Raw genomic sequence first — 243,793 nt, 5'->3', positions numbered from 1 at the left:
GCAACTATAAGTTAACAAAGAAATTATTTGAGGGTTTGTGGTGTTCTTGCCAACTCCTCTGGTGTAAAAGCAGCAAGTTTGCTGGCTTCACCTGTTTGGCAGCTCATCTCACTGGAAGCAAGGAAGGGGGAACATCACCTTTTAGATGAAATACCCCCCTCAGTTTTGGACAGGACAAAAATGAGAAAATTAGTCTTTATCTGTTCATGGTTCTTATACCATATTTCCAAAACACATGCTAGGATGGATTCTGTGATTAGCTGAAAGAGAAGCAGCTTTGGTTTGAGTTGTCTATGTCTATTTCAGATTGCTAAAATTGTGCTGTTCAGAACTTGCTTGAAGTCTATTGGTAGCTTATGCTTATATGCAAATAACCATTTTTTTTTTTTTTAATCTGCCCCAAATTGCTATAATCTGCCCTGAAGAAAAGAATGGGAACAGCATTTTACAGCAGGTAGAAGAAGGTGGCATCACAGGTGATGGCAGTGAGGATGCAAGCAGGAAGCACGCGCCTTCTGAGGGTAACTTCTGTTATTTAGTGATGTCTATGCTTCAGAAGAAAAGCAGTAAAGGAGAGCAAGAACTTGGGGCTAGAGGGGGAAAAAGTAGACTGCCATGTCTTCAGGATGAAGACTTTTGAGCGCACTGCAGGCGTGGCGAAAGTTAATGCTGTCGGGGATGGGGTTTTTTAAACTCGTTTTTCATTAATCCTTGCCTCTGCAAAAGGGAGAATCTTCCTTCAGGACTGGTCCCATGTGTGGAACAAACACACCCAGGAACTGGGGACTGACGCTTGCTGCCTTCTGCCTCAGGTCCCAGGCACTTACCTGACTTGCTGACACAAAGATGTTTCTCTGTGTGTTTAGCTGAAGCATCTAAACTCATGCCCACTGCTGAAATGAAACAAAACAGGATAGGGCTATAGAAACATGAAAATCTAGGCAGGAGAAAAAAAAAAAAAAATATATCTACTGAGTGGTTGGGATGAGGGTCGTGGAGCACAGAAACCCCACAGTAGTCACTGCTTGCACTGCTTAAGGCACTCCCTGTAGCGGCATTTGGATGCTCCAGCACTGAGCACCAGTACGATGATGGGAGAAAGAAGAGGTCCCCACCGGGCCATGAATACGGGCAGGGGGCGAGGGGTGTGTGCTGCCCACGTGTGCCGCCAGGACCTCGCGAGGAATGCCTCCTGTCAAGCAGGAGGATGAGTTCACCCTGGGTTAACGTGATGGTTGTGTTATCATAAACTCAGCTGATAACATGTGTTTGCTCAGGACGACTTCGGGTTTTCATAACCACAAGGGAGAGCCCTGAGAGAAGGTGTTGGGTGTTTGGGCTCAGTCTGTCAGCCACAGTGACTGCGGGTGGTTGGGGTTTGCGATTTCCAGAAGCACTTTACACAAGAAAACAAAGTACTGGCTCAATGAGATGAAGCAAATATATGTTTCAGTACTTATTCAAAAGTTATTTTTCGTCCCTGCACTGTAACTCAGCCCAGGAATTTGCTTTTTCTCCCCATCAGAATTGAATTAAGTCAAGATTTTCATTCCAAGATCGTGCTGCAGAGCACTCTAAAGGAAAATGCTGCGGCGAGCGACTAACAATGTGTTCAGGGTTTAGAAAGCAGCCACTGAAAACTGTTTTCTGTTTGAAGCTTTTTGCTGGCTCCAAGTTTTGGGAAGTTTGGAGTGTGTAGGCCAAGCTGCCGTCCAGCCTGGGCAGTGCCACAGACACACCTTTCCCGTCGTTACTTCATGTTCAGTGAGAGTTTGATTGCAAACAGCTGAAATCAGATACTAATGCCCTGTGTATGCTGGGGACTTGCGTCCCGCTGGTCTTGAAGTAAATTAAATGTTGTAGGCTTGGCAGTAGGTGGACTTAATCCTTCTTATTTTCATAGGAAGTTGACCAAATGATGTTGGTGGAGGATAATTCCTCTTAATTATTGTAAATCATCAAGCAGCTTGTTTAGCAAGTGGGATGACACACGAGCGTGAGGCTGCCGGGGTGGGTCCTGGCAGAATGGGGCTCTGCCGGCGCCTGGCCCCTGAGCATCGCTGGGTTTTCGGCTCTTCGGAGCGGCTGCTGTCTTCTGGTATGCATTTACGTGCTGAAAAGCACAATGGTGCTTGCTTCTGGCTGGGGTCTTCGGAGGCTGCTACAACACCAATAAGTAAAAGTTAATTGCAAATTTATTTCCACGTAGCAATAAGGGAAAAACACTCGGGGCCAGTTTCCTTTAAAGAAAAGAGGGGAAAAGCCTGTTCTACACTCATCTGATTAACCCGTGCTGTTAATCACTGCCAGGTTTATGAACCTCTATTATAAACTTGTTACTCTAAGGGGTTTCAGTTCAGTGATTGAAAAACAGCTTTAGGGCCTGGGAAGGTAAGAGGAGCGAGAAGTACAAGTAGAAGCACTGAGCCTTTGAAGAGGTGTATAAATAATTAGCAACATATTTCACGTGGACTCTTTCGTCAAGATGCACTGTCAGACCTGGGATTTTATCAGAACATGATGAAAATGTAGAAAGAGCTCTATATTTATGTCAGCATAACAATGTCGAAATCTGAAATAATTCAATATATTAGGAGCCGGTTTAGGTTACAGGTAACAGCTCTGCACCGCTGAACTGCTCTTGTATCTGCTCTGGTTTCTTCAGAAAGCAGAAAGTGTCTGAAAGGTTCTTTACACTCTTGTGTCTTTTGAATCTTAGATCCATATTTCATGGTTGCAAAACATGCAACACAGGTGAAAACCTGAACTGCATCTTAATAAGGCAAAGTGATGAATAAATAGTTGCCCGTGCAACTTCAGAAGGTGGAGGCAAATATAGCAGGGAAAATAGAAAACAAAGGTGGAAATGTCTCAAAACACTATATTGGGGGGGGGAACCCCAAATCCTCTGGAACGTACCCATGTGTCTCACTCAAAAGTGATGGAAACTTTGTTCTTACTAATAAACAAGCACAAATCCTCTTAATGAAATGTACCCATCTGGAAGCTAAGGGCGTTGCAAGTGTCTTAGACAACGAGCACAACACTGTTTTAATCATGGTTTGGTTTAGCATCATTCTAGTTGGTTTGGGGTGGTTTTATTCCTGTTTATGTGGTAAAACTGTTTGCTTTTTAGGGCAAGACTTCTGCTCTCTCGTGTTTTCAAGCACTAATCCTGATCTCTGGGGAAAAGCCCCAACTCCACCTGCTGAAGATGGCTTTGCTCATCCTCACCCGGAGGAGGAACTCAGTGAGCATCAGCATGAGTTTTGCCCAACTAAGAATCAATTTCAGATTCAACATAACCCAGTGTTGGCCAGTGGGTGGGGGACCCCTATGAGAAACCCACACGCTCAAATGCAGAGGTTGTTTTAGCACAAATGCAGTGGCCTCTGCTACTTTCAGAAATGCTAATGGGACATCAGCAAGGTCAGGACTTCACGAGGGCTTTCCTCTATTAACCTGAGCGGAACCAACATTTCATTCTTCACCTCTTCCTACCAAGGCTTTCTGCCCAGCTCTGAAGTCTGGAAGAATACATAAAATTCAGAATGAACTTCATTTTGCCTCCAGTCGCCGTGTTTGGGCTGAGAGAGGGTAATCGCAGTGCAAGACCACAGGCCAGTGAATTTCTAAATTGCGGGCGTGAGGCGTTTTCCGCCCCTTCTACTTACATTAGGAATTACATAGACCTGTTTAATTAATGATTACAGTTACTTTTTTAAATAGCGTTCATGCTCATGTGCATTTGTATTTTAAGAGGCTAGTACTTAGCTACCTGTAAGTTGTGTTTGTTCATTATGCTTGTCAAATAATTTTAAAGGAATGTGCTGCGTTATTAAAGAACGGTCTTCTCTATTTGCGTATTACGTGACGTGAAATGCAATGGGATTTCTGCAGAATACAATACACAGTGAAACGAGAAGTTACAGCTGATAGGTGGAAGGAGACAGCATCACCCCTAATCTCCTCGGGCTTAGCTTGGCAGCACGTGGGCTCCTCAAGAAATACCACGAGGCAAAACTGGACCCGATGGGTGCCTGCTGACACCGCCCGTGACTCCGGCCGTGCAGTCAGCGTATGGCTGCTCCCTCCTGCCAGAGGTGCCAGTGTGAGCAGGCCAGTTTGCCCGGCCAAACGACTCTGCAGGACTCGCGGTTTGTCACGAGCCCAGTGAAGTCGGTGGCAAAGTCCCAGCTGCAATTCCGCCCCAGTCCAGGCGTTACTCCTCTGCGAAGCGCTGCCCAAGTTAGCCTTTCGTACTATATACGTTTCCATTTCCGCTCTTGCTATGAGCGTACTAGTCTCTCGTTTTTACATTTCTGTCTCTAAACTTGCCTTTGCTGCTCAAATGGGAAGCTGTGTGCAAGCGCCTAATGCTGAGGCACCAGATGGGATACCCACACAGACACAAAGCCAGCCCAGCCTCCTTAACAAAGCTGGGTTTAAACTGGAAGAAACGCTGTAGAAATCCATAGGCTTCAGCAAGGTAAGTGGTGGAAAAAAGGAAGTCCGTGTTTTCTTGTCTACCTTCAGTCTCTCCTGGTGTTCACTGGAAGCTGACACTAACCTGGCTGGGTCATGTCCCACAGAGTCCGGCTGGCTTCTTTGGTAGCCACATCTATGGTGTGTCTGATTTTTATTTTCCCAGTAGCCCATAGGGCAGGTATTACACTTGACAAGTGAGGGGAAACTGTGCCACTCAGCTATTACTTTTTAATCTGCTAAGCAGGAAAGTGAGCCTTTTAAGTGCCTGGCTTGCGGGAGGTCATCATTAGTCTGTCAAGGTATTTCTTTATTGCCATCTCCCATAAATGTATTTGATATGGCAACTCCTAGTTATGTTGTTTTGAACAGACAAGACGTACTGCTTATGAAAACAGACTTCTTAAAAGCAAGCTGTGGTGGCGGGTAAAGGAGGAGAGGTTGTTTACAATATTTTAAGCCAAACGGTTCCTTTGGCAGGAGGTTTTCTGTAACAAGTGAGAACAACAAGAATTAGCTCTCTCAGCACTTCAACAAGCAGAGATTTTTTTTGCCTTTAATGAGAAGAATGAGACTTGTTTGACATAAACTACAAAACAACACAGGAAAGATTAAGAGGGAGGGCAGAAATACATTACTGAAGGTGAGGAGAAACAAGTTCACTGCTCTACTGTGAATTCAAGATTCTTGCTCATTATAATGTATAATTACAGCTGGCATCGTTCCAGAGGAGGGGTTGAAAGAAGGTAGGTCTTACCAACCATGCTAAATCCTGTTGAGGAACTGACCACAGCAGCATCCTACCTGAGTTCATCTAATTTAAATCGTTCCCATTTTATTCTTCTGTACTGGGTCCTTCTTTATGCAGAAATGCAAATTCTCTTTAGACTCCTGAGATTTGAAAACTGATTAGAATTTTTATGTTCCTCCGTTAAGGGTAAAAATAGGTTATCCCAAGATAGGCAGCCCCCCAAATTATGTACTGATCTGAGAAAATGGGAATAGCTTACTTTTGTCATTAAATGAATAACTACTTTCAGCAACCAGTGCCAATGACATGGTTGCGCCTCTTCTGATTTTTATTGTCTTTCTGAATTTTTTAGCAGTTTACTGACACGTTTACTAATGCCAGATCCTATTTAGGATATTCATCCATGTATCATTGAAAAGTAAATCTTTGGTTTGCTTTCTAAATCTAGCCTGTGACTGAGAACAGCACAGAGATTACGTATGTGGCTATCCGAATTTCCTCTGCAGCTCTCCCAAGGAGCAGAGCTTGAACTCGGTGAGGAGACTGGGCTGAAGTTTGGCCGTTTGAATGTGCCTGGGTAGAGATGCGTATGTGCAGCCTCTAGGGCATGGCTTTTGTTTTTAAAAGCAATGATGGTCCAGGATACTGTAGGACAAAATGAATATTTACTGAATTCAAGCTCAGGATGGTTGTTGGTGTCCAGATATTTACTTTGTGATGAAATCGTGAAATCGTAAGGCTCCTATTTTTTTTTTTTGGTGTGTGTGTGTGTGTTTTTCCCCTCCTTTCTTTCTCCCTTTGAGAGCAATTGCAAGGCTAGGTTGTGTTGCTGCAGGCCCGCTTCATTCCCACCAGTAAACGATACCATCTAAGCAGCGGTGGCTGTGTACAGTTGACTCTGGACCCTGGTTTCCTGGCTCCGAAATACCTGTCCATTTGGTGGCGTGGGGACAACGCTTGCTTTTTTTCTTGTCTGGCTCCCAAAGGCTCTTCACCCCCTTGCATATCCTAGTTACATTGACGTTGTTCTTCTCTTTCCAAGGCCTTCTGACAGCCTCAAAACTGGAGCTAGTCATAAAGTATTCACTTTGTCACTTGTTCTCCCCCACTCTTGTTGGGTGTTTCGCGGCAGCTGTCTCGGCTTCGCTCCCCTCCTCGACCTCTAGTGCGTCGTGTGTATGTGTGCTTCAGTTCATTGAAAGCTTGGGATAGCAAACCGCTGAAGCGGTCGGATTGGAGGGGGAGAGTAGAGAGGGAGAAGCTAAGGATCTTTGTAATGGAACAAGTCTTATCTATGCAGCTTTCCTTCTGCTTGGACACAACTGTGTGCCGCTTATTAATATTTCATTTGTACTGCGCATGCATGCTGCTGAGAATGGTGCTTATCTAGGCATAAAAAGGCTATTAATAACTGATCCTATATGTACCTATGAGTTTCCAGAATCTTAGTACAGAAGTGATTCTCTTTGCCCGCTTCCACTCCAGTGTCGGAGGCTCCACTTGCTTCTGCTTACTTTATCTCTGTGTAAGTGCGTGATTTTCTGATTATATAATGAGAATAGCTAAGAAAATCAAGATGTCTAAGATCTTAAAGGAACAAAATAATTCTTATAAAAGATTTAAGAAGAATTATTTGGAGCGATTTATTCCTTTTATTTCCTTTTGGCAATGCTATTTTCTTTACTAGAACTGTCTGGGGGAAGTAAAAATGTGTGGTGAAGCCAAAGGGGTGTGTATTCCACTGTATTTTACCTATGGGTTTTGGCTTAGACCCTGATGTGTTACACAGCCGTAAAACAGGGTTAATGTCATTGTAACAATAGCCACAAACCAGGGTTAGGTCTGCTAAGCATAAAATCAGAATTATATTGAAGTAAAGATTTATGGGGCTACTCCTAGTTATATCGGGCAAAGAGAAAACCATGGATGTCTTGTGTAAGCACGTGGATATATGCAAAAAAAAAGTTATGAGGTTACATGTAGTCTGCTGAACTTTATTCTTTTTTGTCTATATGATAAAACATTTATTAAAATCAGCAAGAGGAAAATGAGCCAAGTTCTGTTGCTATGAAAGAGTTCTTACAATTTCAGATCTATGGTGTCAGTTTGAAAAACAGAGGGTATTTTTTTTCCCATTTGTTTTTTTTTTCTTCCTCAACACTGATATGAACTATAATTAAACCAGGTACCCATATGTTTACATAGGAAGACAAATGGTCTGTTTATTTCAGCAGCTGTTTAACAAGCCACCAGCACAATCAATTAAATTAATCCCAGGAAATAAAACTTGAAATAAAGATGATATCTGAAATCATTTTTATTCATGGTTAGAGACCGTGCAGATTCTTTTGACAAGTTGAAAAATCTTATGGGTGATGTTGAAAACTTCAATGTACAAGTGCTAATTCAATTTGAGGGCAAAAAACCTGACTTGATAGAAGGGTTTCTGTAGAGATATTACTAGAATAGCAAACCCCCAAGCAATACAAAAGCAGCCAGAGTATTGTATGCTCATTACCTGAATTTTCAAACGCTTAACAACTGTGGGAAGTATGAATATGCAAAGCTTCCAGACTCTGACCAACATTTTTCTTATTCTTTTCTATTCCTGGAATGAAAAAGCCAGTAGTTTATGTCATTGCATACATATAACTGTTATTAATGCGATTTAAAGTTGCATATGATATAAGGTCATAGGTCTCTAACTCAGTAGAGCATTTAAGTAGATCAGCCTCTTCACCAGCTGCAGCACCTTAAATATGTGTGCAAGCGCTCTGTTGAACTGGGGCTGAAATTTCAGCCCTTGTATCTTCACAGCTGCTATGCCGGGGAGATGAAAAGCGGACCTCGCGTAGACAGCGCAATGTTAAAAATGTATTAAATCACAACTATGGAGATTAAAATATTAAAATGGGAAGGAACTCTTGCCTTTAATGGTGAGGGTCCTAAACAGTCATCCTCATCTCCAGAAGAAAAAAACACAGAAAAGAGAGCCTTATAATGAATGTCCCATGCGAGGGAATGGTTTGAATAAGAATTTCTTTCCCATGTGTAAGACCCCTTGACCTCCATGAGGATTTTGGGGACTTGCTGCCACATCAGGTCTGAAGGCCTCAAAGGCAGTGTTAATTTGCCTAATTTAAAGTTCTGGGCCAAATCCTGCAAGCTCTTGTTTGCATATATAGTCCATTATGCCTGAATATCTCGTGGCGGCATTTTATGACAGATAACGTTATCGGCCCTGATGTTTTAACTGGAAATTTGAAATACCGCAAAAGTGTGCACCACAGTTACACTGGCATTGTTGCCTGACCTTTACCTTTTGCTTTTTCTCACAAGCAGTGCTACCAATTTCTGATATACAAAAAAAAAAAAAAGAAAGAACCCCGTGAGGTATTTGTGCAAGGCTTAGGATCTTGTGCTTACTGCTGAATGCTCAAAACTTTGACATCTAATCTTAAACAAGGCAGTAAAACCTACAAGAGTCAGTTTTTTTTTTTTTTTTTTAAAGCTAAAATCATCTTGCTATAAATAAAGAAGGACATCAGTCTCTGCAGGTTAAGGCTAACAGGGCAGTAGCAAATCTGTTTATATTAGACTGTCTCTTAGATGTAAGAAAAACATGTTTTAAAAATAAAAAAGCTGAACTGTGTGTAACACTGAAGAATGCCACAAAAAAAGCAGTTGATGTGCCATGAATGCTTTTATCTTTTACAAGCCAATTTTTTATTCTGTACAGGCATTAAAGGATTTATTCTTGGAGCTTTTCTTCCGAGATACCTGTAGTCTTTCTCTTCCTTGCCAACTCTTCCTGGTGGTGGTTGCAAGAGACTTCTCAGCTGCCTGACTCCCTTGATGGTGGCAAGTAGGCAAATATTCTAGGTCATGACAAAAGCATTGATCCTCTGAGCAAAGAGCTGTCAATATCTGTATTTGCTCTAGGCTCCCGAAGTCCTAGTGCTCTGATCACTTCAATGGGACCTGTTGGAGCACGTCTGTCTACCTTCTCTTCAGCCTGGATGCTCCCGTTTCCTTTCTGTGGAAACCAGGTGGTACGGTGGCCGGTCGAGTACCACTGGGTTGTGTTTCAATATGGAGATAGGGGGTGATGTGCCTTGGGAGCTGGAAAGTGCTTCAGGGTCCTTCGCGTATGCTAAATTACAGTGGAGGAGCGGAGGGGGGAACGTCATCGCAGTCTGGAAATGTGGCTGGGATCTGAAATGAGACTTGCTAAAAGCAGAGCTCCTCACTTGTTTGTCAGCGTCTCCGCAGTGAATTTCCTCCATGGACAAATTTTCTACTGAAAATGTTCCCATTACTTAACCTGAAATGTGTAAATCGGTCCAAGTTTCTGCTTAAATAGTGTCAAAAAATGTGTCCCCCTACTTGCCCACTGTAAATATATGTAGTAGCTGACTAGCTAGTATTTATATGCATTTTACTGAACTGAAGGAATTCTTTTATGATAAAAGAAAAAGAAAGCTGCTGGTCTTTAAAGCACTAAATCATTTGGAAAATAAGTATCTCATGCAAATGAAGAGATAAGCACAGAGAAGGAATGGTGTCGCTTTTACGTGCCCAATGTTCAGAGCACGACTGAGTCTTAACTACAGAGGGCACTGCCAACTACTGACTGGAATTTAAGGTTTTAGCTGCCATGTGGCTTCCTATCTAAGAACTGACAAGCAATTTGAGTAGTAATCAATATGCTGCTGCTTCCTGGAGTGGTACGCATTTCCTAATGATCAATCCCAATTTTCGTTTGGCTGTCATTGTTAAAGATGATCAGAAAAGAAGGGGTTTGTGAATATAAATGAAGCATCCTATTGCTCTAGGCCGTGCTATGTCTAACTTGTGCAAAATGATGTTACTTGGTGCTAACCCCGTAGCTTTCTTATGCAAAAAGAAGGCTGGCTCTGTGTTTTGGAATGCTGAATAGAAAATTAAAAATGCAGGCCAGTCTTCGGGAACATTTTACTTACTGTTTTAATAAACTTTTGTTTATGCCTAGAGGTGCCATTAAATTACCAGCCAGACATTAATATACAGTACACAAGGGATCTTGTATATAAGCAATGATTATTGCTGCGTGACTCAGATGAAGCCTGCTGTATACGCAGATAGCTGCTGGACAGGAGATGAAAAGTGAGTACCTGTCTGGATAAAGAGTGATGGTACTTAGGCAGTGGCTGTGCCATTTGGTCAGCTATGTTTAGAAGTAAGCTATTTTTTTTCAGAGCAGAAACATGACTCAAGGGGACAGCGCTCTGTCATGGTAGAAACACCTTCACTTTCTTTCGTAAAATAATGGAAGGCGAGCACGTGGTGTGGATGATCCTGGAGCTAAAGGTACTTTCCAAGTGAAGCATTGTTCTGGACCCCCTTAAACGAGGGGTGTTTTTACACCACCAAAGCATCTGCTTCAGTTTCTGACTCTTCAGTGCGCAGGGATGATGGAAATGGTTAATTCCAAACACATCTTGCTTTCTGTGCTACTGTGTCCACAGTGAGAACATCACCGAAGGAGGTGAGTACTGCAAGAAAAAGCCGGGGTAAATGTGGGCCATGGACACCGCTCTGGAAAGCATCTGTCTGAGTAAGAGGATGGAGAGGTAAAATCAGAAGGATGTATTTTGCTGCAGGCCTTGTGCTTGCTTGCTTCCACAGACAGGGACAACTTCAAATGTGGGATTGCAGGAGCGTTGTAAGTTCATCTAGAAGGAAGAAATTCAAAATCCCTCCAGCTCCTGAAAAAATGTATGCCAATTAATTCTGAATTGGGATTTTCCTTTACATTTGATCTACTTAAGAATGCACCACAAGGAAAGCTTCCTCTGAGGAAAGCTTAGAAATGCTCTCAGGGAAAAGGCACCATCGTAACTCTGCTTAATGCACATCCTCTAAAGGAAATACAAGGCCCTACCTAATACAGCCTCCTCAGGTTCTGCTGCAAAAAAAGTAACCGGATGATCCCTCCCCATCTCTGCTCTTCTTGTTTCTAGCTTCTGTATTGCGCTTTGACTGACTTTGACCCACAAAAAAAAAATGAGTTCTTTCCCTCATTTACTAAAGCACAAGACTCTGGCATTAAAGCCACTTACATGGAATGGAATGGAATGGAATGGAATGGAATGGAATGGAATGGAATGGAATGGAATGGAATGGAATGGAATGGGGGAGATTGGATGAGACCTGTGAAATGAACAGTACAAAATTGACCTGAGGTGACTTGTGTGGTATAAGCTGGATAGATGGCAGGCAGCGGGCAGTGCTGCTTGGGAATCTTTGTGAAACCTGATTATGTTGTAGGAATATTTCAAGTTCACAAAAGAGTAACTCTTGCTTTCCTCAGGAATCGGAAGGAGAGGGAAGAGCGTCCCGGGGGTAGAGCTCTTCAGCAATGTCCCGGTAAAGGTGTGGGGCGGATGCTGAGCATGAGAAGGGAGGAGCGAGAGGGTTTAACAACTGTGTCGGCTGTGCCAAAGAAACAAGTGGTGAATGTTGGAGCACTGGATGTGCCAGAGGTTCAAAAGTCTTGCCTCCTGGTTAGTGAGGCAGTAGTAAGGGAAACAAATTCTCAGTGGAAGGAGAGCAGCATGACAGGAGGCTTGGATAGAAAGGGCTTTCCTTTCAGGCCATGTCCTTCATGGTGCTGTTTTACCTTGGGATGGTATGTACCCCAAAACTCTTACCTAAGCTTCACTTTAACCCTTGGGTCCTATGCCATCTCCCTCTCTTTGTTTCAATAAGCATTTTGGGCTGAGCACTTCTGGAGTAATGACTGCATTCAAAACTTTCATCAGATGATGCTGACTTCATGATTTGTATCTGATTACTGCCAAAAAAATGAGGCAGTCATGTTTTCCTTATATTTGATGGTTGGAGGGGCTGTATTTGTTTCCGTGGTTTTGTTTTTCATTTATGTCATTATTTGCCAGCAATACATAGTCATGTCCTTTGTTTTAGTTCAGCTTTATTCCCTTGTCTTCATGTGATACTGTTTTAGGCACAAAGCGTCCCAGTTTTTTAATACTTTATCACTTATTAATGCTGCAGATCGTGGGATGAAGAGTTGTCAGAATCCTATTTTTTCTGTATTGACAGATATAATAGCTGATTTGTTATTAAAGAGCTTTTAAAGGATTTCTTCCTCTCTGGTTATATTTTTTTTAACCTAATTATTTAGTATATTTCCCGGTAGTTATCTCCTTTCCTGACTCCACTTTTTTTCTGGGGGGTCTGCTTTCACATTTGAGATGTTTTCCACTCAACTCTGAATCTTTGAGGGGTGAGGCAGAAGTGAACTTGATCAACATCAGACATATCAGACCCTATCTATTAATGTGCCCTCATGCCTCTCTAGGAGAGGGCTTGTGAGGATGCCTGGGGGAGGTGGAGGAGAAGTTCTGAGTTTTGACTTGGTTCAGAATACTGCCGGTGGGGATCTTCTGATGGCTTTGGCCTGGTGGCCCCCGTTTGTACTGAATCACCAATGATATTAATCACTGCAGCTGGTACTAATGAGGGCTACATTAAAGTGAGGTCTGTTATGTGTATACGCACTACAGTTACTTGATTGCAGCGTTAATGTGCGTGGGTTGATGCTCGCACAGTACCTGGTGTGAAGAAGCCTTGCAGTCTGGTCAAGATCCCTGAATTCTGCCCTGGTGTAAACAATTTGAGAAAAAAAGAAATAGAAGAAGAATATCCAAATTCCAGCACTGCAAAGGGCCCTAATGCCACACGGATGGGTGGAAACATGCACCTTCCTCTCAGGACTGACATACGCAGCGCATGGACGCACTTGTGTTCCTGTGGGGGAACATTTTAAATCAAAAGACCAGATAAGACTGGGATCAAATAACTTGATTTGCAATTAATGTGGAATTTACTTCAATGCAGGTAAATGACAGCACCATCAAGTTATACGACTGTAAGCTCCCCTATTTCCTTGCCTTTTCAGAAAGGTCTGGTTTATTAAGGGGAGGGCAGGCAAAACCTTCCTTTGTAAATCTGTACCCTAGTATGTATAACAAGCTGTTTGGTTTCCATCCTGGGGGGGAAATCACGGTGGTTGGTGAGGACTGAATGGCCAGGCTGTAAGTTATGAACATGGGTTGATGTTCAAAATAGTCAACAGAAGTCAATATGCCAAGCTAAGCACAAAGGATGATGTGTCTCCACTTGCATCTTTCTGTTGCACATCACACTGATCCTAAGACTGTAGTCTCCTAAATGACCAAATTGGCCATGGTCAGAGTTCTTCCTAGCTCTGTCTGGGGAATGCGCTTGGCTCTTCTCCGGACTGATGGAGATTTGGGTTCTGGTCTGTGGTGAAGGCAGGACATGGCAATGATGTGCAAAGATCCAAGAGGTATGAAGCGACAGGTGCCGTAGTATGACGAAGTCTGACTGACAAATCTGAGAGTTTAAAGACAACTCATCTGGCATTCTGCCTCAGGGAAGTTAGTGAATTTGCCCTGCTTCTATAAACCTCTTAAGTTCTTGGGTAATGTTAAAATCAAAAGGGACAGACACAAGAGAAATCAGGCCCTACCTTCCATCCAGCTGAGTGAATACGAAGTCTGGAGCATGGGCTCTCCTTTGTCTTGGACAAGCCCTGCTATTCCTTCTTAGAAGATAAAGCTTAAGTTTATAAAAGCCAGCTTTCAGCAACCTTGAGACAAACCCTTCTTATAGCAACTGCCTCTTTCTCAAGCCTATATGTGCTCATGTATTTCCGATTTCTCTGATGGCTGCTCCTTCCAAACTTGACCTTTGTGACAGGTATCACAGCTGGGATGATTGCTCTCCTCTTCCTGCTTTCTGTGATTTGCATGATCTTCCCATTATATGTGGTTAATTACTCTGAAACTGTTGTAAAACGTTTGCAACTGCACACATGCGTGCATACACACCCAGGAATAAATCTGCTGCTTCTCCCCTGTAAAAATACAGCAAAGGTTTTTATACTAACACTGCTTATGGTGTTTTAGGTGTTTTGGCATGATTATTGTAATATTAGAAGGTTATTTTTGTAAGCATAAGGAAAAAAAGATATCAAAGTATCACTATGTTATCTCTGAAGTGTCTTAACAGGTTAAATCCAGTTGTTCACTGTGAAATCGTCTAGAGAAGCTATTTCATGTTCTCTTGCGTTTTTTAAGGTTTAAATACATACAGCTTTTCATGGTTTTGAAAAAATGTAATTTCTTATGTTAAATTGCAGTTAAAGAAGCCCATAGTTTTCCAAGCACAGCTTTATTATGCCAATTGCATTTTGTTTTTCTTTTTTTTTAATCCAACCTTCTGAATGCGTTATGGCCTTGCTGTCTACTGGGAAACCGTATTTCTGTGAAAAAGTGCAAAACATGACATTTTCTCCAATCTGTATGGTCTCTTGGAGGTCTAGGAGGAGAAGACGAAAGAATATCATGAGTGGAGCAGTACTAAGCCAGGTTCTGTTTCTTTGTAAGCATAAGCAAGTTCTAGGAAAGGGATCAGCAAAGCCCCATTTGCAGCCTTTTAAATTTTCTTCCTAATGCCCAAGATTAGTGCATGAAAATTTCACACTGGGCTCTATGAAAAAAAAAATTTGCTTATTTGTTTGTTACCTAAATATATAAGAGGATCCTTTATTACATATTTTAAAAAAAAAATATCATTATGCATTTAAAGTCTCTGAGGAAAAAAAAATCATACTGTTATAGAAATAAAACCAAAGGTTCACAAAACCTTTTCTCATTGTACAACTTCTATTTAGAAAAGCATACCCATACATGCGTTTAAGTCCCATTAGTGCTGTTCTAAATTGAATTTGTACATAATTTCAACTACTGCATTATACTAATGGTAGTAAGTCCTGCAGCTGGCAATACTTAAGCGCTCACAGGCATTTAATAGTATCCAGTACCAACAACCGAAAGATCCTGAAACAGTACAGGCACCTAGGCCAGGACAGAAAAAGAGCTGTGAGTTCCATTTCCATAAGGAAAACCAGCTAATGGGATCCTCTCTTCAAGCTGCTGAGAAAATCTGAGATCATGCCACTAAGTGCTTGCGAGAAATATAAATGTGTTGTAAACTGTCTCCCATATATTTCCACTTTTTCTCCTCAACTTTCCTATTTATAATTAACACCTCTCTTTATCTTGTTCATTCTGAATATCTTTGTTCTTTTCAAGTTAAATTATTTAATACTATATCTTCCTCTCGTTTAAGCTCCCTTTATCTCGTGATCCCCTCTCCTTTATATTGAAATCTCTCCTGTCTAAATGCATAATCAGATGACATCTGCTACTATAGAACTTAAAAATCCCAGCACATTCCCTAAAATAACTTAAGTGTGTAGTTACTAGACAGCAAGGTATGTTGTGCAGATAAGAGGCTGGGTACACAAAAGAAATAGGCTCCATATAGCACAAAGAGGAGCCGACATCTCCGCATCGGTTACAAACCACAGAGGACTGATTGTTCATACAGTGAAGCCCAGAAATGTCCAGTCCACTTCTGCCTCTGCAGAAATGAAAACCGGTTGCTGCTCACATAAACAGTCCTGTTGATTTCAACAGATTACCTGTGAGCAACAAAGATTTGGTGTCACATAGCTACGCATGTCATGAAGCTTTTGTATTATGCAGAAGGAAGCACAAGGGCCTTCAGAGGCAGGAAAGCATCTGGAAGCCCCGAGGTATGTTTGCAGTTGAACAAAAAGGAAAATTTGGTCACGTGAAATAAGAGAGAAGCTAAATTCTTATTCCTGTACTGTGTCTAAGCCACAGCTAAACATCCCCAAATGGTTTTGTATGATGTAATGGAGAATACACATCCACACGTGCCAGACCATTCTGGGATCTGATCAAGTCCCAGTGGTTAATTAGGATACATATATTATCTGTATGGGAACCTGATGGGGAAAGTGAAACGTTGCGGGATATAGTTTTGGATGACAGACACTGAATTGTCTGTCTCTAATACTGACCAAATGCCTCAATATGGGTGACAAATTGTCCTATAGCAACAGTGATGCTGTATCGCAAACAGACTTAGGATGTGAGAGTCCTGCCAATTATACAATACACTTGCAGTGTTTTCTTCCTTCCTGTTCTGCGCTGGTGGGGCAGGGCGGGGCTTACATTAATTAAAAGCAGGAACTATTTCATCTAGGAGACCTATATGGTTATCATGATAATCAAAGAACAACTTTTAAACAAAACCAACTAAAATATCTTTGATACACAACTTAAGAATATCTGCATACAATCTTAAAGATTACAGAGGACAACAGCCACATGAATCCATGTATTTCATAACTCAGTTGGCAAAAGACGTTTATTACAAACTTCAGACCTCTTTGAAACAAATTTCCAGGTAAAGCATCCATTCAAAGCAATTGAGCCTTATTAAAGCTTATCTTTTTCTTTAGTCAGTATGGAGAAAAGTTAAACTTTTTCTGTGATATCTGATGACCATTAACAAACCATTAGGTTTTTTTTTTTAAATATTTCCTAACTGTTCTAAATCTAATATGCAATGAGCTAGCTCATCCTTCTGTAGAGAAGCCTCTCTCTTACAGGCTTGGGACAATACACAAGGAATGACCCTTTAGAGGGGAAAATTAGGAGAATCTTCCAGAGGCTAGGACCGAACCTGAGGTTTCTAACTTTTGCCAATTATATCTGCTGTGAGCAAACACCTGAAACCTGTTGGCAAAATGAACCTAGAATTAACTTGGGCAGTGGGCAAGATTAGAGATTCATAAGTAGTATCCACCCGCAAAGAGTGAGGGGCAGGAGTAGTACCGTGTAAAAACTGTGATGCAAAAGCAGGGAGAGCCTTTACTGCAGGATTTTATTGACACACAGTGTCCTCTGTACCTGTTCCTTCTTTGCCTCTGTCTACAGCTTCTGCAGCAACTAACGTTGCAGGAACTTCATTCACTATGAAATCTTGCTGCTTCTAACTTCTGAGCATTTAACTTTTGGCCTCAATAGATGATTTGTCATTTTGCTTTTCCTTGGTAACAATACTTTCCTGAATTGTGCCGAAGTTGTTTGTGCCATCTAGCCCTGCTGGTGCACATTGTGGCCTCTGCATCGTGTAACAAACCAGCTGGGCCTGAAGCCACCCAGAGTGTGCAAAGCCCATCTCTGTTAGGACCTCCAGGGCTGCGTTCGCATTCACAACAAAATGACCTGGGAATCACTGCACATCTGCCTGGTCTCTTGCTGTGTTCAAATCAGAGGGCCTGTGCTCTTGCTCTTGTGCTTTCAGAGCCACGTAGGAAAAAATCAAAGCACTCTGATCTATGAATGGTGCAGATAAAAACCGTGTCATAGAACTAGGGCCACCCCACCTGTGAATGAGTATCCACACAAAGATTGAATATAATTTAAATGATAAACATTAACTTTACATCTTCAGTTGATTCATCTTATCCTTCCTGTGCAGTAATCAAATCCTCCAAGTAATCAAATCCTATGCTTGTTATAATCACAGCTTGCTCTGGAGGAACAGCTGTTACACATTTTTGTCCCAAAACAGTCAACCTGTAGCAGTTGCACAGGCAAATGCAGTGAGGTTTTGCAGTTTGGCACTCACATCTGAGAAGGGAGCAAGGACCAGCGTGTACTGCAGTAAACTTTAGTAAAACAGTGAAATGTGGGATCATGTTAAGCTACACGTTTTGGATCCCCATGTGGTTGGGAGAAGGCACGTTCCCTCCATGTTAAAAAAAAAAAAAAATCAGCTATGATGTATATATGTTTACACAAGTGAACCTCACAAGACATACAGCAACATACGCTTCCCGAAGCAGCTGAGATCACAGCCGAGCGTTGAGCCATAAACATTTGTTTACTCGGTGGCAGAGAGCAGAAAGCGTGTGGCAGGGCTGTTCTTCGAAGCCGGAACACATCCACAGAGAACTGCCAAGTGTAAACTTACCTAAATATTTAGAAATCACACAGCAGGGCCGTTACGTGCTTGAAACCTGCCGGAACGAAGCGGCCGTTGGCGGCAGCGGTGTGAACAGCTGCGATGAGGGACGGAGCGCTTCATACTTCATCATTGCCTCGTTAATGTGATTTAGAGAGGGGAGGGGGGGCGTACAGCGGCCGGGCTAATGAATCCATGGGGGAAGCGGGGACGAGGGGGGAATAGGAGATGGAAAGCGCAGGGCGGGCACCAGAAGGGAGGTGTTTTTTGGTTTTTTTTTTGTTTGTTTGTTTGTTTTTTTTTTTTATGATCCGCTGTTTTAATGCAGATGTACTTAACACTGAAATAAACCCATCGACCTCCGGCACAGGGAATCGCCTGCCGTTGGGAAGCCGGCTGGCTCGACCGGCGCTGGCACGCCGCTGGGAACGATGTCGGCAGGTCGCGATAGGCATTGCTTTTACCCGCGGGCAAGGCAGATGCCTTCGGCTCTGCTCACACCGGACAGGCGGGCGCCTTCCTACGGCAACTCAGCGACACCGGGGCTGAACTCCGCGGCGACGATGAACCATCCCTCAGTCTCCAACCGCCGCCGCGGAGAGATCCCGGCCCCCCCTTCCCCGGCCGTCCGTTCCCGGGTGCCGCGGGGGGCGGCCGGCCTGTTGCGGGGGTACTCGCACCCCGGGAAGGGACAGCCCCCCTCAGCCCGCTGCGCGCGCCCAACGGCCGCAACCGCCCGCTCGCCTTCGCCCTCTCGCGCGTCAAACGCCAGGCGTCACGCAAACGTTGTAATGTACCAAAAGAGCGCGCACGCCCCCGCCGCCCGCTGCCCCACCGCGCCCGCCGAGCCCCCACCACCACTCGCCGGCACCGGGTCTGGGGGCCGCGCTTCCCCAGCCGCGCCCGCCGACGGCAGCAACGGCGGCGGCGTAGACGCCGTCCTTGTCTCCACACCTCTCGCCGCCGCCCGCGGTGGCCACCGGCGCCCCCGCCTCAGCGCGGGGATGCAGCGCGGGGCGACCGAAGCCGGTGAGGGTGTGCGTGTGAGGGAGGTGCGGGGGGTGTCGGCGCTGCGGGCCGGCGGGCGGGCGGCGGCGCCGTGGTGGCGTCTGCGTGTCTATTAGGAGGTGCGTGGTAGTGATGGCGGCGGTGGGTGAGACTTTTCCTGTCAGCGGATCCGGCTGGTCCTGCCGGCGGGCGGTGGGGCTGCACCCCGCCCCGGCGCTGCGCCGTGCTGCGCCGCGCCGTGCCGGGCCGGGCGGCGGGGAGCCGCGGGGAACGCCATGGGGTTGCTGGAGCGCCTGCGGAAGGAGTGGTTCATCCTCGGGATCGTGCTGGTCATCGCGGTGGCGCGGCTGGAGCCCGCCGTCGGCGTCAAAGGGGGTGAGTCCGGCCGCTGCCCCGCCGGCGACGCTTTTGCCCCGGCAGCTTCGGCGGGAGGTGCGGGGAGCGCCGGCGGGGGCCACCGGAGCCGCCGCCCGAGAGGCCGGACGCCCTCGGGGGGCCCGGCGATACTTTGTCAACTCCCGGTGGCCGGTGCTGCCTCCCCCCCAACAGCCTCCCGTCGCCTTTCGGCCGTGCGGGCCGGGCCCGGCGCTGCCCGGGGTGGGCCCGGTGCCGGCGGCAGGGCTGGGAGCGGGCCGCCTCGCTGCCGGGGTGCGGAGGCAGGGGGAGTTTGCGGGCCTTTCTGCGGGTGCCCCGGGAGGAAGGTCGCCGGTGGGTTTGCTGGGACTTGCCGGGGTGCCCCTGGGGCATTGGGGCGTCCGCGCAGAAACTTTGAGACCTGGAGCGTCCCGGGGGTGCAGGGGGACGGGCTGCGGGGTGCAGGGCACAGCCCGGTCCGCCGGGCCCTCCTGCCGCCCCCGCACCTCCAGCAGCTCGCCTTCTCTGCTCCTTAATCGGTCACTGTTTCTCAGGTACCCGTGAAGTATTTCACGGTGCGTTCCTGCGTGTATCTTTGCTAGGCGCTGTACCAGCTGCTTGAGTAATAGCCTGCTCTTTTTGGATTAGGAGTAATGAAAACCGGCTAGCAACTCACTTTGAACGTACTCCTGTTAAACTAAGTAATAACTTCAAGAACTTTAAGATGGGCATAAAGTCATTACAGTTCAGTGTATGAATGTCTGCCATCTGCGAGCTTCTCCAGAGGTGTAGCTTAACGTATATTGTGTTAAAATCCCAGGTGCTGTATTTCAGCCAGATGACTTTTGTACTTTATAATAACATGCTCGTATTTTAAAGATATAATTTTTTGTTCCCTCTTGCTTCCTCATGAAAGATGAGGGAAAACAGTGAAAATGACTGTGCCAGAATGATGGTGTCAAATGCTCACAGTAAACAAATCAGAAGAAAGATCTGTCCTTTTCTAAGCAGTGAGGTCTTGTTTGTTTCTTGTAACAAAAGCTGATGAAATATCTAGTGCTATTTTAAAATAAAGAGCCTGTCTTTTAAGTATAAATGCTGGCAGCATCTTCTGGTTAGTTTCTGTTGTAACTTTGGTTCCAGATGTTCACAATTTTCAAAAACAGATTAAATTTTATATTTTTTTTTTTCTAATTGATCTCTGAAGATTTAAGAAAAGGGATGTAGAACACTCAAACAGAATTCCTTTAGCAATTCCATGTTATGGGAGGGAAGGAAGAATCTAGTTGTACTTCTATACGCATAGATTTTTTTTATTTTTTTTTTTTTTTCTTAACAGAGCTGAAGTTTGAGGATAGACAGCTTCTCACTGAGGAGCCAGCCTTTTTCTCCCCCGCCTTAGGTTCTGGGAAAAAAAAGATTAAAAAAAAAATATGGCTCTGAACACTTGCTGTGGCAACTAAGGCTCCGGTACTTCATGGAGTTCAGGGTAGGCAAATTCCTGCTGTGCAAGGATCCCTTCTAACATCTGTGTGCTGTTTTGCATAGGTGAATAGGACCCACATGGAGCTTCTTGCAGGATCCATGCTGTGTTTTCAGCAGACCTTAAAGACAGCTTTAAATTGATAGTATCAGGTGGTTTGTCCCTTTCTGGCTTGATTGTCATGCTAATTGTTAGCAGCAATGTGGGAGATCCTTTTAAGTAGAATATGAAATGATTTTTCCTCAGTTTACTTCCTGCATGGAAGCACCGTGATGGAACACTTCATCTAATTATCCTACTGCAAAGATATGTCAAGCATTGACACGGTATTGTTCCTGGGATAACCTGCTTGGGAAATCTTGTAAGCATTGATTGAAACTTGTGAGCATGTGTTCCCCAAAGTGGTACCCTTTTTCTGAAGCTAGTTGATCTCCGTGCTCATTTTAAAACCAGGAAAAAAAAAAAAGAGCGGTGGGGGGTGAGAAGTACCAGCATATGAAAAAACTTTACAGGTTGTCATCTTCCAGCTGACAAAACCATGCACTCTAGTTTGCAGGGCCTTACTGAATGGCCAGCATCCATACCAGTGGAACATTGTGCCACAAATAACAAGATTTGTGCTGTTGCCACCTTCAGGGCATAAGCCAAGCCCTTTTTGTGTGTTTTCCTGTTTGATGAATGAGCCTATTTAGTTCCTTTGTGAAAAGAGCTTTCCTAACCAGTCTTTTGCACAAGAGATGGAGTCTGTTTTGACCAGAGTTCCCTGTGCTCTGTGAACGTGTGGTTGTTGTAGTGGTAGAGGTTTCTCCTGTGTAAAGGAGTTCAGGTAGCCCAGTGACAAATCCTAAAATAGAAAAACTGATTCCTGGAAGACCCCCAATCTTAGCCAGGCTAACTAACCCACTGCCAGTCTGCCCAAGTGTGTATGTGCATGTACATATATGCTCTAATCTTCTAAAAGATTAGAAAAAATATATAATTATCTGTCTATATAATACAATTTTCTATATAACTATATATATTTAGATATTTTTTCTGTTTGTTTTTTTTTTTTTCCCTCTGCCTGTTCAGTTAACATGCCATAATTTTGCAACTAGCCATGAGCTTTGTTGCAACTTTAACTCTTGTATTTCCCGCTTATTTTTACCTTATACTTCATATAGGTTGTTTAATTTATTTTATGTATTTAACACACAGAGTTTTAGTGTCTCATCAACAGAGTCCTCTCCAAGAGTAGGATTTGAGTTTAAATGACTTGAGATGCAAATTTGATTAGACTCAGTGTACGATCGAATCCCCCTAATTTAAGGATCATTGACCTTGTTCCAGTATGACCATCAATGTATCATTCATCCAAGAGAGCAGAAAGAGTCTTCTCTTCTGGAGTGTTGAGTAAAGGCTTTCTTGTTTACTGCTGCAGTTTTGCTCATGACAACTTACTGTCACTTGCAGAGTTAGGATATTACTTTGGTCCTAAGTAGACTGCTAATATTTTCTTTCTAATATAATAACTGGTTGAATGCTTGTGGAAAAAATGAGTATATACAGTTTGTGCTTGGTGGCTTCTGAAAGCAAAGTGTATTAAGAGAATTCATCATTTTTATAGGAGTGTAAAAAGTATTTTATTTTAATCTCCCTGATAAAAGCATATAAATATATACAAATGTGAGCCTTTAATATTGTGGAACGCTTGGAGGTGCAGGCATCTGCCCTTGCTGATCTCGCTGCAGCAGTCTGTCTGAAATGTGTTATTGTAGGGCTGGAATGAACCATTTTGCCACAGCCCTGTGGTGGGGGAATGACACAGAATTGTATTGCCCCGTGGAAATCATTGCAAGGTATGATGCGGTTTCCTCTGTGCAGGCAGCCAGGCAGGTGTGTGTATTGTGGGTGAAGAAGTGAGAGGTAGATATGTGAATGATATCAACGGCCCTGTGGAGGGAGCAACTAGTATTTTTATTTGAATGTACGGTTGGAGTTTGCTGATGCTATACGGATACTCTGATGACAGAACTGTGAAAAATTCCCAGTTTTCACATTTCCAGAATTTACCCATTAGTTCCCAGTGGCCTGTAGTCACAGAAGCTGAATTTGTATGACGTCATACCTCACTCTCTGCTCACTGGTTTGCTTTTGTTTAAAAAGAATAGCATGCTTTCTGTAACTTGATAGAAACCCTATTCTTTTTATTAGAAACTTTAACAATTAGATTTTCTCCAGGTATTTTTCTAAGTATTCTTATTTACTTTGATGTAATATATATACATATCATTATCTCTTTGACTGTAGTTCACTTTGTTCTCTGTGTCTATATTTTTTTAGGACCCTTGAAACCAGAAATTACCATAACTTACATTGCTGTTTCAGCTATATTCTTTAACAGTGGACTCTCCTTAAAAACTGAGGTACTGTAATTTTTCATTGCTTCATTCTTGTTTTGCTTTTAAAAGTTTTGTGTTGCTTTATCAGGTTTGAATGTAATTGGAATATTTAATTACTATGCTGCTGTTGTTGATGCTGGGAGAATGGCTAACAAGAGAAGATAAATATTGGACGTTTATGGAATTAACCCCTCCTTCATTTCAGAACATTCTTCACAAAGTAATGAATGTGATGAGAAGAAGAGTGTGAATAAATTTCACCCATCCATAGAGGGTGGGTTGCTTGATTTTGCAGGGCTTTGACTAAATGGAAGTACTGAGCACAGTTTTGAGACTGGGTCTGCACCCTGAATGTGTCCCAAACCCAAATCAGGGTGAGACCCAGGAGCACACTAGCACCTGCCTTCTGCCACACCCTCTGCACCTTGGCTTCCCCACTGCTCAGCTGAGATACAGTCCAGAAAACTGCGTATCCTAGGGTAGAACTTAGTAGAGAACTAGGCAGAGAGGGGCTATGTAGAGTGTCCATGCCTCTGTAGGACACAAAAAGAAGGTGTGAGCTCTCTGCCTCTGTCCTTCATCTCATCTGCTGGTGTGCTCTCTAAGTAAAACTGTTTAGGCTAGTCACTGGAAGATTGACAGAAGCAAAGATCTAGTAGCTTTAAGTTACCACACTGGATAGGCACAGGACAGCAGCTAGTATCAACACAAAACAGTTCCTCTTCAGATACAAGGCCAATATACAGGTCTTGGCAGTCTTTTCCTATAGGATTTAGTTGTGGAGAAGTGAACTTGGAAGTGCCTGTGTTCTGCTGCATATTGCAGACACTGAGACTTGTTTCAAATTTTGTGTCACACGTTTTTCAAAGAAGAACAATCCTGGAGTAAGAAGAGATGAAGGCGAGAACATCTTAGTGACGTGTAAAGGAAGCATGGAGAAGGGAAATGATGGCTATGTGCCAAGAAGACAGGGCACAGCCAGGGTTGAAACGAAACACTGCATGCCTCAGCTAGTCTAGTTTTTCAATTCCTTTTACACTGTTGGCTGTGTTAACAGGTGATGTCATTCATATATTGCATGATACTGATGCCTAAAAGAATCATCATTATATTGTCCGGTTATCTTCTGGGCAAGCTGGCGTTTGGATGAACAGTGTGTGTTCAACAAAAAATAATTTCTATACCTGTATCATGGTTATAGTGATAAAGTTGCAAAAGGAGGTGGTGTTTGAATTGATGGCAACCCTCTCCTTCTGTGTCTGCTGGCAGTTCTGGCACTAGAGCCTCTAGTCAATTCTGTAACAGCTATTTAGAGCCTTGTGGTCTTACGGGGAAGCAGGAAGAACCATGTTATCTATTTGCCTGGGACAGTAATTAATCCTAATGGAAATAGGCCGCAGAGATGCACTTCGTTCCACAGAGAAGAGGACCTGAAACACAAAGCTCAAGTAGTACTAATGGAGTGGAGTTTTCTGCTTTCAGAGTTAGGAATCTTTGCACGCAGAGAAAAAACATAAAACTTCTTTCCCTTTCACTAGTTTGTATCTGTGAAGCTTTATATTTGTAAAGCAGTGGTGAGCGAGAGTGACATCAGTAGCATTATCAAAGTCTTGATTAGATTCTCAGTGGTATTGTACATCTAACTTTTCCTAGTTAAGGTGACATGACTGAGAGGTTCCTGGGCAATGTGTCATGTCCTACTTTGAACTTGCATAACTTTTTTTCATCTGTGGTTCTAAAAGCAATATATTGATGTAAATGAAGCTTTTACAGGAGCTGAGGTTTATGTCCAGGTAGCTGATCTCAGATTGTTTTGGAAGCATCAGTTAGGACTGGTGCTATACATCCAGCTTTATGTTCCATCAAGAAGCTAAGCCTTTTCTGAATTTCTGCCATGGGAGTAAAAGATAAAGAGGAAGAAAAACATTTCGCTCATTGTACCTTGTGCTATTACTTTCTAAGATTGTATGTTGAAACCAATCCTTAAATGTGTTAGGAAGCCAGGTCATGATTTTATTAAAATACTTTGGGGTATGTTTTAGTTTAAAGAACAACCTGCAGTTGATATTATTAGTCAGTTAATATATCTTTTTATTGGATTGCAAAGTAAATAATTTCTGCTTTTTTCTTTATTAGTTCTTGACCTGTGTGTTGGCTGTTCTACCTTGGATAATGTATTAATTGGATCGAAATTAGTGTTTGGTATGCTTTATGAAATGACGAAAAGTTGTGTAAGTGTTCATGGAGGCCTTCTGATAAATCTGACAAAATTAGAAATAGCTGATGCTCTTTTAAGTTTACACTTCCGGTTTTATCTGCTGTGAAAGTGCATGCTCAAAAAAATTTGCTAACATGCAGTCAGGAAGCACTTTACAAAATAATTGGCAGCGTTCAGGGAGATCCTGTCTGCGTGTGGCCTTGTTGCACTTTCAAATCTAGAGGTGATTGAGGTCCTCGTATGTTTGTAGAAATAGTCTGTGTCCGGGAATGACAAGAACATTTGATTCCACCTTAACATAATGCTCTTTCAGTTTTCAGTGACTGGGTAGCTTGCTCTTTTAAAGCAAATACCTCCTGTGGGGCCCCAGAAGTTAAATCGCATACTTGAGTTATCCATTTTGTCGTGGAGGAATTTGACAAGCCGCTGCAAACACTGTTTGCTCTGTGTGGGTATTTGCCCAGAGGAGTCCAGCTATGACCATCTAAGCATGGCTGGGTGGCAACAAGGGCCCATGCTGACCAGCAATAAGCTAGGATAAGCTCTCTAAAGGGTTTGAAATACTGGTAAGGACAAGGTAACCTGTTCTACCTGTTGTGCAGAACCAGAGTCATAACTAGCAGCTTGCGGTAACTTTTCTGCTTTTTTGAGGGCTACAGTGACAGATGTATTTTGGGACAAACCCTTAAGAGGGTGAAGGCTGTTTGCCTTAGTGTTTGTTCTACGATCCAGTCTAAGGAATAACTATTCTAAAAGGCAATCACTAGAGACGTTTTAAAGACAGTTAATTTAGATCTGCAAAGACCTGTTCCACTAATACAGCATTCTTTCATGTGCTACATTGGCTGTGTTGTAATTGCCTTCCTTGCCCCCTGGAAGCTCTAACCAATCTTTCCCAAGTTTTTGTCTTGGATTTTGCTTTTGAAAGTATCACATGGTTTTCTTCAAATCTGTTTTTAAGGTGTTTTCCAATTGTAAAATTACTAATTAAAAGGGCACTTCTGTATATGTCACGGTGCTTAGATTGGGGGTGACTTCATAGATTGTCCACTAGGAAATCTGCCCTGGAGGTGACTTGGCAGGAGAGGAGGAGGAATTAGCATCTTTGAAAGAAGTCATTTTGTTTTTTCTCAATTATATTATTTACTTTTAAGATGTACACTTTTATATAGGTATTTCCAGGTATCTTTTTCTTCCCACACAGGATGCGTTTCTACTACTAGATGTTTTATTTTTGCTTTCTTTTTGAGATAAGATGAAATAGTAGTACAGTGAAGCTATTCATAACACCATAGGTACTGTGACAGGTTATATGTGAAGAAGGTCTGTTTTTTCATGCAGAGTCATACTAGCCTATGTAAGAGCTTTCTTTATTTAAAAAAATGTTGTTTTATTCAGTTAACCAAGCAGTGAATGTAATGATACTTTCTTGGTAAAACTGGATCAAGATGTGCATTTCAAGTCCACGTTTTGTATAACTTTAAGAATAGTATATGAACGGATGTGCGTTTGTGGTTTTTTTTTTTTTTTTTTTTTTTTTTTTGTGGAAGGTTTTTTCCCATAACCCAAATTTGGGAGGTAGTTTTATTAAGAGAGATGAAGTAACAAGGACACAGTGCTGAATTGCTAGTTAATTCCAGATGTGTAATTACATCAGTGTGCATTTGGATGGTCAAAAAAAGCAATATTTGATTCTGTTTCATAAAATTTAAACTGTTTTGAAGCTGAGAGAGGGTGGCATTTGAAGGTTGGATGCTGAATTACTGTAAATGGAAATACACTTTTTTATATATGTAGTTTTAATGCATCTGGGGTGTCAGATAGCTAGAGAATCCTAGCAAATTGGGTTTTGAATAAAAGTGCCATCAGTTCTTTTCCTGTTGCATTGTTTACTTGAAAAGAATACAAATTGTTTTGAGAGGGGGGGGAAAAAGGAATTTTTCTTCTCAATCTATGATAGTGGAAATGAGCTGAAACGTACAAGACTTTTTCCTTGTTCTCAAAAACTACATAGAAGATCCTTGGAGTGCCTGAAAAGACAGAGAGACACAGAGCTAACTGAAGGGTTTATTGCATAAGGATACTTGATCACCTCTCTGGAGTGCTCTTACAGTATTTAAAATTAATTTTTTGTTAGTTTGTTTTCTCAGTCTCCAGTGGTATTTTGCACTTAATTTGTCTGAATTTTATGGCTTGGCTGTTGTTAGCTTGTTACGGTCTTGGAATTCTTTCTTTGCTGTTCTTCATCAGCCTATTTTTTTTCCTATAGATTTTCTATTGATACAATAAATAATCAAAATCTGCTGCAGATTACTTTGTTTTTTATGGTTGCTAGTCTTCCCTTAAAAAAAAACACATTACTGTTTGTAATGTAAACATCCCTTTTTCACAGTATAAATGAGAATCACAGTTTGTGGCTCTCTTTAGGCTAGAGAAACCTGAAATCACACGGACACTACAAGTTTCCCTTCCTCTTGATATCAGCAGTCAATAAAGTAAACAGGCCGACAGCATAGTTAACACAGGTTTTGAAGCAGTGACAAAGTGCTAAGGCTGCCTGCTGAAAAGCTACTGTTATGAGAGCTACACTATTATTGAAGTGGTGGACAATTCTTTTGGAAAAATGCCCAGGAGCAGACAAAGCTTTTATGTTGTCTGGATGTACTTCATTATTAAAGAGGAGATCAGATGATCCCTAAAGGTGCCTTTTTGACACGCACTCTCTTTGTATTATAAAGATGATCCTAGTTTTTAAAGCACAAACGTGATCTTACTTCTGTTATGACTGCAACTTCCTCTCTTCTTTTTCTTTTGCAGGAGCTGACAAGTGCTTTGATGCATGTGAAACTACACCTTTTTGTCCAGATTTTTACACTTGTGTTCTTCCCAACAGCAATATGGCTCTTTCTTCAGCTATTATCAATCACACCTATAAATGAATGGCTTTTAAAAGGGTATGTTTAAGCATAATGGAGTGAAATATATTAGTAGCTGTCTTCTTAAGGGGCTGCTTAGCCTGCAATGGGTGTTTTAAGACTTGTATTGTTAACAGATTTTGCTGTTTGTTTTTGTGCTTCAGCACTTTGCTGTCAAAAACACAGTACATGCACAAGATTATCCTTTCAGCGATCTGGTCTCATTTTTAGAATGTCTGGTCAGTTATTTTCATATGTAGGGAGCTTGCAACAGGTTAGCTTTCTCTTTCACAAAACACAGCTGAAGTGCTGTTCTGGGTCTCAAGGAGGATAGGAAGAAAAGGAGTGCTGAAGGAAAAACATCAGTTGGTGTGTATGCCACGTACTGGTGTTCCGTTCTGTTTCTAAACAGTCTGTATTGAGCATTTCTTGCATGTGTCCAGACTGGGGTTCAGTATCTGCTCCTAGCTCAGTTATGGATAAACAAACAAACAAACAAACAAACAAACAAACCGAGAAACGAGAGAGAGTAAAGTTTTTGTAGGAGGAGAATTTTGAGATGAGCAGAAGTTAAGTTACTATGAAAACAATGTGTTTTCAATCTTTAGTGTACCCTGCCAATGTATGCTTCCAAAGCTGCATTGATGGTGCAGTAATGATAGATGTTATGAAAAACCAAAAACATAAAAAGCTTTTTTCAGAATCAAAGATCAATACTTAGCGCCATGCGGCTACACTGGAATGTTTGAATGCAAAAATCAATTATTTTAGAAAACTACTTAAAGAATCCCCATTGTTTCTTACTGCTTGGTGAAACATTGCTTGGGGAGAGTTTCCTGTCTTAAAAGTTTTATGATAAAGCTGCTCGTGTTTGTTTTTACAAGGTCTAAACCTAAAAGAACATTTTCTTTTGTTTTTAAGAAGCTTCTCCAGGTGTTCCGTATGATACTGAGAAGGTGAAATTGAGACATCATTTAAAAGTTAGCACTGTTTTTCTTACCAGTATTAGTACATCAAGGAAATGAAAACGTTGCTATGCAATGTCCGTTTACATTTGGCTATTCATAGTAAAGGTTAATCGTTAAAGCAAAATCATTATGAAGTTTTTCGTCAGCTAGAACAGAGACGTGATTTTCTACAGTGAGCCAAAATTCCCTCCTAATCCATGGGAGTCTCAGTTTCTGAAGTGCAAGGTGCAAGATATTTTTGCGGTTTTTGTTCCTTGCAGCACTTCTCATCCCTTCTTTCCTATGACTCTTGTGCTGCTTTGGCTCTTAGTATTTAAGGTACGTGATCTGTTATATACACAAGTATATGTGTATATATATACATACACACTTGTGAAACTGTGTGTAAAACTACATATATGTGTATTTTTTTAAAAAAAGAAACACTTGTATGTGTATATCACTAAACATGGACCCTAAACCAGCCTCATTTTTCCTGAAGGAATGTCTGTGTTTAACCAGTGAGCTTGTAGCTTGTATACTTGTATATGTTTCAAGCTGCCTTGCAAGCCCTTGTTCCTTGATTACTATTCCTGCTTTATCTTTTAGTGCAGTAACACTGTTGGATTGAGACTTCAATCAAAGAGGGGTCAGATTGAGGAGTTTAATGAAAGTTGTTGTTGGTTTTTCCATTGTGTGGCTCTGAATGCATTCACTGCAAAGGGAACCTGATGGGAGCTGTACCTTCAGTGTTATGCAGGTGCAGAAGATACTGAGCTTGTAATTCTAATTCTAGGACAACACATTTTAAAGCAAGTACTTGCATGTCCCTTTATGGGTACATGAAACGAAGGTGAGGAGCAGATGTGAGGAACTGCCTGTGCGTAACCTCTGTGTAACCAGAAGTTCATTCTAATGCCCCATGCCCCACAGCTGTAGTTTTTATTCCCTAGAAACACTGACGTACCCTAATGAAAACAGTGGGGAACAGGACAAGCTTTGGCAAAGTTACTTCCTCATTGTGCGTGTTTAGCACAGCTTGTAGTAGGAGCTAGTTGATAGCCTTCAGAGAGGCCTGGAAAAATAGGCATATGCTCCCAAGGACTTGCAGCACTCTTTGGCAGGGTGTCTTTCCCGAGGACTGTAGTTTTCCACTACTCTCTAAACAAGGTTATGCCTAAAGGGCACAGTCGAGCCCACAGTTAATTTCCCACCTTGCTTCAGAATGAATGGTCGATTCTCCCATCCTCTATAATGGTCTGTTTTGCTGTAAATGTTATTTGGGAGGGAGGTTTAGGTGCTACCAGCTTTTCCTCTGTGTTTCTACAGTTATGTTCTCCCCACCCCCCTGTCTGGGATGATGTTAGGAGGTTTGTTGTTTTGCAATGATTTTGAAATACATAAAGTAGAGCAGAAACTCACATCATCCCAAGCATCTTTTAAATTAATTTTTTGTTAGCTGACTAGATTTTGCATTGACAAGATCTATTTGAAAAGGCGCATGAAGCAACTTATTAATGTTTGCACAGATTCACCTATTTTGCCACTCTTAACACATAGCATTTCCAGTACAGGCAGTAAAGCATGAGATGGAAAGACCTGGTACAACATATGGCTTTGATAGTTCCATATCTAAAATACGTGACTATGCTGTACTACTTACTCAGTTGTCTGTAATGTACTAGCAGTTACAGGTACTATTTATCGCCCTTCAGCAAGTGTTTGGACCCCAGATGTTAGTGCTTGTAGCATGGCCTGAACCAGTGGAATGTTACCATTGGTTGTTCTCTGTAGTAATCTGCTGGCCATTAGAGGAATTTGTTTGTATATTGGTAGTGTTACACATAGTTGATACAAAGCAAGAAAGAAAAGTTGACAAGTGCATGTTTCAATACACCTGATTAAAAATATTTCCATTTAGTGTGTGCCAGGCTTTTTTGCAGATTAATATTTTCATATGACAAATATTTAAAACCATGGCTTGAGAGTGATTTTTTTTTTTTTTTAATTCCAAATGTATTATTTTAAATTTGAGAGGGTTCACAGAGATTGTGTTATTAAACCTTTCTCTTATAGTGTGGAAAATCCCTGCCAGCTGGGATGAATGCCCTTGTACACATTTCATACCTCTCTGGCTAACTTTGAACTTAATCCACCCCTTATTAGTGCAGGTCAGAAGTTCAAGGAGCTGACTGCTGAGAGACTACATAGAAGAGAGATAACAATATCACAACCGATGTAGGGGATGGACATCAGAATCACCATGTTTGCTGTATATTTTCATATATATTTCCAAACTTTCCACACAATTTCTTTTTCCTGTATTTCTTGGGTTTTCAATATGAGCTTATCCTAAGTGCTTACAACTCTCTGCTTCCATAGCTTATTACTTCACTGTAAACTAAAGGTACAGTGTACTTCCAAGGTGGTGTTTGACGCTTTGTGATTGGATTTATATAATGCTTGCATTGTTTTTCTCTTTCCTTTTCCACAGTGTCTCTAGCTGACAAATTGAATATCGTCATTGTCATTTACCTGTTTCTTCTATTTAACCTTTTTGTGTATTTGCAGCATATCAGTTGCACAACAGTATGCTCCCTGTTGTTTGGATTTAATAGTTCTGTGTGCTATAGCTTCTGTGCGCTATAGCTATTGCGTTTCTCATGGATGGACTAACACAGTTACAAGTTCAAAGTAGTTCACTGCTAGTAATTGATCTGAACTAGAATAATGTCTCAAACTCTAATACTTGAAAACAGATGTAGATTCCATGCTTTTGAGGGTTTTGCAGACTATTTATTTCATGCCTTAGTGTTCCTTCAAGTCAACATAGTTTTTCCTCCGAAGGCCTATTTTACTTAGTCCCAAATTTAATTGTAATCTACTGTGGTATATTCTTGTTTCTAAATACACATTTGATACAACTAGTTTTTGTAATAACCACTTTTTGTGGACTGTCTTTGAAAACAAAAGGAAGCTCACCAGTTTTTCTTACTCTGCAACAGTACTTACTATATACGTCTAACTTTGCTGCACAAACAATGGAAAAAAATGGCAGATAATAATAATGTATTTTAGACTTCTAAAATGCAGGAGAAAGATTTTTGATGTGTTAATTAATGGAAGTCAGGTGATTTTACAAAGAAGTGAAAACATGCATAAAAATTAAACATTTGATGGCCTTTTAATTTCAGGAAATAAAAAGTGTGATTTTTTAATTTTTTTATTTTTTTAGCAGGGGTTGATGGAAAACAAAATATAGTGGGAACCTGAAATAGTGAGCATGGTTCTCCTTACTGTTCTACTTAGCAGTAAGCGTTTTTATCACTGAACAGCTTTTTCAAGAAAATATAGGTTTATAGCCTCCCCTCCCCCTCTCCCCCCCAAATAGCTACAGGTATCTCAAAACACTACAAATGTTATTGCATCAGGACACATGATGCAGTTATCTTTGTGATAGATGTGTACATACCTTTGTGAATCATAGATACGGTACTATAGATGGGGAAATGAAGTCACGGAGAGGTTAAGTGTTTGGGTTTTTAAATGGTGACGTGATTCTTCACTGTGGTGGTTGGTAAGAGATGTCATAGAAATCCTGCCAGCTGGTGCAAGGCTGTAACTGTAACACAAACTGATTGGGTTGTGCAGGTGATAGGATGATTGTTTCTAATCAGCTATTTGGTATTTTAAGATTTTAGGTTGCATAGTGTTTGTGTCATGTGAGAAATGTAACATTTCTTTTTGTTGTTTCAGCTTGCAGACAGTAGGCTGCATGCCACCTCCTGTGTCTTCTGCAGTGATTTTAACCAAAGCTGTTGGTGGAAATGAGGTGAGTTTTTGTTTTGTTCTTGAATGCTTTTTTTTTTTTTTTTAAACAGAAGTTGAAACAAATATTTGTTTATGATGAGCTTGTGTGGCAAAACACTGACTGCAATATGATGCTATTGTGGTTTGTAAAACCTTTTAGAATTAAAGCTCACGTATTGTGTTGGTGTCGAACAACGGAAGTAGTGTTATTGGCTGTTATTGTTCAAACTGAAAGAAGCTCAGTCTTCTGAGGTGGTAGAAGTTGGTGTTAGGAGACTTCTGCTTGTTGTTGCACTGTAGTTTATAACTGTATAATGTTCATATACTGTGTACTAGTTATCTCACAGACCACTAGCTTTGTGGTGAAGAACTGCCCTTGCAGTGATTGTTTGGGTTGTGTTTAGTATTAACAGGCCCTATAGCAAGAATTCTTCAAGTTTGAAGCTGCAAATATAGCAAGTGGTGATGGAGATGAAAAATTTCATTTAAATCTTATATTGTTATTTACAACTGCATGAAATGAAAATTCTGGGAATGGGAAATTCTCTGACAGTGATGCAATGCAAAGTTCTCAACAGATAGGAAATTCCAGAATTGAAGTTGTTTGTGCAAACTCAGTTTGGTCATGTTATATTTCTGCCTCAAAGTGGCATATGCTGACTCTTTCTTTATCCATAAAACACTTACTATTTTAAGGAAGACTAGTTAGCATTTAGGATTTTAATCCAGGTGTGCTAATTAATGAGGTTGCTTTCTTTAGATCTGCTTCCTCATAACTGCTGAAGGTGGGTGAGACCTAGTAGGTGAGGAAGGGAGAGAATAACACTAAAAGAGGTTGGTTTTAAAGCTAGGGTTGCTGGGGTGCTGTTCTGGAGGGTTAGAGCCAAATCTTAATTCAGCTATAGAGCTCCTGTGTGAGGTTGGGCGAGTCACTTCAACCACATTTGTTAAATATGGCTATTAGTTGTGTACTTCTCATTTTCTGAGTTCAGACTCTTGGGACCGATTAATGTCAGCTTTGAAAACACATGATAGCACTGAAATAGATTGAAGTTGTACTTTGTACTGACAAAGTGCTGTTTAATTGCTCTATCCTCTGAAGAGAGACCCAAAGCATCTCAAGTCAAGCATCTCTAATTACGGGCAATCCTGATGCACATCACTGTCTCCCAGTTTGCTACCTGAAAACAAGAATCATAATATTGTCTGATGGAGGTGCTGTGGAGTAATTAGCATAAGGAAATAATTCAGGTACATAATAGTGATCAACAGAGAAATGAGAAGTTTTCTAGTTATGACTCTAGATGTCGGTGCTGTAAATTATACAAAGATGCCACATAGTGAACAGTGAGGATGAAATGAAGTATTGAATGAGTGCTCATTCAGTGGTAGCGCTGTCTGTCTTATCCTTAGAGCAAGGAAAAGATCCTCTGAGGAAAAAAAATAAGGTCTGATTGGTTAGTTGAAGGCAATATCATACAGCATTTGCATGCAGGAGTGAGAGAGGTACTTTAGTTTCTTGACCACTAGAGTTCACCTTTTTATGGTAGTAGTATTCTGGGGGTGTGTGTATCTTATACCAGCTGAAAACCAGAAATGTTGTCATGTGAGTCTTGTGTAAGTAATTGTATAAATCGCTGACAAAGTAAGCTTGAACCTCTAATTCTTCTGTACCAAGCCAGTGTTGGAGGAATGTAAAAACACATACCTTGTTAGTGACACTTGCAGATAGTTGCTGACAGCAGAGGTAGAGTGAATCAAGAACTGGGAGTTCTCAGTCAGACTCTAGGAAGGTGTGCAAAAGAGAAACACCTTTTAAACACACTCAGTGTTTGCACACACGACGGGTGTGGCAAATTTATTGCCGAACTTGAGCGAGTTTCCAATGCAAACATATTTTAGGAATTTGATGCTTCTCTGTTGTTCAGACTATTGTTAATTTTTCTTGAATAGCACATCCCTCATGCTAGGGGAGAAGACCCTTTCACATCTCTCCTTGCCAAATTTCACCTAAGCTGTTATAGATAGATTTCTCTTTCTGCTATGAATAGAACAATGGATTTTTTTTCCTATTTTAATTTAAATCCGTTCTGATCTATGAAGAATTTAAACCTGTGAGTCAACTGGAAATATAAGTGACTGTACTGTGAGAGCGTGTGTTCATAATAATGTCGCTTAAACTGCTTTTGCCTCGTCAGGCATGTATCCCTTACCTAGAGAAATTGATTTGTCTGAGGGTGTACCTACACTGCATAATGTAATATGAAGATAAATGAGCTTGCTCAGAAGCAATATAGCAAGGGAGCTCCACATGAGCTAATTAGTCTGAGAAGTGTCCTGCTGCTGTAGAGTACAGGCACACCCTCAATAAGTACCCTGAAGACCTCTTTGGATTTCATGACACACAGCACATGAGAGCTGTGGTAGCTGACTCTGTTATGAAAGTATAGAGGGTTTTAGGTTTTCTTTATTTAAATAGAAGTGACTGTTGAATGTCAGTTTGGACTTGGGTTATTCTCAAAGAAATATCAGGCAGTATGGCATGGTAGAAGTAGTACTCACCTGGGGCTGAGGAAACGTGGATTCTGTTTTCAGCTGTCATTAACCTCTTGGGTAAAAGAGTGGGGTATTGTGTCTCTGCGGTTAACAGTAATAGGTAATGGCAACTTTGTGAAGTGTTTGAAGATCAGTGCTGAAAAGCCTTATGTAAGAGTTGTGTTTTATTGTTCTGGGACAGGGTGATTAAGTATTTGGTCAAGTGTTTAGAAAGAGAGCCTACGTTACAAGAAGCTGCTTGGATGGGGGATTTTGCTGCATATCAATTGGAAAATTTGGTTGTTCTAGAGGAAGTAAATCTTTATCAAAAGCCCTTTGTCAGCAGTAGCCTTCCACCATCTAGATGGCCAGGCCCAGAGATTGGCGGTGAAAGGAGTTAAATCCAGTTGGCAGCCGGTCACAAGTGGTGTTCCACAGGGCTCAGTGTTGGGGCCACTCCTGTTTAATATCTTTATTAATAATCTTGATCTCAACGAGGGGATTGAGAGCACCCTCAGTAAGTTTGCAGACGACACCGAGTTGGGTGGGAGTATCGATCTACTTGAGGGTAGGAAGGCTCTACAGAGGGATCTGGACAGGCTGGATTGATGGGCCGAGGCCAATGGTATGAGATTGAACAAGGCCAAGTGCCAGGTCCTGCACTTGGGTTGTAACCACCCCATGCAGCACTACAGGCTTGGGGAAGAGTGGCTGGAAAGCTGCCTGGCAGGAGAGGACCTGGGAGTGTTGATTGATAGCTGGCTGAACATGAGCCAGCAGTGTGTCCAGGTGGGCAAGAAGGCCAACAGCGTCCTGGCCTGCATCAGGAATAGTGTAGCCAGCAGGGCTAGAGAAGTGATTGTCCCACTGTACTCAGCACTGGTGAGGCTGCACCTTGAGTACTGTGTTCAATTTTGGGTGCCACAGTACAAGAAGGACATTGAAGTGCTGGAGAGGGTCCAGAGAAGGGCAACAAAGCTGGTGAAGGGTCTTGAGAATAAGTCTTACGAAGAGGGGCTGAGGGATTTGGGGTTGTTTAGTCTGGAGGAAAGGAAGCTGAGGGGACACCTTATTGTTCTCTACAGCTATCTGAAAGGAGGTTGTAGAGCGGTGGGCGCTGGTCTCCTCTCACAAGATACAACTGACAGGACAAGAGGAAATGGCATCAAGTTGTGCCAGGGGAGGTTTAGGTTAGACATTAGGAAAAACTTCTGCCTTGAAAGGGTTATCAAAGACTGGAACAGGCTGCCCAGGAAAGTGGTTGAATCGCTGTCCTTGGATGTATTTAAAAGCTGTCTAGATATGGTGCTCAGGGACATGGTTTAGAAGTGGGCCCAGTAGAGTTAGATGACGGTTGGACTTGGTGATCTTAAAGGTCTTTTCCATCCATAATGATTCTGTGATTAATAAGGGAAGACAAACAAGTCAGTCAGCACCTTGCTTGCTGTAGCTGTGGCATTATGGTCGGGAGAAGTGTTATGCTTGGAAGCCTTTTGGCTTTTAAGTCTTTTGGTGTTTGAGGGTAAAAATTAACATCTTCACTTAGCTCTGATGCATGAGTGGTTTGGTGGCTTCTTTTAGGGGCTGGAAAGAGCCTTCTTCACAAGTCATAGGGGCTATGGGAGGAAAAGATCTCTGACTTTATACAAAATCAATGGAAAGACAGCAAAGAGATAATCAGACTGAAAACCGGTAGCAGATTTTGTAGGTGTATTGGATATTTTTTTGCCATAATCAGTGGAGGAGAAATCAAGTCTTGACACTAGCAGAGTGGAAGAACAGAAGATTATAGCTGCAAAGAAAATAATGGAGTGACTAGTTTGCTCTGAGTACTGCTTGTTACATGGGACTGAAGGCAAACTTTTCAAATCTCATTTCCTTACATATCGCCATTGATGGCAGTAGCAGCAGCAGAGATGTTTAGCTGTCAAGGCAGCGTTTCTGTACGACTTCAGTATAACTTGTGTACTAGTAGTGATACCTGCCTGTGGTTGTTGGAAGAAGATATGGTAGAGGTTAAAATTTCTGTCTGAAGATCTGCCTATGTAATTCAGAGTAGCTAGGAGCTAGTATCATTCTATCCAGAGAGTTGTTGGCAAATGAGAGATGTAGGTGGTGGGGAGGGAAACACTGTGCTGTCTGAAAATGTTGGCTTTTGGAGGAGAGGAGTATGATTTATCACTATTCTATCTTTTGTTTTGGTGGAAGTAGCTGTTCTTGATGTGATGAGCAGAAATACAACTTGTCCAGTAGGGCTACAAATTCACACCTGTTGACTCTGTGACCCATTTTTCAACTCCTCTCTCTGGTCTCTGTATGATGTGTGGTTTGTTTTCTCAACTCTTGTTTCTTCTCTGTTTCCCCCTCTTCACCCTGCTCATTCATCATTCCTCTTGTGATCTCTTCCTATATGATGTTACTTTCATTAACCCCATAAACAACTTTCTAAACCAGCCTATTCCTCACTTTTGTTGCACATACATTTAGTTCATCAGCAAAACCAGTTTCAAGTACTGAATTTAGTTTGATGCATATGAAGCCCCATATGAGCAAAAAAATGTTCATGTGTACACTGGCAAAAAAATAAGGAGGGATCGCCATGAGAAATCAAAATCTAAGTTTTAATTTGGCAATATTTTCTCAATTACTTAGTTGTTTCTGTCATCAATAACACTTAAGAAGTCTCTTGATTTGTGAAGAGGCCAGTCCGTGTAGTTAAAAAAACGGGCCTCACTCTTGTTCTTTGCTCTTGTTGAGCCGTGAAAGGTCAGGGATTTAATAACATTATAGCGTCTGACGGCACAGAAGGCTTTTTTTGTGTCATTTTTTTTCCAAAAGTCTTGTAGATTTTCAATGAAAATATAAACCCCATTTCTTGAAAAGTCTGTTTCTAACTATCCATTTCCACAAGAGAGAGACAAAGAAATATGTCAGCATTTCAAGGTACTATAAAGACAAACCTATTAAAAGCTCAGAGATCCTCAGACAGAAATGCTATAGAGATGCCAGATATTACTACAAAGTATTCAGACAGCAAATGTCATACTCTCCTTAAGAATCAAAGTAATGAAGAAAAGAAATTGAAAATTAGATCTATAAGTCTATTATCAGTTTGGGAGAAAAAACAATTTGTGATGACTTTTATGGCAGCTTAATGACATATTTTTGAAACGTGTAACATAACAGGCAAAAGCTGTGATGGAATTGTACAGATAAATCGTGGCAGACAGTTCATTTTATTGAAGAATACTTTGGATATTTTGCTATCTCATACACAACAAAACCATTGAGGATTTTTTGTTCAGTTAAGCTGTAGCTTGTACAAAATGTCTTAATCAAAGTGCTGTTTTATTTTCTTGCAACTTTCATGTCGATCTGCTATGCCTTTTGTTAAACAAGGTGTTGCGTATGCAAGACAAGATTTTGAAATATAAAATAGGCTATAATGAAGAAAGCTAGAAAGGTATTTATGAAATAAGATATAAAGTAAAGAAAGAGTTCTAGTATTGATTTTTAGATTTGTTTTTTGAAGCAGATGTAGACATAAAACTGTAAATTTTCAAGGTCCACAGCTAGCCTTTCTGGAAAAGAATCAAGGGAGAACAGTAACATTTTGCCAACAAATTATGTGCAATAGTTTTAACTTATATTTTAAAATAAATAGCATATAATTACTCACTGAGAAATGAACACTGGAAATTTCCTCTGTTGGTGAGTGGTGGCTTTTTTTAAGTAAAAACGAAAAAGTGAACCCTAACACTGCTGTAAAGTCACAGGAAGGATATTGATTTCTCTAAAAATATCTGAAGTTCTTTGAACTGTGTATATGTGTACATTAACCTTTTAAAAAAACAAAATAAAATGAATAAAAAGAAGTACAAGCTCTCATGGTTCATGATTCATACACCGATGCACCAGTGTACCGAGAGTGTTTACCCTTGGAAGGTAGCACATGAACATTATGAAACAAAATTGCTTCAAATAAACTGTATGTGTCATGATGTGTCATGATGTTTAGTTATCTTCTATAATATAATTTTTTCTTCTATAAATATTAGTAAGAATTTCCAGTAGTGTTGTCTAAAATTTGAATTTGATTTCTAAATCGCACTTCAAATATTCATATTTTTAGGTTTTGTTTTTGAAAGGGTAATTTCATTCTATTGTTTTTAAATTTGATACTGTAAAAGGAAAAAAACTATTTTTTTTTTTATTTCCTAAGTAATACATTTTGTCTGCCTAGACAGATTAAATAGTTCTAAATGAAAATGTAACTAATTCTACCATTAGATATTACACCAGAGTCTCTGGGAAATGTATGAGTGTCAGAGGACAAATTTAGGGAAGGTGTCTGTACTTCACATGTACAAATATAAAGAATTAACTGTGTCAGCTTAAGCCTTGTATGTACATAGGAGCTGTTGTGCTATTAAATTCACCCACTCTATTCTAGTATTATGGTCTAATTTTTTATGTATCCTATGAGTTTACTTTTCTTCTATCATTACTGTGCTTTGAGCAGATGGTTTTTATTGAACTATTTATTGACACTTAGGGGTTTTTCCTTCCCTGAGTGGTGAGTGCATTTTATATCCATCAATGCATAGGAGTAGCCCAAATTATTACTTACAATATGAATTTCATCACTATAATGTGTCCCAGTCACGCAGCTCCATTACATATCTCTAGAGTTCTTCATCGTCTTCTCAAATCTTCTATAACCCAAAGCAGTTGTGGAATCTTCTGGGTATTTTTTTCCCCTCTCTTACTGCTCTCCTTTCATTTATTACTAGTAGTTCTAATATGGGTCCACTATTAAAGCTGTTCAGAATGGAAGGAATTTTTAAAGGCATTCAGCTCTGCTCTTAATTCAGTGGAAGGAGATTCAGGCTAACAGCGAGACTTCCAAAATCCCCATATTCGAGCACTTCACCCCCAAGCTCCTTGCTTCAGCTCGTACGAGGTTTCAGATTCTCCCAACACCTTTGAAACACAGCTGATTTACTACCCCAAAGTATCAGTGGTTGAGTTAGACTTGTGATGAAAGATTTAATTTTCTCACTGGTTGCCAGTACCTCTAAATCAGGGTCTTTCATATGGCTCATGATGTGTCCCGTGGAAAAAGCTCCTTTCCTACACTCCTGGCAGTGTGAGAGATTAGGGAAGTGCAAGAAAATACATTACATCTCTTAACTGCACAACTTTATGTACTGTTAGATGTAGAACTTGCAGCCTTGTGTTCAGTGTTCCCAAATCTGGGGTGCTTGTAGCAGCCCTGCCATAATCTAGAAAGTTGTCAAATTCTGTGTTTAAGCTATGCTGAACTGCTTGGGCTGTGGTTGGAAACTGCCTGGAATCATCATAGCCTTGTGTTTTTACAACAGTGTTTGCCCGGTTGTCCTAGAACTGACTAAAACTGAGTGTTTTCAGAGGCTTTGCTGTTGCTATTCTGTGATGCTTGGCTGGGGAGACCAGTTTTGTCTGCTGTGAGACATTCAGTGACCTGAAAGCTGTTTGTGGCATAAAGAAGCCAGGACAGAAGAAGAGTCTTGCTCTCACGCTTGACCAAAACGGCCTTTTAAAGCAAGGTGATTTTATATTTGTCTTGGTCTGCAGGTTAATTCAGTGTAAAATTATAGTGTGCAAGAGTTTCCTTTATTTAGCAGGGAGTGCTGTATGAAATGCATTGCCTATGCAAAGCAAGCATTTTTAACTGTTTGAACACGGTGGTAATATTTCTATTGAAATATTTGCAGAGTCGGGTCTACTGGCCCCCTAAAACTCAGCTTCTGTACTGTCTGTCTGGTGTTTACTCTCCATGGCTGTTTGAAAGAGAGATTGCAAGTATTTTATAGCAAGGGAAATATGTTACCTGCTCTCCCATCCTCAGTTTTTGAGAGGAAAGGCTATCTTTTGGAGAGCAGTGAAGACTGGAGATATTACTCTGAAGGTGACAGCTTCAAAAAGTTACAAGTGACTTGTTTGCAGTGGAGTGGTTTATGCAGTCTTAATTCTATTGAATGCTTGCATGATGCCAGCATTCACTGTGTAAGGGTCACTTTCTAATGGCTTTCTTTTGGCAGAGCAGCGCAGACATTTGCTGGCACTGAAATCCAGCAGCATGCTTCTGGTTCCCTCACCTGTTGGCTTACAAAGCAGATGCTAATTTAATATTAATTTTAATAGTAAGTGAAGTGTTTAATCATTGTATATGTTAGGATTGGTGTTAAATCACTGATACTGCAGAAGAGAAACTATTCAGCTTTGTTGCTTGTAGGTGGTTTATTTTCTACCATGAATGATAAAGGTGGTTCCTTTGACGTCTGTTCATGTGTTCACCTGTCTCTGTGGACCTGGACCCTCTTTCTTGCACAGAGGGGTACTACTGCAAATGGTTTAGCATGGCTCTCAGTGGCCCTGGCGTTGTGACTGGGAATGAAAACATGAATTTATAAAACTAGAAAAAGCTAATATGCAACAGTATTGATTGTCAAAAATTGAATTAGTTTAGTATTTCTTTCTAAAAAGAACATTTGGAATGGTAACACGTAAAGCATTGTTAACATCTTGAAATCTTAAAAATACGTTTTACATATGACTGTTTGCAGCTCACTGCAGATAAATCAAAATTAAACATGCCTATCGAAGACAAAATGCCCTTTAGGAATATCTTCAGTGGATTTAGTCAAGAATAGCATTACGGTTCCTGAAATGTGCAAGTTCTGAACACAGGCTTGTAAAGAGATGTTACATTGTTCCTCCTTTCTTAAATTTGTCCTTTGTGTGTTAAAATTAAAGCTTTAGAATATTTCACTTGGGAAAGTTTTTTTTTTTTTTTTTATCCAAGCATGTTTTTATCTTGTATGAATATATTTGCTTAGTGACTAATAATTATATATAAGAAAGAAAGCAATCACGCTTGCAAATTAAATATTTCTATAATTTGTTTTCTTCAGCTGTCTTTTTGGGTGTGCAATTTTAAGTCCTGGTTTGTGGAAATCATAGCTGTAAAACATGAAGCAAGATTTTCAGTTAAAATTACTATTATCTTTAAATTTCATTCTTTTTCAAGGAAATTAGATGGATTTTATTATCCTGTTTTCATTATTATGACTATGAAAGAACATCATGAATGTTTTTGTCTTCTAAATGGTTTGTCAAATGATTATATTCAATACATGTTAAGAAAATCTCTTTCTGTGAGGAAAACCTCATCTGTCTGAAGTGGCACAACAAATTTACAGATTCCTTTATTTATATAAAAATAAACAGGCCCAAATGTATTTAAAATGTTTTTACAGAACTCTTAGGAGAAGATAGGATATTTTAGAAGTGTTTCCGGTTTGTATTTTTCTGTTAAACTGACTTTTTTGCCAAATGCTCTAACAAATGAACAAAAAATGTGGAGTGCAGTAGAGCAGCAGATTTTGTCTGATTTCAAAGCATTATTTAGGCTCCAGTTTGTGGGAAATATTGGCCCTATTATGAAGTCTGAAAACAACAAGCTACTGGTAAACTGATTCTGGACATGTCGAAGAAAAGCCACATGCCTTCTGGGAATCCTTTTTCAGACATGCAGTGCCCACCCACAGCTGGGTGTTTTCCTGCTCGGCTAGGATTTTTGCAGGCATTCCCTTGTGCGTATGGCCTTTTCTGTCTGAAATCCACTACTGTTGCTGCCACTTTCAAAATTAACAAGGATGGAGGGGAAACAACACCACTCGGAGTAGCTGTAGCAGTGGCTTAAACTCTTGTACTTACATGGGAAGCTCGTAGGAGAAGATGGTAGCGTTCAGGAAATTTTAAGGGGCAAAGGAGCGTTAGTGCGCTCACTGTAATATAGGCACTCTGAAAGCACAACAGCCCCTGATTATTCATCTGTGTGATGGGGGAGAAGAAGTTTTACTATTAAATATAATCTTTGCCAGCTCATTCAGTACCTCATCGTATATATCTCCACCACAAGCTGCATTTCCAGACCGTTTGCTTCTCTGGCATCTTGGGTCCTCTTGCCACCCTCAGCCTGACCTCTCGAGGTCTACACTCTCTGCCTCCGGATCCTGCCCTGCCTCAGGCCCTCGTACGCATCCCCAGGGAGTTGGCACCAGCTGCCTGGCCGCTCTGTGAGACAGTGCGAGGCAGAGGCAAAGTGGGAACCAGTAGGAGCCATGGTCGCGCTTGGCAGCATCTTATTATTATTGGTGTGCACCTAACACTGTGAGGTAGTAGCTATGTGCTTTTTGACTACGACTGCCAGCCAGTGCTTGAGTTAATAAGGTAGATAACACTTCTGAATGAATTCTCCCCAAGATTCAGGGGAGCAAAAGACTTGCTTTATATTGAGGTGGATACAGTAGTTCTAACTTCATCTATTTAATTTTAATAATAAAGGGATGTTTAGTAAGAAATACATGAGCAAAGAAAGAAGTGCAGTGATTATCAGCAAAGAAGTCAGCAGCCACCGACTAACTAGGTAGTCTAGTGCAGCAATTCTGGTAATTATGTGGCACATAAACTAAAGAGGCTATTATTGTGCTTGAACTGAATTGTGTTTGAGCTGGTAAGTCCAGAGCAACAGTACATTTCCTGAATTAGTTTGCCAATTTACATATGTTACTACTTCTGTGAAATTTTGAAACTCCCTGTTCTAGCAGGTATTGAGGATTACTGCAGCAAGATTCTCAGAATGTTGAATTTCTAGTGTGTGTATGACTTTGCTTAGCTAGACCTTTTTGTTGTTGTATTTTGTAATGATCTAAATTCATTTTGTTTGTTGATATTGTTGCAAAATGTCTGTAATGTATATGTGATGTATACTTTGATGCATACTGTGTGAGTGTTTCAGCTCCAACTGCATATCCAAAACCTTTTAAAAGGAAATCTCAATGAGCCTCATGGGGCAAAGTAAATTATTACATATGGTGAACTCTTAAGTCATAGACCAAGGTCATGGCAGTGAGAGTGTATTTCAAAAAGGTTTTATCTGTGCTTGGAAAGCAAATGAAATCTCTCATCATTAACTTTAGAATTACAGTTATAAGAGGATTTTCACGAGAGGTGAAAGATCAAGTTCATGGCGGACATAATGGAGTCTGAAAAGTTCTTTCTCAGACATAATACTAGGGCATGAAACATTCACTGAGGTTTTCACATTATCAATGGGGAGTTTACAGCCCCTAATGTGGATACTGAAGATCAGAATCGTTGTAATTGCTACTATTGTGGTTTTATTTCAGCCTTTTTAGATGGAAAAAACCCTCTTTTTTGTAATATTGTGAAGACTTTTAGAAAAATTTCCTAGCTTTTCAGCTGTGTCACTCTCTGTCATAGCATACAGGCAATACCTTCCCTAGTTAATAACGGTAATCCTTCTGTAGAAATATAATTTAGTAAACCTGAATGATCTTCAGTCCCTAATGAATTAATCAAAGCACATGTGCATGCAGTGATGTGGTATCTCAGTCTTATTTGTTGATAGTTCATGTAAACCAGGAAGAGCAAATGCTGAAGGGAAACAGGGTAGAAAAGCATAAGTAGAACTAAGGGTTTTAGTGACCCAGACTGTTATCCTGTCAGTGGGAATGAATATTCATTTGTCTGTTTATTCAACAGACTTTTACATTAAGCTAGACTGTGCGTGCGTGCATGCCTGCGTTTCAGTGGTACGAATGGGCAATAGAAATCTGCTGGGCAGTAGAGAGTCTGAACTCTGTGCCTGCATCTTGGGAATGGTTTTGCAAATATCCCTGCCAAAAACAGCACTCACTTGTTCAAAGTTTACAGTGCTCAATCTGTTTGCTCGTAGAAGTGTTGAAATTTGCCAGTGATGTGCTGTGTTTAAAAGCAGATTATTAAACAACCATCAGCAAAAATGTATCCCTTTATATTTGTGCTTTCACTGTCACAAAGGTTATTACATTTACAGGAAAGTTTCAGCTGTTGTGATTTTATTCGGAATAGCCTGTTTAGTCCTATTTTCATGCCATTTCACTTCTAGGTAAAATTTAAGGTTTTGGTGTTTTATTTTCTTAAACCCTTCCATCTACTTTAAGAAGAGGTATTTGTTAAAACGTGTGTTTGTTCCCTGAGTTACAACTACAAATAACAAGTACGTGCATATTTTTGGCAAGTGATATTTTAATCTATTTTAAAATATAAAAAATAGAAACTGATTCTACACTAAGATTTTATAACTGGAACTAGAGAAAGTCAGCTCTGTGTGGCTATGGGGTTTTATTCTACTTAAGCAAAGTACTTTGTTTCAAAATGAATCTGCTTTTAGGGAAACTTTTCATATATTCGATATATGTGATTCTTAAAAGTCCTGTGAGAAGAGGAAGCATAAGCTGGATTGATAGGTTACCTGTAATTCAAGAAATGACAACATTAAAGTTGGACATAAAATCTCAGTTCTGATCTATGGATGTGTTTTATGCTTCTGTTTTAAAATGGTATGTGATCATGCAATTTAGAAAATATATCCTGTAACATTTTTTTCTGTAATGTTAATGTCATATGTATTATCTCAAAAATACTTACTGTACTTTCATTATCCAAATGGTCCAGAATATCTGTATTGAGTGAGACTTTCTATATAGGTTATGTTCTCTAAGGTGTATATTTTAATAATTTAGTCAATGGCCTCTTATGTGTTTTCTCTTCAACCAGCAGTGCAACCTCTTTTGTACAGTTGAGGCATTTCCATTTCTAAGCATAGTCGCAAATGTCTGTGACCTATTGATACCAGGACGTTTTTGCTATTCGTACCACCCATGTCGATGACTTCTGCATGGCTTGATTCTCTGCAATTTATGATCTGAGAAACTCAGAACAATAGATGTTATTTGTAAGTATGGAATACCCAGAAAAATACGCAGTATTGTAAAGTGCTGTCCTCAAATCCCTTCTGAAAATGAGTCACTCTGAGGCATCTCTGCTTCATAAGGGGTCTGCTCTCATGACCCATTGAGTAACTCATGCCTATCCTATATTGCTACATTTTTTTTTTTTTTGAACCTTCCTGGTACTCCCAGCAGGGAAAACTCAAGAGTAGTTGTCTTCTGCAAATAACAACAAAATACCTATCTTATAACCTTGGTTTCTTTGTTTTAGTTGATTCCTTAGCATTTTCTTTTTCTGTTTTCTTTAAATTTAGAGTATTACATTGAAATTAGTTCGGTTACAATTTTCTCTCTTTTTTAGATGTATATAAATTTGAAGTAGTAGCCTTGACACTACTTCTGATTTACTTCGTTTTGTGTAAATGTGAAATCCTAGAATGCAATGACACTTTATAACCCAGGTACTTTGTGGGTCTGACAGCTGAGCTCCCCGAGTTGTGAACAGGATTCAGATGTGCATTTTTGTCTTTAGAACATGTAAAATTTCTTTCTCGTTGTCTGAGCAGTATAGCTATGCTTACAGCACTCCCGATTCTTCCCTCCTCTGGTGTTTTTGCGTGAGATAAGTCACTGTGCCCATTATGTAAGCATCCTGTCATGTCTCTTAAGTGATCACACTGATTTTAATTTCCCTCCTCTTTCAAATCACCAGCCGGTTCCAGCATGTTGCTTGTTGTCTTCCTTACTGATACAAAACCACACTCAAATCTGCAGTAGTCTGTTTCTGAGACTGCCTGGTCTTAGCAGCAGTCAGTGCTTCTAACTTGCAAGAGGTTATTTTACTCAGGTACATCACTTGTTACGCTAATTTATCATACAGTATCTTGTGCTCTTGTGGGGTATTTTTGTTTTGTTTTGTGGGTGGTGGGAAGCAAAAATGTCTTTTCATACTCTCTAATAATTCTTTGCAACCCAATGCAGATCTGCCACACAAGCAGATTTTAAGGAGATTTCCTGTCTTTCAGGCTTCAGGTTCTTGTAAATTGTGTGATGCAAGGCAATAGAAGATTTCATTTTGTCAGGTTATTTCCTCCTGTAGAGCATATTAATATGCTGTGACTTTATTCTGAGTCATCTCTCCTAGATGTTTTACAAAACTAGAAACAGTTGAATTTGGTTTTCCTGCTAATTAGCATGTGCCAGCTGCTACCAGAAAAAGCACACCTGTGCTGCTAGTGAGGGTACCTGGAAACTTGGGCATGATTCTTCTCCTTTAGCCTAGTGTAAATCAGATATTCTTCTGTTGAAATCAAAGTAATGGACTTGGTAAGCATAGGGAAGAGTTACAAATGAAAATTGGGTCTATGTGATTTATAGTAGGTGGATTCCAGAAGCAGTAATAGGTCTTAGCTGGTTCCTTATGCAAAAGCGTGCAGTTGACATGAAATGCTAATAGATACATAAGTAACTACGGTACTATGTTTTTGTCCACTGTATTCTCATACGTTAGTTACTGTCTTTTTGAAAATATGGTCTTTGTTTCAAATAAATGAAACTGTGCCTGTAAGTTTAAAATAGAAAAGTGAAGATGTATCAATATTGTTCATGCTGTAAATGCTTCTAAAGACAGAGCTTTATTTGTGGGTTAAGTGTACGTCATTATCTCGAAGTTAGAGTAATCGTACTTATCTTTCTTTAGGAAGTGTGTTCATCAGAAAACATCACTAAGCTTTCCGTCTGCTATCTCCTTATACAGATATTAGAGGAGTATAAAGTCTTTTTGTTAGCTGATGAGCTGTTTAATTACAAGATAAGAAACAGAGCTTTGCTCAGTGGAGGAAAAGTGGAGTTTTTCTATCTGCATTCAGAAGCACATTCAGAAGCCTGTCTCCTCCAGTCTTCACTGGAGGTAAAGGCAGCCTCCAAAACCCGGGAGAATTTCATCAAAGTAGTTTATGGATGTTTTCTCTTAGGTTTGTTCATACATACAGAAATAAAATATCTAAATCATGAAGAACTGCATATTTACATACAGTCAGCAGTTATCTGTAGAGCTATACTGTTAAATGTCTTAGAATAGGAAAGAAGAAAGAAGATTTAATAGTTGTATAGACAGCCTTACATACATATGTTGAAATCGGGAGTTCTAGTTAGAATTTCATACTGGGGCAGGATTAAGGGTTCTGCAGTGAGATCAATGCTTGAACTATATGTGAACATCATTTTTGGTATAGATTGACTAGGTTCTTGAAGGAGTTACAGATGTCGTTCAAGGTTTTTCTTTCTCTGTTCCACTGTAATGACAGATAAATGGGAGTTACTCCACTCCGTTCCCAAATTAGGAGAAGTGTTAACAACGTGTTTTTGTTTTTGTTTTTTTTTCCTCTGGAGTTGTTTTTTTTTGTATTTGATTTGCCTTTGTATGGATATGTTGGCATTCCTGTCATGCTACAGTGCTTGCTTCTTCCAGCTGTTGATTTTTTTTTGAAGAATGGCTGTGGGGAGTTTTATTTACTGTTAGAAAACCTCACTGGATAGCTGTAATTTCGTAATAGATAGTGCAAAGCAGCATTAGCCACCAATGTTTGGATACCCATAGAACATAAATCAATATGTAGAGTAAACAGAGGAGTATTTATGTTCTGAAGCATTTGCTTATTTGCTGTTGGAGTCCTAGTGATGGCATATGGCTTTGAAAATAAGTCTGTAATATGTATGTCCAAGCTGTAACTGTAGTATTTAAGACAATCCTACAAAAATGTGATTTTTAGACAGTGTGAGAAATGTTTCTTATCTTCTGCATTTTTCTGTCTTTAATATATAGAATTAGTGTGGGGTTAGTTTGCTTTATTGACTAACTGTTTATTTCCTGCGTGTGTTGTGAAGTAGATCTTACATGTTCTTATATTGTTTGGTGCTGATTAAAAAATAATAGGGGGAAAGGTAAGTGTATGGGATGCACTGTTCAAATTCTATGGCAAGTGAAGACAGAGGGTGTATAATTAAGCATCTACAGTGCATAAAATACCAAAATTAAAATTCTACACAGTCTTTACTTTTTGTTGCTTGTATTAATGCCGTCTCTACTGATACAATCACATGCTACTTTTTAAGCACATTAGTTTGACCTTACAATGCTTTTCTTATTACACTGCAGTAGACAATGTGTTAATAAATACAAGTTATTAGTGTGGTGATATGGAATATTTTATGACTTTCTTACTTGTTTCTGTTGTGTAAAGCTGCATAGCTGCTTGCAAGCTGCAGCAGTCACAAAGTCATCAATTTAACTGTAACAGGCTCATATCATAGCAAAGCTTTTAAGAGAAACATTTGAGCACGTGTTGTATATAGAGAGCATGCAAAACAGTTTATGTTGTCCTGGTGCTGTGTGTGTTTTAACTATTTGGACTAAGCTGCATTCACTCTAACAATGTATCTGCTTGGTGAGAAAGCAAAGGAGAATTTGTTTGATTTGTATTCAGAAAAAAATTGCATAGCATCTTTCTGAATATCTCAGAAGTATGCTGAATTGTTCAGGGTTTTTTTTACTCTTGATATGATGTAACTAAAGCTAGTGAAGCACAAGTTCTTTTCTTCTTCATGCAATTGTTACAGTGCATTTAGGAAACTGTTAAAATACATTGGTGTAACTTTTTAGTACCGTTTGTCCCACTGAGAGAGGAATGTTGTGGCTGGAAGAAAGCAGGGTAGCTGTGGTGTGAGAAGTATGAAGAAAAAGTAAGTAGGATGCTCTGTAGCAGCATGATCCCTAGTAAAGTTTAGCACATCATTTTCAAATTGCTTCTGTCTGTAGCGCTTTTAAAGGTTTTGGCAGGGACTTGTTTTCTTTGGGAGCTGGTGTGATATGGCAGATTGTTCAGAGGTTTCTCCAAAGCTCTGTTCTGAACACTTTGAAAATATCCTGAAATGAGGCAAAGTTAAATCATACAGGCCTGCCCTTAGAAGAAGATTAGAGACTGAATTTATTTAGTGTCTGTTCTTTTTAACTTGCCCTTGCCAATGGAAGGGAAGAAAAGGTGTGGTGCTTGATTTAAAACAAGTGGGTGGCTTTTACCCACACACAAGTGATGCCTTCCTTATTGCTAAGGCTGTGTGCCACCCCTGGGTTTTAAAAAGGAGGCTGCTTGGAAGTACATGGCTGGGATAATGTTAGTAGTATGGGCGTGCTTACTGCCCTCAGAAAAATCCATGTGAGATTTTTATTTCTTCCAGGTCTAGGTGTCCTGGTTCTTTCTGTTGCTGAGTGCAGGCAGTAAGTGTGCGCTGGGAACACCTCGGACGTAGGAGCACAGCTGTAGGAAGGACATAGCAGCATTGGAAAAGGGCCTTCTGCAAGGCTGCCTGCAACAGTTCTTGTCCAGCTGCCAGTGTCACATCTGGTGTAACCTGTAGTGGTTCGGGGAAGATGGGAATCTGCCGGACCAGATTTTGTAGCAAAACCCAGGTAGCCTCTGACGGTAGGAGAGCCTGGCCTTAGGATTAAACCTTCTTTTCTCTGTGTTTGCAGCCCATCTTACCCCTGTGGGCTCAGTGCATTGCGAACTGCCCTGTTCCTAAGCCTGGAGCAGCCAGTCGGGCACTCGGCTGAATCTGTTGCAGTTGTCAGAGGGTCATACTTCAGGGATAACACTGCTGGCAGCTAAAACCTATGAATTAGTAAAAAAGTAGCGCGTGTGGATGTTGGAGTCATTTTTTTGTAGGCTTTTAAAAACATTGTTTGATCATGCAGTGTGTGACCTTTCAATCTTCATTAAATCCACCCATTCCTTGCGTTTTTTTTACTTCTGTTCTGTTTGCCTTTGTCACAAGTTCTTTCCTGGATTATCATTCATTAGCTTTTCCAAAGAGATTAACAGTTCCTTAAAACAGGATCATGTGCATTCTGGTGTTCTGTGTGAAAGCGGAGCTGGAGAGCAGAGAAGCCGCAGGATCCCTATAGAAATTTGAAGACAATTTTGATACTCTAGTCCACTCAAAAATCTGCTGATACTGTAATGTTTTTTCCCTTGCCAGGACCCTCCTTGCCTGGTGTCATTTCTTGAGCCCTCCTGGGATGAGATTAGTCTAAAACAACAAAGTAGCCAGATGTCTGGTTCTGAGAGAGTCCCAGAGGCCAGGGTATGGTAGGCAACAGTAATCGCTTGGGGCTGAAGATCAAAGATACCTGAGAATTACTTATGGGCACATACTATGTGTCGTTCCCATTATTAACAGTCTGAGAAAATTTGTATCCCTAATTAACCCTTTTGTTGGTTAAATTTTCTTGCCAGTACAGTCCTGCCTGTAATAACTATTTGTTATTTTTGGTACTGTTTCATACGTACATGTTAGTTTTAAAAAAGAAAATTAAAATGCAATACTCTCACAGTAGCAAATTTATGTAACCCATCCAGATCCTTTATGTCATGGTCATTTGTGAATGTCAGAAGTTAGCATGATTTCTTTTTGTTTACTGTGCTATCCTTAGGGCTGGTGTTATTCCTATCCAGAACTGTGTCAACAAGAATAGTTAACTTGTCAGAGTAGTGCTTTTAGTTCATTGCTTCCTAATCTAAAATGAAATAGAATCTAATCCCAGAGGCAGAATGTCTGCACATCACTGCTTTTTCCCCATATTGATATTTCTAATGAAATGCTAATTAATATTTTTAGTGATCAACGCTTGTTTGTATTATATAATCTGAAATAACAAACTAAGATTGTAAATGCTGTCTCTGAATTCTTGTGGTGCTTTTAGAACGAGTGACTTCTGGAGAGAGAGAAAAACATGATTGCAGCATTCTGTGCTTTTTTTTTTTTTTAATCCTCCAGATGAAAATATCAAGGTTGTGAGCGGAAAGTCTATTTTACAATGGCAGACGTTATCATTTAGTAGAATTGAAAACTGAGAACAATTTTTCGTAACTCTTGAATAATAAACTCTAGTTATCAGAGAGACCTGTTGTTTGTTATGACTGCTACAGTTTCACTTTCTTTAACAAGATGTAACATTAATGTGTGGTAAATACTGCATGTGGATGTTTGAGTGGGAAGGCATGAGTTTCTGGTCACACTGAATGTGTTTGCAGTTTTTTGCCTATATTACATGTGTTTAAAAATTCTGAGAGATGTTTTTGAGTGAGCAGTGAGTGAGGAAAAGATCCCTGGAGTGATTTAAAGGACTGAATTGATTTATCTGTTCCAGTCTTGACAGTCTCTCTTCAAAACACGTTGTTTGAGCAAGAAACCCCAAAAGCTCACCTGCCTAAAAGTGTGTTATGGTTTTTACATTTTCACTTTTGACGCAGGTATGTCTGCTGTTTGCATCTTCCAACACAGCCGTGACTGCAGCTCTATTGGTCCCACTCCTGTTCAACTGCATACCTCATCAGTCTTGCCCTACACCCAAAGGGGGGTTTAAAAAAACCCCAGCATGTAAAGAAGTGCGAGGGCAAAGTTTTCTGGTGATGCGGGGTTATTTCATCTTTCAGGTGCTATAGCTGTCAACAGGTGTAGCCGGTCATTTTATTACTATTATGGACCTCGTTAAAATTTTCATAGGATAGAGATGGGTATGTGCCTCTCAGACATGCAAGGGAAGGGGAAGGCTGTGTAGGAGTGGTTCACAGGCAGGAAATGGCTGTTTCCATACGGATGTTGGCATTCTGGATTTTGGATCATTCGTCGCCATTTATGTGCCATAATCCAGGCAGAGGGGCCTCACTGTGACTGACTGCTTGGGAGCCACAAGCTGCTCAAAAGATTCTGGCTCGCTAGCCTAACATAAAGAACTCAGCCCTCCATAACATTTGGATTCTGTTTTGTGCAACTCTTGTGGGTTGGGTTTTATTTTTCTTGCTTCTCAGTTTTTCCTTTGGGAAGCTTTTTCCTTTGGGAAGCATTGCAGTAGTTTTGGTTGTCTGTACTGCTCTGTTGAAGGTCGCAGTCAGAACTGGAATAGGTAAAATCCAAGTGTCTGTGAAGTCGTTCCTGCAGAGGCCAGTACGACCTTCTTTCAAGTTACCTCATGCAGGCAGCAAGGTGCTTCCCATGAAGGTGTTGAATCCGTAGTGGAGGTTTTGGGAGAGCACTACTAGATGGATTTGCAACATACCTGAGACAGAAATGCCTTTTACTTCATTCTCTTTTGTTATCTGCCTACAGCTCTTGGAAACCATGCCACAGCTACTGCGACAAGCAAGAACATGACATAGTCAGCAAATACTACATTAGTATAGAAGCAGAAGTACTACCGTTTCCCTCTTTGTTTTCAGGCTGGTAAAACTCCTATGTAAATTTTGATTGCTAGTACCACTTCTCCAGTTTAAGTAAAAAAAGTGGCTGGATCTGAGGTGATGCAGGAGATTCAAGTGCAGTGCTGGAGCAGAGAAAAGCACTGCAGACCTACTTGTCCCTGGCAGATGCCAGCTACTGTTTATGTTGAGGGAGGAAGTTATGAGATGCTAGTGGTTATTAAACCAGTAACTGGAGTTTGGACCTGGTGGAATTATTGGTATGTTCTGCAATTAGATTGTCCACCAGTTTCTTGTTCATGTACTACGTTTCTTTCCTGTACCACAAAATGTCTTGAGGACCCACAAAATAATTTTTTATTTGGACTTTAGACAGGCTTTAGAGCAATTTAAGTGCTTGAGTAGACTCAGAAATAAGTGTAAATTCCTTATACAAGCTGAATAAATTTGAGTACATTAAGGTGTTATATTGCATATTAATGAATACGGCTTCATTCTGGGTACTTCCATTACAATACAGTCTTTATGAATTTGAAATAATTTTTGTAAAGGAAAAAACATAGGAGCTAAAGAGACTGCCCCCTACCAATCTGTGGGAGCAGTGTTCTCTAGTTAGGGCTGATGAGTGTCTAGGGCTTGCAGGGTCATGTTTGTTCTGCTGGCACAGCGATGTATGGAAGAAAACAGTTGTCTGCACTAATGTGCTCCTCTCTGGTATTTAAGAACTAAACCGTAGGAACTGTGCTATCAAAGAGCAAGAGCTGTACAAGGAGTCAGGAAGAGCGAGTCTTGCAAAAGAAAATAAAACTGTGGTTGACTTGAGGGATAAATTGTGAAGGGAATTAAAATACGTCAGCATGGACCTAATAGTTTGTTACTTCAAGGAAATATGGGGTTTTCTTTATAGTGATGTTGTCATGTGAAATACATTTTAAACAACATGTATATGTTTTCCTCTGTATTGCAACTTTTATGTTTAGTAATTTCAGGGGTGTTCAATGTTTTAAACAGCCTATCACAACCTGAGCACATCCTGTATTAGAAGCTTAAGCCACAGGTTCCCGTTTAGTTATCAGAGCCATCGCAATGTTCTGACCTTGAGCTGTGTAAAATTAAATTAAAAAATCTATTGACTTCATTGAGACATAGGTCTGACCTAAAGATTGTGCCACGAAATAGGAAAATCTCTATTTCTGTCCACAAGTTTATTGCCATTCACATGTTTCATTCACAACATTTAAATTCGTAAGAAAAATGATGAATGTAACTAACATTGCAGCTTTCTGTTGTCATCCGCTAGCAACATGTCTGTAAGCACAAAGCATTCACCACCAACAGTAAAAGCTACTCGATGACTTGATTATACTCAAATTCTTGGTAGAGAATTCTTGCTGTGGATTTTCTGTTTTTTTTCCAGCATGTCTGGTACAACTTGACATTAGTTTGTGGATTTTTTGACCTATATTTTGGAGAAGGCAGGGAATTAATTAGAACAAACCTCTAGGAAACTACAAGTGTTCACGGGTTTTGTCTTCTAATCTCTCCTTTCCCTGGTTTATGGATAAGCGAAGTCATTTATATTTAGAGGTGTTGAAGGAGAAAAGCTGTAGTTAATATTCGAGGTGCTATTCAATTTTACATCACCAGTGTGATGGTAATTGGTTTGCGGGGCAAAGGAGACAGTTGGAAGGATCACGAGATAGTTGACAAAGCTCTTCCTCTCTAAATTGCAGGTCCTAAAAGTCTAAATCAAGTCATAGTAGATATATGAGCTTGTGTCTGTGTAAGAAGACTCTTGACTACATTAAAATATTGTGCAAACCCCTAGGTTATCCTAGTGTTTTATTGGTGACCCTGTGACCTAGAATAAATTCAACGCAAAGGGCTATTTTAACTGCACCCCCCTCCCCAGTTCAGAGGGGCGTGCGGCTAACGTGTTACCATGCCTGTGGTGGCAGAGAAGAATATCCACGTTGTGAGAATTAATTGCTTGTAAGCAGATTCTTTTAGATGTGTCATATTTTTCGTAACGTATAGTTTTTGTTACCATTATGTAGTCGAGGAATAGTCATAGGCAGAACTTTCATAACGGTTGCTTTCTAAAATATATAAATTATATAGCTGTCATTATTTTACAGTCTTTCTCTGACAGACTATTGTGACATGGATTACTATGCATTACGCTTCCTTGTACTGTTAATATAACAACCAAGCTTTTAAAATAAAATATGAAATTGCTTCTGAATATTTCTTTCTTTGAGAGGGCTAGATAAATGGAAATTAATGAGGTTAGGAAAATTTTGCTTCACAAGTGATCAAGTAAATCTGGCTTTGCACAGTCTGCAAAACATTATTTTAATAAGACTGTATTACATTTCTGTTGTGCCTTCCATTGTTAAGGGGAATTAGAGAATATGTATTTTTTAATGAAGTTGGAAGTTATATTAGAACCAAAGGCTTTTTTTCCTACTAGTCTTTAAGATTGTCTTGCATAATATGAAGGAAATAGTATCTTTTCCTGGCAAGTGTGTTTGTTATTCTTCTCTCTTGTTAAGTACCTGAGTTTGTACTCTGTACAAGCAGCGTATATACTGTAAATATATATAAATATACTGCAAAAACGGGTTTGTAAGAGATCTGCATTGAAATACACTGCATAATAAATGTAAACATTTTTTTTTTTTAGGCCTGAATAGAGGGGACATGTAAATTAGTATTCTGAGTTGTGGTTTGCTACCCAAAGCATTTGAAATGCGGGAATATTTCTTAGATATTAAGAAATGTTAGTTGGGAAAAGTTGTGCAATTATAAGCCGCCTTTAAATCAGCTGGTTTCATGGGTCTTGCGTCTGAAATCGGCATTATATGGTGATTCTTGGAAATTTCTTGTATGTGTGTTCGTACAGCTGAAACCTTGTCACAAGCTCTGTTCCTTAGTCAGCAGCCGTGTCCTGCGCGGTGGCAGGCCTTGTACCAAAGACTGTAAAATAGCTTTGCTGCTGAAAATCCCCCGGTGTTGCAAACAGAAAGAATAAGTAAGCCAACCCTGAACTGGTTTCCTTGGATGGCACAGCACAGAAATAACAAAGGCGGATGTCTGCCTTCTTCTTGGGTGTTGTTTTTTTTTTTTGTTTTTTTTTTTTTCCCCCAGCTCTTTCTTTCGGGGAAAAATCCAGAGGATGGGTAGGGCTGAAAGCTGCACCTGGAGAGTGGTGCTTTGTGTTTGAAATTTTGTTTCAAGGTCTGGTTCCCGCTGGCAGCAGCGGTAGGTCCTGTTAAAAACCCTAGACTTTCCAAAAGTTGACAGGCGGGGAGCGAGTCGGCTGGAAGTGACGCGGCAAGGTACGTTCAAATCGTAAATAAGGACCTGCAGCAGGTATACGTTAAGCAGACGTGGAAAAATGGATATGTGCGTTCCGTGGGAAGGTAATTGGGCACCGGGGCTTGGCGGGAGCCGGTGCGGCCGAGACGGGGGCGACCGCCACAGGTTGATGGGCAGGTGATCCAGTGGCTTCCACCCGGGCGGCGCAGGAGGCCTGCCTAATATGCTGTCTGCCCTAAGGGCCTGGGGGAACGCGGTTGGATTATTATGTTAATGCCTGAGCCTGCTGCCCTCTTCCTATCCCAGCTGGGCTCCCCGTTGTTAGGAACTGCTTTGCTCTGACAGTGGAGTAATATACTTCATGATTGAAAGGGCAAAGGGGCTCGCCAGAAAAAAGAGCAGGCTTGCACAGATATGTAAATGAAGAGGGGAAGGCTGCAGGAGGGTTCGCGGGTAGGTGCGGATAGAAAGTTTATTAGGAAACGGGTAATATAAATCTGCTAATTGAATTGTTATTTACAAGTCCCGTTTCCTGATTTGTTTCTTTGTGCATTACCCCCCCTAATGCTGATGTACAGTGAATTCGAAGTGCTTACCAAAGCAGGCACTTAGGTTGATTTATTTTAAACCGAGGTGCTATAATACACTGGTACCAGTGTACAATGCTGACAATGGTGTATTTTTCAGGACTTTGATTACTGTTTCACGCTCTGCCACTATATTGCTACGCTACAGCTTATAGTGGTGATATGATTCTTTTATATATTGTAGATAAGTATATCACTCTGAATTTTGTTGATACTTCCACAAGAGTAGCAGATAGATACAGATTACAGAAATATATTTGTTATGGTGTTAGAGCAAATTGAACTTTGATTCGACGAGATGGTGACTATGTTGTGATATTTTCTGAGGTCTTTTTCTGCAATAGAATTGACTAAACAGTGACTCAGTTTTACAGTGAACGTATGTGAGAGTTGAGATTCTGTTCTGTAAACGGATTATCTTTTTCTTTTTTTCTCTCCCCATGATGATGATATGGCCTGGTATACAAGAGTCTTTCTTTACCTTTTATCAAACTTTTATCAGTGGCAAACCTTGACAGGAAATACCAGCCAGATGTGATTTCTAACATCTGCAGTCGTCTACTTTACCCCCAAAGTGCTGATCACAGCCTACTCAAACAAATAGCTGTTAACCGAAATTAAACTTTTTAAAGTGAGAGCTGTTTTTGTGAAATGCAGCTAGTGTGTCAGATATAAAGTTGTTTGGTGAGGTGCTTTTCTTGTAGATTTAGCTGGTACTCTGTGTAAGATGTGATTTCTGATTTCTTCTGGTGTATAAGGTGACTTTTTTCTACCCTTCACGCTTTTGTTTGCATATCCCAATTCTGTTCCTTAGTTTTGTGTTCACATGTATTGCTACTCTGCATTGCTGTTAAGAAGGTGCGTCTGTCTTGGCACTGGGACCTCCTGCTGGGCAGGAGAGTCGACAGCTCTCGCACTTGTGACTTGGCAGTCGTGAATGTACTTCTTATGCAGTCTTGTCCACTTAGGTATCATAGGGCATCTTATGTTACTGAAGTACTTTAAGGTGGAAAAGAATCCTGGGTCTAGATTGCTTCTGCAAACTTAGTTTGGTCCGACTGCGCAGATGCAGAATGTTCTGGGCTTAAATGGTATGGCAGTGTACAATTTTGCTTCCACGCCCCATGCCTCATTGGGTGCCCGTGGTGAATAGCCATCACAGAACAGGTAGTAGCAGTATCTGTGTTCTGCTGGAGCCTGTGTACTTAACACAAAATTATTGATTTCTTTATCGAATTCTCCTTGGAGTTTTTTGTGGGCAAATCAGAATGTCGGCCCTGTCTCTACAGTTTATCAGTAAGGTGAGAAGATAGTTTTAACCACAAAATGCTGGAAGATAGACACATCGTTATAACAGAAATATTTTCCAGTTGAAGGAGTTTTTTTACCAATAACTGCATTTTTATTTTACTTTCATGTTGTATATGCACTTGGTTCTTCAGTAACTGCTTTAGAAATATGGAACTTGGGCTACAGGCCATGTTGAGTTGGGAACTTTTCCATTTTTTTTTTTTTTTTTTTTTTCTTCCTCCTGTGTATGCAATTTAGACTTTGTAGAAATTTTTCTGCTTTCTTTCAGGAAAACCTGTATGTAAATATTTTGTTTCAGGTCAGGTTAACCTGTGCCAGTTTTGCAAACAAATAGTTTTAGTCATACACATTTTTCAGCGTGACTTCGGTGCTCCATGCTTTCATTTCTCTTGATAAACTGATCTCCCTGGCTGTATCTTCTCAGTGTGTCATAAGAATTTAATAACAGTGCTGCATCGTGGACCAGCTGAAAAGCTTTGTGCAGCCATAAGCAGAGACAAGGCCATCTTCTCCTAGGCATGACAACGAGTCAGCTGAAAGCAGAAAAATACCACAATGAAATGGTTAAAAAGCAAAATTTCAATCATTGTGGGAGAAGTGTTTCTAGAGGTGGGGGGAACTTAATTTTAAAGCAGATGTTTAAATACTGGAATATCCTTTATGCTGGATATTTCAGTTTTCAGCCAACTCTGGATGTAAATGGAAACTGTAGAAGCTCAGTGAATGTTGCCACAAAGAGCATGTGCAACATAGACAGCAAGTTTGTGACCTTTTACAGTAAAACAAGCTTGTGCATTTCTTAGGCTTTCACATAGCACAGCTCTTGGTGAGCCTCTGCTCTCCACAGAATGTGAGTAGAATTCTGTACATGAAACCCATAGATTTTAACATTTTCTCTCCACCTTTTCTTCAGAGAAGTAGTGGTTATGTAGTATTCTTTCCCACTAGAGAATAAAGTAAGTTACTTCAAGGAAGTAATAGAAATATCTTTAACTTAGTTGAGTTGCTATGTATTTTATATATATGAATGAAAATTATGAAGAACGGTTTCATCACTTTTGTGGTTCATGATATACTCTTACTGCTAGCCAAGTAGTTGTGAAATCAAGTCCCTGACCTCGACTTGATTGGCATTTGAGTATTAATCCTTGCACTTTGATGAAGACTAGTCCCCTACCCCACCTCCTTTGGATTAGAGGGTATAGCAGCCCTCTTGGAAAATGGGGGCAACAAACTAATTAGATTTTAAAGATGTTTTGAGCGTGCTTCAAAAGGGTGGTGGTAAATGCCAATGTTGTAGTTAATTTGTTTTCAGAGAAGAAAGCTTGGAGCTTCAGTTGTTACTGATCCACTGCTGAACTCCTTGGGCAAATTTTGGGGATATATAATATGTAAAGATGCACATTTATGCCCTTTCTCACTGTGTGTATGTGTAACTTCTAGTTATATTTATATGAATTGCTAATTTGGATGACAGAATTATCTGAGCAGCATTTAAAAGAATGCAGTTGCGTGCGTCAAGATTGTTCCCTTTTTACCTTCAGGCGGTGGCTGTAGCGCTGGTCTCTTTCTTATAGTATGCTACTTTTCTCTCCTTTCTCTTTCTAACTCTGCCACAATAGTCTAGCATGCAGAGCTTTGTCTGGGCTCATAAAAGGGAATTTCCAGTACCATACAATACTGGCTTACAGTAAAGCCTAACCTTTGGGCTAGGTTAAAAAAAAAAACAAAAACCAAACAGTAATTGTAATTCTTTGAGATACAGATAGACATTTGTTGATGAGATGAAAATCTCCTTATCTTTTAACTGCGACCTGTGACACATTCTGACATGAGCTTCAGAGATCGGGGTTCATGGATCTGTGCGGTAACTTTATTTTTTTTATTTTACAAAGCTGGTACTTCAGCCAGCTTCCCCACGCTGTGGCCTTCCTTGCAGTAGTGTTTTATTTCCCATTTCCTGGCATTGCACATCTAATAATGAAGTTGTTCCCAGTGGTAGTAGTGACAAGGACTTTAATAACAATGCCATTCTGAGCTGGTTTGGATGGCATAGCAGTTAAAATGTCTGGTTTTGCTACTAACTGCCCAGAAAGCAATATGACAGTGGGATATTTATAGAAAAATACTGGTCCAGGCACAGCCTTACAGTTAATGCAAAGGGCACCTTTTAAAAAGTGGCCTTGTGCTTTCATTTCACTTCAGCAGGGAAGTAATACTCTTTGGAGTTGTGGGATGCATTGTTTAACTAGACCTCTAATCATGTTATGGATGATGTGTCTCCAGGAGAATCAGGGGACAAGACCTTTAAGTGTTTTTATCACAGCTTAAGATCTCAGAAAATGTGAACTTAAATAAAAGTATGTTTGGGAGGTTGTTATTGCTCTGTATCCTTTTGAGGATACCTTCTACAGTAAGTTTGGGTTTTTTTAGAGAGAAAGTCACTTACAGTTATGAAGTGTTTGACCGTAAGAGAGGATCAAGTTGGCAGAGTTACTTGTATATCACTGTTCAGCTGAGCCTCCTTTATTAAATCATCGTTCAGCAGTCCAGTTGTTCTGGTGCAAGAGCTAGTGTCTTCACTGCTAAGGTAATAAACCTTGAGTCAATAACAAATGCATGTTGTGCATGAGGTTTGTGGGTAGTTTTCATACCCAAGTGTCAGTGACTGGTTAGATTCTTTCCTTTTTGCCCTCTAATTGTGTAACATGGTCTGTTTCATGGGTCCAATGTATGGCTGCTAAGGCTTATAGTTTCCAGTATGTAGGTAGAAAGGGGAAGTTACCTTCTGTTTCCCTGTGTCTAGGAAAATTATGGAAACGGGCTTTTGATTTGGAGAAAAATACATACAAAAAGTCTGTCTATATGCCTTCCTGGAAACCCAGAGCTTTCTGGTGTGGCAGAGCATATAAAGTTTGTGGAGTAGGTCAGATGCTAGAGCATGGAGTTTCGGATAGTTATACTCATATGTACTCAGAATGAGAAAGCGTGTGTTGTTACGAGTCTGTCAGCTTTAAATCACTGCTTGCTTGAATGTTTACACTGGCACTAGGCAGTAATCTTAATGTTTGCATTTACAATTTTTAAGTAGAGGAGAGAAAAAGAGAAACTACCTTTGTTTATTCATGTTAGCGTTCAGAAGTCCACTGTAGATGTTGAGGTTACTGTCCCATTGGGGTGCGTGATGTAGGGACCAACACTGGAAGGCACTGTGTCTTGTGAGAGTGATTCTATGTCTTGTACTGCAGCTGATGGGAGGACAGGAAGGTTAAGCTACAGCTTCAGGGTATCGCTGGGCTTGTGGTGTGGCTGGTCAAGGACTGTCTCACACAAGGATGAGGTGAGAGTATTGGTGTCTCTGCTGACAGCCCTTTTCATTGTTGAAAGGAAACGGACCATGGTTGTTAGAAGGAGGAAATCTTGTGGCATCCTGAAGGGATAGACGTGAGGTTGCAAAAGATGTGTGTTGCCTACATTTGTGCTTCTGGATGGTGCCTAGATAGGCCTTTTTCCCTGGTAAGCCTTGTGAGCATCGCACCAGTTTTATATGCTACACAGCAGCGTAAGCGTCGGCTGTGGCTGGATCTACGGCATTTAGGGTGAGGCAAAGAAACTGCAAATAAAGCAACAGTGTTGTACAGCTGAGAGTCTGGGCTAGTCAGGCACTGTGCACTATGTCTCATGAAGCATCTGTCTCTTCTGTACCTGAGGAGACCAAGTCTTGGTTCTGTCAATGTGGAGATGGACATTCCAACTCCTTAAAGAGGTTCTTCCCTCCTGGCTTCCTTCATGTGATCTTTCTGATATGGATGACGAAGGCTTTTGTTTTCATTCTGCTGGCTTATGCAAGTAGTCTCAAACAAAATGATCCAGCCATACAGGACAGTATTGCTTTCCAACCTTCGCTCAACATGGATGTCCTGTTACTCATCTATATGTTAGTATTGGTGGAAGTTTACAGACTGACACATTTGAATTGTTAACAAATGTTGACATTCGGGTTTTACTCTCTAGAAAAAACCTTTAGTGTATATATTCCCCTGGTTTTCAGTCTTTATCTCCTACTGCCTCTGAAGGAGAAATACCATGCTGACCCTCCAGAACTCCCTTGAGTCATGCTGATTGCTCACAGTAGAGAAAAAAAAAAGTTACCATTTCTAATGAAAAAAGAGAAAGTGAGATGGCTTTTTTTCTCTGTCTCAGTATTTCAGAAACTATTGGTGAAACAGAGAAATCCTTCAATGAGAACACCACATACACTAAATAAGTGCGTCTAAAAAAACTGCCTTTTGACATCCTTTTGATGGATGGTTTTGTATTTGTAAACATTATTACCAACAGGCGGTGATGGTTATGAGGAACTACAAAAAGCGGGGAGTGAAAGACTGATTTTTCAACAGAAAGAACTTGGCTAGCAAGAGGTAGGAGGCAATAATTCTCTGCCAGCAGAGCCCCCAGCTTGTTTCCATGCGCTGCTTGTGGCAGAATGCTGAGCGTGGCTGAAGCAGCACAAACTTGTACTCAGGTGGTGACAACCTCTGCCAGCCTGGAACAAATCCGTAGTGTGCGTGGCTTTGGATCCACAGCTCAAAGAGGTGTTTTGGAGGACATCGTTCTCTGGATGACGTTCCCCCACTGAAATGCGAACAAACAGCGTATTAGTTATTGTGTTTTCATTTTCTGGTGCCTTTTCAGCATCATTTCCATAAAACTGAAGGTTATTGAACATGATTGAAATAAACAAATGTTTTCCTGTTGTCAGCACAACTCTAGAGGCAGGTTGGGGTGATATCTTTTTCACAGTCAACAAATTCTGTTGGACCACAGGGGACATGGCAGTAGATAAAAACATAATACCCTCTGCATCTTGGTGGGTTTTTCTATTAGTGTTCTGGGGTTTCCTTGGCTGGTGGGTGTAGGGGTCTTTTTGTGCATGGAGTGGGGTTTTTGGTGGTGGTGTTTTTGTTAAGAGATAAGGTTACGTGTACAGTTCCACTCCACTAAAAAAAAATAGAGTAATAAAGTATTTATTTTTTAAGAGACTTTTGAATATCATACCACATTTTTTTAAGAATTCTTTGGAATCAAAATTTAGTTATCAAAGTTGAGGGTTGTGTCGGGTGTTTTGTTTGTTGTTTGGATTTTTTTGTGCGGTGTTTTTTTGTTGTAGTTTTTTTTTTTTTTTTTTAAATGAAATACCAATGGTGAGGTGCCCTATAACGTATACAAGACACAGGGCCAAATTCATGTGTTAGGTGCATACTACAACTTCTGTTGAGTTCAATATGAAGTGTATATACATCTCCAAGAGTCAAATCTAGGCCCTATTTGTTTCTCAAAGATGATGGTGGAGTGTTAAAAAGGCATGTGCTTTGCCTTTGAGGGGGTAACTGTGCAGCTAGAGAGTTTGTTGAGCCGTTAACACTACCTCTCTTATTTTTGCCATGCTGCAGCAGGATTTTTATATGCATTTTAACAGTTATTTAAGAGTCCCCATATGCTTAGAAAAGAATCTGAATATATGTACCTTTTTTAAAGCTGCATCATAACTAGGTTATTCCATCAATACAGTAGAATGACTGGAAGCTGCAGTTGGAACAATATGTAAAAATACAGCTTGTAAAAGATTTCCTTTATTAACTGTCATCATCCACAGAATATATGTTCAAATAAACGTTGTGTAATAACTAAATTTGAGATTAATAGGCCCCTTAAGAAACAGCGAAGTCATTCAGGATAGTCAGTGAAAAATAGCTTGTAAGACTGTAACATGCACATATTGTCCTGCTTACATGCTCTCTCTGGTGTCATTCCCATTTATCAATGTCGGCAGGCTCTGTTCTCATTAAAACACTCTTGCACAAAAGCAACTTAATTTTCTTAAGAGAAGAGGACACCTGATTCAATTTGGTGCTCAAAACCAGGAACTTGAATATATATATTTTTTTTCCCCGTCTGAACTCAGATGAATAGGTATGAACAGCAACGCAGATTAAACCTTATTAGGTATATTTATATTCTGTTTGCAGTAACAGTGCTGTGGCAAATAGCTTTCTACAGAGCTGTAACATCTTATTAATGGAAACAGCAGTTAAGACATGAGCTGCGGTAACACTCACACGAGATTTTATTTTTAAATAGGAAAATGAAGGAGTTGTTTAAAGGGACTCTGCAAACTCATTCAAGCTACTTCTGATGTCCTGCCTTCTTCCTCCACCTTCTCGAACTACACTGATCTCTTTGGGTAGATAAAATTTCCTTTTCTGTCCCGTTTGGTCAAACCATTTCCATCACTTTCTTCACTCTTTTTTTTTTTTTTTCTTTTTTTTTTTTTCTTTTTCCTGTCAAATAGGAGACGTAGCCCTATTAAATTTGGCATTAATAACCTGGACACTGTAAAATGTTATACTACCACATTGTGTTCTTTGCCCTCTACTGCATAATCCTGCAGTAGTACTGCTGGAGTCATAGAATCGTAAAATGGTTTGGGTTGGAAGGGGCCTTGAAGATCATCGAGTTCCAACCCCCCTGCCATGGGCAGGGACACCTCTCACTAGACCAGGTTGCTCCAAGCCCCGTCCAGCCTGGCCTTGAACCCCTCCAGGGATGGGGCATCCACAGCTTCTCTGGACAACCTGTTCCAGCGTCTCACCACCCTGGCAATAAAAGATCTTGTCTGAATAAGATGTAAATATTCCTTGTCTTTCTCTAGTTCTTTTTTACTCTTCTCGGTTTTTCTCTCTTCTTCATTGTGCCATGTATGTTAAACAGGATATTTAGTCTTATGCCTGGTACTTGACCTGTATATCCCATTAGTGCATGTCTGAAAATTGGTAAGGTTTTAACTGCAGGTAATTGCAGGCACACACAGAGCAACTTTGTATGATGCCCAGGCTCCTTCCTTCTGAGATGTTTTGAGGCCATTTAGTTTCATTACTCTGCGTCTGTGGCCTTGGCCCTGGAACGTCCTTTCCACAGAGGAGGGGTGACTGGGGGCCAGACAGGTCCTACTGTGCGTGGCATGTGCTCTCTCATCTGTGGGGTGCCTGGGGGTAAGCGTAGGGTTAAGTACAGTTAGGAACGTTAGCCCCCTAAAGGCTGCCAAATGACACTCAAGAATCAAATATTTTTGTGTTTAAAAAAAATATATATACATATTGGCAAAAAAGACTTTTACTTTTTTATGTGGTCCACATATAAAACTATGAACCACCATTGTTTCCCTGTGACTCTGCAGTAAAGGAAATTGTAGTTCCCGTAGAGTTGCACATAACGATTTCATTCAAATCCTGCCAATAATGATAAAATGTTGGGTTTTGACCCAGATGTTCCAAACATTGCCAGTGTATCTTTTCCTCTTCTTTAATGTAGTCCTGCTACATTATTATCAAAAGATACCTAGTCTAATAAATTCCAAGAGAGTTTATTTTGATACCAAAATAAAAGGAAATTGAACAGAGTTCAGAATGTGTTCTGTATTTAATGCTATTGAAACTGGAGCATGCTTGTTCGAGTTGTGTACTCGAATGCTGCGTGTACTTGCTGCTGCATTTGGGTACCAACCCGTGGGGAAGGGCTCAGGCCCCTGGTTGTGGCTTTCCCTCTTTCTTCTGCCTTTCACTAGCCTTTGTTGCCATGAGGACTGGCTTGGATCTTGTTGCTGTTACTTTTACCAATCCTAGCAGTGTTTTCCATCCATATATTCCAGGATAAGGTGGGAGGTGAAGGGCTGAAGCTTTGCACTAGGCTCAGGTATGGGAAGAGGAAAGTTTGTGCCGAGTACTACCAAATAGGTTTCCTTAAGGGGTGGGCTGATTACTTCTCCCTTGAAAGTGCTCCAGGCCAGCCAACCTTCCCTGGAAACGCAGACCAGTGAGAGAGTTCCCTCAAGCGCAGCGCCATACAGAGTTAACTGAAATTGTACCTGCTTAATATTAAGTAAATTCGTTGTTTAGCGGAGCTAGCGTGTACTATTTCAAACTCAAGTGGAGATGTTCATGCTCTTCTGCACTAGCCCTGTTAACAGTACTGGTGGTGACTTTCAGTCTTGTCTCTGAGTTGGTGTAAACTTGAATAATTGGTCTGGTTGTTACTACTACCGCTTTTGAACGTGGTCTGACCTTGCATTTCAATACACGGCTACGCATTTACCTTTTGAAAGGGTCTTACTATTGATTTTACAGAGAACTCTCCCCTCATATTAATGGTAAATGCAATGAATGGTTTGCAAACACATGCAAATCTGAACTTGGAGTATGATAAGGACATGTAAATGTTTTCATGTTTTATTGTTTCATTTAAGCAGACTGCAGATCGTCTGGTATTTGTTGAAGCACAAAAGGATCAAACACAAAAAAAGTTATACAATAATGGTGACTAACAAATGTTGCAAATAAAAAAGAAAAAAAAGAAGAGCCTAGCTGTATCATGTGTCAGCACTAACGTTTTTGTATCATCCCTCTAAGGATCTCAGAGTGCTTTTTAAGCAATGAATTAATTTTGACAATGCCCTGTGAGGTATGTAGGCAATATTATGCCCCCTGATAGAAGGGAGCTGGAAGCACAAAGTGTTTAAATTCTACAGGGTCATGCTACTAGGTCCGTTTAATTACAAATTGGAGCAGTTGATTCAGTTTACTACCAGTTTGTTTAAGCTGAACCAGAATCACAAATAAAAGCCCCAGGTTTGTGGGTATGAGAAAATTTGGCTTCTAAGTTTATTTTTCAGGAGAAATGTTTATAAAGAAAACTGTAAATAGAGTTATCGACACACGTAAGTCCTCCCTCACTGAGGCTGATCATCTGAACGATTATAGCTTAATTTGTTGTCTTCCTGGTACTTCTTTTCTTCTTTTGCCTGTAATGAGTGTTTAATCATCTGCCGTAGACTATTTTTGACACTTTGGAGAAAGGGAATTAAAAATTGCAAACTAGTGTACCTCCAGACCATTCATGAATTATGACTTTTGCACATGACTGGCTGAATACCTGAAGCATAAAATTTGTCTAAGATTGTTGTCTTAGTACCTGTTATATGCATGAGAATATAAAAAAAAAAAAAAAAAAAAAAAACCAACCCAAAAAACAAAACCAACAAACAAAAAACAAACAAACAAACAAACAAAAACCAAAACCAAAAACAAACCCACCCCAAACACCAACCAAAACCCCAGAAATCTTCTGGGTGGATCAGGAAGGAAGAAAGAAAAGAAGTTTGCCAAAATATTGCCATCTAGTATCCTTCCTTACCACCTTTCAGGTACAGAATTTCTCCTGGAAGTTGAATTGCAGTGTATTTTAAGTAAAAAAAATAATTCATGTCTCTGTATGATGTCAGATCAGGATTGGTAGCCACTGATGTGGCTAAAACTAGATGCACAGTGTCCTTCTAAGTGTATCAGTTCTTGCCAGCTACTGCTTTGTTCTTTGTGCATTGTTGAAATGACCAGGAAAACGGTTGAGGGCTTTCTAGCACTGAAGTTATTTCTCTTGCATCAGTAGTAGACGTGGTCTGGCAGGCTCACCTGCACCGTAAGCAGAGCCTGACCGGAGCCCAACTTCTGGTGGTAGGACCAGGTATTTTTAAGGCAGGGAGGTAAGTTTACCTGGAGGGAAGGGCTATTTTTTATGCTCTCTCTCTCCATTTTGTGTGGACTTCACCAGCTTTCCTGAAGAGGGTGAGGGATGCGGTTCTTTGTAGCGGACAGAAATGTAGCTGTCGCTCTGTGCACAAAATCTGCATGGGGAGGAGGGGACCATTAAGTTTCCTCCCAGCCTTCTGGTGCAGAAGTGGAGCCCAGATGCTACTGTCTTTCAGATCTTAACAGCTGATTTACACTCTTTTATATAGCGAAGACTGTTTTGCAAGGAAGACATCCTTGAGTGTGCTTAAAAATGGAAGTCTCGGTCCTCCTTCACGGATTCAGAGGCAGGATGTAAAAAAAGGGAGTTTTCTGCATCTTTATCAGATTGAGGTGGTCAAATACAATCAGTCTGTGTAAAGGAATGGCACATGTCTAACAAATAACAAAGAGACTTGATAAACCTGATGGTTTGGTGTTTGTTTTTTTTGTTTTTTTTTTTTAATATAATGGCAATAGGAACTTTAAGAGGGATATATTGACAAAAAATACCTTCAAGGACATCTGTATTGAAACTGATCCTTTGCAGCAGGTTTGTGCGCATGGGTGTAATGTGTGTCTCTCTTGCCACATGACAGTATGAGCTGCACCGCTTCAAATACAAGTAGAAAATCCTGATTTAATTCACACTTGTTGAAGAATTGTTTTAAGTAATACTTACTCTTGCTTTCAGCTGTGATCTCTGGCAAGAGGAGCTGTTTGGACTTGTGCCCCTTTTTTTTATGTTCAAAAAAGGAATGTTGATGAGGAAGAGGTGTTAAAATATGTTACTGTAGTTTACAACTGTCAACTATAATGTTTTATTTAGCTGTATCTATTCAGATGCTCCCTCCGCAACATGGAGTGCCATATGCCATTGTCCCTGTTAGTAAGCAAGTCAGCAAAGGTTTCCCAGTCTGCATTTGTTTTTGTATTTGGGCCGCTGAGGAGCTGTGGTCCAGTGCCATCTTTTATTGATAGGGCCAGCAGAGGAGGAATCTAATGAAATTATCAAAGCTTTGAATTAATTATGAACTTGAATAAGAAAGCTAAGCTCTCTAGAGCCAAGGATCTCATTACTCATTCATTTTCAATGCATCCTCTTATGGAGCAGAAGGCAGGTTCAGCTACAGCTCCTACCCTGATTTTGGACTTTATTCAAACTTGCTAAACTCACCAGCGTCCACTTGTTATTAGTCTGTGGCTAGAAGTGTCCAGGGTGATTAATTTGATTCTGCTCTAAATCTTCATGTAAATGGTAGATTTCCCTCCTCCCTTTCCTCTTACCTTTGCTGTGTGGCTTTTCATCATCAGACTGGCTGCCATACAAGAGTTTCTGTTCTTTCTTGGTAATTGGGGAAAGCTATTCAAGACTCAAGTTTTAACCTCCTGGAATTTAATGAGTTAATGTTAAGAAATAATACTGCTACCTTACATTTCCTGGATATTTAGGTAAGCACAAACACTTCTAAAGTAATTATCAAAATTGTTTATTTTCTTATTTTAAAAGACTGTGGAGTAAAAAGTAATGATTAGACATTTTGGCCTCAGAAGTGTGGGGGTTTTTGGTTGTTTTCTTTTGTTCTTCCTATTTTAAATTGTTTGGTCGAACTGCAGAAACTTCTGAATTTGTCCTTACTTTGTTATGATGAACAATTAAATTAGTTTGCCTGATTAATATGCCTTTAAAAACTGTTAAAAATCTATGAAAATGCAGTGTTTTAGTTAAATCAGATTATATTTATTTTAATTAATAGATCAATATGTAGAAATGTTTCTGGCAAATTAGAGCAAAAGCCATGAGACTAAGCTTCTGTGTAATATTCCTAGTTCTTGTGGATATTCCTCTTAAGTCTACCGGCAAGGATTTTCTTCTCCTCCCGCTTTTGTCCATTTCAGCACATTATTTATGAATGCGTAAACTAGAACCTATCAGTCTTCATAAGTTACAGGCCACTGGCAATTTTTTTAAGCAGTGGCTAACTGCCTAATGGTCTCTGTATGTGTGTATTTGGAGAATCTAATAGCTTGTTGGGCGGGGGAATAACATTTTGTTCTTGTACTATAGCTGTTTTACCATTGGTGATATTTATCTTTTTCTCTCTTCAGGCAGCTGCTATATTTAATTCCGCTTTTGGAAGTTTTTTGGTAAGTAATGCAGTATTTATAGCAAGTGTTTTGATAGTCTTATTTTTCACAGTATCATTGGTGTGTTTGTGTTTTTCACATTAGTGTTGGTGGAATTGTGCTATTTAGCTGGCAAAAATTGGAATAATCTTTCGATTTTTATCACCATGACATTAAATACAGATATTACAGTTTCTTTTCTTTTTGCTAAACTCTTGAGAGAAGTGGTGAATAAATTGTCTCTGCTCGTGGTAAATTAATAATGTGTAAACACATCTTAATTTTCTCCTTAATGGGTTAACAGAATCTATTATTATGCAGATGTTTCAGACGTGGGCATCGATATATTGATTTTTCTAATAAGGCCCATCAAATACTCATTATTTTCTATCAAGAGGCCATGGATTTTGAAAAGAAAACATGACCCAGCTGATCGGAGAGTAGATGCTAATTTACTCAGTGACATGTCATTTGTTTAGCATATCTCACTGTCAGTGAAGCCACTCAATGTCTCTGAGGAACACACTAAAATAGCTGGATATGGGAAAGCAATCAATCCAGTTGGAAATAGAACCATTTCTGTAAAAGGCGAACCCAGTATTTGTGGGCCTGATTGTCTACAAAGATTCAGAAAGGACTCTGCAAAGAACAATAAATAAATACATTTATGAAGAAAGGAAGAATAGATTTCTTTTTTTATATGTTGTTTTAGGGAGACATTAATGAATATTAAATACAAATTATTTTATTGGTAGGCAAGCTGCTGTGACTGTTTTATTTATTTAGGCAGGTAATAATTGAATTTGTTCTTCTTTACTAAAATTTGTGCATGTTTAGCAGCTTACATTTGTGATTCCAATCTTGTGTCCCCAGAAAGAGGACTATGATGTACAAAAAGACTGAATGACAGAAGAATTCAAATTAGGAAATTAAAACAAAAACTGAAAGTACAAAACAACTCACATAATGCATAATGTTTTGTGAAAAGCTGTAGTTCGGGAGTTTAAGTATGTAAAGCTGTACTGCCAAGAGAGAAAGTTGCATGGCATTTTGAAGTTATATGTTGTACTGCTGCTTTTATGAGGGACCAGGTTAAAGTTAGGAAGGTGGATGTACGTTTTGTGGGCATAGATGACCAGTCACGTTTTTAAATTAGCAATTCCCAAATACGTGTTCCTTTTTGTCACTTATCATGTCCTCCTCCAATGGGAAGAAGGAACTTTCTGCCTCAAACCATAGAATCCTGGTGTTAGAACAACTCTTAAATCTGTGTATGTGCGCAGCATTTTCTCTTGTTGCTTGGCACAAGCTCCGGTGTCTCCGCTGTCCCCAGCTTTCGGTTCAGGAGGTTTCCTCCAATACCCAAAGGCCTCAGTTCAGCTGTCATTAGGAAGAATGTCTTTTGACTTCAAATAAGAATTTAAGCCCCAGAGCATCTGACTACAATGCTGGCTCACAGTAATGCAACATAAACATATTTTAATTTCTAGAACCTGTTTGTAGCTCTTCGAAGAAATCGAAGTTAAAGAAGCTGAGCTAGTTTGTGTGTTCACGTAATACTCCTGATTTTGGTTTTGATCTTAGTTCCGTGAACTGATCATTGGAAAGTTCTGTTTACGTATAATTACTTAATTTCACTTTTTATTCACTTCAGATTTTTTTGAAATCTTTGAGCAGCATGGAAGTAAACATTCTTGTTAAAAAAAATTCCCAGGAAAGACTTTTCAAAAATACTAAAGATCAGCTGGAGCGAAGCCACGGTACCAGCTGGTTTTTTTTCTAATTACTAACTTTAAAAAAATAAAATTATAAAGAAAATGGCTGCTATTAAGTCAGAAATATATACGCGCACTTAGATGCTTGTTATGGTATCCGAGTTTGAAATCATGATTATGTAGGGAATATGTATGTATGACAGAAAAGAAACCACAAATATGTTTACTGGAAGCTTTGCTCTTACAAACTTTTCCGGTTATGAAGCTGATAGGATGAAGCTTAGGACTGAAAATGCAATGGGGTGATAGTAGGCCAGGGTCTGTAATAAATAGTCAGAGTTATTTACCAGTTTCACAGTGCTGTAGGTCTACATGGCCTTTAGTTGAGTGGCTCCTGAATGTCACTAGCATGTGGTCACTTACTTGGAGTTTTCTGTGAATAACTGGCGGAGCATTAAATGTGTGTTTATATATATACACACACACACTTGTTTAAAGTCAAAACTGTTCTATAAAATATGACAATAATTGGCCTGTTTCTGAGAAGATAATGGAAGGTCCTGGCGGTGTTTTTGGAAATCCATCAGTTTATATTCATGCCTAACTTAGGGGCTTGGCTATAGGTGGAGTCCCCATTTACTATATCTTTAATTATCTTTAATTAATCACATTTGCATTTTTCTTACTGGTGTCTGATGTGTTGTTGGATAGGCTTAGATGTAGTTATATACCTTTGTGACCGTAACCATATATGTGTCCTGGAGATTATTTGGAAGGATCTGACCATTGGCAAGGCTGAGATTTTTCTTATGTTCCTTGTCTTGCAATGTGTAGCACGTGGGCGGGTTGCTGCGCTTGCATGTAGCCCTGACAAAGCCAGGAGTATGTTGTCTATTCTCAGACTATGCCCTGTGGGCTAGTGCCTGGCTACGGTAGTGTGAAGCAAGCTGATTTAAAGGTGTGCTATGCTTTTAACTCTCTTATTTTCTTTTTTTAAGACTAGAAAATGGTCCTTGAAGTTGAATTAAAATAAACTGTGGAACAAAATGTCTGCAGGAAAAGACTCAGCGTAATGTTACAATGATACTGAGATGAGCTTATTCAGATGAAAAGGAACGTATTGATACACAAAATGTAGAAATGCTAAATATGTCTCGATGAGCAGAAATACACTTAGGTTAAGTATCTGGAGGCATTTTCACTGGTAAGGAGAGTTATAAAACCTACCAACCAACCCCAAAGTAATTCCTTTTAAACTCCACCAAAGCCCATATTCCTATAAATATGCAGTCAGAACAATGCATGGAATGATACTGTACATATTTACACTTAGCTTAATAATGTCCCAGGTCTAATTAAAACACAGTGTTTTAAAGAACTAATTGTTACAGAAAAGTGTTTTTATGTAGCTAGACTAGTAATAACTAACGATAGATGAATTCAATTTACATAAATTTCAGCCAAGAGAATATTTAGAATCATACCACAGAGGATTGCTCTGAGTTGGGTAGTTAATATCATTATCTCCTCCCCTCGTTTAAACAGTTTGCTTTACAATAATTGTGGAACATAAGTGATTTCAGTTTTTCCTCTTAATGGGGTTTTAATAAAATCTGATAGCATTTTACTAATACTGGGTGGTTGGTTATCAGCAAGGTTGCTACTGTAAAGTATGCAAATGCATGCTAAGATCTGCTGAGGTAGAAAGCACTGAGGTAGCTGCTTCCACTTTTAGGAGAGGATGCTTTTGCACCTACAGGCTAAAGAAATTGTCTGGGATGTTAAGTGTGGGTCTGCTGAGATTTTTAACATTGTATGTGTGATTGTGCTTCCTAAGCATTCCTATTCGGCTTCTGAAAGTTGTGCTGCAACAGGAAAATAATGCTTGTTAACATCCAAAGCGCAGAGCAGTAGGCAGGATCCTGCAAAGCGTGCTGTGCTGATGGCTGTTGCATGGTGTTTGCCTGGGTGGCTCAGCTCCTTTGGCTTTTAAGTTCACCAAGGCATAGCCTTTTGTTGAGGCTGTTCTTGCTCCGTAGTAGAGACACGTGCTCGGTTGAGAGCTAAACTCAATTTACAGTGACAATATAATGGACCTGGAGGAAGGAGAGGACCTAAAGTCTAGAAGAGGATGTCCTCAGAAAATGCTCTGCACTGCTAGACTAGAAGCAGTCTTGTCTAATCTCTCTGCCTCTCATTAATCTCCGTTCTGCTAAAGCCAGTGGGCTTGGAAACCCATGAGAGTATCTGGCTTGTGATGTGACTCACTGTTGTCTGATTCTTTGGTGCCTTGCTGTTATGAACAGTAGGTGTGATAGAAACAGCCATCAGCTTCACCTTAAAGAACTGTAACCAAGATCTGAAGGTCTGTGGTGACAGGCAATCAAGAGGAAAAGAGAGGATTTAGAGTGCTCTGCTCTGGTGACCATTGCTCTCCTGAGAAAACACAGCAAAGGACAGATGAAAAATGAAAGCCTTTGCTGAGACTTCTTCTGATGCTGTCTTGGATTAGCTTTGCTTCCTCTGTTAACCTATGGGATGAAATAAGGCGTGTGTCTTGGCTATGTAAGTCCATCTGAAGGAAGGAACCTTTTCCAGGTGCCATCATTTAATTAATCTCCTTTGTCCAAATTAAGTATATATGATTTTGTTGCTTTATCTGACCATCTTCTGAAGGGGACAGAGATTATTCATATTCTTCAAAAACTCAACTAATTTTTGGAGCAGCTGCTTGGCTAATCAAATCAAGGCTAGTATTTTTATTTACACTGTCTTCCAAATGAAAGCTAAAGCTAGCAGGAAACATGAAAGTTATCTTCTCACATATACACAAAGCCTAGTTGGTTAATGAAAATGTATGGAATTCTTATCTACTCGGCTTTAGCAGGCATAATGATTTACACAGCCTGACAGCACTAGTGCAGCAAGTAAATGCATTAGTCATAGTGTCCATTTTTCTTGCAAATTTGTGACACAGATTTAATTACGGGAATGACCAGCAACTTACAAATCTAATTTTGGTAGGCTGAGCTAACTTTTTTATTTTAATAACAATGGATTTTTTAGCAATGATTTCATTACTATTTAAAGAAATCCACCTGTATGGAAATAACCAATTGGCTGAATTTATTTACTTTATTTTTACCTTAATGGATGTTGAACGGTTTAGGTGTTTTTTTTTTTTTATTATCACTTTATCCTAGTTATTTCTAGGATAAATAGCCTTATCTGGCTTAATGATTGCTAGCACAAACATTGTAAATATTTTTCTAAAAACAAGCAAATGTTTGTATACCCCTTTGTTCCCTCTTAATTGTGTCTTTGCAGTACAAAAAGGGGCAGAAGAGTCATCTGGGATTCCCTTTTTACTGTGCTAGCTGTTTACAAGAAAATCTTGCCAGGAAGTCTGTTCACAACAGGTGCTGAATTCTAGATTCAGTCTTGTTTAATTTCAAAGCGGAGCTGCTTTCTGGTGTACCACCACAGTCTTAGAAATGGTCTCCTCTTCCTCTGTGAAGCAGTACAGTGGTGCTGCTGGTCTGTGCTCCGAATTTGATTCGGGTAGTTCTCAAAATCCTAAGCAAGTTCTCCCTGTTAATCAGCCACTTGGGAAGCCACCTCAGCCTTGAAGGATGGGGTTTTTGCATGAGCGGAAGGGGATGGCAGATCTCGGCAGCAGCGCATCTTTGGACCAGATATTATGTACCTGGCAGGAAGAATTTGGATTCTGTGGAATTTAAATCATCTTGGGAGCCACTTATGTTGCCTTACTGTAACTTTCTCTTATATTGTGGCTGATGCTAGGTTCTCTCGTCGTTATTTAACATCTTCATTTTGGTTTTGGCTAGCTTGATCTGAAATCTCAATGCAATTTTGGGCATCATCAGCTGTTTCCAGTTCTGCCAAGTAACACTTTAAAGTGTGTACTCTTACTGCGTGAGTTCGAGTTAGCCTGTACGGTTTTGATGCAAGCAAGGCAGAGTAACAAAGCTCACCGTGACAGAGACCTGTTAGTATGGGCTTAAGAAAAGAGCCCTTGATAGGGATGATTATTTTGAGGGATGGCTAGGCATGTGCGCCATCCCAGTCGTTCTCTCTCTCTCTCAATCTGCTTGTCTATGACTAATGCTGAACTCCTTTAAAATTGAAAAAAGGAGTAAGTGTAAAGGTGCGGCAGTCAAAGTTAAAAAGAAGTAAACGAGATCTTGCTACCAAGAGGCTGAGAGAAATCAGGTAGGGGGATAACTGGAAATCTGAGTATTATAACACCTACTGTGTGGTCTGATGAAACAGTTGATTTGAAAAGACCAACGAAGACAGTAGGGATTTACAATGCAGACTGTCTGAGAACCAGTTAACAAATAACAGCCCTGCTGTTGGTTATCTTTGAAATCCTAGGGAGAAGGAGGGTAGGTAACAGTAACAAAGGGGAAAGAAAATGTGCTATTAAGTTCTCAGAAAAGAGCATCCTCTATAATGCCAGTGGTTAGTCCCTGTATATTTTTTTTCAATGGCTAAGAGTAAAATGCATTGAAATCTACATAATAATAAAAAACGAAACTATTAGCTGTCAAATGTTTATAAATTATGTGGGCTGTAAGCTGGTCTCGGTGCTTTTTTAGTTTTCCCATTAGCTTTTTGCTACTGAGCATTTAATTCATCTCCCTTGGTCTCATGGGACTTAAGCAGCCAGTTTATTATTATAAAAAAAAAGTTTATTTAAAGGGAGCAATAAGTAGGCCATTAAATGTATCTCTTTGTATTCTCTTAGCAGCCCCCAAAATTAACTACTATCTTTCTAAAAATAAATATATTTGGATATTCTGTTCTTTCCACTTCTTCATGTGACCGCTAACAGTGGGTAGGATTTTTTCTTGCACCTATGTTTTTGGCCAGCAACCCCATCTAGTGCTCTTGCTTGGCGTGGTACTTGGTGACTGCTTTTGAGACAGAACATTGAATCCGCTACCCCAACCTCCCGTCATTCCTGCTTTTATGGATTAACAGGCTCTCAGGCAAAGAAATAGCTGAACATACATGCGCAGTAGTATTTCTTGAGTTAGTAAAAACAAACAGCAAAAGTGGAAGTTGCTGGTGAAAATTCAGAGGCAGAATTCAGAGTGTTTCTTGCAAATTGGAAAGATAGCGTGAGAGTTCAAGCAGCTTTATTCTTCCAGTCCAATTGTCATTTACGAATTACAAAGTAAAAGGGAGGGAAATTTCAGGAGCTAAAACTGGGCATTCAAAGTACCTTAAATTTTATGATCTGGCATATTTCTTTGATCACATAGTGTGGGGAAAGTGGAAACAGAAGTGCTCTCAGACTGACTATGGTACAGTCATCTCTCTTCTTAATGGAACCTGAATACTGGAAATTTATAAAAAGCTTGATTCCGTTTTAAATGACTGCTAATGAATGCCAGAGTCAAAAGAGTATGTATCTTTGGTAACTATCATTTGGAGAACATCTAAAGGAGGAAATGTATGTGTTTAATATTATATAATCGGGCATTTTGTTGGATTAGTATGTAAATCACATCTGTGCTGATACACAGTTTTAGCATAAAATCAGTTTGTTGTCTAAGATTACTTTTGTCATAACTTGTAAAATTCTTCATTGTGCTTTTTACTGTGGAAAATCTAGCATTTTTGTCAAAAGAATGTACTTGGTTTGGGCTATTTTCTGGTTCTGCTTACTTTTTGTTAATGGTCGGGACCTGAAAAAAAGCAGTTGGGCTAGGGTGGAACTTGTACGCAGATCATAATGTTGAAAAGGTCTTGGTAGTAGTTTGTGATGTTTTCTTGTCTTCTGCTTCACCAGGGTTTCCTGTCCTTTTACTCCAAGACAAAGAACGTAAAATTAAGAGGAAGAAATATCACTAGTTCTGTTAGAAAGTAAGAGCAAGATGTCACACTTCTAGTTAAGTCACTGAAGTTTGTATCATGGGACAACGTCATATTGCTTCTTTGAAATTAGTTTTTAAAAATGGTTGCGTTGAAAAGCTGCTCTATTTGTTTCTGACAAATACTTGGAGAAATATTTGCATGCTTTGTTTATAAAGGTGAAAACTTACACTACAAAACTTCAAACAATTGATTTGTAAAACAAGAGATTTAAAGTTCTTGCAAATAATTAGTTGTGTCTGTGGGAACCAAATGTTTGAATGTATTGGTTCTTTACGTTAGGTAGGTTGATGCACGAAGGAGAAATTGAGAAGGGAGGCATGAGGAAAGACAATTTGGTTTTTATTTGGCCCTCTCTGTAGTATCTTTTAATACTAGAAGAAGCAAAACTGCATTCCTCTTGGGCTGTGGTTGTACACAAACACGTAGTCATTTGGCCTGATTTAAGGGTAAATGTTCCCTGCAGAAAGATTTGGAAATGCACAAAGTATATAATTTTCTCTCTCCCTTTTAAAAAATTCATCAAAAGGAAATGAAAATGTTTTTAGAATCTACTGTTGATGTTCTCCCCCAAAGTTTTAGCTTCTGATTGAAATGAAGCAATGATCTTTCCTCTGTGCTGCAGCTGTTAGTCACCTACATGACAAAAGCGTATGTTGAGGTGAGGGGGAGTGGAGAGAAATCGTCTCTTCATTTGGAACAGGATTATTTAAACCCGTGTTTTCTGCTTCGTTAGCACTTTGACCTAGTGCTACTGCAGGCAGGAATTGTTTCACCTGGCACTTGTGTTGTAAAATACAATCTGGTATGCTGAGGAGGCCCCTACATGGATGCAGTAATCCATAATGCAGTGTGGAGCTCTTTCTTCTTCTGTGTCCACGAAATGTGGACTCAGCAGCTAGCAAGGGTTGAATTCTAGAAAGCAGTGTGCACGTTTTGTGACATCCCTTTACAAACAGCAATACCAATTCTGCATGATTTTATGCAAACCTTCTTTTAACTTAAGTTGATTCTTCAGGAGAGGGAGAAAATATCCCAAAGATACTAATTTATCGAGCTTCTTGATTTTTGGCCCAGAACAGGTTAAAGCTCTGCCTGGATTTGGATGTTTGTTTTGTTTTTTTTTCTGTGGTTCTTTTCTATCTGACCTAGCAGTGCCTGTTTCAAACTCTGCAGTTTGTGAATTGGCAGTCCTCAGTCTCTTGGGGTAAAAACAAGAGGGACATCATTACTACTGTAAGTTGAGTGGCTGGAAACCATTCCCCTTGCTGTCAGGGTGACAAATACTGTCTTAATGGACGTGCCAGAGGTTAGGTCAAAAGCTTTCGCGGTCTTTAACTCAACTGGCAAGGAAGGCATGGGTATCATAAAACCGGAGCTTCCTTTGGAAATTTGTGTTTGTTTGTTATTTATTGTTGGCCTTTTAAAAGGCAGTTTTGGGAAACTATCATGACCCTTCGGTGTGAGAGAGCAGTAGTTCGTGAATTTTTTTTGAATGGCTGTACTTGTATTGTTGCTGAGAGGGTCTCTTCATTAGTATTTTTCCTTAGCTTCTTTCCAAGTATCAAAACAACACTCAGCTTTCATCCTGAATGATACATATTTGGAAATACCGTTATTGTGAAGGAGAGGGAGAAATATTTTAATTAATGGTCTGTCATTACCTGGTTTCTTTTAACACTGTTGTCTCAGTGAAAGAGATTTTTCATTTTGACTTTATGTAAAAACAACAACAAAAAAAAGCCCCAACCAAACAAAAAAAGATGCCCAAAACCCACCCCAACAAAACCCAAACCATCTTGGAGATAATTCCTTTGCCTGCCTTGAGGCTCAGGCTTGCTCATACAGCTTGTCACCTTTCTGGCATGACACACGAGCAAGTACACCTCCCAGCATCTTCCTACCTCCTCCTTCATTCCAATTTTCCACCTACCTACCTATTCCTGTAATGATAAGTAAATTTTGATTTGTTGCTTCTACTTTTTTAAAAAGATTGTATTACAAAATTCCTTTTCTAAAATATTTTCTGAAGGAACCTTCTTGGTCAACTCCAGTGTCAGGGCTTGTTGCAAGAATAGTTACGTGATGACTTTTCCCTGTTAGTGGAAGGTCAGTCTAGATGATCATCTGACCTTATCTATGAAAAACTCAGTATGTTTTACAAAATGGGGTCATGTCCTGAAATGACTGTATGTGAGCTCTGACAGGGTGAAGCGTTTGAAAATTTGCTATTTTTTACTTCCCAATAAAAAGAATTCTCATTACTTGTATCTAAATGTGGTGACCACTCCGTGTCAAATAGAAGATTTTGTATGTTAATATACGAAGATGGGATGTTGTTTCTACATATATAAACCATGCTTCTTATTATCTTCTGGTTTTCAACCAATGTCTTGAATGCTCAGCATTGGACACTTTCTTTGGATCCCTTTATTCTCCTAGTATTTAAACTTGACTGAGAGCATGCATGACTAGGAACAGCTTTTTTGCCTGACATAAAGCCACTGGATGAAAGCTGCATGTGATTTTGCCCTCTCTGCAGACTCTTTATATGTCTCTTTGTACTGTGGTATGATATAGGTGCTAGCATTGATGCCCACCTGCATGGGAAAAGTCATTCTAGCTTCTTTCTCCTGGTGCATTCGAGGCATGGGCCAATAGCCTGAAAACGCACACCTTGTCGTGCCTCATTGCTTAATTGTGGTCTAGTCTCTTTCCCACATTTTTACTACTCTATGGAAAGTGAATGTTAACTATTTGAAGGAGAAATATATTACGTAGGATTAGATAACATGAATAATGCTAAAGCCATGGTTTTTAAAAAAAACTCAAACCTTTTAATAAAATAGAATGTCAAATATATGAGCTTGTCTTTCAAGAAATGATCAAAAAACATGAAAAGTTTCATATCCTTCTTAAAATCAAATAATTATCCACCATCATATAATTTTTTGTTAGATGGACAGTACAAAGATGAAAGAAAATTTTATATATAACATTGCACTTCACAGCTGACTGAAGCAGGTGTTAGAAATGCAGATTAAGTATACTGACTAAAGACTATATAAATTTGAAGTGAAAATGCCACTGGTCTACTTGTAGCGCAGTGCACATGTGAAGTTTCAGACAGTTAAATTATTTATTTTATTGTGTGAGATAGTGCAGCAGTTAGGGGGAAGGCCCTTATGCATTTATGATGTTTTCTTTTTCTCCTGTAATCTTTTTAACAGTACATGATAAGCAGCTAACAGAATTTGCTTCACTGTGTAAGTTTTATTGTGGAAAGAGAGTGCATAGTGCAACTATATCTATCCGTAATATAAGTTGGTTTGCCAATGAGGTGTTTTACAGGAATATGCAGTGCAAACACAATTGTGGGTAAATACGGTTTCTATAGATGAAGGAGACTGAATGTTAATAGTGTTGCTGTACAAATCCACATACACTGGGAAATATGTGGTTGATCCTTCAGCGCACACTCCTGTGAAAGCGGTATAAGGTGTTAATTTACAGGTCATTCTTTTCTGGACTTCATAGGCTTTATGTGGACGTAATGCTTCATGATGCACAGCTGCCTCACTGGTGTGGGTGGTGTGAAGCTTGTTCGGATTTTTGGTAGGAGGGCATTGGGAGAGGGGTTGAAGGTGTTTTCTTCCAGCAACTCGGTAACCTGCTAATAAACTGTACTAGCCTGTGAATTTAATTTTGTCATGACTTATCAGGTGCCTGGAGCTAGTAATCAATCTGTAAGAGGTCTAATTCCTGGATAAATTAGAATTGGAAGTGGATTGGGAGAGAGAATCTCTTAAAGAAACTGAAGAGCAGTGCTCTGGCCTTTGCTCAGCATGAGGGACAGTCTATTTTTTTTCCTCTTTCATGAAAGAACTGCTTTTTTTTTTTTTTTTTAAATAGACAATATTGTTTTGCCCATCAGCTCGTGGGGTGTGGTGTTTGCATTGGCAGCAGTTCTGCCCTGACTGGAGGAGCTAGTCTGTAGTCTGTAAATATCCTGTATGTGGTTGAGAAAGCTTGGTTGTAATGAGTGGAACGGATACTCAAGTGTCTGTCCAGTGCTTCCTGGGAGATAGACAGCTTGCAGCTAGCAAACCAGTCATTTGAAATTTGAAAAGGCTGTAAATGGTTGTTTTGCGTGTATCTACTTTATTTTTTTTTTCCCATAAGAAGAACAAATAAATCCCAGATGTTTCACTGTTTTCCATGCACCTCTACCCATAGGCACCTAGACTTAGCTCTGTTTCTCTCTCATTTGTGATAACTGGTGCTTAGACATGCGTTTTTGTTCCTTCAGTGACGGTCATTGTATTTTTCCCTGTGCTACAGAATTGAGTTTGGGTGCAAAATCATATAAAGTTGTATAAAGTCCCTAGAAACACTGCTTGGTGCATTCATAATACAGATAATGCACTATAGTGAAGTAGTTAGCAAAATAACAGTGTAAATTTTTCCCTAGCCTTAAGTTGTGTATAGTATTTCAGTAAGATTTTTCTGGTCATAGACTTTGAGAAACAGCTTCTATCCATCTTCCTTATTTTGCAGGCCAATTAAAGCAGAGCAAAAGACTACAGATAGTTAATTTTACAGACTGTGTAGTGTCCCCGACAAAAACTGCTACATGAATTCATGTGTAAAATGTATTTATTACTGTTGCTTTCCATATTTTTAGTAGGTAGTTAAAATACAAGCTTAGAGCATCATTGTAACACAAACAGCTTGCAAAAAAATAAAATCTAGATGAAGCCTAATATTTATAAAGTACTACTTTATTGCTTAGTTTAGTGACTCAGTTAATAAAGTACAAGTATGGTTTTGCTGCACTTTTTTCTTCCCTTTTTTTTTTTTTTTTTTTTATCCCCTCCTGATTACAATGTGGGCTTCCCAGCAAAGCTGGCCCGTCTGCCATTTTGTCTTCTAGTTCCAAAATCCGATCTATGTGTATACGTATTCAAGGCAGAGAACGAAAATAAATTTTCATCATTACTATCTTAGTTTGCTTACCCTGAAGTAGAGCTAGTGGAGAGCTGATCCTCCTCTCATTGATAAAGGTCTGTCAAAATGGGATACGTTACTCCAAAGACATTTGGAAAAATATATTATCAGAGTCCTACTACATCAAGCTCTGGCATAATTATTGCACCAAAAATGCTTGCAAAGCATTATGCTGGCTCCTTTTATTTTATTTTTTTTCAATCTGATTTCTCTTAACTCTTGGGATTGAAATTGTTATGCGAATTCAGACAACAGAATAGTCCAGTGCCACCTGAACTTGTATTGAGAACATCTTGAGCCAGTGTTATCAAATAATATACAGAAAATTATGTTGTCTGTAATATATGGGAGGAGGTATAATTTGTTTTATTTGCTGTTGGAATTATTTTAAAGGCTATTAAAAACTCTACAGCCTCTTCCAGATAATTATTGTGCTTTCTTTTAGGGGCAGAAAAGGCCATCACTGATAGAAAAAACACTATGATCTCATCAATCCATTTCATAAAGCTGGTCAAGCACCCTAGATTAGTGATATAGATTAAGACTTCCATGCATATGCTTTGCCACAGTGGTAGTCCCTGTCTCTAGGCTGTCCAGATAAATTTCTGGTTCACGGTGCATGGATTTCTTAAAGCCCTGTCCGAGTACGAGTGAGTTTCTTCCTCTTTGGAGAACTAGCAAGAGGGAGATCCAGCAGTCATCAGAGTTCAGTCGCGCACTGGCATGTCCAAGCAGATTAAAAACAGGTTTGTGACGGAGAAGGGTTTTGGGACAGGAGAGCCCAGGAGAGTGGGAGGTCTAAATTAAGATGGTATGTTGGAGAAGCATAAGCGCGAGAGGATCGGCAGATCTCTAGGGAGCGCTTGGATTGTGCTAGCTTCAGCGCGGAAGAACAGCAAGTTCTGGGTCAGGCTGGACTGAGGTTACCCTGAGGCAGCCCCCACCTGGGAGCTCCTCGTTTGGGAGGAGGGTGCACACACCACAACTGTCCTGCACGTTCCCTCTGCATGATTGCCACGCATCCTCCGCCGAGCTGTTGTTCTTGCTTCCGAGGTTTCTTCTTGTGGTCAGAAATACAGGATGCCCAGTCCGCGTAATCATTTGAGAGCCAACACTAATACGTGTTTAAGCTTAGATGGGAACATAGCTCTTCAGGGTGTTAACATCAAGTAAAAGCTGCTATAGTGATAAACTTTTGAATTAGATTTTCCAGACTGATTCTGTTATGAATATCCCAATAGAAAAATAATTGTTTTATGACATTATATGATAAAGTTCTTGAACTGTACTTATAGGGAGTTCACTTTTCATGGATAATCAGGCAGTAATCTTGTAGAGCCTTTGGATACTATCTTCCAGGTTTTACAGGGAATATCTTAAATCATGGAGAAGAGCTAATCAGCAGGACTAAGATGCTGAGGCATGCCTTGCGCCGTTAAGGTTCTTTTTCTGATCAAATTCATTGATTGAAATGTTATTTCAATGGAGATTTAGCAAATTAAAGAAATATTTTGAGGTACTTCCCTGGGCTTATAAGTACTGCATGAACTTCTCTCGTGCCTGAGCTTTGTAATGGAATCTTGGTCCTTCTGCCACGCAGGAACAGTGGTGCACCTTGAGTTGTGCATGCCAGGCATAGTGAAGGTGCAATGTAGGTGTATTAAAAGCACGCAGACAGAAATGGTTTTGAAGCTTTTCTGAAAATCATAGTCTAAGTATTAGTGCTTGGTTATGAAAGGACGGGTTTTCTTGCCTAATTGTTTTGAACTCCATTTGAGCTTACTTCCATTCTAGAACACAAGTATGGAAAATAGTTACGCTAAATTAGAACACAAATACACTTTTTACAGGATAAATGTGTTCATAAATAAAGTTACCGTAGATTAGCTATTGTACAAATGCCTGAATTCAGTCTGTATCACACGAACACCACAAGCGGCTCAAAAGGATATGCGCTTTCTGTGCTAACCTCTGGCATGTGCAAAAGGGCATTTTTGCACTGCGATCTAGTAGTTGTGCACGTAACTGACTGTTTTACATACAGATCTATTAGATTTGCACTTAAGAGTATAAATATTTGAGTCAAGCATACAGCTTTGTCTGCTTAGGCCGTAATCTCATACAGTATCTGTGCTTACATCTTGCATCGATAACACTACTGTCAGGAGCTGGATCGCTGATTTCCCATCCTGTTTTATAATGTGTTGAATATCACTGTACGTGCATGAGTAATAGAGATGGGGAGAGAAGAAACCTTTTCAGTATAATTCTTATGACAGTATCTTTTTATAACCTGGGATTTTTTATTAGAAATACTCAGAGGTTTTATTGTGTAAATTACAGAAGAAACATTCCTGAAGTCCTTAAGAAAGAACCATTCTTTTCCTCTGCATCATGATAAATGTAGCAATTGTGTGTGTATACTAGAATAGATCATATTGAACATCCCCTGAGCTCCGTTTGCAGACAAGTCCTATCTCCACCATGACAAAATTCCCCTAAGAGTTTAAATTATTAATGCCCTGGAATCTGCGGGGTTCAGCAGATATGTTCAGCATTATTGATGGCAAACTTTATCCCTTTATTCCTAAGACACATAATGAAATAGGGAGTCCCTCAAATAACTGCATTTCGTGTTTAGGATAATTTTGTAGAGGCCAGTGAGCTTTGCCTTAATGTGTGTAAATACAATTTTTCTCTTTTACAGCAGATTGTGTGGTAGATGGGAATGAGACTGATTTGGCACTAATTTATGAATCCTTCTAGCATTCTCTGTGTGCTGCACCCTGTGCGGGCAAGATGCTCTAATTACACTTACTCTACATAATGAGAGCTTTTAATGACAATTACTGATTGTAGTTACGGATGTTTAGGGACCTTTTTTTTTTTTTTTTTTTTTTTTTCTTCTAGCCTAAGATGATGTATTGACTTTGATAAGAGAAGACTTTTATTTTCACTTTATGCAATATCTCTCTTTCCTGTCCCCAACCTTCACAACTGATAGGCTGATTGGTGAAGCTGCTAAAGTGTAGCCACAGAGAATTATTGTTCAGTTAATTTAACTTCAGGAGATATAATTTTTCACTGTTTTTTATTGCTGAGTTCAAATCTGCACATTCACGTTTTCTTTTCCATAGCAATTTAGTATTTGGAGTGATGTTATACAACTTGCATTTGTTTTGTATAACAAGGTAAAACTCTACTTCACACTGAATATGTCACTGCCATGTTAAGCAAAAACATTTACAAAATCTTCATTTTTCTCTTAATGTACCAGTATAAACTATGTTTTAATACGAAGCCGTCGATTTTAAATAGGAGTAGTAGGTTTGCTCTTTGTTCCAGTTTTCAATTACATTAATTACAGTGGCAAACAGCGAGTCCGCTCACGGTCCCAGATTGCAAAATTTCTTTACGTAGGGCTTGCTCACTTTTTTTTTTTCCTAATAGTAAGGCTGTGAGTGTACTTCTCATTGACTGTTGTCTTTAAATATAAATACAGATTTGGGCAGCGTCCAGTTTAGTGGTCACATGAGAAAGTGAGCTATCAATAATTGAAAGATCAGTTTAACACTTGTGAGGAAGAGACAGTTTAAAAGATCCCCACCCCACCTTTCACTTTCATTTACTGGGGGGTTTAGGGGTATTGTTCTTTGCTTTGGTTCCTGCTGCTGTCAGTCTTGTATTGATACGGGAAGTGAAGCCTTCTTGTAATTCTAGGGAAGCAAAAGAAGAGAACACGAGAATTCCTTGTTCTCCTTAGCAGCACTTATGGCTGTTAATTGTCACATATCCCCTGCAGATTGCCGTGTCTTCCATTGTCTTAACACAACTAGCAGTGGGACTGGGCAGGAAGACAGACCTGGTCTGAGTATTAAAATAACCCTTTATGTTTGTTGTGGCTTTCTTGTGCTTTGTTATGTTTTAAATCCTGATCATGGCAGTAGTCTGATTTATCATATAGCTGTCTTAAGTGACAAGATGTTATTCCAGGATGTGGGAACAGAAGTAAAAGGTTGGATGGAAAAGAGAATGGCAGGTTCTGGAACTCATTCATAGCTGAAAACAACGCTTAGGTAATCAGACTATAAGAAAGATTGTCTGTATACTACTTTATTTCTGTGGTCTACAAACCCTGAGGCCTTAAGTCTGATCTCAGTATTTTACTAATAATATTTATGTGTACTTCACATTTATTTGCTAATTCTGCTAATGTGCTAACGAAAGGCGTTCATGAAGTCAGTTTAAGGCTCCAGTAGAAGGTGCAAACTCTTCTACTGTGTGGCGCAGTTTTCCGAAGGAGTTTGTGAAATTAGAAGCGTAATTTGTCACTCTGGTAGCATGATGTGTCATTGCCTTCTCAAAGTATTGAGTGTATGCAGATACTTTATGGCTGAAGCATTGGAGAGGTTGATGTCTGTTATTTGAGTTCATGCCTTTGGACCTGCTTGGACAACCAAAGTGCACATATAATAGCTGATACAAACAGTTTGGTTAAACATAAAACAACAGTCATCCGCTAGGACCAGTAATAGAAAGCAAGAATCCTACTTCCCCATGTTCTGGCATTGGTTCATAAACGCTTGTGTGACTGACACACAATGCGTCTTGTGTTTTGCTGTATAGGCTGATTGACCTGTGCCTGTGACTAAAATGGACTAGGCCTGGGTTGCAATCAGCATGGGTAGACACCAGCCTGCCGTGATTGGATCCAGTCTCTGAATCCCCGACTGCAAAGGAGCTCTCAGTTACGTGTCAAGTTATGCTTGTTCTCCTTGAGTAGAGGAAACCTGGCTCCCAGGCCATGGAACCAGCTTCTTAGTCCAAAGATCAACAATACACAACATGGGTGCTAAAGAAGATGCTAAAGAAGAATGTAAGCGGCACGCACAAGATCAAGTGCTGGGAGGCACAGCATCCTAAGAACCGTCTGTGAAAAGTGATAGCTCCCAGTTTCTGTTTCCTGGTAAAACTCACAATTAGTAAAAATTGCAAGAACCTCACACAAAAATAGGATTATCATCAGCATCTTGCTCTTGAAAAGAAGCAGATCTGGGCTGCTGAGTTTCTGAATAGATGTGCCTCTCTGTGAGCAGACTTAGCCTCTGATTTCAAAAGTGGAAATGCAGCCTGAGAGAACCCCCTTAAAGGATTTTGGCCCAGGCTTAGCCAACCTTTTCTCTAATGCTGATTATTTTTAGTCTTTCACACACTTCCTCCCCTTATCTAGTGATGAGCTGAGTCTTTAATTTTCTGATTACCTTTAGCTGGAACCACTTGTCAGGAAAGCAAAGAATCATGAACTTCAGAAAATGAATTTCTTATTAACTAGTCTTATGCAACAAGAGAGTTACCCCTCGAAAACCACAGACTCCAGTTCCCGTGTTCTCCCAGAAGCAGTGACGGAAGTCTTGCATTTTTGCCAAGCAATTTTTACTGCCTTCTTAGCTCAGTGGGCTTATTTTTTGGCATTGTTCAACTTCTGTTGCTTACGAAGGAACCATCCCTTTCAAAACTGGCTGGTTCCCAACTCTCTCTACCTGCTGCAATTTGGGTGCTACTTTCAGCTCTCAGCCCATATCTTCATCTCCAGTATTCCGTTCTGAAGCCTTCCACCTCTATGTAATTCAAAGTCCATGCCGCAATTAGTGGAAAATATGCTGTTGTACTGGAGAGGAGTCCTTCTGCGCTGGTGTGTCCTGTTTGCTCTGTAGCCACCCCATCCACTTGGTGTCAGGCTTCTGTAGCACGGGGAGGTTTCTGCTTGAGTTGGCAGAAGGTGGCAGTGGTCAGCATAATGGTCGTAGCACTGTGTGTCACGAATTGTTCAAAAAAGTGTATCACAAGGACTGCAGAACCACTGGGAGAGTTATTGTGTACGAAAACATAAAATTTGGAAAAAAAAATATTTATGAAGCTTATAAGCCTGAATTATTTTTTTGTTGGTTAATGGAAACGTTTCTTCTTAAGGAAGACTGAAAATATGTCTGAAAGGGTAAAACTGAGTGTGAAAAGCATGCAGGGTTTTACTATGTGACCAGAGAGAAACGCTTCCAAATAAGTCACAAATGGAGTTAGTTAACCTGCCTGCTGGAAATGACATCTTGGATGTCTCATGTCTTCTCTAGGGAGCGGTCGAACCTTTCACTGTAACTGTGGAGTGATTAAAAGTTGTTTCTGTCTAACAAAGATACGGTAGCCTTTTCAGGAAACAAGTGGGTGAGCAGGTTTGAGGTTATATCCTTTGCTTGTCAGTATAACTATAGGCTGTTAGGTCAGAGACTGTTGGTTTTTATGGTACCTGCCACAGTAAGATCTTTCTGTGGGATCCTTACAGGAGACTCGAGTGGTACAAGTCTTGTTTTGTACAGCCCTGAACAATGATTAAATGGCTGGGAGAGGGGGATTTTGTGGGATGCTTTCATAGAGTTTCTATACTAAGTCAAACTGGAGTCACTTTACCATGAATTTGGGATCATTAGAAATGCATTGGTTTCAATAGGTTTTTTGGGTGAATGGAACTAAAAAAGTGAAAAAACATCAAATAGGTCAAAAATTAACTTGACCAATTAAGAAAAATAGGTTGGAATCATTTAAAAAAATCATTTAAAAAATGATTTGGAAGCTAATCTTGTTTGGGGGGGGGGGAGAATGGGGACAGGAAGATGGGTTCCAAAGTGGCTCAAAATGGGTATTAGGCAGTCTTGTGTGTTTCAGTGATGACATCCTAACTGTTCACAGTTTGTTCTGATGGCCTGGCAGCATTGAAGAACACTAAACTTCTTGCTTTGCTTGCTCTAATGCTGTGATAAAGCAAGCAATGTGCTTCAAATGCTGTGATCGTGTGGGTTTATACATGTTTCAAATGAGGGATAGCTTTTTCCTAAATGTCTTTACTTGTTCACTTCAAGTTACCGTGCCTTTTGAAGGTTCTTTTGGTAGATAGAGGTGGGGTGCTCAGAATGACAAATATTCCTGTCCAGTGACTGTCAGTGTGGGTTTTTTTACAGCCTTTTTTTTTTTTTTTTATAGCACTTTCAAAAGGGAGGCATGATCCAGCAAAATAGGATTTTTTAAACATTTATTTATTTTTTTAATCTGAGGTGCAATTCCTCAATGACTTCTCTGGTGACAAAGCCAGTTTAAGAGGTGACAGCCCTGCTTTCTGCTCCTCTCATGCTGCAAGAAAAGGTGCCAACATGTTGATTTCTTGGCCATGTTTAGATCAGTACAGTGAAATGAGCTGAGTTTAAAAACAAAAATCTGGGGTTTATTTCTCCCACTTGGATCATGTCTGTGATCCATTTTAGAAGTGGTCTTGTGTATGCCTGAAGAAGAGGAGATGGTTAAATATGGCCAGAGAAGAAGAGGCTAAGAATAACAATTTATTAGTCAGATTTGCTAGAGGAGACTGAAATGAAGCTATGCCTTGTGTAAACTTAAAAGGTGATGTAAATCAATGGAAAAGGCTGTTCTGGTGCTGAAGTGTAAGGTTTCTTTAATTAAAGCTTTGCTACAAAACAGAAGGGTTAGAAGGAGAAGTTGCTTTTTCAGTGGGGTTTTTTTTGGGGGGTGGGGTTGGTAGTGTATTTTGAAGTTTATCTTGTCAAGTATTGAAGTGCTCCAAGCTATAGCCAGGAAAAAGCAACCAAGTAGGCTTCGTGTCACTCTCTTATCGCTCTTATTGACTTTATATCAACCTTATTGCTCTCTACAACTACCTGAAAGGAGGTTGTAGTGAGGTGGGAGTTGGTCTCTTCTTCTAAGTAACAAGTGATAGGAAAAGAGGAACTGGTCTCAAGTTGCACCAGGGGAGGTTTAGATTGGATATTACGAAAAATTTCTTCACTGAAAGGTTGTCAAGCATCGGAAGAGGCTGCCCAGGGAAGTGGTTGAGTCACCATCCCTGGAGGTATTTTAAAAGATGGGTAGATGTGGCGCCTAGGTTAGTGGTGGACTTGGCGGTGTTAGGTTTACGGGTGGATTCGATGATCTTAAAGGTCTTTTCCAACCTAAATCTATGATACTTCATTCCAGTCTTGAGATCTGGGTGTGGTTAGAAAAGTGAAAATGCTATAAGCTTACACTTACTCTCGTACAGTCTTTCTGATAATGTCCTCCTCGTGGCTCTACTGGAGTCCCTCCCTGGACCACGTGACAAATCACGTACACTATATTCTGTCTTTCTATAACTAGGATGAATATTTTCCCAGCTGGGGAAATGTTACTGCTTTCAAACTCCTTCTGCTTGAATGGAACATCTGCAAATATTTTTAAGATAAGGTTACATGAAATCACTTCTCAAATGCTAAAGTTTAGAGTTGAGATACAAAATAGTACAAAATGGGGGTATAAATATAAGTACCACTGTTAACATATTGTCAACACTGCTTTTTTGTTTTTAGTTATTTAAAATCTTCCAGTTGCATTTTTTAATATCTGAGATATGTCACACGGTGTGATAGTGAAGTTAAGACTTGGTACTGCTTCTGAGGGGCATGGATATTACAGGAAGGGGTCTGGAAGAAGCCTGCTACAGTACACGAATCATGTGGAGCCTGAACTTTTCTGGCTTTTGTGCAAGGAATCAGAGGAGAAATGCCCTTTGTGAGTACCAGTGTTGTATCAGTGGAGTGTGGGCTACACTGCTCTAGAGGGGACCTCTTATCTATTTTATCTGCTGCTTGATGAAGGTAAGTGGGGGAATCTTCAGTCCTCATTTATGGACAGGTCTTCCTATCCCCCAACAGGTGAATAAAGTAAGTCTTTTCTGTATTATTCAATGTTAATATGAACTGTGACACGCGTGTGACACAGAGCGTTCTTTGTTTCTCCTAGTAACCAGCCCTTTATCAAATACCAGCTCTTACCTTCCTAGTGCTCAAGCAATGGCAGTCAGCACAAAAATAAGGCATATCTAACACTTCTTAATCCATTGTCTTTACCAGCCCGTTACACATAATTTTATGTTAAATGCTTTGAATGCTCTGGGTGTGCACTTTGCAAAGTCTCATCTTGTGCTAGATTTCAATACCTCATACGTGAACTCACCATATAAATATATACTGAATCCATTCTCTCCTGGAGTACATGAACAGATGGGTGCGCTTGTTCACTTCATGCCTTTACTGTTAACTTCTGCGGCTCTTTAGGGATTTCTGTTAAAAATCCAGTAAAAAAAAAAAAAAAAAAAACAAAAAAAAAAAAAAAACAAAAAACAAACAAACAAACAAACAAAAAAAAACACCAAAAAAAACCCCAAACAAAAAAACCCGAACAGGGCACCAAACCAGACAAACCCCCTCATATATCTATCTGTCTCTTGGCGTTCTTTTCTGTCCTCTGGGATTTTTTTTAATGTATTTCTCATAAGCCAGGTTATAGACTTTTGGAGAAACAGACTGCCTGATAAATACATACAGTTGGCTGCGCATTGGGTTGTCTAACCATTTAGCGCTACTGTAAAACAAATAATGCAAATCACTCTTCTAGTGCTGAGAGTCCCCTGTTAATTTGTAGGTAAGCACTTATATCTTCCTTTTTATGCTTTTGTTTCTCCTGTATGTGTGTACGAAGGTTGCATACAGATGAAATGAGACTGATTAACTGGCAGTATGGAAAAATCAGTGAAACCAGCTACTATGGCTGTTTGGCAACCATTTGCATACTAAACTGAACAAAAAGGACAGGTGCTCTGTAGTCTTTGAGTCACAGCAGCCTAACGAATTGTCCATAGCTATGTAAGTTATTAAACATAATCTGTGCTTGAGTTTTTTTAAAGCGTTTCTTATATTCTCTTTAAATATAATCTGTCGGTGCTTTGGTACAAAAAGCAGGATTTATGTTTTCACTGTACTATTAAATAATTTGAGGTTGTGGCATTTCTTTTTAGCCTACTTGGATAATATTCCTTTCTGGCATTTCATTATACAGATAATATTTGGGGTGAGAGACAGAATGTTAAAATTGTGTACAAGAGCATTTAAGAAGCCCCATTCATTCCTTTAATTAACATTTAGCTGTCTGTGTTCTCTCCATATGCAATCAAGGCAACATTTAAGAAAATACTGTGTTCAAATATGCCATTCATAGAGGAAAGACAGAGAGAGTTTGCCAGGGCAAAGGGCAAGGTCATCAATTTGTATTCACTGAATGTGACATATATTGCATAAAGAGGATTTGATCAAACCTTTTTAATGTACTTTGTTCAAGAGGTTGAAAGGAATACTGTTGTAATTATCTACACTGTATTGGCGTAAGAAGGACAGATGGCTACTAGAGAACTCTTCACAGGTTTTCCCTTCAAATGATTGCAAGTATATGATAAGTGAAATCCTGTTTTCAGATGGGATTGCGTTGATGTTAGCAAGGCAGACGCAAATACATCCATCTGCAGAGTTTCCCCTAATCCAGATGCACTAACGTAGAACTAATTGATAGTGTAATTCATGTGCTGGGGTGGTTTGTTGTTTGTAGTGGTTTTTTTTTGTTGTGTTGTTTTGTTTTTTTTTTTTAAACAAGTTATTACTGTCCTTGATTTTGAGACTGAGGACGTCCCAGGATGGGGATAACCAAATAAAGTATACAGCTGGCTGTGTTCTATGTATCTTGTTGACTGTGGATTGTCATACAGTTACAATAAAGTAATGCACATTTTATCATGTCTGATTCACAATGACATTTTGAAAATTATGGCAGTTTGTGGCTTTTTACCTTGTATATTACCATTAACTGGATAATTAACTTTTCAGGCAGATTCAGCAATGGAACAAGATTTTATGTTTATATTAATGAATTTTATTTTTCAAAGTTTTCCACGCTTCTTGATGTCAGTGAAAGCATTTGCATTTACTGTGCATGTGTCCTGGTCATCTGAGATTCTGTGGTATTTTGCTGTGCCTGAAAACCTTTCCCTGTTGAACACCTTATTATTCCATTGGGTATCAGATTTTGTTCAACAATTTATTTTTATCTGTCCTCTTTGTCCAAAAGAATAAATATCATGTTGGAGGAAAATCTGATACGTTTTGCTAGCAGATCTGTAATACTGAAGTGCATAATTTGGCAAGAGCTTGGGGCTATTCTCCTAGCTGTTGGACATTTTACATCCCTCAGCCACCAGCGGTACATCTTGATTCATTAGAAATCAGTGAATGGGTAGGCTTTGTTTTCTCTGTAGCCTGGAAATGTTCACTCAGAAAGAGAGCAGTGTCTGTTATGGTGCCTTAACTGTCTGTGTAAGAAGCTGATGCACTGTACTGAGGCAGCGGATCGGCAGAAAGCATCTAATTGCTGACAGAGATGGCATATTTCAAATAATACTCAGACTGACCAAGTTGTCTTGGAGGTTGTAACTGCAGATATGTTCACCAAGACTTGTACTGTGGAGTTATTTATTTCTAGATACGGTGCCCGAGTTACTCAGAAAATAACTTCAGGGGAAAGGGAGTTTTTTATGCCGCTTTGGCCATTTAGCCTATTTTTTGAACTCACGGTTCTTTCATAGCTCTATCTGCGGATTATTAGGGAGCTTTCTGTTGGATCCATTATTCTTCAGAGACTTAATTAAACTGTACAGTGTAATTAATCTGTCGTCTTAATTTCTAAAATTCTCCTAGCGTGTAGGTAATAAACCAGCGGAGATTCTGTCTGTGGCTGCTCAGTTCTATTATGAGTCTGGATGGAAACAAAGAATATTTTCTTCTGAAAATAAGTTTATACATCGGTGGCTGAGACTGTATTGCAGCAAACATAAAATTTGCCATACTGGGACTGACTGAATAGTCTTTCTCTATCAGTGGCCAGAGAGCAGATGTTTAAGGAACACTGTATGTAAAGTTCAGGCAAATCATATATGACGCTTTCCCCTAAAGTGCTTACACTCTCCAGCTCTTTATTTCCTGAGCTAGTTATAATTTCTGTGTACGTAATAAATTTCAACAGGTTTATCTTCTGTGAACTTGTCCTATTTTCTCTTCAACCCGTGTACATGCATTCGATTGTAAAATATTAATGGTTTTAAGGCAAGAGATGTCCGGGATGAGTGTTCTTCTGTTTGGTTTAACCAGAAGGTTCTGCTATTTAACCATATGTCTGTTAAAGACATGGACAGGGCTTTGATCTAGTGAAAGATGTCCGTGGCAGGGGGGTTGGACTAGATGATCTTTACAGGTCACTTCCAACCCAAACCGTTTTATGATTCTATGACTGTGCTTACTAGCTACTGCTTTGGGTATTTTATTGAAATAGTAGGGCGTTGGTATCTCAGTGGCTCACACACCAAATGGAAAACAGATAGCTCTTTGAATGCAGGTCTTCAAAAATAAAAAAATAGTACCTGCAGGAATAAGGCACAGCTTTAATACCTGGTTTGAGGTGGGCATCAGGAAAGCTTGCATTTGTTTGCTGCTTGGTTAGGACTGGCGTTCAATGAGGAGATCATTCTCTTCAGGAGGCTGATCCAAAGTTTTGTTTTTGGGATATGGAACAGACTGGAACTGTTTGGGGAAAGGCTTATATATGTAACCTGTCCTTCCTCTGCTTTTTCCCTTTGTTGCTTGAATATATCCCTTCTGATAATTTCAGCTGTATATTTTGGTTTTGCAAACAAAACTTCTGTGCAAAACAGTATTGTTCAGTCATCAAAAGCATGTAATTTCAATTACACCTGCCAAAAAAAAAAAGGCACAAGGTGCCTGTGTATGCTTACAGAACTGCCTCTGTGCACTGTTCGTCAAGTTTATCTTGTAAGGTTAAAATTATGTGGAGGTTTCTTTTGTGTTTTTTTTTTTTTGAATGTAGGTATTGATAGAGGAGTGGAATACAAATGTAACAAAGAATAACTAAACAGGCTCTTTGAATCACACTTCACAACAAACATCAAAGAAAAATGCACTGCCGCCTGTTAACATTGTATGAAAGGTTAGCAAGCATGCATTGTTCTCTGCTAAATGATTTTGCTCTTTTAAATCAAAGTTAACTAGTTCAGAGATGGTTTTATTTCAGTGGTGGTTCCTCTTTTAATTGCATTACTTCTGACATTCCTCTTACTGTTGTTGGGTTGAGAGACGCCTTCTTGTTTAATGCTCATTTAATCTTTCCAGGGCACTATAAGCAAGCTGAGATAAGTGTTGTGTGTTCATTTTAGGTTTTTGTTGTTGTGTTGTTTTTTTGTTTTTTTTTTTTTAATCTAGCAGTCACTAAAAGATAAGAAATAATTAAGCACAGTGTTTATTAAAAATCATTGCTGATCCTTTCGGTGTATGCTCACTATCCTGAGCATGTATACGTTAATGAGACTTGCATAAATACCTTTGTGATCTGTAGGGGGGGGAAAAAGAGGATGACTTATACGAAATACCTCATGCCAACATAAAGTTTCTTTAGTCTGTGCGTTCTTTAGTTCAAATACAAATGTGTTTATTGAGATATTTCCCTTGTATCTTTGTATTGTCAGCTCAGTTTTCATAACATTATGTTAGAGTTTGAAAGCCTGAACGTAAGCTAATGTACGACACAGTACAACACTAAGGAAGGAAGCTTTTCAGTTGGTTGTTTACGTTGGTTGGCCCTGAGTACTCGTATGTAATTCTGAGGTATTTGCAGGTTAAGAGAAGGGTGTCGCTGATAGGCAGTGCCAGGCTCAGGAGACGCAGGCAAACCCCACCACAGTCTGATAGTAGCGCAGCGGTTTGATCCAGAAGAGTGGGTAACTGGCTTGTATGCAGTCGGGTTAAGAACTGGGATGAAGGGATGCTCGAGCCTCGCAGTAGACCTGTAGCTTCAAGGGCCCAAGGTTTGGCACAGGGGGAGCCTTATTTTCTGAAGACTGGGCAGGACTAAAACTCCCACTTCTTGCCGACTCACTCGGGTGTCCGAACCCGTAGGCTAGAGGTACTCTGTATTCCCCTTTCTGCAGGCAGGGGCCCATGACAGCCCAGAACAAGTTGTTCAGCTTGTACAGATCAAACATAAATGAAAGTGAACTCTGCAGGTGAAACGGTTGTGTTTCTTTCCCTTTCCGTTCCTCCGAACAAGGCAAGGTTCCGTCAATTTGCCTGTCCGTACTTTCACTATCCCTGTGAAATGGAACGTGTTTGCAAACTGCACTGTGATAAAGATAAGCTGCTTTCTCTCGTCCTTCCTGCACCTGAAGTCCAGGTGGGTAAATCTTCAGTGCAAACACGAGCTTCAGAAGCTGAGGAACAGCAGCTTGTCCTAAGCAGAATGTCAAGCTAAGCTGTTAAACTAAATAAACCTGAACTTTTTCTGTGGCCGCACTTGACAGCACAGAAGAGAAAGCAAAGTTTTTGGCTTGAAGCATATGAAGAAAATACAGCTTCTGCTTGCAGATTTAAATGACTTAATACATGAAAGGTTATGGAGAGTAAAAACCTTCGTTTATGTTGTTATTAGAGATATATTAATAGGATAATGAAGAGAAAAAGTTTAATAACTGTGTTTGCAAAACCTACCGTTGTTTTCTTGCTTAGCACTGTATATTTTTAAGGTAGCAACGCAGGAAGTTGAATCCTGATTTGACCTTATGTGCCTCTCTGTTCAGCTCAGTGGTTTCCCTGTAGAAACAGAAACTGACACTGCCTTGCTTGAATTTTCTTCAATCAATAGGAGTGTGGCACAATACAAATTATACAGTAGAATAGTATTAAAGGAAAAGCTTATCTATTGATAGAGATGGCTAAAGAAACAGGTTTTTATCTAAGAGCTTTCAAAGTATTCTTTACGAGTGAAATGGCAACCCATGGAATGAATTGTGTATTTTGTAATTCAGCTGGTTTTAGCAGTGTAGCATTCATCCCTCTAAAAGTTTGTGGAGTAAATGACTGTTACTGTACATCTAAAATGTAGCTGTATAAAAATATTTATGCATATATTTCTGTAACTTTTAGAACAAACCCCTCAGAGGTTATGCATTGTGCGAGTGCAAGTCTACAGCAGCAAAACTGTTAATTTGCCTGACTGGAAATATTAACCATAGTATATCAAATAACTGCCAGGAACAATTCCCTACCATTCCCTGTGACTTCATTTTAATTGATTTTTTTAAAAACTTCCAGCTTCTGAGATTTCGTTTACTCTGACAGAATGTTTATTAAATGTGTAAAAAGAAAATTGTTTTGTAAATTGTTTCCGAGAGTGTTTTTATCTTCCATAAATTGGTGGCTCGTTTAACATTTTCCATCTACCTTTGTTTTCCACCCCATGCTCTGCCTCGTTTGTTTCCTTATTGGATTTGATGATTAAATACTGATCAGCTGCTGGTCTGATCAGCTGTGCATATTGCTTTCTTTTAAACATTGTTCATATACACCCTGAGGACAGGGTTACATACACAGTTATAAACAGAGCGTGTGGGGGTGTTTAGTGCTACATTTGATCTGTTTTACAGATGATGGTGAGCTGCACAATGAACATTTGTAAAACTGATCATCGAAATAGACCTCTGTGTTACAGCAGAAATAAATGACGCACAACAGTCCAAAAGGGCTGTCACTTGGTTACTTTACATTGCAGAGCTGTAGTTTGTGTTCAGGCCTCTGATGCTAAACAGAATATTGATAATGGTTTTATGAGGATTTTTTTCTGTCTTGTTCTCCTTTTTTTTTTTCTTTAGGATACTATATATTTGATCATAATACTGTACAGTCTGTCATGTATTGCTGTGAAGATTCATGAAGGAACACGAAATTTACATATAAATCTAAATGATGATTTTCTCTCTGAAAAGCAGAGGTAACTTGGAGCGTAATACTACTGTTAAGTGCTACCTCTGAATGATTTGAACAAATCAGGACAGTAAAGGAAATCCTCTGAGGATTTAGACTGTACTTCAATTGGGATACCAGTCTGTTTGCTGGGAGATATCATAATACTTTATTTCTGCTTGAGACAATTATTTTTGACTAGCCAAATCCTATGAAATCACTGGAAGTTTAACAGGAACGAGACATCTTAAAAACTGGTATTGTGTACAGTCCCAATCATGGGAACCATGGTGAATTCATAACTTTTGGTGGACTGGAACAGTTGGTGACAGGGGTAACTTCAGCACTCCTATTCTAAATGCACTGGAATCGGTGTATTACAGTGGTGTAAAGATGGAACATCACAACAATGAAACATACATTTTCATTTGTTTCCCTGTAGCTATATACAGTGCCTACTGACTCCACTGAGAGCCCCAAATAGCAATTCCAGGGCTGGATTTGTCTTTTAATTGTTTACCTGTATTTCTGAAGTATGTTCAAAACAAACCGAACAGTTAAATAATTCTGTAAAGTGTTGGTTCTTCCAAGGACACTTTAAATTTCTTTGTTGGCTTGGTGACAGTAAAGATTAGAGATTTTACATTTTTACTAAAACTGCAAGTTTCACGATGAAAAGGAAAAAATGCAGACAACAATGTTAGGATTCACAAAGGCACTATGAAGAGATGTACACCATGCACTGCAAATCTGCAGGTGTACAAATGTTATCTACTGCTCTAAACAGGCAGAAAAGTCACTGAATTTATAGACATACACTATTGATTTCTTAGTCTGATTAGGAGGTTCTACTAATTATCACTAGAATCACCTCAAATCTTCAACAATCCTTAAAAATTAACAGCCGGTTCAAGAGGCACTGGAGGATACTGGGGGGAGTACCATAAGTTTGTCTGATAACAGTCAGTTCTCTTGCTGTCAAGATTTCAAGCATACTTCTTGATAAGCTGAGATTTTTTGCAGATATTTACAGCATGTGAGATAATGAATATTAGTTCAGGAATACAGTTGTTACTTTAAGTATGCATTACTAGTGTTCTGTATGCCCTGCAAAGTCATGGTAGGTAAAACTTTTCAAAGTACCTAATTTACTTTCAGTGGGAGTTTCACTCCTAAGCCTCTTACTCTCTTTTTATTTTTTTTTTTTTTAAATTTTATTTAAATGCTTCTAGGCACCTCTGTCTGTCCTTAGTGAACTAAGTAGCTTCAAAAAATCCGGTCAGTGGGAGTTACACATGTAAGCCACTTGATCCTTGATAACCTAAGGAGCCAGGTGTGGTCATGAAGAAAGAGTATCCTTTCACTTTATTTTGAAGTGCTTGGATCTGTGGCAGGTGTTCAAAGGCATTCCCTGGCTCTTGCTTCCAGCTGCTGATTAATTTCTTTTTGTTATTGGTTCTGTAATGTAAAAACAAGTACCAGAACACGATATCCATCCTTTGGTAAACGACCTGATGAGACAAGTGCTCATCACTATGTGTAGAAAGTAAACACAGAGGTTCTCTTCTCAGTCAAGATGGCAGCAGCTGTGGACATGCAAAGTAGAGGAATATTAGGCACCTCTGTCGTTTTACTGATGTGTTATTTGGCAGCTGTAGACTTGCTCACAGTTAGAGAGATTATGAGATTTTATCGAATACAACTTCAGATTCAGGAAACTCAATTCTACTCTGGTAGCACTGTAGGCGCTTGAACAGTTATGGCTCTACCCTTTGATAGTCTTTGGTAATTTTATTCTTTCTCTTCTTTTATTTTTTTCTTTAGAGGTTGCTCATGCTGTGATGTTTAAAAAATGCACAAATGCTAGGCAATTAGGCCATATTTGTCTGAAGATCGATGCGTGCATGTACACTGCATAATGCTACTCGGGATGCAGCCGCACGCAAAAAGCCCCCAGCCACCTCTGTTCCACGGTCTTGCAAAATCAGTGCTGCTGCTTGCCACGAGTGTGCTACACTAGTGTCCTAGTTGGCTGTTTGTTCTGACCCAGGTAAAACAGGTGGATACAAACTAGGACTGAAAACTCCGTAAATTCAACTTTACGGTTGGACTCGATGATCTTAAAGGTCTTTTCACACCTAAATGATTCTGTGATAACAGGGGTCTTCTGTGTACTGTGGGGAGAAGCATTTACACCGTCAAACTTCAGTGCCCAAGTTAAATTCCTGATGGAGTTTAAATACAAAGCCCTCCTAACCTATATGTTTAAGTTTATATGTCTTAATGTTAAGGGGTTAAATACCCTTCCCCACCGACACACTGTGTTTAATAGAGTAGGTTCTATCATAATATAAATTGATAATAATTTATCTTGCATATATGTTATTAGATTTGTAGAAATCGGCTCAGATTAATTTGTATTTTTCCTGTAGTTTGAACGGCTTTTCCGATTTTTCTGCATTCTTAATTTCTCAGTATGGTTGTGTTTCATAGTTATTTCCTGAAAATTACTTCCCTCTGTTTGTTTGACTGGAAAAAAAATTAGCCATGGTAACCGCAATAAACATGTTTGTATAGTGAATTGTAAAACTTCTGTTGAATGGGGTTTGCGTCATTAGCTGTCAGGGCTGCAGAAGATGAGTAGTTAACTGAGTAAGTAATGCGTAACATTATCATTGACGGAACATTTTTTACCATTAAGCCTTCAAACTCTTATTCAGCTGTCAACACATGGGCACTTTCTGGAGCCAAATTCTCTCATGCTGTGCACTGCCTGCAGCTCGCCTGAAGCTCAACTTTGACTAAAAGTGTTGATTTCGCTTCTTTTAGCCTTGTTCTCATTTAGCGTTAAAACCTGCTTAGAGTCTGCCTTTTATTCTGTAAAGTACACATGCATGTGTCATCCCTCGCACACTTCTGATGTGAAGTTAAGGCGCTCAAAAGATATGCTAGTAATCTTAATGAATAATTGATTAGAAAGGAGTCTGGCAGTGTTAATTGTGAGGTGCAGCTGAGTGAATGCCAAAACAAAAGCTCTTCTAAATGTTTCCGAAAACCTTGTAAAGTCTTTAGCATTGAGCAACAGGGTCAGTGCACTGAAGTGGAATATAAAGGAGGTTCTTGAATGTAATGGATTTTGACTTCCCTTTGTCATGTGCCTCAGTGCATCATTGATTGAGCACTCATTTGTTAAATCAGCTGTATTTTTTGCCATTTGTCAGAGCATAGACACTTCACTGCAGCTTTTTCCCCTTTAAACACGAGTTTCTTGTCTTAATAAATCATAGGCGTAGATTAGTTTTTATCTAAGGAGATCAATTTTTCAAGCAGAGAGGCATGTGAAGATGGTTACAAGGAAACACGTTATGAGCTTTTATTTTCTTAACTATTAGAAGAAAAGGGAAAGATCAGGGATACATTTTAGCTGAAACATCGATAATTCATGTCTTTAAATTCAGCTCCCAGCAAAATGCTCAGAAATGATTTTATTTGGAAAGCTCTAAATGGTGTGCATTGAAAGAATAGTTCAAGGTAACCAGCGTTCAGTCAATTCTTTAAGAAATGAGCAAAGGAAACCTGAGGGTTAAGGAACCAGCAGCGATGTACATTTGCAGCGATGAGAGATGCTCTCTGATTAGTGGAAGGGCTAATTACCTGGAGTATGCGGGAGCACTGTAGGTGCCGTGCATACCTGATTAGAGTTCTGACAGCAGGGCAGGAGAAAGAAGACCTTGAGAATGTGCCAAAAATATCCCTTTATGTAAGCAGATGCTATTACCCTTGGAAGAGAATAGTTGCTTATCCAAAATGGTTATTGCTGCTAGTAATAAGTATTCTACGGATGGGCCATCAACTTCTAAGAAGTGTACATGTACAGTATTTAATACAGCAATTACTTGTCAAACCTGGAAATGTTCATCTTGATGCTCTGTGCTTGCTGGGTAGATGACCAAATCGGATTTATTTGCCAATTGTCATTGCAACTCGGGGTCTGAGTGAGTAGTCAGTAGTTGTGAGGGACTGAAGACAAGCTAATGTTTGGAGGTTTTTTTCAATGCTTATACTAGTAAGTTAGAAGGTGTTTCTTGGTCTCATCATTAAGTAAGAGTTCTTCAAAAACAGTATCTATGACAAAAAAAAAACGCAGAGAGCCTCAGCGTCCTGCTGGGTATAGGCTTAAATGTTAGGTACGCTTGGAAGTCACCTCTTTGGAGGATTATGCTTTTAATCTTTTTGGAAAAGATTTGGGGGGGGGGAGGGAGAAAAGAGAGGAACAGAAAGGAAAGAGCCTCGAGAAGACTGGGGATGAGAAAAGCCAATCGTATTGAGAGAGGAATTTAAAGCTTCTTAATAGCATAGAGTTTAGCACTGTAACTGCCTAAATAGAGTGGCAAAGGATGGAGAAACAATCTTCAGCTCTGACACCAACTCTTCTTTTTTTTTTTTTTTTTTTTTTTTTTTTTAAAAAAAAACAAAACCAAAACAACCACCAAACCTGTCTGCAAGGTGCAGAATGTCTTCTTTTTCTGGGAGGAGCTGTAAACACTTGGCACCTTCAGCCTTGGGTCTGTAATGAGCAGCAATGTAAATTTACCACAAAGTTGCTGGCAAGTAGAATTCACGGCGCATTTTCTTGTATCGTGGTGAATCATGCTAAGAAATTTAATTGTGAACATGACTTGATAACTATGTTTTGTTTTGCTGGCAAGTACGCTGCAGTGACACCTGCTAACGTTGCAGAGGCTGTGCCCCCCCCCCCAGCAGACCCCAACGCTCCCCGACCCACTCTACAGGTAGCTTGCAACTTAAGCAGCTCATTTCACTTTTGATACTGTCAGGCGCTCGGGGACAGTTTCCTTTCTTCTCTCTCTGGCTCCCTAGGCTCTATCAAAAGTGTGAATCTGAAACCAAACAAAATAAAGCTTCAGTCCACATCTTTGCTCAGCCTTTACATGTGCGTTTTCCTGTTTTGAGTTCTTTTAAACTGCAGCTATCAGAAAGAATAAAATAGTGCATCACCTAGTAGAGTACTGAAGTGATCATCCAAGCAATTTTCTTCTCCCTGAAGCCAGACAGCCAAAGCTTTTTATTACTGACTGACTGAACTTCCTCTGTCTGTCTGTCTAGGTTGCTAGGCCACCTCCTTGTCATGATTTGTGATGTTAGAGGCTTTTGATTGTAGGCAAACCAGAAATGCTAATTTAAATATAATATTTACATTTGAAACTCTTATGTAAGAAATATAAAAAATAACCCATCCGTTTTATGTAATTTTTTTGTGTGTGCATAAAGCTCTAGTAGGCATCTGGCAAACTGATCCTGGAACTTGTTACTTCATCTGTCTTCTCAGTAGAACAGTGTGGTTAAAAAAAAAAAAAAAAAAAAAAAAAAAGAACAAAAAAACCCAAACAAACAAAAAAAACCCCAACCCCCAAACACTTTTAAAGTCTTTAGATAGCTTGCAGCTCATTTAGAGCACCAATATTGGGAACAACCATCCCAAGTTATTGTTACTTTTAGCCTACAGGATGGCTGTTTCTGCTCTGTGGTATGAGCTAGGCTGATGTCCTTTGTGTCTGATCCAGAAACGAGAAGGGTGATGGCTTTGTTGCCTTGTAATAATAGGGCCTTGATTTGCCCACTGTGGTGTTATGCAAACCTGCGTTATGTGCATTTGTGTTGCCTGTAATCGCTTTATAGATTAAATGAATAATTATGTGTAATTGTAAAGAACCAAAGCAGTTATTTTTTGATTCTGTTGCAGCAAAGCTTCAGGAAAAAAAAGTAGGAAATTGAGTCTTTTTTTACATGGAAATGACACTTAAAATGAAAAGGGCTGATAATAAGCTGGTACTGAGTAGACTGGTGGATCAGGATCCCTTCTCTAATGAAACATACTTTTCATACCCAGGAGGCCAGGAGCTGTTGTAGTTCTCATTTGTAAGGTATCGTCTGCAGAATGCGAGCAGAATCTGTATTTAACACCAGGATGAGGCTATTTAATCCCTCCATGTTATGAGTATTAAAACTGCCCTGTAATGGGCAACTATTAGTTATTAACAGCTAATACTGAGTTGGACTGGATGATGGGTTGTTTTTTGTAATTTTCAAAATGGTTACAGCAGGTAGATTGCAAAGTTGTGTAACACTAGTTATTAGGTTTCGTATCTTCATTTCTGTTAGATCAGTGAGGCAAACTGTGCACCTGAGAACACCTTTGAAAATCGGGTCAGTTGTCACTCTTAGGATGGGTTAAATCTTGCTGCACTTTCAGCAATTCACATGTTCAGGGTAGAGATAGCAAGTGATTTACTTATTCTGCAGCTTCTGTGGAGAAGTCCTGTCTGCCACCCACCAGGTGAAACAGTTTATTAGAAGTGTTATACACACAAATCTCTTGTTGGTTAGAAAATCCTAGAAATCCTCTGTAAAAACTAAGGGCTTCAGGGATATGTTTTGTCCCTTCAGCTAATGAGGTTCTCTGAATGTGTGTGGCGTGTCATTTAACTGAGTAATTATAAGGGATTTCACTTTTAAAAGGGATTTATTCTACTTGTAGAATGAGTTTTTCTGGATACAGAGGACTGGGGCCTCTGGAAATTTAAGTACACAAATGGACTAATCCCGTGCTGTGAACTTCCAGCCTTGCGGTATTTCTTTGGGAAGAGCTGGGATAAAGCCTGAGGAGGTGTCGGAAGGGAGCTATCTGGGGAGCTGGGATGTCCCTGAGGACGGAGTAGACTGCAGACTGTTGCCCTGAAAAGGGGAAGAAAGAAATCTTTGATAACATTTTTTTAGTTGTTCCCTTGTTTTACCTCCTGTAAAGTAGGAAGCACCTTCCAAGTTAATACTGTCTTGCCATTTGAGCTCTTGGGAACACAAATCAAAAAAAAAAAAAAAAAAAAAAAAAGCGCCTTTCTTGTGGGGGCTGTGAGGGAAATATTTAATATTTTCTCTTCCTTTGGTTCCAGTCTCACATGCCAGCTCCCTTCCCTGCCTAGGCAGTCTCTGCTAGACGAGGACTGTTTTGTTTTCAGAAACAATTTTCCCCCTCTGGAAATATTCTGTTATGTTACTGAATCAAAGATCCACATTTCAGGGCAGATGATTTAAATGCAAAACCAGTATTCATATCAGACAGGGGAAAAGCAGGCTCCTTCTGATGGCAAGTTTGAGCAGCATAACCCATACAGGAAATTGAAGTAAAAAGAGTAAAAAGCCAAGTTTTGTTTGCCGCTCCCCCCTTTCTTTCTTTTTTTTTTTTTTTTTTTTAATGGTTAGTTCTTTAGGCTGCCTCTGCCTGTTTTTTTGCCTTTCTACAACTTACTCTGCTCTGCAGAGTGCGCTGACGTTACCGTTCCCAGGTAAACCGCGACACGCCATCTTTGTCGGAGGACACTCCACAGAACACTCACTGCAGTGGATGAGGGCTTTGGTGCTCGTTGCCGTGCTCAGCCTCACGCCGGTACCCGGCTCCTCGCTGTGCTCGGGTGATGTGGGCAACGCTGGGCAGCCCAAGAGCATTCCTGAGCGGCACTCCTGTCTCCTTGCAAGGGCGGATGGCAGATGTGAGCCAGGCAGTATGGAGGTGAGTTACAGGGAGGTGAATTTTCCTCGGACCTGCCAGCTCAAAATCCATGTCGACAGAGCTCTTTTGATGTGACAGCGCTGTAGATTCAACCAGTTTCCTGTGTGCTTCAAAGCAGTTGTCAGATTCTTCAGCAGGTGGAGTGAGCGATTTAGGATGCTGTGCTGAGGGACAGGCTGCTACAAGCAATGCCTTGGCCCAGTAGGTCAGCTGTGACTTGAGCGATGGCATGCAATTGAACAAATTCACCATTCTTTTGAATGTGAGATCTGTATCTAGTGAATAACATTTAAAAAATAAACATCTTTGAAGCAGATGGTTAAAAAAATAAATAAATTACAAGATAGTCCGAGACTCGTATGGCATTGATAACAAGAACGGGGGTGTTGGCCTATTCTACTAAATATGAACAAAACCCTGCATTTTCTTGTTGCAAATGTGCATATTGAGCACATTAACATGTGTATTAAGTGGATTGTCTACTCTGAGGGAATATCCAAAACAATGCAGAAGTTTCATGGTCTCAAGCCTGTGTTTGGACAGTAGGCTAGAAGAGGGGTGACTGAGCACTTGCAAAACCACAAAAACATGTCAGTAGGAGAGAAGAAGCAGTTTTTACTGATCGTATAGAATCAGTGAAATGAATATTAATCAGTCTAGTCAAGCTGAAGAATATTTGGAGTTAGAACTGAGGAACAAATTGCTATAAAGTAATTTGGTAACTCTAAACAGAATAAAGTTTCTTTGTAAGTAAATTATCTTAATCATTTAGTTTAAACAAAATCACATTTCTGTGGTTTGGGTTTTTTTTAACCTTAGTGTGCTACAGTATGCACTTGTAATTTTTGAGGCAGTTATTTTATTATCTGTCACAGAAAGGTGGTTTATGGTCCTTTTTCTTTATTCACGCTCATTAATAACATATTCAACTCATGAACGTTCAGCGATTTATGCACAGTTCAGTTCAGCTGAATACTATCATATCCCATTCTAACCATTAAAAACAGTTATCACAAGATAACATTAGGTTGGAACAGAGAGTAGACTTTTGAAATCGTATTATTGATTGCTGCTTTGTGAAGATTTTTCCTCAGTTGTGTTTAAACCATGTGCTTTTATTTGCTACTTACTTCTAGAAAAGATCGCCTGGCAACATAATTTGAATTGAGATGTCTTGCTTTTGATGCCCAATTGAAAGTATGTGCTTATGTAGTTTCACTTCTTAAAACAAATTATCTAGTTCCAGGTTTTTTGAAGACAAGGCTGCATCTTCAGTTACATCTTCCAAAGTGAAGAATATTTACTCATCTACTACAGAAGTTACTATGGAAGTTAATGCTTTTATTAATTAATTTTATTAACGCAGGTCTAATTCTGGAATTTATGCACATGTAGAAAGCAAGAAAGATTTGGGTTTACAACTGGGTTTTCAATCACTTTAGTTTGTGTGTGTCCTGTAGACATTTTGTAGTCTGCCACCCACCCTCCCCAGGGGGTGGATTGGTAGTGTACCAGCTGGTGTGTTCTGTTCGTAAAATGTGAGATAATCACTCCTGTAAGACTACAGTCCTAATGTCTGTAGAAATGTGTTTGGGAACACTGAAAAGAAAGAATAGAAACAAGAACCCCCTCTTTTTTTTTTTTTTTTTTTAAACATTGTCTAACTGATTTATTAGGATTTGCATATTTTTTAATAACGCTGTTGCTTTCATTGACTACGTGCTTATGTATTTGCATGCATTAAGTTTCTTCTTCAAGAACAATTTTATTTGAGACTGAACTTGCTGGATTCCTAGGAAAACAAAACCATTTTTTTCCCTTCCTCTACTTAAACCATGGATATTTGACTCCTCTTGAGTACGTATTCATTATCTTAAAATAGAAACGACCTCCCCTCCTTGTGCTCAGAATGAACGTTATTGTTGAATTCCCAGGCCTAGAAGAATACTGGTTGCGCTACAAGCAAATAATTTTCCATTCTGTGTGGTGGAAGAAACTGTCAATTAGTACAAAAAGGGTTAATCATATTACCCCTTTTTAAATACCCCTTTTTCTTATCTGTTCTGCGTTTGCAAAAGAAGACGCAATCAAATGGCAAACCTGTGTTTTTGTTCCTTTTCAAAAATCCCTGACAAGCCCATGACACAGGCTACTGCTGTAGCTGTACATTTCTATTCATTATTGATGACTTGGGGCCAGGCAGGCAGCACAGAACACAAGCAATATAGATTACCATATTGGGGGCTGGGTTTTGGGGGGGTTGTGTATACGCATGCGCACACACATATGCGTGTGTGCATTTTGGTTGGGTTTGGCCTTTGGAATATTCAATTCTGAGAGGAAATCTGGGAATAATAGTGGAAACAGATTGAATGAGCTCTGTGATATATTTTAGTAAAATGATTCAGGGCACTTAGACTAAAGGGAAAAAGGAATGTAGGAGTGAGCTCACTCTCAAACTAATTATTAATAGCTTAACTTTCCAGCAGACTTGGAAATTATCCTGAAGGGTCCTGAGCATTATATACCCTAGGGAATTTGGAGCGCATTTTTCACCTTACAGAGTGTAGTTAGCACCTTGGCTGATGAGACATTTTCCTGTCAAAACCAATGTAACCTGTCTAATTTATCTATAACAATAATTATAGACAAACTGTTGGTTTTATTGGCACAACACTCCTGTCCATTATACAAAGTTTTTATTTTCTTCCATATGTCAAAGAGGGGTTGTACAGTGTTTTATAGTTGCACTGTTTGAGGTTCTTGGCTTGAAGAAAAATGGGGGAGATAAGAGTTCATTTAAACAGCATTTATGTTAACAAAATGAAGTGTTCTTTGGTTCATATATTGGTGGTGTGTTTATACAGAAATTGTTCTACGTAAATAGTCAGTTACAAGGAAAGCTATAGAAAGAAGTAAGTAGAATCAATTTTGATAACTGCTTATAACTGCTTATTTCTGTAGTATTTGTCATAGCTTTTCTTTCAGGTTTCTGTAATTTTTCCCTTCTGCTTCTGTTTTCTTTCATGCAACTGATTATCCAGGCAGGGAAAGTTAATTCACAGTTTAGTTAATTCAAAGCTTATTGTGTTAACATATTTTTTTAAACAATGGAATAAAATACTGGGTGCTAGAGGGTGATTATGTCCAGCTCACAAGGAAGGACAGAAAAGGCTTCATAGAATCATAGAATGGTTTAGGTTGGAAAGGACCTTGAAGATCATCAAGTTCCAACCCCCCTGCCGTAGGCAGGGACACCTCTCACTAGACCAGGTTGCCCAAGGCGACGTCCAGCCTGGCCTTGAAGGGGACCTTGGCTGGAAGGGAACTCTGGCTTCAGATATAACTGTTTCAATTCTGTTTTACATGTAGGATCTGTTAAAGTAAGACTGGTGTAGAGCATAAAAAACACTTTCTCTTGTTTTGGGCAGGAGAGGTGAGAAGCCATTCCAGTGGAAGAGGAGCTATTCCAAAAAGCAGCGTTAGCCAAAGCAGAATGTTTGCTTAGAGTATTCCTTCCGTTTCTGTGGTTCTGGTTTCTCTTGTTGTGACTCAGTACTCTTTAATGTGTTTTGAAACGGAATCGACTATATGGCTAATTTAACAGTACAACAACTTCTGGTTTAGAGGGAGGTTCTTTTCCCTGGAAGGTCCCACAGCACCATCTAGTGTGCCATCCTTCCATAGTGCCAAATGGTTTTGTGATAGCGGAGGTGCTGAGGCTGGCGCCTTTTGCTAGTAATGTCTTCTTAGTAATTAAAATCAGGATTTGCTGGTTACTCAACATAGATCCAAATACAGGAGAAATTTAGATCCTTTGCAACTTTCTTCTGCAAGAAAACAGACTTAAAAATTAAGTGGAAAAATAACTTTTCTTCTAAAACGTGTATGTTACTGCCTTTCTGTTTTCTACATACAAAACAAAGGAGAAATTGTGGTGCATCCTTAATACTGTACTAACATACCTTGCGCTTAACTTATACCCTGAAGCATGTAACTGTAAGTTTATATCCTTATTTATACCTCAAACTCTTTATCGAGAAGGGACCATGCTTACACTTACAGACACCCTAATCCTACAAGCTGTGCGTCTTTCCTTCTCAGTCCCACTGAGGTGATGCTATATGGTGTGGGAGCCTGCCTGCGTTGCAGAAACTACAGGGATTGTGTCAAAATGATTTTTGCAAAGACAAGGGGATCACTCTGAAAAATGCATGGGCGTTGGATGATTGAGAAGTTCCTTTCTCCCTTTTATGCCTTCTCTAGGGAAGGCCCACCTAATGACAGTTTATAAATTCAGTTCCTATGCTGACATACAGAATTATAGTGATTTTGTTCTCCGCTGACACCACGTGAGAAATAAATTTGATTAGGAACAGACAATGGTTTAATGAGCTGGATTTAGGAAAAGTATTGTGTGTATGAGGAAATTTTAAAAAGATCCTCATTGAGGTGGGAGGTAAAGAGGAGGAAGAAAGTCTTGAGGAGTAATGATGAGCAAAAGCAATTGAGGAATGGGAAACAGTTGGAGCTATAGGCTCAGAAATATCATTGAATGCACTGAAGATGTTAACAAGACAGCTGATTTGAACGTGTTGCAAGAGAGAGAGACAACAAAAAGCTGCTGGAAGGTGTTACAAGTTTGAGTGGGGAATATGGCTGGATGCTGTTCCAGATACATGAGCAAAGGCCCACCAAAATCTCCTTTGGTCACGCACAGCGTAGTGGAGCTGCTGCAGTAGCAGGAGCTTGCAGCACTTGGGGAGTACGGCCAGAAGCGGTTTCTCCAGCAGCAGCCCCCAAATATTGTAGGAGCTGTTCTGCACTCTGCCAGACAGCTCCCATGTAACTGAATTTCATTCACTTATTCTTACAATATCGCTAATGTAGGTTATGAAGTTTCAGGTTGTTTGATGAAATCACTCATTTCCAACTTTGATTCAGACTTTTTTTTTTAATATTTTGTGCATCATTTCAGATACTATTCCAATATCACCTGTGAAGCCCCAAGAAGCTTATATAGTTGCTTTAAAACTTCGGGGTCCTTACTAGTGTGTTCTGAACTATTCTGTTGCTGTGTAAGAAGAAAATTTCTAGTGTGTTGAAGATGCCCTCTGCTGGGAAGCCAGGCAAACTAGGCTTATATGGAGTTTTACCTTTCTGAAATACTCTTTCATACTCTTGGCTTAACTCTCAACCTGATACTGGAGCCTCACCCCTCAACCGTACTGAAAAGAATGCTTTCTCTTTTTGGTTTTATCCTTTACACTCAATCTGTGATAGCTGTAGTAGTATTACTACCAGTAGATAAAATCACTTTATTTATTAGTTGCTAGAGTCTGTTGTGTTGGAAGGACCAAATTCTGGCTGCTTGCATTCCTTTTGATTCCGTGTTGATTTAATACTTAGATAAAATGTGTGTGAGGGGAACATCTGCAATTAGTAATTACTAATAATTAGTGGAAAACTTTTGGTTTCTACTATTATCTGATGCTAACATGCTTTTTTAATACTTGTTGTTATTATTATTATTATTATTTCCCTTCCCACAGTAGAGGCCAGTAGGTTGACACAACAGAACAAAGGTGGTACAATGTCTGGTGGAACAATTCACAAAGTACTATGTGTAATCTCATAGCTGATATGAAACCTAATTTATTTAGTCCCCTCTGATAAAGCAAAAGCCATCTTGACATAGCGCTTCTAATTTTACATTTTTGCTATTAAAATCCAATATTGGCCTAATTGGATGAGTTGCAGCTATTGTTGTGGTACTTAATTATAGTTGAATTAGGGTTATGAGAATTGTATTTTTGGTTTTGTATTGTGGTTCATTGCTTTAGTGTTGTACAGTGTTTATGAATTTAATGAAATGTGTGAATTTAACTTCATGTTCTTTTCAGCATCTTTTCAGATTTTCCTATTATTTAGATAGGGTGGGTGTATTTAGCATCCTAAACAGCATCAATTCATAAGCCTTTGTTCTTCCCAGCATTCAGATCAGTCATTTGAGATGAAACATGAAAATAAAGAGCTAAATTACATGTTTTATTTTTAAGGCCTACAGTTGTATAAGCCTGCTCAGAACCAGCAATGTCATTGGGGTAGCTGACAGAAAAGGGGTGTATGGAAGGAGACTTTTAAAGGCTTGTGCTTTGCACCTGAAATGATTTTGAATATAATAAAAGTGGAAGACAAAAGGCAAGTGATTCCATTGGGAAACAAAGGGCATCAGGAGCTTCTGTGATGTACATGGGGGAACAACACAGGGATGTTGAAGTTGCGTCATGGGGCAATGACTGAAATTACAAGCACACCAGAAAGTGCAGTTCTAACTTAATCTCTGAGATTGCAAGAGAGAAAACCAAACGTTTGTGTCATTTACATGGACGTGAAGTTTGAGACGGAAGAAAACGTATGTTTTATTGTGCGAATCTAATTCAACAAAAATTTGTCGTCTCTGGTGCCGTCTTTAAGTAGGAACAAACGAATAGCACAGTTTGTATAGCCATGCTTACACGAATATTAAAGACTGCTTAATGAACCCAGAAAAGGTTATCTGGAATAGGCTCCTGCAGGCACTTGATCCAAATACTAATGCACTGAAATGTTTTCCAGATAATTTTAGTTACAGACTTGAAATCATGCTAAAATGGTTTAGTACTTGAAAACTGAAATATGCAAAATCACAGTTGCCTGTGCAACCCAGTTACCAGGCCCTTTTTTGTTATGACTCCTCTTCATTCGGAGCATACTGGTGGTTTCACAAGTACTTGCACAGGGCATCCCAACCTGACTTTCAGTGGGTTTTGGTCTTCTGGTTTGGAACCAAGTAAGTATATTTAGTGTAGTGGTTTTATCTTGTTTTGTGGTGTCTGTCAGTAGGTTCTGCATAGTTCCAAAGAAGGTAAGTGGGGACAGGTGGAAGAATGGAAGGGAACTCATTCCTGAGGATTTTGGCTGGTTATCCAGGTGTGTGAAACCCCTGTTTCAGCAGTAGGAGTCGTTCTTTGTATGATGTCTAAAATTAAGATTACTGCAAAGAGTTCGGCACTGGACTATACTTTAAATCAATTTATTCAAGAGAATGCGTAATGAGGTACTGCAGCTAATAGGAAACGTTTTACAGAGGCATCGTGTCACCATGTGGAATTGTGGAGCTGTGACCAGTCTGAGGGATGAGGGTAGGGAGAAGTCTGTACTCCTTTGTTTGAATCGACTGAGTTGGCTGAGCACTGTCATGGTCCTTTACAGTCTCTATCATGTTCTCGAAAACTCTGAACAATAAGCTTTTTGACCTTTAGGAGAGCCCCCTTTTTTTCCTTTGCGGTAGTAGCAGATTTTTTGAGAACAACTCTTTAACTGTGTTCTGTCAGAACTTTGGTACTAGTTGTCTATTGCTCAAAAACATACCTAATTCAGACACAGAAGTACTTTTCTAGAGGCACGGTTCTCTTTTTGAAATGTAAAACATTATGAAGTTGTTGGCAAATTTGTCAAAAACAAAATAAAGAAAAAATTAATTTTAAAAACAGACTTCCAAGCACATAGAATATGGAATATTCTGTAGAATATAGAAATAATAAGTGTTTCAAAATAAAATCTATTTCCCATGTTGTAATCACAAAAATGGAACGGGTTTCTTTCTTTTTTTTTTTTTTTTTGGGGGGGGGGGGGGGGGGAGGGGGGATGTTAATGGGTTTTTTGGTTACTCTTTCTTTTCCAAAAAGTGCCAGTGACTCTGGAAATAAAAACATACTGCTGTACACAGATGAAGATTGAGTTTTAGTTCTCATTCATGCTTGTCATCTGATGAAATTATCCAGAGTTCATAGCCATTTTGCTCGCACCTTACCCTATCAGTAGCAATAGAAATGCTGCCCAGTTAACTTTTTACTAACCTTTACTCAGTTTATAAGTTACTGCTGTTTGCACTCCTTTTGTGTCCTACTATGATGAAGAATTCAAGAGCATCTGTAGCTTTAAGCACATAAGTAGATAATTGATTTCAGAAAATACAGTTATTCAGAACCTTGATTACAAAAAACTTTTGTCTTTCAAGCTCTACTTCTTAAGACAAATCAGACACAACTTTAACTAAAGTTTTTTCACTAGTAATTGCCACATGTGTGTCATACTGATGACCTGTAAGAATGAAGAAAAATTGCATGGGAAATTTGTGGATAAAGGAGACGAAGGAAAGTTCAGATGTATTTCATGCCTCATTACAATAATCCTTACTCATCTTCTACCATGTGTCCCTCTGGATCTGTGCCCATCTTCTTCTAACTATTTGCATAATTTCTTTCTTAATGATTTGCCATCATAGTTTCAAATCCATTATGTTACTTCCTTTTGCTGTCCAATTTGGCAGCCAATTATATCTATTGATTCTACATACGCTCTTGGAGAATAAACAAGCACCTTTTTAATACCTGCTCTACAGCAATGCTGTACTGGATGAAACCTATTGAAAACCTCTTAACATCTTTATCTACTACAAATAACAATTAAATGGATCTCCAAGTACGTCCTTCCTGTTAAAGTATATGTTTATGTACATGCTCGCACACACAAAACTCTATTTAAAGTCTCCTAATTAAGACATGTTTCATGATCTTTACTATAAAAAGGAATGTGTTTACAAGTATCTGATATGACTATTCAGACTCCTATGTTGTATCAGTATCTCAGGTCAGGCTGAGATTTTTTTTCCTCCTTTTCCACTAAAATCATTGAAATATATTCAGTCAGTCTTTCACATCAGAGGTGTAAATGGATTTCTTGAAAGTTTTTCTGCTGATAGCAAACAGCAGTCACTTTACAACTTTGACTCCATTGTGGGCAGCAGTCGGAAAGCTTAACACTCCACCCGAACTTTGAAGATGCTAAAACTGTGGAATGACCTTGCATTCTCAAGGGCAGATGCTCAGCTTCTGCTGGAAGTGCTAATCTACAATCTGTTTATCTCCATACACTATGTATTTGACAGCACTTGCCTGGAAAGCAAGGCAGAGAAAAGCGTGGTCAAATTTTGTTACTTTTTCCTCTCTGATGGTGTTAGTGTCCAATTGACTTAGAAACGATAGTCTTTATTTTAATTTTTAGCTTCCTTTGTGCTTTTCAGCCTGTCGTAGCCTTAGAAAGCAGCTCTGCTGCCAGTGTCAGAATACGCTCGTCTCTGTGAAGCCTCTGCTAGTGCATGAGCTGGACCATGTAGAGTAACTCTCTTCTTCCAACCTTTCTTTATTCTGAGCGAATCAGATTTTGGTTTTACCTTCAAAACCTGTATTCTTTATCGGTAGGCTTTAGACTCAGTGTGCTCTACGTGTTATTCTTTAGTGCGTATGAACTAAGATGCATCACATAATGCTTATAAGCGTATTGAGGAGCACATTTCTAATGAAGAGGTATTGTGTGTGGAGGGAAAGGTAATACCTTTTGTTAGACTGATATACTTTCAGTGATGTAAACCTTCAAATCTGTAACAGAAACATAAAGAGAAGGGCTTTTGCACATAAAAGCACGTTAGTGTTTTCAGGTAACATATCTAAATGGGCTTTACGTGCCCAAAGTTTGTTCTTTATCCAGTCCATCAGTTCGTCTGGTAACAGAGGTTCCCTCTCCTAACAAATTTTGCCTTGCTTGCACCCATAAACCATCACAGTCACCACAGCACTACTGGCTGAAAAAATATGCTTGGTTTTAATGTAATCCCTGTGGTTTTTCAAACCGGTGCTCCTTATCAAAATAAAACATTAACATCGAATTACTCTGATTCAGCAACAGCATTTATTTTTTAATATGAACTTGTCTGTTCTGTCAGGTAATTGTTTAGCTTCCCAGGGAATTGTGTGTGTGTTGCAAATGGGAAAATTCAACCTTGTAAATCCTTTCTGTGGTGAGGCAACAGGAAACTTGCTTCTGATTATTAAGATCACCAGGTTTAATAGCAAAATTTTGTAAAGAATTGACCTTTTGAATGCTAGATTTTCAACAAGCTCAGTCAGGAATCTATTTATAATATATATACCAGGATTCTCTTCTTCTCTGCTTACAGAATTATGAAGAAGTGTTACTGTCACAGAGATAACGTTTCCTTTTGTGACGTTATATGCTTTGAATTAGCAGTGGCTGTTGCCCACTGTGTTGATATCACCAAGCTTCTAAAGCAAATATATACCAAGTCACAGGTCCCATCCTAAAGAGGAGGGACGCCATCTTTGTTTATCAACAAGATAAAAGGGCAGGTTGTTTTGGTTTGTGGTTTTTTTTTTTTTTACCTTTGCATTTTCTTTTGTAATGTATGAAAGTGTTCTGAAATGTACTGAGGCATGAAGCGCGTAAGAAATGACTAATGGTGCTGAATCGATGAGTTCCTTCAGATTTAGGGGAGAGCTGGCTGTACTCACCAGCTGGCAGCGTGCTCTCTTCTCCCTACACTCAAGGCTTATGTGGAGTACAGGATGCTATGTGGAGTAAAGCCCGCTCCCCCCATGCTCCTCTTTGCTCATGCGAAGGTCTGAAGGTGGAACCCTGCTGCAGTGGTGTTCTGCCATTCCAAAATTACAGGATGCTTAGGGGAATACTCAGGCACTTCGTAATATTTGAGCTGTGCAGTGTAGTTGTTCCCCTTCTTCCTATTTCCCTATTGACGTCTGGCTCACGTATTCTTAGTAGCAGTTCATAAAAGCTGGAGTTTGGTCATTCTGATGAAGTGACTGTGTTGCATCTACGTTATACAGATCTTACTGTCAGTTCTAAGCATCTCAGATGCTACTGTAGCCTAGTGTCAGTTCAGTTCTCAGTGCCTCCTCCCTCCCTCAACTTTTGTTTCTTCCTCTACAGCTGATACTCTTGAACACCTATATTTCTTCATAACTGCTATCTGCATTTTCGTCTAGGCCTCCCTGTAAACAGTGAGTGACTCCCTGAAGCGATTCTTATTGCTTCTACTTCTTCTTTTTCTAGTCTTTTATGATCTATCTCAACTGTGACATTTGCAAAAAGATAAATGATTATGGATAGCTAGGCTGTGGGGCAGTCAGATATGGCATATGTTATTTATTTCAAAATATGTTTTTAAGTTCTGTAGAGCTTTCAAGATGCACAGCTCAACTGTTGCCTCCTCGATCCTTCTTGTCTGCTATTGTTTGTGGCATTTACTTGTTGCATTTTGTTTTAAGAACACAATAGGATCTGAGACTTTTTTGTGGAGCCAGAAAGCAAATACAAAACTAGCTGTATAAGGCTTTTCATTATATTAGCTTCCAAAAGATGGACTTAAAGCTGTGTTACTCAAGGTTAAATGGAAAGCAGGGGACAACTCTTTTGTTTGAGTGTTTTTGAACTTGGAGCTAAAAGCAAACAGAAAATTAGCATCCTTTTAGATGAATGTGAGCAAGTTTTCGGCTTTTGTCCTTTAAACAATAAAGTTTGTGAATAGCTGAAAGACGAGTTATTCTTGAGGCATATCTGGATGAAGAATAGTCTTGGCTTAGAGAAGTTCTGAGCAGGCTTTGTTATTAGCATGCATTAAATGATAGAATCGTTTGATTGAGCCATAATAAAATATTGAAGTCAGGTAGAAGGATGATGGGGAATTGCTATTTGCAGCTATGAAACTGATGCATGTCATGTTAACTCCCAACCTAAACAACTCATTTTAAGATTCATTCTCGTGAAACTTAAAATCCTCTGTTTTGTCCAATCATCAGCTTTAAACCTGTTCCTTGTCAGTGAAGACAACAAATCTTTTTGCTTGTGTCTGCCTGGGGCATGTGGAAAGCTGAGGTGGTCCTGTGTGATTAAATTAGATGAAAGACTTGCTTTGTACCAGTGTGACGTGAAGTCTAATCAAGTGAAATGAGTTTTGAGATCTCAGCTCATTTCCTTGGGGAAATATCAGTTTACATTACACAGTCACGACACCTAATTCATCACAGTTGATGCAGCTTTTGCTCAGAAGAGGACCTGGGACTGGGTAGCGTGGGACTTGATCACAAGTCTCCTCCCTAAGGAGGAGCAGCTTAGTGGAGTTAAGATACAGCACAGTGCGGGGAGAGCTTTAATACTTTTTAAAAAATAATTGATCTATATATCATATCTTTTAGAATAGAGGGGCTTAGGTGCGAAATTGGGAGAGCTAGACGTAAAAAGAGATACTTTGTACTGAGTATAGTTTATGAAATGATCAATGTACAGGTGTTAAAGAAGGTACACAGTGAAGAGTGAAGTTGAACTTCTTGTCTCTTAATTTCTATGATGTTGAATAATGTTTGTGTATTTCCATAAGGTACTTATTACCACTAAGGTACAAAGAAATAAAGAAAAGAGTATTCTGTTTCCATGACTAACTGACATCTTTTTTTTATTTATTTTTTTTTATTTCTTCCAGGGCATTGTTATAACTCCACTTCTGCTTCTGCTTTTTGTAAGTATCTTGATCTTAAGATGTCTTTTTACTGGGTAATGTTACACCTATTAGTATATTAAAGACATAAATTTAGGTGACTTAACAACACTTAAATGGCAAGGAAGATTTTTCTGGTCAGTATTTGAAATGAGCTGCCTCCCAGAAAGGCCATCAAAGTGTGTCACAATGAACGCAAACATTGCCTGCGCTTCATGTAAGAGGACCAAACCCTATTGTTCTTGCAGAATCACAAAACCATATGCTGTTAGTTAGGCCGAATAAAATACAAACACTTGCCAAGTAAGATGATCGCTCCGGACATCTGTTGGAGAGCTTTCACATGCAGGAGCTGGACAAGATTGTAATGATCCAAAATGGATGACAGGCCAATTGGGAAAGCACTGTTCAGACATAGAGAGTCTCACTCTTGGGCAACTAAGCCCACGGGTATTTTTGTGATAGAGGTTAGTGAGGTAGCAGCAGCAGCAAGACAAATTACCGGAGCCCCTGCGTACCACTAAATGTGATGCTGCTTCATCCCTGTTAGTTCAAGATTTCATTTTCAGTCGTTAGTCTTCAGTGAGGGCCTTGATTCCTTACAGTTCAAGAAAGGGGAGAAGACCAAGTTTGATCTTCATGTTTTATAAAGGTACGGATGTTACACAGCGTACAATGATGAGGCTTTAACAGATGGGTGGTGGTGCTTTAGTAAGTCCCTTGTCGGTTAGGAAGTATTTATGCTTGTGGAGGATTTGCTGGCACAAACGATATGGTATGGTATAGTACAAGTTACTGAGGACTGTGGCTTTGTGAAGAGCCGGTAAATAGGCTGAAGCATTTCAAGGATTTCAGGAGAGATGTATGTTTCTCTTGTATGTTTGTCTTACTAATTGCATTGCACGTAAGTCAGCACCGTGGAAAGGAGTTGTAAGTGCGAAGTTAGTCTGAAACAGTTTGTAAGTGGCATGCAAGTGGCATGCCGTTTATAGTAGGGGTGCTTAAGCAGCATATGGACTGTATACAAATAGAGCAGTGTATACTAAACTGGGAAAAATAGTACTGTGAGAGTAACTGTAACATTATCAACTACTGCTATCAACAAGGCTGTGTGGGAAGATTTTTATTTTACGGTATTTTTATTTTACTATAACAAATTGTAATTCATCTGATGTAGGCACGTTTACAGAACTGCTTTGACCATTTCATGTATATCAATGCATACCAACAAAGCTTTCTTGATATACCTGGGACCATAGCCTTACTGTAGGTTGAAAAAGATAACTGTTGTAAGAAAAAATGGGTGGTTTGTTATTCTTGCACTGAATACATTGATTCCAGATGGTCTGCCTCACTGTTTTCCTGTTGTCTTCCCTCTTGGATGGAACATGTTTCTTCCACAGGCACTCATCCAGAGACCTGTAGTTGTTTCTAAGTGACTGAAGCTTCAGCTCTTTTTAATTTTGCTCACTGGCAACTTCCGCCCTGCCATATCTCACTGAGTTTTGGTGCCCTATGTAGCCAAAAGGGCTATTTTCTGTAGAAATGGAAATGCTAAGGAGTGATCTGCATACTTTTTCAAGCAAGATAACGATCTTTCCTTTGGTGACTTTGTGGACGGATAACAAGATATTCTGTCCCATAAATTGCATTTTTCACTGTTACTTTTCCAAAGAGGTGCTAAAACTTTATATGTGCAGGAACAGGAAGGCAAAGCGCATGCCTCTTCTAACCAGCCAGGGAGACACTTGTATGAGAAGTGTGTGTAAAATGCGCATTAAGTATTCTGTGGTTTGTAACATGACTCAGAGCTGTTCTTCTTGAGGAAAATACACACATGAATTATTTTTTCATCAGAGTGATAAACCAGTCTGGGGATGGGGGGAGTTAGAAAAGCTGCATTTTTTTGTCACAAAGCCCAAAACTTGAGGACTTCTCTTGGGGTATACAAATATTTAAAACTCCTTGAGGTCTTTGCTGAGGACTCGACGCATGGTAAGGGCAGCCTTTCTGGTCAGCCCAGCAGCACATCTTGCCAAGATGAGATCCACCTTCTCTGAAGGTTCAGTTATCCAGTGGCAGGTTATTTAGGATAGCAAATTAAATGTGCATGCCCTGCTGCACAGTTCCTGTACCCTGGCAGTCTGTGGTTTGGACTGCTGAAACCTTTTTTTTTTTTTTCTTTCTCGTGAAAAAAACTCTTATTTGCCTCAACAGTAGCTGAGTTGGGCTTCTGAATACCATCCAGGGACCTTTGAAGTCAATGCCTTCAGTGAACTTTAATTCCTTAATTTAATACTCATGAGAATTAACTCTTTCACAGAGTCATACTACAGTAGTCTGAATGCTATATTGTATTACTGATCCTATTTGTTAGTCTCCCTGTATACAGTGCATAAAATACCCTTAGTACTGCCAGAAATAAAATACATTGTTGTCCATTAGCTTGTTTTTGTTATGGGGCTTAAATTTTGCCCTATGTGCACCAGAGAATATAATTTTCTGAACTGCCTTTTCTGTTCATAATTGCCTAGTAACGTAAATATAAATTGTCTAAGCAACATTGATAAAGACATGTTGAAGCTTATAATAAATAATGCATTTAATGCAAATAATTTAACATCTTAAATTAATGGTGTTGAACATAAGATTGTCAGTTACGTTTCTGAAAAGTTTATTTCTACTATGAAACTTCTGGTGTAAAGCTTACTCAAAAAAAAGCGTTCTAAGAGGTTCTGATTGATCTAATGAAACCTTAAATACTATGTACATGATTACCGGACTGTATCCTTGTGAGGATGCCTAGCTGGACTTAAAAGAATAGCCGTGTCTTCACCACGGATACCTCTGATTAACATTTTACCTAATAAGAAGCTATTGAGTCTGGCTTCCAGGTGCGTTAGTCTGCAATATCATCATCTTCATGTTAACCCTTATTATTAACAGTTAATATGTTATATTCCCAGCAAAGATGTTGTAAATGGAAAATGTCCCATAAACTATATATAATTGATTAGAGTTCATATATGTGGTGAGTGGGAGTGTTGAAACAAAGTGTTGTAAGATACATCAGTTTCAAGTTAACACGGGGTTATGCTGTTCACATTTCTTTGCAACATTCTGCAGTGTTTCATTAATGATGATTAGGAGCATTCAGAGAAGGATATTGTCTGTCTTCCTCTTGTCAGGTCATATACTTAGCTGAAGCCAGAGGTAACAGACTGATCATGAAATTTTTTAAAGCAGAGAAATAAGTTTTATTTTCTCAAAGGCATTTGGGGAAAAAACCCACACCAACTAGAAACTGAAGTGTAAACTAAATTTTGCTTTTGGAAAGAAATATATTGCTATCAATAAGGGACAACTACGAATAGGTTAAGTAATGCCCAAGGAAGTTAGTCACTTGGGTGTGACTGTCTGTCTTTACTTATCATATGACTTGTTCTCTCTGTTCAGTTTAGTTATTTCCTTTAGTAGTTGTAATAACATTTTATGATTTGTAATAACGGTTTATAATTTGAATTCTTAAGTATGCTGCATTTGGGCACATTTACATTACCAAAAGACAGTTAAACAAAAGGTGTCATCATACTGTGAAGATAATAGTGCTGTGATCTCTTTAATAACCTCAAGATGTCAGCTCCTTTTTATGATATCTCATTTGAAAGACAGAACTTCAGGAGCACTGCACTCTGCACTAGTTGTAGCTGTATCAACTTGCTTATATATCCTTAGATTGTAACTTCAGTCGTGAAAAACAGGAATAGGTGTGAATGCAGATTTATTTTCATTGAGGGATTTCATATGCCTTTGTATTGCACAGGGTGGAGGCCAGCCAGATGCCTCAGCAAGGTCATGTCTCTTGGATTTGCCCTGGAAGTAGAGTGAGCGTAGCTGTTGTACTGCCATGTAAGAGGATGATGCAGAGTGACCTTTCTCGTGTGAACGTAGCTCTGCTCCTTTCCAGCTGCATTTGGATAGAGTTGCCCTCTCTGTCCTTAAAGTCAGTTGAGCACATGGACCGGCAATTTTACCAAGCTACACAAGCTTATGATTTCATTGATTGTATTTGGTATCAAAAGTCAAGAAGTCGGTTGTCTGCACGCCTGTTGGAGCCAAATGTGATGCTCCCATTTTTATGGCACAGTATCCCGGCTCTGCCACCTTCTTGGTATTACCCTTACTGTTGAGACTCCATGCCTGATGGATGTGTCTCTTCAGTTGTTGGAAGCACAGCCGGTTAACTATCGAAGTAACAAAAGTCAAGGTGTGTGAATCCATGTTGTTGGGTTTTTTTTATTATTATTGAAAGCCATCAAAGAAAATGTTAGAGATAAGTAAGTATTTTACATTTTTATGTACTTTACATTCTTCAGAAGCATGCCTGCAAACCAGTTAACGTGGAATGTTAAAGAGCCAATGCAAAATTCATGTGTATTTTTAAAACGACACTTGGCAAAAACCTCCATGTAACTGTCATGCATTGCTCCCATGTTTGCTGTTTTACCAAAGAAGATTACCATGACATTTGTGTCAAAACGGAATCTTTCCAAGGCTTTATCAGCTTGCTCCTTTTCTTGATTTATTCAGTGATGTTTTCTTTTCTGGTACCCTCTCAAATTTCTGAATTTTATAGTACGTATTTTTACGGTGGCATTGTGGTGGTGATGCCATAAGTATTAGCAAGTAGTGCTGCTGAAAAAAATAGGAGTAGACAAGTGAAGGAAATTCTGTGCAAGTATCACAGAGAAAAACAAAATAAAATAAAACGACTGGTGAATAAGGACATTGAATGAAACTAGAAGCTGATTGAAATACTGAAGTTAAAAGCTTTCTCCTATATTCACAATCCTTAAATTAAAACATTGTTTTAGAAGTTGCTGATACTTCTCAAATTTTTGCCAAGTCTTCTCCAACCCCCTGTATTTCAGATAAATCTTTTTATTAGAAGGAGCTGTCATTACATATTTTTTTAAAACAGGATTTCTACACACTGTGTCTCGTTTTTCCTCTCAAGCACTTGGTAAATGAGAGTTGATACCAGTCAAAGGAATCGTTAAATATGCAAATATTTTAGTAGCTGGAAAGCATTGGAAGTTGATAAGGAAGTTGCAGCTAATGGATTTCACTAGTATGTGACAAAAGGCTGATTACAGTGGTGGTGGGGGAAGCAGCGTAGTGCATTAGCTGTTAACAGATCAACTTATTCATGTGGAAGATTTAAAGTGCATTATTAATTCTACCTGGTTATTTACCTCACTGTTCCCTTTCTCTTTAATCATTGGGAAGACAAAATTCTCTGATCTGATCCAAAACCTTTACAATTATCAGAACTTTTTGATGACTGCCATGAAGTATTTGCTTGATCGTTTTATTCCTTTTTTCAAATTTACCTTTTATGGCTTTGTTATATAACTTGCATACAAATAACAGTCAGAGAACAGGGGCCCTCCCTCTTCCTGACATGCATATGCACACAAAATATTGTAAATTTGCCTAGGTAGAAGACTCTAAAATATGTAATGTTTCTGAGGAGGACTTTCTGTTATACTTGGTTTTGCTCTTGAAATTTTCATCTGTACGATGCTAGGGGAGCCTTTTAAGTACACAACCACACATCATAGAATCAGGATACCAGGAGGATCCTGTCCTGACTCGCCCAGTCCACCTCTTCTCCATGCTCTGCAATTCACCTCAAAACTGAACACGATCCAACTTAAAAGTAAGGATTTTTGCTCTCCCTCCATCCTTGCAATACTATAAACTTGTGTCTTGATGAGCAGAAACCTAATTTCCAGTAAGTATTTGTGAACCAAGTGTTTTACCCATTTGTCTTTGTTGCCAGCGTTATCAGACACCCGAATAGCACTTCTCTGAAATTTATCACCCTGGCTCAGACATAAAGTACAATCCTATCCTCTTTCCCAGTCTTCAGTCAGATAGGCTAAACAAGCCAAGCATTTCTAATCTTTAACACATAAATACAAACAACAAAAAAACCAACAAACAAATGCCTTATTCTGAGATGTCTTGTGCACCTGTTCCAATTTTAGTTCCTTCTTCAGCCCAGGAAATAAGAATTGTGCACAGCAGCACAATGTTCTTCACAAGGGTTTATCCAGGCCTTGTGCAATGTCCCAAGTATCCCCTATGTTGATCAATTTATTTCTTCTGGTATGTCACAACTGCCTTTTTCACGGATACGTAATATTAATGGTTCTTAATTATCCTGTGTTTGCTAATCTATTTCTTTCCAGTTGGTCCCCCCCTTGTTTGCAGTGCAATTTGTGGATACTAGTCCTTAAGTCTCAGCTCTCCAAGGGTATTAATTATCTAACTACCATTTAGGTGCCTTTGGGTTGTACACTTGATCTCATTTCTTTACATTAACCCTCAAGATCATTTTACCATGGTAAAGTGGAAGAGTAGCTCTGGTATATTTCAGATTGAGAATACCTATGGTTATTTTTAGAGCTCTATAAAAGGCTTTAAAATCAACAGGTATGGTGTTTGCATTGGCTTGGTATTTAATGTGCCATAGGGAACCCAGAACAGGATTAGGCATCTATGATCACTTTAACAAGGGAACCCCAAAATATACAGTCTCCTTGTCCAAGCCAAGGGTGGGGGGGACTTGACAGATTGTCAGCTTTTTTCTTCCCCCCCCCCCCACTTCTGATTATGAAACTTTGATTTTTTTTTTTTTTTTTTTTTTTTTTTTTAAGAAAATGGGAGGGTATATATAGACAGGTAGGTTTTTTTATATTTGTGCAAAGTCACTTCCTGTGGCCACAGAAGCATATAGAATATGCAACAATTTGCAAAATATCCTGTAAGGCCAGAACATCTCTTTTCTTTAGCAGAACTAGAGACTTATGTCTGCCTTTAATTTTTAAGAATGACAATGAAAGATCTATTTGTTAAAATATACGGCTGCCAAACCATTGAACGTGATCTCTGTCATACCTTTAGCCCCTTTCTCTGAGGTAAGAGGCGACTTGCAGTATTTGATAGGCAGGATTAAAAGCTTTATTTAAAAATTTAAATATTTTTTTTTCTGACACCTTGGATTCTGCCAGTGCTAGGAAACTGAAACCTATTTGCTTTGAATGACAAACCCTCTTTCTTCTCTTACTATAGAAGCTCCCTTCTCAGTGATAAGCTTCTCTCTCCTGCTGTTAGCACCCATTAGAAGTGGACAATTTCAGTACCAGTGCCTCTTGGTGAGTCGCTGGGAGCTGGCGTCTTTTACACAGCTTCTCTGCCTTGCTTCCTGAGAAGTCTGAACACTCTGCATGTGAGTACCTTTAAAGTAGTGGAGTAGGAAGGACATCCTAGTGACCTGCTAGCTCTGTTTCGACTGCTGTGAAATGTTGTGTAGGGAATGATGGTTTCATCTCTTTCGACCTACCTGAAATCTAAAGCTGGGCACTGTGGAACCCATAAGCGCCGTCCCTGTGGAGAAGCATGGATGTTTCCTACTTCCAGAGCCTCAGCTTACGGTTACTGCCCATTGCAGTGTATTCACTGCAAAGCATTTCCATTTGCCAAGTACCTGGGTTACTGAGGGTGACGGGCATACTGTTCTGCTGTTGCGTGGCATACCCCAATGACTAGGTCAGGGTAGGCGTTCCAGAAAGAGTCCAAAGCAAGGCAGGGCTTAGTTCAGCTGGTCACTCTTGTTCGCTGTCCTGTATTACTGAGCTGGATTCCATCCACATGTTTTCTAAAAGTGCATCACCTTCCATGTCCTCTCTGTAATGGGGCTGTCATCCACAACAGGACATAAAGGGATTAGCATGCAGGGTGGTCTAGACAGGACTCTAAGGCAGCTGAATCTGGCCTGGATGAGAGTAACCAGAAGCAGTGACGATACAGCACTGAATACAAAATTAAAAAAAAATGGGTATCAGAGTAGCATGACGTGAAGGTGGAAATTAAAAGCTTAAATTTAACTTCTCACAGGAGAGAACAGCCAGTGACACCCCCCCTCAGTTCTGTCCTGTTTTCGCCCCTGCCTCGCTTCCTCCTCTGTGCTCAGCAAACAGCGAGGCTGAAGCTGGCTGATGGTATACGAAGAGCACAAAGACACAACCTGAGGAAACATGTTAATTACAGGAGAACACTGGAAGAGTAAGGCCCCAAAGGACAGCTGCCTCCAAAGTGGACTCAATATGTGGGACTGGATTATAGTTCGGTGTGACTGGTAGGAGGTGTGTTTCTTCTGAGTCAGTGGCAGTTGGAGATGTGGGAACACCATGGTGATACCGGCCTGGTTGGCCAGAAAGATGAGAATGGAGCATCTGGCTTGTGCAGGCAGTCTAGGCTGGGAAGGGGAATTGTCTTGTTCTTATGCAAAACAATGCATTTGGTTGGTTTTTGCTCTTTGTTTTTACCACAACCAGTTAAATATATCCTATCAATTAAGGATAAGCTTATGTTTCTACCACAAACTCATAAAGAAACCCACTAAATAATTTGCCAGGAGTTCTTTAAAACAGGCAGTCTCTTGAGAAGAAAGGTCTAGGACTAAATTAGCAAGAAGGCTGCAAGTCAGGTTTGGAGTACTGCGCGGTGACAGAATTGTTTGGAAAGGTTTGCCTGGAATTCTCTTTCATTACAGCCATATCCAGCAAACACTTGCAGAAGGTGCAGTTCCTGCTCATCTGAATTGTCCTTCTGAAATCACTCAGATTATTTAAGTGAAAAATCTTCTTTCCCTAAGCAAAAATTTTCAGGGTCTTTTTTTGAAGAGTGAGTCTATTTAAGCAGGCCCTGCTTATTAATAAACCTGAAACTGAAATGCTGCTATCCGGAATAGCGTATAATGATCACTTTACAATATCAAACTTCTGTTTAAAAAGTGTTCTAAAATAAGCATAGACAATACGCTGGCATGAAAATTTGTAATGCTTTTTCATTAAATGGTGCGTTTCATCTTCCATAAGAGATTCCAATTGGATTATTTTTTATAGCTATAAATCAGCAGTTTGATTCTATAATGTTTTTACACCGGTTCTTACAGTATTAATTCTGTTTGTTTGCCTGTGAAGACAGGTTCATTTTTAGGCATGGGGATTATTATAACAAGGAGGGCAGCCAAATATGATCAGACATTTTAGCGTAATGCTAATTTTGGTGCAATGCAGATCATCTCGGTGTTTTTTTAAAGAAATTTGTTTCATGACAGCAAACGGAGCACAGAATTTAGCTTGATTCAACTAAAACCTGACCAAAATTTGCATTTGTAAACGTATAGGAAGGTTTGATTAACTTTATATCAAACTTTTTGCTTCCTCAGTTCTCATTTCTCTGTCAAAATGGATGTGATGAACATATCCAAGTTCAAAGGAAGTCTGGAACCCAGGCAGCGTCTGAGAGTCCATGAGACATGTTTGTCAGCCTCATGAGTTTGCATATCACCAATGTTGAGGCAGTCCCGGTCAAGTTATGCACCCGTTAGCTGTGGTTCCTTTAGCATTTGTGATTCCTTGTGGTTAGCCACTGTATGTCCAGAGTCTGGGTTAAAATGTCTCCTTCTTCTGTGTGATTGAGAAGTTCCTGCCTTTTCTTCAGCCTTTCTTATCTTCTGAGTCTTTCTCTGGGAATAGACTTAAGATTACAGTAATATAGGTGTTTATAGTCCTTGTCTAACTGATAGATTCTGATAAAAAACAGCCCACTGAAGTTATTGTCATATGCAGAAGGGAAACAAAGTTCAGAAGTCTGTCTGAAGAAATACTGTCAGTACCATACATGGGACAGGGAAGTCGAATATCATAGCAGTGCGCAAAGAGGGGGCAGAGCCTAGCAGGCACACTGCTCCGAACCTCTGTGCCCAAGAGTGGTATAGCAGAGTGTCTGGACTTCTTAAGGACCCAAGAAAAAAAGCTAGCTCCACGCTGTTCTGTAGAAAGTAACTAAGGTGCTGGAGACTGGCAGAAGACTATGGTTAACTATACAACTGAAACGGGATCAAAAATAGCGTGGTCATAGGATCATGCAGGAGAGGAGTCATGTTAGAAGCAGAAAAACTTTTTCTACAAGAAGGGAGAGGTGGTTTTCCCCTTATAATCCAGATGTAGTTGAAGAACTCACTTCCTCTGGGCAAAAGGAGGCTTAATGAATAATATTTATTTACTTATTCATTTTGGACATTTTTGGACTGATATGTTGATTTCTGTTTTGTTTAAAATGTCGTCAGGGTGAAATGGTTACCTGAAATGTCTGCCTTTTGGTGGTCCAGATGACAGTGAGAATGAGCCTGAACGGGTGAGGTGAAGTTTGACAAGGCGAAGAACCATACCCTAATATCCTGATATAGAGGATCATTTCTTTGAATAAAGTCATTTTACTTTTCCTAAGTAAATTGGTTTAGCATCCCAGCACAGTACCTGTAATTCGTTTTCTAGTTATGTAAAAAAAACCCAAACAAACAAAATCCAAACCCCACACCCAAAACATATCCTTATATCCCAAGTGCTTAAGAATCCACAACAGCTTGAATACGCTATGTTTGAAGTAATATTTTAAAAAGCTGGCAAGACTATTGCTGTTTGAATAGCTGCCTTTTTCAGAAGTTATATTGTTGAACAGTTTTTCATTCCTGACTTAGAAACTGATTATGCAGCCACTGAGCATACAACTTTCAAGTAGTGAGAGAAGTCCAATCAGTGTTTTTATAAAAATGCACAAGAGCCACTGCCAACGTGCCATAGTTTGTGAAGCTATGCAGAGGGTCCTGGCACGCGGACTTCTTGGTTAGATTCACTCCTCTGTGACCCAGGCAGATTTTAAAGTTTAAAAATCTTCACTTTCACTTGAAAAAGCTTCCTTGAATACACAGTAAGTAATGCTTTTAGCTCCTCAGCACATAGCAAAAAAATAAGTCCAAATACAGTTTGAAAAACTATGAACCTTTTAAAATTTCAGAAGCTCCTTACAAGAATTAAAACAACAAGGAGATCATGAGTGGTATGATGGAGTTTTCTGCTCCACTTTCTGCAAGGAATCATGCAGAGAGCCCTGTGTCCCTTGGGAATGGAGTGGCTGCGCTTCCTGACTTCATGTACTCGTGTGGGTGATCTGAATCTTCCCCTGCAAGCTCTTACTTCTCCATCTTGCCTCCATGGGAAATTTAGGCTCCTTAATCTCAGTGCTCTCACTCGCACCCTACTTGCAGACCAAAAGTCTCAGTGACGACATCATCTTCAGGTCGCCTCCAACCATCTTCTGTGCCCACATTGTTAAAATTGGAGGTGATGGGGATGAGATGCTGTAATTTATTAAATGGCCAGACCGAGTCTTACCTGATGTTGGCAGTTAAGGTAACGTGCAGGAAACAGCCATATCCCATACCTTCTGCCCAAGGCGCTCTACCTAGGGTATATTCAGAAAGGGCCGTATGAAAGCAAAGGGTGGAATATGTTTAAAAAAAGAGTAGATTTGGTCTGGTTCCACTCTCTTAAACTCTCAGCTGGCCAAGCAACACCCACAGTCCCATGATTTCCTAGTGTCAGAAGTTCATTCCATGCCGTTTCCCGGTTCTGATGCCACCTGCGTGCACCAAAAGCTCAGCTTGCATACAGGCAGCTCTGCTGGTGTATTCCCGCTTTCCCAAGCATTGTATACAAGTGGCATTTATAAAAAGCGGTGCACATACACGCAAACCGCTGCAAATGTGGTATAACTGGCATTTTCTCATCAGATTATTTTCTGTCCGCAAAGGTTGCAGTTGTACGTTTCTGAATAAAGTAAAATACGTCAGTATGTGAAATTTCTGTTTTTTCTGTTCTTTGAATTTCTGAAGAATCTGGTTTTATGCCAAACCCAGTTTTATGGCCATATGTCGATTTTTCTAGGCAGAGTTATAGGAAGTGACTGGATTGTATGATCCCCTTGTCTATCGTGCCTGCAGGTAGCTTTGAAAGGAAGATGTGTCAAAAGTATAATGCAGTCTGAGCGTAATTTATGAGAATGATGCATGTGAGAATGTTTTAGGAAATCAGCATTCTTTAGATGAAGCTGAAAAGATTCTGAATTCTGTCATCATTTTGAGGATCTTTAAAATGAAGTGCAAAATAGAAAATAACGTGGATCTGTGAAATCCTTAGTGTTATGTCATTTACCCTCATCATGAAGCAAATGGTTGTCCGTGGAAGCTCTGACAATGCTATTTTGGTCATCTTACTATATATTTCTTAATGCATATTCTATCGCTGTTAAAGATATATTAAATTACATTATATGAAACTTTTCAGTGACCTAGCATAAAAAAAAGTCCAAGCAGTATGTAAAAAAAATAGTGAATATTTTCCTAAGCATTCTGAAGTAGGTTGCAAAAATCCCACTGACTGTGATTGGTTCACCTTTTCTAGCTGCATCTTTAAAAAATATGCTTTTTGCATTTACAGTTTTAATTATGAGATCACTTACATGAAGACTAAGCCTGTCACTGTTTAGTTGTCTTAATGAAAGAATAGATATATACTTTCAATAGTTCTCTTCTTTAACATCATTGAAATAAAACAGGTGAATGTCTTCACATTATAATAATTATTATTATTATTAAATAATTTATTTATTGAAATAACAACATCAATTTTTGTTGCTTGATATTTATATAAGTGGTATGGCTAGTTGAGCTAACTGCTTAGTTAGGAAGTTTCACTCCCTGTCTTTTCAGACTATCATCCTAGAAATGCTTATATGATTTACTTTGCATAGATGTGTAGCAGGGTTTCAATTAAATGTATACTGATGGAACTGTTACCTTAGGTCATAAAATAATCAACCAGAGATTGTTTTAGTTTTCTTATTGTGGAATACCAAATGTTTTATTGTGATTTAACAATTAAACATGTGGGCACATACTTCCAAGTTTGTGCACAGGCTTCCAAGTTTTTATGTATAAACTAAAATGTATATTAATGTGTTATATCTGTGTATGGAATTTGCAGATACTAAGAAAAAGAGCAATATTAATGGTATATTTTTATTTTGTAGCTTGGATCATCCTCCTCTGTGCCTTTTACATCTATATTCTCGCAGCTGTTTATGACTGTTGTAGTCCCCCTTATTATTGGACAGGTATGTCTTTTAAATATACATTCTTATTTAAAAAAATAAGATAAAGAGAGCTATCTTAAAGACAGACTGGCAACCCGGTAAGCTGCCACATAGGAACAGCCTCAGGATAGTGAAGTCTAATATCAGAGAAAAGATGCTACAGTGCTCCCTGGAGCCACATTGATCTTTGTTGAGATTGAGCATCTGTCCCTCACTACCACAAACATACGCTACTGCATATAGAGAAGGGAGTTTGTGAACATAAAGTGGGAAAAATGGCAGCCCAGACTGTGAGAAATTCCAGGCCCATACAAATGAGCTTTGAGAATACTATATAGTCCTTTTGTCACATGCCCTTTGCCTGGATGATGAAGGAAGTTCTCCCTCTATAGTATCTACTACTAATTACAGGAATAAAAAATTCTCTACATGAGAAAACATATAAGGGCTAAGCAGTCAGAAGTTAAGAAATAATAAAATTAAGGTTGCTCACCATTTTGCTTATGCTTTACAATAACGGTTTTAATTGCACAATTGTAAACTTCTTTCTGCATGACTCCTCTACCGTTTGTTACACTGGATGGAGGGTATTCATGGAATGAGCAGCTGTTCAATATTTCATTTTATATTCATTGTTCATAATGAAACACAAGACTTTATTTTTCATGGCATATGATTGAAATCTTTCACTGAATGTAAAGATACTAATTGCAATATAAGATTTTCTGTGACATTTGTCTCTGTCGTATCTGTTTTTTCACAAATATTAATAATGTTTTTCTCCCATGTCACAATGGGAAATTGCTATATTAAGACCAAAAGTTGTCAGAGGTCTCCACTATTCTTGGACACCAAAACAAAAACACCCGAAGCCTATTTGTTACATACTTGTAAGTATTCGTTGTTCTCAGGCATTCGGAATGCACGAAGGGAGTATCAGTGGGATTTGCAGTTCATTCCCAAGGGATTTTCCGTTGCTGATTCTAGCATCCAGTTTAACTCTGGGTTCAGATAGAACTTTCTGAATTTTGTCAGCCTAAAGCAGACCTTGAAATAGAAAGGTGGTTGAAATGCAGGCAAATGGAAGTGGAGTCTATATAGGAGCACCCTAGCCAAGGTTAAGAATATCTGTCATTGCCTGTGCTATGTCGAACAGTCAATCAGTCTTGTATCAAACTATAATTGCACATTTCAAAATTAGCACATGCTGTAACTTACTGAAGTCCTGCTGAAGTTTGTTTCTTATATGGTCAAGAAATCCCATTGAAGTCTTATAAGAAGATGACCACGATAAGCATGACAGTAGCCACCAGCATCAGTACCTGCGTGACCTGGATGTAACCATACCATGTGGAAAACGGACATAACCTCTGTGTCCCTGAAGGCTATTGAATTGTTCGCATGCTTTCAGTTAAATGATTAAGAACCTCCTTATTAATTAGGACCACAAAGTGTTGCTGATGAACCTACCTGTGTATCACATTCTTATCTCCTCAAAATTAAATTAGGTCTCCACCAAAAGCGGAACAGCAAAAGCGCTTGAACCCTCTGGTCCTGAAAGGTCCAACAGCTGGAAGCTATTAGTTGGAAGCTATTAGTTGGAAATTTCTAGGAAACAAATAGCATGGCAGCAGATCTAGCAATAAAGGAACCTATAGTGATGGAGTATCAGGAATCTGTACTGCAGTGTAGTAAGTCTGAATATGATGGTAGATTGCTGGACAAAGTGATTGCAAAATTTCAAGAGGACTTTCATCTATACTTATAATGGCGTGTTACTTCAGAAGGACGTTACAAGAAATTGCTACGTGAGGTAACTGGCGGACTTGGGTTTTTTTTTGTTTTTTTTTTTTTGCTTCACCAAACAGTAATGCTAAGTAAGATGAATTGAGCAGTGAACATATGAAATAAGTGCTCTGAATGATCAGAAGTTCAAAACAGAGTTGTAATGAGAACAGATGTGACTTTGGAGTTCTGATGAAGACTGAAAGAAAAGAAATAAGAGAATCTTAAAGCTTGTGTAACTCAATCACAAATTTATTTAAGACTTTGTTTTTTATAAATACACTTCATAAAGAAATAGGATTATTCTCTTTTAAAAGTGTTTGAAGCAGTTTCTGGAAATGCATGATCAACAGAAATAGCTCAAATTTCTATATGCATAAAGACTTTGTTTCTGAAGTTATTGCACTTTATATCTGTTCAGAGGATGTGGAAGAGGCAAGTGCTAAGGAGAGCTACAAATCAGAAATGTCAAGGGTAGTTTACATGGATTCTCTTGGTTGGGTAGAACTGTACAAAGGTAAACCAACCTGCCCAGATAGGAACAGAAGCTATTTTTTGATGGTGGATATCCAAAAATAACGTGCGGTAATCAGGGAAAAACAGTAAGAAAGAAAAGGACTGACACCAAAAAATACAGTGATAGGTCTGCTTGCCCTTCATCCGGAGGTGGCACGGATCTGCTCCCAACTAGATGGGAAGTTTTGCATTTGGTTTGTAAACCACTACTCACTTGTTACTGAACTGTTGCACGACACGCAGCGCAGCAACGTACTATTGCTTTGTGAATCACAAGTTGCTCACTCTGGGATTCCAGACGCATTAAGAGATAATAGCCCACAATTCATGAATGACGGTTTCAGCAATTACTTCTAATTTATCATTTCATGCCCACAGTGGCAATTCCTTACCATGCACAGTCATACTGTTCAGCAGAAAAGTCAGTGGCAGAATGCCTGGTAAGGTTACCTGGTAGCAAAGAGCTTGACTGGAAAAAAAAAAAACAACAACCAAGCTTGGAACCTGCCTGCTCGGAGGACTGCTTCTCTTCAGCCTTCCTAACTCAGCTGTGATCAACAGAGGCTTTACGCTTGATCCACATCAGGGTAAAACAGAGAAGGCTGCTTAAAGGAAGCATTCTCCAAGGGCTTTATTTTCCTTTAAAAAAAAAAAATCTCGCCTCTGGGAAAACCTGTGTTGCCTAAATGCTCATTTCCTGAGCAGGCTGCAGAGCTGGCTGTTTGAACAGCCCCTGGGATATAAGCAAAGCAGATGAGAAGGTGCTTTTAGATTTGTTTTGTTTGGGGTTTTTTGTTTGCTTTATGGCAAAGTGTATCCAGAGTTCTGGTTGCTTGGCTGACTTGTCAGAATTTTTAATGATGGCTGGGAGAAAGAAGTCACAATAGTGTAATTGATGCTTATTTTCTACTGTTTCTCGAGCAATTTTTTAGTGTGGCAAGACTGCCGTTGACAGGAATCAAACACACTTTTCTAGCCACTGACAATGAAATGTGTAAAGGGCTGCAGGTACAGGCTCCACTCGCTGCTATTTGTTAGATAAAGAAAGAACTGTTAAAGGAGGAGGAAGATATGTTATCAGAAAGGCACTGATTCTTACAGATAGCAGTTACTGATAGATGATGTTCAATCCGAAGAACTTCTCTGTTCTTTGTCAGAGGTAGCCAGATTGTCTAAACCTAAAGCAGCGTTGTGGCCTGCATCCTCTGTGTCTACAGATGTGTTTTTGCTAATTGACGGTATGCTATTACTCCAATCGGTATTGATAGTGTAATATTGCATTTGTATTCATAGAGTATCAAATAAGACCTCTCTGACAAGAGGTTTTGAAAAGAGACGTAATCTATAGTATTTTATAAAGATCTAATGTTCTATAAGCCTTGAAGATCTGTAGCGTGTAAGAGCTTATTATTTGTGCACCACTCTTGTATACCTCTAAGGGGAATTTGAGAATACTTGTTATATGATAAACATGGTAATAGATATTTCATGGAAAAGATTTTTGAATTTGTTCTGCCAGCTTGACGTTCTGATTATTTTCTTCCTGGGCAGCAGAGTTCTGATGAAGATTGCTGCTCCTGAGCTGTTGTGATTTTGGTAAAATAATTGTTTCCTTGTCTATAGGTGTTGGTAATACTTGTAGCCGGCAAAATGTAAGGTTTCAAGAAATGTCTAAGCAGTTTCTTCATGCCCAGTTGTGAGATTTGGCTGAAGACTGTTGTTTCTTTGCTTATTTTTTCCTTCTGAAGTGACAGATAACAGGAACAGTGAAAACCACTGCAATATTTCCTTTCCTCTTTTTGCAGAGACTTTCTCCATTCTCTACACCTAAGTGCTTATGACAGACTTTTATTTTATGTTTTATATTAAAGAGCGATTTATGATTAAATGTTAATGAAATAGAATTTTCACTGTGCTTTCATTATATTCTACTAGTTTGAACATTTTTCAAAGCAGCACACCAAAACCCGCTGTTTTCTATGAATAAATAATAAAAAGCTTGTCTGTACATTATCATTCATGCATTCTCTAGTTGCCCCATTGGTAATTTGTCTGCCAGCGTAAAGTGGGCACTTCACATTAAACAGACCTTAACTAAAGCTAAAATTAATGTTATGATTCTAAGTAGTAGTTCTTCCCAAAACTATAAAATGAAGCCAGTTGCTTAGAAATCCTCGCTGAATCGAGTCACACAAAAAAAATCTTGATGTCCTACAAGTAAAGGATTTGAAGTGCTTTCTGCATCGTTGCCCAAAATGTTCCAGAGGAACCCTATCAGCATTTGGGAGGTGTGCTGATAAACACAACTCTAAAAGGGTGCTATGTTGCAATACAAGTTGTCAGTGAAATTGAAACTAAAAAGCTTAGCAATGTATTTATTTTTAAAGAATAAGAAATTGAAAGGGAAAGGTAGGTGGCGGCTGCTAGGGAATAGAAAGTACTGTTCGCCTAAACCTTATAATCCTTATAATGTTTGTTTGTAGTGGGTGGGTGGGGGAAACAATAGTTAAAGAAACTGTTATAAAAAAGGAACAGTGTCAAATCCTTTCGTTCTTGTAACTTAAATCCACATGGAGGTAGCCCTACTTTCTCTTCAAAGTCCAGGGGAGCTGGAGGGGGGAGGAGTGGTACCCTGGGAGATGAGTGCTTCTGGAAGCGTGTTGCAGAAAACTGAGATGGCAGATAAACAGCTTTCAGACCGCAGTTCGCTCCCTTCTGACGCTTGACTCAAACAGGGAACAGAACCTAGTCTCCACAGAAATACAAAGTATGAAGAAAACACGTGCTGCTGCTACAGGCTCCCTTTACATTTTTGCCATGTTGCACCTCTTTGTAAGGTTTTAAAGAAACTGTTGTAAATTATCCCAAAATGTGAAAGTTAATTTTGAAAATGGCCTCGTGTGGGTTTTCTAAAACTTGCTTTGAAGGTGTATATGTGTCAAGAGCTATCTCTTGGGAGTGAACTGACTCACATCATGGAGTAAGATAGCTTTTAGGGGAGTTTGGTAAGATGAGGAAAGAAAACAAGATGCTTGTAAGATTGCAAAAATGGGGGTTTTTCCATCCCATCTTCAGAAAAGAAATATTAGATAGCACGCTCCGTAAAATAAGGATAGATTTGACATTCATTGACGTCCTAGAAGGTATAGAAAGATGGGTAAACCAGTACAAAGTTCGAGAGTTTATAGCAGCATATAGGAACAGAACATGTGCCTTCATACAGGTACAGCCCCTATAAAATTATCAGGACAGGGTCTGGCTGAAGTGATATGAGCTCTGCTTTGGAAAAGGGTCTGTGCAGTTGAACCGTGATGACTTGGATATATGGAGGGTGGCTACACTATAGAAATCTGTGAAGGATGTTCCGTCATATTTATGTCATTTCTACAACCTGCATAATCTCCCTTCCATTCTAGTATTTGAATCTTTCTACCGGTTTTCACAGTCACTGTCATCTTAGTTCAATTTTTTCCAATTTTTCCCCCCTTTCACGTATTCCAAGCTTCACTGAAGTAGTTCCCAATATTCCATGCAGTCGTCTTTCTTAGTTTGCCATCACAATATAATTAGAGATATTGAGAAGTTACTGAACAGTTGCAAATATCTAGTCTGACTCAAAGCTCTTAAAAAGAAAATTTTGCAATGTAGAGTTCATCGCAAAGGTCTGTTGCTCTAAGTAGTAATAGCATTAGTTAAGAATGAATTAGGAATCTTACCTTGAAAGACAAAGTAAATAAGGTAATTGCTGCATTTAGGTATAGCGATAATCCAGCATAGTTTCAGCTTGTTTCCTTGTGTGCTTCAACACAATGAAAAAGTGTCTTGTGTTTCTTTGTTGCAGTGGTAAAGCCCCAGGTATTTAGAAGTACATACCTATAGATAATAAGCAAGAGTAGCAGAAGTGCAGTAAAAACACTGTAAATTCTGCTAAAGATTAAATCAGTCGAAAAGAGTTGATAGAATAAGGAAAAATCTACTTTGTGTAGGGATGTAAATACCAAGAGATACTCTTGGGTATATAATGGAAACAGAAAAAGTGACTTCATACACATTTCCCCTGTTTTTTTTTTTTGCATTTCATGGGTTTAAAAAAAATTAAGTTGAAGATCTGGGTAATTTTTAAAAGATGTGCTGTATTACAAATGTCAGAAATTATTCCATTCCGTATACATGAGGGAGCTCCTTGCCCTATTTAGTTCAATTAATAATGAACGTTAATGAATTACATTGTTTATTGCATTTTTTATCTTGTAGGTCCAGCACTTAAGCAGGCGGGCGGAAACAGTCTACCTGTATTTTACTGACAAATTTCTCTGGGTATACAGTGTGACTGTTAGGAAGGTACAATTAGATAAGTGAATTGTATTTCTATAATATATCTTCTGCTATTTTCATGTATGATCTTATAATAGATGAGGCTTATTTACCTGCTTTCCTGGAATAGCAGGTTGTGTTCCTTTGTACAGGGAATGTTAAGTGAATTAATCACATGAGCAGTTAGCCCATTTGCTTAGGGAGGCTGGTGTTGAGACGAGGAGGTTATGGCAGGATACGGAGCAGCCTGGAGGAAAAATGTTGTGGATGTAACCATTCTGCTAGAAGAACTGAATTGAAATGGGGACACAACTGTTAATTCATGTGTAATTACATTCCTTTGTTGTTAAAAATTAAATCCTGGGCAAGAGGAAAGTTTGAGCCTAGAACTGGGTTTTGAAGCAAATTTGAGCTGATGTCTTCCCAAAAACCTTTGGAGACTGCCAGGACGTAGTCACCAGGACGTAGTTACCTGATGGACAGATTTGTGTTCTTTTATGGTCTAACTTTTCTGTGAGTTTATCAGCATCTTTCATCATGCAGGTTATTTATAAAATATTACCTACTACAAAGTTTTGCTTCTCTGCCTCTCTTCTTTCCACTAAACCACAGTTTGAGGAGAGGATTTGCCATCCACTGTTCTTTCCTGTGCAAACCTCTGTGTCAGCCATCACAAATTCCCCGTTCTTTGAGACCGGCATTTAAATCTGCACAAAAATCTTTGCAGTTCATTGTGCTTCATTTGCTCACTTCCGTGGGACCAGAGGCCCCAAAGCCCTCCTTGCAGAAGTAATTCTGAGGAGTCTCAGCAGGGATACGGGTTGCAAGATTGTACCTTTAAAAGTTGTGCATGCATTCTTTGCATGGCAGCATCCTGCAGCATTTTCCCATGTAAAATATGCTTTTAAATGCTTTTATGTTTCACATAATGATTATTCTTCCAACATCTCTGCCTCCCCCTGCCCCGCCCCAAGATGTTGTTTTTAACTGCTTTTTTTTTTTTTTTATGTGAGGCGTTCAGTCCTTTCACTAGAACTGTGGAATTATTGCACCTGAAGAACACTCCCCTTTTTGCTCTTTTCCATCGGTGTGCCGGTCTGATGCATCTATGTTGGCTGTCAGTCGTTCACGTTCCTACCCCAGGCTGTAAGTTCACCTTCTCACAGGAGTATCAGTTCATACGTTTTCTCAACTGCGTGTTTCTCTAGTGCTTCTCTCTCCCTTGTCCCCCATTGTACTGGAATGTACTTCAAAATACTGGATTTTGTCATTACAATGGAGGGGTGGCACACCAGTACAGTGCCCGAGCGTGGCGTCCTTCGTACAGGCCATAACATGCAAAAATGATTGTGTTAGCTTTCGCTGTGTTTGCAGACAAATGAAGCTTAATATCTCTGTCCAGGCTCCAAATTACCTATGAGATTCTTTATTTAATCATTTCAATCTGTGTTGCTCATGGCTTTTCAACCTCTATTAGACTTCTTGTCACAGAGTGCCGGCACCACAGAACAACGAGGTTTGCTCGCTGGCTGGCTCTGTGTGTTATTGTGTGTTGTCTTTATTGTATTTGTGGGATTTACTGTTATTTCACTACAAATCTTCACAATTTTTTTTTTTAAGTTCTGTGTTCAACCTGAAAACTTGTAGAATTGGGTTAAGAGTTAAAAGGCTTTCAAAGCATCCTTGTCCTGAAACAACTCTGCAGGGCATGAATAAGTAACAAATGGATTGTTTTTCAGTCAAAATGAATCAGCTGACATGAGTTTCCCTGTGAAAAATCTAGCTGAGTTTTTACTGATACCTGTAGGGTTATATTTCTCCCTTCTTAAATTGTGCAAGAATTTAGATCGCCTTGAATCAATGATCATAGGCTGAATCGACCTCTGATTACAGATCTATGGGAATCTATGGGATTCTTTGTTAGGGAGGATGTATTCCGTCTATGTTTTTACAGTATACATTTAGCATGACACTGGGTTGATTAGATGATTTCTTGAAGCCACAATTTAGTTCTTCAGGGTCTGACTATGTCATTTTTTTTTTAAAAAAATACAGTGTGCAGTAAGAAGCTGTACTGGTATTTATGGTTGTTGATTCATGATAATTCCAGACTAGAGGTGGATATTTAAAGAAGACATCAGCCAATTGAAGATTCTGAGGAAATACTGCTTGCAGTTTTGTTTTTAAAATTGTTTTTCTTTCTCTTATATGCTAATCCATGTTAAATTATTATTGTCGTGCATGTTATAATTATACCTTGTACAGACACAAGGTTACAGTTTTTGTAATAAATACCTCCGGTATAAGTTGTACTGTGGCATGATTAACCATCACTTTTCTTTTTCAACATTTTGTTACTTTCAATATAAATCTTCTGGAAGAACCATAAATAAGTGGGTGGTCTTAAGTAGCTTTTCTTTTTCCCTAATGTGACCTTGATTTATAGGATAATAGGATTTTTTTTGAACTCCCTTAGAAAACACTCACTTTAGAGGTGAAAAACTTTGCTTTTTGCTTCTGATAATTACAGAGTCCCAAATCTGCTCATGTTGGGCTAATCTGGTCTTCCCATTTGATGTCTTTCACACTGCGCACCAAATGTCTTCACTCGGCTTTCTTGCCTCTCTTTCATCACTGTAGTGGTTCATTCCTACCTGGTGGCATATAAGGAGGTGGCTGAAGGAGCTCCATTGCATGCTCTTTCAGGAGTTTGGCCGTATATTCCGAGTTGTATTCTCTCTTTAACATCTGGCAAGTGTGAAATTTTGAAGTTGAGTGTTTTCACTGGGGTTTTGAGCATTCCCTGACATGGTTTCTTGTAAATCTGTTATTTTTCATCAGTGGGAAGCACAGAAGTGCTGGGAGATAAGTGCTGGTCTTCAGCCTTGTCAGCTTTGCACAAACCCCGTGTGCCAAATTTTTAGTGTGTGTGCCCTGCCGTGTGGTCAATGAAGTCTGTTTGGTGTGGTCACCGGGGTAGCTGCTTCCAGGACTTCCCTATTGAGAGACTTGCAAACAAGCTGAGAAGGCAGCAAGGAAAACCGACAGCTGAGAGGTCAATCCCACAGCTTTGGCAGTTAGTGTGTGAAAAGGTCCTGTGGTCGCATTGGTGATGATGCTTTGATATTAATCTTGAATAGCTCTAAAATGTTCTGTATTATTAAACCGATAGTGGTGGTGTTTATTAATGGTACCGCTATGGGAAGGTAACGAGACACCTTTAGAGCCCTCTGGTAGAAGCGTTTCAGGATCTGGTGCTATTATTTCTGAAAGAGCGTGGTAACAGAGAACATCAGGAGGTCTCGGGAGAAATTAGGCAAGATAATGCGATTGCTGAAAAATTAACGCAAGTCGCAGCTGTAAGATAAAAGCTTTAAAAAGTTTCTTCAAACCATATAACGTAAAGAGTAAAACCAAAAGCGACTCCCCAGGCAGGGCTGAAATAGATGCATTGTATCTGCTGAGGCTTAGTCCTGTAGTATGTGGCATAACTTGAAAGTTGAAGTTACTTTGAAATTTATAGTTGTTTCTAAAAAAATTATTGAAAAACAACTTCAGATTCTGTTTCCTGAAAGTGCAAAAGTTCTGCTAAGTACAGTAGGTTTCCTTGTTTTCATGTGTTAATTCTGGTATTCTAAAAGCGTGCAAATGGCATTTGTCTTTGGATTTACAAAAACTCCAGATATTCAGAGTTTGAATTATTTAAACTCCCACAACACATGCACTTTTGCTTTTCAAGCTTGAGTTATAATTTAATTAAAAACTTCTGGTGCATCACTAGCTATTTAAATATTAAAATGTTCCATGGATCACTTTCGATTATCTACCGTCATGAAATTCCTGAAGATGTCAGATTTTTAAGATTCCCAAAGTTGCACTTGGAATTGTCTGTTGATGCAAAGGGGACTGTGATAATTACATACATCCATTAGTATCAGCAGAGGAGATAAACTTTGGGGAGGCTTAATGGGCATGTCTCAGTGACAGCTAGCAAAGAACATTTGGCATGATTAAGGATGGATTTGAATGTACTTGAAAATATACTCTCATTATGGACGCCCAGTGGAAGTTGCACTACAAATGTTAAATTCCCCAGAAGAAGAGTTGTGTGGCAGGGAAGCTTTGAAATCCACTGTGGCCGTCATCCAAATTACTCTCTTCTCTTTGTGTCTTTCCGCTGTCAGATTCACTTTGTGATGCCCAACTTGGCTCCCTGCATCTTTGAAAAGAGGCAACCTGTTGGTTTCTGTGTTTCAGATTGTCCGAAGATACATCAAGGACTGGCTTGAAAGGAAGAAGCCTCCGTTTGGCGCTATCAGCAGCTGCGTGCTCCTGATGATCATCTACACAACGTTCTGTGATACTTTCGCCAATCCAAATATTGACCTTGATAAATTTAGCTTGATTATAATAGTGTTCATAAGTAAGTTCCGCCTTAAAAGCATCTCTTTTATCTGCGTTTCAGGTGTATGTACTGGAAAGGGTGGGGCTGTGGGGATACTGGCCTGGGGCTACAGCTTGTACTTTCAACGCGTCTAGTAAACGAGGTTACCGGGCTTCTTAGGGGCTGCATGCTTTTAGGGGATTGAGTAAACATTTAGAGGGGGATGAACCTTGGTATTTAGGGTGCCTGAGGTTGCTCAGTGGCCCTCCCTTTCTAAAGGCACACGATATTACTTTCCAAGTGGTTACGACCATTCTGTTTTCGCTTCTTTGTTATTAAACAACCATGAATGCACTGATGTTGCATTCCAAACAGAAAGGAAAGTTTGGGGTTTGAGCTATTACTCAAAAGCACTGTTACAACTTTTAAATAGTTCTTCCTTACCATATTATAAACCCAGAAACTAGTTGGGAGTTGAAATGTGTTGATATATTTCTGTGGATGAACACATTTCTCGCAGAGTTTGTTTTAGAAGCACTCTAGTAATTCAGCCTTAAATAACATACGCGTGAGAATAGACTGCCGGTATCCTTGCCGTCAGTTAAAAATACACTTGCAAATCACAACCTCCCAGGGAAAGGCAGTGGTATACAGCCACTGTCTCTTCTCCCAGTAGGGAATTCCCATCTTGCTTCAGACTGTCCAGAGACAGGAGTTTCAATTTGCTTGGGGGAGATGTGATTTATACTGTAGTTACATCTCATACACTCTAAAACTGTTAGATTTCAAGAAATCAATGCATCACCTACCTTGAAGTGTGTGTATGTACATGTTTCCGTCTAATAAAAATATAAATCCAGCCTCCACTAAAGTCAGTAGGAAATTTGCCCCTGCTCTTTGTGGGTCAATTCTTATTCTATCCTAATTGTGGCAGTTCTTTGGATTGTGAAACACTATACATGTTTAAAATACTACGCGGAATTATAAATGGTACTTCATTCTTAAAGCAAAGAAGGAGGAAGCCATGTTAAGGAGCTTTTTTCCGAAATGAAGGAAATACTTATTTGCATAGGCACCTGAGAAGGACCACATCCCAGAGGCACTTAATCAGCGCAGAGTTGTCAGCAAAAAAGAGGGATATGGAAATTTTTCAACTCTGACTTAACACGCGGAGAAACTCAGAATGAAGTAATTTTATGTTACTGTGCTGACCGCTACTCTGAAAAAAAAAAAAGGCATGTTCTTCCTTGAACAGTTGATGTAGAGTGGTTGCTTCCATTGCCTTTCTTGTCCTTTCTTTTATTTCTCTGCAAGACAACTCTGCATTTGTGCCATCTGTAATTATAAATACCACTTGCAGTGCAATACACTGAAAATCATTATATATACATTTTCATTGCCAGTGTGCATAACTAGAGTTTCTTAGTAAGAATATTAACGTGAGCATTGAAACTGCTTGGAACATATTAGACATTTGTGTTTTTTCTAAAATATTTATAAAACAAAACCCCAAGGAAGTTACGGAGATGGATATGCACATTGTATTCTGGAAAGTTTCTGTACTGCCATTGCGTGCGTTGGCTGGATGTGTGTGTTGTGTTATGTACCAGGATGTGAAATTAGCACGAGGAGTTTGAGATGAAACCGCATTTATTATTCTGCTGATCAATGTTTTTATGTAATTTTTATGTTAATATTCTAGCCACAGCAAAATATGCGCAAGGGATAATTGGTAGCAATACATGCTTATTGCTTTACAGAATTATACGTATTAAGGGATTTTTTTTTTTCTGTGCATATTAAATTAATGTACTTAGTTGCAGAAAAATTGTAATTCAGGAACAATGGATTGCTTCCTTAGTTCGTGAAGGAAGAATTAAGTGCATGCTGAGGTGACATTTATACATTCTAGGAAACGTATGTAAGAGAATGGAAAATGTCACTGGTAATAGCTAATATCCCTGCCATGTTGCCCAGTTGTGAACTGGGGTCAAAATCAAATGTATTGTCTTGGTTCGCACTACCCTATGGGACACATCAGCCTTATTGCATTCACAAGTTTTGCAAGGAAAAGGGAGAGGACCCACCGCAGATTCTGCTGCGAGTGCAAGCCCTTCCCCCCATAACCCACAAACACGCAGGAAAGGTCTGTGCAGGTCACAGGGTTTCTCCTCCAGCTCTGTAGGGAGTTCCTGCGCTCCGGCACGATGCTTGGTCTCTGCGGTCCCAGCAGCTACTCCTGGCACAGCGGGGAAGCTGCCTGCTTCTCCCCACATCTCCAAGGGTGGGCTCTGTGCATCCCACAACCCCTGCTGGAGTCAGGAGAGCTCCCCTCAGGATGAGGGGACAAAGCTGACTGAGCTTGAACGAAAGCTGCTTTGTCTGATCTACACTGCCCAGTTCAGGAATTAGCCTTTGTCTCAGAGGGAACTAAAATATCTATGATGATCTTCTCTTAATAGTCATTATTCATTGGGAGACTAATATACCCAGTGTGTGAGAATATTTATTGTGATCATGCTTACACATTGTGCTTTCTCCTGTTAAACAGAAAAGGACTAAATTTAAATACTTGGCAACCACAGCATGTCTGAAAGATTTTATGTTGTCAGCCGAATAAGCCAAACTAGTGCAAACAGATGTGCAGCATGCGGTAGTGAACTTTCCTGCCATTCATCGTGTCAGGAAATACTTAATTCAGAAGTCTTTCAAGGTTGTCTGCCATTGGATCTCTCTGGATAGACTTGGTCCAGCCTGGCTTCTGACCTGTTTGTTGTATGGGGGCAAACGGCACGTACACAGCCATTGCAGAGATTTAAGTGATCTTTACCTCTGTGATCTAAGTCTAATTTTAACTTGTTTCTCTTTCAGTATTTTCTGTTCAGATGAGCTTCATGTTTTTGACTTTCCTCTTCTCTACAAGGTAACTGAATGTGCTGAATCGGAACCTTTGAATAGTTGTTTTGTGTGGTATCTTTGGTTTGGGTGACACAGTTTATGCAAATATGTAAGGGCAGGTTTCTGAATAGGGGTGACCTCATTTTGGTGTTTCATATTGTCCTTACTGCATTTTCTCTGTTAGAGTTTCATAGGCTAAGAGAGCAGGACCTGAATTCTGTCCTTTCTTGTGTGTTAATTACAGAGTTGTTAAATCTCAATCAATCACTGCTATACCTCATCCACTGAAAAAAATGGATTTGCACAGATGTCACTGAAGGTATAATTTGCCCTGCAGACATGCTGATGACATATGAGAGAGAGAACTCAGTTTGACTTTTTACATCTCAAGATACATTTGCTGGGCTGGCAATTCACTCTTCTCTGTATATGTCAAATTTGTTACGTTTATATGGTGATTCTTAAAAGACAGTTGTCCTGAACTAATGTTTGGTAAAGCTATTGTTTTTTTTTTTTCCCTTTTAAAATATCAACCAGGAAGAACAGTTGTACATTCACTTCTCAAAAAATAGTACTGTGAGAATGGTGTTAGCCAATGGCTTAGTGCATCACTTGAGCTGGTGAGAGTGTCCACCATTGTCCTCTCACTTAGGCTGAATGGGAAGTGCCACAATACAGCAGACTCCAGACATATGCTTTATATAAATTATACAATATCCATGAGGGAGAATCATAAAGAAGGGTGCAGTGTCTTAGAGCTACTTATGCTTTTTTTAGTGCCACAAGAAAATTTCTCTGTGACAAGATCATACACCCTGACCTTAGAAGACATTTCTAAATAACTTGAACTGCCAGAACTAACCTGGGGGAAAGATGTGTCCCGAGTGTAAAATCTAAAATGCCCTAAGTAGTAACCAACTCAGTATGGTAAATACTTAGAATCTCATAAAATGATTCCTGATTTGGACCAAAGGGTCCAATACATTGGCCAGTCATATATCTCGCTCTGTATATCATTTTTCCATCCTTCCTGGCCTTACTCCCAGTGTGTAAACCCTTAGATGCAGTTATTCTCTGAAGTGGAAGATAACTACATATTCTTAGCAGTGTTTATAGTGTAGACTCAATATGCTATCTAAATCAAGCATTTTGTTAACGTTACATAATAGGAAAAGAAATTTGTCTTTTTTTACAGAGGCAAGCTGGCCACCGCTGTGATATAGCATGTTTGCAAAAATAACCTTGGCTGGAATGAAGTTGTCCTACATACCGTGTGTTCAGAATTCCTCTCCTTCACACGGGAGCATATTCATTAGAGAGTTTGCCACAACTGAGAAACAATTCTGCTTTTAAAAAAAATATCAAACACTACTGTTCATTTGTGGGTAGAATTATTTCTGTCACTAGACCTGATCAAAGTGATGTGAACGTGTATATGGATCCTCAAAGTAATATATTTGATCGATGATGTTTTAAGAAGGTTTTTGCTATCAGAGGTTATTAAAACTCTTTCTTTTCTAGGAATAACTCTAGTTTCACACCAGCAGACACAGTGGCTATCATTTTCTGTTCCACACACAAATCCCTCACCCTGGGTAAGTCAGCTTTTGAGCAAAACAACAGTAGCATTCATACCTTGCTCTGTTGAAAAAAAAAATATGTCGGTTGCTGGCTTTTCTGCTTAAATGGTTTTGGTTTTAGTGTGACGAGTAATGCTACCAGTATGATACTAACAGTAGGATAATACTCTTGCACAGATAAAATAAAGGCTTTTTACAGGGCAGACAACATAGTCTTCTCAGCTGAGATTTTAGTGGTTATACCATCTCATGTATGGAAAGCTGGATTTTTCTTTCTGTTCTGTTGCCTAATCCAATATTGACAAAATTTCACGTTTGTCACTGAAAAGATTGTAAGGTATATCTGCCCAGTATCACAGTAAAATCTTACACCTACAAGCTGGGATGTACAAGTGAAAATCAAAGCATGAGGTGTATTCAGAAATCACAAATAGACAATGCTGTCTTTTGCTTGATGTGAGCAAAATGCATGTGTTTATTTTACGTCCGCAGATATTTTAGATAGTTTGACTTATTAGAATTTGTTTGTCAAAACACTGTTGACATATTTGTCACCTATGACCCGTTAGTGATAATAAGATGGTCTGGTGGAAATTCACAAAATTCACTAAATCAGTTATGCTTACAGCCACTTGCTACTGCTTCATCCATTATGTTCAGTCAGTGAAACGACTAGTACTTGAATATTTTCTTACTGTTTTTCAAAATATGAAGACATAGGTTTGATAAAGCATATGTGACTGAATATATATGCCATTTCAAGACTGTATCTGTCAAAGAGAAACCCAGCTAGTGTCAATAACAAAGGTAAGAAGTCAGCCTGAAATAAGGGAAGAACAAGTTGGGACTTAGGTAAGATGTTTTCCAAGTCAGTTTGATATAGCGAAACTCATCTCAGGGTTCTTTGCTTCAGCCAGGCCTGTGCTGCAGAACTGTTAGCAAGTGCCCTTGAAAGTCTGTGGGAAGTGAAGGAGTTTCTGGAAGACAAGAAAAAGGCAAACATAATGCCTCTTTTTCACAATGGAAACGAGGAGGGGACGAGGAGTTATAGATCAGTGAGTTTAACTTCATTTTGTAGAAAACTACTGAAACAAATAATTCAATAAATTGTTTTAACAGTGTAGGAAGAAAGAAGTAACAGCCCCGTAGATTTGTCAAATGCATATCATACCACACTAACCTAATTTCCTTTCACACAAGGTCCTGTGGGTTGCAGAGAAGTAGCAAAAGTTGTATGGCTTGAGAGCCTTATGGCTTTTGACATTTGCATGATCTTTTGGACTCCCCAATTCAAAAATTATGTGGACCAACTGGAAAGAGATCAGAGGAGAGTGCCATGAATGATCATAGAACTCAAAAATATGACCCCGGAGGAAGGTTGAAACGGTTGGGATTGTTGAGAGAAGACAGCTCAAATACAGTAGTGATCTTCAAATGCATAAAGGGTCGATGCAAAGAAGGAAAAAAGTAACTCTTTCACAATGGACTTTGAAAAGGAAAGGACTATGTTACAATAATGGTGACTTAAGCTAACAACCACGGAAACCTGTCTAATGTAGAACAGTTTAGCTTTGGAATATGTTGCCTATTGATCTCTTGAATCTCCTATCATCGTAGACAAGCCTCAGACAGGAATTAGATAGCTAGAGTTGATCCTGCCTTGGAGCAGAACATAGATTAAATGACATTAGGTCTTTTTCAGCAAATGTTCTGTGAAACTGAAGCTTCAACTAGTAAATGAGCTTGTGTTCAGGAGGACAGTTACACTTACATTTATAGAAGGCAACTCCACGCCTAAGTCATAACACACTACTATACTTGCTATTTGGAAATATGTATAAGCTTAGGACATAACTGATACTACAGAAGAGAAGCTGGTTGTATTTAACAGCACAAATGTGTAAGTCTCCCTTTCCCTTCCCAGTGAAAATAGTTTTGTAGACACTCTGAGTACTTCTGCAGCTTGCCATGACCCTAAGAAAATAAGCACAAAGCCTTTTTTTAATATTTAAGTCCTAGAAGGGCTTGCCATCACCCACAAAAAAATGAGGACTCTTCATTTCTTTTACTCGCTCTACCAAACATCCTCATGCAGCCTGTCTTGACCTGCACCCTGTGCATACAGCTCAGTCAGTTCAGTTTTCTTCCGCTAATGAACTTTCCTATTTGTATTTTGGTTTCTCCTTTAGAAGAACCTAGTTTGAGGTTCCTGGCTTGGTTGACTCCTTGGCTCACGTTTTTCCAATTCTAAGTTATTGCTTTCATTAGCACAGCCCGATGCATCAGGTTTTGTACTTTGCGTCTTTCTTTGCCTGAGCACACCAACAAAAATATTTTGGCCACCTTGACTTCAAGGACTCTCCTACAGCTTCTCCCCAGCCATATATACTTTTACCCTGCTAATTGATATGTCTCATGGATAAGCGTGCAAGTTGAAATGAAACAGGTAGATGGTGGAATACAGTATTGTGGGACTGTATCTCAGCCACAGCCTTTGTCAGCTTCAGGACAGGCTGCTTTACCTTCATCCTTGAAGAGCTGGTGTCTCATGCAAAGCAAGTTTGTCTCCTAGGAGGTTAGTCACAAGATACAATTCGTGCACTCTTGCGTTACCTTTCCTTACTGCTCAGGGCCTGCGTTGAGATCGATGTGTGGTTGGGACCTGTGCTTCCCTTGATGTATTCCATCTCTGGGGCTCAGCTTTGTCAAGGTTTCTTTGAGGCTCCCAGGCTTGTCTTGTGTGGGGCCAGCAGCAGCGTAGCCTGAATTGAGCACCATTTTTCTGATGGCGAAATGCTCTTTTAGGCAGTCCCTGGCAGCCCATCTTTGGTAAACCTTGAGGGCCCCCCCACTCTCGTTTGCACCCCGACACAGCGTGTGCACTACGTAGGCGTGCCTGCTGTGTATCAGTCTCAAGTTGGCTGGGTTTGAGACCACTGGTATTTTACTCTGTTCACGAATACCAGGTCCAGGTAAGGTAGAGCTGCATAAACACACGTTTATATGTAAACAGGGAGGATCGAGTTTTGTAAAGCCGTAGTGTGATGAGGTGTGCCCCTAAACTGATGATGTAAAGAGGAATGTTACCCAGAGCAGCTAGCTTTTATTCCTTCACTGAAGGTGGAAGCACAGTAGATCTAATTTGGTTTTAAGGATCACCCATTTCTGAATGACGGTTAGATCACAGTCTTGTCCACCCTGATCTCAGCAGAAACAAGAACAGACGTAGGCATTTTGGCCCTTACTCTTTTGTTGTTCTGTCACGTTTCTACTTGTCCAGAAGTGTTTACTATAAACCATGCAGGGAGGAACCTTCTGTTCTCTTGTAGCGGAGAGAGTTTTTCCCTCTCCCTTTGTCATTACAATGCCTGAAAGCACAAACACTGCTCAGGGTCTGGTTTCACATGCGTTGTGGAGCTCTGCTTTGTTTGTCTTCAAGATGCCAGTGGTAGTGTATAAATGACCTCCCAACACTTGTTCTTTCGCTTTGAAACTGATTTCTCTCAGCTTGGCAGGTGAAACTCCGAATAGGTACGTCTGGCCCATTCCCTGGGGAGCTTCGAATGGCACCAACTAAAGCGGGAGAAGAGCTGACAGCTTTAAAGCTTTAGAAGTGGTAATAGGAGAGGCATGAGAAGACTTTTATAAGTCACTTTGTCCCACACCATATTATGAAACCAACTAATTCCCATGCAGTGCGTGCTCATGAGGCCAACTGCCACTTCCACTGTTGAATCCACGAATAAGTGCTTGCTCTGCACGGAGATGAGTGCTGTTCCCATATGCTGGGTTTTATTTTGTAGACAGAACAGTTGACACACTTTATGACTCAAAGATCAGAGTGCAGGGCATGTTTGTGTAAGGACAAATTACACAGGGTAGGTGCCTTTGTGTTTCTTCGTTAGGAACGCGAGCTGATATTTCTGCATAGAGGTGGGCGCTCTGTCAGTTTTTTGAAAACGGAGCATCACATGTGCAGAAAAGCTAACGTTTATTTGTATTTCACTTAATGAGTGAAACAAGATATAAACTTAAAAGGAGCGAAGATAAATACAGTATTCGCAATGCCCTCTGGCATATTCACCCACACTTTGTTCTCTTTCTCTCCTTCTCCCCACTCACATATATGCACAGTACATGCGAGCGCACACATATGCGGACATTTGATGCATGGCTTTTATTAGTGCATTTGCCATTGATTGATTAGTACTTAGTATTAGTACTTCTTCTATTGATTGATTGCAGATGAAGTGACTATTTGACCTTTAATTATGAGCCTTGCTATTGAAAATGACATTGAGCTATGGCTTCACATAATCCATCTGGAAAGCCCGACATGATGCCATTCCCTGGAGTTCATTCAGTGAGAAGAGAAGAGGCCTCAAGGAAGTGCAAAGCTATCAGTGTGGCTCATCTAAAAAAATACTGCAGTTGTTGCTTGCGCTTACACAAAAGTTGCAGCCAAGTACAGAACATTATTTTATTTTTTGCAGAGAATGAATTGCTAGCTATAAGTTACAGCTCCAAAAGTAAAATGCAGGATTGTCAAAAAAAATTTTTACTTTAATTCTTTGTATTTGCTATGTGAAATCATTTTATCAGCAAAAAATAGGTAGTACTGCTACCTATTTTGGCTACCACAAGTGCAAATGTTAGTACTGCAGGTATGATGAACAGTAGATTGGTAACAAAACAACAAAAATAACCTCACCTTAAAATAAAATTAGGGTATTGCTTGTAATGCGGAGTGCATTTTTCCTTATTTGGATTTGGCAATGTAGCAGTTCTTTCACCGTGGAATTCTTAAAGTAATGCAATCAAAGTTTCTAGGCTACAAAATACTTCCAGGAAATAGAGTTCATTTGGCAAACAAAAGCCAAAGCGCTAACTTTCTTTTGTATTGTTTAAATTTCATTCAAGTTTATCTTTTAAATACTCCGCTTCTTACTGCACAAGTATGGAACTGATAGTCTGTACTCGAACAATTTTTAAAAGCCTGCTGTTAAGCACAAGCAGATTCACAGACAGCTCAATTGTCTGTGAGCGCATCATCTAGGCTATGGATTAATCAGCCCATGCCTTCCCCCGAGTTCCTCAGCTGCACAATGTGACAGAGTACATCGTGCTCACATATAGCTCCAGTATACTCACAGCTATCTATAGGTTGCTCATGTTTTCTGTAGATATCTCCTTACAAGATTTCTCAGAGATAAATAATATATTTGCACAGCCTAAACCACTGCTATTTAGTATTAGCCAGGTTTTTGCTTCATCTGATTTTTTTTCCTATACCTAAACTCTGTGAAATGCTGTACTAATCAAGCGCAGACTCTTCTTACTGTGTGGTGATAATCACCTTTCTCCTTTAGACAGAAAAATACCAAAATTTTCAAACTTGTGAACTTGTGTTAAGATAAAAGGTAGATCATTTTGATTTTAAAAAGGAGGCGTCTCTTAATAATTCTATAATAGAAAGTAAGACAGTAAAATCAGATGAATTGCCTGAAGTGAGCATTCAGGCTATACTCTGGTATTTTTGAAATGCGGTGGTTTTCCTCTGCTCCTGGCAGAGAATTGTCCTCTAAGGCGATTATTCATCAAGGTGCTAACTGTGACTAGCTATAAATGTGTGAATAATTCCTCTGAATTTTACATAAAGATCTAGAAAAAAATGCTGGTTAATTGCTCGCTGAAAGTTTTCAAGATTAAGACTTTTGATACTGTCTCTTTTACTTTCAAAATTATCCTATGAGTGTTGAAAAGGAGACATTACTGCTGGCATCATGTCATACTTCTTGGTGTTATTAGGGTTTGAATTTGCATATTTTCTTACAAGTTACAGACTTTTAGTCTCATTTCTTTCCCAGGTGTCCAATAGAGTGATGTAAGTAAAAATGATCTGGCTACTTCTCTGCTTAGAATTGCTGGGTGCTGACCCTCGGGGCAGAAAGGAAGCCGATGGGAGGCATGTGCTTGAATACGAGCGTCTTGTGGAGGTTGGGTCTGGGCCAATATGTACCCCTCAGTACTGCCAGAGAGTTAGAAACTCTCACCCATTACTGCTTCTGAGAACTTAAGGGGCATGGTGGCTGCTAAAACCTTTAATGAGTTTTGACACTGTGATTCTTTGGGCCAAAATGAGAAGTTTTTCTCATCTCTTCAGTCTTTGCCCAGCATTTACTTGGAAGGAGCAGCAAGTATTTGGCTGGGCTTTTTCCTCTGATTTCCCTTCTCTTTGTCCTCTCTCTGTCTCTGGAAAATAAGAACTGAGGGATTTGTGTTACATGAGACGATAGAGAGGAGAGCAGAAGCACCTGCATCTACAGCACTTCTCTCATGTTAGCGTCTTTTTTTTTTTTGTAGCTCAACTTGAGGGCAGGTGGATCGCCTTTCTTAGCTCAGCAGTCTTCTGGAACAAATGTCTGGTTCTTACCAAACAATATTATCAGTCAGGTTATTACCATGTAAATTGGCATGTCTTCTTCTCAGTAGACCTCAAAGAATGCCTGGGAAATGCTGCTATTTCCAGTATAGCTGCCATATCAGAGTATTAGCAAAACCAAAGATAGACTGAAGATTTCTGCAATTGGGAACAGTATGAATGTTTCCTTTTTGCACAGACAAATCCACTCAAGGTGAGATGCCATTTTGCATGTGTAAGCGTAATATTAAGGCCACCCCCTACCTGAAGGGACTATCTCCACAAGAAGTCAAACTGAAAGTTTTGAGTAGGCTGTGGTCGCTGGAATAGTCTGTGCCAGAGCATCTCTTTTATATTCCCTTGCTACTCATGTATGTGGCTGGGAAAACACCCCCTGCGTGTCTTCTTCAGACCAGAGCATCCCTAGGAGGTATACTTCCAGGAAGGAAATGTGCTGGCAGGCCAGTCTGAAAGTAGGAAATGTCATAGTCCAGTGAGTTATAGTGGCTTTTGGACACAAACTGCCTGATTCTCCCTTGGTTTTTTAATCACAAGATTCACAATATGTCTAATGTCTAATCTGTGGCTCAATTTTTGACCTCTCTGTGATTCCAGAAAGGGAAATACTAGAGTAAATTAGGGAATCTCCTTTCCTTTCTGACCTGAAACGTATGCTGCTTTGATTAGACTTAGAATGTGGCAAGAAATTCTGTACCAGCTCCCAGGGCTTCCTTTTCATCTGTATACTCTGCCAGTAGTAGGGTTTTTATTAATATTTAGAAAGTTTGCCTCTAGCAGTACTAAAATGTGCATCAGAGGACAACAGTTGTTTACTGTGTTTGAACTGAAGAATCTCACCCAGGAGATCTCATTCACTTGAAGTTTACATCTCTCAATCTCGACTTGCAGAAAGAGATCGATGAATAACAATTGTCATTTCAGAGTTGCACCTCTCCAATTATTTAGTTGGTTGTGTGTCTTCCCAGATGTACACGTAATTGGATGAGACACTAAAAACCAGATTGCTGGTTTTTAATGACAGCAAGCTCATACCTCTTTATAATATAAAAAAAAGAAATAAACACACATACCCATCTGTAAAATGGTAATGACACAAGAGCCTTCCCTCCCCACTGAAAACAGTTAAAGTTAATTCATCTACTTTAAGAAACTACATTATATTCAGCAGACAGCTGACAGGTTACCCTTGGGAAGATCCACGTTTGGACATGACTCAAGATATTTTTTTTTTTTTTTACCTCAAGCTGGCGGAAGCTACAAGTGTCACCCATACTAAAGCTGGCGAGTATTGAAGATGATGTTGAGTCTCCTTGAGAGAGTTGCATCTACATTTGCTACTCTCAGTGCACCTTCTGGCAGCCAGTGTGAGCTGCTGACTCCAGACACTTCTAAAACAGTGGGTGCAAAGATGTGAAAAATCAACAGCAGCAGCAAAGTTTAGAAATCTCCTATTACAGGATAGTCTTGGGAGCCTGGAAGAGGGATCCTCCTCTAGAAGCTGCCATGATCGCTGCAAGCACATAACCCTAGTCCATAGAGTTTTTGAATAGGAAATAATATCCCTCAGTATTTCTGGGTAGTGAGCTGTTTTCTTAAAATGTTTTCCCATATGACTGGAGCATTAAAGCTTTTCTGGCCTCTGTCCTCGTATCTTCTTTCCTTGGCCACAGAAATCAGTTGAAGAGAGAGTTAAAGGAAAAATTATGCTAGTATTGCTAACAAATACTTTTTCTCCTTGTGAAAATAAGTGTTTTTTTTTTTGTTTTACCATTTATAATGAATTTGTGTATCATGTTTTCCTTTGCAGCAAGGTTTCAGGAGGAAAAAAGCTTTAAAAAAATGTAATTAAAAAACAGTATGAAATAGTTTGGGGCATAATGGGGTTCTTGCTTATGTTTACAAATATAAGAACAACTATAAAACATGTTTGGAATGGCTTTTTTAATAATATGTGTAAATAAAATCCACATAATCAAAAATTTAATGCTGAGAAATCTTAGTCTCAGCTATGTGTGGAAAGGGCAGTAATGTTCAGGGAAATAATCAAATTAATCAAATCTTAGCTTCATGTTTTTAGGACGTTTGTCAATCTCTTTGTCCAGAATTCCTTTCATTAGGAAATCTTACCTATTAAATCTTCAAAAAGTGTTGACTACAAGAATTATAGAGAAGGGAAGGAACTGTTTAAATTCTATCCGTTTAAACTTCATGGCTTAGATATTGCTAGTGAATTACAAGGAAGAATTTACCCCGTGCCTCCAGTATGTTACGTGTATGAAGAGTGCGAGGATCAGCTTACAGCGTTGCTGTGCTGCATTGTGCTGCCAATTTAAAGATAACTCACATTTAAAATATGACTTATGGTGGTTCAATTCAGTCTTGAATTCCCTGTTAACTAATTACTACTACCACGTTGTCAGACAGGTGGAGGTGTTTTGGAGTCTAAGGCACTAGTCTTCAGTTGTTGGTGTTAAATGTTTCATTGTTAGCAGCTGGTAAGATTGCCTATGTTGTTCATTAAACATCACTTCCAATCTGGATGAACCCGTTGAAAGCCCAGAAATAGAAAAACTGTACTTTCTTTCTCTCCCTCCCAGCTTTTACATTTTTATTTACTTAAAACTTTGATAGTATCAAGATGTGCTGTTTCCTAGTAACTATGCTTACATTGCAATTAAATTACTGATTTCTGTGATGAGTAGAGTGAGCCAGTTACCTGAAGAACAAGAATTGGTAAAAGTGTTCAAAGCATATTATTTTTCTTTTTTCATTCTTATTGGAGTTATGGCAAAAAAAAATTATCTTATTTCTCATTCTTTTTTCTTCCTCCCTCTCCTTCTTTACTTAAATATTAGACCAATCCAGGCCCTTACAACACAGTGTGGGTCTCAGTGGAGTTCTTGCATCCTAGCATATCTGTACGGCCAATATGTGACCCCACCGTGCTGATTCAGTACAGAGCCTTCCCGGTAATTCTAGTCCTCCAAAAGAAGTCGGTCATTTAATGTAATGCGAGGGCTTGTTGAATATTCTGGTAAATCATTGTTCTTTCCCAAGGTAAGGGACGAAGGTGAAAATGTTTTTGAAGATTAGGGCCCACACGAACCTCCAACCTGAACTAGGATAGCCTTCCACTTTGCAGTTTTCCCCTGCAGCTCTTCCAGACTCCCTTAACGTCTCACCAGTCCCTTGTAAAACCTCCCCTTCGGGTGTTTGGTTTGACCCACTTTGAGAGCCTGTGTTTTGCTTTCCATTATGCTCATCACTGATCTGAAATATGAAAACCTAATGAAAAAGTTGTCTTTTTTTTTCTCTGAAAATATTTTAAGCACAAGTCTTGATACAGCAGGTATGGGGACAAAAAGGCAAAGGGAATGTAGTCTCAACTGCTACAAACATTGGAGATCCTTCCCAATCAGAGAGTGAGTGTCATATCACCTGGAGGTGGTTGTGGTTGTGCTGATGATCTCTTTATACCTACTGGCAAAAGTCAGATTTCCATGGTAGCACCAGGCTTTGTCAACAAGGTGTGGTTGAACCAAAAGTGCCTCAAACCACTGTACCGCTCTAAACCATTGTCTAGCCACTGTGGGTGGAATCTTGACACTGTTCTTTCCTCCTGGACAAGAGAGTAGAAAGGTTGTCTGTTACTTCTCGCAGCCTTGATTCCTTTGCAGAGTACAAAATGACTGTAAGGTCTAGGTTCTCTTGGTTAGGGCTAAGAGCTAAAGAAATCTCAGAGCTGGAGTGGAGCTGGAAAAGGACTATCAAATTTTCCTCTGAGGGTTTTTCATCTGGGGAAGAGCTTGGCTGCCTGTTTTAGGCTCAGCTTCAAGCAATCAGTTGTCCCTCCAATGTAATGTGATTTCATATTACATTGGAAGCTGCTTTCTTCAGCTGAAATGGGAATACTCAGTAGCAAGCGAATATTTTTATAGTTATGGGTTGTTGGGTATCATTCAGCTATTCCCATACCTGAAAGAAACTGGTCCTGAGGGAAGAGCATTTAACTTGACTTCAGTGCATGCTCTGGAGAGGGCAGGGATATAGCAAAAAGAATCCTTAACCAGTTAATTTGTCAAAAGCATCTTCTCCTATCATGATCTCAGTATGTCATAACAGAGTCTGAACAAGCGCAAGGAACATCTTCTATCCCTGACTAGCCTTCACTGAGGATAGGCGTAGTATGTAAACTTCTGTCTCCTCAAAACTAACCATAGCAATGGGATTTGCCTGGCAAGAGACAGGGAAAAGGTTTGAAAACTTAAGAAAGTTTTCAAACAGGAGATTAGCAGCATCTTGCCATTCTGGTAGCTATCTGCATGAACAACGTTTTTCTAATCATGTAAACTGGGTTTTGCCCAGATCTCACCACCCTTCCCCAGCATGCAGTCACTGGGCCACATGAAACTTGGCAGTAAAATTTCAGGTGCTTATTTGGCACTGTCCTTGGGGGGATAAGCTCAGAAACTGCTGCTCTGGTAGCCTAGGAGGGATTTAATGCAATATATGCCCCTCTTTACAGGCCTTTTCTCAGCTGAAAAAAAGAAACAGCTACTTGGCCTACTAATGTTCCCTTCACGTCAACCCCTGAGGGGATCCTTCCGAAAGAGAGTAGCATGGAGAGTGTCGGAGAAGCTACCATCATACACTTGATTCATTTTGTATATTGCACTTGAAGATTATGGCAATTGAGAGGTCTGAAATGTGTAGATGAATAGAAGGGAGAACTGAAAATCCAGAGGCTACGGCTTTTCTTCAAAGTATTTCTACTCCTTCTTTGTGAAGGTTGTTCTGATTCCTGAATGCCTGCTGGTTCCATAGCCCTAGTGGTGACCTCTTTGTTTTGCACCAAACCTCTTTTCCTAAGAAAAAATGCTGCAGCGTTTAAGCAATAAAGTTTTAGGATAAATTGTTTGTTATGAAGACATTGAAGGGGAAAAACCTATATAGTAAAGTAAGTAGAGCATCTAGCAATAATTCTGCTTTGGGTGTGAGAAATAATGGCCTATGTTTCAGTGGTAATAGAAATGTTCTATTAAGTTCTCTGAACCCATTGCAATGTGATAGAAAACAGCAAATGATGAAACAGTGCTTTGAGGGGAGCTTACACATTCAGCGAGCATAAAATAAACATATTAAAATAGAAAAAAAAAACCCTGATTTCCAGTACTTATTGTTTTATTGCTTCCATCATGGGTATAGGATAAAAGAAAACTCTTACTTGCTTGTTAGAAGAAGAAAGCTGCTACTTGAAGTTCTTACTTGGCAGATGTCAGTTGAAAGCCCTGCTATGGAATATGCTGCAATGTCAAACTCTGTTGGGTAATTTTAGACAAATGTGTCATGTGTGACATGGAAATATGGCATGCTGTACATTAGTGATTTCCCAAGTGTTTGGATCAGGTAGTAATGTGCTGAGAAAGTGCTCTTTATCTCTCCACACTGTGTACTTGTATAGCAGTGGGGAAAGGCTTTTGGTAGAAATTACTTTAGTCAGAAAAAGAATCCATTTACAATATGTGCCTTCTAACATCTTTCAGACAATGCATTGTATTAAAGAGGCATTTTTTGATTAATGTTTTATAAACATTTTTCAGCATGACAGCTTAAAGTCCCTGTAAAATTGTAAATGCGTGCATGGTGCTCACTTCCATAAAGTCAAATGCCATCTCATAAAGTCTAGTTGGATCCTGTCAGTGACAGTGACACAGAATCAGTACCTCGGAGCATTAAAATTAATTTGCTTCATTTATATTACTGCAGTGATAGCTAGATGAAAAGAGTCCTGTGTTTAAATTCTCTTAAAAATACCTTCAAATCTTTTAGGATTTTTTATTATTATTATTTTACAGTTAACTAAATGTAGTGAAGTGCAGCATAATATTTTCATGGGCCTTTTAAGAAGGTGACTACAAAATGTGAAAGTAGCAAAGGGGAAAGAAGAGGATGTGGGAGGTTATACTGGGTGCAAAGCTGGAGGAAGGATAAGCAGCTTCCAGTTGTGCAGGCTACTAGAGAAACAGTGGCCTTTGACCAGGGCTGATAAACCACAGCCTGGGAGCCAAACCGGAATGCCCTGGAGAAATGGAGAGCCACTGTTGAAGGTTACAGATCAAACAGCGTTTCTCTTGCTAGCTCTTCCTCAGGTTTGCAAAGTTCTTACGTGAAATGGGCTGAGTGAGGACACAAACAGGGAGAAAAATGGAATGTACTCCATATCACAGGCCTAACGCTTCTCTCGGTTGCAGGGGGACTGTGATTTTTAGTGCCCGCTGTACTTTGTGGAGCTTAGTGATTTTAGTGGGAGTACCCAAAAGTTACATCGCTGCAAGTGAGCAGAATCAAAGGAATTGGGGAAGCAAAACCAAGCAGGCTAGAAGTGTGGGAGTGGAGAAGAGGAGGAAGAAGGAGGAAGGGAGAAAATACAAACAGAAGTGCCTCTGAATACCAAAGCCAGAGAGCAAAGAGGAAGATGGGGACACGGGGCACCACTGCTAGGAGAAACATAGCCAAACAAAGAGGGAAATTCAGTGTCAAAAGCTGGGAATACCAACTGTCTTGTTTGTAAGGGATATCTGCGGAATGATCTTGGTGCTTCCTCCCTTCTGCTAGAGCACTCTGTAGTCCTGGTCAGGTGAGGTGCTCTTTTTCTCACCCAGCTGGGTACCACATTTCTGCTTTCTTTGAAGGAGGATGGGATACAACCCTGACTTGCGCCTGTCTCCAGTGTCGATCAAGATGAAGACCCATAGAAGTCAGTCCAATTACCCTGAAATGCAGATGAGCATGATTAATGGCTCTGCGAAAACAAAACAAAAAATCCTTACAGGCATAATTCTTTATATGTGTGAATGCAGCCTTAATGCTCCAGATGGCAAATAAATACCTTAGTAATATTGGCGGCTGGGAGGAGGGAGGAACTGCTGTGTACTTTGAGGAAATTGAGGACTAAGGAAGTGGTCTGGGTTTTAATATACGTGCTTTGATCCCGTGCCAAGTTTTATGTATCTTAGACTAAGTGTAGCTATCATACCTCGTTAGCACTGGAAGCAATATGCTATAAAAGATGAGGGAAAGAGGAGTGGACAGCCCAAAATAAAGATAAACATATCCTTTTTGCTTAGCACCTTCATTCTGTGCTATCTGAAAGATTTAAACTCATCTCACTCACTTTATCAGTTTTGTTATAGCTGCACCTGTTCATGTCACTACTGTTTCAGTCACTGGTTCTGTTATAGCTTCTCTTAGTGCTGGTTCATAATCGCATCTTGAAAATGCATTACAGGCTAAGATTCAGCATACAGCATCAGCCCAGGCGTTATAACTTCACTTTTCTTCCTTTAGGTGGGATTTGGTTTTCATTTTGTTTGGTTGTTTGGTTTTTTTTCCAAGTGTTTTATATATAGATTAAAAAGTTTGGGGTTTTTTTTTGTTTGGTTTTGTTGTTGTTGTTGTTTTTTAAGAGAGGGAAACATAACTATTAACATATGTTTTTCCTAATTAGGAATTTGCATGAGTTTTATGTATTTGGAAAACATTAGCAGTCGTACTGATGCTTGCAGTTACTATGCATTGCTATGAAAAAGTTTAGGCAACGTTTATAAACATAAATAAAACCTATGCTGTTTTGTTTAGCTTTGTGGTAATATTACTGACAGAAGCATTTGTGACTGTAGTCTGTGGATCTCTGTCATGAAATATTTTCCAAGAGAGTTGCATACTGGCAAAGTTGGAATTATAAAAATCACAAAGTGCATAAAAAGGCAACAGGGCTTTTTCTTTCCAAAGAAAACCTGCAAAAGTTGGTATTATTTCTTCTTTTCACCTGTTAGTTTTTCCTGGTAAATAACAGGAACTTTAATTGCACATTAGTAGCTTACAGGAACCTATTGTTGTGGCATGTATTTAAACAAGCTGTGAATTAAGAACCTCTTTCCACCCAGTGATCTAATTATATTGTCAGACTAATTATAGTATTTTGTATTTATATTTGACAACTTTAATTTCCTTTTTCTAGTTTACTGAAATAGCTTTCCTCTAGAGAATTTACCTTTTAGGCTGGAATATCTCATCTTTTCTTTCAGAAAATATACAGTCATTTAAAGCATGTCTCAGTCACTTTGGATCCATTCTGTTCACATCTCTGCCGTTAGTTTTCCGTGTGATCTTAGGCTAGTCATTTTAGTGTTCTCTGATTCTCTGTAGGAGTCCTGTTCAGCTTACTAAAGTGTTTTTGGATCTATGGATGAAATTGCACTACCAAAACACCAGGTACTGTCTTACGAACATAAACGTAGCACGTTCATAGCTTGGGACTCTAGGGTTTTTTTTCTGTGGTTAGAGAACAGAAAAGGACCTACAAGGGTCAAATGGAGATTTGGAAACAGGCGATAAAACCTTTATCCGTTTACAAAAATAGTATGATGGGTATTTGAAGTAAATTACACTCCTTAACGTAATGCAAATGCCCATTTAATTTCTCTCCAAATACTATCTATTCCCAAGCCCCAGAAATTAGTGTTAATAAGCAGCCCTATTGTGTGATAGGTCCATTATGTTGTTTTGAAGGTAATTATAATACTGAAATTAATCACGCAAGTCTTTATTTATTTGAGTTTATCTAATCTTTCACTGGAAATATCCACATAAGTAAAGGCTACCAGTACGGGGACGAGATTGTTAGTGGTGTAATGTGATGAAGCTAATCAAAATAATTATGGGAAATGGTGCTGTGGAAACATTGTGATTTCAGCAAGCCTAGACATGTGTCAGCAATTGTGGGGCATTGGGGGAGCGGTAATATTCATCAAATAAGGTGTTTCTTCACATAGGGAGGAGGCAACTTTTATGAAGGGAAACCTGAAAGGGTATTTGAGAACGGAAATTTATAAAAGATGCAGAGAAAAGCTTTTGTAAACATGGCAACTTTGACTGATCTGAAACATCTATTAATGGGGGAATGGAGGGCGTGTGGCACAAAACTCAGCTTTTTGTGCTTGCTAAGAAAGGAGCCACACAGATGAGCTCTGTGAAAACTCTGTGTAGTCTGCTTCGCTGCAAGGTTGATGCTGGTGGAAGATTCCTAGAATGACATTTAAGATGAGCGAGAAAATAAGGGATGTTCCTAGGGGGCTCCTGAGGGAAGCGCACTTGCTCTTGTTGGCAACTATGCAAGTGTCTGGTCAAGCACGACAGAGATGGTCGCAAGTTTTGCCCCCACCTGTGCTTTGTGGAGCATGGTAGCAAAGTTCCAAGGTTTAAACAGATAATTTTGAACAATAGCATGTTCAAAGTAAACATAATCGGTTTCATTACTGCAAAACTAAATCAAATTTGATTTTACATATCACATTATCAAGTGGGAAGATTATGCATGGAGATACCTAATAGACATAGCACCGTTGAGTGCAAATTCAAGCGCTTATGAAATATGGCCCATCTCTAGCTCTTAACACTCACTTATTCTAGCATCTAGCAACTTCTCTACTCCAGCTGTTCCCTACCTCTTCATAGGCGGGACCACTTCATATAGCTCAGCCAGTTCACTAATCCTTTTCTCTCTCATGCCGTATCTCTTCTGAAACATACAGGCAGAGCAGAGAGTTTTGTTCTCTAACACACGAGCTCTTGCCTGCGGAGTACTTGACTCTCTGCCTGGACTGCGTGAATCAGAAAGGCTGTCATTTGAGTACTCACGGACTGGCAGGGAGTACCCAAACGCAACCCAGGGAACGGACTGAAGAAAGGTTACAAGCAGGAGTCGGGCAGGTTGGATGGAGGACAATCATGAAAACACAAAACAGAGCACAGTGAGAAGAAGTAGTAAATAAGCACTACAGAACTACGCTCAGCAACCGAACAGTCGTGCTATAGCAGAACGTATTTTATATCAAGCCTTCAGCGGGAGTTTGACAGCTATTAGCATAATTAGAAAAGATCTTTTATGGCATTCCCCTACTCCTTCCTTTCTGCCACAGAACTTTCTCTGCCGTGTATTTCTTTTTTTGTTCATGTTCTTGCTGGTTTGTTTGGGTTGGATTTTTTTTTATATAAAATTTCTGAGTCTTCATTTTGTTTGTTTTGGGGTTTATTTTTGGTGAAATGTGAATGTAACATAAAATGCGTTGCTTTTATCTGGAGCTCAAAGTCTGAGGTGAGAGTCTGTCTTCTGTTTTTCTGCCTGCAGGGATTCCAATGCTGAAGATAGTATTTGCAGGTTATGAGCACCTGTCCTTAATTTCCGTCCCCTTACTCATTTATCATCCTGCTCAGATTCTTCTTGGCAGTCTGTTGGTACCAACAATAAAATCTTGGATGGTTTCTAGACAAAAGGTAAGAATTGCTGGTTTTGATTTATAATGGAAAATGTGCTATGAGAAAAAAATACCTAAACATGTCTTAAACTCCTCGATTCCTCCTTGAAGATCCCACAGTAGGGATTTTTCTGTTCCTTTACTTCCTTTATGACAGTGATAGTCACAGAAATATCAAATTAAAAATGCTGAACTTTATCCCCCTTGGCTCTGAAAAGGTTCAAATCTTGAAGTTAGACGTCTGTGGTTAGTTCAAATTATGAATTCATTAAAATTATGAATTCAGATTATGCTCAATAAGAATGGCTCCATCTTTAGATAATAATCACAGCTTTGGATCTCCCTTATGGAGAAGTGACAAAGATCTGTCCACTGGCATGGGAGATGGGGAAATCAGGTAAAACGAGGGCACTTTGAATTGAATTGAAGCAGGATGAAAAAAAAATTTTTTTTTTTCTGTTTTCTACTTGGGTCACCCTTTACAATAGCAAGAAGTTTACAGCAGACTGGTGCATCGCATTTCATGCCAAAATTATGGCATGGGGTAGCTTGTAGGATTAAAGACTATAACCTAGAGGTTTTTGCATCAACATCACTGATTCAAATTATGCTTCTTTCAGTATAAATTGAAGCTATTGACATCTGGCAGCCATTCTGTGATGTATATGAAATAATTGCAGTGGTTTTAGCTGGGCTGTCAGAACAGTAGTAACCACCTCGCAGAAAGCTAGTCCATGCAGCTGATTTTAATCGTCTCTAACGTTCTGAGATAATAGGGATCAAGAAGCTGTGGCAACTGAAGCAGTCTTTGACAGCCATTTTAGGTGAAGGTTGAGACCTGCTGTGGGAAGACCAGTGCCACCAGTACCCTGCATTCTCCACTTGTTAGTGGAGAAATTTTTTTTGATAACTTCCGTGTTTCCAATTTTCTGCAAAACCCAACAGGCTGCCATTTTACTAGTGTCAGTCCACTAAAGTCACCTTGCTAACTTGAATCCTAAATTGCCTAAGTCAGTGATTTTTATGCAGCTCCACTTTTGGTTACCTGAATGGTAAAAAGCATCCAAAAATGGAAATTTGAGAATCATATGTCATTTCTCCATCAGTCTGAAAGTCATGATTTTTTTTTTTTTTTTTTTAATTGGAAATTATCAGGAGACATTACTGGTTGTGTAAAGAAAATTCCAGGCTATTCTTGCAGAAAGATAGCCTAAAGCTGCCACTACTGGTGACAGAACCATCCCTGCAATGCTGGCTTCTCTTCAGCATCTTACTGCTCTTGGCTGCCAAGACCAGGAGTGGGGCTGGGACTCATCCAGACCTCCCTGATCCTCAGGGGCGGTAATGGCCTTTAGGGGCTGCTGTCAGTTGCTGCAAGTTAACACAGCCTTTAAACAGGGCATCAGAAAACTCAACCAGTACTGGAGAGATTTACAGTTCACCAGTACTAGTTTCTTATTCATTAAGCATCAAATAAACCTCCTGTGCTAATCAGACTGTAATGCTACCGTAGAACCACTTTGGGGGATTGTTATTCTGTTGCAGCAGTTTCTTCAGTTGGTCTTCTGTATTATTCACAAATGTTATTTTAATTACTCTTTGAAAAAAATCAATGAGGTTGGGTCTGGTACAGTTATAATAAGTATAATAGAAGTGAATGTTGTGACTGGATAATGGTCTCCCGCTTTGAAAATAAACATGTCATCATCACCCTTGATGTTTATTTTCTATAAACACCTTGGCTTCATTTTGGCATCTCTCTTGCAGGGGGAGACGGTTATCCAGTCACAGTACTCAACTGCAGTGACATTCTTACTTAATTATGATAGTACATGTGATCTGGTTGTATGAAATTGAATTTAAATATTTAGAGGTTCATCTACACTAAAGTATCTCTAGTTTGTAAATATGGCAGCAGAATCTGCCAGACTACAAAGTTAAAAAATTGTTTCCCCAAACAAAATGTGGAATGATGTCTCTCTCCAAAGTCTCTTGTTGAATAATACCCAAAAGACTAATCTCAAACGGCTAGATTTAACAATAGTTAAATGCTGGTGTTTCTGAAAGCTGGTGTTTCTCAGGGGAATATAGCCTATTTATTTTTAAAGGTTTGGATTTTTTAAAGGGTTTACATCTGTGCTGGAGCGTTTTTCAAGCAGTGCTTACAAGCTTTAAATGTACAATATTAAAGGTTAATATCTACAATAAGAAGACCCATCAGACATCTCTGAGACTGAAAATTGCTTGTTTAGCCAACCCTCCAGAAATGATAAATCTCTCACTCGACAGGTAAATGCCAGTCTGACGGGGCACTTCCCCTAAAAGGCTAAGGAAAACAGAAGCTCCAAATTTCACAAATTTGCAAGTTTCATTAATTTTCCTCTCACTCAGGCTAATTCATCCCACACAAGAAAGCACTGAGCTTTTTTGTTGGAGAGCACACCAACAACAGGCATCCTTCACGGTGACCACATCGGTATACCGGAGCAGCTGAAAACCCCAACCCCTTTTAAGGCTGTCACATTTGCCTCCTAAGTTACAGAGGCCAAACTAGAAGCACGGTCACCTGTCATTTGAGTTGAACTTCTGTCACACACTGAATAAATAGTTTAGCTACCATAGTTTGCCGGCCCTGCGGGGAACACGGAGCCGGACCTTGCCATCAAATAAAAGCATGTGGTTTCTGTCCTCCTCAGTAAGAGTAGACTAGAGCTACAAAGACGTCAGGTGTCCCCTGGCATAAGATCACCTCTGGACTGATGGACTTTGGCTTATTCTTACCTTTTCCCAGAAAGGTAGGTATAAACATCAGAGGTGCGTGACATCCACCACTGCTGCAGTGACTATACGCTGAGTAGGCTTCGAGCCAGGTGGAAGGAGGCCAGGGAACGCAAAGGTGTTGGCAGAAATTTTCTCCACGGTTTTTCCCTAAGTGGGTCGCAAGCTCTTGTATCTGTGCCACAAGTGGTCTGAGTGGGGTCCAAATAGTGGCTTTCTTAAAAGATATCTGAGACCCACCTCCTCTTCCTTCACTGGCACTAGTGCCATATTCCTTGTGGTTCCTCTGTTAAGGCTATCCGTATATGAGGAGGTTGTGATGGGCTATCAGAGATATAAACAGGATCGCAAAACCCAGAGCAGCCTGTCAGCTGCATGCTGACTCCTCGCTCAGCCTCCCAGAAGTACACGCAGTATTTTGTTGCCTCTTATAAATAAAAATCTTGTCTCTTGCTTTTGGTTGTCTTTTAAGATTATACAAAAGTGACTGTTTTGTTTACTGTTCACAGGCACTGAAGTTAACCAGGCAGCCCAAAGCACCTGTGAAGGTATAATTACGGAGATGGCCTGTGTCACAGTGAATGTATATATGTACTATACTGTACACACAGACAATTGAGACAACTGGGTATTTGTGAATGTTGCTTCGGTGCATATTTTATTTTTATATATATATATATATTAAAAAAAAAACCTGTTAAGTGCCTTACAGATGCATTTTTGGCAAAAGCATTGTTTCCAGAAGCCACTTTGTTGGTTACTGCAAGAGGTTGTACAGTATTTTGGAGTCCTTTAATTTTTATTTTTCTAACCAAGTGAATGGTCATGACTAACAGCTGTTTCTTCCATTGTCCTTGCTTTGAAGCCAGGGTGCACCAGCTGTAAGTCTCTGTTTTAAACTAGCCAAAATGACCAGAAGCCTAGCCCACTGCTGGCTTATTCTGGGGAAGAGCTTTCTGAAGATTTTTGGTGGTTTTTTTTTTTTTCAAGATTGACTTGAATTTCTGTGTGACTCTGTTACACTCCCTAGTCATATGACTGTGACATGCCTTTTTCTTCTGAGTTTGTGTATACTCAGCATGGGGCCATCCATTGGATAGAAGCTGAGAAGCATGAATTATTTGCATTTGTTGACACAGTTGTCTAGACATTCCTTCAAAGTTAATGGTTTCTCAAGAAAATTCTTTCAATTCCATTGTATGATATTGTGCCATTGTATATCTTAAATGCCTCATAAGCTTCTTCAAAGAAATGGTCTGGTGCTTGGGTTATGAGTGAAGTATTTGTGTTTGCAGCTAGGAGATCTTTTATAATTTACCCCTGAAGAACACAAATTTTTGTTTTTCTTTTTTCTTTTCCTTTCCCCGGTGCAATGCACAGAGATCTGCCGTGACAGAATTTAGGATGCTAATATTGAAACAGAGCCTTTATTGTAGTGAGCCAAGCTACATTTTCTATATTGCTGCATTGGTAATGAATAATAGTTTGTGAGGACAAGAAAGTTGACAATTATTTTTTTTTTTTCCAATTAAAAGGATCCTTATAGTAATAGAAATGCTATCTTAGCTAATTTGACAATCAGTCACAACTTTTTTTAAAAATAAAGTGTTGTTCTTTTTAATAAACTTATATTAAAAAAGAATACAAAATACAATTTCTAAGAGGAGCATTGAAGAGAAAGGAACACAGGCATATATTTAAACATAGATCCAGCACTGCGTCTTGTCCAGGAGATTAAGATTTCAGAAGCCTTCTCTAGTCCAGACTTTGAGGCGCACCCATCCGCAAAAAATTGTGCTGGCAATTGTGCATTAAAACATTAAAAGGAGTGAAATAAATAGGTCAAACTGGGATCAATATAAATGAAGAAGTTTCACGTGTGTCATAGTTAACATTGCAGTTAATGGCGCAACTGAGTGCAAACACTTAGGAGCAGATCTTTAGCAGATGTAAATTATGGTGGCTCTGATAAGGCTGTAGCCATTTACACAAGCTAAAGATCTTTTGTATGACAATAGGCATGTGAAAGTCATATCCTTTTGCCTTAGTGGAAAAACTAGTGTTTGGTTTACCCGGTCTGTTATTCCTACTCCATTATTCCTGTGAACAACAGGAAAGTAATCTGGTACCAGTCATCGGTGCTTTCCCTGATGGTCAGTCAGTGCAAGACTGCTCTGTTGCCATCTGTATGAGAAACTACTGGCACCTGGCAGTGTCAACCTTGTTCGGAATTGTTATCCCCAATAAAACGACCATGTAACGAAGGTACGAGAGGTGGCAACATGCTGAATTCTTTCATTCCCTGGAGGGGGGATCAAGCTCTGCACACTGAGCAGGCGGGAGGGCTGAGGGACACTGTCCACCGCCCGTGTCCCCCAGGGCTGTGCTCTCTTCTCACTAGCCAGTGATGCAAAGGGCAGTGGGCAGCGAGCTCCCAGTTTTGATCAGCGCATCCCCAGATAGCGTAGTCAAGATCCAGCAGCCCAACCTGCGAGGTAATTGGAGAGAACGGCTTGCGTGTTCTTGGGCCAAATTCAAGGTTCCCCTTCCTTAAGCATGCTAACCGGTAACTGGCTCCACGTGGGAAAAAATTCCTTTGTCTGGGCTTAAAAACCCTGCTTGCGGCAGGGAGTCCAGACTCCCAGAGTATATAAGAACTTAATCCAATCCCACTGAAATCAATGACTCTTTCTGTTGGTTTTGAATGGCAAAGCAACTGGCCCGGAAAGAGCGCTCGCTTTTTTAAAAATATATAGGAAGAGTTCAAGCATACAGTAACTTACTGTGATTGTGTCAGTGCTAAATAGTCAGAACACTGCAAGTACCCTTACTGAGCTACCTCTACGTACTGAATCGCCCGCTTTCAGTACATCCAACAACTTGCTTAGATTCCACTGGACACACCCTTTTTTCATTGTTAAATTTTTTCTTCATTTAAGAATATTCCAAACCGTTTTAAGATGGGGTTTTGTCAGAGCCTTTACAAAGTCCTTGTTGATTACTTGGGGCAGCCTAAATATTGTGTATGAGTGTTGGAGGTGTTGGTCTAAAGGGAATATAAAGCAAAATTGAAATATGTACTTTAAATCCGTACTTAATGAAATTTAATTATGCATATCAATTCTGTTATGTTTAAAGACTGTTAAGATGTTTTGTTTATGACTTGTTATTATTCCTATATGTCTTTAATAAACAGAATGGTTTTGAATTTAATTTTGTTAATAGGAAAACAAGGTAAAATTACTTTTCCTCTAGGTCAGTTTCTTACCTCTGTTACCTATGTTTTGTTCGTTTGTCGGTCAGCTTTTAAACTGTTTGCTTGTTCTTTATTAAAAAAAAATAAATCTGTGAACAACACAGAAATATTTTCTGAACTAAACTTGGGGAAAGTCCTCAGAATACTGCAAATTATCATCAACTGAAAATTAATTCATTGAACTCCACCAGTTTTTCAGTAGAGGGTTGGAACAGTTCTGAATCTTTTAAACTTCGTGGCTTTAAATTTAACTGAGAGATATCTGGTATTGAACATAATCAGGAAAAACTGATGGCAAACGAGAACTTTGCCCATGTTAAAGCATAAGGATTTTCTTGATTGTCAACTCTTTTTACCTTCTGCATATCTATAACCCCATCTAATGATAGCCGAGGAAAAAAATGTCCAAACAATAAAAGAGCACTTCAGAGGTCACAGGGAATCTTAGCACTTTGTCTTGAGTTACATTGTATTTCCTTTTTTGTGCGCTAAATTGAGAAGCTTTTGATGACCCCAGTAATAGGTCCAAGATAAATCATTTTTTTATGGCATTTGATTCAAAATTGTGGTTGCGTTTTTTCTTCCAGATCCTTTAGTTCGTGCGAATAGGTTACATGACAGAAAAGGCAATCTCAGCAGAAGCTGCGCAGTTGTTCGCAGAGCAAAAGGCGAGTAATCCGGCAGCATGGTTTTACAGAAGTAGTCCGATACGTTATTCTGGCAGTTAGAGAAAGAGGAGCTGTTAGTTTTATTTGTGTACGGTTTTCTGTGGAAATATCTTGACAGCAGGAGGTTAGAAGGCAAGATGAAATATTGTCTGTCTGCAAGCGCATTTATTTATGTGCAAGTGTATACGTGCATAAGAGGTGAGCAGTTATATATGTAGAAATCACTAGAAAGGACCAAGTCCCTGGTATACTTTTTTTTTTTTTTTGCAAGACTGCATATGGAGAAAGAGCTACTTTTTTGATGTTACTCTGACATTAAAAATGAAAATTCAGACACTGAATTGTGTTTTGTATTGAATCATAATCTCATACAGAACCTTTACAGCAGACGATGGCAGCGCCGTATTTGTAAACTGTAGACTATTCCGCACTTAAATAGACGTTGATGCATTTGGGAATTACAACACAGTAAAGGGCTAAATCGTACTTTCTCCCTTTTGTTATAATCCAAATGCATTTATATTACTATTATTATAAAGTGCCAGAAACGCATACAGTCCCTCGCAAACACGTTAAATAGACAAGCGACTAAATTCTGCCCTTGGTTACACTTGCACATCTCCAGTGAAAGGGCTGTTAAGCTGCAGAGCGGTCTCCCTAGGGAAGCTGTTTGAAAAGCTCTGCCATTGTTCTAACAAAGCTCGCTGATAATGTAGCACAGGAGGAGAGTAAATGAAGAGTGTTTTACTTTAGATTTGATGGCGTCATATCAGAACAATGGCAGAAGAGGGAGGTCATGTCCTCTTTGCTGTTTTCTTGCTTAAACCACGTTATCACATGTCATCGTTAGACTGTTACTTCTTCGAAGAGGCATTTTGAATTAAATTCTTTGAAGTTTTACGTGTATGGTTCCTGTGAAATTCTCATTCAACAGAGAGCACCCTGCAGGATGGTAAGTAATCTTCTGGAGTAGCGTGGACGAGGACTGTCCGGTGGCTTGAGATGTGCAGGACTGGAGAAAGCAATGCCAGGACATGCAGGCGCACGGCAGTGCTACAGGCAGGTCTGCTTCATGCTGGCATCTAGAGCTGTAGCAGAGGTCATGAAAGCAGTCTCTAAATTGTTCTCTTGCCAGAAAGGTGGAGAGTGAGATCTTCAGTGAGAAGTGAAATTAAATTTGTTAGTGATTAAAAGGACAAGAGAGATGCGTTGGAAGCAGTTGGTGCCAATGAGGCCTCTCGGCTGCTCCCCTAAGCAAATTGCAGTCTCAGTGGAATACCAGCTTCTCAGTCCATCAAATTGCAGTAATCAAGTCTGGAGCTGATGGGAGCATGAGTCACCACTTAATTTTCTCATCAGCAGAGGCCAAGTTTTCAAAATATTCTTAGATGCATTTCCGCAGAGATTTCTGCCAGCCGGTGACCTATAGAGTGACAAGAAAATGAGCAGTAGCTGCTGTTGAATCAGGCTCTGCTCCCTGCCACCTATCCCACTGACGGCAGATCTGGGCAGGGAGGGCAGGTAGATCCAAGGCCTTTGGCACGGCTGTGCAGAAAAGAGCCCCACTGAGTTGATCCCATCACCTGGATTTGTTAAGTAATGAAATAACCTGTTAATTCTTAAGCTATCTGATAGGTTCAAATCAACCCTGACTCTGTGTTGCTAACCTAGACCAGAAGCAGGCGTGAGATTAGAAATTGTGATCCCTGTCCAGAGAGACAGGCGATACCCCACAGCTGCCGCACGCAGAAGAGGCTGCGCATCTCCCGAGGATCCCGTGCTGGCGTGTATTGTCCACTCTTCACCTGTGTTCAAAGTTGCCACCTGGCACAACCGTTTTTCACCCCAGTCAAGAAGAAACAGAAAAAAAGCCTCTTTGGATGGCATCCTCTGTGGGTGGGCTCCATCTAGTATCATTGTAACAAAATCAAAGGATTGCAGATGTTAGCGTGCTGATGTTAGTTCATCTCTGGAAGAGAAAACTTACTATTTATGGTCACTTTTCTTATGAAACAGTTCCAAATTCTAAGGGAAATCAGCTCTTTTAAAAGGGAAGAAAATGGGGTGCCTCAAAGGAAAGACGATTTCACTGATAGGATTAAAAAAATTATGGAGGTCATGTGAGAACTGGCCTTTTGCCAGAAGAATTGCAGGAAATAAAATTTGAGAGTCCCGTGACAATAATTGGGTATGAAATCCTATTGACAAAAGCTTTTGCAATTCTGTGCTCCCTCCATTTCTTAGCGTTGTGGCTGCAGTCCTTCCCCATCAGTGTCCTTTGTCTGCTGCACAGCCCATACCCAAGATGTTACAAAAGTGTATCTTATTTCCTGGTGCCTTCCCCATGTAGTTTTGCCACTTCTTGTCAAGAGTGTTTGATGAAATTAGTGATAAAATGTCTTTTTTCCCCTATCTTCAACTTAAATCTCCCTCCCCGCTTTTTTTCATTTCTAACTTCTCCCAGTTAGCTGTCCCTAACTGAACCTGTTGATGTCATCACGGAGATGAAGCTCTCATCTGCTTGGAGAGCATCTCTAAGAAGATGCTCTCTTCTTAGAGACCCCATCCCATAGCAGCATGAGAGGGTGACCGTGACCAAGAAACCAGGGCAGCTTTCCAAGATGCTGCTTGGGGAAGCAGGATTCAGCTTTTTGTGCTGGCACAGAAGAACTTTACCTATGCAAATTATGGTTCTCATGTTCTTCATTAGGACTGGATGGAACCGCCTGCATGCGCGTGGGCCTGCAGCTCACCACTGTAGCCGTTGTAGTCACTGTTGGTCCTTTGGGCAATCCCGTATTACTGCGTGATATGTTTTGCCAAGTTCTTCAGCAAATTCTCACTTGTTCTGTTTCATAATGTTGCTTTAAATTAGAGAAATTTCAGGAGAACCTCAATATTTTTCTTTATAAAAATTACAGGGTTTTTTGTGGAATATTTTAGATCACTGTTTGGCTGACAAATTAATGGTAATTTCCAAACAGTAGCTCAGGACTAAAAAAAGATGCACGTACAGGTTTTGGCTCATGCACTCACTCTGCCCCTTCCCCGAAACATAAATGCGGTCTTTCAGGTACCTCACAGCGAGTTGCCTAAAGCCCCCTTTAGAAAACCGCTACAACATCTGCTCAGGTCCAATTCCCTCTTAAATAAAATATATCCCAGAGGCATAATAGCGTACTAAAAATAAGAGTATGACACAATTTCAGCCAGCTAATACGATAACTGTATTTGATGCAGCTCATGGAGTGTTAATGTGGGAAGCCTGTATCTTTTCAGCTCGGCTGTCTGCGAGCATCACGCACAGATCTCTCCCCAAGCCGGCGCCAAATCCCACGGCCGGGTGAGCAGCCGGGTGGGAGCGGTACTTCCCCAGGGTGCCGGCTTTTTGCCACCCTGTGCTCACAAACTCTTCCCTTTCTGGTCCCTCCAAATGTAAAAACATAGCTGAGTTGTGATACATGAGATTTCGTGTGAGTCAGGGGAACAGAGTAAAAGCGCTGCAGCCTGTGGAGCCTGACTTTTATGTTTCTGATCAGGTACCACGTAATTGTGATGTGTAACACTAACATGTAACCTGTCTGATTATAAAGGGCATAAAGAGCTGTATATAGCTATACTATCACATATCAGTGTTCACAAATATTCTCATGTAAAATATCTATCAGGACATTGTTTAAGAAACAAGAAAACTCAAATCTTGCTGGTACCAGTTTTGTGGAAGATTTTTAGGTAGCCTTTTTTTTTTTTTTAAAGTAAGGTGCATATTACATGTAGAAAAACTGCTCTCCATGTGTAACAGGATGTATATTGAGCCCTTATCTTCTACGTTCTATAATTTTTTACATATATTTACAAATGTCTTTTGCTTGCCTAGCTTTTTACTTTCAACAGCAAGCTCTCTGCTAATTCATCCTGTTTGAATTTTTAGCTTTGGTATCTAAACAAAGATGCTCCAGCATATTGCAAACAGCAGCTTTCTATGTTTAAAAAATGCATTTATTTTCAATACTAGTGAAAAGAACCCAAAATTTAGTCTGTTGAGATGGCATAGTGGTATTCTTTGAATAGCTGCTGCTTGGAATGTGCTTGAATTTTTTTTCAGAAGCCCCAATTTAGGAGTTTATTGTCTTAGCAACACAATGTTTGCGCTGAACAATCCCAGAAGCACAATACATTAGCAGAAGGAAAAGAGTATTTATAGCCAATAATTCAGCTGTTATAAATTGTGACTGTAAAGAAAGAGAAAAGGGTTCCTTTTTAAAACTTGCTGCCAGATTCTGGTTTCAGCGATGCTGAGTAAGGTAAGTAATGCTCTTTTGATTAACAGTCAAGCCTTGAGTGGTTTTCCCTTAAAGACAACTTTATTAAGCTTTTTTTCTCAAATTCATCTTTTCTGTTCTGTTTTGAACGGACTTCCATCTGAAGAAAACTCCCAATGACTTTTCAGCCGACATTAAATTCCCCACTGACAAACAGGCGAGAATCAGGATTAATTTGCTGCAGAAGGAACTAATAGGGCTCTGCCAAATAAATCACGCGGATCGCCCCGCACGCCATTCATCTCTTCTGCCTATGAGTGCCTAAAAGTCACGATCGTCCTCCTTTCACAACTGCAAAGTCAAACCAGCCCTTTGACTTAGTGGAAAAATTCGGACTGATGGTCGGCTTGGGCCTTATTTTGTTTTGTTCTGGTTTGTTTGCAGCTCAGAAGGCGCCGGCGACATGGTGACCTGAGCCTCTGGGGGTCTCCTCGGGCAGCTCCTCCGAGGCGTCCCGCTGCGCCTCCATCCTTCGCTTCGCCGGGGACTCGGTAGCGCACCCGCAGCCGGAGGTAACCGCTGTGTTTCCCGGCCCGGTACCGCGGCCTGCCCCGGCTCCGCCGCCTTCCACAGCCGCTGCGCCGCGGCCCTGACGCGGAGCCGGGGCCGGGCCCGCCCCGCCGTGCCCCGCGGAAGCGTCTGCCTCTCCCCTCAGAAAATGGCGGCGCCCCGGAGGGTCTCCCCCCTGTCTGACCCCCCGAGCCGAGCGCCGCCCGCCCCGACACCGTCCCGTCCTGATAGGAAGAGGGCGGGCGCGGCCGCCATGGCCGGGGCAAGGCTGCCCTCTGGCGGCGGCGTGGCGCCGGCGGCCGGGCCGGGCCGGGCCGAGCAGGGCGGGCGGCGGTGGTGTTAGGCCGCGCTCTGCCCGGGGGACAGTGGCCCCCTCCGCGGGGCGCCCGCCGCCCTTTCTCGGCACAGCGCAGCAGCGGAGGTCGCGCAGCCTCAGCCGTCTGCGGCTGCCGGAGCAGGAGGTGGCGGTTGTCGCGCCTGACATGTGGCGGTTGTTGCTGCGTCGGGCACCGGGAGTTACTGGTGACACTTTAGTTGACTGGGTTAAATACTTTTCCATTTTGGGGCCCGTGTTTGCATAATAAAGGTCAGCAAGTCACGTCTTCTGCCTCTCCCTCCCTACCAACAGCCTAACGCCCTTGGCACCTGGCCGTCGCTGCCGAGCGTACATCAACAGGCGCTGCCGACGTACAGCGAGGCTGATCTTTGACTCACCTTTGGAACAGCGACACATTTCCTCCGCGACAAATTATACTTTGACACTAGAAGGTGGCAATCTGTAATGGATATTGCAATCTGAAGATTCAAAGAGACCATCTGTGATCTTTGTCCTCCGCCGACTAAGCCGGAGTCTCTCTTCCCTCCTACGCGTTATTTGATTGTGGTACGTAACCTTGGGATGTGCTAATAATCATTAGTCAGAGCTGATAGATCCTTTATGGGCCTTCCCTGCTCAGGAAGGGAGATGTTCCCTAGAACAGCAGTAAATCAGCAAAACATGCACTTAAATATACAGTAAAATGTGGCTTGAGACACGATCCTTCATACATCATGTACCAAAATGCGTTGCTGAGAGAGTCACACATGCGCGCTAACGAGGAAAGAGGGATGCTGTGACGAGACCTGCGAAGGGAAACGATTCGGCAGCAAGAGGGAGCCGGCAGAGATCCCTCAGCAGTTGGTGGTCCCAGGGCGGTCATGACTCCCCAGGTCCTTCTCTACCCTCTCGTAGGCGATGTGGTGCCTCGGAGGGGAGAGGAGAGAAGGGAAGGCAGCCCTGCAGAGCTGCCCAGGCGCCGTGGCCTTCAGACTGAGCCTTGCGGCCATGGCAGGGGCAACGGAGGGGTCCCGGCTTGCCAGGAGGAGCGAGGGGGCTGATCTGCTCTTCACCAGCTGGGCAGGGCCGGTGGCTCCTTTGTCGTTGGTTTTTGTAGGCAAGCAGCTGTCTTTTTTGCAGCTGAACATTGCAGGAACCATTAGAGCGTCTCCTCAGCTTTTTTGCAGGCGTTTCTCATTGTTATTGAGATCTAAGTGAATAAATGACACGTGCACCTGCAGCTGCGCCAAGGGGCTGGCTGAAGCAGGGGCAAGCCCTGAGGAGCGAGAGAGGACGAGTCCTCACCCCTCAGGAAGGCAGCCCAGGCGTCATCTCCCCATGCTGTTTGCTGGAGGACGTACTGAGCGTTCTGCTCTCTGGGTTCCTGGCCTTGCTGATCTGCCTCCTTTGGTTTGTGTGACCTTAAGTAGTTGCAGAAACTGTGCCGGAAGGGCCGGCCAAGCCACCCAGTGGCCAAGCCACCCAGCCGGATCTCCGGAACGCCTGGGGCCTCACCCCGCACTGCGGTGGGGAGAGCGCTGAGCTTGCACATCCCTGCTGACCACGACAGCTGCGTGCACAGGGCCCTGCGGCTTCTCTTAAGAGTCTTGTCACCTTTTTTGCAACTGGCAAAATCAGTGCGCTTTTGGCTTTTTTTGCTTACTAGTGACAACTCGATCAAGGCAGGAAACATCCGTGATGACTTAATCGGGCTTTGGGTCAACTGCGTTGCTTAATGCGACCTCTCAGCCTTACATTTAGGGCCACCGATGTATTGGAGGGCTGCCATTCCCTGCTAACTGCAGTTGGGGCGGGCATCTTTAATAGAGCAGATGCAGCATTGCATGAGACAGCATCATCCCTGAATTAGAGGGGGAACAGATTTAAGGAAGGGTTTGATGATAGGCAAAACCAAACCAATTTCAGATACCATGGAAAAGCGGTAAGAATCAGCAATAGTGTTATATGCTCAATGTGCAGGACTGGTGGTTATAGGGCAATGGTTTATATTTTTGTGGAGCAGAGAGAAAGCAGGAATCACAGTGACATGAGACAGGAAAAAGAGTCTGCAAGTAAGGGCGTGATGAATGGGCATGTCTGTATGCAAGTTAGTTATCTCTAAACATCTATTTATTTGTTTATTTTTAGTTAGGATCACTCAAGCATTGTAGTGGTATCAGAGGATTTAAACCATAGGAGTTTTCACTGCCAAAAACCCGTTTGATGCCTGTTTGGCTGGTGGGGAGACAGGCTCAGGACAGGCGTGTGTCAGAGTTGAACGTGAGTTGCTTTCCACACTTTTGGTCAGTAATTCTGACCCAAAGCCCTGTCACTTTGCTGAGGGATGGAAGCCGAAGGTGGGCCACAGGCAGCTGCAGGCTGACCTGCACTGGAGGAACTGAGATTCCCCGGTTCCAGCAGAATGTCTCTGACCAACCTAGTCGTGCACCTAGAGAGGCAAACAGGCAAATCTTTCACTTGTCCCTCCAGTAAATATTGGAATGGTATGTGCCTTTCTTTTCCTAATTCTGTCTTTTTTTTTTTCTCCTAAATCTGTTCCAAACGTGAGCACAGATGAATTTCCATACAAGGCAAGTCACTTAAGAATGGGAGGCGTTTGAATGGTTTGCCTTTTAATAAATTAATCAGTGCTCATGTTTTTAACAGCCTTAAGAAGAGATAAAACCTCCGTCCCTCTTGTCATGGCAACTACAATAAACGAAACATCATTCAGAAGTCAAGAAAAAAAACACAAGCACTTTAGGTCTCAGCCAAGTCCACAAAGTAGCACTACTCATTACTAATTCAAAGGAGCCGTGTCCCTCAGAGCTCACCATTACTGGTTTTACTACTAATAATACTGGAGCTGCATAAATTTAACAGAAGGCAGAGTTTGGCGGAAGGCAGAGTGGTGTTGAAGTGCTGCTATCTTAATCAAACATCTCCATGAGACCTTCGCTTGCTCTGGCCAGCCTGGCAAGAGGTGGTGCTGGGTCATGGGGAAAGTGCTGGGGAGAGAAAGGTCCCAGTTTTAAGGCTGTACCAGTCTGGTAACATTAAACCTAGAGAGATAGTGGAAGAGGCCACAGGTATTTGTAATTTATTCATAAACATCTATGCCATCATAAGAAAATTTTTAAAATAATATGTGATGGTTCTTTAAATATTTAAGAGTTTGTTGACCTATTTTCTCAGTTAATTAGGATTTTTTTGGCTGCATTAACAAGGACTTGAATGCAGTCTGCTTTAGTCGCTACACAGTTCAGCTACACTGGGTTACAGAAACCGGATTTCTTTCTAAAGCACATGACATAGGAGAGGAATGCCATCGTAAGTATCTAGACTTGTACCTAAAAACCTGTAGACTTTCTAGTAGGTAGTGCTGAACTCAACTTATTGAACATAAAACCATTCACCCAGCATCCTTTTGAGTCCTGAAACAAATGTCTTTTCAATTACAGCACTACCCTTGGTTACTCTGCAGTGGAAGGGCCATGGTACGGCCACCCTTCTCTTCAGACTGCAATGGTTGAAACCATCAAGCTCATCTCTGCAAGCTGCATTTGTGAGTACACTTTTTTTTTCTTACTCATTCATTTTGCTCAAGGCTCACTAGGCCTAGAAGTTAACTGCATAGAAATTTGGCCATGTGTGTAGCACAAAGCATCGTGTCACTAATCCCTGTACAGTTGTATGGTCAGAAACCAGCTCTTTCTGAACACTGACAGAAGGTGCTGCTAGCAAAAGATGCACTATGTTCATCGCGCTGGTTTTGAATGGGAGAACTCATCTATGCCCTGCCTGTCTCCTCTGGAGTCAATGGCAATGTAAGGAAGGACGTGAGGGCAGACCTTTGACTGACCATCAAGGGTGAAGACAGCCAGCTAGTTGGAGATGGCTACAGGGCCCTCCTGACAGAGGGGGAAGTTGTCACCAGGAAGGATGTGTGAGCGGGCAGGGTCCCGTCATCATCTGCTTAGCTCAGGGGGGATTCAGTGGGCTGCAAAATAAGCTGCAGCACCAAAGTTTAGGCTTGTCCCCCATTACACAGCTTGGGGACCATCTGAGCCCCTCCACCCTAGAAGATGAAACCAGGAGGGGTGATTCCTGCTCTCTGGAAGGCTCTAAAACATACAACTCAAGAGGATCTGTATCAGGACTATTTCTGGCTTTTTCAAAGCTGCAGTAAAACAAACCTTTACCCTAGCTGTCACCACCTCTCCTTCTTAGAAGGTGTCAAGGATTTTCATGTTTTCTGAGGGCTGTTTTAGTCGCCTCCTGCAGAAAACCCACATGGTCAGAGAGAAGTTTGCATAAACTCAGAGTACAGGCATGCTGTTAACTTTGCACACAGCCTTTGCCGGGGGTCTCCAAAGTGACCTGGGAAGGGTACTTTTCAGTACGTGTTTCTGCAGAGTGTTACTGAGCTGACTTGAAGTAAAAGACCAAGTAAATGCTGGCTGTCGGGCTTCAACAAGCTTCCTCATCAGGTGCAAATGGACAGGAAAGGTTTTCTTCCATTTGCACCTGATGAAGAGGCATGTTTCTCCCCCAAAAGCTGGTGTCCGCCACCCTGTGTGTTTCATTCCCGTAGATCAATTCAGTGTTCTTTGGATCAGTGTTCTCCACTAATGAGTTATTGCTTTTTATTTTCAAATTGAAACTTTAAATCTACCAGCAAATATTTTGTCATCTGAGAGATACCAAGTGCACAGAATCAAACCTGTAAGCTCCTAAGTGAGAATGGTTGGGTTTATATCAGGGGTTTCTAGTTCCTAGAAAGAAATATAACACTTTTGTTGAGATTAAACAGGAGACAATACTACTGTGCGGAGGAAGAATTTCTATTTTTGGCTACACCCTTAAGGCAACAGAGGAAGCGTATGTCACGGCTGCAGTGACAGCTAATGAGCAGATATACAATATTAATTGCAGTAAGTGTAATTCACTGAACAATCTATCAACTTCTGTTTTCTTAGCAGCTATAGCGTGGATGCTTTTGACTAACACCTGTCTGAACTGGCTACTTCGAGTTTGTATACCTACATGGCGGCACCGCTTCCTATGCCCTGTGCTGTGCAGTCCAGGCTATTTCCACCTGCGCCGGCCGCTGTAGCGCTGCTTTCGGCACGGCAGAGGTTCAGATGATTGTCGTCTTCCCGCTGCTTGAGGGGCTGACCCAGTTGTACTCGGCTTGCACCAGCACGAAGCTGTTCTCCCGGATCTTTCGGAAGTGCATCACCTCCCCGTTTTCTCTGACGGCGATGACGTCGGGGTCCGGCTCGCTGAATGAGACCTCCGTCCGCTTGTGGCAATGCTGCGCACAGATGCAGCGCACGGCAGCTGCCAGCGCCAGGCCCAGGGCGGCGGTGCAGACCAGGAGGATGCCCAGTTGGGCTGCTAGGAGTCGGGTCCCTCTGCCAGGGTCTTCCCCCTTCCCAGGAACAGCAGATTCAGGAGCTGGTCTGGTCACCCATGGCAGAGTGTTCCCACCTGCCACTGCCTCCTCCTCCACCTCCTCCTCCTCATCTCTGGCACCTGCCTCCTCTGGCTGCGGTGCCAGCTTGCTTTCTGCCATTTGCCTTGAAGCCGATGACAAATTGCCGGCAGTGTCGGCATCGCCGAACCAGGCTGTTGTCGCAGCGGCATCACCCAGGTGAGTGTCTACGTGCGGGGCAGAAGGAAACACTGTCGCAGGCAGGGAAGCTTTCAACATGGTCCTGCTCTCGATACTGACCTTTGAAAGTGCAAACTCGATGAGATGTGCAGTGAGGGAAGAGAAAGAGGGCTGATTATGTTCTGATCCACTACTGACATCACAATACAATTCAGCTCTGTATTTCTGACACCCAGGTGTCGCCCTGGCCTTGGAATAACCCTGCTCCACCCCCTGGTTACTCAGTAGCTTTTAGAAAATGAGGCAGGTTCAACCCTGCTCTGTTCGTATCAGAACTGCCACAGGAGGGACAAGGCACTGGGAGCTGGTCCCAGGGGGGCAAGGAAGAGCGGGTTGAAGGGGCAGAGGTGCAGGGCACAGAAGGAGAGGAAGGTCACTGCTTCGCCTAAGTAAAGGTCTGCAACTCCCATGGTGGCGGTGGGTATTTTTCATAGGCTTTGTTATCACGAAAAAAAAATCACTTAATAAACAATTCCCATCTTGAGTGATGCCAGCATCATGCTGAAAGGACAGGCATGATCTTCCCGGTCAGGCTGTGTGTTTAGGGTCACACCAGGCCCACTGGGATTCAGTATCACCCTTCTGAGGCTGTGGATCGAACTGTGGAGCGGAGGGACTCAGGAGACTTGGGATGGCCCTAGACATCAGAGGTTTTGGGGCTGTCACGTACAGCCTGTGAACTCTCCCCAAAGCCCTCACTGCTTTCTCAGTCTACACAGCCCGTTTGAAACCTGCTGCCTCTCAGTGGTGCTTAACCACCCATTTTAGTGGGAAGGACTCTTCTTGCGTGCCTCTGTTCCTAGGGCCCCTGCCTGGTGCCACGCATCTTATTTTATCCATCACAAAATGAGAGCCGCTCCATGCCAGTTCTGCAGCCCAGGCTTTGCTGCAAAGATCATCCAAGACTAACTGTGAAACAATCGTACAATTTAGGAGGCCCCCACTGAATTTTTCCATTCCCACTGTGCACCTGAGCCCCCATCCAAAACCTGCAAAATGTACTGGAGTCTTTTCTTTGGCTCCACTGAGATTTGGATCTGGCCCTCGGTAGCTGGCGCTTCTCCAGCCTGTCCAGCCCAGCAGGCTTTTTCACACATCCATTAATTACACCAGAGAAACTCTCACCCTCTGCCGTCATTAGCGATTTCTAAAGCTTGCTGGGAAGACAGTGTGACAGGAGCACAAAGCTGAGGTAGGAGCCCTGGCCAGCTGTGAACCAAAGTAGGGGAGGGTCAGAGCATCCTTTGCGAAAGAGACCGTTTCTGAATGTGCTAGTGAAATACAGTAGTAAATAAAAGACTTTCAGTGTCTGAATTGCAAACTGCAAAGTATCTGGTGGGCAAAGTTAGGATCACTTGCCCTCAAAATGCTAATGCCATACTGTAGGGATATACTGCAGGATTTGAGACTTTGAGGTAGAAAATGGAATTGCCTCACAAGTCTTTGCTCTGTCTCACCTCATTTCTCCTTTCTTTTCGTAGTTCTCTCTTTTCTTGCCTAATTTCTCAGTATTTTTATTTTATTATGGTCTGGTTTTGCGTTGCACAATAACTCTTCTTTTCCCTTGGTTACAATCTTCTGTCATTTCTCCACTTCTCTCCATGGCTATGCCAGATGCTCATGTTACACGTCTCCCCTTTACTTGTTCTCTGTCCTCCGCTCCTTCCTAGATATTTCTGCCTCATTCTCTTTTGTATGGCCCCTTTCTCTTTTATTTTCTGTGGGGTTACTTCTCTTCCTCCTGTGGCATCCTGCTACCCAGATCTAGTTCTTTCTTTTCCTTGTATTTTTCTTCTTTCCATCCCCTCCATATTGGACTTCCCCTGCTAACTCTGTACCCCGTGTCTCTAAACTGTCCCTGCTTTCCAGCTTCTCCACTAGTTCCCATCTGAGCATCCTCCTCTGGTCTCCTCAGCCCTGGTATTCTCCAATTTCTCTCCTTGCTCTTGCTCCCCTTTTCTTCCTCTACCTAATTCCTCGCGTGCCCTTTCCAGCTCCCACTTCTCCTTCCATATGCACAGCCACCCCTCTGCCCTAAGGCTGCAGCCCTTTCACACCTTTCTGGGCTTCCTCTCCCAAAAGGCGCTCCCACCCACTTATCCTGTCTGCCAGCTCTTGCTCTTCCAGCCGTCTCCAGTGGGTGCACCCCGTGCCTGTGACTAACCTCACCACCATCACCGCCACCTCTGCCTTTCTGGTCCATCCAGCCTCCCGGGCTGAACTTGCCCTCAGAAAGCACTCAGCTTCCTTGGCTGTCCCCAGCAAAGTTGAAGTCTTCAACCTCTGGTGAATGTCATGGGTGGTACCTATCCAGCCCTTCTGGAAAGGAACATCTCAGCCTTCCACAGGAATAAAATACACTTTTCCAGCCCAGTAACATCCAGCAGCCTGTAGTCATGTTTACATATGGAAAAGTTATTTTAGATTGTTTTTACAGCGGGACTTATAAAAACCTGGGCAGCAGGCTCAAAAGGCAAGAAAAAAGAGTTATAAAAACCAATTCCCAGTTAAAGTAAAAAAAAACATTAAAACTCTTAACAGTCTCAAGGTAGTTTTAGTTACTTATGAGACCTATGTGAGCTGCTTGGTGCTGTGATGCCGTAGAGAGGTTTTATCCTCTTCTTCTCTTAGACCTTTCTATCTTTGGAGAAGACGTCTTCCCCGGCCCTGCTGCTTACCTGCTTGTCATCTTTACACAGCAAGCACAAGCGTGGGGTGGCAGCGCTGGCGATGCTTCCTGCTCTAAGATACGGACAGAGGAAAGGCAGGGTTAGTCAGTGAGACCTGTCGCTGTGGCTCACGTGGAATCCGCGGGCTCTGCACCACGGGAGAAATGCGCCGCTCCCTAGAGCAGCCTTGGGATGCGCACAGTCAACATAGACTGTATGGGGCTGTGTTTTTAATAATGCCTGATCACTTATTCCTATCGCCATTGTTTTCACCCACAGTATGAAACATTGCATGAAAGCTCCTGCAGCCCAAACCCTCTAAGACTTCTGAGCAGACATCCTCAAGCCCAAATTTCATAATTGCTTTAAATACTTTCTTCCTTTTCCCTGCAGATGGAGAAATAGCTCTGCTGAGTTCACTGTTTCTTTGAATATTTGCATGCACTTTTAGAAAAAGATTGTAGCAGTCAATAGTTTTTATCACATTTTTCAGCCAGCAGCCAGTCCTCTGCTGGGCTGAGCAGTGCAACGTCAGTTTTTTAAGAGTTTGGGGTTTTCTCCCTGTCACTGTCTGTCCCATGCAGTTTCCAAAGGATTATTTCTCGAAATTTCAGCAAGCAAACACCCTCTCGCCTCCCCCCACCCCCAGCTGCAGCCACCTTCCTGCATGGACCTTCACTCATCTGCACGGAAACTGGTACTATTTTCCTTCCCCAGAAGGGCTGGAGAAATAGCTCTTCCCACCACTTAGTTTACCCATCAGAGGTGCTGTAGCTGGAGGAGTTGTCCTGGGAGAGGAAACCTCGGGAGGCATCCGCTGTGCCGGGGTCTTGGGTGGGGAGGGATGGCTCCAGCCCCCAGCCACTGGACCCGCTACTCCCACCGGCCACAGTCCGCCAAGGCCAGGCTGGCTGCTTCAGCTCAGCAACGGGACGGGCGTCTGACCCCATACCGAAACCTGGCTCTGGTGCTGGCGTTGCCACGATGCCGGTGGGGCTGGCAGGCAGCACGGGGGCGCGCAGCGGGGAGCTGGTGGCAGCCGCGGGAGAGGTGGGACCTTGTCCAGCATGGAGACAAAACAAGAAGCAGGGAGACAGGAGCAGAAGTCTTTCTGTTTGTTTGTTTCAAATCCCACTGGGTGCTAACATGTGCCAGGAAGGATCATAATAGTGACTTTCTTTTATTTTCTTGTCGCTTAATTTTTAAGGGGGAACCCAGATGGAGAGTAAAGCAGCAAAGCCTGCTGCCTAAATTACAGTCAAGTAAAATAATTAAAACTCAGTCTTGGTGCCATGCCAAAAGTGCTGACAAACACATCTGAGTTGGGTATAAGTAAATTCTTAGAGTATTTTACTGACCAGAGGCTGCATAAATGCAACTAGATACAGACCTGCAGGGCAATAGTCACATTTAGAGACAAATGTATGCCTTTATTAGGCAGCATTGCTAATTGCACTTGCTTGTCTTTGGGAGACGAGATTTTTAGGTAAAGTATGTTGTATTTTAATATTTGCATTGAAATCATAAGATCTAGCAACCCTATTTATCTTTCTGGTACCTTCTACCTTGGAACTGGCTCCATCACCTCAAATGCTGACCCATACCCTCCCTTCAAGGCGTTTGCCATGGCCATCGCTGATCTCCCCGATGGCCACAGGAGTTAAACAGATCCCTCCAGCTTGTTCGGGTCACTTGTGTTCAACGCTTGCCCGCAGTAAGCTGTAAAACTACTCCACGGGAAGCGGTCGATAAGGAACCCATACCTTTGCTCGCCGTACCTGTGGGGTGTGGGTCAGCCGGTCCCTGCCAGGGCTCGGGGGTTACGGGGTCAGGTTTCGTGCCGCTGCCAGCAAGTGTTTTGTTTTGCCCTCGCTGAGCCACAATAGCAGATTCGATCTTTGTCCAGTAAATAAAGTATGACTGGACTACGGAGATGCTGTTAAAACATAATTAGGCAAGAATTTACTGGCTCTATAGCATTATTATACCGTCCGATGGTTTAGCTAATCACCAGGACTGCTTTAATCCAAGGGCAGAAGCAGTGCAAAAGTATTTTAAAGGATTAGCCCATCACACAGTTTACATTACAAATCAAAGATACCAGGTCCCATAAGAAAGATGCTGGGTGAAAAATCACCATTCATGATTGAGATCAGTCAAAAAAAAAGTGTGGGAACTTAAATTAAAAAAAAAAAAAAGGCCATTATATTCATTTTGTTGATAGAAGTACATTTGGAAAACTTGGACTAGCTCTGCTTATAATCTTCTGTAGGCAGGGAAACAACAGTGGTATTTACTAATTAAAACAAGTCAATGTAACTTGTACAAACAGCAGAATAGGTAGGGGAAAAAAAAAAAAGTCTCTCCGCTCAGCCCTGTGATATTTGAGCCCGCCTAACCCGCTGCTTTTTGTCAGGTGCCAAAACTGCATTGGCCAACCTTTAAGCTTTCAGCCAGAGAGCCTTATTTAAGCTGGAGATTTTGGGAGAATTTCAGCTCAGATTGCTCAGCTGCTGCTGAGAATTAGTTAAAGGGAAACCAACCTGGGTTTTCCTGTGCCAGATGACTCTTACGAGGCATTTTTAAGCCTGAAAAGGAGTTTTTCCAGGTGCTGTGATAGGGAGAAAAGGGAGAGGCTATCAGAAACCAGCTTAGAGGGTCAAAAGCCAGAGGGTGAATGAAGCATCAGAGCGGGTGGCTAGGAATAGGTGATGTTGGGTTTGGGTTGGGTTTATTCAGTTGCTTGAGTTTTATGTGTTTTTAATAGTATTTCTCGATCTAAAACAATGGACAAAATTGGAAATGCTAAGCAGCAATATTTTTGTTTCAATGAATTTGTGTTGAATCACGATGAGATGCACAAGCCACAGCACTCACCAGGATGCTTGTATTTTGGGGAGTAGCCAAGGATCTGGCCAAGCAGCTCCTAAACAGTTTTGTAAAGTCAAAACATAACAATTTAATCTCTTCCAAAATGAAAAGTTGCTGTGTTTCCTCCAAGACAGCCAGTTAGAAAATGTTTAATTTTGTTCTAAATCAGAACCAAAATACTTGGAGAGTTTGGGACTTTGGTGCAGAACAGGGATGTCAAGTTTTGTCCCACTGCTCACTCTCTCTTCCTACTGTGAATAAATCTGTTTACATTTAATTTTATGTTAATTTAATTTAATTTAATGTTTTTCAAAACCACTAATTTTTAATTTTTTTTTTAAAGAAGTGATATACAAGATTATCCTTTAGGCAGGGAAGTCTTTAGGGAGGGCTGTGTTATTTAGAGAGACAGGCAACATGATCACAATTCTCTCTTTATGCCTTAATATTTCTATTTCCTAAGTGCTTAGGCTGTCATCTTCCAGTGTATTTATTCTGAGAAAATAGTGACCATGTAAATAAAAAGCAGCACTACCCAGCAAATATAAATGGCAATTTATGTACCAGCTGGGATACTGTTGCAGCATTTGATAAGTATTTAGCTACACGGGGTTCAAGATACATAAACCACTGTGCTGGACAAGTATGATGGAAAAATAAAGCCAAGCCTTTAACTGAGAAGACACAAATTCTGGTCAGGAACCAGCATGTTCTTACAAAAACTTGATGTCTCCAATGGGTTGGTCTGGTGCTTTCCATACGAAGGACAGGTTTCTCTTCAGCGACTTGTCTGAGTGGGTGACGGTGTCGCCCTCTTCAAAACAAGTCAGCAGCTTGGAACCAGGAGGAATGAAGATGAATGTGCCAGCAATTTCATCGTTAGACACTTTGCGAGCTTGAAGCAAAAAGCCCATAAAGTCCCGGGTGCTCCTCACTGTCACTACAAGACAAAACATGGGACAGGAAGGGATTTGTCCTGTAGTTGTGGGGTGAATTGTTTGCAAGCGGCCAGGCTGGGGAGTGGTGCCTCTCTGCCTGTGTCCGCTTCAGGAGCGGTGATGCTGGGGACGGGGCACGTTCCCCACCCGTAACCAAAAGTAAAGTGAGTGATCCAGACCCCTTCATGCAGTGCAGAGGAGCAGGAAAGGCAATTTTACCCTTTGGAGGTGCTTCTCACACACGGTTGCATGTGATGAGGTCTTGTATGGTTGAGAGGCAATTGAGATAAATGAATCCCACCCAAAGCATCCCAACCTACAGCTGCCTCCAGCAAACAGTTGGTCTGCAAAATGGTGAAAATCTGGAGTCAGCCATCACCTAAGAAACCGTTGGCAAAGTGCTGCAAACAGAATCCCTCTGCAAATACATTTGTTTCCTCATGACGAGGGAGGTGGCGTAGCTCACTTGGAGCAGCTCTCCCTCTTCCCTCACTGTCACTTGAGATCAGTCATCATGTATTTTTCAGATGCAGGAATGAGAAACTGTTCCTTACCTGGAACCTTGTCACCAGGGAAGTAGAAAGACATGTTGGTGTGGACAGTAATGTAGTTGTTGGTGGGGCTGTGCAGCTGCGCTCTCAGGTGCCCGGGTGTCATGTCGGTGCAGGCAGAAAGGCTCGCGCCATGTGAGAAGGCGGCTGCGTAGGAAACGAAGCACAGGGTTGTGCATGCCCAGCTGACGATGGCGATGAGGGCTCTCCTGCCATCCATCCTACAGCCGTAAAACAACGGGCAGGTTCACTTCAAAGCAGCGGCTTCAGCAGCCTGTGAGTGTGCCTGGCGCCTTTGAATTAGCTGAGCTCCAGAGCTGCCCGTCCCACAGCCTTTAAATGAAGGAGAATAAATGATCTCTGTGGCGCATGGTAATCCACAGAAGTTCACAATTTGAAGTAAATTGTTGAGGCTGGGAGGGGAGAGGCCCCGCAAGAGGATGCACGTCTTTCAAAGTCGCCTGTGGAGGGAAGATTTGCTCTAAAATATCTTGCTGCATTTAGCAGGAGAAGAAGACTCTGCATGACTGTGTTCAGCACCCTCCACCATTCCCAGCCCAAACGTACAACCTGATCAATGGGGGAAACATCCGCCCCTAGACCTGCAGAGCCTGTCGCTGGCGGGGCAGAGCCATGTCCCTGCAGGGACAGCTCGTGGCTGCCCTTTGCTCTGGCCTGTGGAAACACTAGGCACCTTACAGCAGCCCACGTGTCGTGGCTTGGGGGCACTGGCCTGCTTGCAACTGTCGGCCCCGTCTCTGGCCACCCAGCAGCATTTCAGCTTGTCCTTCTCGGTCAGGGCTCGCTGGTGCTGACGAGACAGCCGTGATGATGTCTTTGAAATCAGTGTTGGAAGCCTGAGATGAATGGGCAGCTCTTTTGGCTAATGCCAATATTTCTCATTCTCCAATTTTTAATCCAAGCGAGCATTTTTTCTCGACACGGTCTAAGATTAATATTTGGTATGCCATGTCTTTAGTACCTCGCAGCTTTGGTGGCTGGCACAAAACAAGTTTCCAGATTAGCTGGAGTATTGTGTTGTTCTGATTTTTCAGAATGCACTTTTGAAAGTGAAGCTGAAGGATGAGCGTGCGGTATTTATTGTACTGGCTATCATAAGGCAGGTAGTCCTGCTTTTAATGTATCACTTTCTAACATCATCTTTTCAACATGCAGCTTTTCCTGGCTTAGATTTCATTATGCTTAGTCAATAAGTAGTTGTAAATAAATCAGCGGAAACCAGAGGCTGAGGAGGTCTAGCTTACACCTCCGTCCCCAGCACTTCTGAAACTTGCCAGCTGACTCTGACAAGCCATCGCTGCACGTGAAACAGTTCCTGCCCAGCCTGAAGCAGGAGCAGACGTATGCAGTTTAACCTTCCACAGCCGAGTATCGTGCCATTCTAACCAGTTATGTGCTAGAAGATGCTTGTGGGAGTCACGGGAGCCTTTCCTAAATATTCCCAGCCTCTGCAGGAGCAGCGGCAGGACGTCTCGTCCTCATAGTCAGCTTCCCCTCTAGGCACACGCGAACCTCCCTTGCTGGATATGATTTCCCGCAGGAGCTCATGAAAGTGCCCCTGAGCAGCAGCTCTTTCTCTGGCTGTGCCCCATTTCCCATCACTCCGCGGCCACCCCTTCCCCGCTCAGCCGTGGGGAGCGGGGCAGTGCTCCCCAGGGCCACCCGGGCTGGGGCTGCCGGTACTGCCATCGCTTACCTTGGGACACGTACGCCGCCGGGCTCGTCACTGCCGCCGCTGCCCTCCCGGCCTGCCGGAGACCCATCCTTTCAGGGACCTTCTTCGCTTTCTCCTCTAATGGGAAGCGCAGCAGCTGTTACTGCTAATACCCACCACCTACGGCAGCTCTCCGCCAGTGCCCAAATCCTGCCTTAATCATATTAGTTTTCCTCTTCACATCCCACCCACTTTTTTTTTAAATCTCCAAGCTTCTGCAATGAAAACAAAGGCAACTAGCCGGGGGGGAGCAGCAGCAAGCTGCAGGGTTTGTGTGGGACACCCTGGGACCCCTTTGCAGAGGTGCAGGAGGATCGGACGCTTGCTTGCCCCGTTACCCTCCCCACACTCCCCCCCTTCCACACTGAAACTTTGCAAAGCAAGCCACGTCACCTCCCTCTGGCCCATGACCCTCCCCAGCAGACTGCCCTTGTCTCTCATGCTTGCATGAGAGTTATTTTGGCAGTAAAAGCAGAATTTTGCTAGAAAGGCCGGGAAGGTGCATCCCACACGCCAGCCTAGCCAGGTGGAGCCATCGACACACCACAAACCCACCAGAGCCGACACATGGGACTAAACAGCTGATCCGTGTGACTGTCCCCCGGCACAGGAGCTGTGTTTCAATCCCGACTGTCACCCCTGCTCCTTGCCTGGGCTATGCTGCAGCTGTGCCGGTGCCTGGCTGCGGAGCTGATCCTGTTTCCAGGCTTCCCAGCTCCTCCTCGGATCCGCCTCATCGCTGCAGAGTGCTCTGGTGATTGGGACTCTTGGCTGGCCCTGGCCACCACCATCAGGCTCGCCCCTCTCCCTGCCAGTGGCTCCTTGCTTGCAATGGGTAGAAATTAGGGTCCGATTTCTCATCATCATTAGAGCCACCATCAGGAGACGCTGAACATACAGCTTGCGACCCCAAGTAGGGCTAGAGGAGCAGTGTAACAACCCCATCCGCTGGCTGGCTTTTCTTCAGCCAGCAGACCCTTGAGAGGCAGCTTCAGATGTCCCCAGGGCCACCAGGAGCGGGGCTGGCCCTGTGGTGCAGGAAAACTATTAATGATGGAGGGGCAAAAGAGCATTCGGTGCCCTTTGGTCTTCCTCCTCCTCGGATAAATGTGTGTCTGACGGCTGAATGAGTTTGTGCTGATGCTTAGGCCACTCTCCCTGCAGGACACCACAAAGCTCTGTCCTATCCCATGACTAAAGGAGACACACCAAGATGTGAGTGACACCACCACGTTTTCTTTCTGCAGCTCCAGCGGTGCCTATATTTGATCTTGCTCAGGGTCTGACCAGTGTGGGGTTCTGTTCAGTGCAGGCACTGTGGTGACCTCTGCCCGGGGTATTCCCCGAAAACCGGAGGCAGGCTGGCAGGCACCTCACTTATTAGTGCTGTTCCCATCAGCCTGCCCTGCTCTACAGCCTGTCCTTCAGAAGTGAAACAAGATGCTGGGCTGGCGCTGAGGTACTGCTGCTGACAGCCCAGTCCTCATCTGTTCAACCAGTTTGAAAGTATGGCAACTGGTGGTACTGGGCTCTCAGCAGACTGCACTCCTCTGCATAGAATCATGGAATGGTTTAGGTTGGAAAGGACCTTGAAGATCATCGAGTTCCAACTCCCCTGCCATAGGCAGGGACACCTCCCACTAGACCAGGTTGCCCAAGGCCACGTCCAGCCTGGCCTTGAACACCTCCAGGGATGGGGCCTCAACAGCCTCTCTGGGAAACCTGTTCCAGTGCCTCACCACCCTCAAAGTGAAAAACTTCTTCCTAATGTTTAATCTGAACCCGCCTTCTTCCAGTTTAAAGCCATTCCCCCTCGTCCTATCGCTACACGCCCTAGTAAAAAGTCCTTCCCCAGCTGAAAGGCCTTATATTCACTGAATTTCAAAATATAATGCAAGTCATATAGTTTTATTTCCTTTTGTCAGTGGAAACAGTAGTTCAGGGGGAGGTAGGAAGAGTTTGCATTATTGCTTCAGTTCTGTTTTGTAATTGCTCGTACTTTATATATGAAAGAGAGTACCTTTATGCTATATTAATGACTAATCCTTTCCTGAAACCAACTGATCTCTTATGGCTTTTCCTTAGTAGCTTATTCCCAAGCTAAACTGTCCCTTGCTTATAATTCCAGCATAGTAAAGCAGCAGCTCCAGACCTCTGACGATCTGCAGGGCAAACGTCAAACATGTCACAACTGTTCTGACACAGTGGCCAAGTCTGAAAACAGTATTCCAGGTAAGTGTAGGTCTTTGCATCACAGCGTGGTGTTACAGCATTGCATGGTCCTCTTCAGCTGCTGCCACGCAGGTTTTCGTTATGCCAGCTCCAGCGAGGACCATTTCTCTAGTGGCTTCCACCTGAAAAAGGAGGAAAAGCAGCAGGGGGGAGTGCAGACCGTACAGCAGCAGTGTCAGGTGCTGCCTGGAGTTCTGTGCAAAGCTATATGGAGAAGGAAGAAGAGCTTCAGACGAATGAGACCCTGGGTCTGGGTCTCATGTCATAGGTCTCATGTCATGGTTACCCATCTGTAACACCACAGGATGTACCGCAGCGCTGAACCGACTCTGCTCAATCCTGAAGTGGTGGCAGTCCCTGGGCAGTGCAGGGCAGGATGCGCTGCCGGGGGGATGCTATGCGCAGGGTTAGCAGCACCAGTAAGCAGAGCTGCATGGTGCTGCCTGGACACAGCGTTAATTGCTGGGCTGATCTGAAATACAGCTTTACGCAGAGTTCATCCTCGCTGCCTGCTCTCAAGCAGAGGAACTCGGTGGCTTCAAAGCCGCACTCAAACCAAATGTCACAACCATCTCCTCCTTAGAGATGGAAAAAGCCTGTCACAGTCATTCCCATGACACAAGCACCTACCAGCAGCCCTGAACTCCACGTTCGAATGCCACGTGACAGGCAGATGTTTCTGATAAGAAATACAGCCCTCTCCATAGCCTCTGGTTGCATCACACACCAGGACAGCATTGCCTCAGCCTTCTCTGGCCAGAGCTTTGACCTGGCTGGAGTCACTTGAGCTCAGCTAGGCTCTGCGTATCCCTCTGACGATGGGGCCCAGACAGACACAAGATGACCACGTGGCACTGCTGTCACTTGAGAGAGGTTTGCCTTTTTCCTGTCATAAATTTCTTTGTTAGTAGGGAGCTGGCAAGGAGAAGGGGACATAATATAAATTATACCCTGCCTATTGTTTTCTCAGCAGCATTTGTGTAGTGGATTTCTAGAAGAGAAAATAAAAACAACCACACAGTTGGGATTTTAAATAGGACTAGGGAAAACTGTGCATGTTCTGTAATAGCTTGATAATTAAGATGGACTATAAAACCATATAACTTGAAGTGTCATTGATGCAGTGCACAGAAAGATTATAAATCCAGTAACATCCCAGGCTCTTTGATGCAGAAACTTTCTCCTTCTTGCAGATCGCTTCTACGCCTCCACATCATTGCAGCACAACAGGGACAGCAGACGTGGAGCAGCAGCCATGGAGCAGGTGCAGTGGAGATCAGTATGTAATAGGGGCATGGCTGTAAGCAACCCAGAGCTAACACTCAAGAGCAAGCTGGTTGCTCCATTGACAGATTGAGAAAAGTGCTTTGCTACCGCAAGATGATCAGCGTTCTAGCGAGTTAGAAGTCCCTCCTGGTCAGTTAGCAGCCACCTGAGTCCCAGACCAAAGTTTGCGGGGGGACAAGGGGGAGTTAGAGAAAAGTGGGCAGGTTGATCAAGTAGAGAGCTTGAAGGTGGCAACAGTTAATTAAGTCCAGATCACAAGGAACTGTTCATTAAACCAACAAAGCTGGTAGCATCATCTTGTTTGAGAATATTTCAGGTCATCTTTAAAACAAAGAGCAGTGGCCAACTGCGAGAAGAGCGGTTAAGTAGGAGAGTGGAAAAAACCCATGGTAGTCCCACAGGGAGAATGGAGAACAATGCCTACAAACCGGCATCTCAGGACGGACCTATGCACATCTGTGGCTCTGTGCTTGGGGAGATCAGGGAAAAGAGGATTTTTCTCTGACGTCTAGGTGGAAGGTTGGCAGACATATTGGCAGGTCCTTCCATTTCTATCCAGTTGACTATTCTTGCTATTCCTCTATCGCACTTACTGAAGTGTGGCAGTGGATTCAAATGTTACTGCTGGGAATGAACGGACACATACACATGCATGTAACATATAATGTGAGCCTCCTTCCCTTGCAAATTCAACCCCCAAAAAAACCCCAACTGACCTTTTATTTGGTAACTACTGCAACCTGGGCAGCTGTTCTGCACGAAAGGAGGGGCTTGAGGGAAGAGGGGGGGAATGAGAGAGATGGTGCAGGGTTCTTTCTGGATCTCAATAAGAAAGGCCCAGCAACAAATAGATTAATGACTGCTTTAATAAGTCAGAATAAGTTGAGGAATACAGACAGCAAGCAAGTTCTACATCCCTTCAGATGCTGGACACCCCACTTTCATGTGGCATTGGACAGAGCCCAGATGTGTTTTTCCACGGTGCGCTGCACGGGGCAGATGCAACCCTGTCTGTGGTGAGCAGCTCTCTCTGTTCATCACTTGAGCTATTTTATAATTTCCTTACAAGAAAACAACCTTCTTTCTAAAGGGTGTTCTTATGAGAACTTGTTGCTGCTCTGTTAGATAAAGGCAAAGCCAGGCAGGTGGGCCATTCGCAGTGCTGAATGGGAGCTGCATGCAGGCTCCTCCATTATGATCAGCTGGTGGAGGTGTCCTGCGCCCATGGGGTCCGCGCAATCCAACAGAGACCTGAAAACCACACTGGGTGTGCCCCAGCCCGAAGCTGCTGTGTGGATCACTGACTCCTAAATGTTCAAGGATCCCCTTGGTCAGGATCAATACAACAGCTCAGGAAAAGCCTTCTCCCATCTGATTTCTCATCTTTGGAGAAGAGTTTGGCACAGGAACCCGAGACTTTGAAACTGCTGGCTCCACAGTCTGTTTGCTTTCAAAACCGACATGGGGCTGGAGCTGGCCATGGGCACGGGTTGGTGTATTAAAGATCAGGCATTGCTTTGGTACCATCAGTCAAACGTTTGAAGGCCGTCACTTCACACACACTTTCATGCTTTCTTGACGACTGTGAACAACACAGCTGAAACCTGCAGCTGTGGGGCACAGCTGGTTCTGAGAGGTGGGTAAAAGCCTTAGGACCTAGTGGGCAAGTCATACCCAGAAGGACTCTGGGTAGCTGTTTTGTCATTGTAACATCGTGAAAAAGATAGAAAAAAATCAAATAAATAATATTCAGAGTGGTTTGCATTAGATTCCTTTTGAACCAGGAACCAGGTGGCAACAAATTGTAAAACTGAGTGGTCATCAGTGTATACCTTTAAAGCAAAACTTTCCCAGGATGCTCTGCTCCCTTTATATAGGGGCACTCCAGGGCACTGCAGACTTTAGTAGTAACCTAGCTTTTGGCTGCTCCACCACGCAGTGAGTACTTACCTCCTTTTTCCAACTTGCTTTCTCTAGTTTCCACAGGATATGCTGCACCACTGCTCCCAGCCAGGCTTTTGTACGTGGCTTAGTCTGGCTTTGCAAGTGTAAGAAACTTACACTGGATCTGGGGATGTAGCAAATCCAGTTTGTGTTCTTCCTAGAGTCTGCCTGTGAACTGAATGCACGTGGGGGGGAGGGCTAGTGGTTGAATGGCCTTGGTTTCATGAAGTGATCTCATCACATGAGAGTACTATGTACGTGCATGCAGCTTTAGTCTTTTAAGTTCAATTACATTTTGCCTAGTTTTGGATTACTTAGTTTTGGGTGCATTCTTCTAAGACAAGTGATGGGCAAGCACTCTTAAGTTGCTCAAGGAATGTTTTGTTGTTGGTCCTAATCTAGATGAGCTTGATCCACAAGTAAAACCATTTTATACACAGGTACTGGGGTGAGACCATTAGGGTATGGTAAATGAGGTAACATGAAGGACGTAAGCATTAGTATCCAATACAGTCTTTTGTGTGTGAAGATATATTGTGTTTGTAGGAGCGTATTTGTATCTCCCCATGGGATAAAAATCTCAAACTCGGTTGAGTTTGTGAAATACACCATTCTACTTTGATGTTTACATACATATATAATGGCTCACCTTAAAAACCTAAACCTTGGATAATGTTCCATGTGCTGTTCTGAAAGCTGTCCAGACAGGGTCTGATTTACTTGCAACTGGTATGTTGTCCTACAGAATACAGTAAGACAAAACAAAATCTAAAGGGTAAGTAAAATAAATCAAAGATGAATGTTTTATTCAACTCAAAATAGACTACATCCAAACACTGGACTGCCTAATTGAAGTTAAGCTAAAATGTTCACTTGATTTAAACATGGGGGCTGAGAACTGAATTAAGGAGGAAAAATGTTGTAAAATGTATATAAAGGTCAGTGATTGTGCGAATTAAGTGTTTAATTTCTTTAGCTGCTTTTGAAATTTGAATGAATTATAACAGCTCATCTTTAAAGCAAATTTTCCCATATACCTCACATAATGGATAGTGACTTCATGATCTAGAATACATTTAAAAAAAACCCTCAACGTACAAACTGCATAGCATTTTCTAAGTTCAGAGTTTAATATGTGATTAGACCATCTGAAGTAGCAGATCACAACTGAAAATATTCTATAACTAGACTTGTAGAAAAAGAACTGCAGTTAAAAAGCGATTGAGAGTAAATCCAAGTCTGTGCATAATGTGTTGCTATAAGTGGGTAGGTAAAGGAAGGGAGAAAGGTGGAGAAGATGGGAGGGAAAAAAACCTAATCCCATATTAAAATTAAAAAACAAACAAACAAACAAAAAAAAACAAATACGAAAACCTAGACGGCATCCAGGAATTAAAACACATGGTAACCTACTAACTGCATATTGATAACAAAACAAATGAGAAACTGCATCCTCCACTTGAAGGTATATCTTCCTTTTTTAAAAGAAGTCACTTGCAGAAGAGCAAGTTGGTGATCTGTACTTACATCCTGGACCCTCTTCAACCCTTGTCAGAAAATGATAAATTATTGAAGCGTATTATAAAGTAGAATCTCTGTTTGTGTGTTCTGTAGTGGCTTCTGAAATGTTTAATGTGAAAAGGTTAACTACTGATAGCAAAATAATTTAGAATTATTTCTTGAACTTAGAAAAAAATATATATTAAAAATTTGTGACCCACATTCTCTGCCTTGAAAAACGGAAATGTTACTATGCCCTACTTGCATTACAGCTACTGGTACTTGGGAAGATTGGGGCCAATGTTGCATTCACACAATTGTCTTCTCTTCATCCATCTTCAACTAGAAGTATTTTTGTTCCTGGAGGCACTATAAACTGCCCAAAGAATAAAGCATGGCTTCAGAAAACTCATTTAAAAAAGAAATGGCTAAATAACCTCACCATGAGGTACATTACCCTAACTTACAACTTTCTTTGAGGAACAAGAAAACATTCTGAGTATCTGGATAAGTGCAGTAACACTCAAGACTGATAAATATCTGAATGTTCAGGGTTTTTTTTTTTTTTCTTGGCTGACTGCATGCAAAAGGAGAAAAGATATTTTATAAATTGCTGTAAGTATCCATGTAAAACTGAGATGGATTTACTCAAAGGCTTTGACTATCTGGGAGCATTGTTGCGAAATATAAACTAACAAGTTCTGACTCCACTGCCTGCACAGAAGTTCCCCCTCCCTAATGCACACCTAATATTATAAGCTTAATGTATTTGTTCTCATTTCTGGCTAGCACATAAAGACAGAGAATATATAGATGGTACTAGGTTGGGGGGGAGCAGATGGGAGAAAGAGTGAATTGTGTGAAGAGGATACATATGGCATGCTTACAAAAGCTTTTAGATTCCTAGTCTGTTTTTAGGAGTAGCTTCAGATATTGGTTAAAACTGCTTTTTATTGAAGAAGTCTATCATGTTTGGTAGAGGTGCAGGGAAAAACAGTAACTGCAAGCTGAGGTAGGGTGGGCGGCACAGAGGCAGGGGGTGAAGCAGCTACTAGCTGCATTGGCATACCAACTGAGAGCCTTTCACCTGTGACTGACTTCCTCCGCTGGCACAGAGCTTTCTTTGCACCCTTAGGGCTTTTCTTCCATCTGATTCAATTCTTTCCCCACCCCTAACTGTTGAAGTGTCACTGTTACATCCCTTGATTCAATCCACAATTCAAGATTTTTTTGGACAGCTGAACTCTTTACCCGATGACTCTTGCTAGACTGGCATTTAAAGCTGACCCTGTGTTTCCAAAAGGGACAGGTCATTGTAACCAAAACATTAGCATTTCCCTTCCCAACATCAGTAAAACTATTGCTTTGCCATCAATACAAGGCTGTGATTTGCAATTACTCCATGCCTGCTTACCTTCCAATCAGTATTTCTGTAACTGTTAGCATAATTAAATGAGCTGTTGTTTTGAATTAGACTTGCGGCACTATTACATGCTGCTCTTTTATTATTTTTTTTTACTGTACAGTGCACCAAAGCAATGCTTTGAAACAAAAACATTCAGGAAGTTTACACTGGTTTACATTTATTTAAAAAAAAATATTTAAACACTTGTGTATTTCACCTGTGGATTATTAACTACAAAGCAAATAGGGCTCATCACTTCGAAGAGGTTCACAAGTACAAAACAGCCTCCTTCTGGCATCTTCACATCCTCCTCTTCTGTGTGCTTATGTACAATACTGTGAAAAGGAGAAAGTGGCACACATAAGAGGGCCCTGGTAAATAATGTGCAGAAGCCTGTTTATGTAAAACATCTTATTTCCATGGCTTGTAAAACAACAGTGTAATGAATACCATTCAACATGAACAAAGTCACAAAACTTTTAAGTCCAGGTTTCAAGAAATACTATCAAATTTACACATTATGTATCACTTTGCTTCAGTATTTATCATATTCATAGCCAAGCTACACTCCAGCAGATGCAGGCTGAACAGAGGAAGAATGAGAGAGTTTCTAAGCAGCAGAATTAGGGGTGTAAGACACAAATGCTATGATCTTTAAACAAAAGCTGGAAATCCCAAGCACTTCAGGCAAAACTAACAATTACCTGTGAAGCAGCAGAATCTTCCACCTGCGTGGCTGGTGATATCCCCAGAACGGATCCAGTCACAACATAAAACTGCATGGTGCTCCTTTACCTGGGTTGTCTTAAGTTCTCTGCTCAGACTGTTCTTCAGCCTCCTGCCTTTCACTCATTTGTTTTAACTTTTATAATAGATTATTTCCATAACTGATTCTCCAGCTGCAATGTCACTGCACTCCTTGGCATAATAATCCAGATTCCTTGCAAAAAGCATTTGGCCTCATTCAAGGATTATTTCTCCTCCCAAAAACACTCCTTCACACTGCTGCCACATTCTCTGTGACTCTTTTTGTAACATGGGACTCAGTTCTCATTTTTTTTTTATTCCCTCCCTCTTTCCTGTCCTCCCTTTTCTTCTCAAGTAACTTGGCCAAACCCTGCTTCATTTACCTTCTCTACAAGTCTCTTTGCATCTCCCTTGTGAACCTTTTCTATTTTTAGATATTCTTCTCCCTGGCATGTCGTGCTACTACAGCCTAACTGATACTGCAGAATCAGTGTGCTGAATCAGTCCCAGGAGCCTGGGATTGTCCTTGAAGTGCACTAAAGTCCACCTACTGCACTGGGATGTTCAATAGTAAAGGACAAGTGATTTTCACTGGTGGCAAAATCTTTACTCATAAAGATGAAAACAGCCTCCAGTACTAATGAACAGCATTCATTCAGGTCTGGACAATGGCATCACAAGAAAAGTATTACAATGTCATCAATATCTGTACTGTAGCATAAATTTATGCAGTAGTTTGCCTAACAAAACACAAACTTCTATGGAGCAGAGGTCATCTAAGCAGACATTAAGTGCAAAAGAGTAAAAAAATAAAAAATGAGTAAGAAATAAGCTGTAAGGAAGGCTAGAAAAGAGCATGCTTCTCTAAATGAACTTCAAGTTCAGAGGCAAAAAAGGCCACAGGAATGCAGAAAAGCACAGACACTGAAAAGTGAAACTGTAAAAAGGTTTCTAAGAAAACCTAAAATGAGTATTCTTACAGGCAGCTTGCTTACACCTCAGCCATTCTTCCAATTCAGAAGTAAATATCAAAACACAATCTTCTCATGAGCAATAACATAAGGAGGAGGAGTTACCATTATTTCCTCGGATAAATGCGTCCCCATACTTGTTCTTTAATTGTCCATTTACATATTCTTCGGTCTGTTCGAGAGCTATATTCATATACCCATCCAGGCAAGCCAGGACACCTGAAGACAGTGACAGTTTAAAAGTGAATTTTTTTTAAACTTATTTTAAAATAAACAAAAATGCATTGTTTGAGTAGTACTGGAAAAAAAAAAATCTTCATAAAAAACTAAAAGCCCAAGCTTGGCCAAATGAGTCAGTAGATCCGAGTGTTCTTCAAAGAATGAAGCTGGGAGTGAGGAACTCTAGTAGCAACTTTATCAGTTGATGTAAGAGTGGGGGGGAAAAAAAAAAAAAAAAAAAGTCAGTAAGGCATGACTTTCAAAAGCTTGACAATTTCCACTTTGAAAGTTGAAGTTGTCCCTTCTCACTTGTGTTTTAAGCCATGCACCTGAAAAGAATGTGTGATATTAAGTGTAACTGGACAACCTAAAGACAAGGCTATGTAAATAGTTTTCATCAAATCTTGTGAAGGATATAGCTGATTTAAACATGAAAAAGTGTCTATGGTGTCCTGTATTATCTTCATGCTTACAGATCTAGAAGAACATTGGCTGCAAGTCTCTGTTTTGGTGTAAACAAAATTCTACACCATTTTTAATGGGGAAAGGGTTTTTCAAATAACGCTGAAATCTTCCCACAAAAATAAAATTACACTGCTTAATTAATGCAATGCAAGAAAAAAAATCTCTGCCATTTGTAATATGAGGTGTTCTTTTGATCGGGAAAATATGCATTGGAGTAGCACTGACTTTAGACAAGTTTTTATGTTCTTACTTCTCATACTCCCTGTTGAAGGCTGTACCTTGTTCACTCAATACTTCCTACATGCTGGCAGCATTTTTTCATTCAAAATCACTCCTCAGTGTCTGCACCCACCCTTATGGTCAGAACCATGGCCGTCTACAAATTTAACAGGCCCGATCAACAAACAGATTATTTATGTAAGGAACTGAATGTGGGGATTAACAGATGTAAAGAATTGCTCAGAGAATGCAATCTGATTTGTTAATCATGCACAAAACTAGCTGTATTAATTATCTGTCTTGCATGTGTGTTTTCCTGAATTCATCCTTGCACACGCAGACAATACTACTAAAATATTTTTCCCTCTGTTTGAAAAACACTTAATTTATCTACCTGGCATTAAAACTCAAAATACAGTGTATTAGCTGTACTTGGGGAGGGGGAGAAAACTCCAGTCTGAGAATCCTCCTTGAGGACGTGCTCCCATTTTTCAGAAGAGTTGCTGAAATCTATTAAGTAATTAGGAATTCAAGTTCTCCCGCCAGCCTGTAATGGTTTGAGGATTATTATTTTCCTTTATGTCTCTCCTTCCTCTGTTTCCACACACGTAGGAAAAACTGACTGCTCACAAAGTGTTATTAAATGCACCAAAACCCTCAAACCCAACAAAAGTCAGAACTCTTTCTCACTACAGTAATCATGAGCATTACATGTAACAATAGAAAACAAAAAAAAAACCCCACGTTTGTCCACCGTTAAAATTGGACTGTGTGGATTTTCTTAAACTACCACTCAGTAGGCCATAAATGTGGTATTTTCACACTCTTGTTTCTTGAGTGTATTTATGGTTGTTTCATTCTCTTGCTCCTTTTCTTTGTCTTTACCGCCACTAATGGCATTAAATATTGTCACTGCCCATCCTGGCTAGCATTTTCTCTGTTTTATCTACATGTAGAGATGTTTTAATGTACATATCCATCTCTACACACAGAAATCATACATATTAATTTATTAGTGATTACTTTCCCAGGGCTTCTTCCCTTAGACGTGCGCAGTACTTGGCAGCGAATCAAGTCATTTTACAGTTCCACATCAACACTTGTATTAGGCTACATTTGTGCACACAGTGGCTCGGAGGGTGGAGGTACAGATATAAAATTAGCAACACGGCCTAGAAGGAAAATATAGACAGATCTGTAACAAAAGCCTGAGATGCTGGCTTTTTTAATGTTTGGCTTTTACAAATGTTGGTCAAATTTCTTCAGAAAACAGAGTGCATGTTTTTCAAATGAGAACAGCGTACAGGTTTTTAACTGCAGGATCACGTCAAGTGGGAAGGAAGGACAGTAGAAGGAAATAAGGAAGGGAGGGGAAAAAATACCAGTGTTCAAAGGAATTATGGTTCAATTCCTGGTAGGTCTGACCGTAGGCATGTTAAACTAGCTTTGTTGAGGTTAAAGTTGAGTAGTTTATCTGCAGCAGTTACAAATGCATCTTACCAAGCAGAAGGTACCAGTGTTCTCAAAGAAAACAGAAAGTGCATCCAAAAACCAAATCTGGTTTGGCCCTGCCTTGTGTGTACCTTTAGGTAAATGATGACTTGCTTTAATTGACTTTAATGAGCTGTCGCTACATTCTCCTGCAAGAAAGAATTTACAGATGCCAAATACCAATGAGAAGGAAGCAGTGAAGTTTTTAAGCCACCAACCTCACCTGAAGTGATCAGACAATGTGGTTCTCAAAGAAACAACAGAATGCAAATTTTGTAAACTGAAAGACACTAAAGAGGAACAGGAAGGGATAAGAAGGCACTGCTTGCTCTGACAGTGAACAATAACAATTTAAATCTGTCATAATATAAAGATTCCTTGTCACAGCACAAACAAGTCTCCTCTCACAAGTGCTAAGCTCAGTCAATTGAATTAAACCTATCTGAAGCAGTGATCTGTAGCAGAACCACAATGTTTATGTTGTTCCAGAATAAAATGTCTAAGTTGTGCGCAATAGGAGATACACGATAGTTTTAATTAAGTTTGGATGCTACTAAGAAAATTGGATAGGCCCATAGTCTCCTCCTAACTAGCGTAGGTCCAGGATATTTCACTGAACAGAGGAGTTTAATTTAATAGTTAAAAACCCCTATGATCCTACATACAGTGCATGAAGGTATACAGACAGGCTGAAGAATATACCTAGAGAGAATAAAACTGCTGGGACTGTATTAAAATGAACTGGGCATATAGCAGCAAAAGCAACACTGAGCCTTCTCCTGTATATCTGTGAGTCTTGATCCAAGATGTGTCTAGGCAGTCATTCAACCAAGAATGTAAATAATTCTTTCATCCCTCGTGTTATTGTAGGCTTATGACTGATAGCACAGTTTACTGTTTGAAGACTTTCTGGACCAAGGTCTATACTAGGAACTGGAGAACAGGAAGGTGAAGAAAAGGGTAGTTCTAAGGGTTGGTATCGGAGCACTGAAAAGGGGACTGCCTGGCCATTTCAGGAATTGTAATTCCAGCCAATCCTTACAAATATCAGTTTAGAAACTCAGAATTATCCCAAGACTCCAGTCTAACCACCTGTGACTAAGGACGTTAATGATTCATAAAGTAATTTTAATCTCTAAAATCACTGTTAATCTCCTTTTCATCAGTTTCTCCAGAGTTGATTTTCTATTTTTGACGTCACCACTCTGAGATCTATATTCACATACTCCAAGATTCTGGGTTGACCCTGTTTTGCTTTTCAAAAGTAATGCATCTGTTCCAGCCTTCCCAAACAATTACTTTACTCAGAGTGTGAGACAAATGGAAAACTTACCTCGATAATCAACTCCAGAATTTAATTTTACGACAACTGGCCTTCCAATGATTTGTTTTAGGAAGTCACTAGGGGTTTGCTTCCGTAAACTCATCTTGATCTTCTCTGGCAAGCTGGGAAGAGAAGTGAGAAAAAACACTTGGACAAGCAACGCGCTCACATATGGTCTTTAAACACTCAGTACAGACAGGCAGTCCCTTGACTCTTAGTACTTCCAGTAGGAGAAAATATCGGAGATCAAAGCAAAACCTTAAGGGTGGAGGTGGAAAGGTAGACCTCCTAGAGCCACAGCATTAAACTTTCCTTTTGGCATTTTTATAACATCTGAAATTATTAATAAAGAATCCTTGTTTCCCACACTGTGCATCTTGTAAAACTTCCAACAGAGCCAAAGGCCTCATCATCTGTCTAACACTTTGCTAAAATGGTTTTGCTAAAATGGTTTTACTAAAATTAGAGCTAAACCATAATAAGTGGTTTGTATCTTTAGGAGGTGGATACAGAAGCCGGTACATCTTCTATACATGGAATTTTGTGCCGGAGCAGCAAAAGAAGGATTTTTTGATCTCTGCTCACAAATGTATTAAGAAGAAATTCTTTAAGGATGGTGAGACAGTGGAACAGGTTGCCCAGAGAAGCTGTGGATGCCCCATTCCTGGAGGGGTTCATGGCCAGCTTGGATGGGGCTTTGAGCAACCTGGTCTGGTGGGAGGTGTCCCTGCCCATGGCAGGGGGGTTGGAACTTGATGATCTTCAAGGTCCCTTCCAACCTAAACCATTCTATGACTCTCTGAAATACGAGCAAAGAATAAATTTGAAAGGGTGCGTTCAAATGGATCGGTTAAGTTAGACTAAGCTTAGCATTAAGGCTTGTGATTAAGTTGTACAGAGACCTGAAAACATGCTATGATTTAAAAACTCATGGTTTGGTACAAGACCCTCGCTCAGTCAGTATTGCTCAACTTCTGCTTTAATGCCACTTTAAGTTAACAGCTGTTCTTCATTTTAAGTCAACGGTAGGAAACAGCAGTAATGCTGACACCCAGTCCAGTGTTAATTTTTTTCTTTTTTTTTTTTTAATTTTTTTGGGGTTGCTTTCTGTGGCAAACGGCGAGAAGCCGTTCCAGCCATGCCAGTCCCCTCACCGCTTCTCCCACCGCCATACGCCTCACGGTGTCACGGGCCCTACCGGTACCGGTAGCGTAAACACTTTACAGCTCAACCTTTCCCGGAATTAAAAAAAATAATTAAAAAAAAAGTTTTTGAACCCCCGGTGTTACCCCACCGCCCCGGGCTGCTCACCCGCCCTCCGGACGGTTAAAAAAAAAAAGAAGCAGCGGCTGCAACGGACACCACTAACGGCCACGCACGCGGCGCCGCCGTTACACGCACCTCACAGGAGCTCCCCGCCCACACAACCGGGCCGACCCATCTTCCCGCCACGGGGGGCGCGGCGGGTCAGGCGCCGCTGGGGGTCCCGCCACGGGCCCTCCGGCGGCGCCTGTCCCCCCGCCCCCCCTCCCGAGCCCGGCCCGTACTCACCCGCCGCCGCCTGCGCCCCTTCCCGCCGCGCTCCCGCCCCGTCAGCACCGCCCCGCTACGGCGCCTCGGCAGGGCCAAACCGCGCCGGGGAGCGAGAAAGCGCGGGGCGGGGCCTGTGGGCGGACAGAGGCGGCCGCCGTCCGCCTTCGCTAAGCCGGCCACCCGCAAGGTGAGGTTTCAGCTCCCGGTGTGTGGCGTTTCTCGGGCCCCGAATCCGAGTTTTCCACCCGGGTCCGTGTTTTTTGGGTGAGTGCCTTCATGGCGGCTGTGAGAGGCCGCGAGCCCCGGCTGACTTGGTGCTGAGTAAAAGTGCTCTCGATTTCTCACATAATTCCCCCAAAGCCCGTCAGGCTGTGCTGCCAGGGGTTCACCCGTGGGACCCTACATTGGCTAAACTCCCAATTTCTTGAGATGCATTTTTTTATGGCTTGCTTACGCTTACACCTCAAATAACGCCCCATTGATTTTTTAGGGAAAAATTATATGGTCCAGTATATTAGGGACATGGTTTAGTGGTGGTTTTGGCAGTGTTAGGTTAATGGTTGGACTTGATGATCTTAAAGGTCCCTTCCAACCTAGACAGCTCCATGATTCTATGTAATTATATTCTACTATAACGAGATCCTATTAATTCCAAAATGGGCCTTATCAGAGAAGTAAGTGAGCACCTCGCAGATCTCGGTGTAGATGTCCCTACCAGAGCTGAATAGGAAGGTGTTGCTCGGTTCGTTTTACAGATGAATTAGTGAACGTAGAAGCTAAGAGGTTTTTTTTCCAAATGTCGCCTGGAAAGAACACCGCACAAGAAGCTGAACTTTTGTCTTCTGCTTCTTCCCATCTTCTCTCTCATCTTTTCCCCTTTTCCTCAGCTATCTCCTAACGTCTGGAAAATACTTTTTTTTTTTTTTAAAGGGATTTAGTACTGTGACAGGAGTTAATCAGCTGTGAAAGCTTCTGGACTGGATTTTTTTTATTCTTCCATTATTGATTCAGTGTCTTGGTGAAACTCTTAATTCTTGTGATATGAAGAAAGCATACTATGGCTTTTCAGAACACGGATTTGTATTGTCTCTTCCTTCCAGAGTTGTTTATCTTCTCTGTTTGAACATGTACCCAGTAACGTGTTCTCCCCCAAAGCTCAGGCTAAAAGAGGCTTTAAGAGGCGAGGTCTGCAAACCTGACCTAGTTCACCTGGCTGTCCCAGAGTTCAAGCTCAGGCATGGCCAGGGAAGTTGGGCCCCGTTGTGCCCATGTTTCCAGGCAACCATCATGTTAATCAGGAGCATCCAACTGTGCTTGATTATATCTAGTACTTGAAGCAGAAAAGGAACGTAAAATAGTTACTCCGGGGAGCAGGCTTGCAAAGTTTTATTTGGCTGCCTGGCTTCAGTGCGTAGGTACTTTGATAAGGGAGTATGCTGGTTTTCGTTGTTACCAATTTCCGTGATAAAGACAGGGCAAGTAGATTTTTCATGCCTGGGCTGATTAATTTTTGTGACAATTTTTTGAGTCCAACTAAGGATATTTTATGGTTTGGGAGCCTTTCTCTTATGTGTTTGTCTTTATAGCCCCTCTCTCTTTTTTTGCTAGCCATCAGAACCTGCTGAGCTATTTTGCCTTCTGTTCAATAGGCTGCTTTCTAGCTAGCCGAGGCATGTATTTAGTTCCAGTTTTTATGTGTGTGGATGCTTCAGTTTGATGTCAGTCAACAAAATCCTTCAACTTTTCTGCCTCATACCCTGTTAACCTCACAAGCACATCTATTTGGAATCACAGGCATTGAGATTGGCAAGTTTTGTATCCTTAGCTCCCCTCTTTCATGGTTTGAGGCCCAGTCATGAGCCCAAATCTTAGGTAATTTTCCTTGGTTTGCCACAGGTCTCAAAGCAATCTCACATGCTGTTCCTAGTGGCAAATTAACTTTTCATGCAGGAAGGCATATGTTGCTGAGTTCTTTGGTGTAGCGCAATTCGCACCTGGGAAGACAGTTCCCATCTTGTACATTCAGGAAGATTATGTCATCACATCTGTTATTGGGGAACCTAAAGAATGTGTTATTTCCTGAGTCAAAAAGCCCCAATGACCACAGGAAGGTGGTCTTCAAAGCATTTCAGTAATTCACATTGTCTGTTTGTTTATCATCTAGATGAAAAAGGATTTTGATCTAAAACGTCACATACTTTGCTACCAGTAGATTCTTTTAAATACTGCATTGCTTTATCCTCTCATAGTGTACTATGGCAGAGCTTTTCCAGCTGTATAACTCATGGAAATCAGCGAGATGCTGCCCTTGCATTTGAATCAAGATGAACTTGAAAGGTGAACATTGTAAGTGGTAGAAATTATTTATAATTTGGTAATAAAAGTTTATGTCTAACACTTCAAATTTCATACATCTGCTATGTGCTGGCCTTGAGATATAGAACAATTGTGATTGCCTTTACATTTGGCCTTAGATGAAAGGTCATAAATTACAATGATAGAGTTCGTAGTCGTTCCCAGCTCAGAAAATTTCCATATTAACATCTTCACCTCAAACATAAATGGTTACAAAGTTACAAAGAAAAGAGTTGTGTTGGCCTTTTGTCAACTGAACTTAATGATGGAAGCCGGTGTATCATATACTATTGCTGACTCTTAAACATAAAGCATTGCAGAATCCTTGTTCAGAGGACCTAATTAAAAGTCTACAGTTAACTTTAAAAATGAAATGGGATTTGACAGTCTCTATCTCTCTCTTCAATGCAATAAAACCTACTTCAAAGTTAGGAAGGTTTTCCTCTCCCAGCTACTTGAAATAAGAGCATTTCCACAGAATGTGTTAAAAGGAGTGTCCAGTTTTTCTATTTGTTGTGAAGTGCACACAATTTATGCAAGTTAAATGCAGAAGAACAACAATCCAGATGACAAAAGAATGTCTGTGGCAGATTTTTAATTCAGTCTAAATAATCCCTGGCTAAAACCAGTAGATGAAAAAAAGATGACATATTAATCAGTCCTCACCTGAAAATTGTGTCAGAGAGGACAAACCCATTCCAGCTGCAATCACAGCATTCGCCATGATTTTAACAATCAACTTAGGTGCCGCCTTAAATTAGAAAGAAAAGAGGAAAAAAAAAAGGGGGGGGGGGGGGGGGGGGGGGGGGAGGAAGGTTTGAAAATTACACAGTACAATAAGAGGCCAGAATGAGTTCCAAATCCAGGGAAACTTTTCTTGTTCAGAGCCTCTGAGAGGGTTGGGACAGAAGGAGATGTTGGCCTCCGTGAACTAGTGTTGAGGTGGAAAAGCTTTGCAATTCAAGATTAGCACTCTTATTGCAGGGTTTCCTGCGGGCCCTGGAGTAAACATGATATTACATTTCTGGAGTTTGAGAGGTGGAAGGTGGGGTTCTGCTCTCACTGAAGCTTGTGGAAGTTTTGCTAATTACTTCTCTGTACTAAGGATTCCTCTAAAAATTATTGAAAATACCCCTGAAATCTCAAAACAAATCCATCTTGATGAGCTGGTATGAAAAAGATAACTGTTAGACTGATAGTTGTCACAGCTTGTTTTTAGAAACTTCTCAACTGTGGATCCTGGCTGCTGACTGAATCCAAAACTGCTCCAGTGGACTCAGGATAAGACTCCTAGGTGCAGATCCTTTCCATCCACTTTGGATCAAGAAAGGACCATACATGCTTTCTCCACAGCTATCCCACGGGATTCCTAAGGCAGAACTGCACATGTTGATGGCTTGTGCTGCTCAGCCTCATGACAAGAAAGCTTTTGCAACCCAAGTAGCTTGTCTGTCCTGAAATAACTCCTGTGCCAGAAGAGTGGGGACTAGCTTCCCTGTCATTGCTGTGGCCCCCCAGGCTGTATTCTTTTAGCAAGCTAGTGGGTATGATTTGCTGAGAGCTCTGTGTCTCGCTTTGCATTGTCAGAGGCTGTGCTGTGTGCAGAGAATAGATCAGTGCCAGATTTGCACTTTGGTACAGGACTGCTGAAGCTGACCTCGCGACTCTCTTGAAGTTGGCATAACCTCCATGCTCTCCGTCCCTTTTTTTTTTCCTTCTGGGCTGTGTTCTTTCACTATGATTTGTGCTTCTTAGACGTCATCTTCTGATGTCCTGAGGGTGAGGAATTGGACATTGAAGGGTGCAGGAAGAACCAACAGAAAGTAAGTGTTAGGATGTCCCTCCTTTTCCTCCTCAGCAAACTTCCTGGTAAACAGAGAGCTGTCAGCAGGTCTTCAGGGAGTTGGGGAGAATAATGTGAGAACTCAACCTGAGGCTTTCTCTCTGTCTCCTAGACTTTCAGGTCTGTAGATAAGAAAGAAAAGATCCCCAGAAGCTTTCAGAGTTCGCTTAACTCCCTCTGAGTTCCTGGGAGTCTTCTCCTTGGCTTCTCCAAGGGACAAGCTTTAAGAGGTTTGACAGCCCCCTTTGCTTGCATTTGGATGGGAGAGTTCAAGCCTAAATGAAGGCTTAGTTATCCAACATTATTTCCCATGCTATGCTAAGATTCTCAGAACTGCTGATTCCCAGCCATGTTCTCAATTAAAAAGTTAATGCATTTTTAAATTGGACCTTAATCAAAAAAAATATTGGGTTCGTGGTACAGATTTCTGGATAGAAGGAACAGGTTGCCCAGAGAGGTTGTGGAGGCCCCATCCCTGGAGGTGTTCATGGCCAGGTTGGATGGGGCTTTGAGCAACCTGGTCTAGTGGAAGGTGTCCCTACCTACAGCAGGGGGGTTGGAACTAGATGATCTTTAAGGTCCTTTCCAATCCAAACCATTCTGTGAAGAGCCTAATAAAATTCTGTCTTCTTCAAGTTCTTACATTATGCTCAGCACCTTGGGATGTTCATGTCTTCCTGTATAGATTAAGCAACGTGTTTGCCTTTTGTCACATGTTTGTCTCTCCTATAGCTTAACAGATCACATGAAATTTGTGCTTTCTGTTACATTAAGTAAAAGCTGGAAGCTCCACTTGATTCTTTTCCACAACACTTAGCTAGATTCTATCCAAAATGTGATGAAATTGGACACAGCATTTTGTGTTTAGACTTTCTAAAATATTGACATCAAAGAAACAGGTTTTCTATTTTGTTCCAGTGTGGAATATCAATTCCAGGTGACATTTCAATGTAAACTTTTCCATAGCCAGATCGATGATGCTAATTCAGTATTTCAGGTTGAAAACTCTGGTGTGAAGTTTAAGCACAGACACAGGCTGAAGTGCTTAATTTAAATTGACCTGTTGGTACAGAGCATCTGCAAGGTTAGTTCCCAGCTCCCCAGAAATGCTTCTGACACAGACCTGGGGACAGGAAGTAAACATGAGGCAGCTCTAATTTGTAGTGGGATAAAAACAATCCATACCTTGTTCTGAAATTCAGTGAAGAAGGAAGATTACAAAATTGTTCGGCCACCCTTCTGTCCCTTTCTGACCCTTTCCACTTAAGGATCCAGCTGATGCTCTGGGGAAGAAGTATCATCTGACTCATAGGGCAGATAAGTCTCTTTTTGGGAACTGACTGGATCTACTGTCACCTGACTTCTTCCGGCCTCTCAGCCCAGTTTTTCCATTTACCTGACCCTCCACGGGTATTTCATGTATGGGGAAAATGTGTGTTTCCCTGTCCTCAGAAAAAGCCTGAGAGCCTTTCCATGGATTTCAGCAAGCAGCAGATTAGGGATCAAGCCTAAAATAAATTGAGTGGGTTTTTTTTCCATCCACACATTTCAGTCTTCCAGAAATTGTAAGACATAAGCCTGAACCCAGCAGTGCTACTTTACTGTAAGGAGCAGCAAGAGTTTAAGTAATAGTTGTAATAGTAGCAAATGGAGTTTTATTGACACAGACCACAACATTATATAAAAAAGAAGGGTAGATAACTCTCTGAAATTCAAAGCATTTGCTGACACATACCAAGAAAGAATACTGGAAAATGCAGACATGAAAAAAGAGATCAAGGTTTCAAGCCCTGGACTTGCAAACCTTTGGTTTTGTTGCATTGTATATATGTGTAGAATATGTGGAACCTCCTTAGACATTACTGGAATGCAAATAAAGAACTAATAATCAAATGTTAGAGAGAAAATAAGTATGCAGTGATGATTCAGTTTGTCTGTGTGAGGAGCACTTTCCTGGGTATTAGCCAGACTGAAAGGCACATGTGGAGGCTACCAAGTCAATGTTTGCTCTGCTGATAGGTGTCACTGTTGTGAGGATACTGGAAATTGGCAAAAATTATGGTGTTTGTTGTAACTCAGAATACCTGGGTTCTCATATGCCCCTACCAGAGGTTTCCAGGGTGACTTTGGGTGAATCACATCCTCAGTGGCTCAGTTCCCACATTCAATTAACAGAAATTTGATTAGGCAGAAGAAGCTCTTTTTATTAGTATAAATTATTTTTGAAGTGGTAGGAAAATAGGGAAGATATATCCAGAAAAATCTCAAATATTCCAGTTTCAGTAATTTTAAAGATAAATATTTAATCTACTGTTAATCCAGGAAGTTAAACAATTAAGTATTTAAAATAATGGAGATCGTGGTTTAATCACTCTGTTCTTTCTGTGCCTTCACTAGCTGGAGAGCTCAATTTCTTTAGAAATAAGATGTGATTTAATGTCAATGTTAAGTCACTCCTAGAGCATTTGTGAGATGGTATTTGCCAGTGGCCCCAATTCTTGGCTACTGACTACAGAATCATTATTTCTGAGGTTAAGGGAACAAAATGGAATGTGATTATTTTGTAATGTAACAACAAAAATAGGTAAAATCAAAAGGGAGCACTAGAAACTCTATATGCAAAATAAACAGTTTTGTTAGGAATTTAAAAAAAAGCATAAATTTTCATATTAAGTCAGAAGTTAATTTTTAACGGAGTACATTATGCATCTCTCTTGCCTTTTAAACTTTATTATAATTTTAGTGGATACACTAGTGAAAATAAGGATGCTGTCTATAAATATAGATCTGTCAATATGGTGTGGCTGCCTGTGACCCAGTCCCCAGGGCTTGCAGTTTCAGAGGTAGCAAAAACCTCAAACATAATGTTCAGATCTGTTTCCCTGGTGTTCACACATGCAAGAAAATACTCCTATATACTTTATTCTTGACTGCTTTTACAATAAAAAAATGTATTACTGGAAAAATTATATAAAACAATATTGAAGGTTATGTACTAACTCTTCTAGATCTGTGCTAACAGGTATGAATGAATATTATCTTGAGGGGAACGATGCAGGGCAACTGACTCACTGTTCCGTGGTCCATTTTTCAGCTTTCAGGCGAGATTGCCATCTGTGCTATCAGTGCAGCTCCACTAGTCCTAGGAATTGTAGGAGCTTTAGGGCAAAACCAACACCCATGTTTTCTCACTCACCTAATCCTACCTAGAAAATTTAGAGGGCAGTAGCATAAAGTGCCTGTAGCAATCCAGACAGCCTGTCATTAAAAAATGCACCCTTGCTGCTGCCGGTGGACCTGCATGGATGTTGAAAACAATGGAGAATGCTAAGAAACCACTCATCATAGACAAGACTTGTGACTGTGAAACTGAAAAGGTTTGAAAGGCTCTTCTTAGGAGAAGAGAGATGATACAAAAGCCTGATCAGTAGTCCTTGCAGGCTTTTGTGGCTAGGAAGGTGTTGGCAACATTGCTGTAAAATGGGTTATAAATCCTTATGGCTTGGATCATTAAAGAACTACGTCTCTCATTACTTCGCTCTGCTCTGATCTACATAAACAGAGGACTTCATTCTACAGAGAAGAGGAAGAAAATCCCCTCTGCATTCAGGAGAAATTGGAAGGTGAAGAAGCAAGCTGTGTACATACCGTGCCTTGCTTTTCTTTGGTTTCTTGTTTCATTTCGCTTCCAGCTCCACTGAGTGAAACATGCTCTGGTTTCCTCCATGACATATGTAGAATACTCTGTTCTTGCCTCTTCAGATCATATCCGAACCGTGTCATCTCCTCAGCTATTAAATTTTTCCTATGCATTCACCTTCTCCATCCAAATCACAATTTTTTTTACTTTTTTTTTTTCATGGTTTTCACCTGTGTGCTTGGAACTGACACTACCAATTGATTTCACATAATGCACACAGCACAGCCTAAATATATATTTCTGTCTCTGGACGTAGGGTTCAGACATTAAAATCAATGCCTTGGAGGTGAAAGGCTTCATTGTCCATAAATAACTCTTGAGCCACTCATTTCAGCTCCTCAAACAGAGTATCAACAATGGAGTATGTCATTTGGAAGATGCAAATACATATGCTGTGCTTGCACGCTGAAGTTTCCTCAGCTGGAGGGAATTCTAATGGAAATGGGGAATAGCAGTGGATTAGTATTTTCATACAAAATGGACAAGGGGATTTATTTTTTTATAATGAAGAAATATCTTTGATAATTTTAGCCCATTAATGAATAATAAAGTAATGATCACATGCTGTGTGAACATTCAGGGCTGCCTCAGCAAACAATGCAAATTTCCAGTTTGAAATCAGCAAGTCAAGTATTGGACAGGCTGTTCTAGAGATGTAGGATCTGTTCTCACTTCTGTTGCTGAGCTGCTCTTAAATGTTAAGACAGGTCATCTCACCTCTCTGTGTCTCAGTTTCCCTTCTGTAAAACAAGAAGCACGATATATCTAAAGTGCTTTCAGATCAATGGATGAAAAGCTTTATGTAATAGCAAGGTATTATTAATATCCTAATGATGCCATGAGAGAAAATGATCAATAATTATTTATATTTTTCTTTGCTGTTTAGGAGGTATTTTTCCACTGTCTGTATTTTCTGAAGCCATATGCGTAACAGCTGAATGTTGTCACTTACTTGCAGAACATACAAGTTTTTTTGTATCTATATGATATAAAGATGAAAAACAGGTTAAATTCTGGTATGTCATTTCTCTCAAGGCTGGAGGGCCAAAGTCAAAGGGAAAATCTAGTGATTTACTGCATGAGCATTAATAAATTCTACAGGACTGTATATTCATACTTTACTCATAGTGGTTTTTAAGCTTGATTTTTTTTTTTTTAGGAATTGAAATAAAAAGGATTGCTTTCAAAAATTGCCCCACATTAAATAATCCATGTTTAAGAAATTGTGTATTTATTTTTCAAGTAACCTCATTACTACCAGACTACTTTTTTCTTTTGACAGTAAAGCAGAGTGCTTATCTTCCCTATTTTCATAATGAAAGCTCCCAAGCACAGGATACTGTGGCAGATTTACAGCCTGCGAGCAGCAGAACTGACAGGCATTTTAATATGAAAGGAGATATGATGTCTTTAATGTACAGTGATGTCACTTCTAACAAGGTAGAAGCCTGCTTTTTGCACTGCAATCACCATAAGAAGTGAAACCTGTCTGCTTCAGGAGTGACCTTTTAACCCAGGAAAAGGTCACAAATAATAGAAAAAAGACAGGACTCTGCTTACTCAGGTGGAAGGGCACACTGACGTTGGAGGAGCGAGGCTATTGTGGATGTGCATTATCTCCAGGAAGTTGAAGCTAGAAATAGTCTAGCTAGAGCTAACCTTGAGAACAGAAAAGGAAAGGATAATGAAAATCCTCAAGGGAGTGTTAAACTGAAAGCTAGATTGCCTGTTGACCACCTTTTTTCCTTTTTTCCAGCATTGATTGGACCTAATAACTTGAAAGTGATATTGACAGCAATATAGTCTACCATTAGCTGGACACATGATTATTTCACTGAGATAAAGGACAGCAACCCAGTACCAAAACTAGGTCTGTTGTTCTACATGAAGCCAATGAATTTACTACTTTGTCTAGGAAATATTTGCCAGCGATTTTAAAGGCTGATTTAACATGTGCATTTCTTAATGCATCTCAAGTCCCTTCTTAAATGTGCTTCCAGCTCCTGACTGAAAGATTTTACCACATCATTCTGAAGCTGCGCCATTCTTAAACCTGGTATACAAGAGCATAAGATAAAAAGGCCATAGAATGGCAAGAACTCTCAAGGTCCAATAGGTATCTTGTGTTAGCATTAGGCTGGTGACTTTGATTAAAGGCAGGAAATTAAAGTATGTGAGCACCTATATATATCTATATCTCTATTTATAGTTATATCTCGTCAAGAGATTCACTACCTGTAAAGTAAAACTCACGAAAAACAACTTTGAATATCATGCCTTTTGGTATTTTGGCAGTTTGATCTTGAAGGAATGTACTAAGGGATGAAAAGAGTAACGTAAGAAGTAATTATGTTGTTTTCTATTATCTTTGCAGGAATCTTACATTTAAAAGAAAATGCTTTTCAAGCAGGATCTGAACCATGACGTTCTCCTAGCTGGGGTGCCAGGGCACTGGAAGAGTAATATTCAGGTAAGACAAAACAAGGAGGAAATCACAATGTTGGCCAATGTGTAGTGTTATCCCCGAAAGGAAACAGTGATGTCAATCCAGCTGCATATCTGTGTGTCCTCCAAAATCAGAAATGATGGTTGACCTCATGAAGATGCCTGTAATATTCCACAGCTAGTCCTGTATTGTTTTGAATGTAATATTTATAAACAAGTATGTTCTTAGAGGTGACGTGATCGGTTTTAATTTACTTTGAAACAGCTGTCTCTCTTCATCCCTCTTCAAAATGGAAGAAAGAGAAACTGCAAATTCAAGTTTACATATAGAAATAATCAACTCACATTTCAGTAGAAAATGTCAGAAATCCTGGCAGTATCAGTGAATTCTTTTCCCCATTTTGAACCTGTTCTTCTGACAGCAAAGGAACATTCCAAAGATCAACCCTCTGTATTCTTGGAGATATGATAATTATATTTTCCAAAAAGTAAAAATACTGGGAAATGAGGTACGATGTGATACTGTTGTAGATCCATAGATCCCTGGGGGCGTTCGGGAGGGTGGGGTGTGTGTGGAATCAGATGCCATTAATGTAAATTAATGGTTTGAAAGGCCCTGTAACAGTTTTAAAAGATCCCGTGTCTGGAGACGAAAGCAGCTTGACAGACACAAGTTGTGAACTGCTTAACTTTCCATGCTACCTTATATCTGTCAATACATTGGTTATGGAGCTCTGCTGAGGCCAGTCTCAAAAGGCAGACTGTCACATTTCTCAAAAGATAAAACATCCCTAAGGGTACAAAGAATTCAGGGACACAAGCTGATAGACAGGAGCAGCACTGCAACTCTAACATTTTATGGCTAAGTTCAATGAGTGAGTCCTTAAACGGATAATTGAATTGATGAAAGGCTTACAGTTGCTCCGATTAAACTTGTTCTTTCTCCATATGTAAGACTCAGGATAGTTTAAGCAAAAATTGAAGAAGAAATTCAGGAGAGAGACATTCATAAGCACTTTGAAAATTTGTCTCACATGAAAAGCTTGCCATTTGTTAAGTCAGACGTGCCGTTTGTCCACACAAAGAATGCTGTTTCCCCGAGAAGTGTCATTTGCAACAGCCCTTTTTTTTCTAACTAAGGATTTCTAAATATTTTTAGAACATGTGTCACTGCGTCATGACTCATTCCCCTTACGATCCTTGGTATTTTTCCCATTTGTGATCGTGTAGCATCCCTGTGGCATATGCTCACCTGGGAAAGTACTGCTAGGGAAGAAATTAAGGGATTTTAGCTATTTTTAATGTCTCTTAGAAGGGAGAAATGTGGAAGAAGAGCCACATCAAAGCAACGTTTTTCAATCTGCTACATTACATCAACCAATCTCATTGTTTGCTCGTGCTTTCCATGCCGTATCCCTCTATTGTATCTTTGTTTATAACTGAATTGTAAACTGTCTGGGGAATGTGCTCTGCTTCTGCGTGTGCTTATACAGTGCCAAGTGCAAGAGAGTGATGGCCCGTGACTTGGATCATTAGGTGCTATGATAATATAGTTTTTAAATAAAGGCATGTTGGATCAGGAATTCATAAATTTCTTCTTTAAAAAGCCTTGGGTTTAAACCTATATCTGATTAGTAACTTGCTTTGTTGTCATTAGCTGCTTCTTTAGAAAACTCAAAAGGTAGTAATGTTCGTCACATATTCAGCAGGTATATGATGCCTTTCAGAGAATGAGGATTGTACCCTGAGATGGGTAACAAATCTCTGTGTGTTTAATAACATTTAGATGCCGTAGGGAAAGAACGCTTCCTTTAGGGGTGAATTTTATTTGCCTGTGAACGTCAGTATTGGTTCATTGATATTTGGTGCATGAAGTTCAACTCATCTGTTCACTCTGGCCATGATTCAGGCAAACATTTAGTGTCAGCGAGCACATATTGTATTGAAAGCTGTCAGTGAGGACACACGTACCTAGTTCAGGCATTCTGAAATGAATGAACTGGTTTGGACCTTATGCACCTCTGAAACAAAGCCTGTATTTGAGAGAAGTTTTTGATGTTTGAGTCCCATATAAGTAACTTAATATGTCTTACAAGTTATTTAAGACCTTGCTTGCATGCTTACACTCTCTCCCTAAATATATATATATATCTTGAGTATTCTGATAGGTTTTTCGGAGAAAAATAAATTTCATTCCGAGTTTATTTTTATTTATATGTATGTTTAGTGCAATTACATATTTACATTAGTCTCACAGTATAAGGTTCATGAATTAATATACCATGTGCTTGAATATGAGTATTAAATAAGGCTGGGTTATAACTGCATTTTTTTTTCTTTCCCCCAAACTGCTTTTGGATTTTTTCCATGCATGCAGCATCATTCACCATTCTGTTTAAATAACCAGATTGGTGGGGACGTTTGACTTTTTAAAGTACCTTCTCTTTATGGAGAATTAAAGGTCATAGCTGGAAAACCGGCCATCCGAGCTCAGTCATTTCTATGTATTTTGTTAATTTTTCCTGGTTAATGGTCCTTTCAAATTCAGATTGCATGGTTACTTCAGACTCGCATCAAATGCTCCTCAGAAATAGCAGCTCACAGTGGGAAAAGATAACTCATTTCCTTTAGCACTGTAGCTCTATCTGTGAACTATTGGCATCACATGAAGATTGATTAAAGTTCTGCAGACACCTAATGCAAAAAAAAACCAACAAAAAAATATTGCTCTCTTTGCCTGTTTCAAAGGGTAGCTACCTCAAATTCTAGCCGCTTGTCTCTGAGGTCTGAAACTGGCTGAGTCTGTTTATCAATTAGGGTTCCAGCGTTTAGAACAACATTCAGAGGATAATGGTAATGAGGGACCACAGGCATGGCTCCAGGGGAACATATTAGTATTAACCTCAATGCTAGGTCATGCACTATCCCTTTTAATGAGGGATGCTAGGGCTTCCCAGACAGGTGCATTTTGAGCTGAAGAGTAACATAACCTTTTCTACCTTATCATGTCAGGTGGCAAATTTAAACCACAGTGGACTGAAATATGCTTGCTCAGCACTATAGATAATTTAATTCCTCAGCCATCTTTCCTCTTTATCTCCTGTCGACATGCTCCAGACTATAAAACAATAATAGAAACCATGTTCAGATAAACATAAACGTTACGAAGGTGTACAGCAGGCTTTGTGCCCTTCCCCTTGTTCACCTCTGTGAACTTCAGAATGGGGTGCTATTGGTGAAGAGATAATGGATGAAGCTGGATACTGTGTGCACTGTGCTTTGGGGTCCACCTGTCTGTGTCTGACAGACTACCTTCAAAAGCCTCAGAAACCTTGCCCTACCTAACGTGCAAGCCCAAAGGCTTTTGGGGGGGGCAGTTGGTTGTGAATGGGGATATATGAGTTTGACCTAGTCCTTTTCTGCATGGTGTGCTTTCGCCAGTCTGTGCTCCCCTGGAGTTAAATATTATATGCATGTGTCCAGAAAATTACCTATTTAAGCTTATAATGAAAAGTTTTCTGGGAACCACCACCTTGTTATCGGTTCCACAATGGGCTCACTCATAAAATAAGCTTGAAATATACCCCATTTCTCTTCAGGTTTTAAAGAATAAAAATAGTTGATTCCATTGGCCATCAGTCAGGGACAGAATAGCTCAGATCTGAAAGTGCTGAATCCAAGTATCATTATTTATGGTTGGGAGGCAGCATGATTTAGTAAAATATGCTGCTTTCCCCAAGAGTTACATAAGAATTACCACTTTCATGCTGCTTTGTAATTTTGGATTAGCCACCTAAACACTTTGTGACTCAGCTTCCCCTTTTATGAAAAGGGCATAATGGAACTTACCCTAAGAAAATATATTGTCATTGTAAAGGGCTTGGAGGCAGCAACAGGGCCCCTTTGCTACACAGTAGCAGTGATCTTTGAGGCAGGACAGCAGAGAGATGCAGGTATATCAGTGTTGCCTGCTCTGCCAGGAAGGTGGAGACAAGCAAGTCTGTTGAGCAGCAGCCAAGGCTAAAATAGCTTGATGATGCCCGAGAGCCCTCGTAGCCACTGGGCTGTCCGGGCTACTGGCTTCTGCTGCCTCTGCTGTACTGGAAGGCCAACCAGATGTTGTGACCTGACACCAAGGAAAGGAAAGCCCTTTCCTAAGAGCTAACATCATTAGTGGGTATATCTAAAGGGGGATACTTGTTGCGACATTGATTTATGCAGTCTTTTAATCACATTAAAATAGGTGTAGCCTGTTACGTGTTTGCAGTAGAGTAAGCTTTTATGAGGCCGGACTAACAAATGAGCCCCTCTGCACCCTGAAATCATCCGAGTCCCTCCCTTGTGTATACATTGAAATTACTGCAGCAGCCATAGCACGTGTGCCAGTACTTAGAGAACAGTCCAGTGCAGACCCATCAGTCAATGTCCTATTGATCATATTAACAAAAGTGGAGTAGTAGTGTGTCAGTGCTAAAATGTTGCCCTGGTTTTATATTTGTGCATTCTTCTAGAGCTAATGTAATTTCAGTGATATCCTCTATAATTAAATATTATTAATAACCATGTGTTTTATTTAATTAAAGGTGTTCTGGAAGTGTCAGTCACCTTTTTGCATCTGGTACAATGCAAAATTTCGTTTGGGAAGGGCTGCAGTAGCTCTGCATGGAGCTCAAAAGCCAGCTGAGAGATCTTGAAAGAAGTTTCGATTAGTGGAGGGAGGTCCACAGCAAGAAAAATACGCTGATGCTCTAAGCTTCCTCATTCTGACCCTCCCATTCACTTCTGCCAGTTAGAAACAGGCCTACAGTAGGGTTACTATTGAAACTGAGGAGGATAAGCAATAGCTTTTCAGACATGATCTCTTCCTGGTAGCTGATGATTGATTTTAGACGTTTGAATAAATGCGCCTACCTTTTTTTTTATAGTGATAGAACTGTTTCTGGTGCATAAAAGTGTTGCATTACATTGCAACACTTCCAGAGTGCAGCAGCGGCGACAGCTATATTTCAGGTGCCGCCCTTAATCATTCAGATCCGACAAAAGAACATGCCTTTTAACTGCTTGAGGGACAGTTTGATTGGCATCAAGTATAAGCACACCTCCTGTTAAAACTGTGGCGCTGTGGTCAGTGAGAAACTAGTGCTGATCAATGCCACCCAAACATAGCCATCAATAATAAAAGAAATCCATGACAGAAAAGGATTGTTGTCCTGTACCACAAAGTGCCTCTTGTTAGCAACAATGCTGTGTTCCTGAGTGGACAACTCATGGGCTAAGGAATAAAATGGCATCCATTTTCAGGATGGCAGAATGCAATTGTTTGTCAAAACTTGTGGGCTGTGTATTTGGTTATTTTACAATGGCAGTGTCAAGTGTTCTGCTTTTTATGATTGTGTTGTGTAACAGCAGAAAAAGTACATAGCTGACAGCTACATTTATGTTTTGCTAACCGTACCCTTTCCTGGGATCCAAGAAGTGTTTCTCTTGCCCCATATCAATACTTGATTTGCATATTGATCTATGTGTTCACCATAAAACTACTCTCTTGCTATGCAGAATTACACATAACCACTTTTTTCTTCCTCTCCACATCCTTTATGGAGTGCAGTGTCAGCAGGGCTGTACGAGTAGGATTCAGAATGCTAGATACCTACTCTTTCCTCCGCTACTGTAATTCTTATGGGCCTGATCCAAACCTACTTGAAGTTTTTGGAAAGGCTTCCATTTATTTTAGTGGTCATTGCCTGAAGCCCCAAGGGACATTTGCCAGTTTTTCAGTGAACAATTGTCAAATTATGGGAGTCCCACTTTGGTCACTTAGGGACTGATCCTTAAAATGGTGTTCTCCAAACTTTTTGGATCGTGCACCCCTATCAGCCAAAAAAAATCTGAGCATCCTCCCCCAGTATATGTATAATCATTTATTTATAAATTATATACATGTACTACTGTACTAATACATTATGTACATTGGAAAACATACACAAAATAGAAATTTTAAAAGGATGAGCTGAAGATGAAGTAGATTAAATGATTTTTATTATTATTATTTATTAATGGTACACACAAAAAAATTTCTTCCTGCATCCCAATGGGTTGTCTTGTGTGCACCCCACTTTGGAGACCGCTGTCTTAGAGGGTCCATTCATTGGCAGTGGCAACTTTACATCATATACCACCCAGAAGTAGTTTATATACAACTACATGTATGTGCATCACAGTTTGGGAAACATTCGTTTATGCCATTGACAAGTTTGAACACTTTACAAGCTCGTCAATGGCATAAGCCTTCTCAGTTATTCCATCTGTAAAATGGAGAAAAAGAAGAAAAAAAGAAAAGGAAAGTTAACAAGGCTTCACACCCTGCAAGGTTCTTTTGAGAAGGCAACTATAAGACGACTACTACTACTATAAGTCTTACAGGATTCTAAGCATTGTAACATGTATGTTTCCTGGACAAAAAATATCCTAAGCAAACTGTGGAGATTAATAAATGAGCCTGATATTACCCTTTTACATTGTAAGAATGATCTCATAATTTTCTTAATTTAAGATACAATGCCAGAATCATGCTTCTTCCCCAAACTAAATGATTCAGCAGAAAGTTGTAATAAAAAGGCTCTCTGTCAGATTATGCTTTAAGTAGAGCTGAGCCAAATTTTGGACTCAACTGTCAAATGCAGCTATAGTCAGCCCTGGTTTAAATTCAGCTTGGCCTAGAGAATCTGCTTCAGCTTTTGCTTTGATTTTTTTTTTTTTAAATGACCATTAATTATGGATGTAAACTTTTTTGCTCTGTCTGGGTATGTGCAAATATTTATAATTTTCTGTTCACTGATTCCCATTATGTTTGAACCCTGCTTATTGAGAGTGAAAACATGGGCCAGGTTACATCAGGTTGTCTCTCCTGTGCTCCTGACTACTTGAGCTGGTTTCACTAGAATGCTGTTGTCTAAAAGAACTTTCACGCTGCTTCACCCTGTTTGCATGTACATTTCCCTTGCCTTGTTCATTTTCCTCCCCAGAGCATATTATGAAATATATCAGGACTAAATATGTTAATTATTCAATAAGAAAACCCCAAATAAAATTAATTTACATTATTATTAAGATTTCTGAATACCTGGAAAAAAATTATTTAATGAAGAGAGCAATTTCCAAAGGAACAAAAATATTCAGCATTCACAAAAGCTGCTCACCTAAATGTCACTCTGAACTTTTGAAATCTCCTTCATAGTTATCTTTCCTGGCTCTGCTTTATGACCTTAGGACAGAGAACATGTCTATTTAATGTCTACATTAAAATGTAGCGTGTCTATATTGAAATATTCAGCTACTATTAGCCACTGTAAAATCAAATGTTCACTAACTTCCTCAGATCTTGCCATCATTTTAAAATTATTATCATCCCATTTCTCCAAAGAAACATTGTTTTAGCTGAACATTGTAATGCAATGTTTAAAAGTGGATTTTTTCTTTATTTTTAATATATACCATTTGTTGCATGTCAGCTTAGTAATATAGGGAAAAGGAGGCATAGCTCTGTGGTGTCAACGCCTTGTTAACATTGCCATAACCAGCTTGCTCAAAAGGGAAAAAAGTTTAAGATAATATAGCACACCACAGAATATAAAGTCCCAACACCCCACAATAAGAAGTGTAGTATGTCATTCACTGCTTTAATGCGAAAGATTTCAAAATGAAACCTTGGTATAAGAAGCCCGCTGCAACAAAGGGTTAGAAACATTCTCTCTGGCCATTTGAAATATGTTGAGAGGAGAAGAGCTGGAGTCTGTCCCACCATCAGCTCAAACATTAGTTCACCACTCTTCAGTAAGGAGTGCAACAGAAATTAACTCAGTAATGCCTTGTCTTCTGCTATTGCAGGAACTCGGTCACCGTACTGGACTTCATCCACCAAGATCAATGCAGCGAGTAATCCATACAGTAGCAGCTCATGGAAAGGTATGACATTAAACTACAACTGATTTATCTGTGGCTGGAACAAAGCTTACCTAGAAGCTCAGCTCAAAAAATCGCCCAAGCAAAAGTGAAAGGAAAGCTCTGCTTGGGTAAAATTAATGAAAGCAATGAACTGTGCATTTTGGAAGAAGGCAATAAGCGGTCTGCAAATTCTAGATGGCCAAGGAATCTTCATCTAGAGTATTTTGCTTCATGTCAGTATGTGTGTGTATTATATATGTGAAATATATATATTCATGTATTTATATAAAAAGCACAGCATTTACATATTCAGCAATAATACCCAGTTAGTGCTGGCTTATAGGTAACAAGAAGAGAGCAGGTGACTTGCTGCTAGCTACACTGTATTTGCCCCTTTGTCAGCCTGGACTATAGCAGTAGCAGTTTATTGTCACTGCCATCAGGGTCAGTGGATCTTATGGGCAAGTTATTGTTCATTACACACATATTTGGAACCGTTACTATGCAATGCTAATTTTAATTTTAAAAGCTTCCTGTAACTTTAGTAATACGTGTAACATTTACACATAAATAACCTTTGCATCTGAATCTAGGTCAACTCTACGCCTCTGTCATGAAAATAATACCTAATACCTGATTATGTCAGATTGGGGAAACTGATCTTAGCCACCTTGAATGGTTGTTTTTGAAGGCACGGGTTGTCAAGCCTTTCTGTGTGCAACAATCTGACACAAAGGAAGTACCTCTGGCAAGTTGATTATATTTATCCATCTTGCAAGCAGTTGTCCAGCCTGTGGATTTCATCTTTTACTCTGCAGGAGCGTTTTGCAGCCAATATATACCTGCAGGATGCATAGGCAAAGAGCTGGCGAACACTCACCAGGGTCATGAACCTGAAACTACACGTGTTTAAGTATGTCAGTAGACCTACTGAAGTAATTGTGACTATTTGCATGGTTTAAGTCAAGTGTTTTCATATTTGGGACTGTGCTGGTTAGCACCAAGTTTATCATAACAAAAGGAATAAATCAGTTTGATCCCAGATCTTTAAAATGTTGAAATGTGGAGTGTGAAGTGCTTTGGACAAAAATGTTTGAATCTGCTTGCAATAACATGTGGAGGAGTTCATGCAACTGCAGTCAGAATGAATAAAAATAACCTACATTGATGATCATTTAGTAAAAAGAAAAACACCCGAATAGAAGTTTATTCCAGTTCATCATAACCAGATGTGATCTATAGTGTACCGTAGTTTCCATTCTTAAAAAAAAAAAGTGGACTAGATAAAACTCTATAGCTGTACTTGTTTTCAGTACCAAAAATATGTCCTTGATTAGATAGCCTCAGTCACAAACAGTTACATATTTTTTCCTGCTACTTGCTAGTACAAACAGTGCTGTCTGTGTTAGGTCTGATTTGGAACAGGAATTAATTTATTGGTATAGACAAATGCAATAATAGTGGAAGTAAAAGATTTTCTTTTTTCTTTCTATCAAATAACTATAGTGTTAAGAACATATCGAAATTCTTCATTAATTTACATCCAGTACTTTTTCCTAAAATTTCTTTAGTAGTGATTTTTTTTTCTCTTCTTAGTTAAAGTGATTTGAAGTGGTCCTGGCTTCTCCAGAAGCTTTCATAACTCATGCTAAACAAGAAACATATCTTTGTTCTTAAAAACTAGGTTAGGACGAGAATGTTAGTTCCAACTATGCAGTTTGAATTTTTGTCATCTGTAGCTTCTGTTGATGCCACAACAGAAGGGGAAAAAAAATCCCCAAGTTTCTGACAATTTCAAAATTCCATTGCTGTTTAGAGGACATTTGGATTAAGACAAGAACCTTTATCCTGGACTTTCAGAGGCATTTGAAATGCATCCTGAAGCACAAAAGAAGAAATGGAAATACTTTCATAAGGAATTACTGCTTCTGAAATAGGAATGCTTTGCGCAAGTTTATTGAAATTTAGTGGATTATTTCTGTGGCTGTCTTAGATTGTCTGCACTTGGGAATTTTCCACTATTACCAGTCTACATTTAGCACTACCAGAGCCTCAACTGTAGACGAGCCATTTGTGTCCTTACCAACAGATAACAACTTTTTTCAGAGCAGATTTGGATGACACAGTAGTATGAATGACAACATCTGCTGATACATCAGAAGTACCGTAGCCTGATCTAAGCCGGCAGGCAAGCTGTAGGTACCTCTCCTTGGGCGTTGATTGCTTTCTTTTGTGACAGTAGCCACTACGAGAAAACTTGTCACATGGGAAGACAGGGTTAATGTGCTCTGAAACTACGTACATTCACATGTACTTCATGTGAATGGAAACACTTGTATAGAGGCTGTATGAAAATCTAAGGACTTCTGGCCAACCGGTTAAGGGAGAACGGGAGAGTCAGTGGAGCGTGCCCAGGCCCATGGCTGCCCTTGCTGCCCACCTGCAGCTTTCTGTCTTCTCCTGCCCTACTTCTCTGGTGGATCAGAGCTTGCGTTTACCCAAAATACCACCAGGACAATGCTCGGACAAGAAAATCGTGCAAGATGGATGTTCTTGGCTATCTAGGTTTCCTCTCTGGTTGTGTTTTCTGATGAAGAAAATAACTTTATGTTTGTATATCTATCTGACCAAACAGGAAGGGTGTTTGCCACACCACCAAGTTACATGCAAATAGAGTGATATACCTGGGACAACAGAGAACCCATCTAGACTTCCTGTACAAAATAACTGTTTCTGAGCAGCCTGTTGTCACATAGGAGCAGGATGCTAGGGTTATCGTGCATCGTTAATGAAAATATCAGTTCAATCCTGAACAGCAAATGAGAAAAAAAAAAAAAAAAGCAAGCAAATTACACATGAGGGATTGTTAGAAAAAGAAGTGTCATGGGTGAAGCTGATGTAATGCAAGTGTGGAATGCGCAGTAATTTCTGAACGCAAGCTCGATACCTTACTATGGTCCTTGTTGCCCTTACCAGTACTTTACAGGTGCACACTTCATGACTTCCCAGTGCCTCGGGCAGGTCAGGCGTCTGGGGCCTGCCAGCGCTAGCTGCTCCTGCCATGGTGGTTTTCTTCCCCATCCAAGGCTTCCACTGGCTTCCTGGCTGCCAGCTCGCTCCATGGCTTCCCCCAGGCACACAACTGCCCGTGCCGGGCAGCCATCCTGCCCCCTTCTCGCCCAGGCCCGGCCCCTGTGGTCTCCACCATTCCCCATTGGCTGGGACAGCCGCCTCCTGCACTGGGATTGGTGTGAGGAGTGCGAGTAAGGGTTGATTGCTCATTGTTTGGATACATGAACTAGTGTCAAAGGAGGGCAACGTGTGGCAGGTCAAAACGGAGAAGTGGTGGCAATTCTTCATGTAATACCTATGCAGGCTGCTTGGCACAGATGTGGCAGGTGATGAAAGCTCAGAGGAGAGAGTACATAGTTGTTAACCAGGCAGAAACTACCCTTGGCTCACGGGGAGGCTGAGTCATGAATTGTCGGAGGCCAGAGCAGTCTCTGGCAGCGTGCACACTATAACAAGGACCAGTTAGCTCTGCTATTACTCTGTATTCTAGGCATCTGCCTTCAGCCACTGCCAGGGGACAGGGAACTGGGTGAGGCGGCACATAGCGTGACCTAGTAGAACTATCTGGTGTTCTTACGTATCTACTGTTTACCTCTGATGTGCAGCTACTTCTGGAATGGAGCTTTGCAGATGTATGAACACCAGAGCTCAGCCTGGTGGTCATACCTGGGTGAACAAAAGGTTTGGCCATGGATACTAGAGGATACAGCTTAAAGAAATGTCTTCAGCAGTATTGCTGGCTAACAACTTCAGCACATTTTATGATATTTGATGTTTCCAAAGTCCCCAGTTCTTGGAGTTACGGGATAATGCAGAAATATCCATTTCCTTGCAGAGGTTCAGGTTACACAAGCTCTTGGGTTTGTAAGCTGTCTGAGAGGTCAAATCCAGTCAAATGCTTGTGTGGCTTATCTTGTATTAAATATTGCAGTAGTCATCTTATCTGTCTGAGAAAGGTGAAGGGTTCAGTGACCCCAAGACTTGAATCTGTGGTGCCAGGGAGTCAGGGAATTTTTCAAACTTGCTGTATTATGTTTATCCTCTTAGAGTCAGACTTTTTTTAAAAGGTGGTGTTAGATTCCTATACAGTTAAAAATGTACAGTTAAAAAAAAATAATCACTGTGATTGTATTAATTTGTAAGCCTTGCTTATGCTCTGATCCTACAAAGCACCGAGCACCTCAAGTAAAAGGGTTTTTAACTTCTGTTGGCTTCAGTGGGAATTCTTGTACTATGTGCTCAGTCAGAAATCCGAAGAAGAGAGGGAGCTTGTACAGGGTTCAGAAATGTCTTTGGAGTTCGCTCGTGGCAACACTCACAACCTTATCACAAGGTCATGATTTTTAAGGGCTTCTACAACTCTCAGCTCCCACAGCTGTGGTAATCTGAGGATATTTGCTATCATTATATAAACAAACAAATGTCTAACCTTTGTGACTGAGAAAAATGTAAAAACATTGAATCCATTTATCTCAACACCAGCAGACAAGCCAGAGGACTGAAATATCACAGGGCTCTGAAGTACAGTGATTCTTAAAACAAGCTCATGGTATTTTTAATGTGTTTAGGGTTAGCAATCTTGGGATTTTCAGGCTTATTTCCTGTTCCCCCATTGTGGTTCTTATTTTGGACAACGAAATTTCTACATCTGTTTTCACGTGGGAGTAAGCTAATCCTCTAAAAAATTCTGAGACCAAGACTGCTTGTCTTGATATAGTTTTTAGTGGGTAGGCTGCTGGGTCACTACTGGCCCTCTTAGAGGAGATACTAATGCCTGCTGTGAAGGGCTTTCATCTCTTGAACAAAAGCCCTGCTCTGTGTTACAACACGTTGATGTTTTCTCTTCCTCTTCTGATATGTTCAAAATCATTTCACAAGCTGTTTCTGCAAACAATCGAATCAGGTTGATATAAGAAGTAGCACCTTCCCTGTGAGCCCTGAGCTACTATCTCATCCAGGCTCTTCATATGCTTAAATGATTAGCAGTATTTTTGTTCAGAGCTCTTGGCTACTATTTTTGGACAGAAGCACTCTAATTCCTTAAAACTTTTCCAAGCAGCTCTTCTAAATAACACTGATACACAGAAAATGCTTTTCTGATTGCCTGCCTGGATTATGTAATCTCATATCTGAACAATGTAATTTATTATCAATATCTGAAGTGGATTGCTGCAGCTTCCCCAGTATATTAATAGCTGTATCCATTATTTTCTAAAGAAGAATCTCCCGAGCCTTTCTTGTGATATAAGCATTACTGCTAACTGGGTAGCTGGCTGGAAAGGATGATAGTGTCCCCTGCTATTATAAATCTAGTGAGCTCACCTTTAAATGTCTGTCTTTATTCTCCCGTTTGGGCATTGTTCCAGTCACTTTTTGGCCTTTTATTTTAAAGAAGAATCCTATCCATATGGTCGAAGGAGGAAGTATACTTGCCCTCAGATTCAATTAATGTGTGCTTGTTCTATATATTTGGAACCAGACTGCAATTGTGCAGGAGAGAAAAAAAGAGAGCCGTCTTCAATGAAAAACTAAATTAGTAGCCCGCATGCATCAAACAAGAATAAAAGCCCATGCTAGCGGATACAGTAGATCTAAATATGCATGCCCTGATTCACGTAGACGGCCAAACTCTTTCAAACAGAAGCATAATTTGACCTATGAAGTAATTAATGCCATGATTATGGGGAGGGAAGACACCACAGTTCAGGCTGCAGCCGGACTGCTTTCCATTAATAGAAACCTCTATTATCCCCTCCCCCAACACACATACTTATTTCAGTTTTAAAAATTATGTTGGCTACAAAATTCTGCTGTCTGCACTGAAGGCATAGCAGATTGTTTCTGCAAAATTTCAATAAAGTTAGTGTGAGTTTTTCAAGTTATCCGATTCTAGTTTTTTCCTCTGTTACTTGAGAAAGGGTAGCTCACTTCTTCAGTCTTGCCAAATAAATCCCTTTTACCAGATTTTTGAGAAAAATAGATTGGCTTCAATTAAAACATATTTTTGTTCTAGGTAGTTCTGAGGTCAATCTCCCACACACACATCAATTAATTTTTTTCTGATGGATTTAGCAGGAAGAGGAATGCCAGCACATATTGTTTAGCTGAAAGCTAGAAAGATCATGAGAGTTTTTTTCGCACAACCTGTAATTAAACTGTACTATGTATTCATACAGCATTTTGTGAATCTCACTTTTTTATATATATTGAAAATATTATCAGACAACTTCATGAGAGGAAAACCTATCTGGGACTTTCAAATACACAGATAGTAACCCTGAATCACAAATCACTAGAAACTATAGGACTGTACTGAGGCTGTGTCACTGTATGTTTGCCCCTTCTTATTCACTTCCTTAGGCATTTGCTATTGGCTTCTGCTGGAGGAAAGTTACCTGGTGGCATGGACCTTTGATTTGATTAATATGGCCAGTCCTAGTTACGTCTGTAAAAAATTCCCTTTGACTCAAAGAAAAAAACATTCTTTTAGAACTGTAGTCACCGCTTTTTAATCAATCACACTAGAAAATCAGTCTTTCTTTTTAGTTCGATACACAGAACAGTTCTGTCTATGATCCCTTTTGACAATTATAAGGAAAAGGAACATGGTCATATTTTCAGCTTCCAGGGTAAAATATATTGACAACTATAATGTGATCTGAAACTTTTGCATTATTTGAGAGAATACTTTGTCAGATTAAGAGCCTGAGAATTGCTGGTTCACTTTTTTTTTTTCTAAGCACTTCCTATTTCTTTGTATTCCTGAAAATTCTACCACTACAGATTGAAATGTAAGATATCCATAAAATGCAAGGGTAGTGATTTTTTAAGAAATTATGGTTATTTTTGTAAGTAGGTGTCTCTTTATTTATGCTAAACCGGTGAAAAAAGGTAAGTTTTGTTACTAAGGTTTTGAGCTCTGTTGATTCCTTTAAAAAAACCAACCAAACAAAAAAAACCAACCTGTTTTAAAAATACCTTTGAAAATTGAAAGAGACCCATAGGATACAATCGATGGCCATTCTCTTCCAAAATGTTCCTGAGGTACAGGGCCAGGCCCAGGACTCATGTTCTGATTCTTCCACTGAAACTATCCATCCTCTGATGGCCTTACAAGAACTGTGTTAATTTCATTTCCAAAAGGTCAGACCCATTCCATTATCCCCATTTTCCAGTGAGGTAACTGAACATCTTGCCAAGGGCCACTAGAGAAGCCTGCTGCAGTGCCAGGAACACAAAACTAGTATCATGGGTTACGCCTACATCCTTGATACTACTTCATTTGTAAACAGTCCCTAACTCTCCACTTAGGACAGCTATAAAATCAAGCTAATAATGTTTATACTTAGTTTTGGAAGGAGCTTTGAGAGTTAGAAATAAATGCTTGCTCTGCAAATAGGAAGATTTATTTTTCACACAGAGTAATTGCAACTGAGTAAAAATGGGAAGATGATCAAAAACATTTAGAGGACTTAAGATCGTGAATGACTGTCAGTGACACTTGTTTTCCTAATATTTTAGATGCTTTTGCATATCTGCTAGGGAGGCTAATCTATGTCCAAGAAAATCTTTGGCATTACATTACCTAACTAACACCTGGCCCCTGACGTGCAGTTCAAAACCTTACATTAGGCACAGCATTGCTGGCTGTATGAATATTGAATACCTTTTGCCAACAGGAGAGCAATGGAGTTGCATCAGAACACTGAGCTTGGAGGCAAGGACCTTCTGCTAGGTGGAAATTAATTTTTCAAAGGAGCAAAGTCTCTACTCTTACACAGATTTCACTGGGATTTAAAGATACTTCTTGTTTCAGGCAGCTAGTTCTTCATTTAGGGGAGGTTTATCTCAAGTACCTCAGATACAAGAGAGCTGAGATCGCTGCAAAACCCCATTTTATAATAAACCTTGTATAATAAATACTGGCTCTGGCCTTAAATTAAAAAAGGAGAATTTATTGCCAGAGTTTAAGACCACTTTCCTTGGAAGATGTCAAAAGTGTAAACTGGCATCTTCAAGCCCTGATAGGGCAGAGATGAATGAGAAGGTTGGCTGTCAGCCAGCAAAGCTGACCACAGAAAAAGAGAAGTATGATGTGTAATACCTTGGCCAGCCCGTGCTGACATGTAAGGACAAAGTCACAATTCGGACGAAGCTGAGGCACTGAAACTCAGCAGCCCAGGACCACCCCTGCTTTAAATGCTAGCCTCTGAGAATGAACTCAGCTAGATACAAAATCAATTTGCAGTTAAAATCCATGATCTTTCCAATGCTTTTTGAGCCCAATATAATAGTGGGGTCCAAGAGCTGGTTCTGAGAATGTAATGCTTTAATACAGGGGTCCAGACTCAGTACTCTGGAAGCAAAGCACTGGCTTACGGAATGGTTAATCCATCTTTCCTCTCTGTCTCCGCTGCCTGTAGTTCCTACTCATTTGAACTGTCGTATCCTTTCTCCATTATGTAATAGCCTAGAGGTCACACATGTTCCTCTGCTTTGAATAATAGATCTCTATGAAGCCTTAGTATCTCTGTTTGAAAATTTATTTCTTTCATTTTAATATTTTATCAATTTTGTCCTAAATGGATGACCTTAACTGGTTGCAGTTCATTTCATTTCTTCTCTGCTTAAATATTTTAAAGGTTCCAAAGTACAAACATCATTCATGCAGTGTGTAACAAAAATGCTCAGCTTGAGTTTTGGATTATTTAATTGTAATTGTCAAGCTGTTATTAATTTTATTTTTTCTTTTTTCAAGTTCTTCCCCCCATTCCTTCTCCCCATTTCTAACTTTGTTTGTCACATCCTTTATGCTGGTATTTAGCTACACTTCCCAGTGCTTATAGAAGAGCTATACAATACCATTAGTTGTGAACAACAGACAGTCAAGAACCAAAATCACTATGCAATGAGGATAGGCATTGCATTCAGAAAATACCTCAGAAAAATAATTGATCCAGTACTGAATACAGTGTTTGGTGTTAGGTACAAGCAGAGCTTTTTGCCCTTTATTTGAAGAAAAAAGAACTAAAATTATATTTGATGAGCTGGTACCATCTTGGTGGTGTGACCCATCTGGATTTCATTAAGCTAGAAAAGGGTTGTATTTGAATGGTAAAGCATCACAGCATATACGTGTGCAACAGCAAATAAAAGGAGTTAACAAATATCTGGCAGTCTTAGCTGTCAAGTGGGCTGTGCTGTTAGAGGTGTCAGTTTGGGCAGATAAGTTTATTTGTAAGAGTAGCAGTACTACCCCTTCTCAAGCTTTTTCTAGGTAATTAAATTCTGTCTTCATAAATTTCAGTATCAGTTGGCTGTGGCATTCGTGCTCCCTGTCCTGAGCAGCTTCACACTGACAGTTTCTGAGTTCCTGGTCTTGCTGACCCTTCTGATTTATAAAATGCTTTGGGTTATTTAGAAATGAAAGGCAATAAAAGCTAGTAAGCACAATTTAATTTAATGGTTTTTATTCTGCACTTATAGTATGAGAAAGCAAAACTAAGATATGTACACTTCACACTGTGGCATTTTCATTAAAAATGGGAATAGCAACACTCTGAAGGAACCTCACTTATCTCCTTGAGTGCTTTTAAAAGTACTGTAGTTGTTCTGTGTTTGCAAAATATAAAAATCAGTATACAATCAATTGTTTTATATGGAAAGGATTTAATTATTTGGTCTGTATTTGTGCTGATTTTTACCTTTCTCATTTTCTTCTATCTTTCTTTTGTTCAGCACCAGTCTTGCACAACTATATCTATATCAGCAGAGTTAGTAAGATTCATGTTTCATTTCTGACATCTCTGTGTCATGTTACAGTGTCCTACCCCGTGTTCTGGTTTGGCTATGCAACATTCCACATCAGAAAGACACATTAAATCCTTTTCTTTTCCACTAAGTCCCTAACTACCGTATTGACGAAAACATGAAAGAAATGGCAGCACCACTTTTGCACTGGCTGTAGGATTTTGTTTAACCTTGTGTCATGTCACCACAACAGGTGTCATTCAGGTGACCAAAAGCAGACATCTCTCTGCCTCCATGCAAACGGATCAGGACATCTTATTTGCAGGTGTGAGTCTTGGGCTGTGCAGAGAGGTGAAAATTAGTTAAAATGAATGAATGTATAAGCAGAATGCTTTGCTCCTGGGATGGCAATCTGGGTCCTTGGACAGCAGCCATTTAGTCCTGTAAGGTGTTCTTATGGTAATCCTGTTTTTCCCAAGACCATAAAATAGGTGCGCTAAAACAGGAGTAAATTCTTTGAAAAGTTCTTTAAAGGATACTTGAAACGCTTCTTACATATTTTTTTTTTCCCTGTAGAAATACCTCTCCTGGTTTCTGAAAAAGTTACTGAAGGTAACCAGAGTTGCTTCTGTGGCAGGTGAGGCTCTCCTGCCTTGACAGGGTGTATGTTAATATGATCCTTCAGAAAGTTTTTGCAGACACATCCTCCACATACCTAATTATATAATTTAAAAGTATAAGCATTGAAAATCCTTCTAAATACATATTTAAATACTAAAGGATCTCCATAGACTGGAGTAATAGACTAGATAGAAAGCTTAGAAATGAATTGTTAGTACAGCCTGATATATTACAACAATTATAAATTGTTCTCTTTATTAACTAAATGTCAGTAATGGTACTGGGAGTAGACCACCTCGTAGTTAAATTTAATCAGTTTTAATATACTTGTAAACTGTATTTCTGGCTAGTAGACAAGCCAGACAAAGTGTGGGAAAAAGAAAGAGTAGGGTGTACAAGGAGAAGACCAGGAACTGAGGCACAGAGACAAAAAGTTACGAGACAGTTCAGTCTGACTCCAGTAGTTGCTGTTCAGTAGTAGCCAGGCACAGATACCCAAAAAACCATAAAGGAACCGTGGCATTTTTCCAGAAGTAGATTTCCCAGGGAAATATGTCACTTTAGCCAAAGTGAAAACGCACTGCTACTCTTTACCTCAACAGGATAAACATGCTCAGGAATAGCAGTATTTTTATATGACTACAGCTGCTCTTTTAACTCTCTGGATAAAGACCTGAATTTTGGGAGCTAAAGGTTATGAATTCAAATCCCAATTTCCACTTGCAGATGCATGTATACATTTGGCTGGAAACAATGTTGTCTGTATGTATACAGCCATGGATCATTGCAGCAGCACAAGACAATTAGCCTTTGTGACACTCCATCGTCCTGTGAAATAATTTTATGAATACTTCAGGGGATGTTGTCAGAAGGACAGTGCTGAGAACTACAGGACACAAAGGGTAAGGCCAGCAAAATAACCACCTTTGCCACAGGTTTCCAAACACTTCTGTGTTTACAGACACCTGAACTTCTCTACATTTCTTTGTTCTCTCTTGGGAAATACAAAAGATAACAATTAACCTTTACTTATTACAAACCACAAAAAGCAATAGGAGAGCCTCTAAGGTGACATGCCTCATTTGAGCTTTCCACTGGTGTCTGCAATGATAGACGTGTCGTGGAAGTCAAGATAGGTAGAACTGAGCCTGCTAATTACAATGTATTTTTTATAGGTCCCATTTTGCTTTCAAAGGCAATGATACACAGTAGTCTTCAGCTTTGACCTGCAATGTAGGAATCAGACTGGTATAAGATAAATCTCCAGTCATTCTTCAGTAGTTCCATTTCACTGGAAGCTATTCATAGAATAACAAAAGACTTGCAGGTGGTTGTTCTCTTCTACCACCAAAATGTGGGTTTTTTTACATTTTCTATTTCCATCCCTCCCAGAAAGTCTAAATTAATCTCTCTTAAGAAATACTGAAATTTTGATTTTGTAAACTTTTTTTTTTTAATTTGCCAGCTGCAAATTAAACAGACCTTTTGTCTGGTTTTTGTTTGTTTGGGGTTTTCTTGCCTTGACCTTTTTGGAAGGAAAAAGGCATGCATGAGGAAATCTTGTTATTTTCTTTTTAATATGACTTGAAAGTTAAAAAAATAACATGTCATTAGCTTCTAGTTTTAAAATTTGTGTTTTGAGTTTCTCTCTAATGAAGGCCGTGAGATTTTTTTTAACCTCATTGCTCTGTGTTTTGTTTGTTTGGTGTTTTAGCTTTTTCCTCCACTGGAGAAGTAGGAAAAGGATGCTTTTCTGAATAAAAACAAGTATAAGTAAAGGAAAGTATCACTTTTTTCTTCAATTATCCCTCCTGCCCAAATTTGAAATATAAAAGAAAGTTTTCATTTTACAGAAAGTTTACAGGAAACTATATAAATTTTTTCTTCTGCTCAGTCCACTGTGCTTCCCTTCCTTTTTCAATGTTTTTCCCTGAAGACTCTGTATGTGACTTTGCATATTGTTAGGAGGTGAAATTAACGTAGAGATGAAGTGTTAGACAGGTGGGAGGCTTAACAGGGGGCAACAGATGAGAGTAGAAAAAGAAGAAAAGAAAATCATTGAGGGAAAGAGCTAAAGATACTGTTTTGTTACTGTTTGATATGTCTTGGAAAGAAATTGAGACAAAAAATGTAGAATAAAATGAAATGAAAACTTATGCTAAATCCAAAAAAGAGTATTTTTTATAAATAGACACCCGCTAGTGTAAAAACTATGCCTCTTCCTGCAGGAGGCTATGAGATGGCCATTGGGGACTGGCCAGCCCCATGCCAGCTACACCCAGTTCCCCTAGCATCTAACAGAAGTCAAACATTAGACTGGGTTAGAACTGGGGAGCCCAACTTTTGAATTAATTCACTTCATGGCTGCTTATTCAGAGATCCTATCAACTATCCCCTGCAGCCTCATGGCTTTTTAGACCACCTCTGAGTGCCAGGCTGTCGTCTGAAGCTCTTGCCGTCTGCCACCGTGGCTGTGGTTCTGTCCTGCCAGGCCTCGCTGCAGTCCTGCTAGCTCCTCTCCTCCCTGGGGTTTAGGCATCTCCAGCTTCACAGAATTAGCCTGGCTATTGCTAACTGCCTTAACTGGATATTCCTTGACCAGTTTTGTTTCTTGACATTGGCAAAACAGACGGTGACGTCTAATCCTGGCCCAAATTTCCAACATCTTGAGATTCATTACTTTTCACAGGGAAGTCTAACTGCTACCTCTTCAGCTTTTAAAATTTTACTTAAGCAAAGGCAAACTATAGGTCTTGTATGCTGCACGCATGCCACAGTCTAACTAACCATGAATTAAAAAGAAGACATTGTCATTAAAAGCCTAGTACTGTACAAGTTTTGAAAATGAATTATATACAGAAACAAGCAAGGTAATTATTCTATTTGACAGACCTGTGCAAGCCTCATTTGCAAGGTTTAGTTCAGTTGTGAACATCAAGTTTGAAAATTACCTCAGTATGTTGGAAAGAGTTCAGTTGACAGCAACAAAAATACCAAAAAGTTGAAAAATGAGGCCTATGAAGAGAGACTAAGAAATTGTGGCATGGTCCAGTTAGAAAAAATAAAGCTGAAGGGAGACATAATAATTTTAAAAATAACTAAGAGATGTTATAAGAAAAAGAGGGCTCAGTCTTACCAGTGAAGAAGAACAGGCCAAGTCCAGTCTAAACTATACGTTTAGGTGAAATGTAGCTGGTAAGTTAAGGCTAGCTCCATCTGAGGTTGTGCCACAGAAAACCAGATAGAAGGCTGGATGTTGGGGTGAGGACTTTGTGGTGGCAGACAGTCACCTTCTGTCTTTCAACTCAAGATCGCAAAGGAGGACACCAGGAGTTCAGCCTGGGGAGCAGGAGGAGAACAACACTCATGCCATGGAGGTTTTGGGCTGGTACCCCAAAGTTGTCCCTAGCAGCAAAACCAATTACCTGGTTTTCCTTCTGCATCCACAGGAGACTGGGGCAGTTTTCACCAGAGCTGGCAGTTACAGTTTGACTGTGGTCCCACTTTATTTCTGTAGAACTAGAAGAGGTTGTCAAGGGAGTGCAGAAATGGCTGTCTTGAGTATGGTTGAGGTAAGATTTGGTATCTCTCTTGTAAGAAGAGTTTAGGCGTAATGAAATCAACTATGTTCCTTGCAGAAGAATGGAAGTAACCTACTAACAATCCTGTGTCACAGTATTGATTCTGTTCTTATATTTTCAGTGCTTTGAAGCTGCTATGGTCTGTTGGTTCATTAAGTTACATTTACAGGTTGTCCCTAAACACTGGCTTTTACATAGTCTGCATTTTAACACTCTTTAAGTGCATATCGATATGTTCTGTCCTCTGTGCAAACCACAATCAAAGAAATCCCATTTCTGCAATGGCTAATGAGGTACCAGAGTGGTAAAATAAACAGAAGAAGGAATTACACGGTCTCAGGAAGCTCAACCAAAGAAATGTCACCTACAGAGAAGTAGCAACTGAGAAATGACCTTTCACTTTATTACAGTGTGCCAAATTTGGCTGGATTTAGACAAGAACCTACAATTACTGAATATTTAAAAGTGTATACTCTTATTCATGAGGAAGCTGAATAGAGTTGGTGGGGCTTATATCATAGAAGCATATATTATGAAAGATGTGTTTGACACACTGACAAGTGCCATGACTGAAATTACAGTTGAATTATGCAATTAGATTTTATTAACTATACATATTATTAAGGATTTTTCATTACAGAGGAAAGGATGTCAGGGTCCTGGTGATTGTACTGACCTCTTGTGCCACAGGGAAAGATGTAGAGAGGCTTCCAAAAGAGCAATATAGTTCCTATTTAATCTTTAAGTAAGAAAAAAGGTCAAGGAACCATTGCTGCTATTTTATTTCTCTCAAGTCTTCACCAAGGAGGCATCCCATTTTAATGTACATTGCCTTAAATTTATACATATTAGTAAAATATAAATCAGTGAAGCATTACATAGTTTAGAATGAACTTTGCACTGTATTTATAGCAGAACTTACAAAATGTAGTATGTGCATGTATATGAATCCTCAAAATTATGTAACTAACCTCTGGAGGTTTCTCACTTTAATTCAGTTCATTTCTGATACAAAAATAAAACAGAGAAAAGAAAACCCTCCAACAGATTACTTAAGATCTCTGTAAAGATGTCATATCCACACAGATATTTTATCATGCCAAAGGAAGAAAAAAAAAAGTGGCAATTTATATGTATAATGTAGTTTTATTTAAAAATTAAATTAATAATTAAAGATAAGTGAATCAAGGTAAGCATGCAGAAAACAGTTGTCTTGAGACAGATAGGGAAAAGAAAACAAACAAGATTGCAAGCACTGGTGTAATTGCAGGGTTTTCCTCTTTCTTTCTTGAAGTCCTCTAGTTATGCTGCAACTTTGACAAGAAGCCTAATTGTTCCTTAAATTTTTTACTTCACTTCCAAACTGGGAGTGACCCTTTCAGAGTAGGTACTGCCCAGTTCTTCAAATGGCAGATTGCTCAACAGCAACCATACTAGAGCGGGTCCTTTATCATCAGCTTCGTCTGGCTCGTTTCAGGAGGTAGAGCAGTACAACCTTCCCTTCTTCAGCTTCCCCTTCTGCAACACACAGAAAGCTATATTAAAAGCATGTTCAATTAGATTCTGGAATTAAGCCTGCAATATTTAGGAAGTGCCAGTATCAATGCTACATTACAACATTATCTCAGTCCCTTGGGCATATATGCCTTATGATAATTTTCAGTTATATTATTGTTATTTTTTGCAGTGGGATGCAGCAAAGGAACACCAATATTTCAGTGGAAGTCAGTGGAGACTAAAGTTCAACTCTGGGCAGTGGTCAGCAGCATACCAAAGTGCACACAGGTACTCTTGCCTATCTTTAACAAACTTCAACCCCTGCTTGTCTTGCCTTCTGTAAGTTGTACCAGTCCCAGTCTTGTCAGTTTTCCGTTCGTGGCCTCCTTTCCTGTTCTTTTTGTTTAACCTGAACTCCTGAGGCTTCTTATCTTAATCCCAGTCTCTTTATCAATCCAGACCTAGTTTGTCTTCTGGGTCTCCTTTCAGAGTCTGCTCCTGACATTCACTCACTCGCTTTTCACACCCACGCTTATTTCTCCCAATCCATTCCCTATCTTTCTTTGCATGTAGTTTTTGTTCTGTGTTGTAATTAGACAGATTTCTCTCCTCTACTGCATGGATTCCTACAAGTCACTGATGTGACCAGGACCCTGTTTTCACTCAGCTAGCTGAGAGTGACCATTATAAAGAATGCCCTTTTGATCTGCCATAGGTGTTGGAGCTGCACTGCGATCATATACTCCATAGTATGAGTTGTCTGGTCATCCCCCTAAATTCAAGCATGCAATGAGGTTGGAATTTTCTGAGGGTTTAGGTGTTTAAGTTCTAACAGTCCTCCCTTGCAAATAACAACTTTCTGTTCCATAGCCTGGGGGTATAGAATATTTCAAAACAAAAGTCTCAAACCTATTTTGTAATATATTTTTTACAAATCTAATTCTCAGAAAGAGCTGAATGAGGTAGTCATCTGACATGGAAAATTTCAGCTCGATCAGATAACATTTGGTCAAGTTATAAGAAGCTGAATATAAAATAATATTGCAGAAAGCAATGAAAAGATGCCATTCTGGATTTGTTCTTGAGTATACACAACACTTCATTCAAGAAGTAATAGTAGGATAGCTGCAGCCAGAATATAATCAAACTTAAAATTATAGTGGGAGAGAGCAAGCTAAATAAATTCAGTACACAGATTTTCAGTTTAAGGACAGGGAACTACATAAAAATGAGGAACATTCACAAGACAAAAAACTTATAACAAGCAATCTGAAAAGCAAGAAACCTAAAAGCACCCTAAAGACTGTTAAAAGATACTGTGTTAGAAGCCTAGGTAAAAATTGTGCCACAGTTCAAAAAGAAAACAAAGCAGTCCAAAAATGAGCCACTGCATGGCTCAGTGTGAAAATTATGTAGTCCATCAAAAGAAAAAGGAAGGCTTTTAAGAAATTGAAAGCTTGTCAAATGAGAACAGGAAAGCCCATAAAAATGGCAGGTCAATTTCAAACAAGAAATTAAGAAAGCTAAAAAGAAGTTGAAGAGAGCCTTGCAAAGAATGCTGAAGCTGATAGTAGAGAATTCTGTAAATACACAGCAGGAAGCCATCTGAGGATTAGTGGGACCACACAATGGTCAAGGTGTAGAAGGGGCTGCAGCAGATGAAGGAGGCTCAATGAACTCTTGAGGGTTTTTTTACAGCAGAAGTTGGCTGATTCCCAACTCTGATGCATGCTTTGTAGCAGATAAATTAGAAAAAATAGATCAATTTGAAGTAAATACACAGAATGTATTGGTCCAAATAAGAAGTCAGATGTCAGTAAGTCACCAGGACCAGATAATATCCACCCAAGAGACCTGAAGGTACTCAAATAGGAAACTGCAGAACTGCTGGCTGTCACATGTAATAACAAAGAGCCACTGTGCATGGTGTGTGGGTGTATGGCCATCTACAAAATTGCCAACTTCCATCTACCAAAAGGGATCTGGATGGGGTCTTGAAAACTACATACCAATGAGCTTTACTGTCATTCCTAGCAAAATATAGAGTACTATCGCTAATAATAATAAGGAATAAGATCAGTGAGCACGTGGATAAACTTGGCCTGTTGAGGAGAAGGTTGGCTTCTGTAATGGGAAATCCTGCCTCACTAGACTGAAGTTCCTTGATGGTGAAAATAAGAATATGGATAAAGGGGATCCACTGGACATAATATATTTGGATTTTCAAAATGCCTTTGCCAAGGTTCCAAAGAATAGAGCAGAGCAGAGCAGAGCAGAATAGAATAGAATAGAATAGAATAGAATAGAATAGAATAGAATAGAATAGAATAGAATAGAATAGTGCCAGTTGGAAAGGAACGTGCATCATTCAGTCCAGCTGCCTAATGTTAATAAAGAAAGAAAATTGCAGTAAGGCGGGAGGAAAGGTCCTTGTATGGACTGAAAACTGGACAAAGGATGGGAAGGAAAGAGTAAGGATTAATGGGTATTTCCCACAATGGAGAAGAGTCAGCAATAAGGTCCCCCAGGAATTGGTCCTGAGAGCAGTTTCATTCAGTATCTTCATCAAAGAGATGGAGAAGGGAATGTACAGTGAAATCTTCAGGTTTCCAGGTGATATTAACTGATTTTGCATCACAAGTTTTAGTGTAGATAAATGTGATCTAATGAAAAAATAATCTAATCCCTACCGACATGATGTTGAACTCAGAACTGAGGCGCTGAACTCCTGAATTCAGGAAAGAGATCTTGGAGTGATCGCTGTCACTTCTCTGAAATTGGAAGCTCAAAGTGCTATGGCAGCAAAATAAAACCCAAACCAAACCAAGCCAAAAAACCCAAGGACAGTACTGAACACTATACTGAAAACTGTGTGCAGTTCTGGTTTCCACACAGAACCAGAGCAACAGCCTTGTGAGGAGAGACAAAAATGGTGATATTCTTCAGTTTGGAGAGAAGGGTGAGTGGAGATGTGATAAAGGTTCATAAAATCACAGATGTGATGGATTAGCTAAATCTTACTAGTATCAGAAAGCTCAGAAAGGAATTAGTTAACTTCATGGACAGGATGTGTATAAAAGGATACTAGAATGACTATGTGAGAAGGTAACCTCTAAAATTTCTACAACTGTGCATGCTGGAGAAGTACAAGGGGAATGCATTGCCAACAGTTGCCAAATTCACATGCTCTCCCTGAATAGCTTTTCCTCTTGTTATCCCCACTGGCTTCTCCATTGTGGGCCAGGCATTAGTCAAACTCCCACAAAACTTCCCAGGGAAAAAGATTTAAGGGAAAAATAAACAAAGGAGAAAAACCCCACAACTGTTTGAGGATGCAAAAACAACTCATGGTGCAACAGCTGAAAAAAGGGAAGGGGTATAAGGGTCAGAGTATCAATAATACATAGATAGGGAAGTGTAGGGAAACACAGAGGAAAGCACCCATGTGTGTCTACTGCTCCCTGTAGAGCTCCAGGGATAAAAAATTTGAAACAGTTGCCAGAACACCCCACCTCCTCATTCTTTTTCCTGCTGTCAGAGACACAATACCAGGCTGGATGGATCATTGGTCTTACCCTAGGGGGTGTTTCTTATGTTTGAATGGTCTTTTATTGGAGGCGCTCTTGGCCATCCTAGAATTCAAGAGAAAAAGTTGTGACAGGTTCTAGAGAGACTTACTGTATAATTTGTTTCTGTGTTAAAAAAACTTTAAAGCACAGTCTCAGTTTCCAACTGAAAGAGAAGTATAGGGTATTGGATAGAAGACAAGTAATACATGGAAGAAGCTGCTAAGGGAAATATTTAGGATGGATATAAG

At 40.4% G+C, this 243,793-nt stretch overlaps 3 protein-coding genes across 4 annotated transcripts; 1 reads left to right on the top strand and 2 right to left on the bottom strand.

The window, feature by feature from the left end:
* Window positions 1-19,455: 19,455 nt before the first annotated feature.
* On the top strand, window positions 19,456-168,281 carry SLC10A7 (solute carrier family 10 member 7; the record flags this gene model as incomplete). The annotated part of the gene is made up of 12 exons (XM_082482651.1): window positions 19,456-19,555; window positions 23,340-23,422; window positions 28,434-28,570; window positions 33,235-33,310; window positions 70,869-70,907; window positions 119,223-119,258; window positions 132,243-132,326; window positions 143,178-143,343; window positions 146,176-146,227; window positions 147,724-147,797; window positions 164,414-164,559; window positions 167,828-168,281. 12 exons carry the CDS (start codon window positions 19,456-19,458, stop codon window positions 167,870-167,872), a joined length of 1,038 nt encoding a protein of 345 aa, XP_082338777.1. The 3' UTR covers window positions 167,873-168,281.
* Window positions 168,282-181,530: 13,249 nt separating this feature from the next.
* REELD1 (reeler domain containing 1) lies at window positions 181,531-189,316 on the bottom strand (the record flags this gene model as incomplete). The annotated part of the gene is made up of 6 exons (XM_082482454.1): window positions 181,531-182,295; window positions 184,746-184,809; window positions 185,493-185,793; window positions 186,515-186,672; window positions 188,325-188,547; window positions 189,100-189,316. 6 exons carry the CDS (start codon window positions 189,314-189,316, stop codon window positions 181,531-181,533), a joined length of 1,728 nt encoding a protein of 575 aa, XP_082338580.1.
* Window positions 189,317-199,270: 9,954 nt separating this feature from the next.
* Window positions 199,271-206,241, bottom strand: LSM6 (LSM6 homolog, U6 small nuclear RNA and mRNA degradation associated). Of its 2 annotated transcripts, none has more exons than XM_082482939.1 (4): window positions 206,187-206,241; window positions 204,645-204,757; window positions 201,023-201,136; window positions 199,271-199,534 (listed from the first exon to the last, which is right to left on the bottom strand). In XM_082482939.1, exons 2-4 carry the CDS (start codon window positions 204,736-204,738, stop codon window positions 199,500-199,502), a joined length of 243 nt encoding a protein of 80 aa, XP_082339065.1. In that variant the 5' UTR covers window positions 204,739-204,757; window positions 206,187-206,241; the 3' UTR covers window positions 199,271-199,499. The 2 variants fall into 2 exon arrangements, with proteins under 2 accessions (XP_082339065.1, XP_082339066.1); XM_082482940.1 differs by lacking the exon at window positions 206,187-206,241 and adding an exon at window positions 206,037-206,138.
* Between the last annotated feature and the right edge of the window lie 37,552 nt (window positions 206,242-243,793).

The sequence above is a fragment of the Vanellus vanellus genome (assembly GCF_965231255.1).
Source record: "Vanellus vanellus genome assembly, chromosome: 4".
Lineage (NCBI taxonomy): Eukaryota > Metazoa > Chordata > Aves > Charadriiformes > Charadriidae > Vanellus > Vanellus vanellus.
Note: the sequence above shows the minus strand (reverse complement) of the source record. Positions and strands in the feature narration are given on the sequence as shown.

Bases quoted from the DNA above. Each gene is read 5' to 3' on its own strand.
- LSM6 (XM_082482939.1), bottom strand. From the start codon at position 204,738: ATGAGTTTACGGAAGCAAACCCCTAGTGACTTCCTAAAACAAATCATT. The intron at 201,137-204,644 runs GTAAGTTTTCCA...CACTGTCTTCAG, and splicing joins TTCTGGAGTTGATTATCGAG to GTGTCCTGGCTTGCCTGGAT. The intron at 199,535-201,022 runs GTAACTCCTCCT...TCCTTTTCACAG, and splicing joins ATTTATCCGAGGAAATAATG to TATTGTACATAAGCACACAG.